Source organism: Numenius arquata, chromosome 4, assembly GCF_964106895.1.
Source record: "Numenius arquata chromosome 4, bNumArq3.hap1.1, whole genome shotgun sequence".
Taxonomy (NCBI): domain Eukaryota; kingdom Metazoa; phylum Chordata; class Aves; order Charadriiformes; family Scolopacidae; genus Numenius; species Numenius arquata.
In genome coordinates this window covers 10,624,000-10,867,914 of record NC_133579.1, presented here as the reverse complement: position 1 = coordinate 10,867,914, position 243,915 = coordinate 10,624,000, and the positions used below count along the sequence as shown (strand labels likewise).

Below are 243,915 nucleotides of genomic sequence, written 5' to 3'. Positions count from 1 at the left end.
AGTATGTTGGATCTTGATCTCCATTTTATTCCCTCCATCCTGAATCTGACACCTTTGAGTTACACTCTTACCCCACCCCAAGCAGTTTAAGTTTGGATTTTGGCTCTAGGAGCACAGTGGTTCCCATGCCAGCACTCGTGTACTTCACTATAACCTCCATTATAAATTTGTAGCATCTTTTAGACCTGTGTATGTCAAACTCAATTAAAGTAACTTAAAGTGCACACTGAACCATTTTATTAAAGATGTAACTATAAATAGAATAACACTGGAAACTTGTTCGTATATATAAACCACCAACCTGCAGCCAAATTAACTTCATTATTAAGCACCTTCTCTGCTGACAAGGTAATCTTAAGTGGATATATTGTATTATATATAGGTGCTGACTGAATTATTAAAAGATACCTCGAGAAAGAAGCAATTTGCATTAAAAGTCTAAGGCAATAAAGATCATATGGATTGTAATGAGAATGAAATTAATATGCGGTTACAAAAGGAATAGAAATTAAAGTACAGATATACCACTGTAACAGAGATTGAAGAGCAAATGTGTATTATTCAAGAACCATTATGTGATGATGTAATTAAAGACTCTTGTAATGTGTGATAACATGCAAAATAACAAGCCAAATCGGTTTTATGTGTGCTCTTCACCTTTCAAAGTTTGATTTTTGTGTGCTTAGCACTCTGAAAAATACAGTAATGCATGCTGTAGTCTTTTCTTGAAATCTGGGGTATATATCAGTAAAAGCTAATTTCCAAAAGGCAACTTTATACTTACCATGTACATTTAAGAGACAGAAGGCAGATTTTTCAGCTGTCCGTATGACTTCTCTTTAATTAATGAAGTTGAAGGGGCTATATTTAGTCACATATTTTAACGTAACAGTGCCCTATCACAGTCTCACTGGCATTCCTATTAAGATACTCCAGCAACGTGGTTGAACTATCTCACTGCTCTATTTTAAGGAGGGAGAGGGCATGCTTATGAAATATTCCAGAGGCTGGAAAAAAAAAAAAAAGAGTCTAAGAGATCAATCAATTGCTCATCCCGTACCTTTTGGAGATGCAGGAGGACAGAGAGGACAGACGGGCCAAGGGTGGGTGGCAAACGGCCCTCCCCGCCCGCACCCCGGGCCATGCGCCCGGCTGCTGGGCACCCCGGCCGGGATAACTCCCGAGGAGAGGAGGCTGGTGGCCTTCAGGGACCGGGCAGCCACCCTACAACCTGCGTCCCTCCGACGGGCTCCGAGGGCGGCGGCTGCCGCGGGGCCGCCCGGGGGTTCTGGGGCTCCTCGCCGGGGAGCGGCCGCCGGCTCCGGCCGGGACGGCTCCCCCCGGGACGGCTCCCCCCGCCCTCGGTCGCTCGCCACCGAAGTTGAAAACTGCAGGCGGGGCCACCTCCGCCACCGAAACACCCGGGTGGGCTTTGAGGAGCGGCGGAGCTCCGGGGGCAGCCGGAGCTGCGGGGAAAGGGGCGGGGGCGGTGAGAGGCATCGTGAGTTCGCCTAGTGAATTTTATGCAGAAAACGCGATTTCTCCGGGTGGCGGAGTAAAACGGTGTCTCCTCACCTTCCCCCAAACGCCTCTCGGGGAGCGTGAGTCACGCCGTAATTCGGGATTTCGCACCTCGCGCTCGCATTTCACAAAGTTCGGGGAACTACGGCGGCGTTTCCCGCGGGACGGGGCCCGGGGGGGGGGAACAGCGTCCGCCCGCCCCGCCCGGGACTTGCCGGGCCGGGGTGGGTCAGCGCAGCTCGGGGGTGCCGGCCGGTGCCTCCCGCCCTGCGCGCCGGGCGGTACGGCTGGGCATCACCGCCGGTCCTAGCATCCCCCTCACGGTGCTGGGGAGGCGGCGGCTCCCTCCGCTCCGAGGATCCCCCGGTCGCAGCGAGAAGCCCGGGAGGGGGACACCGCCCTCCTCACCGCCCCGTCCGCATCCACCTGCGTCCCGCCGCTCCACCACCATCACCCCCCACCGCTGGCGGGGCAAACTCACCCTGCACCGCGCCGAGGACACCGGGCGGGCGGCGGCGGAGCCGGCAGCAGCGCCGTGCCCCTCCCGCTCCCGCGGTCCCGGCCCCGGGGTGGGGGGGCGCCGGCCACACCCCACCTCTCCCCGCCGACCCGCTCCCTCGCCCCGCGGAGCAGACGCCTCCCCGCCGCCGCGCCCCCCACCCCAGGCCGGGGAGCCGAGCCGCCACCGCCTCCCCCTCCGCCGCCGCAGGACCGTGCTCCCCGCACCCTCGGGGCCGCGGCGGGCCCTTCCCTCCCGGCGGCCGAGCGCCCCCTTCCCCGCCCCTGCGCCAGTGCCGGTGCCGGTGCCGGGCGGGGGGCGGCGGCAGCGAGGGAAGAGGGATGAGGTCATCCTCTTTCCCGGCGTCAGTCAGCTGGGTGGTGGCGGCGGCGGGTGCGGGCGGAGGCGGGCGGGGAGGCGGGGGCGGGATGCGCTGCTCCGGGCAGCGCTGCCCTGCCTGCTCCCGGCTCGGGCAGAGCGCGGCGGCGGCGGCCCCGGCACCGCCGTCCCCCGCGGAGGCGGCGGCGGGGCGGGCGGGCTGAGCGCGGCTCCCCGCAGGCAGGCGGCGCTTGCGGGCGCGGCCGCCGCGGAGGAGCCGCCCGCGGGCGCGCAGCCCGGCGCGGAGCGGGGACAGGGGACGCGGGGAGCGGCGGGTCCGCGGCGGCTGCGGCGGCGGAGGGCGGGAGGCAGGAGGCGGAGGAGGAGGAGCAGGGGGAGGCGCGGGATAAAGGAGCGCTCGCTGCTCCCGCTCGCTCTCCGGCGGGGCTGAGGGAGGCATCATGGCCGCGAAGTCGGACGGGCGGCGGAAGATGAAGAAGGGCGGCGAGGTGGCGTTCACGCCGCTGCAGAACTCCGAGCACTCGGGCTCCGTGCAGGCGCTGGCCCCGGGGCTGCCCGCCGGCTCCGGGCCGGGCGGCGGCAGCGACGACGACGAGGCGCCCGGGGGCGGGTGCTGCAGCGGCGGCGGCGGGGACGGCTCGGGCGGCGGCTCCCGCTGCTGCTGCTGCTGCTGCTGCGGCGGCGGCAGAGGAGGAGACGGCGGCGGGGGCGGCGGCGGGGGCTCCCGGGGCTCGGGCGGGGGCTCGTCCTCCTTGTGCCTGCGGCTGGGCAGGGAGCAGCGGCGCTACTCGCTGTGGGACTGCCTCTGGATCCTGGCCGCCCTGGCCGTCTACTTCGCGGACGTGGGCACCGACATCTGGCTGGCGGTCGACTACTACCTGCGGGGCCAGCGCTGGTGGTTCGGGCTCACCCTCTTCTTCGTGCTGCTGGGCTCCCTCTCCGTCCAGGTCTTCAGCTTCCGCTGGTTCGCCCACGACTTCGGCACCGAGGACAGCGCCGCCGCCGCCGCCGCCGCGGGCGGGCACTGCCCCGCCGCCGAGAGCAAGCTGCTGGTGAGCAGTGGCTCGGCCGCCGCCGACATCGACGCCGCTCGCCCCGGCACGCCGCAGCGGCAGGCGTCCACCGCCAGCAAGAGCAACGCCACCAACAGCAGCAGCAACAGCAGCAGCAACGCCGCCGGTACCGGCGCCGCCGCCGCCGCCGCCGCCGGTCCCCGCTCCGCCGGCGGCCGGTCGGCGTCCTGCGCCTTCTGTATCTGGCTCCTGCAGTCGCTCGTCCACATCCTGCAGCTCGGGCAGGTTTGGAGGTGAGGAGCCGGGCGGGGGCGGTGCGGGGGGGTGGGGTGGTGTCCCCTCGCCGCGGGGGAGGGAGCTCGGTTGCGGGATGGGGGGACCGCGCCTCCCCCCTTCCCCACCCTCGGGGTTCCTTCTCGGGACGGCGCGTCCCGGCCCGTCGCGGCGTGAGGAGGGCTACGGGGCGGCCGGGTCCCCGCGGGGCCGCGAGTGGCGGCGGGCTCGGGGCGTCCCGCCCCGTCGAGGGGAGCCCCGGAGGTTCCCTGAGCTCCCTGTGCCGCCCGGGCGGCCGCCACCGCGGGAGGAACCCGGCTGAGGCGAGGTGCCCTAAACTTCCAGGGAAACCTGTGCCGGGGCTACGGAAAAAAAGGGAACAGACGGGGGAAAGGGGGAATATGCCGGTATTGTGCGTCTCCCGGTCTCCTCACATGTGGCCAGGACAGCGTTGCCATCGGCAGGGAACTTCGCTGACAGCGAAGAGTTTCTTTCCAAAAACTCAATGAACGCCCCATTGCTGTGTTTTGATATTTATATGTAACTATCCTGCGTGCAGTCTGCTCCTTGCTATACGTATGTGTTTTCTATATATGTGGTTAGTAAAGGAATGTCTTCCAAATCAAACTTTTGAGTAGCTGCTCTCAAAATCATCCACAAGGGACGTTACGTGCATTATGGAAAGGATGTGCTGAAGTGGGTTGTGGAAGGCGCTTACTGAAAAGGGAGATGACATCATAGTTTGCAAAAGTAATGCTTTCCTTTATTTTAAGCACATTTCTAGGAAAGATTTATATGGAGGCCAAATGCCCTGCAAATACATTTAGTGCTGCTTGAAAAGTGCTGAGTTCAGAATACGTAGTGTATAAGGAGTTAAAATTTCCACATAAAATCGTGGCAGATAGGTGCCGTGTTGAAGAAGGTCATCCAGTGGGGCAGTGCACTAAAGCAACAGCTGAAAATACTGTTGGGATTTTTTGTCTGATGGCTGGAAAATAATTCTCACATGTTTATGTTCTGGAAACACTAGTTTTTCACAGTTGTTTCATTAGAGAGTTAAATTTGTTGTTACTCTAAACTTCTAACTCTGGTGTTTTTAATCTGTCCCACCCTTTTGGTCGGGAACTGTCTTCTGCTCTGTATTAGTGCAGTGTCCAGAACAGCTCAGATCTGCTTGTGGCCTTTAAGCACCAAGGAATCCAAGTGCTGCTAGATGATAGACCGAAGATCTTGGGATGCTGTAACTAAGTACCTTTCATTTTCCAGATTCTTTGGTTTATTGTAACGAATAGAATTTTCTAAACTAACTAACTAAAACTAACTAAACTAACTCCAAGTTGCAGGTGCGCTCAATATTAACTCTGACACAGCTTGAGAGGGAAGCAGAATTTTGAACAAAAAGCAATGCTTTGTTCTGGATCTCGCATGCTTGTCTGTTCCTGTATGCTCTACCTCCACGGCTGAACACAAGTTAAATTTAGGATTTTCTGAATGAGATGGTTTGACGTAATACTTAGTCCTGATCCTGCAGAGACAGCAGAGTAGGTACAATGGCTCAACTTGTATGTAGAAATTCATGTTGGTCCTCATCCACATAGAAGATAAACAGCGTGTATCATACTGAGTGACACAGAAAAGAGTTTTACAAAGTCTGGTGTCATGACTCTGTATTGGAAGACACAAAGAGCAGGGCTTTGGGCGGAGCAGGGTGTGATCTGATATTGTACAGCACTTCTGTCAGATGAGGTGGCTGGGATTTAGAGCTCTCCAGCTGCTTGCTTTTTGATGAAGCACAATCTCTTTTAACATAAGATCTTCTCCTTGCGAGAGCACCTAGTCCTCTATATTTAAAGCTAGCTGAGCCTCTTTTGATCATATGTAGCTTTTCTTCATGTTTTATGTGCAGTAGCGTAAGACTATCAGAATATTTAAATTGACGAGGAGTGTTAGGACATTATTTATGTTTTAGCCTTTTACACTTTTTTTTTTTTTCAGTGAGATAACCATAAAATTGTCTGTCTGTAACTTAGTAGTGTTTATTTGCAGTTTTCAGCAAACGTACAAATTATGTGGTCAGTTGTATGCAGTCTGGCATATCAGCACTTCATAATTGATTAAAGTGACTTCATTTTAATTCCCTAGCTATATTCCTCATAAGGGAGAGCCTCTAAAACTTTGCAGTCTAATACTTCTGCTCCGCAATGTAACATCTGCACTGGCCTGAGCAAACAGCTCCTGAGCATTTAGGCTGAAGGATGATCTGAAGTGTTTTCCAGTTGCACGTGTTTGGAGATGAACTCCTTCTTTGACGCAGCCGAACAGACCGTGCTGGCTGTGTTACCACCACAAGGGCACACTTGCTGGGGACACTGTCCACACAGTTGACAAAACCCGTGTTACGCTTTATTCTCTGTCTCTGTTTTCTCTCAGCTTTCAAGTTTTCCGTCTATTTTTGCTTTGGTGCTGGTTAAAGATCTCCTATAACTATATTTACATTTTCTGTTATTGTATTGAATCCTGCACAAGCAAAAATTACACTAATATTTCTTTCGTTCCTCTGTCAACAAGGAGCCCTAGGTACGAGAACTGAGATTTTGGTGTTTTGGTAATTTTGCATATGGGCAAAGATACCAGAGTACGAGAAGAGAGGTTTGCTTGTGCCTTGTTCTCGGTATACTGAGATTGGTGCTCATTCTGCTTTCATTTGGGGTTTGCTGTCCTCTTCAAATGTTGAATTGATTCTTGAGTTCTTCAGTTTCTCTTTATTTGTTACACTGGCAAAGATTTTTGGGGGAATTGTGTCAATTACTTATTTAGGAGGCCATCCTGAGGAACTGGAGATACAACTGGCAATCCCAGTGTTCTTGGATTATAAAAAAAAAAAAGTTAAAAAATGTGTTTTTAGTGATTAGTTCTGTTAGGATGATTTTTAACAATTCCAAAGCTTTTCCTTGTCTTACTTTCGAGATTAATTTTTGTTTACAAATATATTGAAAGCCAGATCATTGAAAATGATTATGTGTTAATTTTAACTAAAATGTGCTAATGGGAAATGAATGAGGTTTTTAATGTGGCATGGAACAATGCTGAAAACAGGCAATCTAAAATTACTAACATGATTTTTTCCTAGAGTGTAAAGAAGAGGAGCTGGAGGAGCAGCTAAACTGCCAATGAGTTCTGAATAAAAATGTGTCTTTTTTTTTCTTTAAATTGGTATAATTTTTTTTTTCCCCCACAAATTTTAGAAGACTGAATTCTTACATTTTGGAGAATAAGCATATAAATATTTTTTTTTCAGGGGAGTTGGATGTTCACAGACTCCCTGATAACAATGTCCCTCAGTTAAAATTCCAGTGAAGTCTCTGAGGAGTTGCTTGCCACAGCTGAGTGCAGATGCTAGGCCTTTGTTGGCAGCTAATTTCGTATTAAAATATGATCACTGATGAGATTCTGCCTTCAGAGATAGATACAGATAAGTTTCCTGATCCATACTACGAGTGTATTCTGCTTTTTACCATTATAGGGTACACTATGGAGCCCTGTTCTCCCAAGTAGGTGCTGTGAGAGACGTGGCTTTTTATTAGCAGGCTCTGGGCAGTGCAAGGAGGATGTAATGCACAGGGTCTTTGTATTCCATTGAAAGGAAAAAAAGGGAAGTGGATGCTTTAATTTGTAGTCTGTAAGGACTATGTAGAGGTATACGGGCCAGGAGGATTCAGATAAACTATTGCCTTTTGAGCCTGGCATGAAAATATGTAACCAGTGCCCTTGAGCATCCCTTTGATTCACTAAGCTTCCCAGGCTTAGCCCTGGCTTTCAGATTTTGCAGTGGATAACAGGACTCGGTGACTGGATGTAAGAGATAACGGTGTTCCCTTGGCACCTGTGGAGCTGGTTCATTTCCTTGAAAACTTTTTCTCTGGATGAGATTCCTTTGTGCTGGCAGGACTGGAGAGCCATGCTTCTACCCATGAAGATGGGTAAAGGGGTCCTGAGAGCCAGCCCTGGGGAGAGCATGGGCTATGGGAAACCAGGTGGACGAGAGGAGGAGACTGGAGTGCCCATTTTGTGGCATCTGGAAAAGCAAGAAGTAACTCCCCAGGACAACTGTTGTGCCTCGTAGGGGAATGGTGTGAGCAGGCTGCCTTGGTGCTCGGAGTGCTTGGAGGTTCCCACAGTGGCTGTCATTTTGTCTGAAAGGCTGCAGTCAACGTGCCTGAAGGGGAACTGTCAAGTTTCTGTAGCCAGCAAGGCCAGAGGAAGGATGAATCATTGGAAAGAAGAGGACTGGAAATTACCCTTTAAAATTATTTCTGGGTAGCTGAAATGATAGTGAGATCATTAAGTATATCCCTCTCAACAGAGTGAGGGGTTTTGGCTATTTGCTAGCTGTGTGGGAACCCAGCTAGAGAAGGAGCAAGAGACGCCAGGTTAATTGCTGTCCTGTCCAGGTGGCATTTGTCCGGGGCAGGTATCTGTTCCAAAAGTGGGTCTGGTTCCCTGAGAAGTGATGCTATGATTTAGCTATATCTGTTTATGTATAATACTAAGAAATCATTGTCTTCTTTCTCCTTCCTGGTTCTTATTTGAAAAAAAACCAAACAGTTGGAGGAGGGTTGTAGAGGTGATGCTGGATTCTGGAAGGAGTGTGAGTTGCATTCTCTGTGGTGTCCCATGGAAGCATTTTTCACAGAACTGGATCATCCGCCAAAGAAATTTCACTGGTTGCGCTCATAGCTTCACCTCTGCAATCAGTTGATGCTCTTGCAATTTCCTTCCCCCAAAAAAGGGAAATGGCATCTGCACTGTGTATGAGAAGTCCTTACGACTTTCTCAGGTGCTCACTATTAAGTGTGACAAGGCCTCTGAGCTGGAGCTGTGGCCAAGGTAGTTGCAATGAAGAAAAACATCACCAGTCTTTTAATCAGCTCAACTCCATCCTTAAATAGGTTCATTTGGTTCTGCACTTTTGCTCTACATAGTAGTTTTGACACTTTGGTTCAGTAGTAGCGTAGGAGTTCAGTGTAGTTAGGTGGTCAATAATTCCAGCTGCCATTGGACTTCACACTGAGATGTGATAATATCTCAATCTGACACCAGTTTTTCTCACTGTTTTGAAATCTGTCAGATAGTTTGTCACATTGAGTCCAAATTTATGAGTCATAGCCGTTTCCTAGACAAGATTATTGCATATCCTCCCCATCTGTCTCTTAGTGTAGCGAAATGCTACCACTCAGCAATACCATATTTCTTTTATTGAGTTACTGCAGCGCTTGAGTTAAAGTCCTACTGGCTAACTATTTGGCTTGCTGTGTCTTTAGGACTCAGGAAAGGTGACAGACTGTCAGAAATAGGAACTAAAATTCTCATTTTTCCCCCCGCAGAAAGCAGGATTAGAAGGGGCTGCCCATCCTGTAGGTGGCTTAACTTCATTTAAACTTTTGCTAATACATTCGGCAGAATAAATATTCAAATATTTTTTCCTTCTTTTTTTTTTTTTTCTGAAGACAGTGATATGCAGATGAAGGCTGTGCCTTTCATAATTTTTTTTTGAAACACAAAAGTGAATCTTTACTATGTTCTTAAAAATCTCTTACAAGTCTGCATACAAATCAGATTTGGTATTCAGTTTATTCTAATAACCTAAGCTACATGTAAAAGATGCTGATGTACTTTAGAAGAAAGATACTGTACTTTAATAATTAACAAGGGTTCTCTCTGTAGAGAATATTTATCGGTTACGTAAGTTTTCAGATTTTCCAAGTACTGCTTAAGCACTAAAATTCCTGATTGCTCAATTGGCTTAGTAGGAGAGCTAATATTTTATACACAGAATGCTTTCTAGAAACTTATATATGGGATGAATTTATATTTTTCTTTTTCCAAAACAGTGGAAAATCTATAAGAGTTTAAAGGTTTGTGTTTCAGAGGGTTTCATGTCACCATGTATAGCTAGTATTCCAGAGTTCTCTGATGCCATGCCGGAATGACTATCTCTGGAAATGTTCCCATCCCTGGAAGTGTTCAAGGCCAGGCTGGATGGGGCTTTGAGCAACCTGGTCTAGTGGGAGGTGTCCCTGCCCATGGCAGGGGGGCGGGAACTCAGTGATCTTCCTTTCAACCTTCCAACCCAAACCATTCTATGATTCTATGACTATATGTATGTACCAAGAGTTCAAAGAGATGTTTCACGTTACAGCGTTTGTTTCTAGATGTTGTCATCTTGCAGGAGGTTCTTGCAACCAGATGAGTTTTTCTGGCTAAAATTTCTGTGTTACTTACAGCAGGGGAAGTATTTAGTGCTGAAAGGTCAGTTTGCATGTCCAAATCTCCTGTGGGAAAGCAAGAAAGTGCAACATCACAGCATGAGCTATAGCTTCGGTTATCCTGCTCCAGATCTTCAGATTATTCCCATCAGAGTTTACCTCGTCTGGAAGAGTACGCTCCCTGGTAGCTGGTTTAGTCCTTAATATTTGTCCGTAAGGACAAACTTGGCTACAAAGATACAAAAGTTCTAGTAAAATTAAAATGAAATCAATTCTTATGTCACTTATAACAGTATTAGCTCGTTCTGCCATCTCTCTGTTCCAATTAAGTAGCTTTTAATACACAGCAGATTAATCACAACAGCGACTTATGGTTTCAGTAAACAAGTTGTTTGGGAGGAATTTATCAGGCACAGACAAAATCAATAGCTCTTTTGCTTGCATTTCAAGGTACAGTAGAAATTTGTGGTTGCTAAAGTGTGTTTACAAAGTGGTGCCATTTTTGTTCGTTTTAGCACAGCTGTCAGTTGTATACATTGTGTCAAGCAGACATATAGGAGTGGAAGTGGCAAACAGGCTATAAAAAGAACTGTTTTGATTTGTTTGATTTTTAAAATGAAAGGAGGCTGGCATAAAAGAGGACATGAGGAAGAATGGAGGGAACATATAAAAGGAAGCAGGTTATGGAAAGGCATAGGAATACCAGTCAATCGTGTACACCATATACCTAAAACTCCAGTTTATTTCCCTTCAGCCACTGACCAAAGAGAGATTATTTGAATAATTTTCTAAGAGACTGCTTGAGAGACTGGAGAAGGAGACGGGGGGGGGAGGAGTTGTATGTCTGGGCAAACAGCGAAAATGTTAGATACAGAAAAGGTATTAGATAAACTGATTGCTCAGATGACTACTCGCTGCAATGATGAATACAAAAGTGAGGTATCAGTTTGACATCAGTTTACAGGGAAGAGAGTACTCAAGTATCTTTTCATAAATTTTAGAATTAAAAAATAATAGGTCTTGGATATATATTTTTCCAAAAGGTTTTACCTGAATTTTCTGACAACCATAACCTGAATTATCATCTACCCATCATCTCTGATTGCTGAAGTGGTTTCTTATCGCTCTCCCTCGCACTCTGTTTCCCTCCTCGAATGGCTGAAATGGGTAATAATGTATTTTTTCCCCCAAGGTAAAATAATTGCTATCCTCTGTTATTATTTCCATTACTTTTCCTTTGACAACATGCTTGTGCTTTTCAGTATATTCATGGTGTAAGATTTGTATGGCGAGCCATATAAATCTTTTTGATTGGCAGGGATAATCAGTGGGGGTGGCTAACACTATCAGTTACAAATGATTTGATATCACGAGCTACAGCAAATGGAGCGAGACTGTTTTGTGGGGTGTTTTCAAAGGAAGTTTGGCAGCCAATGATGTGACAACAAAAGTGACTTCTTCTTCTTCTTCTAAAATTGGAAGGTGTGACTTAGGCGAGACTAATGTACCAAGGACCGGTGCCAGCTGCTTTAGAGAAGGATGCAGATGTTTTATATTGAGTAAAAAGTGAATTAACCTACAGATGGAAGGACAGTTTTCCTTATCTCTGTCAGCTGCTATATATCAGATTGATTTCTGCCCTTAAGAATGAAGGTTAGCTGTGCCACAGTTTTCAACATTACATGAAAACATCCCATTAAAGTGAGTAAACATCTGATCTATTCTAGGATCCTGCCAACTTCTTTGAGTGGTGTTTTTCCATGTGTGATGCATAGGATCAGTATATTAGTTCCAGCAGGTCCAAGGAAAGTACCTTTTAATATCAAGCACTAGACTTCAGCTCTCTATAGAGGGATCTATAAATGCATATAAAACAACAAAAAGCCACTGTGCTGATACTTTCATGATTTAATAGCGAAACGATTAGCTTTGTCTCACTCTAAATGTATGGCCTTTAAGAGGAGTCTGGGTGGAGTTTGTCTTTTCTTATTTTTCTTCAACCCTAATCTTTATAAGCTCACTTTATATGGAAATCTTTCTGTGAGCCAGATCTAAAATAGGACTTAGCACTGCAAAGCAGAATTTAGATGTTCTTCAGGCATATAGCCCCAAAAATATATCTAAAAAATTAAGCTCAACAGCCTTGTTAGGAAGTTTTTTGGGGAACTTGAGCGTAACAGACCATAATGTTCAACTTGAAAATGTCTTAAAGGTTTGTATTTTTGCATTTTGGCTATGTCCAGAACCTCCCCAGCACACAGAGCCTGAGTTCCTATTTCTCATTTGAGCCCATTGTGAACCAGAAGCTAAGCTGGAATGGCAAAATCCCTTAGTGGACCTGGTTGGCAAGCATGGCTTAAACCCGCTTTATGAGCAATGATGAGCTTAGATCATAGAATGGTTAGAGTTGGAAGGGACCTTAAAGATCATCGAGTTCCAACCCCCCTGCCATGGGCAGGGACACCTCCACTAGAGCAGGTTGCTCAAAAGCCCCATCCAGCCTGGCCTTGAACACTTTCAGGGATGGGGCATCCACAGCTTCCCTGGGCAACCTGTTCCAGTGCTTCACCACCCTCACAGTAAAGAATTTCCTCCTAATATCTAATCTAAATCTCCCCTCTTCCAATTTAAAACCATTACCCCTTGTCCTGTCACTACATCTCCTGACAAAGAGTCCCTCTCTGGCTCTCCTGTAGGCTCCCTTCAGGTACTGGAAGGCTGCTATGAGCTCTCCCCGGAGCCTTCTCTTCTCCAGGCTGAACAAGCCCAGCTCTCTCAGCCTGTCTTCATAGGGGAGGGGCTCCATCCCTCTGATCATCTTCGTGGCCCTCCGCTGGACCCGTTCCAACAGGTCCATGTCCTTCCGTGTTGAGGACTCCAAAGCTGGACACAGTTCTCCAGGTGGGGTCTCACCAGAGCAGAGTAGAGGGGTAGAATCACCTCCCGCGACCTGCTGGCCACACTTCTCTTGATGCAGCCCAGGATGGGGTTGGCTTTCTGGGCTGCCAGTGCTCATTGCTGGCTCATGTTGAGCTTCTCATCCACGAGCACTCCCAAGTCCTTCTCCTCAGGGCTGCTCTCCAGCCATTCTCCGTCCAACCTGTATTTGTGCCTGGGATTGCCATGTCCCAGGTGCAGGACCCTGCACTTGGCCTGGTTGAACTTCATGCGATTTGCACGAGCCCACCTCTCAAGCCTGTCCAGGTCCCTCTGGATGGCATCCCTTCCCTCCAGTGTGTCAACCGCGCCACCAAGCTCAGTGTCGTCGGCAAATTTGCCAAGGGTGCACTCTATCCCACTGTCCATGTCTCCGACAAAGATGTTGAACAGCACTGGTCCCAGTACCGACCCCTGAGGAACTCCACTCATCACTGGCCACTAATTGGACATTGAACCATTGACCACAACCCTCTGAGTGTGGAATCTGCCTTGTTTTACAGTACTGGAGAAATGTCCCTTGTGATTAGAGTATTTGCTCAGGTTTTAGGAGATTCGAGTCTATCTGTGACCTTTCCAGCTGTGAGGGGTCAGATCCTGCCTCCCTGAGTGCTTTCTGCACTGAGGCTTAGGTGAAACTGGATGGGGACGTTCACTGTCCTTCCTGCTGGAGCTGTGTTATCTGGCTGACAGAAATGTCATGTTTGTGAGGCCAGAGAGGAAGACCTAATGCTTAAGGCCTTCAAATGGGACCAAATACAGATTTCCTTGTCTTTCTTTTTTGCTGCTTAATTGATTTTTGTTTCCTGCCTTTTAACCTTCTCTCACTCTCTTATCCTAAAAGTACACCACCAGTATTTCTGTTTACAAACTTTCATCCTTCCTGTACAGTAAACCACAAACAGCACCATAATACAGATCTACATGGAAATGCCTGCTTATCTTACAGGAGTAGCTCTAGATGACCTGAATTAGTTGAAGGATTGGTTTATTCATTTTTTCATCGACCTTTCCCTGTCGTATGTAGTCAACCTCAGAAAAAGAGGAAGAAGAAAGGTGTTTTTGATGTGTCACTCAGTAGTTGTTTCACGCTTTTCCTTTGCTGTCTCTTGCAAAAGTGAATTAAACAGAAATTTAGAAGGTGTTCCCAGTTCTTGGTCTGAGTTGATTTCCTGATAACATTTTTGTAGTTGTTTTTTTCTCAACATAGGCAGCAGAGTTTTGTGGCTGAAATAAAACCGCATCTTTGCATCCCAATTTCTTGCCTCTCAATTCACCACAAGCTCCACAGCAAGTGGAGCCCAAGTTTTTGGTTTACCTGTCTGAGTTTCAGAAATGAAGAACTACAACTCCCTTTTATTTTAATTGGAGTGGAGCTTATTGCCACTTTTTTTTTTTTTTTCCTTAAAAGGGGAAGGAGATTTAAAATAACTTCATTTGGGCGGTCAAAAGCAGTGCTTACTTCTGAAAATGTTATCCTTTAGTTATTTAGTGCGTATTTGCAGTCTAGTTGTTACATGGATATTATGAAGCTTAATTTTTGTAATATGCTTTGAGATACTCAGATGGAAAATGATCTAGGGGGAAACAATTCAAAACAATTTACCATTTCAATGTGCCTGTCAAAACATGCTTTAAATTAAACATGTTGAAAACATTAACATCTCTCCATACTGGACATCATTGAGATATTAAAGCAAGATTTCGATATTTTAAGGATTTCTTTCCTCAAGGGTTTATGCCTATTATGCCTATGATATGCTGTTGAGCTTAAAAAGTTCTGTCCTTCACCCTGTTTCCTTCGCCTACCCACTTTTGCTGCTTTAAGTTAGTTCATCACCTCCTCTCTTGTGCTGTTTTCCTTATTTCTTAATTTGTTATAAATAAATTGGATCCAAAATGGCCTGGGTAACAAGGGTTAGGAATTTTTTTAGACATAGCGGAGGTGCTAGAATCAACTTCAGCCCAAAGCTTCCAAGCATTGGACATTTCAGCTTCCAAAACAATGACATGTATGGGTGACAGCAGACAAATCAACTGAGCGTAGAACATCTCCAGTAGTAATGGTGGAAATGACATTCAATGCAGAATTATTGGAAAAAGCATAAATGTAAGCAGAGTTTGTAGTATATTAAACGAAGATGTTCTGTAAGTAAAGACTGGGCAATTAAAGAAGATTTACCCAAGTGAAGCCAAATACAGTGCAGAGGATAATGAATGTGGCTGAGACAACTCAATAATAATGGCTTTGAACTTTTACAATAGTGCATTAATGCATGTGTCAGAAGGAGGGATTGCATTTACAGTCAACAACCATTTGTTAAGGAATTTTTACCACACAGGTTAATTAAGAACTCATGATAACGGAGCATGAAAATTACCTTACTGAACTAAGGGCTGTGTCTGGTACTTAAGTATGTCATTCATTATTTTGTCTGTACCTAAAAAATAAAATTTTGGAGATGTATGGTTTTCTATAACCTGTCTTCATTCTGTTAGTGTCACTGCTGTGGCAGAGCTACTCCATTAATGATTGATTGACTTAGAGAATTAATTAATTGTTGGGTGTGTTGCCTGCATGGCTGGATTAAATCATGAGGGCTGCTGAGAAAACTAGCAAAGGGTTCGAAACAAGCCACCCCACCATCAGTCCCTAAGTTTGTCTCTGAAGAGGCTGTCTCAGCCTTTTGTAGAGCCTACTGGTGGTTTTGGATAAGCAGAGCATAAAAGGCCAGGAGCTGAGAAGGCTTTAGTTGAAATGGACTAGTTGCCTTGTCAGGTAGGACCTGTTACTCAGATGCTGTCAGGTAGATTGAGAACTTGAGAATTTGGGCTTCTTTTTTGAGTTTGTGGGAGGTGTACACACATCAGTGTAAAATTACAGCCTCTCTAAAGGAGAATACTGTCTCATGACCAACCTTTGATTTGGGCCATGGGAGGTCCTTCAGGTAGGACTTGCCTCAGCTCACTGCAGGTCTTCAATCTTTGTGTCTCCTTTCCCCCTTCAGTGAAATGTATTAACAATTTCCAGCCTCACCTGTGTTGGTAAGGTAGTAAGCTGTTTGTGAGAAGAATTTCTTTCCATTCCTTTGAAAACTTCCTAGCACAGCAGGAGGCTGATATTACGTGGAGATTTTTGTGTAGTTCTGTAATACAAGTAACGAGGAGTTGCTACTACTTCTGGTTTAAGAGTGAGTTCGAAATAGAGTGGTGTTTTTGAGCAGGTGCCTTTCACAGCTCATCTCAGTCAATTCCAGAGCTTGACCCAGTCCTTCTCCTTGAATCTAGCTATTCCTACAATGCCATTCTCTTTATTACATGCTGTATGGATTCGCACAAGGGAGACAACCCCTTCTGTGAGAAGAGCCAGAACTTTTCTACAGGGCTAACATCTTTTGATAGGACTGGTGCCAGACGTGATATATCCTACTGCTGCAGAATTTGTATTAATAAGTTGCTATCAATGCTATTTGTGGTGTTTTACAAATGAGAGGTTTCTCTAGCAAAAAATAAAATCATATATCCATACCATTCTTTTTATCAAATATCAGGTACACTGACTGGCTTTCTTTAAGTGCAGAAAGTATTGGATGGGAAGAACACTTTGAAAAACGTTGACTGTCAGCTGAATTAAGTATATTTCAGTAATGACATAAAAAATGTTCCTAATGGATACTCAAAGTAAGAAATAGAAGTGTATTACAACAAAAAATATAATATTTCAATTTTTTTTAAATATAATGCTATGTCTTAAAGGATCTTAAATTTCCACAAAGTGATTCATTGAGCTTTGAAACAATTGGAGTTTAAATTATCAACTTGTATTAAGACAGGATGTTTTCAATACCTCAGCAAAACCCATATCCCTAATTTTTAATTTTATACTAGCACCTAACAAGGAAAGATGGCCAGTAGGTTTATTTGACAGCTAGCACTAATATAGGAGTCCAGCTTAAAAGGACACTGTTCATAACCATCATCATAAAAAACCTTACAAGTATTCTTTTGAAGTTCACTTATGAATTCAGTTTGACTGTGTTAATGACTTGTACTGATTTTTTGAGCTTGAGCTTTATTAGTGCAAATACTTATGGAAGGTGTATTTTAAGCCTGAGTGCCAGAATATTAATCAAAACCTTAATTACATATTCAGTAGTAATATTCACAATTCATATGGGTCTTACTTAATTTCATTACTCATCCAATCAAGGATCAGAAGCAATGACATATGATTTAAATAGCAAATTGTTTTGGATATTTTTAATTAGTAAACACAAAGGATTGGTTATTAAAGAAATTAACTTCAGCACCTTGAAAACTGAAGAATAACCTTGAAATAAGAATAAACTCAACACTCAAATCTGTTCACAGAAAATTTACAGAAAGATTTGATGCAGGTCTAGTGTGTAAAAACTATTTGCAAATAAATAAACAATAAAAATATGATAGAAATTTGTCTTCTAATGGCATGCTGTAAATCATTCTTTGGAGAATTCTTCATGAATAGCAACCTTAATAGTTGTGGGGAAGGAGAAAGGAAGACAGAATGATTATTTATGTTCATTTCAAGTAATTGTTTTGGGTTCAAATATTGCAGCTGTCACTCAAGACTGGACTTTATTGTGAGAATACCTCTTTGACCAAACAAATTCTAATTTGGTCATAATGCAGAATGTATCACATTGGATTTATCTTACTATGTGGGAGTCTGCTGCTGCTTCATCTGTGCTTTTTCTTCCCCATCCTCAAAAACCCGTGAAGACTCCTGTTGAGGGGGCAAGGGTTTGAAAAATGTGTCTCAGGACCTGCAGGACCAGTGGGAGAACTGGGACCTTCTCCCTGTTCCCACTGTCACTCCATGCTCAGTTAAGTGTCTTTCATCTCCACTGCAACCCAAAGCTCTGTGATTCTGTGATATACCGCTCTTGATGCCAGAGGAAGGATGCTCAGTGGCTCCCTTGAAGCTGCGGTTCTATGAGCAGTATTGGATTCCAGATTCTAGGGGCAAGGAAGCACAAAGCCATGGGAATAGTCTAGGACTCCTATTGATTGCCATCACTGAATGTGTATGTAGCTGTGATTTGTTGCAAGCAATTTCCTGACACAGGCTGTCCTACGTTTTACTATTTTTTAGGCAAACATAATTTTAGCATATAGACTTCACTTAGAGAAGAAATACATGAAGGAGTCAGGTAAAATCTGGGAGCTGTCAGTCATGGAAGGATCTTTTTTTAATTTCCTTTTTCTCTTGGCAACTATTTTTATCATATTCAAGCTTTAGCTCTGAGAGAGAAATAATGTTCACTTCAAAAGCCACTTCCTCCTCAATAAATAATTCAGAGCCATAGATTGTTCATGAGGAAATATCAACACACTAGTAGTAATTTAATATACCGAGCAATCGCACTCACTTTAGCCTACATATGATTTAAATAGAATATGACAGTTTAGGGTCTCCATTTGCCCCATGGCATGTTGGGATCAAACTTGGCAAGTGATTGCAGTGTTCTCATATCTTCTGAAGAAGTAAATGAAAGTTGCATAATTCAGAGAGGATTTCTTAATTACATGCTAAATCAGAGTGTGCCCGCTTGTGTTCTGAATCCAAATTCTTGCCCAGGACCAGCTATAGAGAAGCATGTGAATATTTTCTCTGTCCTTTGTTAACCAGCATCTCGCAACTGTGTCTCTCTTTTTAACTTGTTGAACTATTATTTTGAAGCACAGTTTCAGTATATTAGTTACTTTGCTTTATCCTGTGGGTGGAAGGCTGTGCTTACCCCTCCTGGGCTGTCTGACCCATGGGATCCATCTGCTGAGGACAACCTGCTTTCTGGAACTTTTACTACTTTTGCTTTTTATAGCAGTCTCTTTTTATTTATTTATTTATTTTCTTCCTTTGCCAGTAGCAGGCCAACACCCTACGCCACAGTGTTAGCTACTGGTTGTGCTGGGAAGGTTTGTGTTTCATTCTGTCTTAAATAGTTATGATTAAAAATAGACAAATTCCTTCTCACTTTAATGCTCTTGTCCTAGTGGTGGGAAAACGCAGAGCTGGGAGTACACCTCTGGCATAGGGATTGCGTGCTACTAGAATAAGGCTATAGATCTGTCGTACCTGAACTCAGGTTAAGACTTCTCTTTCTCTTTAACGACTTCTCTTTCACTTTTTCTTGCTCTTTTTTTTTTTTTTGTGGAGTGGCTCAGCTGTTTTCAGGCTGGTCTGTGCTTGGTGCATCACAAATACAGCATAAACTTCTTTCTGTTTTGGCTCTACACAAACAGAATTAGTCTAAACACTGAATGAGAATAAGCACTCCCATGAAGGATTATGGCTATAATCAATTAAACCATATCAATTTATCTTTGGTTCGCATCCATGGAAGTGCGTTTACATTGAAAGCAAGGGATGCCTGCAATCAAGAGATGGTAAGTGCAATGCATAACTTTATCCATGTGTCCTTTAGGGTCTTCTAGCAAGCCTATCATTATGAAGCCTTCTAACCGTAACAGTGTTTATACCAAAGATATATAATGAAATCCTACATAGGGACATGTAATTGCTTTGGTGATAAGATGCTGCCAAGGGCTGTATTTCTCCAGGAAAAGAGCAGACCGAGACTGAGGAGTAACTTAACTTGTTTTTCTGTGTTCTTAGGAAGGAAATGATTCCCCTCCCTACTTCTATAGCATTCTTCAGTTCATCTGGGCTGATAAAAGAAAAAGATAGCTAGGGCTTCTCTTACAACCTGGTTGCCTTCAGAGAAGGCTGTAGCTGAGTAATTCTTTCTCCAAAGTTGCAGTATCATCTGAGTAGATCTAGGAAGGGTTTCAAGGGGAGCCATCCCCTCTTCATGTAAATCCATGCTTACCTGAGGAAATGTAATGCCACAAGATTTAGCCCGTTACTGTGAATGTAATGCTGGCCATGTTTGACTTCTTGATTAACCTGGTCTCTCCGCAGGACTATGCCAGGGATTTTCATTTTGGACACAGTCTGCTGGTTATATGGCATGCTTGTAGAAGCAAGGAACATTAGGTCAGTGGTTAGGTGTGTTTCTGCTTTGATTTAAAATGTCTTTAAGATTTTCAGATGTGTCCTTTATGTTCCAGTGGGATAAGAGACTGGACGCATGGTGGAGCAATGGTGATCAGCACATAAGTCAGAGCCCTGCAAGGGATGTGTTTTGAAGCACCAGCCATTACTGTGCAGCTGGATGAAAGAGACGTCTAAAGATATACTCTTCTTGTCTGAGAAACTGGCCTCAAGCTGGTGCTGACACATCTGGAAGGAGGACTTTAAACTGAGAAATGAGAGGAGAAGGTTGGGGGAAACTCTTATGTCCCTTATACCTTTTATATATGTGTAAAATTAGTGCAAGAGGAGCAAAATGGGGAAAATTAAGATAGAACAGTGGATATAGAAATGTTAATAGTAATTTTGTTAGCAAAGAAAACTCTAAGCTGCTGAGAAAGTAAAGTATCAATGACACATTGCTGCTAGGATTGTGCTTCATCTATTCAGTGGCTGTATTGTCCCTAAGGAAAAGCTGAAACATGGATAAAGACCTGCCAAAAACCTGTGCAAGAATAGGGAAGAAGTAGGAGCATCTGTGCAGAACCTGAATCAGGTGAATTAATGACTTGGGGCATAAATGTTGTACGCTACTGAGGAAAGAGAATTCAGACTAGAGAGCTGCTGGTATACTACTGGGTATTAATGATATAATAACTTGAAAGAATGGGTTATATGTGCTAAAAACAAAAAATGGATTGTTGGAGTCCTGTTGTGAGAAGGAAAGGGTAGACATTCCAGAAATCTGTGGAAATGTTTTCATCACGGAGGATTTTAACTGCTTAAATGCATATTGGAGAACACAGCCTGTTAGTAATCATAGAAAGGTTCGGGTTGGAAGGGACCTTAAAGATCATCCAGTTCCAACTCCCCTGCCATGGGCAGGGACACCTCCCACTAGAGCAGGTTGCTCAAAGCCCCATCCAGCCTGGCCTTGAAACCATCATAGATGTTTTCATGTGGTAGGTGACAGTCTTCATCGAGTAGCTAAGTATCAAGAAGATGTGTTACAGTGTTCTGTTTCTTTACGGGGATGTTTTGGAATTTTTAGAATTTCTCAGTTAGCAATACGGACACTATGGAAGGCTGATAATACCAAATAACCTTCAATAGAGTGATCACGGGTATTTTCCTTTTATGTTTCTTGAGGAAATAAAGAAGTTGCTAAGCGTTGGGGGTTTTTTTGGGGGGGTGGGGTGTTTTTGTTGTGTTTTTTTCCCCCAAAAGAGCAAAATTTCATAACTGAGGGAAAAAGCTAGTAGGATAAACTTGCAGATATAAATATATAAAGAAATTCTTTGAAATTAATGATGCTAACACTGCTAAGAATCTGAACATGAAAAAAGAGAAAAAATATAGGGTGTGGCTCTGAAATAAGGTGTATGTATGCAACACCATAGGAATATGCAAGAGACACCTTCCTCCCTTGCACCCTTTCCTTCCCAGCTGTCTGATCAGCACTAAGTGTCAGAGGTCAAAAGGTTTGGAGATAAAGCTAGAATTTCCGAAGCCAAGCTGAGCTGGGCTTTGCAGAAGAAATAACAAATAGTAAAACACCCTTTAGCTACGTAGCAGGGATAGAAAAAGGAAGAAAGAGAGTTGCTGTCTTGTGAGGGTGGGTATTAAAGATAATCTAGATATAAAGTTAGTGCTTGGTGCTTTCCCTCATTTTTCAGTAAATTTTCAGTGGCAAAAGGAAGACAGATAACGTACAGGATGGCATTAAAATAGAAATAACCACAGCTGCAGTGAAAGCAACAGTAAATGAGTTTATCTTTGTAAAATCAAAGGAATTAATAATTTCCATTCCAAAATACTGAAAGAACTGATGAATTACATTTATATTTTTAAAATAGAGATAGTATCATAGTACTGGAAAAGAGCTGTGTATTTAGGAAGATGAAAAATAAAATTATTCAGCGACTATAGATCTATGAGTAAGAGAAGCTTTAAGTGTCCTTTCCTTTAAAAACTTTCTAAAGACATACAGTTAAAGGGGGGAATGGAATAAAGTGTAACAGGATTTACTAAAGATCGGTACCGCCAGACTGACCTGGGGACTTTCTCAGGGCTGTATAGAATTCTATAGATGAGGGCAATGTGGAGTGCGTACTCTGTCTCACAGGGGAAGACTGTTGATGCACTCCCTGGACAAGATGGGGATTAGCAAGGGGCTGTAGAGTAAGAGAAGAACGAACTCACTAGCAGGTGTGTTTAGACCCACACAGCTGGGTGACGAGAGGGGCACTGTGTGGCCGCAGCCACAGCTGCACTGGGTGACCTAAAGCTCGTGGCGCTCCGATTGGGAGCTCGCGTTCCTCGGGGCCTCTTCCTTCTCCTCCTCCCATCCAGGAGACTTATGTTTGAATCACTGCATTGACATTTTGCCTGAATTTCCAATCTATAGCTCCTTTTGTTTTCAAAATTCTGAATTTTATGTCAGATAGAAGTTTGCATTTCACAGCCTGGTCTGAGCATATTGGGATTTTGTTTATTCTCCAGGCATGATATGAAAAGATAAAAAAAAAATTGCTGGTAGAAGTACAGTCAAAACAAATTGAGGCTTTCTGCATTTTGATTTTGCTCCACAGAGATGTATTGTCACATGCTATGAAATCAGAGGGTTTAAAAACTTCAGAGTCAATGATTTAAGCTTCCGCTAAATATCTTCTCAAATAGGATTCAAGCTTGTATATCTGTGGTATACCCCGAGACCACAGTTAAATTAGAGCTCTCCATATGCTGCAGCATGCCAGAAAATTTTGCTTAAACTTTGCTGTGATAATACATATGTGGGACCAAGATTTTTCAAAAGGTACAGTCCTCGGTTTAGATACGTGATGTTGGTGAGAGGTTCCTGGCTGCTCAGCAGTCGAAAGCATTTGGGTGTTAAGGGTCTGCGAAGTGACAGAGGAAACTAACTGTTGTATCTGAAGATCGTGACTAACTTTATATCATTTAGATTCAAAGTGCAGAGATAAACTACTCAAAAAAAAAAAAAAACAAACAAAAAAAAGCTAGCCTGGGTATTTTACTTGACCACATGCTCTGTGCTTGGTAAGACTGCCTGCTTGGAGTTTTTAGGGTAGCAGTGAAAGGGCTTTCATCAGTCCCTGCACATGGAGGTGGTGATGGGCTTTGTCTTTATAGTGGTTTGTAGTATCCTTAAGTCAAAACGTAAAAATAACATCACATTACTATGGAAATGGCTTCATTTTAATTTTTATTCTTTGAAACATTTTCTCTTGCTGCTGCAGAATGAGCACAACAGCTAGAAAATGAGACTATTTGAGAAACAAAACAGTATTGCTTCACTGAGCCAGGCTATATATTTCTTGTCCAAAATTGGAATGACACAGGTCTATGCCAAGTAGTGTTGAAGAGGGTTTCTTTAGGCTATGTTCAGCAGTGTTTGTTGCTTGGCTCATACTAGAGGTTTTCTAACCTCAGGCGTGGAGGTGTCCCTTTTCCCTCTCGTTACATAAATCTAGGTGCTTCAGAAATTGAGTTAGTCTGAAGAAAAAAAAAAAAATGATGTTTTGGACTGAGTCTGGAACGCGTTCCCTCTCCTGCAGAGTACCACAGCCTGAACTGGTTAAGTAGTACTTAGTGTTAAACCAGTACAAGAGGTAACAGGGCACGTTACTCTGCGCGCTGGTCCGCAGGCAGAGGCACTCCTGCTTTGGGAGCCATGTGAAGTCCCCACAGGCTGAATAATGTGTCTGACTCCTTTCATCAGCCTACTGACTCCAGTTCAGCAATTCACAAAGTAAAGACTATCTTACTCATCTGGGGGGGGGGAAAAAAAAAAAAAAAAAAAAAAAAGACAGAATCAGGCCATTAGGTTGTGTTGTAAATTTGCTAATAATAGTTGCAAAAGGGATTACTCAATCAGTGTAAGCAGCAGCACTTCCCCACACCCCTCCCCCCCGCAAAGAGTTGGGATTTTTGTTTGGCAAGTAGCGTTTCAGCAGCCCTCACAGGGAGGAAATGTATGGAAATGCAGCTCTGGTCCTGCAGACACACACCAACTGTGTTAAGTATGTATGCAAGCACCTGAAGAATCGGGGCCAGAGCTTGCTAAGCCAAAACAGATGCAGTCACGTGAGTAAACTGGAGAAAGAAATTATTAAATAAATCATATGTTAAGTGTGTGTAATACGGAAAAATAATTTTGGGTTTGCATGGCTTTTTTTTTCTTTTGCTTTTAAAAAGGTAGCTATGATTAATTCAGATACAACAAAATATTGTTGGGCCAAAAGATTGTTCATTTTCAGCTGCACATTTGGACTCCTGAGTAGACATGAGGCACCTTGGATGGCAGATTAGTTCACACCATTAAAGCATCCAGAGTTGTATATTCTGCTGATATTCTGTATTTGCATACTTCTTGATCTTAAAACTAACTTAAAATTTTTTAGAAGTCAGCAAAAATGATTCTGATTGTGCTTTATGCTAGTGAAATTTTTGCTGAAAAACGGGACACATTTCAATAGTGAGATTAGCTAGACTGTGAAATATTACCCCTCAGGGAAGTTGTAGGAGACCAGTTGCACGGATCATTTAAATGCAATTAGAAAAAGCAGCAGAGGATGGAGCCAGGCAATTTTCCCCTCCCCCCTTTGCTTCCTCCCCAAATAAGTTTGAAAAATGTCATTTGGGGAAATAATAACAGGTTCAGGTTGCATTTAGCAAGGAGTTTGGGCTGAAAAGGCGAAGATAGTTAATTCCAGAAATTTTGTGAAAATGTCTGCATGTTTGGGACAGAAGTTTCATGCTAAAGATGTGACTTAACATTTTGAAATGGGGAGCTGTCATTTGTGAATTGGCTCATACTTGTTCCAGGTTGGTGCAATAATATGTAGTTATATTTTCTTTTCCTGACTCTGTCTTTCCCCACGATCAGATTTTAATTGAGTTTAACTTTTTTTTTTTTTCTTATTGAACCGAAGAATCTCTTATTTGCACAGTTCTAGAAAACACACTGAGAAGTCAGTTTCAGGCTGAGAGAAGGAAAAACTTCATGTCTTTTCCTGTGAGGTCTCTTTCATTTTGTGATTTACAGGTTGAGTTGGCTGCCGCAGTTTAAGTGATGCCTTTAGAAGCTTTCAAGTTTGATTTTTCCAAAAATCTGGTGATATGTATCAATTACTTCAGTCTCAGTATGAGGCACACTTTCTCAGCCCCTCTCAAAATTAGGGTCTAAGTAGCTTAAATTTGGTGCTTAAAGCTGAAGCAGTTCTATTTAGAAGTAGAATAAAGACTAAGAGGATCTTTAGTGGCTCATAAATCTTGCATTACTTTTCTAACAAGGGTGAATTTTACCCACAGAGCCCTGGGAAGTTGCCTCCTATGTAACTTTCACTGTATGCATCTCAAATTCTCTGACAGATAGGGCAGAACTGAAGCCAGTGAGGCTTCATAGTTTTGGGGCTACTGGGATTAACACTGGTGATATTTAGCAACCTATAGTAAAGCAACAGATTTATAATTCAATATACATAACTTCATTAATCATGTTCCTTTCCTAAATGGTGATCAAAAAATAAATATGTGCTTAGAAGTGAAAGTTGTTTACAAAAGCTTGTTTTTGCCTAGTTACTTCAGAAAGGTGGTGTTTTTTCCCCCTCTGTTGCTGTCTGCCGTTAATTAGGGAAGTGGAGATGGATGTGTAGAATTAGGTTGCACATAATCTCATCTGAATATTTAATCATAAATGATTAAGATGAAGATTTATAACACAGATTTTGACATTCTGGCTGATAAAGCAAGGTTAATAGAGCTATATTCTCCCCAGTTACGGATTGTCTGGGAAAACACGAAAGACAGTAGTGTCTACAGACATTAGAGGGCAATAAGATCTCCAAGAATGTTCTTTCACTTCTTTATTTTTAGAAAAAATTGTAACATTAAAAGATCCATGAGGGAAAATTTAGACAGGAAAAAAAAATGAAAGGAAAATTATTTTCCAATAAAACATGCAGCAGGAAGTGGATTCTGATAGAAAGATAAAAGCAGATCTACTTTATCTGAAAAACTGAGATGGTATTTAATGGAATAAACAGCTAATGTGATATGGTATGACCAAGGTCAGAAATTGTCCTATACTGCCTAGTTGTACCTTTTTGGGGTAGACACTACAGAGTTGTGTGTTACACCCACTCTATAGAGTACAAGACCGGTGATACCACCAGGGCCACATGAGTTGGATATGGTTACATGCACTAGCTATAGAAATAAGTGGAAAATTATTAGGAAGTACAATAGTAGCACATTTATTAGTACTTTATTAGTACACTGTATTATGGTGAGACACTGTAACAGATTGTCCAGAGAACTTGTGGAAACCCCATCCCTGGAGGTGTCCAAGGCCAGGTTGGATGAGGCTTTGAGCAACCTGGTCTAGTGGGAGGTGTCCCTGCCCATGGCATGGGGGTTGGAACTGGATGATCTTTAAGGTCCCTTCCAACTCTAACCATTCTATGAGTCTGTGATTATCTCATAATCTCCTAAACAAGAAAGAATTATTGATGCCACTGAATGCCAGTCTGAAGGACCAGAACCATCATTAGACAATTTTTGATTTGCTGGAGGAAGAACTGAGCTACTGAAAGAGATGCTCCTCCCTTCCCACCCACGCCTCCCCCCCCCCCCAAAAAAAAAAAAAAAAAGACCATGTATGAGGGAAATTGAGCACCTACATCAGGTTAGCCACTATCTCAGCTTGGAAATGTTCAAAGTCTATGAGCATCATAGTTTAGACTATGCATTTATGTAGATGAAAAAAGGACTGTTTCTGATGTGTGGAAACATCTCAGCATTAATACAGCTGATCAATATGTGGTCTGTGTCAACCCTAGCTCTGCCTGGGATGTAAAAATTGAGAAGTGTTCCACACATCTGTTGTGAGGGTGCACTGAGACAGACAGTCTCCAAGGTTGCCAATGAATATTTCTGGGATCAAAATCTCCAAGCTTTTTAGTGCATTGTGCAGTTTTCAGGTCCTGTGGTAGCATACCCACACAGTGCTGCTTGGCTTTGTGCAGGTGTAGTACCTGCTACCCATCACTCTGTGGTTGTCTCTTTTCTCTCTGTTCACAGTAGGGCTTAGGATAGGGTACACAGTAGCGCTCAGCATTGGGCAAAGCATATTGCCACTCAGGTCAATGAAAATTTTTACCAGGGCCTTTAAAAAGAGAGTTAGGAGATTGAAATTTTAGAAAATCTACGGTAGGGGAATTCACAAAGGCTGAATTTATCCTAGAAAACCTAATCTTGCATTCAGCTTAAAGGAGGGAGTCTCCCCCAGGAGGGGACTTGACAGCAGAAGACTGGTTATAGCTGCTTGGTGCTTTGAATTATCGCCCCGGAAGAGCCTGTCTCCTCGGCTGCCCGTAGGAGGAACCGGAGCCTGGGAAGAAGTCAGCCGCTGTAAATATCTCCCCGAGTGGCTTTCCCTCCTGCTCTCCTTGTTTTTATCTTCTCAGCCCTGGGCTGTTGTTGCTGCCCCTTTCTTGGATCCTCTGATATTCCACCTGCCTGTCCCTATCGCTCTTGTTCGCTCTGACCAGGTTTCAGGTGGGAGCTCTACCTTTCCGGTTCCCAAATGCCTCCCCCCCTAACACTGACCCACCTCTGGTGGTCATATCTGTTTTTGCCTATGAAGTTTATCACATCATTTGTGTCGAGGATGGAGGGATAACTGTTCTGCACCACAGGTAGCTGTCATTTTTGGTTTTGTAGGGGGTGGACAGGAATTTTTTACCAGACTTCACGACTTCCAGCAGTAAATGAACTATTTAAGTCTTTTTGCAAAAGCCGTTGTTCGCTTTCTATAAAGTCAAAAGAACTGATATATCTCATTAGTCTGTTAAACAGTGCAAAGATAAATGCTTTGTATGTAAGAATGAATACAGATGATGATACCAGTTAATTGGTAGGCTTCATAAATATAAACTGCAGTGTCTATGAAGGGCTTTTCCTTCCAGAATTTCTCATGAGGGTTAATAATCATAGTGTTTTAAATAGATGAATACTAAGGTGGTCATAGATGAAAATTGTCAACCTACAGAAAGACATGGATATTGTCTGTGCTTTGTTAAGCAAAAACTTATTTAACTCCTGTTTGTTTTTTCTTTCTTAAACTGTTGGAGATTTTGATAGAATAAGGTTTTTAATGACTTTGTAAACAAGATATGAGATAGTTTAATTCTCATAGGCGAATGGTGATCACTGTTTCTTACTGGCTGCAAATTAATTATGAAGCTAATCCATGCTAAAATGTTTGAGATCTCTTTCTGTGGTGTTGTTTAGCTGGGTAGTTATTTACTAGAGCAAAATGAAGCTTGATACACTAACACCACCCTGCTATTTTTTACTTAAGTGTATATATAGGTGCATGTAAGGCAGAAAAACGTGTTGTCAGCTCCCGGTTTATTTCCAATTCAGCCCTTCTCAGCAAATTTTGTTCCCTTATGTATTTGTTTCATTTACTTTCCGAGTCTTGTCTTAGAATATGCTTCTGCGGGTAATTACACTAAGTACCCCCATTTGAAAGCCTGCTGAGCAGGGCTGGACCTTTAACCTGTAAACTTCCTCGGGCAGAGACCATAACTAAAGTGCTTATAACATTCGTATCTTGGCAGTGATGGCTAATATGCCTGGAATTGGAAAATAATAGCAGTAGCTAATGAGGGGAATTTCAGGAAATTAACACAATCAAGTAGGCCATCTCAGCCTCGATGGGAGGGAGGGAGAGATGCCTGCTTTTTTAGTCAGTGCATGGGAATTATGTGAGGTCTGGCGAAGGGACAGCATATCCTAATGATTGGCTGCTTTTCCCAGCTGTATCAGCAGGACTAAGAAAAGATATTTTCCCTTCCTACAAGCCTCCTTCCTTTTTTTTTCCTGAAGCCATCGTGCCTCCAACGGCACTGCCAAATTACAGTCTGAGGGAGATTTGTGGTGGATGCTTGGGAGTAAGTGAGCAGCGATGAACTGACAGTGACCTGTAACGTAACCCAGGGTTGAAGGTATGGAAGGTAGGCAGAGGTGACTGGTAAATGTGCTAAGATAAGAGCCATGTAGCGGTCCTCCCTATGCAATTCCTGAAGGGGAGGTATAGTACATCCAGATGACAGATATGTCTTTTTGTGTCTTTTTGTATGCACACTACTTCATTCATAAGGGAAAGGTAAACACTTTTTTTTTTTTTTTTTTTTCTTTTTTCTGGTGAGTTTGCAAAGCTGCCAGCAAGTGACAGCTTGGTAAAGTTGGTAAAAAATAAATAACTTGTTCAACTGTGTTGCCAATGTTAGAAGAGCAGATGTGATAGATTTTCCTAAAAGAACTTATCCTTCATATGCTGAAGTCGCAAAGAGCATAATTATAAGACAGCTGTCAATAAGAAAACTGGTTCTTATTTTTAGTTATCAGTAAATATCAGTACAGCAAAAAATACTTGACTATGACTTGTACTTCTAGAATTGCTAACTGCTAAATTTGCTGAGACCGGTCATGGCATTGTTGGGTTTTTTTGCTGCTAAGAAGTGACACTAATGATTACGTTTCCATTTTGAAGCAATTTTTATTGCAGTACTTAGAAAATATGAAAAAATCTTTACTGGTACTATTTGCAGGAAAATTAATTTTTTTCAAAGCCATTCTACTAAATGGAGTAGAATTTCCCAATAGCTTTTGATTAAAATAGCCTTTTTTTATTTCTGCATGCTTTAAATATCTTCTGCCAGTGCTTTATGTCATTACTTCAACTTTATTGCTGTCAGTGCAAAATTTCTCTTTAAGGGACACTTGAATTCTGCCAATAGGCAATACCCCTTCTGTTCTAGAGAGCAACGTAAATAATATTTCTTTTTTTAAAGGGACAATTCTATCCAGAAAAAAAATCCCCACAGCAAAGTTTTGCAGAAAGGCAGCCTACTAGCATCTTATTCATAAGCATGTTCGTGTGTATTCCTCCAAACACACACAGACTTTTTCTTCTGCATACTATTTGACTGGCGTAAGAGGTGGCATAAGCATAAGGATTTGTGCACAGACCTACAAATTATATTATTGGCCATGTCCAGACCCATCCTTTCCCACAATTTCTGCAGGCACCTTTTCTGGTGCTTTGCCACAACTCAATTTTGGGCACCATTACAAACGCCATCCCTTTATAGTTGAACAAATTCATTACTGGCATGAATTTTGAACGAGTGATAACTTGAGGCTTAGCAGCAGTCTCCCAGCAGTAATGGCTAAGAAGGAAATAATTGCTTAATAACTGTATATTGTTTCACTGGATGAAATGGAAATCGAGAAGTCTCAGTATGAACCTTATTAATCCTGTCCAATGTATATGAGGAGGCATGGCATGCATGTTTGTGGTCCCAGCATGGTGTTCACCATGGCTCTTGGGACCATCAAGCTGAGCAACCTCTTCCATAGATAATCTCAGACTTTCCTCCTGACGTTTGGTACGCTCGCTGGGACCTGCCTTAGATGAGAAGTAAACTCTTTGGAAGATCGCCTCTGATGATGGCTTGCTAGAGAGCTCTCTGGAACCTGCACATTCATGGGGCTCTCTGAATGCCTCCCTCATGAAAACTTTTCAGGCCGTTTACTTTCAGTCAATAGGATCACTTGTTTCAGACTGTAATGGCATCGCAGTGTTGTTAGTGTTGAGCTCTGCTTTGCAGGACCTTTGTGGAAGTAGGTGGGGAGCCTGAACCTCCAACAATATAGTGAAAAAATGACTAGGCAAAAAGCGTGTTAAATGAAGTAAAGAGTCAAGAGTGGGGGCAAGGAAAAATCAGTTAAATCTCATCTATCTCTGTTAATAGTATGAGTTATTATTGATGCCAATAATAAATAAAATAATTTCACTTGAATTTAATTCCAGTTTTTAAATATAGTATTTCAATGAAAATGTTTATCAAATGACTCCTTTTGTTTTAACTCACCAAGCTTAGCACTTGAGAAATGACAGAAAGAAATCAAATTAGGATAGCTTTCTATCATTAAGTTTTAATTGTATCACTGGCCCATGATTTATTTTTTTTTAAATGAAAAATTCTCGTCTTCTGAAAATTCTGGCCCAAATCCAGCATCAGAGCTATTGTGTACGGGAACCCTCCAAAAAGGTAATCCAAATTAAATAGAAGTGTGAATCCACAGTGGATTAATTAAATGACATTAAACTCTCATGTGGATACTCTGAATCAGAATTAAAAGTGTCTTGATTCAATTTACCTTAATTTCCAGAGCAAATTAGTTAATTAAGTGTGCTGTAATTTTGAGTGAAAGTGTCTACACAGAGGTTTAATATGTTTTGACTAATCCACTTTAAAAATTAATTCAGATTAACTTTTTGGAGTGACCCTTGTACTGGCAAACCCTCGGTAACTTGATAAAAAGTTCAAATGAGAAATGCTGCATGGTTCAAAAAAGACTAATTGTGACTAGTAGCTCAGACTTGATTTTTGTCTTGGAATTTTGTACAATCAAGAAGCAGATTTATTTCTTGGGCCAGAAATTGTTCTTCATGAAAAAAAATTTGTTCTGTCAAAGAAAGGGGAGATAGTCATGCAGCCTCAAAAATGAAGTGCACGTGATGGTGCATTTGGTATTGCCACAGGAGGTTGCTACGTATGATCTATATGAACATCAGAGCAGGGAGATCCCAAGTATTTCTGGTATTGCAAGAACAGAATAACAGCTTTTCTCAAATGGTGAGGAGGAGAAAGAAGTCCAGTTAAATTTTTTTTTTTTTTTAATTTGGAAAAAATGGACCACTGTAGACCTATTCCAGTATTGCAATGATTCTCTTCCAGCTTACAATCAATGAGGATGTGAAGGGGAGAGTACTGTGCTGGTGTAAGGAAAAAGTCATTTAACCAGTTTTGGACTTGTTGACTTTGTCACAGCTAAAGGCATAGAGAGGGAGATGTTTCCTCTTCCTTCAGCTGATTATAAAGATCAACATATAAGGGGGAGCCAGTTTGGTGCCATACCAGGCCAAAGTACTACCAAGCAAAGAGCAGAAGGTCATGTGCCCCACTGGGATAAGAAAAATATCAGGAAAGAGGGGTAAGGACTCAGCTGCTGTCTTGCAGAAGTAGTGCTTCTTCCATTGACCCAGAGACTAACATATTTATATTGGTCAACTATTTTCCGTGATTGAAATTTTATTATAATCTCTGTGCTAAGTAATCTATGGACTCTTTAAGACTTCAAGACTCTGTGCTTTGTAATGGTAATGGGATACAAAGAAGCTACAGAGCGGAGACAATACCAAATGCATGCTTTAATTGTACTTTGAATATTTCTCCTTGTATTAATCCACTTTTGTTATACTGTGTCCATTGCAAGAGCCTTTAAGACCAAATATCAGCCTTCAAGCACTTACAGAAATTACAGCAGCTACTGCTGGTAAAATGGAGAAACAGGTGCATAAGAAAATTAGATTTTAAATGCCTGCTTTAATTTAACTGCAAGAATAAGCTCTGGAAACAAAGGCCTGATTGGAAAAGTGCAGAGAATCAAAAACAAGTTGCATGAGTGTCTTCACTACATCTTTTAATTATGAGGAAATTTTGCCACATTTTCTTTCTGTATTATTATCAGAGCACAATTTTCATGCCTTTCATATTCTAAAAACTCCAGAATGACACACACATTTATTTCTAGTATTAAATTGTGCTGCTAAAGCACATTCTGTTTGGCATGACGTCCTTTCAGTTTAATTTTCTCCAAAAATCCGTTTCATCTTTTCAGAATATAAATGGCATACCATTGACCCTTCAACTTCCTGCTATTCCCTCCAGTCTTCAGTACTCAGATGACTAAGTTGGGAATGTGTTCAAGTGGTGGCATCTGGCTCTTTGGGGAGCTCTGTGAGCAATTATGTTGGCAGCTTTACAGATGGCTCTTCATGCATTGTGGGGTGAATCTGAGCTTTTATCTTTTAGATATCTGTGATTTGGAAGAACTTGCATGCTGGTAAATAACTGCACTCTTCCCTTCTTGAGCACCCATTCAAGGCTAAACTAAATGCTGCTGCATTAAAAGCTTATTGCTTTACGAACCAGACACAAATAAAAAACATACAAGTGGTCATCTACAAAGTTGTTTTTAGAGGCTTGGAGACATGAATGGCATCCTCCTCAAGGACTGCTCTTTGTCTTCCAGATAGCAGACACTGTCTTGTTAGCCAAGTATTTTCCAACGGGAAATTTAAGTGCTAATCCTTGAAAGAGAAACTGTTAGCTCATTAAAGAGAGTAGTTCCTTAGTTTATAGTCCCCTTTAAAGACTAATTGATTCAGGTGGGTCTGGAGGATCTTAAAACCTGGATGCTTTGTGGTATTTTCTTTTTCAGTATGTATATCTGTTAGATATATTTAGAATAATCAGAAGAAGGCCTCAGAAAACAGTCAGTTAATACTGAAGTAGAATGTGGGGACAGGCTGGAGATCAGAGACCACTGACGGGTGCAAGAGGGCAAGAGCTTCTAGACTCTACAGCCTTTGGTTTATCGACCCAAGAGAAATAAAAGTGTGGATGCTAATTTGTTTTTATTTTCAGAGCACATCTGATTTGATCTCAAACAATTTACTTAATTTCTTTTGGGGACATGGAGGCATGCGTAGGTAGGTATGAATAAGGCTTGAAAATTTATCAAGATGGGTAACAGAATTAGCGTGAGCATCTAAAAGACATCAAAGTCCAAAATGAGATGTCTTTTAAGTGAACATGTCTCATTTCATCCTCTGCCTTACCTGAGTCCAGCAGACAGCAGTCACGTGTGAAAATGGCATGAGTGCACCTAAGACAGCACACTCAGGGGTTTGTACGTGACATCTGTGCACAGAGCAGAGGGGGCAGCCCAGTCCAGAGCTTTTTCACTTGGAACCGGTGAAGGGAATTGCTGGTAGGGTTAGTCTGTTGTTCTGCCTACCTTCTGTCTGTCTAGAAGGGGTGCTTTTTAGCAAGCAAGAGGACGCAGGAGAAATCTGGACACTGACTCTTTACTGTTTCCTATAGATAATGGATTAATAAGTAATGTCTTGTTCTCAAAACAACCTGTCCTGGGTCACAGAAAAACAAACAACCTGTCCTGGGTCTGAGCCTTGTAAAATCAAGAGAGCGTTTTTTGCAGGGACCAATTTTTATAGTTGCACAACTCCCCCTGGAGCAACAAGAGGACCTGGCACCTGGCAATGAGGGAGAGAGACTCCCAGAAGTGCCGAGGAAACGTTTGAGGTGTATGACGTAACCTGTAAAACCCTGGCATCAGGATGCTGTGTCATTTGAGAAAGTTCTCTAGAATTTTCACTTTGATTAAAACTGCTTGATTATCATCTTTGATTATAAAGCGTTTTATAATGTGTTCTTTATGTTGCATTCCAGGAATGAGGAGTTTTACATAGCATTTCTAATAAGGTGGATTTCAAGCAAATACACCTTATCTGAGTTGTTATGAGTTCATAATCTTGTTTAATGCTTCGAACTAGAAACTTCTGACTAATCTTTTTCCGGTTGTAAGACTGTAATGCACTCATTTGAATGAGTAGCTGATATTTTGTAAGGATACCTAGAGTAAAATGTGAATCAGCTTAAAGGACTTAGCAGAAAGCCAGAATTTTTATATACCGTATAGAAGATTCAATTGCAGCCTTTGAGGATTCTGTGTTCACACTCCCAGTCACAGCCAAGAGACAGCAAAAATTGTTAATGAACTGTGAAGATCCTATGACTTTCATGAGTCTTATCTGATTTGATAATTGAACTGTACCTGGATTTAAAGAGTTAATTTCTGCCTGAGACATAGGGGAACATGGCAATGGCCTTAGACAACCCTTCTGCTGGCATTTAAGAGAAAAAGTAGGGAGCTAGCTAATTTTGAAGACAATCATGACTCTTCATTCCTGTTCCCTGGGGGAGGGAGATGAACAAAACTGGCCAGACTCAGAAGGGCCAGACAGGAGCCTCAGGGAGAACTTGAAGTTAGGGAAGATAAGATGTAACCTGGCTTTTGTGTCAGTGTTTTCTCCAGTTGCTTTTTCCTATGGTTTCTAAAGAAGCTGTTCTGAGTTACTGTATTTATCATCCAGCCATGACTCCAGAGAGATGTCCCTTGCAGATGTCAAACTCATTAGAACCTACTGAAAAATGAGGCTGGTGTACAGTGAAGACATCTAACTGATGAACCCAGGAGCTCTTTTTTTTTTTTTTTTTTTTTGTGTTCAGGTGTGCAGGCCTGGAACTCTTCCTAATAACTTGTGATGAAACCTGGGTGTACACCCCTGGTGTCTCTGGAAAAAAACCCTGGGTATATGAATAAAAAGAGAACTAGGGCACACAGCAGATCATTTGATCTTGATTAGAGAAGCTAAGGCTTCAGAGTATTGTGGTGTGCATTTATCCCGTGCATTAGAAGCAGTTTGCTGCTCAAGCTCAATGTGCTTCAAAGCAGGGTGTACACACCATCAGGGGGTGCATGTGCAAGGCAATCCATTGGAGTGTGGGAAGAAAATACTTTTCATACCATTAATGAATAAAATAATATTTTAAAATAGTGTTTATTTCATCTTTATCTCATCCTTTTCAATATCTAAGTAGTACATGAATATAATTCATAAATAAATAAAATTTATTTTGCTGAAAATATTTTTACTGATAGGTGTTTATGATCAAAAAGGTTTGGAAGCCCACTGCTTTAGCAGATTTCTCAGATGAAGGAATATTGGGCCCTTCTGTGGGGCAGGAGAAGGTAGAACTCTCTCTGAAAGAGCTGCCTTAGGAAGATACTCTCTGAAAAGTCAAATGTGCAGTCTGTCTGCTGTAGATCTGCCAAGAACGTGTAAGTCATGTCGAAGGGTAGCCTGTGACTGGGGAAAGATTTAGAAGAGGGACAATTTCCAACAGCATGGAATAATATTTATTTGCATGATGTTTAAGTACTTCTTAGTAAGAGGTAGTTAAGCTCTCATTATAGTAATTTAAAAATTGCTGCATTTAATCAAAAACAATGAATTACTGACTAAAGGGACCTAAATGCAATAATTCATCCTCTTAAACAGGTAAGTTTCCTGATGGAAACTCAACTCCAAATTTATAATAATGGAACCCAACAAACAGTGATTTTGAGATATTTTGTTGCTGATGCTAAATATTATTCAAAAGAATTAAAAGTGTACAGTTCTCCTTTTTTTTTTTTTCTTTTTTTTCTTAAAAGAATTTCCTAGGCAGGTTACGTCCTCTCTTATGTATCGAGTAGGGCAGAAGCACGACCAGCTTCATGCTTGTATCTGTAGAAAAAAGTAGTATGAAAGACAAATGGGAAATGAAGTAAATGTCTAGCGTTAATCAGTAGGATCAATTTTGCAAGGCATCTCTCTGAACTTACTTTAGGAATCAGTATGAATGCCATGAAAATTCTTAAAACTATGAATAATTTGTTATTGATTTAAGTACTTCAGGTTCTGAATGCCTGTTTTTGTGCTGCTCCTTGGCTAGCAGTGGAAAATGTTCAATAAGAACTCTACCTATGAAAAGAGAGAAAAGCAGTAGAATATTTGCTTCTGATCTTCTTGGATTTGTCTACATTGTTGACAAATTTAAATACTTACAGCTTATATATTAAACACAGACTGACAGTAACGCACCAAAGTCTACCACAATGTATGTATATAAAGACAACCAGGATCAAAGCCTGTAAACAATCATTTCTAAACTCTCGCCCCAGTCAGCTCAGTGAAGAGATACTGTAGCCTCAATGTGCCCTGATTTTGGCAGAGCTGGGGCTGTTGACCTGACAGCGTGAAAGCCAGGACCACACAGGACACAAGTCCTGAGGGCACGGCTTAGAGAAATGGGTGCTTTCAGCTTATGCCTTTCAGCTGCTTCCAGCTGACAGCGAATCATTTGGAGAAGTCAATTCTCTGGTTATTTAGGGCCAAAGCAGTTTAATTCAATTTCAGTATCTTACTGTTTATATATGACGTACTACAAAATTCACATTCTACATTGCACTGGCCTCTTTTTAGTTTCTAGACGTATATATGAGGGTATCTGTGTAATATGCATGATATAAGCAAGTCCATGCTTTACTAGCTTTTTTTCCCAAAAGACTTTGAGGCATAATGCATTAGCTGTTTAATCTGCAGAGTCATGGCATGAATAGTTAGAATAACTTACTTGCTGCTGCTTTGTTTTTAAATTAAGTGAGCAGTCAAGTTAAAAGGGTTCAAGGAAATTAACAGCATCTCTCACTCTGCTTGTTGTACGAACAATGTAATTGTATAGAGGATGAGTGCAGTGATATACACATATAGTTATGCATGCCATTGTGTAGCTTAAACAATTTTGGGAGAAGTGAAGAAGCCTGCGTGGTAAAGGCACAGCACAGTAGCAAAACTGCCACTAGCAGTATTTGATGGGCTCAAACTGCAGAACACTTTCAGTAGTCACTATCTGCCGTCAGCACTACTGCACCCTAGCTCGTGCCTTTGGAGAGTTTAGTTAGTGATGCTTCTCCCAGACCCCTCACGCAGTAAATCCCTTCCTGCCCATTCTCAGACAGTCAGTCCTGCGATGATACAGCCCTTTCACTGTCTTTCTCTGCTCTTCCACCCCAGAGGGAGGATACATGCAACCCTGTAGTCCTTTGTGGTTAGGCAACGGTAGACAGTGTCCAGTTAATAAGAAAATTAAATAACTCCAATTAAGTAATAAAATTTATTTTCCCTCAAAGACAAATTGAACTTGTATTCTGTACCTAAGATTAACAAAACTCTGATACAGAAGTAGTCCATGTAATATATGATGGAGAGGCAAGTAGAAAACAGAAGTTGTGGCTTGAAAAAGGGGTCATTAACTGTGCTGACATTGCTGCGGTATCGCCAACTGGATCTTTAGGTGATCTTCATTGGCTTTAAAATTTCACCATTTTTACTGTCATGAATTTCAGGATTTGTTTCTATTTGTTGGCTTTTTAAGATCAAAGAGAGCAATTACTTCAAAATTTTTCCAAAGCATATGGCTCAGAATTGTATTAGTTTTTAAAGATGTATTATTTTTTACGTAATCTCATTATACCAGCCTTAGGGAAAATACCAATTATTGTCTGATTTGCATGAGTTGGCAACACTGAAGCAGTAGCGTGGTGTGGTGTATCACATGCTAATATCGCAGCACTGAGGTGACTAATCTGCTGTGTTAATTCTCTGTTCTGTGGGGGATAGCTTGAGAAGCCCCTTCCTTGACAATGATAATCTCACTACCGACCCTTTAAGTATCTTAAATTTTCTTACAAGCTCGCAGAGAATAATGTGACACTATTTTCTGTTCTCTATTGTGGATCTAATGAGAAGTGATAAAAAGAGCAGATACACAGCAGACAAAAGAAAACCCACAGGTTAATGCTTCTTTTGGATTACTTCATATTTTACACATTACCACTCTTCACAGAAGTCTTTCTATCAGTCTTTTAAAGACGGCATTCATGCCTCTGAAAATAGGCACCACAACGTATCTTTCTTTACCAATTCTGTTAAAATTAATGAGTAATGAGTTAAAACTCATTTTACATGTTCATTTAGTGTTTCAGTTGGGAAGTTGAAGGTTTTTACGGTTTTAGAATATGCTGTGCTTTATTGTCTTTATGAATTTATTGTCCAAGATTTAGACTGAGTTAAACAGTGGCATGCAAGAGATCAAATTCTGATGTCATTTATCCTCATGTAAAGTCGAGGTAAATTCACTGATTTTAATTAATAATACTGCAGGTTTACACTGAGATCATATCCACATTCAGAAAGCTTTCCTGATTAAAGCTAAACTGAGAGGGCAGATTATGATTTGTTTAATTAATAGTATGTAGTTCAAAAGATTATCATTCGGGATGAGATCTCCAAAAAGACTAATTTTTAAGCTGGGTTCCCAGCTCAGTCAGTGAAAATATTAATGTCAGCTACTGTGAGATGAGAGTTCAGGGCGTTTGGAAACCCCCATTGGGTTTGTGTTAGAATTAAAGCTTTTGAACGAAAAGCTTCCAATGCCTGGGTGTTTTCAAGGCAGTGTAAGGGCACATGGAACATTCTGAAGGTGGGTATCATGCAAAATTGTACCTTGTAATCATGAAGCTATTGATCCTGAAACAATAAAATTTGCCTATGTTGTCATTTATTAGACATGCTACTATTGCCGTGTTTACTTATGTTTTATTTCAACATTTAGTTCACAGAAGTATTCAGGGGCCCTGTCAAGATGAAGGAAAGAGAAGACCAATAACTGTCTTCCGAATGGCTATTTTAAGACAAAAAGTAATCACGTGTTCTCCGTGGCTGAGAGGGCCAAGAAATCTTTAAATTGGGATGAATATTAGGAAAGACTTCCTGTGCAGAAGGAGAAGGGAGCGGCTGAGTGGATAAGGTTGCCTTGTCCAAGAAGGGGTGCATCTCATTCATGGTGGTGTTATTTTGTGGTAGGGAAGGGGAACAGGAGCTAGAACAAGTTAGGTGAACATTTGTTGAGGTGTTTGATCTTCTCGGAAGATCCTCACAGTTCTACTGTGACATAATCACAGTATTCTGTTAAGAAGGACTAGGAAAACATCTTAGTTCAGGAAGCTCTAGAACAAAATATTTATGAAAAAATAATGTATGTACTCCTGCGGTCTCTTTTCAGCAGAAGTAGCAGCGATGCTGAATGCATTTAATTTGGAATTAGAATACTAATTATTAGAAAAAGAAGTCTCCTGAATATTGGGATAATGACAGTTCTAGGGGTATATTAATGAATCTGTGTGAAGGAAAACAGGGCTGGAAAATGGCTAATCAAAGCGCAAGCTATTTTAAAGCGATTCCAATTTTATCTCATGACCTTCACGAAAAATATGCAATATCTGTATCAGTAAATACTCTGCTTTTTTTTTTTTTTTTTGCTTGCTTAGCGCTTCTAAAAATATTTTCTTCTTTATGCTCAGGAAATAGAGAATACATAACACTTTGGAATAAATAGGGGTGAAAATATATTTCTTATCGTTGCCTGTATTTGCAGAGCTCTGTCAGTGGTCGAAACAAGCCAGTTGTTTTCAAGAAGGGTAGATTTGGGGTAACTTTAAAAATGACAGAATGGTTTGGGTTGGAAGGAACTTTTAAAGATCATCTAGTTCCAGCCCTTCTGCCATGGTCAGAGACACCTTTCACTAGGTCAAGTTGCTCAAAGCCCTGTCCAACCTGTTCATGTGCTGTTGAGAGGTGATAAAAATGAGAGGGGAAAAAATCCCAACATAATGTCTGTTAGCATAATTTCTGAACATCCCAAGTAAACATTTAAATAAATTAGAAATGTAGTCTTATTTTATGAGTTTATGAAGCCCAGAATCATCATCTCCTAGTTGGTGGATACTGTATAAGGCCCCTTCTTGTTGTCAGTGTTGTCTGAGGATGGAATAGCAGTGTGTTTAAGAGGTAAACTGTCAGTTTTTTCCCCCAGTATAGGATGTAGTGGTAGTACAATGAAACTAATAATGGTTTGACAGCTTTTGCATTCTTGTCTTGTATTCTCATTTGTTTCTGTTAGTCACACAAATGCTCTGATTGATGATCCTAACTATGGCAGTTTGTGAATCTAAAGAGAAGTAGTGATCTTCTGAAGCCATGGAGAGTCTTTACCTCTACTGAAAACCATAGTTGGAGACTGTGGGGTTGGATTATGCTCATAGTTAAAGGTTTTGATGTCTTTATATGATGCAAGACAGGAAGTTAAACTAGTAAGAGTTCACCCTCAGAGACAGATGTTGGCAACATTAAGGCTTGCATTGCCGCCTCCTCATAGATGCACAAAAGCTGTAGCCCATGCAAAGTTTTATATTCTGCTTAGTGTAACATTTTTTTCTCAGATGAAATGATAGAGCTCTCTGTGCAGAACTTCCTTGTTCATGGGCATTTGTTCTGTGTATCGCTGAATTCCATCAGCTCCTGGTCAACACAGTAGAAAGTTAAAGCACTCAGCACCTTCAGCACCTTACAGAAATTCTCAGTTTCTAATGGAATATTTGGTCTTGTGGGGCTTTTTTGTCACTGTGTTTTTGTTTTGTTTTAATAGGGGAATCCCTGGGGTTTTTTTAGTTCTGCTTTGTTTTTTGAAAGTGGTCTTGCTCTTGCTTTGACTGTTTGGGTTTGACTCTATCAAACTGATACTGTTGGCATTCCATGGAGATCCCCAGAGTGAATCGTGTGGCACAAGTAACAGTCAGGAGGTCCTTGGCTGCTAAGAGAAGGAAAGGAGGAAATACAACAACAGGGAGATCAAATAATCCCAATTTGCTTTTTTCTGTCATGGAAAGTCAGCTAACAGCTACAAAAGTGAAAAAAGATCTGTTGCATTAGGTTGCCTTGTATATATTATCCTCCGTTCTGATATCTGGTTATTTTTTAATAAACCTTTTTAGGAAACACTTTTCAAAAACATTTTGATCTGAGATGCTGTTTTGGTAAAAGCTGGAATATTTCCTCAACCTATTTTTATTTAAAAGAAAATTCTTAGGGATTTTTTTTTTTAAGTCCACTATGAAATTCTTGTTCAAGAGCAAAAAAGTCTAGTAGCAGTGATAGCACAGTGATCCCAATTCACTTTGTAGATCTCTGTTCAGCAGACTGGCTTGAGTTAGACACAGAAAGGGTTTGTATACATTTCCTCAATCCAAGAGAGAACTGAGCAGAGTAGAGGCATGAATCTGGGTCTCCTTTATAGTCATACTGTAGAATAAGTCCCTCTCAATTTCCCCCCCACCCACCCCTCTTGGAGCTCTCTTGCTTCACGTAGGTAAATGCTCATAATGCTGGGAAAAGGAAGGCTGATTCTAGAAGTGGTGGGAAGATTCTACATGCTTTTTTTTGGCCCACTGAAATGTTCATGCAGTAGCATGAAATCAAATGGTTCCAACAGGAGTGACTAGGTATCAAGTCAAGCTCCAGGGAGATCCCTAGCCACTTAATTATCCTGTATGCCTTCTCCCTTTTCCTACCTCCCCTTGCCTAGCTTTTATTTAGCAAGTTTTGGTTGTGTATAGATGTGGAATAAATATATGCCTTGCATTTTTATGGACTTCTCTTTACCACCTAGTTTAATATTTTAAGATGACAATGAAAATATGCATGTCTTCAGGCATATTTTTATAGAATCACAATAAAAATAGTACTAAGCCTTATTTCAGAGTTCATCCCTTTAATGTCTAAGCTGGTTTTGCTAAGGCTCACTTCTAAGACACTTACATTTTATAATTAATTCTGTTATAGTACTTTATACTTTTATAACACCTGCTGTCTCTAAGGTCTTTATCTAATTCACAGAAAGTAACAATTTTAGCCTTATCCCTTTGAGGTAAGTAATAACAAATATTTTCTTGTACAGCTTCCTTTTTTTTTTTCCCACTGGAAGTCTGGGAAAAAAGTGTCTCTTCTTCTCAAAGTCTTCACTCTCTTTGATTTCACAGTGGTTCGTTTCCAATGATTTGTTTCTTCCAGGCACTACACAACAGGGTGTTGGACTTCAGGGCCCTAAGGAAGAATAGAATTCAAGATCTTTTTTACCAGAATCCACAGGCATTTATCACTTGAAATCAAACAGAATTTCCATTAGCGTGTAATAAGTTTTCTTTTAGACTGAATGCTAGAGGGCAGTATAGCTGAAGCAAACCCTGGAGTTTTATTAACATGGGAATCAAAATGTGCAGTAGCCTATTCCCATGGACAAGACAGAATAAACAGTAGCCCATAGTGGGTCTGCATACTGGGCCTTATTGAAGAGCCAATAAGACCAGAGCTTTAACCCTACCTGACTAGCTGGCACATCTGCTGGTTGCTCTTCACTCAGCATTACACTCTGTTGGTCTTGACTTTCCTACAGAGGGGTTGCTGCTGCCCTGGGAAGGCTCAGCAGAAAGTCATCTTGGTTCATATTGTGTTGCTGCTTGTGGTCACCCATCTCAAGTGTCCCCAGCCAAGGTCCCTGAGAATGCCCCAGCATCCGTCTCTTTGAAACAATCTGATTTCTAGGATCTCCCCAACTTTCAGGACCTCTCCTCCAGCCAGGATCTTCGCCTACTCTTCTCCAGGCCGCCTCTTCCTTTCTGAGACTACCTCCTCTGTTCAGCAACCCTTTTTTCTGGCAGCAGTGCTTTTCTTCAGAACCCAAAGCCCTGCTTTCCCAGTCTAAATAGTCTCTGTGCAGAAGCACAATGCGTGATCAGCCTCCTAATTGCTTCATGTCTCCTTATTAATAGGAGGATTCAGGACATGCCACTTTTGGTTAGCCCAGGTGTTACTGAAATTTTCTCCTAGCTCGTACCGGTTGACCAGTTGCAGCTAGTGAGTAGCAGGCCTCTGCTTAAGGACTCAAGTTTAGTTTTGGACTCCCCCCCCGCCACTCCCTGCCATACACCCAATTATCATCTGCCTGTTGATGTACACAGTTCAAGCTATTTTTTCACTTACAACATCCATTTGTATTGGGTAAACCAGGGAAAATCTAGTATTACGGGCTTCAGGATCCCCCTTACTATTTTCACCCTAACTGTTCTCCTAGCTATAATATTAAACCAAATTGAATTTATCTCTGTGGAGACTGTTTGCACCAGGATTTCTTATCTGTAAAAGATCTGTTGTCTCTTCTCTTTCTTTTTTTGTCCTCATCTCAGCCCTTTAGAGATTATGACAGAATTTGAGTTTTTCGTATTCTTCTGGGCGTGTTCCCAAACCAGCCTTCACATCCAGTGCTTCTGTCTGCTCTGCATGCCTTTTTTTAGTCTCAGCATTTAGTTGTGTTAAAATACCTTTTCTGGTCTGAGAAATGATTGATACTCTTGGGTGAATTTTAATTGCGCTGTACAAGGATGGGATCATGTGATTCCCATTAACATTTATGGGAGTCGTATAATTAAATCCCTGTGCACCACAATGAAAATTTACCCTTCTATCTCCTTCCCTTTGTTGGGCAGTTGTATGCCATGTAGTTGGAGTAGTTACAACATATTAAAAGAAATACAGAAATACCACTCCTTTCTTTCTTTCTTTCTTCCCCCTGCCGCCCCCGACATTGCCCCTTTTTAAGGAGGAGAATTCTTGGGAAATTCTTCCTTATCATCAGTAAATATGCAAGAGTCAGGATGCGCGTTAGAGTGTAGAAGGCTGTTTCTTGCAGTTATCTGATGCTGTCATACTTCCAAGGCTTGTAAAACTTGGATATTCTCCCAGCAGCTGCCACATAGCGCCACAGATGACAGATTAAGCTTAATTTAGTGGCCCTACATAATGGAAGGAGGTCAAGGTTTTCACTTTATTTTGGTTGTTGGTTTGAAGCCACCCAGGTTGACAGTAGCCAGAATCATTACTATATGATAGATTTGCAATTGCTTGTGAAATGAACCCAATATTCTTGATAGAGTTCCAAGTGGACAGGTGTGCACGTGGCAATTAGCAGTGAAGGAATTACTAGCGCTATTGCAAAGAAGCCAGAGATGAAAAAAAAACATTGGGCTAGACAGACCTCTGACCCAAGGTCGTGTTTGCTCGTGGTCAATGGTGAAAGCAAAATTCTGGTATTGTATAGAAAGTTTTGGTGTCATTGCATATGCTACTCTGGTATGGCTGAATTAGATTCTTTTGCTGGTGCAATTACGGGCTTTCAGAGACAATCACCTTTTCATTTATGTATTGCAAAGAGAGTGGGTAAATAATATTTATTTCCTTCTCATTATAAAAATCAAACTGATCTCAATGTGATTTCTCTACTTCTTGCTAGCTAATTGCACACCATACTGTGGCAAAAGGAACAGTTTTGTCCGCTGCAAGAGGAATATTCCTATTTCTCATCTACATAAACTATAACTCGTTTTCTGATTCAGATAAGCAGTCATCTGCTATTAAATGCTGAGTCATTTGATTGCTGTTTCTGCAGTCTTTTGCTGACTCCAGCGATGCTTCAGCTCTTTGCTTCCTGGTCAAAACAAAGACCTGAATCAGAAGTGGCAGCAGCAAGTTAAATACTGTGAATGCATTTTTAATTTAGAAAAGCCCTCACTAAGAACAAATTTTTACATGTTCCTAGGTCAGAACAAGCTTCAGGAAATTTGGATGCATCTTTTATTTCCACCTGATTGCTCAGGTCTTTTCATATCTTTTCATCTACCTATGTGTGTGTATATGTTTGTGCTTAGACATACACATTCATACATATTTATGTGTATATATTTAGCTTAATATTTTTTATCTCAGTGTTTGCTAAAGTGTTTCTTATATAAGTTAGGACCACAGTAAAAACTAAAAATGTCTAGGACTGAATTCCAGAAGTGCACCCACAATTTATTTGCTTACGCAGAACCAACATAAGGCAACCTGGATCTTGGTCTCTTGAAAATGCAGTTTATAATTCTAAGGTTGTAGAGATTTGCCTTTGCTTTGCCAATTAAGACTGGAAGTTTGGTTTATGTCAACTGCATACATATTGCATACCTTGATATGACAGTGGAAAAATCTATATGGACAAATTGTTCTAAACTTACTACTTTTTTATGAATCTGACTTAACATTTTGAAGCAATGTAGTGTAAAAACTAGGCTAATGCTGAAGAGAGCTTTCCTAGAGTGTGATAAAAACTAAATGTAAATTCCTGAGTGAATATTTAAAAGAAAGCAAGCAGATCTGCTTGCTGATTCGACATAGGTTAATGTAAAAGTTGACATAAATAATTTTTATGGTTTACATTATTTCATGCAATGACTTTCAAATTCCAACAAAAATATTCATTTTCCTTATAAAATATCCCATTTTCCTTGTGTTACTCTAGCCGACATTTGTTCTTATAATGATCAGGTGTCCATTAAAAGTTCTCCTTCAAGTACACAGGAACTTCATTATCTGTCTTTAATTTCTGTTAATTTTCTGTGTTAAATTGTAATTAATTTTTAGGACTAAGGTTTTTATGTTTTAAACAACATCAATGAACATTATTTGCTCAAGATTTTGACTAAGTAGTAGGAATCATACTTCAAATACAGTTATTAAAATATTCTGGTTCTTCAATAGAGGGCTAATACATATTACAGCGATTACTGTTATTTCATACAAAAAGCAAGTCTTGCCCTCTCATGCTCTGATGACAGTTTTATAATGATTTGGTCCCTTTTTGGTCTGTAATTCAGTAAGCTCTGCAAAAGTTTACCTATATGAATTCAACTCTAAATAAACAAGCCTTTACCAGCTCAACAGTGATCAGTGACTTTTAATCAGTGCTGGTTTAGTCAGTTGAGTCACACATACAAATCTTAAATTTTGGTCTTAAGTTATAGTAATTAAATAATACTTCCAATATTTTTCTTTGAATCAGCCTCCCATTATATCAAGTGTATATATTGTGTAAACCTCCTTAATGTACATTTTATCATCTAATATTTCAACTTGAGCTTTTACTGAAAGTAGGAACACCTGTTAAATCCCGTTTTCAAAAGCCTCAGACATAAATTTTCAAATCAGTTAATGATTTCAGTGCATTTAATAATCCAGTTGGTCACAAAAAATGAATATACTAATAATTAGTCATTTTATTTGAAACTTGCTCTTTAGCTAGTCTTCATCTTCTACTTTTAATAAACCATAGTTTATTGAACTAGGGTCTAGTGAGTTAATGGTCATTAATATAGCAAGCAATATTTGCTTTTATTTTGCAAGTATTGCTGTAAAATATTTTGATTAAATTTCTGGCTGAAGAAGGCTTTTTCTGGGAAAAACGTTGAATTTTCACCCTTCAGGATTTCATTTGCATCGTGCTGGAAACTAATACTCTTTTCTCATAATGGACCAAAATGTGTGCACTCTTAACATAGTGAGCTCAAAAAAATACTTGCAGTTATGTCTTCCATTAACACCTTCACTGTACACAGGTCAGTCGTGATTATATTCCTGCTAACAGAGGAAGATGCTTTTTTGATAATATCTTCACACTTACGTAGTTATCTTTTTTCCATGTAATAAGGTATTGCATAGTGTGACTTGAATTCCCAGAGTCTGACTGCTGACAGGAATCCGTTCCTGTTTGTGGTGTGAGGAGATGGATGAGATGAAAAATGCCCGGTGGCCCCTAGGGTACGTTCTGTAAACACATGGACTTGTTAGAGCACATAGACAAAGTAGATGATAGTTTTTGCTGGTTCACTTCTGTGTGAGGATGTCTTCTACGGTAACCCTGCCTTTGTTTTTCATTGAAAAAAAAAAAAAAAAAAAAGATATGTAAGAATGAGCATAAGCATAAAATGTGATAAAGATGAATTAATGGATTTGCTCCTTATGATGCTGCCAGGACTCATCTGCTTATATTACTGAAATAAATTTATGTTACTAGAGTTTGTGCTAGCATGGAAGGAATGATTAAACTACAAGGGAGCGTATTGAATTCTATTCTAGCTGAGGTAGCATGAACAGCTTTGTTAACTACAGATACATGTAGCTACTCTGCATTGCAGTGTTGAGGTGCTTGAGCTAAATTAACTGTCTTGTATAAAAAAAAAAAATCCAACAAAAAACCCCAAACCTCTAAAAATGCCCACACCTGCATGATGAAAGATAATTTACTCTTCTTCTTGGATAACCTGCTTCACAGCAGGGTGAATTTGGCCATGCTGAGCTCTGTGCCAATACCCCTAATTAGCTTGGTACCCAAGCCGCTTCATTCACAGCTAGTCTGTGCATCTTAAGACTATCCTGCTGACTGCAGTGTGATTTTCAGATAAAACAGGGGTTATGTGAGAACCAGAAAACTCCCAGTTCAACTTTCCAAGCCCAGGATAGCTTATGAGGGCCAGCACTTTTCCCATGTCAGCTTCCACAGAAGTAATTTGGAGACACTTATTGTATAACTCAATGCAGTTGTCTCTCCTGATTAAAAAACTAAAAAAGTTATGATGAAGTATATCTTTAACAAAACAAGTGACTATTACAAGGACTGAGATGTTAAATATATTGTCTGGCAATACATTGGTTATTTAGTTCAAAAAGGAAGGGAAAAATTAACATTGTGTGCACCAGAAGAGAAGGTGCTTTATTTAATACTCTGATAACACACGATGGAGTCATCTGCTGCCCCCAGACTACCAGTTAGCTCACTTTCAATTTGCCCATGGGAAGAAGAGGAACATCCAAACAAGCCTGGCCAGTGCTCTTCACGTTGATCCCGTGCTAGACATCTAGCAATGCTCTAGAAACACTCAAAATTAGTGTTTTTAAAAGAAAAAGATATTCATCATTTGCTTTGTCTGACAGAGACTTAGGACTGCACCAGATCTTACTTTCTCCACTGGGCATTGTGCCTGACTTCTTAAAAGAAAACGGCCCTCCAGTTCCCAAAAAGCAAAAATACTCCCACAGTGGCCTCTTCCTTTGCCCCAGACCCCGAGTTTCCTCTTTTCCTTCACATGGCAGATTGTAGTTGGATTCGCAGTATTAGAAATTCATTCAAAGTTGGCGCAAAACCAGTCGAGGTGGCTTCCTTGTGATCTGCGCTGAACTCTTTCAGAAGAAGAGATCTGTGTCACGTGCGAGGGAAAGCTGAAAACGAATGTTTTGTTGGAGCACGGCCGGGAGGAGAGATGGGCTGCTGCTTTGAGAGCTTGCAGAAATCTGTTAGAGCAAACAGTAGAAAACTTCAGGTTAATCTGTTTTCAGGTTTTCGTCCACCTTATATGCTAGAACAGAATGAAGTAAAACTTAATGTGGAAGAGGAGGAGATAAAAGCAACTTTAAATGGTTTTATTTGTCTTTTACAGCTAGATTACCACTTATGCTCTCTGACTTGATGAAGATAGTTGATAAGAAGCTGTTGGGGTCAACATAGCTTCAAGGAAACCTTACAACAGGCGCTCTCTTTACATTTACATACACTAAATTTAACAAAAAAAAAAAAATCTATCATATACAATGTTGTCGTATGTTAAACTGTTTAAGCAGATCAAGAAACGTGGTTTAGTTTCCTAACATGTGATGTGTCTCTCTTAAACATGACAGATACCCGAGTAAAAACTATTTCACTCCTGCACTGAAAAAAAAAAAAAAAAGAAAAAAAAAAAAAAAAGGAGGTGATCTGGGGCTTTGTGTAGCTGTTTCCTAACTCTGCTGCTGCTTTCTGCCAGAGGAGTAGGCAAGCCGTATCTTCTGTGACTTTTATTAGCACAAATGAAGTTAACTGAAAGGTTTGATTTCTGTAAAGCAGTGAGTGCATATTTAGTAACACAAATGATTTAGAGCTATTGTTAAATCCCCTGAAGCATGCAAATTTCTGTTAAGCTTGATTAGTATTTGTTAGTTCCATATGTTCAAAATCTTTCCATTTTAGGCCGTCTGTTGTTCAGCAAGGAATTAATTTCCAATTTAATCTTTCTGTCTACAGTGTGTCCTTTACAGGTACAGTCCTACAAGAAGATATTATCAGTGATTGTCAGAGACAGTAAATTGTACTATGCATATTAAAATAGAGACTCATTTTCAAGATTGTGTGCCATAAAGCTGATAGTCTTTACTTCGACAAAAAGCAGCTCTGTGCCATCTATACATTTTAAGTAATATGCCTGTGCTTTCAAAAATTACATTTGGAGGACTTAATTGTCATTTAAGAACTCCCAGTGTCTATGGGCAGCAATTTCTCTCTCTTAGCAAAAAAGCTTTTCTTGCAGCTCCAGTTATGTGAGATGTGAAGCTTAGAAGACTTTTGCTTTGGATTTTAGCCCTTACAGTTGCAGACTATATCACCAGAAACAAACTTTAAAGGAGTATAGAAGAAAGCAGAAAATTATAACCATTTATTTAAATTTCATCTGTGTGCATACAGACCTAGGTTCACTATTGCTGAGCATCTGCAGTTAGCCATGTCTGTTAGCGAAATTAGTGGTAATTTTAAGAACTCGGGTCCTGATGAACAAGGGGCTTTGTGTCTCTGCTTCTCCCTGTGTAGAATCCAGGTATGTACGTTGCTGGAGAATGCAGCTAATCTAGTATCCAGTCCTGTAGCCATTTACAATAAATCTGTAGTTCAGGAATTTGGGCATTACCATCTGCTAACTAGCTGACTGTGATTAGCGGCTTTGGAAAGAAGCTTCTTACCGTAAGGTATGAAGAGTTAAAGTTAAGCCCTTTTTAAAAATTATTAGCCTGTGCATTATAGCAAGGGTTTGTGTCAGTTCATTCTGTGCAATAGGATTATCATTCCACTGGCCAACATTGAGAGCAGACCTAGGTTTTTTTGGCTATAGGCTTAATAAAAACAGTGGAGAATTAATTGCGGGATACAGTTCTGTTGTTTGCATTTTTGTTGTAATTAATAACATTGGATAAACTTTTCTGTGTGTTGGACCAATACATTTTCTAATTTTTTTTTTAACAGAAATTTTCTTATTCAGTCCACAGCTGCAAAATGATTTAACTGAAAGGTCAGAACAGCAACTGCCAGATTTGCATGAACTTATAAATGTCAGAGGTAGGTCCAGTCTGGGTTGCTATTTGAAGTTATTTTGTATGGGATTTTTGGTGTTAAATATCTGCATTTTTCACACACAAGGGGTCTTGGGTTGATTGGTTTCCTTGGTAACAGCTCTTTGCTCTGATTGCATAAGCACACTGGAGTGGTGCAGAACAGATTACTACAGAAACACACTAGAATTAGTCTGATGTAAGGGGATGTTGTTGGAGCTATTACCGACTTCATAATTCTGTTATCCTTTATGCTATTCCCATTAATACTGCACTGTAGTGAAATAACAAGTAGCTTACTTAAAGCTAGTCAAATTTCGTTTAACAAATTAGCTGTTGGCTTCTGAAAGAAATTTTTTAAATGAAGGAAAGTAACCCAACAAAACTCTGAATAAAATGTACTGTCATGATTGGTACAGAAGAACACTTAATTCTTGGCGAGTTAGCTTGCAAGATAAAAATATTTATACAGCTTAAATTTATGTTAATGGACTGTCTCAGTCATCCTTTCTTCTTAGTCCATGGAAGAGTTCCCTTGGGTATTTTTACCAAATTCTCTATGTCAGTCTGATAATCTTCAGAATATGTGTATTTTAATAGGAATTGCATTATTCTGGAGATTATGATTAAATCTAAAATAGCAGAGTTATTTCAATGAGATATAAACAGAGCAGGGGAATTTTTGTTTTTGTTTTTTTTTTTTTTACATTTTTTTTGAAATGGGTAAATTTGAAACTAAAGGACACTAGCAGCAAAAATTAGAAGAAAATGTATGCACATGTTATCATAGAATCATAGAATGGTTAGAGTTGGAAGGGACCTTAAAGATCATGGAGTTCCAGCCCCCCTGCCATGGGCAGGGACACCTCCCACTAGAGCAGGTTGCTCAAAGCCCCATCCAGCCTGGCCTTGAACACTTCCAGGGATGGGGCATCCACAACTTCCCTGGGCAACCTGTGTTGTCAACTGCCCCACGCCAGGTTGCTCCCCTTCTGCACTGGAGGCTTCTAAGTTTCCTGGAGCCTTGGGAAACTCCACAGGCACAGGCTCCGGCATCGCCCCTGTGCTGAAATGAGAGAAATCTGTGATCGGTCCTAGGATCTCTAGCTGTGGAAATCCGTAAGGCTGTGTCTGCATGAGCTAGCACGGCAGTGCAAGAGGAGCCAGTCTCTGGAGTGAAACATTCCTGAAGTCCTCATGTCCACCGCTGCCAGCATTTCCCTTCGTTCTCTTTGGACTAGCTCATTAACGATTCAAGTGGATTAGGTGCATGCTGCAGCACGGCTTTGGGGTTTTCTATGCCCAAAAGAAATCTGGTTGCATGTCCTGAGACCTCTTTAGGATCAACAGATAAATGTGTCTTCTTAAAGTAAATGGGAACAGCTGTGACGTTTGCTTTAGAAACACGCTCCTGATCAAAGCCAAAACCCTTAAGGAAGGACACCCTAAACATCCCCCAGAGCCCCAGCGATGTGGTCATTTTTATGTTCGTAGATCAGCTGGTCAAAGGACATCTGAAAGCTGAACTGCCCCGAAAGAAAACCTTTGGACAGGGAGAAAGGGAATCCTATCCAACTGATAAAAGGAGTGTATACATTTGAACAAAGCAGCAGATCCTTACATGTTTTCCTTACATTATTTTCTTCACCTCTTTTTGAGTGTGATTAGTATTAGTGAGAGTCACGCCTGGGAGCCGTGGCTGGTCCCCTTCTTATCCTCATTTGAGTTATAGGACACTATCTTATTCCTTTGTGTAGTCAATTTATCTCATCTGTGGTCTGATAATTACAGTAGACACTTGTGTAAAGGCAGCAGAGCTGTCATCTTTTCATTTTCTTGTGACATTGAGAATCTCAGTTCCTTTCAAGTCTTTCATGCTTTGAGGCCCCTGAAACCTAGCAATATGTCTGGTCTTTGTTTTGCTTTTGAGGAAATTCCACTCCTCCTAGCCTGTTTCCTTCAGAGAATCTCCCCAAGGGGGATTTTCTGAGGTATCTCATTATTCTGAGGTGTTTCCACTTAAATAGATCTTTTCCTAGCAAGGGACTTTCCCTTATTCTTGGCTAGAGAGAGACATGACATAACCTTGGTCAGTTCTATCTACCTAGAAGTATTCAGTGAAACAGCAATTTCGTTAACAGAGACAGGATCAGTAAGCAATACACACGCAGCTGTACCTCACCTGTCATATAGGTGAGCCTGAAAATTAGTAAGATTAAATGCTGGAAATGTTATTTTGAGTCAACTTCAGAGATTCAGACAGAATGGTTTTGATATATAGGATAATGACAGCATATATCATAACACATGCTAGAAGGTCTCTCAGCACTTGAGTTTATTCAGAAAGTTTATTATTTGCAACATTTCTCCTGAACCATGCCCTTGTTGCAGATGTGGGAACAAGGTTTGTTTTACTCTGGCTGCATTTTGTGACCCAGTTTATGGAATAGCCCATAAACAGCCATGCTGGCACAACTCAGCAGATGACAAACTAGCATAAGGGCAAGAAATGAGCTGTGGGTAGAGAGAACCCCTTAAAATGCTTTCATGCTGAGAAAAAAAATGTGGAAAAGCCCACGTTGAAAAGAAATGATGATTTCCATATAACAACAAAAAGTAGAAGCAAGGCAAGGGACTAAGACTCTGGCTGTCTACATATATATATAAAAGACAAGGCTCCAAAACTTTTCAAGGATTACCGATAACTGTCTTACTTTATTAAGACTTTAAAAAACTTCTGTTGTGCAATGACACTAAAAACCTAAGAGTGTTACAGTATATTGTGAATATTTTGAAGACATATAATACACTGTTTAAAATAAACAAAAAGTAGCAAATGTTAAAAACTAATTAATGTTCAATTCCTTTTCCGTATATTTTATACAGTATTTTTCATGCTTTATAAGCTAATTAAAGAGTATCACAAAAGTAAACACTATTAAAAATCAGTTCTTTTACTAAATAATGACTAAAAATTACAGGGTTCCTGCTTTAACTGCTCAAGACAATTTGATTTACATAGAATTTTGTTAGGAAAAATTTTGCATTGTCACTTGGACATTGTGGAACAGTCCTCCCAAGGCTAGTGGAATTATGTTTTGTGATTCCAGCTCAGGCTGTGTGGTATTCAGGAGTTGGCTGTTTTTCCAGAGGTGCTTTCTCTTTGGGAGAGTGTAGACTTCAGACTGCTAAGACTTTACTCAAAGCCAAGTACTGGTTCTCCCCCTCTACCTCAGTGCAGAGTTTGTTTTGTTGATTCAGCCTGAACTTCCTTGAGCAGAGACTCTTCCACTGCATAGTCATACAGGGATAATCTGGAAAGAACCTTGGTTGTGGTTGGTATTTCTTGGTGATGATGTGACACAAATAAATAATGACATTGTACAGGACATGAGGAAAGGTAGGAAAAATTGACTTTGAAAAGTACTCACAAATGATAACCTGTATTCAGAATTCACAAATGTCCAGCTTAAAATATTATCATTGCTTATTATTATTGTTAAAGGAGAAGCCACTGCCTGCGCATTCACACCCCAAGCAGTTGCACACACTACCTGAGTCTTTCACTGCTCGGAACAGGGTCCCTTTGCAGCTGGTGACTTCATGAAAATAAATAATTTCATTGAAAGGTACGGCAGCAGGGTCAGCTTGGGCTGAGTTCTTCCAAAGGGGGACCTCAAACAAAAAAATCCCTGGACAGTTATGCCCTTGTGATCCATACACCTGCCCCTCATGCACTGTCCACATGTCTTTTAGTCCAATGGTGATTTTTTGTGTGGGGTCTTCTAACACCTTATTGGGTTCATTTTCTGTGTCCAGACTGGACATTGACTGCTCTTACCTTGTTGATTTGCAGTCTCTGCTGATGGTTGGAGCCTCCTTATCTTCCGGTTTAGGCTTTTTAAGCTTCTTGTGTGCTTGCGCTCGCTAGCAGAACAGAGGGAACTGAAAAGTCCCAGACTTAGGGTGATCACCACCAAAACATCAGTGTGTTATCAACGTTTCTCTTATACTGAAAGACTAGACACAGCACTGTACCAGCTGCTAGGAAAATTACTAAGAAAATTAACTCTATTGTAGCCTAAAGGCTTTAGCAAATCTAGCTACTTATGCTAAGTAAAACTAAGCAAACAGCATAAATCACACCATATTATAACCCTAAGTAATTTATTCTAATTAAAACTTATTTAAGCTAAACAACTAATATCTCTCAACATTGTTTAAGGTGATGCAGCGTCTGATGAAAAAATTAATTTGTGGGTAGGTCACAGCTCAGTCAGAAAATTAATCTTCTTAACTTTTGATGAATATCAATTTTGTTGGAGAAATCAAATGGCAGTTACATTTTACTGCCAGTCCTTTCCATGCCACCCATTCTTATGTTGGGCTGATCCTCCCACTTAGACCAATAAAAGTCCAAATCAGCAACAAGTCAGAGGACTTACATCCACTTGAAACTTGTGACCGAGTGAGAGGATTTAGCGTATCTATGCCAGCAGAGGATTGGGAGTCTTAAGGTGCTGGGAGCCTTCCATCATACAGTTGTGCTGTTGAGAGGCAGATGGCTTATACAGCGTGCCATAACTCTGCCTTTTCTTGTCCTGTCAAGTGCAGGGTAGACACAGGCATTGAAGCTGGAAGGCTACAGCTCAGTCGTTTTTCTACACTGTCCAGGCAGAACGGGCAGGTGAAATGTGTTCTTCTTCTGGATTTCTCCTTTCTCGGTCATCTAATTTTACATCTAAGTTCCCGGCATGTAGGGTAGGACTTCATCTCTTTCTGTCCCTCAGGGAGTTTAAGTAGGTTGGAAGACATTATATATAATTTTCCTGATTATTTTTCATTTTTCTTTGTAACAATTTTGTAAAAATAAAGATTAGCGATAGGAAGTGAGACTAAAGTTGATGTCATGTGGAAAATTGCAGATACTCAGAGTTAGGAAGGGATAACCCACAGAAGGAATGGGGTTAATTGCTGCAGCGGTGAACACTGCAAGCTCACTGCGCCTTTCCTTCTGCATGAGTAAACTGTATTGCATAAAATACAGCCTCTTCAGGGGCAACACCAAGGCTTCTCTGAAGGACCCTGAAGGGATTAAGTAGGCTTTTCAGACATCTTGATGTTAGGAAAAACATAAAGGCGTAAAGAATATAAAAGTAAATTGCACATTTTAGAGGTTAGACATACTTAAAGATGGGAAAAAGTTATGTCTGTAGCAGTGAAAGGGACCTGAAGAATTATATGTCAAGTCCCTTCTAAAACCAGCAAGGTCAGGTGTAAGGACTGTATTATTTGTCACAAACTGCTGTAAAACTGTTATTTATGGATCTGAAATCTGACTTTGTACAATGCTCCTAAATGAAAAATTTCATCAATAGTATCACATTAGTTAATACAGCATGTGAATTAGAACAAAGATATTTGGCTAAATACTATTGTAGCTTAATGAAAAAATGTAATACCATCGTTAGTTCATAAACACCATATGCTTTCATTGACAGTTCAACAGGAGTAGGTTTCAACTGTTCAAAATAATACCTTTGCCCTTAAAATGCCTGTCAATACTTAAAGCTAACTGTTGAAATTAAATAGAACGTCATTATAGCTGCTGTTACTCGGTGACTTCCAAATCAACTTTGGTCATTTTATAATTAAAAGTTTTATTTTATGGAATATGTGCAAAGTCCTAAATGCAGTTGTGTTGTTTAACCATCTTCAAAGAAATTTCTCATTGTAGGACTCTCTAGAATAAAGATCCTTCAGCAAATCTTTGCCATTCTTTTTTAAAATCTATACCAGCATAAAAAAGATCTGGTGATAAAGCAAGGAAAGTTTCATAATTCTGTTAATGTATACATTATACATTATCAGTATTTATGTATTATTATGGTGGGTTGATGTTGGTTGACTGCCAAGTGGCCACCAGCTGCTCTCTTGCTCTTCCTTCTCAGCAGGACAGGGGAAGAAAATAAAATTAAAAACTTGTGGGTTGAGAAAAAGGCAATTTAATGAAGAAAAGGAGAGGCTATGCATGGAAGCAAAGCAAAGCAAAAAGATTTATTCATAACTTCCCATCAGCAGGTGATGTCCAGCCACTTCCTAGGATGCAGGGTCTCGATACATGTAGTGGTTGCTTCAGAAGACAAGCGTAATAACGAATGCCCTTCCTCCTTCTCCCTTCTCTTCGTTCTTATTGCTGAGCACAACATCATGTGGTATGGACACCTTGGTCAGTCAGTGTCAGCTGTCTTGGCTATGTCCCCTCCCAAACTCTTGCCCGCCCCTAGCCTACTGATGTTTTAGTTGGGGGGTGGTTGGAGAGACAGCCTTGATGCTGCCCAGCAGTAGCCGAAGCACTGGTGTCTTACCAGTACCTCTCTAGCTTCAACTACAAAGCACGGCACTATGAGGGCTGCTGTGGGGAAGGTTAACTCCATCCCAGCCAGACCCAGTACAGTTATACTGAGCTGGCCTCCAGTTTGCCTGTTGTGGCCAGGCTGGTTCTGCAGTGCAAATAAGTGCTTTTTGTGGTTAAAGAACTGAGTGGTATATAAAAAAAAATAAAGATTGATATAAACTCCCCTATCTGCTCCTATAAAACCTCCAGACATCCCCTCTGCTCTTATTACTAAAGCAGGGGCGATATCCCCTTTTGTGTGCTTCGATTACCAGATTAGAAGATAAACTGGGTGGCACAGGAGCTGGCTTTTGGTATGTCTGTACTCAGGGTGAGGCACTATAGGGTGCTGCCCCTCGTTTAGGGCACCTCTGCCCTACTGTAGTGACATGAGTCTTGACTCATGCAATTAATTATATTTAAATCATCATTGACAACTCTGAATATAGTCGTTGAATAAAAAATTGATTAAGAATGGGGCATTTTTACAGGTTTAATCTATGTATTGACTTTCTCTTGCCTTTGTGCCTCATGCCATCTTCTGCCCCTCAGCTTCCTTGGTTGAACCATATTGGTTTCTGGATATTTAACTTAATAAATACAGTCCACTGGCAAATATGGCTTCACAGCTACAAGAAATTTTAAGCTATTTTTTCAGCAATTTTTACATTCAGACTTGCATGCAGCATCAAGCCGACTCTTGTAACTACAAAAGGATAGAATTTGGTTTCTAGAAAGTAGCACAGATATTGGTATTCAAAGTCTGCTACATTTGTTGATCTTTACAACTGTTTTTTAAAGTCCTTTTTTTAATCTTTTATATCAAAGGCCTAGATACCTCAAAGTTAAGGCACAATAAACTTTGTTATACCTGCCTAGTATCAGTAGGGTTTCTTTTTTAAAGACTTTCATCCATTAAAAATAAAGAAACAGCCCTTTTTTTACTAAATATGGAATAAAAGTGATAGCAGTCTCAGGTTAATATGATTTTGTGGAGCTTTTGGTCTAAGAAAATGAGGGGATTCTAAAATATAGGGAGGGGAATAAAAACACTTGTACGTTATTTTTCCCCTTCCCTTTAAAGATATCTCTAAAGTTTTTAAAGAAAATGATTTGAGGGGAGTAGGAGGAATTAAAAAAAAATCCAAATTTCAAAGCTAGTGTAGTTATAAAACCACATGAGACATTTCAGTGTTGACAGTAATCAGAAAAAAAACATCTTTAATGCTGTTTTCAAAGATATCAGAAAAAATGCTTTTCTGTGAGGGAAGAATATAATTTGATAAAACATGCTGGTAATATGAATTCTTTCCATGAATATTGTTACAAGCAGATTACAATTTGCAACCTAAAGTTAGCATCTATCTTCTCTCTGAATTGGCAGAGAGGGGTAAGGACAGCTGAGGCTGTTAACCAAACAGGAACACAATTGTGGCTCCCAAACTTTTGCAACTTTGTGTAGGGTGCACCAGAGAAGCAATCCTCCCCAAAGAGGCATTTGTCCCTCATTAGACCAATAATGCAGGTGTATTTCCATAAAGAGAAAATGACTTTGATAGGCCTATGAGGTTTTTTTTTTTGGGGGGGGGGTGAATAAAAACCATTTATAGTTTAGGGATTGTCCACAGAGTGAACTCGTATTACTTGTCTCTCCTACTCATGACCATGGCATCAAACCAATAACTTTGGCTTGGACAGGAAATACTGGAAAGAACACCTGGGCCCTGTATTCGGATTGTTTTACTACTTCTTGCTATACCTTTTCTTCTTTCTTCATTCAGCATGCACATGACTCCTTCTTTTCAGAAAGCATGCAGAGGTCAAAAGGGACCTATCTGGTATGTAACAAAAATGTCAAAATTACCAAAACCTCAAGATATGGTGACTATAGAAAGTCTCAGGCTCTCCTGTGACATGTAGAAGAAATTAAATTTTATTCTTTAGAAAAACAAAGATCTTTCCTGTATAATTATTGCACATCCCCAACACCTCTCAAACCTTTCTTGAGGTTACAATTCTGTGAGATTCAGCACTGATGGCACTCACTAGAAGTGCTGTGATTAGTTTAAACCCTAAACCTTATTATAATTTTTAAATACCCCACTGCAGTGCATTTTTATTTATGTGATTGACAACGCCTCTTGTATTTCACAGGTTTAGGGGTTTCTGCTAAATAGTAGTAACTTTGGGAATCCTAAGTGGATTTTAAAGAATTGTCCGGTCAGTTCAAGTAATTTTTTTGGTATTCACCTTAATAAAGAAACTACCGAGGAAGTAAATGGGGCTGTTGGTTCCATGCCATTACACAAACTTTTTATGGACTGGTTGAAAGATATAAGGCTAAATTTATCACCAGTATAATGTATAGTAGATGCAGCTCTACAGTCTATAGTGTATGCATTTAAACTGTGGGTAAGGATTGTTTGTAGTTCCTTCTCTGAGGTGTATTATATTTTTTTCTTTTCTTTTGTCTGGTATAGATGATTGGCGCATAAAGGATAAAAACCCTTTTTGTTAAAATCTAATATTTTTTAAAGCAAAGTGGACTTGGAAAAATATCAACAGATGCTGTTTGAAAAAGTTATGCTCAACTTGCAGTTTATTCTTAGTTATGAAATGTCTTTAATAATCTTTTTGGAAAATGAAATTCTTCATTTTTTTTACTTCAGGAGCTGGATTTGGGTAGGGAATGGATTCCAGGAAGAAAAGTGTAGAGAGAATATGAGTACAAATAAATAGGACACGTTTCTGTAGAGTCTGCAGCTCCATTTCTTTACTATATATGTTGTTTCCAGGAACTTTGCCCAGTTAAACTTTATTTTATTCTTAAATAGCTGTTGACTGTCCCTTAAATGAAGCAGACATGGAAATTTTGCCTATTAGGTCTAGCACAATTTCTTCTTAAATTTGCATGCTAAATAATGCCACAGAAAATATGTCAACATTTCCTAGTTAGCAGCAAAGGATGATCAATGGTTCTATGATAATTAGTATAGTTGACAGTCAATCAAAGTGATGAAAATAAAAAGCTCTGATCAAAAGACCTTTTATTCTATGCATTGTAAATTAGCATAAACATTTTCATCCCTTCATACCGCCAGTAAAACGGCAAATATTGCCTTGGCATAAAAAGAATTCTTATATGGTTAAAGGGGAATGGAATTTAATCCACTGCAATATTAATCTTTTTTTTTTTTTTTTCCTGATTCCTTTCATTTAGATAAAACAATTTAAAAACAACAGCAACAACTTTTTCTTTTTTTTGGGGGGTGGGGTGTTGCATTGCTTGTTTTTAATGGCTGGGATTGGCAGAAGAAGGTGTGTAAACTGGTTGGACCATAATGTGTAAACCAACCAAAATTAGTGAGGTCTTAGGATCTGAATAACTCTGCCAAGACAAAAAAACAGGTTAAGTTAAGAAATCTGCAATTGTATTGAGGGAAAAAACAACTCTTAACACCCCACAGTCCAATGTGGTAACCTTCAGTTCCTGAAACGCTTGCTCCTCCCTTCTGTCCCCTGGTCTCTGGGAAGCTGTGAGTGCAGAGCTTTGACAGATCCCACGGGCAACACATTTTTACCTTGTCACCATCTCTGTTTTTAGTGTAGAACCTGTGACTTCCATTTATTTAACTTCACTGCTATTAGTGGGATGACTCATGATATTTGTAAGTACTCACATGATTGAGCCCTACCATCTAACAATAGTTTTATTCTGTATAACAATAATCAAGAGAAATACTGAAGATGAACCTTGTTATAAGATCCATCTTAGCATGGATCTTACTTTTAAGAGTCAGGGCATGGATCTTCGATGAACAGTCCTCATTTATAATATTTGTATGTCAAAGGATTAGAGTTAGGCACTCAAGAGTTAAGAACATAGGGAAAGCATAGGGAAAAATTTGTTTTCCATGACCTCTATTAATATTCAGTGCATTCCAGCCTACAGCTAAAGTATTGCAATGCACAGATAGATACTCACACAAGTGTTTCACGAATAATCCCCTCTTTTGCTTAACAAAGTATTTGTTTCCCTTTCACCGCAAGTATTATTATTGATCACTTATCACATGAGCTACTAAACATTGGAATAGCTTCACCTTTCTCCCTTCCAACTCTTGTAGCCATTACATGTTGTGGTTGGTTTGTTTTTTAATAAAAGAACCTATGCTCCACAGTTGGAATTTGATACTTGAAAGTTGACCCTAACAATATAAGGCTTCAGTTATGAGTGAAGTTAGGTGAGAAAACAGGTCCATGCCCTGGAAAATTGCTGTTCACTGACCACATACGTTGCAGTATTTTCACCTGGGGGGGGGAGGTGGAGCTACGCAAGCAATAATAATTTTTGAAAAATGAATATTTTATCTTTTCAATTGGAAGTAATATGGTCGGGTATGGTCAGGTTTTGATTTAATTTGTTTACTTCTTTTTGCTTATGATCAATTTACCATGATTGTTTTTGAGCTTGGAAACTGGTGTGTAACTGATTAGATAGTGAACAAGGGCTATTCAGGTAAGCTGGAAAAATATACGAAGCAAGTTTGTTTCTTTCAGTGAGTATACCGCATGCTTTGAGCTCTTTTTTTTATGCCAATGAATGTATGGTCAGTGCAGATCTTATGAGTTCTCTAATTCTGTGTGTCATTGTAGTCAGTTGGCTTCATGCCTGAAAAATGTGAAAATGGTTTACAAAGCAGAGCAGAAACCATTTCATCCTCTGAACATGATTTCAGAAGTGTAATTTACCAGCAATTAAAGCCCCCCAAAATGTAAACTGAATTACTCTTCTCTTGGGATTCCTACCACCATTTAATTTGTGTTTGTTTTATCCTTTGGCATTTTATCTTCTAATAAGCCTTCAAGGGAGAATGGAGTGTTAGCTTTCTATTTAAAGGAAAGGACAAATAGATGCAGAGTAAGTACACTCTAATGGCCAAAATTATTCAAGATTTTTGGCTTCAGCGGCATGCAAATAAATGTCTGCCTTGACTCGGTTGGAAAGGTTTGTTTGTTTTACAAAAGCATTTGCAAGAGATTTATTTACAGGTAATAATATTTATTTACTATCTCTTCCCCATTTGAGTAGAAACAAATTTCCTTAGGTTATTTATTTGTGGAGCACCAGCTGTGTCACTGTATTTCTGATTCAACATTCACTATTTCTGTATACCCATACCTTGATTATTTCTCTGATGGAGAAGCTGACATTAAATTTAAATCCTTCTAGTTGTTCGTTTATCAGCTCTCCCATGAGTGACCCACACTGTATTGACTTGGCCAGCTGATGGTGAAAACTGAATAACCAGAATACTACCAAAAAGCACCACTAAAAAGCAGATAAAAACAGAATGTTCTTTCTAAGATTCTCTTGCCATTTTCTGAATGAACACATCTCTAAATTGGCTTTCCTTTCTTCTAGCTCAATTTCTGATTATAAAATTAGAGAAAAATGCTTTCAGAAAGGTTGTTATTATTATTTTACATGCATTTTTTTTCACCAAGACACTTCAATGTGTGTAGAAATACACTAGAGGAGCACAGCCTTAACTTGAAAGGGTTTGCAGTGTGGTTAGTTTAGAAGGCTTTGCACTTTCTTGTACGTTCTTTATGCTTTTGTTGTTTTCAGGTCTGCTCTTTATACCTCAAATTCCCAGAGAATATTCTGCTATCTTGTGTTATAAACTGTCTTCTCTTCAGAGACATTTTCTGAAGAGAAGACTTGGAAGATTGCAAATAACTCATTAAAGCCCCCAACGTACAAATATTTACTTGGTACTCACCTATGAGTTGCTCTGTTTGTCTCCCAATAGTAGGGTGAAGAATTTCCATAAATGTGTGCTCAGTTGGGGTTTCCAGCATGAACTCCCCTCAACACACTCCATGCTGATGGAGTCTGACTTACGAGTCCTGTTGGTTAAGTCTAGCTGGTGGTCTAGAGTATGGGGTGTTTCTTGACCCCAAATATGTGTTGAATGAAGGAGGTTGCTGGTGGGTTGGTGCTCTGCAAAAGTACGTACTTTTAAATGAGCGTATAAAGCTCACATGCTATAAATTCTTTCTGCTTTTGTGGTATATCATGTAAGAGCCCTTCCAGCATGGTTCTTGCACAGCCACATGATATCCAGAGCTGTATGGGCCAGGCTCAGCTTGTGCTTTCCGTCCAAATGGAGGGACCAAAGCTTCCACTCCACCGATGTCCAGGAGTTTGCCCTGGTCATGTGAATGGGAGTAGACTTGCACTGATCTGCTGGCTAAGTTTGAACTTGAGCTTTTGCTTGGGTTGTGGTCAAAATACAACCAGAATTAATTCTGTGCCTGTAAGGAAATTTACACAAAATAGTGCCTATTTATTCACTTATTCATCATGCTTACCTTGTAAGGGGCTAATATGGCCATTTAGGGGCTGGAATGACAAAAAAACCTGGCCATACAGAACAGCAGTTGGGCTTTGGATGCATTTGCCCCAAGTGACTACAGGATTTCCCTGACATTGGTTAATGTATTTTTCTCAAAAGAGGAACAAAACTAATTGCTGAGACCTTTGTGTCCTAGGGGATGTGTCATGGCTAGAGAAAAAGATTCTGCACAGCCATTACCTTCTTATAGTTATTTCTTGCCAGACCCTCAAGGATAAGCTGTCAGTGCCCGTATACAACAGATTATATAAGATCATCATTTTCCACTCCATATAAGATGTTACTCTGAAAGCTATACTCTGATATTAAATAAAAATACTTTGTACTAGATTAAGTCTTTCATCCAAAGACATAAAAGTCCTCTCCAGTGTTATTATTCGTGTTTAAAAGAAGATTAAAATGAGCCATGCAAGGGTGAGGTGATTTGCCCAAGGTTACAGGGAGTCAGCGGTGGTTATCCCAGTCTGAGACCCCCCTCCTGAAGTATAAGCAAAAATGTTGAGTGTTTCAGTCATGCAGTTTAATGCAGACAAAAGCCTCCCTACTCATGTGTAGCACTAACACGGCGGGAGGATTCAGAGAGAGCCTACATGTCATTAGCCCAGATCAGATTGCAGGATAGGGCTTTAATAAGCGACTGTGATGTAAGTCCAGTAGACACGTTCAAAATCTTCTCGTTGGACATAAGTATAGCTAGGCTTTACAGAGTACAAAGTGCTACTGGATGTGGAGCCAGGTAAAATTTTTTCAGTGGGTGATTAGCCAAAACCTGCAGATTGGGGCTAGGTGAAACGCTTTGCTAATCCAGGCCGAAATGTTTTGTGCAATTCACAGTAAATTCTTCTATTTTGAGTGATACTGTCCTCCCCTCAAACAGTCATCTGAGTTTTATACTGGGTTTTTTGTACTCACCCAATGTTATAGATCACCAAACTGCAATGAAAGACCTATTATTCTTAGTATAGCAGCTTAGAAAAAAAAGACAATAGCTTTTTTACTTGGAAGTGACAAAAACTAAATCATAGTATGTTTTTGACAGAAAACTGGTATTACTATGTGCATGGACTGTACATGATATAACTAGGTTTACAATGTTTAGATGTATACCTTGTGCCCCTCATCTGTGTAGTGTTGCTAACGTGGTGCAATAATATCTGTGTAAGCAAAGACAGAGAATTCTTGTGGGCACTGGGTATCAGTTTGGAAGATTATAATCGCCAAGAGCTTTCCGTGCTCTTTTTTCTTCTCAGTGTATCTCGCCCTCCCATTTCCACTTACTGCATGAAGCTGAGCAGAGCTGACCCTAAACCCCCTTCCCTGCTCTTCTTTAGCTGGCAAGGAGCCTGCCTGCTCCCTTGCCCGGCCCAGGAAATTGCCACAGCCCTTACCAGCAATGAGAGCTGGCAGAGCCAGAGTAATCCTGTGCCGTGACCTTCCATCTTCCCCTAGATTTCGGGCATCGAGGCTAGGAGGGAGACCTCAGTTTGGCAAGGGCATGCTTCTGACTGCTGCATCGCCTCTCCCCAGTGGGGCATCCTGCTCAGAAGGCAGCCATTCTCCTCTTACCACATATAGTTGAGTCCACGTGCATTAGTAGACATACCTGAAGAGCTGTCTTGACAATTTACAGTCACTTTCTGGGTCTGAGAAATGTATATCACACAGCATGCTAATCTACTGTGTTAATGTGAGTGATAAATTACAGTTTCAGTCTCAATCTACAGGCTGGAAAAAGACCTTTGTCGTGCACTAGGTGCATTCCTCTACACCTAGCCTTTTAGAGAAGGTCCATTTACAAGGTATTCATAACTCTAAATTTTTAGGGCAGTAAAATTCTAAGCAAGACCTCTGCAAAGCTTTTTCACCAGCTACCACAGATGTCCTAAATTTCAGGATAATCCATCAATTTTATTATAAGGGAGTAATCTTAGTACCAGAATAGCTACAAAACACATAGAGCTACTTCTGTAGAAGCAAACAAGCAAGCAACCCAAAACTTCTTTTTAATGTTAAAGAGTGGCTCCTGACATCCACGCAGATATTTTCTACAACATACTACCTTTACACATGGCGATTACCGAGGGTAGATCAACAGAGGGACTTGAATGCTTGTTATTGCTTTAGGAACTTTAATTGCAGCATTTAGATGCTGTTGAGATCGGTTAAAACTTGCTTGAGCTTCTGCCTAACTTACCTCAGGTAACCAATACATTTGCATTCCTGCTATTGAGTCTAACTGTCCTCCTCCCTAAGACTTGTCTGATCTTTTGGAAGATTGAGCTTTTAATTGTACAAAAGAAGTGTTAAAAAGTAATTATTTTTACTGAAGAACCTGACTGGTATGGAAATAAATATCTGCAGTTTGTTTGCAGCAATACTTATACCTAGGACAGAGAGAGACAACTTTTTAAAACCACGTGATGATATTGCTTAGTAGTAACTAGATTTAGTTACTTTTTAATATTCTCACTACCTTGGCCTAGCAAGCAATACAGAAAGTAACTGCAAATCTTGACAAAAGCACAACTGCATGAGCCTGGCAAAACCTGTGCCTGCTATTATGCTGGTCATTTCCTCCCTGTTATTAACCCTGATGGTCTAGCAGATGCTGAGGTGCTCACATCAGGTTTCATGGACTTGAGGAATACTAGTATTTTGCTGCTCTTCTCTTCCTATTTTCCATGTATGGCTTTGTTTTTTCAGACCACGAACTCTTCAGGTCAAAAATTACCACGCGGCATATGTAGAGGATAGCCCGGGTACTAGAAGAAGCACAAGCTGTGCAAGCTGCAAGTTTGTTAGGATATCACAGTGTCGTGCTAATGAAACTAGAGTGCATGGGCTCGGATCAGGTTTAGACCATTCAGCTTTAGTTTGATATCTCTGTGTGGTACTGCGTTGTTTTGCTCTGCCTTTCCAACGTCTGTCTGAATAGCACAGAACAGCACGTCTGGCTGATGTGGTCGTAATGCATAGCAAGAAGTTGACCTAGCATACATTGAGCAGGCATGATTTGTAGGGTTTTTTTTATTTTTAAACATGGTACAAGGCAAGATGGAAGCAAAGTTACTTTTTAAATTAATAGAACTTGAAGCAAGCAATAATATCTGTATTATTCTACGTAACACTGTACCTATGATACAGTCCTTTGACAAAGAACTTGCCATATAGAAGCCCAGTCCTGAAAACTGGGGAAGGTGCTTAATGGTGGTTATATATATTAGGGATGGGCTGTACATAGGTAGCACTGTGGATGATAGTATATCAGATATCACGCATTTCATTTCTGCATTTTCTTACTAGTAAGAAAGGACAGTGATTTATTGCATATTGGTATAATGAGGTTTTACAAGTCAATAGTTACTACTATACACTGTAGTGCATTAGCAGTATATGGGAATAAACCATAAGGCATTAGTCAGAACATTCCTTGCATTACAGATGTGAATGCCTTTAATGTTCATCTATTAGAAGTTACCTAAGTATTCTCCAAAAATCTAATCCCTGAAGGTGAGGTGAAAAGAGCTTTCTGTTAGACGTCATTCAGCTGGAGCTGCAGAATGAAGGGTGACAGCATCATGTGAGAGCTATTCACCCGAACTGTCATTTTACATTTCCAGGAGGAAAAAGATTTAAACAGTCAGTTATATATGCTATTGTTTCCTTATCTTTTTTCTCTTCTCTCTTGACCCTTCTGGAATATATTTTCTCCACTGTTTCTTTGGGGCAAAGCCTTAGCACCCTGTAGGTTTACTGTTGGACGCTCTGGCTTGCACTTGTGACCCAGCCGAGCGGACCATGGAATGTGTGACAAGATAAAAGTCTGAATCCTCCCTAAATAACAGCCGCTCTCCACGAGTGCAGTGCCAGTAACTGAAACAGAATTACTGCAGGTCTGTACTGAAATTTGTGTTGGGAAGAAAATTGATCTGAAAATTACCCATGCCAGCTTACCTATTAGAATAAAACAAATGATATTAAATCTGTTGGCTTGTGTCTTACATCCTGCTCCTCTCTCTCTCTCGCCTGCGGAGAGAGCTGCAATTCAGATTGCAGAGAGAATGGAAATTCAAAATCTGCTGGAGTTATATCTTCACGTATTTCTTCCCACAAAGCACATTCACCTGGCTGCTGGTGGTGCTGATGCCCCTCTTTCGGCATTTAATAATTCTTTATTTGGAGCAGGAGCACATGCTTCTTTTGAGAGCGTGAGCTGGGGAGTGGGTGCAGAAAAAGTGGCTGTTACCCCTTTCCTACCTGTGCTACCCTCTCCATTCTGTACAGCTCTCTACATCTGTTTTATTAGTGAAGTAGTCATTCTATACCAAGGTTAAACACCTGGGGCGCTCTATGTACCCACTCTGGTAGCATTAAGTTGTGACATACACCGTGATACAACTGCTGTGAACCCCTCCTCACCAGGCAGATGTATGGACCACACATGATATGACATGGGGCTGATTTAGTGGGTTTTTATCAAGAATGTTTAAAAAAACGTCTTTTAGCACCACACTTCTCAAGTTCTTCACAATTAAAAAAAAGAAATATACTTGCCAGCAGCCTATATTACAAAGAAAAATGGTAATAGCATTCAATCTGTGTAATAGCTTGTAAAATGAAAGCTGCAGATTACATTTTAGTCACTGGGGATTTCTAAATTAACTGCTTTGACCAAACTAGGAAATTCTGAGTTAAGTCTGAAAATCTATTCTGAGAGACAGATCTTATCCCTGACCATTTACAGAGAGCAAAACTGCAAAGTCAGATTGATCTACACAGCCTTTCAGTTTAATCTTGGAGCCTTTCTTTTCCTTTGGGTGTGTTGTTTGCTTTTCTTCAAAATAATGTCTGGGACTATTAATGTGCGAGTTATGTCCATAGATACGCGTGAATGCCATGTGTCATTTTCCTAATTTGAGTTAATGAACACATCAGGAAGTATAGGCTGAAACTTAAGGTAGGATGGGTTGTTACTTATTAGTGTAACTGCCCTGTGGAGCAGACACCAGCTAATTCCACTATATTACTGGTGGTTTTCTGTTGCCTTCCTGCAACTCTGTGGATGTTTAGGAAGGAGAGGCAAGTTGTTCTGCAGGTCAGTTGAAAATAATTTAGAGAGCTTACCAAAAATCTCCACGTCCCCCGGGAACAAACATAGTGCCAATATAAGCACAAGTGCTCGGTGTGGTATCGATATACTATGAGAAAAGTACAGTTACCCTGATTAACTTTGCACTGGTGAAACACTTTTGCTTATATTGTACTGCATATTCAGTTGTGTCACAGGGGCAAACAGAATCAATATTAGAAACAGAACCAGCAGTTGTAACCGTTTTGTTTTATATATATGATGTGTATTTGGGTGCTGGGGCATGTGACGTATGAAGAGAGAAAAGAGAAGAAGAAGAGAAGGGAGAATCTAATTTCTGACTTCAGCTACCTCATGGTAGAGGACAGACTTGGAGGTGTGCAGTGAAAGAATGATAGACAATGGACACAAGTCACAGCCAGGGATAAGGAACAAGTTTTTCACCTTAAGGGCGGTCAAACGTGAGGGCAGGTTACACAGAGAGCTTGTGGGGTCTCCATTCTTGCAGACATTCAAAATGTGACTGGACAAGGCCCTGACCAACCTGATATAACTTCAAAGTTGGCCTCGTGTAGAACCAGATGACCTCGACTAGGCCTTTGCTACTGACGTTATTCTGTGGTTCCACGATTTTGATTTTTCTTCTTAAATGGATTTCTGAATTTGAACGGGTATCTCCATTTCTCTCTCATTCAATGTGCAAGACCTGTATGTGGAAATGTGCACCAGGCTGCATGTGCATGGTTCATGCGTGCAAGGACACTTGATGGAGAGGGGCCATGGTAGGCTGTAGCAAAGGAAAATCTGGATTCTCCTGAGGACAACCTCAGCACATTGTCACACATCTCCCCTGAATCATGGCAGGACCTACCTGCCAGGCACATGCAGCTCTGGAAAACATTGGTTATGGAGCATGAAATGCACTGGAGAGTTGTGTCCAGTACAGAGGGTCCTTTGATGAGCTAGGGGAGAAATAGGTACTAGTACCAGGTAGTAGGCTCAAGTCCTGGAGTCAGACTGAGGCAGATGCTCCCCTTGATGGCTAGTACCGTACTTGGAAACAGGAGACTGGAGAAGGAGCAGAATTGAGCCTCATGCTGAATGCAGATTGTGTAAGACTTGGCAGGTTTGCTCTGGCTGTTTCACAGGGAAATATGCTACTCTCCGTTGATCCCAAGTATTTAGTTCAGTCACCGAGTTCACTCTGGAGAAACTCCACAGTCTCTTTCAATGAAGAGTGACAAGCTGCAGAGAAAGTGCTTGCCTTCACTTACCCTGGTTAAGACATTTAGACAAACTCTGCAGGCTTGGAAAAGGCAAAGTTTGCAGTGAAGTTCAGCTTCATTAGGCACAGAAGTGGCCATTTTTCCAGGAGAATTTATATTGCTGTTTGGCGTCTGTCATGGATTTCTTTTCTGCTAAACTCTCCCCTCATTGTAGCTTCACTTCATCCTCTCTGAAAAGTTAGCTCCCAATGTTCTTATGTTTCACCAGCAATTTTGGAGGTGGAGAGGTTCCACATAGGTGTACTGTATTTCTTTACTCACATAACTCCAACTGATACATTTTTTAATGCCTTTGGAGTTCATTCGGAGTAGCAATTGCACATCCAAGAACAGAGTGTCCCTTTGTTTTTTTGAAGTTGAAAACAGCGGCAATCTAATCTCAGAATGTATTGGTACTAAATTTAGGTATTAGCCATGTCACTGCATTGTATTTTCTGTGTTGTGTTTTGGAAATAAATTCAATGATCCAACATGATACCTGAACCTGAAAAAAGAGAATATAATAGCCTCCAGATTAGATAAGTACTTTCAAAAAGGATTTAACATCTGTTTGACAGAGAGAATGCTATAGTTTTACAAATCCGTGTGCAATTCTCTTTTGTGAAGGCAATCCACTGTTACCAACCTTTTAAAAATTGTGATCATGTTTTCTCATGATCATACTGTTATTATTTTTTTAACAGTCTTATCTATGTCTGAGTATAGATAACCTGAAAACATGCACAAGTTTTTGTTAGCTTCTTGCCTATAGGTTATATGCTTTTTTGGGTTTTTGGTCAGCTGTTCAGATGGCAGTCAGTCAGTATCAAAGAATAAATGTAAATGTTTTGCTATAATATACTGTAGTTCCCTTGCACTAAAAAAATATCTCCTCGCTTTGTCCTTCTTCAAATATTATGAGGAAAATTTTGTTTTAATTTGGCTGTCAGACTGTTATTTCATTATACATCTAAACCAGATATAAGAATAATACATTTTGTTGTTTTTAGTTAAAACAATAGCTTTTTTAATGGGATCCTTTGTTCTACATTAGATTGTAAACCCCTTGGGGTGGGAACTGTCTTTAATGTCACAAAAAAGCTCTAATGGGAATTTGGGGTATTATTTAAAATAGTAATGTGATTAAATAATGTTTGTGTTGTTTAAATGGGGCTCGCACTGGTGATGGTGGCTTTTTTGTGCTTTTTAAAATTATCTTTTCTTCATCAGTCTGCTCTGTGTGTGTATTCAGAATTAAATTGCAGATCCTTCCCTTTAATAAAAAGAGCCATTCTTCTGGAAACCTTTCACCCTTTCAGTGATGCTGATAGTGATGATGCCTTGCAGGATAACAAGAACATTGGTCTGTCTTGTGTCACCAGCAAAGTTATTTAATGAAGTTGCGAATGTCAAAACCTTGCTGATAAATGATCATGAGGAACACAGCTTGCTTTTCAAATTCCGGGCTTTATTTGCAGGACTAACAATAAAATCTGTCTCTCTGACTATGATATTCTTCATCTGTGATCACTGAAAAACAACAAACACGGGCAAGAGGTGTCTTTTGAAATATTATAGGATTCTGAGAGGCATGCTTGAGTTCATTCTGTCACTCCATCAGATGATGGAATACTGTGGATTTCCAATATGGGTCTGCATGGCTTACTAAAAACAAGCCATGGTAAAAAAATTCTTCTTAGATTATTATTGCTCAATTTTGAATTTAATATCTTTACTGCTAAAAGATTAGACATTGTTGTTCCCACTGTTGTCCAAATAAAACACACTGCGTGTTTTTAAATAGAAATTTGACAAGGCATTCATCGCTCCTTCAGGAGGTCTAAGAAGATTTCTGCTAGGGATGAGCAAAAAGTGCAATTTGGACATTGAAGTTAGAGACCTTGCTATTTGGATAGTATCTTTAATACTGAACTCCCTGTCATTTTAAAAGAGCATTCTTAATCACCTCTCTTTCTTTCTTTCTTTCTTTCCCCCTAGTGTATCTTTCCAAAGAAACCAAAGCAATAACTTTCTCCTGTGCTTCACTGTCTCCAAGAATAGAGTTAACAATACCAGTACTGAAAAATGCTTTGAGATTTACCAATAAAAGGCTCTAGAGCAAGGTTATGTTTATTAATAAATAACAACAGTCAACAATAGAGAAGTTAGTGTAATTGGTGAGGAAGCAAAATAATCTGTAATTTTATGTGTAATTGGTGTAGTAATTCTAAAAGGCAACCTATCCCAAAAAATCTGTGAGAGCCTGTTACTACTTGGGTTTTTGGTCTTACTCACAGATAGGCAAAGATGGCACTGGTGGGAAACTGAGAAGCCTTTTTCTATTATGGACAAATTACTTTTTTCTTCTCAATATTAGCTGATATGCTCTGCATATCTCCATCTTTGAAGAAGACTAAAATAGCCACTGGCTAATTTTGCTACCTTTATTTACAGTGAATTACTTCGCTACCTTTATTTACAGTGAATTACTTCGCTACCTTTATTTACAGTGAATTACTTTGCTACCTTTATTTACAGCGTCAAACTCATAAAATATACATTGCACCTGAAATAACTGCTCCTGCTTAAAAAATATGCTTCATCTGTTTACAAAAAAATGAAACATGGTCTATAAAATCATGCAAACATGGAGTCTGGGTCTTGAAAGTAGTTGTTTCTGTAGTAACCCTTTAGAAAAGGGGCTATATCAGGCACTGAGAGTAGCTCTCCTCTCCGGCATTTTAACCAATGTAGTATGCCAGGTTAATGTCGTTACGCTGCTTCTGGTATCCCACTAACTTCATTTAGGATGAGCTTATATATCCATCTACAGCACTCCATTTTCATTTTACCTTATGAAGTTTGGTCTTAGTTCGTGTTTTTTTAAACAGTGTATTACCTATATACCTCCTGATCGGCATAGCTTTTTGCTAATTTCTGTTTGGAACTGAGGAGCTGTGTTCATTGGGTTTTCAGATAGTGTTGATGTTCTTTAGATGGGAGTTTAGAGCACTGGGTTACTAGCAACGGCCTTTGATTTTAGAATGCTTTTGCTTCTTAGTTAATAGATCTTCAAGGTGCTGGAGATCTTCAAGGTACACAGCTTCTCTGCTTTATCATCTTGTTTCTGAGGAAGGCTCCGGGACAGTTTGTAGAAAATAGGAAAAGAGAAAATTATTATTGTGAGTAGGGTTTCTTTTTAGTCATCTCCTTTATCATGTTTATAGTGATGCGTTGTTGATAGTGCTAAAACTATGCTTCTCACATGTTAAAATATTAATGCTTTGCTGCTTGTAATCTAGGTGCTGTGCTTTGCGGTTCTGTTTTGTGCTTCTCTCACATACTGGATCATTAGATCCTTCCCAAGAATGACTGAAATCACGCCATTGGTGTCTCTCTCTCTCCCAACAATGAACAATAATAGCAGCTCATGATTGTCGTTCTGACAACAGGCTTTTTATCTCAGTGTTTTGTCCTTAAAAGATAAAACTTTAATTATGGACTGGACAGCAGTTTTGTCTTAGCAATGTGCCTGAAGGATTAGATGATAGAATTAAAGTTACTTTATAAACAAAAATCAGGCCAAAATACAAGATGCTTGATTCTCCAGTTAAGTTAGTGGATTACCCCTCATTCAGTTCTATTAACAGGGTTTTGTGCCAATGATATTTTATTCATGAAAATATGTTGGTTTATAATTTGCTCATAGTTTCTTGCTAGAGGATTTGACCAGTGAAGTTTTCAGAAACCAGTGTCTTTTTCACAGAGGGAAAATTAGGCCTTGAACATTTCACTAGCCAGCTAAAGAAGCTTCTATATACTGTTCCAAAAAGGCTGCTGTTTTAAAAAAAAAACAAACACTAGTTAATTAAACTTCGCAGGATGATGTGTGTTCATCTGAGAATTTATTTTGGGAGCTGTAGAATGCATTTCCATATTTAAAAGGAGCATTTATCTGTGATATTACTAAGCTTCCTAATTTGCCCTTGCCATCTTGGGTAGCACCTAACAGAATGGAACAAAAGGAATATTATTTGGCAATGCAACACTATGAGAATTTTCTGGCGTTCAGATTGTCTGACACTGTAAAACTTTTTTTGTACATATTCAGAGAAGGGCGATAACAGAATTTTGGAACCCCCTTCTCAGCATGTGGTACAGAATATAGATAAGCCTAAATACACACTTCTTAGTTTATTAGAATATTAATTTGAATTTTTCTGATTCATCTCTAGACTATGAATGTAAGAACTGAAGCTGAGCTGCTTTTGATAGTGAACTGCCCAACTCTTAAGTGTCTGCTCAGATATTCTTTATCCCTCCTGGGTTTCTGTGAGACTTTTTTTCCTGAAATCTCATGATTTGCCTTCAGTTTGATGCATATTTCCTTTGCATCACTCTTCAGAAATGAGTATTCTATTTCAACCGTTCATCCTCAAGAGACCAGTAGCTCTTTCTAGTTCTTCCTCTCTAAAATTTAGGAAATTTGACCTAAATAATCCAGGTATCTAAAATTATTCCACTGAGGAATTAATCTCATGAAAGCGTGATTCGTTTAAAGCAGACACCTATCCAATACTCTATGTTTATATTTTACAAGCTACCTATATAAGAACAGTGATAGAGGTAAATACTTTCAATGTCTATGATACTTTTATTGGAAAATTTCAGTGTGCAAGAAAGAAAGGAAAAACTGAAATTTTAGGGAACCAAACTTCTTTCCTCGGTGCTAGTGGGAGAATGCCACTTCGTTATGAGCCTTGCTACTTGCTCTACTTTTGATGATATCAGAAAGCACTGGCTGATTTTAGGGGAACAGTCAGTTTTGGTAGGAAAGCATCCTAAAGTCATAGACTGAGTTGTCTATTGGCTCTTTTCAAGTTAATCTCAGAGAGAAACTCTTTCCTGTGAAACATTCCTGTAAATGCTTTAGCTAACAGTATTAAAAAAACTGGTAAGCTTCTGAATATTTACTGTGTCCAGTTCTGGGCTCCCCAGTTCAAGAAGGACAGAGAACTGCTGGAGAGGGTACAGCAGAGGGCTACAAAGATGATTAGGGGCCTGGAGCATCTCTCTTAACGGGGAAAGGCTGAGGGACTTGGGTCTTTTTAGTCTGGAGAAGAGAAGACTGAGGGGGTATCTGATCAACACCTATAAATACTTACAGGGAGGGTGTCAAGAGGAAGGGCCAGTCTTTTTTCAGTGGTGCCCAGTGACAGGACAAGAAGAAACGGGCACAAACTTGAACATAAGAAGTTCCACCTAAACATGAGGAGGAACTTCTTTACTTTGAGGGTGACAGAGCCCTGAACAGGCTGCCCAGGGAGGTGGTGGAGTCTCCTTCTCTGGAGATATTCAAAACCCTCCTGGACACATTCCTGTGCAACCTGCTCCAGGTGGACCTGCTTTGGCAGGGGGGTTGGACTAGATGATCTCCAGAGGTCCCTTCCAACCCCAGATCATTCTGTGATTCTGTAATATTTTCTTCAAAGATTAATTCAAGTCCTAGCAGAATTTCTTATGACAAAAAAAAATGTGTGATTCTGAAATTCTTTAAAGGTGAATCAAATTTTGGCACTCATATTGACTGGCTGTGTTTACTCGAAGAGCCAACCCTGACTTCCTCTCCTTTCAGACAGTATTTCAGAGAGCATTTTTTCATTTTGTGTCAAGAGGCAGTGGTGTTTAACCAATACTGAGGCACAATAGAAAGATGTGCAACTTCCCTAAAATTGCTGTCTTTCAGGCGAGGTGACAAAACCATTGAGATTTCAGTTGGAAAAATTCCTGCGACATTGATCACATTGAATAAATGTGTCATCTGTTGCTTTTCAATCAATGTTGGTTATTTTCTGTTTGCCTAAAAATTTTTGTAGAGCACTAGGTGGAGGAAAGTATTCTTTTTCTAAATAGTTAAAGGGTGCTAGTGAATCATCTCATTATACTGAACAAAGTGATCTGTTTGTATAAGTTTGCAAAATACACTGCGACAGCATCATCTGACTAATTCTTGTGATCCAATAGATCATTTTATTAACTGTATTCTACAAGCAGTGTAATTTTCTTTGTAAATCACGTTTTGCCTGGTTAAAGAAGGATTCTCCTTGGATGCTGCTTGGATTTCACAAAAGGGAAAAGCGTGGCAATTGAGAACACGGACTCCGCCGGAGGGTGAAGCGAAGACGTTTATTATAAGATTCAGGTGCTTTTTATAGCCTGTTGCCACAAGTCAGTAATTGTTCACTGTTCATGCATCTTGCATAAGTTTGCTAACTGTTAAGCTACAAGTTTGCTACAAAGCACAAAGAGACAGTTCTCTATTCACAGTTCTCTCGGAGATGTTTCCATCTCAAGAGATTATACGCTATCTATCTGCTGACTTTACTCTTCCCACGGTTTCTTGCTGACCAGCATGAGAATGTCCTCTGAGCTGTTGTCAGGGTCCACAGTCTCGTCCAAGGGACCTGTTTCTTGCTCCACAGAAAAGTATTTAGATCTAGAGGGGCTGATTTTGAATTTGGAACTCTCTTCCACCATGTGTCCTTTTACTTGAGGTATTTTAATAGGTACTTTATCAATGAATCGTACTTTTAGAAAGAATTTTTAGAAGTAGTACATGTAAATTAGATTGTCCGTATTATACATAGGGTCAGAAAGGACCAGTTTTCCCTTATGTGGCTGATGCTGTTAAAGTCTCAGGAGTTACAGCAGTGCAAAACTGACCCACCTCTAATTCCACTGGCAAATGAAGATATGAGTCAGAACAGCCAGTAGATGTCAGTAAACACAAATCTGAATGAGAGAGGTCTGAAAATCATCTGCCTTTTTGGGGGGTTGGCTATTCAGTATTGAAGTGTGATTTGCATGGGTGGTAAAAGATGATCAAGAGACTGCTAAAGGACTTGATTATTACATTTTTTGTGTGTTGGAAGGATATTTGATAAGACTTTTCTTTTTCCCTTTTTTTTTTTTTTTTTTAGTGTTTTTTTTTTTTTAAGCATCTTTCCACAGGTAGAGGGGGGAGTATTCCATCTGTGCCTGTAAATTCAATTTAGCAGCTGGGCAAGATTACTTGATTCCAGTGCTTGACTTCAGTGGCAACCCACAGACAGTGTGGCTGGGAATGGGGGAGAGGAATTGCGGCAGTAATTCCCAGGAGTTTACCCCTGCCCAAGTCCGCACTGCTTTGCTCAGTCCTTGCCTTCCCCGTACAGACAGAAGGTGACTGAGGAAACCATTACAGCCTACATCACTTCAAGGCACTGACAGGAGTGTGTCTTTTCACACTGAGCATCGACAGAGTTTACGATCAGTTTTAGCACTGGCGCCGCTCAAAATTGTTGTGTTTAAGAGAGTCCAGCCTCTAATGCTTTTCCAGTTGCAGAGAATGAGCATCAGCAGCAGGTCTTCTGCTAAGAAGAGCATTTTAATGACTCTGATTATGACAAAAGTACTTTTCAAAAGGTTTTAAAGAACAGCTGAAGGTTGCAGCATGGTAATGCATTTGTAGTACTTCTACCACATACTATTAATACACTAGGATAACTGTTGATAATTAATAATGGATTCAGGCCCTTCACATGAGGAGGTGGAGTAGGCACTCTTTTAAATGGACCCATCAGAGAAAGTAATGGTGGTACCTGTCTTTTATATAACATTCCTGTGTTTCAAGCAGGATCCATGCTGGGAGGAAGCAGTCCTGGGGTCTTTATCCTCGGTTCTGTGAAATCTCTGTGGATTCATTCAGTAGTCTCAGCCTCAATAAAAGAAAAGGGTGATTTTCAACCCCTTTTTAAGTTGGTGGTTGCAGCACACTCTTAGCTTTGAAGTGCCTCATGCTGGAAGAAGAAAATTGGATGTGTCCCTTGTCTGAGAGTGATTTTAATCACAAAGATGTAACCTTACAGACTGGTCTCAGCTGAGTATAAAACACAGCTGTGTTTTGAAATACATTTTAAAATGCTCCCTTGCTTGAAAAAGGAAGGGTTTCTTGGATTGGTTTTTGGAGGTGGGGACAATTCTTCTTAGGCAGAGAATGAGGCTTTGTTTTTGGTGGCCCAAGATACTGCTCTGTAGCACTGAGTCAGCTTCTTCAGCTTAGGAGAGAAATGGGGTATCAGATACATCTTTGTGGTAAGCATATCTGGTGAGCAAGCTCTGGGCACTTCATTGTTTAAATGTGTTGGGTTTTTGAATCACCATGGGGAGATGTTTTGCCTTGTATTATGCACTGCATGTGAAACTTGTATGCTTAATACAGGTTCCTGAATGCTACATTTTTATATTGGCTATTGAGTGGAGGGGCTACTGAACAATAATGTGTGATTGAGGCCTTTGCAGAGTGGACTAGGTGCTATCAACTGTAGATGGATTTCTCCTGTGATGCTAATAGAAGCCATACATCCATATGTGTGTTAAACGGCAATGGAAAATGCAGGGAGAACTCTATTTTTTGTTATTACTGTTGCTGCTTTACAGCCTTTAAGAAGGCTATTTCAACTGCACTTTAGAAGTGCTTCAGTCACTTTGGGTAAAAGAAGAATGAAATAATTTTTTTATGTGACTTTTGAAGGGCTTCGCTTCTGGTGTATGCCTCTTTGGCCTCAGTGCTCCGCCTCAGCTATCTTGGTCCTGTTTTTCATACCTGTGAGTAGATTAAAGCAAGTCAGAAGAAGCTTATTCAAAACAGAACATTATTTAGCTGCTTGCTTAAGGGTCAGCAAAGCAAATGGTAAAAAGCAAGAAAACTTAAAAGCACATCCTTGCTCTCGCATAAATCTTAATCTTTTCTCCCAAGCTTTGGGAAATGCTGTTCAGCTCAGCTACTTTCACGAACAACCCACAAACCGCAGATGTTGTGATTTTTTTCCTTTTCAGAACTCTCTCAGGCTTCTGGTGATAACCCCATTCATCTTCATCGCCAGCCTTTCTTTTTTCTCTGCCTGCTTTCAAAAGGGAAGAATTGGAAAAAAAAAAAAAAGTATTTGCTAGGGTAGTTGTAGTCAAGTAGCAATCTTCTCCAATTAATAGCTCCAGGCACTGTTCAATGAAAAGACTCTCTGGTTTTGTTCAGTTCCCTGATACCTTCATCCACATCAGCCTCCTGTGCTTTAAAACTGTCGGACCATGTAAACTGAGGTGCATATGATGTATTTGTCATGTATAATGTGAATATTTAAGTGATGCAAGTATTTATTTTCCTTTCTTCACACTGCATTTGTCTTCTCCCTGTGTCTCATACTCATTGATTTGTTCTGACAGAACTCGTGCACTTTCTATATATTTGAGTTAATACATGGTTCCAAAGATTTAAGCTATATAAGAAAAAGTCTATTTCTGGTGTATGAAGACTTACCATGAGAGAAAGTCCTGGCCTTAGGTTTTCCTCTAAGTCTCAGTAGACATAGTAGAATTGAAAGACGTACATGTTGACTTACTGTTATGTGAATACAAAGGTAATTCTTTTTCTTCTGCTTCTAAGTTTTGGTTCATCTTAAAAGGAAACAAAACCAGTAAAAAAATTATTACCCCTGTGTACATGTATATGGATTTTATATTTACATTTTGTCTTTTACCTATAATTTTCCAACGATCTGGTAAAAAAAGAAAGCACCAGCAAGCTTCACAACAAATTTTGTAAGGAAAAATCAAATACAGACTGCAAATTGAACTCTCGTAAATGAACACCGTGTCAGGTAGAATTGTGTCGGATCAGCTGCACTGCTATGAGTGAGCTGAATGCAATGCAAATATATGTATTGCTTCCATATTACTTACTGCTAGTCAGACGGAAACGTATTATTGGGTGCAATACGTCGTGAAGTTGGAATGAATGAACTTGGGACAAGTCGTCCATTAGAGTTGCTGAAGAGAGTAGTAGAGAAGTAGATAGCAGTCTGAAATGATTGAATGGTGTGTGATTACATGGCAGTGAAAAAGCACTAAGAAGATTGCATTTCAGTCCAGGAAAGTCTGAAGTAATGTTGCTGCATGAAAACCAACTACAGTGTACTAAACACAGTGAATGTAATAGAGGCTGAATTCACAACAATGCATTATAATTATATACGTAATTAAATCAGCAAACTAGCTAGTTGTGTTTGAAAAAATATGTGTAGCGGAAGATTTGAAAGAGGCGAGTTAAAAGTATACCTATCAGTTTCTGAGTTTCTCTATAAATTACAGGCTTTTTATTTCTATTTTTTTTTATTTTTCCTAAAATTGATATTCTAATGACAGCACTGCAAATGGAAAAAAAAATCTCTGCCTTTAGTTCAGGCACGAGGAAGCTGAAATGACTTCAGTATTTCAGCAAAATGCAGCCTTTCTTCCAACATGTGAAGATATCATATACATTTTGCAACTGTTCCAAAGAAGTAAACTTTAAGACATATTTCTCACAAATCTATTGTTTTGACCATTATTCAGTGCAAAGAAGTACCTTCTCTTAGATCTAAATTGCTTGCATTTTTAGCACTTGTTGCACAAACTGTTTTCCCATTGAGACAACAAAAAAGCAAGAAATCTTTGCTGCTTACAGAGAGTCACAGTGAAAATGAATTTTGTTCTCATGGCATATTTGTCCTGAGGGAGACAGGACCACACTCCAGAAGTAATCAGGATTTTTTTAATGAAGCAAGTTAAAATGTGAATAAAAGCTCCAGCTTCTTATTCAAGCACGGGAGATCCTATTATCCTTTTATTCTCTGTGGGGTGCCCCGTTTATGTGAGTCTTTATTGCAAGAAGCCGGCAGTGGAACGTGACACAGCCAGCCTCCCTCATGAAAGGGACTGCAGCCATGGGTTGTTCTCTGAAGACACAGCTGGAGGATGTACCTCAAGATCTTCACCAGAAGCAGCGAAATGATCTTGCCCTCTGCTATGAGGCAGAGGTTAGCTTAGACAGCATAAGATACCTGACTGAAGCCTGTCCAGTCTTGAACAGAAAGGTTACAGAAACGTGTTTCAGCCAATTTTCCTCAAATCACACCACCTTTGCTGCAGGGTCTGAGCTGTGCAGATGGCAGGACTGTGCATAATGATGTGATGGAGACCTGCCCCAGAAAGAGGGCCATTCCTGACAGAGGTGATGATGCTCCACTACATCCTGAACCCTCTATGTGAGACATCAACAGAAATATGTTTTTTTCTCCTTCAACAGCCGAAGCTGTGTCTGAATCTAGTGCATGTTCACGGGCCTCTCTCTACTCCCTCAGCACCTACACCTTTCAGGCACGCACATCTTCCTCCTGTGAATGCTGAGGGTTAGTCCTAACCTCAGAAAGCCTTCCAATTTATTTAATTTTATGTTTATTTAATTTTATGTTTCTGTCCATGTGCTGCATAGTAGTATTTCAGAGTGCCAAATTTATGTGGTTGGATCTTTAACTAGTCTAGGGGAAAAAAAAATATGCTGGAAGTCCTAACCATCATAGTGGGTGAGTACCCAGAATCCAATTACTATTTGTATGCTTAATATATTAATATTGCAGCAGACTTAGAGAATTTATTAAAATGCTCTCCCTGTCTTCTTCATAACAACTGCCTTCATATGTGCATTGCTATTTACATGTCCTTTCCTGTTCTTAGTCCGTGTTGGACCAATGTAAGTCTTCCAGGTTTTCCTTATAATGCTGTGTTTCCAAACGCCTGATCTGACCATTTCTGCTACTGTCTTCTGGATTCTCCCTAATCTGCCTATCATTGCCTTATTATGATTTGGGCAACAACAGACATGATATTCCAGCTGTGTCAGCATGAAGTAAACATACCAAAAGGTTTATTTCTGGATGCATATGTGTGACATCATCATGCTGTTAGTCCCTGCTTGTTCCTAATCTAGTGTTGTTCCTGGTCCTGTTCCTGTCTGGCATACTGTTATTCATTTATTGGTATACTGGATATTTTTTTTTGCCCAAGCATGCTTGTATATATTAAATTTCATAGGATTGAATTTGGGCTATTCCTTGAAATTCCCAATATCACTGAGTTCTGATCCTTCCTCTGGAATATCCGCAATTCTTGTCCTTTCTGTTCCATCATTCATTGGAAAAGACTGAGATAGGTCTCAGGTGAAACTATACAGAGCTCGTTTTGGAGAACCATTTCATTTTGTCCAAACCCCATTTTTAAGAAGTCTTTGAGTGAGCTTTCTTCAAGCAGAAAGGTGCCCTCTTATGAGGATTTCATCTAGACCGTGTTTCATAGACCAAGTCTATGGGAATATCATACAGCTTTCCTTACTTTGTGGGTTGCTTTATATAAAGATAACCATAATGATGTACTTAAGGGTGGAATTTATGTTTAGAAGATAGCGAATTCAGTCATATTTTGGGGAGTTAGCAAAAAATGCCCAGAGTGCTGCAGTACTAAGCCACAAATTGAATGTTCTATTTAAATCTTTCTGCAACAAATCTGCTGTAACCCAGACTCACGTCATTCATATTCCAAATATTGTCAGAGTCTGATTCACTCAAAAATTTTAGAACTTTTTTTATTTTATTTTATTCTGGAAGTCGAGACAGGCTTCAGTCATTTTAAATTTATTTTCTTCTATAAGTAATTTAGGCAGTCAGTGAAGCAAGTGCCAGGTTATTATTGTAGTGCAGACTATACTGAAATAGAAAAAATACTGAATGCTGAAATCTCCACAGATCTACTTTCTTGAACATATAGAAGACAGTGAAACTTCTGGGAAGCCAATGTTTTGAATAAAAAATGAACTGAAAAAAAATTAAGGTATATCTGAAAACATGTGAATTTTCTTGCCTTGTTTTGTTTTTACGAGATGAGTTTCATTGATTCCGGCACAGCATTTTCAGTAAATCCCTCCGTCAGTGAGGTCTGTGTGGCACAACAGAAGAGTTTAGGCGTAATTTATAAGTAAATCCAGCATTCAGCTGACAAAACCACCAGGTAGACTAGCAAATTGGCTGGAATTTCTGGATTCAGCTCTCCCGATGAGGTAATGCTTTTTGGTTTGACAACCTGTGCTGCAGAAGCTACATTTTCCCCTTCAGTGTATGCAGAGCTTTAGCTTTAACGTTTGCAGAATATTCTTACCTTTGTCTTTTAAAGCTGTGCTTTAATATTTATTTCTTTTTGGTCAGGTCCTGCTTCAGCCAGTTTTACTGGGACTGGAAACTCAAATGTTTTGAGACTTCTGAGAAATATTTTCCATCAAAGGGCACAATGATACATTCAGAAAGTTCATTCATGGTTACATGCATCATTCATGGGTTTTATTAATGTATAATCTCCTATTTGTTTTGAAAGCTTGCTCCCAAAATATTCCATTGTGTAGAAAATTCCCCAGAGCACGTTCCTTTTACAAGTAATACAGTCTTTTATAGGTCGTTTCTAATTTGGACACTTCACTGAACACAGCTGCCACAATTAGAGACGAATTTGTGATTTTCTCCATTGTACGATACCAGTGTGAATGATACATAAACACAGCTGGCCTGAATGCAGATTTCTTCACGTGATGATGCCTATCAGCAGCAGCAGTTCTCTCAGGCACTGACCCACAGAGGCCAAATTAAAAATCAAATTAAGCATCATAAATGCAACTTCATTACTATTCACACTTTGAAAATTACAAACAGATACGATTTATATAAGAAAATTGACCGAATGTCCCTGGCTGAAGAAGTGCATAGGTCAATATAAAGTTTCATCAACCACAAGACATTTAGGCATAAAAACTGTCCCCAACTCCTGCAGATATAAGTATTCTTTCAGAGGAGCATTGTACCTAAAAGGACAATGCTGAAAGGCAGTCTCCTTCCCCATGTGCTATTAAGTAAGCATTAATTTTCACTAAAATGACATGAAAGTTTTGTTAAAATGGTATTAAAGTTATTTATTTGTGCATGTGCAAGAATCTGTGGAGACCAGCAGGAGATGCATATTCCTAGAACTTCCTGTCAAGAGATATCATGTCTCTCAGAAATTTTAAGAGGATTTTGAGTGTGTTTGGAATAAAATTATTCTCACACCAAAACTGGTGGTAGGGGAAGAGATGATGAGGAGAGGGCAATGAAAGTTGAAAAGGATTTGGGAAGAGCCTGACTGTGAAAAACGTTCAAACGGAGAGATGGATTTGGCAAGCAAGGGGAAGGACTAACGGGACAAAGGTGCAGAGGATGATCTACAATGTCGGTGCAGGGCTTGAGGTAAAAGAAGGAAAGGTGAGAACAGTTAGACAAAACAAGCTGAATTCAGGATAAGTTCTTTGAGGAGGAGAGACTTGGGCCTGTGGTGTGGATCGAAGGGATAGTGAAGAATCAAGAGTAAGACAGCCAGCAGTGGAGCAAAAGGAGTCAAACAGCGATGCTGGACGAGCACTTTGCCAATGCAATCCGAATTTCTGAGCGTGAACGAGGGAGAAGGAGTGAATCCAGACTATGCTGTAATGGAGCTCATTTTTCTGTAAAATGCCTTTTAATCTGCTGTGAAATTTGAACGTTTCTGAATGGCACAAGGCAGCTCAGAGAGTTTCAGGCTCAAGGCAGTTAAATTATCCTTTGTGAACCGGGATTCCATACCTGCCATAAGTTTTATATAAGAATACTTGCTAAATCTTTCAAACCAGACCTCTGCAAATGGGCACTGATTGCACGTGTTCTTCTTTTTCTGGGTGCTCAGCTGAATTCATTAACTCTTGGTTTAAGCCTGCTGAAAGTGAGTGGAAACTTTACGCCTGAATTTGCAAATGACGCAGCTCCTCGTGTGCCAAATAGAAGCAGTTATAGTGCTACCTCAGCCAGAGAGGTGTTCAGAAAATAAATCTGTTAATATATGTGAACCGTTTGAGTATCACAGTGATGAGTGATAACTCATCAGCAGTGATGACTGCTGAAAAGCCCAGGAGGATGCTAATTCTGTTACTGGAGCAAGGTTGGGCAGCAGGCAGTAAATAGAGCAGGGTAGGACCACGTATCGACCCTGGAAGAGGAAACAGAAAGAGAAGCTTGTCCAGCTGATTTTTAGTAGAGCCCTCTTCCTTCCTGAGAACTGAATACAGCAGTGGTCCTGAGGGGAAAAAGAGTGTGTGGATGTGTAATTACAAGACTGTATCATAATGTGTATACCCAAAGGGACTGGATTAATTTTGCACAGGCAACCTTTCTTCTGACATTGCCTAACTCTGAAATGCATGATTAGTGACTGTGAGCGGGAGCAGAGGGACTGCTCTTTTGGTAGTTCTCCTGTGTTTGAAAAAGCACCCAATAACACTCTGCAGCATTAATTGTATTTTATATGCAATAACATCCCAGATCATTTTCAGGCCTGGAGTTTTAGGTTAGTTTGTTTTACTTAGACTGCAATGTTGGTGTTTAATGTAGGTTTGTATTATTTCAGCAACCTGAACTTCAGGTTAAATAGGTATTTAGTACGTGAGTAGCAATGTATGTAGGACAACACTGAGTAACACAACAATTTTCTTGATAGTCTGCAGGGCCAGGGAGAATAAAATTCCTTGTTTAATATTCAAATCTGCTATGAGATACTCTTTGCAGTCCTTTCTCAAATGACTCCTGGAGCTTGCTCAGAGACCCAGCCTGCTTGGGGATGGGAGGAGGCGTTTTCATCTCTCTTTTTTCTGAGGCTGCGGTACTCTGTGTTGAGCGATGGGTATCCTCCTTAGGGGAGGCTGAGCGTGAGGCTGCCACAGCAGAGCCTGTTTCTCTTCTGTCCTCTTTGTGGCCATGGCTCTCTGCACTGAGATGTTCCATGGCCCTTTCCCAGCCAGTGGTGCCAATCCAGGAAGACCTGCAAGAAGGGCACTCGATGACTGTGAACAACCAGGTCGCTAAAACTGGGTTTTGATTTATATGACTATCATAGTGTGCTAGTCCTTGCTTAAAATTCCTGCTGACCCACCACAGAGGTTGGTGTAGGGCTTGTTTTTGGTTTTGTTTTCCCGCCCCAGTATGGATCTTACATAGCAGCTCTGTTAGCCTTGCCTAGTATTCTCATCCCATCATACTACGATGATCCACTGAGTTCAGTACAGTATGTCATTCTTTTATAGTTACACTTGAATTTTGGCCCAAAGATTTAGCAAGAAAATGAAGATTCAGAACATCAGAGCATTTCATGAATCCACCTTGGCTCCTTGGTTTGCAGAGTTGTTCCTCTAGGAGAGGAAGCTTTTGTTTTAAAGTGAAGCTCATGATTAAGTGGGAGTTTTTTAGCTTCCAATTTCAGTCATCGTAATGTTTTTTTTTCTTTTTCAAGAAAACACTGAGCAGCTCCAGCAAGCAGAGTTAGAGGGCGGCTGTATAGCAACTGTAATTCACAGTACTATTTGCTTTTTCTTACCAGAAAAAGAAGTGGTGTGCTAGGGCTATCTTCCCATTGTCATATATTTATAACTTAGATTCCTCCATTATGGGAAAAACTTGCCTCCGATTACTGGAATGTCTGATTGTTTCATAGTCTTATCATAATGTCCCTTGGTTTGGTCTGGTGCTATGAGATTGTGTTAAGAGCAGATTCAGCCAGAAAAGGAGAGAGCCAGCTGGCGTTTGTGACTTACATGCATAAACATTACTCCTGCTGTATCCCATGGAGGGACAACCAGTATGTTCATACCGTCTTGTGCCATTTTGAGGGGAGCTATAAGATCATAAGCTATAGTATGTATCTAACGGACTACCTTTGAAATGCCTTGTGAAGAAGATGCTAAAATTTATACAATTTCAAGATAGGAATGGAGAATAGCTCTGTAGTATGAAAAGTGCTCTGTGTTTTTCATCCTGTCCAGCCCTTGTCTACTCTTGCCAACAAGTCTAGAAAGAGAAACAGTCTGGTTTTTCTTGCTTGCACTTATATTTGGTTCAGTAGATTTTTATGGAAAAAAACATTTAATATTCTGTTTAAAAAAATATTGCTGTCTGAATCTCTTATTTTAGAAAAGTATTTTGTATGTTTATGATCAGTGGCATTTCAGCATTTAAATTTATTGATGGTAACTCTTTGTAAGATAGGAAAGCTTTATTGTCTCAGGGATAGCAATGGAAGGCAGAATGACAAGATGGTAGTCAGGCTTGAAAACTGAAGCAGAATAGGCTATCTGAGATACGTAGCAAGCCAAAGTTGTGACTTTAATGTGAATTCAGTTTAGTGGTATAACATTGCCAAACAAGATCATATGCTTCAATGATAAAAGAAAATTTGACTACAGGCTCATCTGTTTTGTGGTGTGCTGACTACAAATCTATTTCAGGTATTTGATGGCTGGAATAAAGAGAAGGGCTTCTTCTATCATGAATAAATGTTTCAATCTTCCCAGGATAATCTTTCCAGCATGCTTCTGAAAACACACTTTCCCATGAGATTCTCCTGAAAGCTATGCACTCTTCCTAATGGTCATACCTTTTTCTTTCATTCCTTCTTTTTTTTTTTTTTTTTTTTTTTTAAACTAATGGTCATGAAACAGAGAACTTGACTGCAAAATAAAGCAGGGTTGTGATTCTAGTTTGGCTGCTTGTCCAGAGAAGCCATTGACACAACATTTAGGCTTGAAAGAATATGGCCTTTAAAATGGGCTAGAAGTTATATTTATGATAACTTTGACAACAAAATTTTGTGTAACATTGACATATTCATTTTACATCAGACTCCATGTTAAGAAAGTCTGATTATTCTCAGGCACTATCTAGGGCAAATTTTATTCAGAAAAAGGATGTGAGAATCTAGTGTAGACCAAGCTGAAGACTATTTCTAGTTTCAGTCTGATTGATAGGAGTTGGACTTAAATCTGGAAATTTGTGAATCAATGCTACTGCCAAAAATTGCACCATAATAGTTCTGATTCTGTTGTTTATATAAATGTTTTTCTTTGACTTTTATATTCCTGACCTCAAGAATGCATGGGGGAAATGAATTTTATAGTTTCATTGCATAGCATGTCAATAAAGCATTTTCATATAACTGTTTTGAATACTCAGTGATATTCTTTCTGTTTCACTGAGTACCCTTTCACTTCGTGTTTATGATTGCTAACTGCTGTTTTTACACTCTACCTTTTCTTCTACTTGAATTATTTTGTATATTTGTATTCTGCTCCACTTTCATGAATGTGAACTGGAAAAAATGAAAAATGGGTCATTCCAAAACTATTTTGCTTAATTTACTAATTCTTGCAAAACAGTGGTTCTTTATCATACAGTAAGTGAGACCAATAGTTACCAAAACGTGGAAGGTCTAGGCTTAAATCCTTCTTGTGGGAGGATTTCAGCCCGCATCGTTTGCCTTTGGAAGAAAATGTCTTAACCACCAGCCCGCACAAACATGCTGGGAACTAGCTTTTCTGAGTTTTCTTGGAAATTGTTCCTTAACTCAACCTGATATGCACTGAGAGGAAGGAGCAATGTAAGATCTGAATTCTTCTGTTTGTATCAATAACAGAAACTGAGAAATGAACTGAGATTATAGGTCCTTACCTGTTTCTCAAGTCTTGTGAATGTAGCCCTTTGTTCTGCAGGCAAAGCAAAACATCAGTTACATACCCTGTACTAGTATAATTCCCATTTCTTTTACTGAGCTGACAGCACCAGTATTTTCCAATTATACTCATGGACAGAAGTTTTTTTTTCTTTTATGAAAAGTGTTCTCATTTCTTTTCCTTGAGCATCTCCATTAGTTCAGCAACATTCTCTTTGAAAGGAGTAACAAGCTCTGCGTACAATACTGCAGGTGAGAACGACAGAGTTATAGGGCAAACTGTGTTTCTGATCTCTCAAAAGTGCACACCGCTTATGTATGAAGCTTGTTGTCTTAATTTCCTTGAGGTGATTTCGTAGACTGAAAGAAATTCAAACTCAGATCTTCAGTGGCAAAGATGTTTAAATTAGCAGGTTTATCACTTGATCGCTTGATTTTTGTGTTTGGGAGTCTTCTGTTTTGGGAGGTGGGATCAACAGAAGATACAATATGCATTCATAAAGGAAAGCATCATTTGGTTTAAAGAGTGTGAGCAAGGCATAATATCACAGATTTTTGCAAGAACGATAGACATTCATGTATGGATCTGGTATATTCCCTTATCTTTCTACACTATAAAAGCTTAACTGTTCAAGAGCTCTGTCTCAGGCAGTTAAGATTACCAGTATCTGGCCTTTATAGACAGATTTTTTCATTCATTTTTACCCTTTTGATATACAAGCTTCTAACCATGGCAAACATGCTCTGTAGCATAACTGGGAGAGTGGGAGCAAGTTATTCATGTTTGATAGCTCTGGAGTCTCTTTAACCCTTAAAAACTTGAAAACTTATTTAATATAGAGTTTATATCAGATCTCAGCTGACTCCCATTAATGTAAGCAAACATATATACACATACGGAGTCAGAAACTTGGCTTCTGGTGAAGCTTGTCGCTGTGAACTGTTATAATACCTTTATGGACTGCAATTTGGAGTATTTGTTGCTACTTCTTGTTTTAAGGACATGAAAAAAGGGATGCTATGATCCAGTCTGCCTAAATCCTGCCCACAATTGAATTAGAATGTTTAAACCCTGATGAATCCTAGGCACTGATCCAGCCTGCTTACTTAGTAAGGCTATTAAATCCATCAGGCATTGAAATTCATTAGATGCCTCCCATGTAGTCTCAGTATTTCCCAGGCACTAACATTTTGTCAGTCTGTATGCACAGAAGAGCCTTTCTTTCTGGGGAACTGGGTGCCAAAAGGTATATCACAGTCTAAGATGAGGTAGAAAGGTACCTGAACTAAAAAGCCCCAAATACTAGACTGTGTGATGTCTGTGTCTGGCTTCACCTTGTATGAGGACAGTACTAGGGGGGAGAGGGATGGGATCTAAGTTTCTGACCCTGATGATAAACAATATGACAAGGACATGGTTTAATGGGAAATGTGTAAATAAGTCCTCTCACAACTGGATGTTTTAACTAGTAAACTGGACTTGATCTCTTGCAGCACTTGCTCCCCTTCAACGTGCTGGACACAGTGACATGGTGTCTAAACAACTCTCGGTAGGGTATTCACTAGGCCACTTTCCTGAGACGTGACCTCAGCTCTGATCAGGCTGAAGATAGCCTGGCATCCAGATCTTCCACGTCTTTCACACATTTTTATTGCCAACACAGTTCTGTGAAGTGCCACCACTCTGTGGACTAAGTGAATGGAGCCGTCCAAAATTTTCCTTTAGCTTCCTGTGATCTGAGTGAAAGAGATGAACCCCTCATTTAAGCAGACTGGATTGATGTTGTCTGGAAATGCCTGAATTCCATATATTGGCAGGAAAAAAGGAAAAATACATTAGCTAGCAAGATTGGATATACCTTTGCAAGTCTTCAAAGGTACCTGAATCTCTCTGACTTGTAGAGAAACTGGGCAAACTAAACAGCCTTCCCTCGCCAAACACGTAAAACTGAGGTGATGCAATATCTAAATTTGATCAGACTGGATAATACCCTGAAAAACAATGTTCTGTGGCCAGATGGTTGAATGAAAATGGCATGAGTCTCCCGCGGTATGAATATTGCGAATGGCAAAATTTCATGTTACCCTTGCCAAGGAGAAATTTTGTATAATGAACCTTATTGCTGGAGGGAGGAGTCACATGTACAACCTTTTCTCAGACTCTACATGAACTCCTTTGTCCAGAAGGTGCAGCAGCCTACTTATTCCTTCTGCCCTGTTGTTAATGTACTGTTCTGTCTGAGCAATACAGCTTGAGAGCAGATTGTTTTGATGGATCGAGATACATTTCTATATTTCACCGCCACTAGTTTTTTGTGATGTTCAGGGACAAAGAGCAACAGATCTGTATCTGACATGTTTTGATATATCACACCACCTCCGCAAGCCAATGGTTTTGTTTTGAATAATAGTCCTACATAACTGCTAACCTAAGGTATAGAGAAGTACTTGCTTAAAAGCATGAACAGCTCACCCATGGAGGGGGCTCTCAATTTTTAGGAGGGGTTGAGGAAGGAGTAGTATGGGAATGTGTGTTTGGGAGGTGGGGGGAGTGTTTTGGTTTTCCCCATTGAGTGTCAAATTTCTGCTTCCTGTTTTAAGGAACTGGACGAGTCAATGAGATTGAATTGTGAAAACCTTATCCCATTTGACCTATTTGAAAAACCCCACATGGACTTCACAAAATGCATTTTCACAGGGGAGGGTTTGGTGAAAGCGTACCATAAACCTACTGAGTGGAGTCTGTTCAGATTCCGTTGGAGCGCTTGGATATTTGCCACGGTCACCAAATGCACTGTCTTGACTTGAGCTCACAGATGCTGCTTTGCTTGTGTTCAAATCATATTCAAATTATTAAATATGGTGATCCTCCATATGCCAAGGACAAGCTTGGTCCTTCTTGTTCTCAGGTCCCTTGGATATGAGTGATAGACATTTCTTTTATCTGTGAATTGTTATGTGCTGTTAAAAATATTTACCTTTTTTGTTCAGAGTTATCCGAATAGTAGTTGCCCTTCTGCAAAAGCACATATATGAGTTCATACTGTTTCTTCAAAGTGAGATTCCAGCCTGTGAGCTCATTTATGTAATATCTTTTTATTCTTGCTCCATATAACAATATTTTTTATTTCTAAGAAGGGAGATGCAAATTAATTATAATTTAAAATTCATAATAACCTCTAACACTTAAAAAATCATTATACTGAGGAACTTCTTCAATCAGAAAAAAGATCAAACTACTACTAATCTGCGTATAGCTTTCATTTTGGGGGCCGATTACTCTAACCTTTAACAAGGGAGTTCCTGTATCTTCTTTGAGGTTTGGCCTTGACATGACATTATGGAGAAGCCGTACAAAAACTTTAACTTTTAGGACATATCACTCCTATTTTTACACAGTTTCCTTTTAGTGGTCGATAGTAATGAAAGGTTTTACCACTGTATTTTCAAAGCACTTAATGGCTCTGGTATAAAATATTTGACATCCTTGTTTGCTCCTGACCGTTCGTTAATGTAAGATTTGGCAGGTTATGTAGCCCGAGACTGAACTTTATGCCTCCTAAAGATTTTAATGTGTTTTTATGGTGGTGGAATTCACTTCTGATTACTGGTTAAAATAATCATTTGTCTAGACACTTAAAAGACTGTTTTGCTGCTTTTTTGACTTTTTGTGTAAAGTACCGATGATGCCATGAGCCTTGAAGTAATTCTCTGCATGATTTCATTTGATCCTTAACCTTTTGATTTATTATATAAAACAAATTGGCAGTCAGAGAGGGATTATGTAAAAAGTTCATTAAACAGCCAGCTCACCTATTCTCTGCAGACTTCTCAGATCTGGTCAAGAGCATTTCCAACAAAAAAATGTAATCTCTTTCTGCTATTGAGGGTGAGGAGGAGGGACAGGGAAGGCTATTTGCTGAAACGCAGTGTTTTGAAGAATTGAGTCAGTTGGCTTTGACGGTCATCTAACCTGCTGGGCCTGGTTTATTCCTCATGTTTTTCCTGGCTGAAACCTTTCTCATCGCTTCTCAGGTTTTCTGCTCAGAGGTGGCCTGGGAGCAAGGACTACTCTGAGCCTGAAAGCCACCTGGGGAGAAGCAGGGGGTTTTGTGAGCCACGCCAGTACCTTGAGGTGCCTGGGAACCAGGGGTGCGCTAAAGCCCATAGGACTGGGTCCTGCACACCCAGGCTGCATGGTGCTGGGTCAGGAGGCGGTATAACTGTGTTGAATAAGACAGAACTACGTAATAAGTAATTTAGGCCAGCTTCATATCTTTAGGTCAGCTTCATGCTGGCTGCAGAATGACAAGTGATGTTAGCCTGCTAAAATGTTAACTTCTGTATATTTTTTTAATGCGGTGTGCTCTTTTTTTGGTGTTTTTTATTGGCTTCTTTCTTTGGTTGTTTTTTTCGTTTTGATTTGTTGGGGTTTTTTTGTTTTTTTGTTTTTTTGTTTTTTTGGTTTTTTTTGTTTTTTTTTTGTTTTTTTGTTTTTTTTTTGTTTTTTTGTTTTTTGTTTTTTGTTTTTTGTTTTTTGTTTTTTGTTTTTTGTTTTTTTTTAAATCCAGTGTTATTCGGAGCTGTAATGTCAAATTTGCAGGATTTATTATTTATAGCATTTCACAATGAGGTCTCTATTTTTATCTTAATTTGGAAAAATCTGATTAACATGTCTAGTTCTTTTCTCCTCCCCTCATATGCATTCTGAGAAAGCATCCCTACCCAGAAACATCTATCTTTCCAACTTGAAATGAAACTCTTCTTAAATATTGACTTTACCAACAGTGTGGGAATTGTGAGTTCTGAACATCTCTATTGATGATGTTGATCAAATTAATTTATTTTAGGGATGCCATGTCACTGGTTTTAAATGACTAAGTGCCTTCTTGGAAGAAGAAGCAGTTACTGTTCTGTGATAGTCTGAGAGATTCAGGGTGGCTTTTTTTTCTTTTCATTATTTAATATAGTATAGCCATCCTGTGGTAGAATTACAGAGACATGACGTGGCTCCAGCTGTGCTACTCAGCTTCTGTAAGCAGAATTAAAATTGCATATAAATGGTTTAATTGCCCTTCAGTTTGTAATATTGCAAACTCAAGCTGTGCCTAAATTTTTTTTAAAATCTATAAATATGGGACCAGCATTTGTTAATGTTTTATGCATAGCCATTCTCATTTATGTTGTGGGTTGTGGGCAGTAAGATAAGGTATGTACCTCAAATGACCTACTTTTGGTAGATGTAGCTCTACAAATCTGGTACTTGACATTATTTTCATATCTAGGGTGAGTCACTAGATTTTGATTAATGTTTTAAAAGAAGCCAGCACTCATTAAATACAGAGTAGCTGTTATCAACAGCTACTATAAATGAACCCTAATGGGGGTTATTGAATTTCATTTTACATATCAGCAACAGCTGGTCTGTTCAGAGAGTTCCCATTCAGCTTCTTACAGTCCCAGGAACTTGACTTTTTTTTTTTTAGTATGACTGAGGGGTCCAATCTCAAATTGTTGATGGGAATAGAGGCATCCTGGTGCCACTGGGGAAACTACTAGAGGCATGCAAAAGCAGGGATAATAAAATACGACAACATCTTGTATCATATCATTGAATGGACCGCTTTTATTTCATGTTCACAAAAGCTTCTCCAGTCAGATGAAAAAAGTGCAATCAAGCTGATCCTTTAAAGAGGGAGGAGTTTGGCCCTTCTGTGAAGCAACCCACCCTAGATCAAACAGTATTTTTCTAGACTTAAGTGGAAGATATTTCAGTTATTGATACAAAGAAATAGTGTGTGCGTGGCCATACTTACATATTTATTTTGACAGGAAATTATTTTGACTACTTTTTAAATTTAATTTTCTCCTGATGGCAAACAAGGAGGAGACAAACATCTACGTTTTCCCTGGTTTAGTGTTCACTTAAAGATGAATGTGTATTCAGCCATGGAATTTCATATTGCTGCATCAGCAAAAACCTGTTCAAAGTATAAAAAGCTATGAATTTCTGTCATTTCATCGCCCACAAGATATTATTATTCATTTAGCATAATGGATAGATTGTGATTGCTTATGCTAAATAACCTAGACATCAGCCAGATACTATCACAGAATTAACAAAATGGTATAGCGAGCATAATATACTGCTTCTATAATGCAAAAGCTTATGTTTTTCAGTTTTATAGCTAGATGAGGAAAGCACATTTAGTTCCTCCTATCCTCTTTGGGGGCTGAGATAAAAGCATATGCATTTGTCATGGAAAGAGGCAAACACCTGAGCAAATTATGGCAGTGTAGCAATTGGGGTTTTCTATCTATAGTTTGACGGTGACTCCAAGGACTCAATAAACTCCTCTAAGGGAATCATACCTTTTGTACTCATATTTTTTACCCCCACTTCTGAAATAACGTACAGAGTAGTAGCATGCTCCTGTCAAGGCCCCATTGAAACGGGTCAGATAGCTGTTAAAATAAAGGACTCTTCAACTGCTGTTATTAATAATGTGATTTGCAATTGTAGACTATGTTTCATGTATGTCACGGCCATGTGTGTCTAAAGAATGATAGCAGAATGTGAATTCGGTTTACTCAGTCCTTCAGTGCTGTATTATTTCAATGAGCCTAGGTTGACTTTCTCTCTTTTTTTTTTTTCCTTTCTTCTTTTTCTGTCTCTTTTTCTTCCTCTCTTTGTTGTGCTTTCAGAAACAAAACAATACAGGTGAGGGTTTTTTAAAGATAAAGCAACTAACAACATCTCCCTGCTAGTCCTGTGTGTAATTTAGTATCTTAGAAAGGACTCTAAAGTACATGCAGCATTAACTTTACTTCTTATTCTAAATCACCACTGAGAATGGGCAGGCTTCTTATCCTTAAAACTGTACCTCTCTGCAGAATCCTAAGATCATAAAAGGAATAAAACCATGAGAAACTGATTATGCTTCAGGGGACCATCATTCTATGTTCTTGTAGATAGTTTTAAAACCTCCATCACACTGCGAGAGACAAGCTTGGGCTGTGCTTCTCTCAATCACTGTATTTATGCAAAAACTCTGCAAAGAAAATAATCTTGAGTGCTTTCAGTGAGGAGACTGTAACTCCCAGTAAGTGATTCCTGCAAAAAGTACTGCTAAAGTGGTCAAAAGTTTTTTATTCCAAATACAATAAGGGCTTTTGGATATAGTCCAGTTTGAATGCACACAATACTGTTTGTCATCCTAATTTTGCTCTCTAGATACTGTTCATCTCATTTGTGTTTATGATGGAAGATTAACAGATAAAACCAAAGATCTGTTGCATATTTATTTCACACACGCACACACTGAGAATGTTTTAGATTGTAAAGTGCCCAGGAACAGGTGTTATCTGATCTTGACACAAAGTCAAGTTTGATGGCACTAGATTAGCAAAGGACGTAAAAGAAATAAAATAAGTGATAAGTATCATTCTTGTTTTATTTTCATCTGAAGATGTTTCCCATGCTAATGTGCTGCTGGCTTAAACAGAAGTGCCAGATAGTGTTAGGACAATTCAGTTATCAGTCTCTTTGACAAGCCTGATTTTGCCTTCCAAAATAGGAACCATGCAAAGGACAGCATTTCTCTTTATATGTTTACTGTCCCTCTCTATGGATCTTCTTGTGTCTACTTGCATTCACAGGACTTTCCTAAAACTCCTCATTTAACAAACTTAATCTAAGCTACCAGCTCTCAACCGTCAGGGTATGAAATGCTTCTTGGCATGACATTAGCCTTTGATAAGGACACTGCTGAGATGCAGCCCCTTGCTGGGGTGGCCTAGGCAGTGCTATCACCCTGAAGAGCTAAGTTCTTCATATGGTACAAATGTGATTCTTCCTGATCATATACATCTCCACACTACTGCTTTAAGTCCGTAGGAGCACATAATATTTCAGAAATTGAGAACCCCTGATTATGCATAAGAATTTGGATTAGGTGACAATCAATGACAGCTTCCCGGGAGACTCTGTGTTATTTTTAAGGATCCCATGTAATGTAAGCATTTCTGCTAAGTGATGGCACCTTACTCTACAAGAGATTTCTACTTTAAATGACCATAAGCAAAAGGATATCCGTGAAAACATCCTTCTTAAAGGCACTGTTGTGCACACCTAACTTGTCAACGAGTGCATTGATAGCAAAGGAGATTTAGCTAGTAGTGAGGCTCACGGCACATGGCAGAGCAAGCTGATTGTAGGAAACGTGTGGTCTTTGCAAACTCCTGTTTTAAGCTGACTGCCATCTCCTTGAGCGTTATATGTGAAACAGCCTGCCTTTTTCCGGAAGAGGTAGTACGTCAGGATCAAATTAACTGGCAAATGTAGTACATAATTGTTCTCTAAAAGTAGTCTTGATTAAAAAGTGACCAGATGAGATTAAAAATCTGTAGTGGAAGAAACAGCCGGACACCACTGTTATAAAGGCAGAAAAGAATAGATGCCTCAGTTCAATTTGCCTTTGAGTGCAAATACCAAGTTTGGGTCCTGACTGCTGAATAGAGCTTCTTCCTACTCATATGATACAGCAGTTGTTGAGTGTCTCTGAATACTGTGTGCAGGAAATGTCTGATAAAACAGAGTTTCATCCTGTAGTGCTCGTTCCTAGGGGCAGAATTCTCTGATTCAGAATGTGCTGTGCTTGATGAAATCTTCCACAAAACCAAAGCAGAGTTCAGGAGAGGAGCACCTCTTTCCCTGACGGCATCAGCAGTGAGTCTGATGGAAAAGTCACTTTCACCAAGCAGCCGCAAGGCTCAGGGGGATTCTGGTTCTCTGGAAAGACTGAAACATTTGCATTTAGTCCCATTTTGACCAAAATGAGACTCAATAACAGAAAAAAAAAAAAAAATCCCTTTCCTGCCATCAAGGAGTCCTACTTGTCGAGCAGCCCTGTCTACATCTCACGTGGTGGAGATGAAACTCTTCTGATGTCCAGAGATTTGGCTGCAGGGAGTTCTCAGAGAGGAGCTGGACTCAGCATTAGGCGTGCTTTTGAGGTCCACCTGTGCCACCTCCTGTTATTTGTGGAAGACTTACTTATGCCTTTAAGGCTTTTTCTTGTGGAGGGAGCAGTGGCTACCGAATGGCAGGCTTTGACTGACGCAGTAACAGAAACCGGAGTTGGTAGGAAACGGATACTGCAAATCTGTGCAGAATTCCAACATTTGGAACGTAGGTTGGTGGCAGATTTGTGCTAATGTGAAATGGAAAGAAACCCCAAATTTCATTTTATCATGAAACAGACATTCCTTTCTCTTCTCATTGATTGTCTCCAACATAAGCACTGATGGTTTTGGTCTTTCATTGATGCAATGTCATATATAATATTTAAAAATAACATCAGCTATAACTACCAAATTAGGGTTAAAGCTTAATAGCTTAAAAAGCCTGAATCAACTACTATCAAAATTTGACATTTGATATTCTTCCATTGAAAAGCAACTTGTCATTCAACATGATTCCACAAAATAGAGAAATTTTTGATAGTTGCATTTTTAAAGGAAAACTGTATTGCCCTTAGCAGTTAAAAGCCAGCTTTCCAAGTGCTCTATTCCTGAAAGTGATATTGCTTGTTGTTTAGTTTTTTATTTGGCCAGGGCTTCTGTTTAATATGTGTAGTGTTTAATTTAATTAAGATTTAAAAAAAAAAAACCACTAAATAAATATATTTATGGGTAGCCATTGTGAAGAAATTACATGTTGGCAGGAGTATTAACAAGCCCTATCATTGCTACCAGGTAGTAAATGAGTAATATCTCCTTGATGTGAATAATGCTTGTGAAAATGCATCAGTTTGCATTGTCATCTTGAATCTTTCTGCTGCTGCTTTAATAAGCATTTGTGTACAAGAGACATGTATGTAAAGGTGCAGGTTATGGGTGCAGTAAACACACACAGGAGAAAAAAGTAATTGTAATATAAACACTAACAAGGAGAAAGTTAAAAAATCTGGACTACCACTAGTAGTGCCCAATCTCATGAGTAAAGGATTCCTGCTCCTTTTTTAAAACGTGACAGAACCGAGAGAAGGAAGGTCGTGGAGGACCACATGGAAGTGCAAATAAAAAGTAGTTGGAGGGAATAAACAAGAAATTCTTGATGACATGGCAGTAGCATAGGAACATTTCCTTCTTGAGAAGGACCAAGAGGACTGCAATTGGAGAGAACACATAAGAGACAGTGGAAGACAGTATGTACCCTGAAATGAGAAAGCAGTCTATTAGGGTGTTGAATGCTTATCCTATAGTATGGTGCTAAGTAACTCTTTAAAATCACTTCCTCTGACAAATCAAATGACCTATTTCTATCTGGCACAGGATGAAAAATAAAATCTATTAGGACAGAAGTGTGTCCTAGGAGCTCTTTGGTTCTTAAGAGTATACGGTGCCCTGCCCTTCAATGCTTAAGTTATGTGCCTGCTGCCAGCTTTTATCTTACTCGGCACCAGCTCTCTTTCTGCAGCTCCAGGGGTAGGAGTGCCCATATGGAACAATGCTGAATAGTACTCAACTTAGAATTCTAAGACAAATGCCAAATACGCATTTATACTAAGGACTCTATCACAGCCAGACATGGGGAAAGTTCATTATTGTGTAGGGGAATGTACTTACCCCAGTCTTGGCATCTTTTTTTTTTTTTCCTGTCTAAAGGAACTTAGCGTTACATTGTTCTCATCACTGCAGTAGTATTCTCTGATTTAATTAGATGATTGCCAACTATTCTAAAGTATTAATGACTTTCGAACAGCTAGTCTTGACAAAATTTCTTCCAATTCGCAAATGTCTGTGATTTGTCCAGGGTTGAACTTCAGTGAAGGTCCATGCACAGTGATAATTTAGCCCTCCACAGTAATGGTTCCCTGGCTGGGGTCTGTCCTCCAGTGCTGTGATTTTTGTGACCTTTCTGCCGTTCCCACACACCATGTAGAGGTTTTCAGTAGCTGGTACGTAATCACCTTCAGATCTGTTTCTGAGGACTCTGATCACTTAGTACCACACCAGGGAGATGCCCACCAAGTTTTGTAAGCAGAGTGGTCACACTATGCATGCACCACCTAATAAGCCCTTGCCATCAGCCAGATTCATTGGCCCTGGGGGCAGCACCAGAGTGACACAGCTGGCAGAGAAAGATCTCTTGGTGTGATTCCTCCCTTGTGCCTTTCTCCCCAGGGGAGCGGTGCAGAGAGAGGGAGATGTTAGAGATGCAACAGAGGGGGAAAATTCACCCTGCTGGGAGCCTGCCAACCTGAAAAAAACCCAACCAAACCACCAACAAAAAAATCACCAAAAAAAAAAAAAAAAAAAGCAAGAAAGTGCAGGGTAGATTTGCTCGAGGTAGTTTGAATACTGCAGATGAAATGCTGTAGATGACTGTACTGTGTCACGTAGCCAACAGACCTAGAGGCATTTGGGACTTGTGTGTGTGCTCAGGTGCAGATCTCTTGCCTCCAGGGGAGGTCTTTGACCTGAAAGTGCCCAGGGAGCCTTGGCGTTGCCATGTTAGAAGGCAGCTGTGCTGGAGTCTTCACAGACATTTGGACTAAGGTTTCTAAATGCCACCTTTTAAGTCTCCTCTTTCAAGTCCACTTTGTAAGTATTTCAGTGAATATTTTGTTCCAGCTTTTCAGGAAGCGTGTCAGCCATGCCTTCTTCCCTTAGCCCCTTCCTCAGCTTCCAAGGAGTGAAGTTTTACCCATGTAATTCTTTAAAAGTATTGTCGCAAAGTCATATGCCTGAATATATACAAGGCTTTTGTTTAACACTGGCACAGGTGAAGATCTTGCCCCACAATACGGTCTGAAATAAGATTGTGTGACTTGTTTGACCAGTGCAGTGAAACTGCACGGTTCAGATATCAAATACAGCAAATAATTTGATGATTAATCCACAGAAGAAAAAAAATGCGTCAAATACATTTGAATTCTAAATTGAAGGGAGTTACAATCTGCTTGCAGATATTTTGCAAGGTACACATAGGGCTAAATTGTTCCCTAAAATTATTCACTCACTCATAATCACAGCCAAGAGGAAAACCTTCCTCAAGAAGAATAAGTGCAAGAATAGCATTAATCTTAAGGAAGGGCTAAATCACTGAACCTGTAAACCAGATCAGTAAACTCGGGTGATGGAAGGCAGCCACTGTTCTTTGGCACTGAAGTGCTTCCAGATTGCATCAAATTATCAAAATTCTGCAGAGGGCTGGGAGGATGGCAGTGACCCTCAAGCCTTTCTACATGCGAAGTTCTAAAGCTTCTGGTATTTCTTACAATCTTCTACTGATTTTCTCTCACCCACCACACAGGAGAAAAAAATACAAGAAAAAAAGATTGTCAAAATAGGTTATTTGCTTTTCCTTTATGATAAATTTAATTTTGTATTCCTCCTTCCCTTTCAGGTTCTATTATCAATATTTACTGCTTGCTCATTTTTCATTAAATATCATTTATGCTAAAACTGGGTTAGCGGTAGGAATATCTATGCATGAATATTTTGTCAAATTGGAAATTGCTGACTGCAGCTCTCAGAGTAAATCAGAGTTCATTACTAAATTAAGCTGCCCTGATTACAGTTTTACTTTGTGCTGGTTTTTACATCTGTACTATATTATGGGGATAGTCTGAGTGCCACCCATTTCTATTTTCACAGTGCAGACAGGGCCGTAGCGTGTGTTACATTCAATTGTTTGAGCTTATCCATTAGGGCACATATGTGCACATTGATTGCATATCTCCTTGCAGGTTCTTAAAGTCCATATTTAATGGTATTTAACCATTATTCTACTTCCCATTGCAATAACTTATTCTTGACAGCTTGTATACAATGGGAGTTTCAATCCTCTGCATAACCTGTGCACAGGTCCCAGTACCACGCGCAGGAGGAATTTCAAGGAAAGGTTTGCAGAAAATGGCTAGCTGAGAGGGAAGCCCTGTAGATCGGTCAGAACTGAAATGAGAGAGATGTGTAGAAGAGAGGGAGGAATCTCAGTACCTGACGTTGTGAGGATGGCTGGCAGGCCAAGGTGGATGTCACGTCTCTGTGTTCACATCTTGTCCTCAAGCATCAATAACTGCTGGAACTGAACATCTAAGTCACATCAAGTGTTTAAGTAGCCCATACTGTGCTGTCAAAACCAGTTCAGTTTCATGCTTCCTCTTAGTTCTTTGCATTTATTTACCTGTACTCCCTGCCCTGATTTGGGTGGGAAGCTTCCTTCCCCTCCTCCCAGCTGTGACATAGCTAATGCAGGATGTTAAGTGGGTTTGGTACCCTCAGGTCATGTTCGCACAAGGGAGGGCTACAGGAGCTGAAGTTTAAATGGCTTTTCAGCTGATCAGTGGTAGAAACTTAGGTGTCCAGGGTCCCCAACCTAGGAGTATTGGAAGCTGGACAGCAGGTGGGTGACAGCTGAAGTCGTCAGTGGCATGTCCTTGCCAGACATGAGGACCCAGATACCAGGTTGCGCTGGCAGTGTACATACTCACAATGAAGCAAGGCCAAAGCACCGGCATGTGATTTCCCTTACCATTAGCCTCATCCCTGGCAAAGCTTTGGCATGGGTCAGCTATCACTCCCATAGCAGATCAGAGAAAGGCATGGCCACGACTGGTCACTAGCGCATTCCCAATGGACAGTTGACTTATAAGTAGGGTCTTAGACCACATTATTTGCTAGTACAGTAGTAGCCACAGGTTCTCTGATATGAAACAAGGAAATGTTTCTAGACCTCCCAGTCCTTCATCCTGATTGCTCAGCCATGGTCCCACACTGTGCAGCGATGATACAGAGCTGACTGTAATGAGATGACCGTGCAGTGTCTTTGATTTTCTCCTATGAATACCTCTTTCTGGATTATTGGCGTGACCGAAGCTTCTAACAGAGTGGAAACACAGTAGTCACTATTTTGTTTAGCTGGGTCAATAGATAATGGGTTCCCCTGTTTAGCAATTGCATTATTGAAGAGACTTTTGGTTATAGATTTTTCTTAGACCTATGATTTCCATGAAAATGTAGTCATGGAGAACAGCTTCTTCAAAAGAAAGTATTTTTCTCTGTTAGACTACAACAAGCAAGAAGGAACAGGTCAAAAAGACAAAGTTTAAATATCTATTGTTTTGCCTAAATCTACCATTTTTCTCATAGGTAGCTTTGATTTAGCTTTGATCCTCTGTGGCTTTCAAGATCTAAGCCTGGCTTTTTAACTGCTTTTTGGACTTGTATTTGAGCAGTACCTACCAAAAAATTGTCAGGATTTCAATTACCACAATACTCCTGCCACTAATCTAGCTGAAATACATGATACTGAAAATAAGTTCTAAGAAGACATAGTCTTGATTTGCAGAGAATTAGCTGCTCAGGCTAGCTGAAGACATTAGCTTTTGTACAGAAGAAAGCTGTGTTTAGCTCTCAATTGTTCTTTTAAAGTCGACGCAGTAACTCCCAATGATACAGCAATATGAATCTTTTGTATTACATACACAAAAATATTCACAAACTCAGAAGGTATACTCTGTCGTCACTTTTGTCTCTCAGCAAGGTTTGCTTTGGTTTATTTTCATTTGGTTGTTACTTGACTTTCCATGCAATTCTCACCCCCTTCTTCATGAACAGAATAGTTCCACTGCTGAAGTTAGGCTGTTCATTCTGCGTGTAATTTTCAGCAGAAGTTTTCCTGGCTCTTCGGAGGTTTGTGTGCTCTCTGAGCCAACTGCTGGGCCAGAAGGCAGATGCGGGGATGCTGAGAAGCAGCCTACACTGCTTCCCATAAGAGTGTCCCCGGAGTGTCACGCCAGTCTCCAAAGGGTGCCTGTAGGACACGATGAAGCTGCAGTCTTGTGACCCAACAATAAAATGTTACCCAGCAGCCCTCCTGCCAGGCATACCATTTATTAATCACAGGCTGTATCTCCCAAACTGGAGCTGCACTGGAGCTATTTACAAGCCACATATGGCTCAGCAATTTCAGCTTGGTGATTCTGAAGTAAGCGAGACACATTGCATAAGCCACGTGCACCAACGTGTGTGGGAGGAATTGTGAAATGGTGCATACGTTAAATTTTGTTGTATTAGGGTGGTGCCTGTGATGAACTCTTGCCTGAGGATTTCTGATACTACAGGGTCTCCTGAATCCAGATTTTGGATGCTAGATGCTGCTTCATGCTGGCAGTTCGAGGAAAAGTTTATCTGTTTATAAACTTACAGCACTATTTCTATTTTCTTGCCTGTAGGATGGTTTTCCAGTCAGACAAACTGATGGTTTTTTAAAATCCAAACTCTTACCAAGATTTCAGGGACTAAAAATATGACAAAGCTTCCCAGAAATTGATACATCCGTTTAAGATTCAGTTTTTGGCCTATAAATAGAACAAAGGACGACATTGAATATAATGAAGAGTACACATATCGTCACATATTTAATATGGTAATGGTGCTGCAAATGGATAATTGAGGATTTGCAGCATGAATCATTTAGAAATATGTTTTTGATTCTATGAATATTCTTATGGGCTCTTATAAAGTCAGTGCCAATTAACAGGGCCACCTGGGCTCTGAGATAAATGTGTTTGTAGGTATCTAGGACAAAAGCATTCTTCAAGTTAAATCTTCTTCCATTAATGACTCCCAAAATGAGTCCCAGATTAGGAGATAAACTGCTCCTTGTGGATAGCTACTGGGAAAGTATCTGCTATGATTTCTAGTAGTAAATTTGACTGACCAGCCGTGGGAGTCTGATCTCCTTGCTTATTTATTTACGAGTGCTGGACCCTTTGGCTCTAGATGAGGCTGAGGGAACTCAGGCGCTGTGAACATCACGCTCAAATTAATACAGGCGATCTGAGCCTCACATGAGAAAGCTGAGTTTGTGTGGTCAGTCTCAAACTGAAAATACCTGACTCTTCAGATCTCTTTCCTCTGTGCGTAGAGGTATGAGGAAAAGAAGTGTGTGTGCACTCTGCATAGACATTTTAGGTTTTCTTTCTTCTCAGAAAATATTTATATGACTGTCTGGGAGGCTAAGCCCAAAATTCCTCTATGATTAAATAGTAAGAGCTCCTGTCGGCAAAGTTGTCAGATGTGTGTTAATATATGGGGCTCTGGTGGAGTTATTCAGGCTTTGCTACTTACTAAACTGTAAAGGATTTGTTTCTTAGTGGTCAGATGTCATCTTTGATCCAGTAAGATTTAGCTTAAAGACCTTTTCCTCTGTTCTTTGGCAAGTGATCAAATCCAGCTTTCTTTCATAGTCTTCTGAGAAACATATCAAGATTATCAGGATTTCTAGGACCTCACATTTTTTCACTGTATTTATTGAACCCCATAGATTCCAAGTTGTTCTGCAAAAATATATGAGCTGGAAACTCACGTTGCAAGTAAGAAAAAGTCAAATCAGTTTAGACTAAAGTATACATATTTTGGCAGTTAGGCAGTGTTCCCTGCTAACATGTCTGTGGAAATTTTCCAAGGTTCTGCTTCTTGATCAAAAGAGCTGAATGTGTTAAATGGCATGGGATATTCTTTACAGTGCTACTTTGCTCAGATATTTGGAAGAGGACCTCAAAATGCCATGCCTTTTCCTCTCCTATCTTGTTTCTTGATGCACTCCTGCACTGCCCCATAGTGTGTTTTGGTTTTCTTAAGGCAAAGTGGAAAGTGGTGCGGTCTGTGGCCAATGTATGTGACCTTATTAGCTCTACAGTACTTGAGTCTCCTCCTACCCAGGAATACCCCAGTGAGATTGTCAAATTCCCCTTCTGCTCACTGCCCTTCTGAAAGGGTTCAAATTCAAGGTCTCCGTTTTAGCACATTTTAAGCAGCAGTTTTATTTCCCAAATGCTTTTTCCCTTGTGGGGGCTTGTCCTTTTACACTCTGATGTTTCACCTTCTGATATTAGAGGTGTAAACTATATATTGCCTGAAAGTTTTGACTGTCCTTCCATAGGCCAAAATGTGATTGGAATTTATTAAAAATACTTATTCTGTTCTTCCTGGAGGCCTTTGGAAAACCTGGCTAGCAGTTCGGAAAAGGGATTTGATCCTAAAGGCAGAATGTAAAGGAAACAGAAGTCTCTCTGGCTGTGTGGAAAGATGCTGATTATCTTTATCCCTCTGTCTATTCAGCAGATCCATTACATTATATGTATTAGGGTTGCCAACACATTAATTGCCTTTACAAAGTCCACAGAATCCTGTCTTCTGACCTGTAAGTAGAAGGTGATGGGTACAACTAGAGGAAAAAATGTAGAAACTAGTGTAGAAAGCCAGTGCATTTCCTTAGCTGGCACTACAGGTTTCTACATAATGAATGACTTAAAATTCTTAGGAGTTGTAGCAATGCTTATTTACAGCTCTATTGATTTTTGTTATCATGAGTGCCATTATTGCCCTCCCTAGCCTTAGATGAATGATCAGTAACTTAATAAATGAAAGCAGTCTACATTTGTGTTCAGAAAAGGGAGCAAGCTAGTGCATGATGTATGACCATTGACAATTAAAATAAAGATTTTAAATATTTCTTATTAAAAATATATATCCAGTTTGTGAGCCCCAGCTGTTGATGTGGATTCTGTAATGCAGTTAAGCTGCAGACAATAAAAACTGGTGTAAATAAATCAGGCAGGAGAGATCAGATCATACATGCCTGGACTGGGGTGTCAGAGGCCTGGGGTCTGTTTCCAGCTCTGCTGGCCATTTGATCTGATGCCAAGCTCTTTGAATCTTTTTCTCTTTGCACTTTTTATCTGCCATATACAAGCCCTTTTGGAGCATTGTTTTTTTACTATGGTTTTGAAAATGTGATGAAATGGATCCCAGTTTCTGTCAGCATCACTGGATAATAAAACAATGCAAAATTAAAAAACACACCTACTACTCAATCTTACACTAGATGAAGACTGAGAGATAGAGTTCTACTACAATTAATTGATACATATTACATATGGCAACCCCTCTAATTAAGGTGGCCCAATGTTCTTTAAATGTTTCTATTGAATCACTTGTAAAAGGACTTGTCAGGAAGCTGATTCTCCCATCTGCAAAATGTTTCAGGACTGAAGTAGTTCTTTCATTTAGTGCTAGCATTGCACTGTTTTTCTAGAGGCGTCCCCCAAAAATGTTATCCGAATGTGTGGATCTGCCTTCCACCTGAGATGAACGAATAGTGCTCTGGTTAGAGACAGGGCTCCTTCTGGACAAGCCAGCTTCTTAAAATGAGATTTTCCTCATCTTAGCTTCTGTTCAAATGAAAATTTTGGGTTAATAAACCCAAAACTGTTTCTGAGAAGGAGAAGAATGTAGGGGAAAAAAACCCCCAAAAACATAGAAATGGCATGATCAGAAATAGTTACTGTAGAGTAGAAATGAGTTGTTTAATTTTGACTATAAAATATATTTATGTGATTATTTATGTTTGATTAATTGCTAAGTTTACGGATTAGGAAAATGATATCCCATAACACATAGGAAATGAGGATAACTTACACTGTGCCAATGTACCTGTAAAATCACATACAGTCAGCTTAGAGCAGTTCTTGTCCTGAATTGGCATGTTTCCTCCATGAAGTGACAAGCAAATAATAGTCTTTAAGATGGACACATAGGAAAAACTTTTCTCTCTCTCTTTTCTCGTTCCTGCTGTGGAATACTTTATTTCAAAGTCTTACAAAGGACCTTGCGCATTTTGGGGCTAACGTTGGCTGTGGAGCATAGAACCTGTTAAACTTCTCCACTCAGTTACTTAAACCTGTGAGAAGCACAGTCAGATTCTTCTTTCCAGGCACCACAGCATATTTCAATCCAGGTGCCTCCAGCTGGTCAGGAAATCTTAAAAAGAGACAGAGACTTCTAATGCTGTGCTTTCCAAAATTATTTTTAAGTTTGTGCATCCACATACAACAAAGTGATAAAAGTAAGCACCCACAAGTGCTTAATGTATCTTTCAGAAACACGCAAGATTTCTTGGATTCACAGTTGGATTTGGCAACTTTTCAGTTTTTAATTGATTTCAATTTGTGAAGCCCTTTTTCTCCTCCAGCCCTCATAAAAGTGTAGTATTTATCCTTACATTTTTCTGTATGAGAAGCCAGAGCCACGAGAGCAGTCATGCCCATAATGACACAGCAAATGCAAATCTGAGACTCAAACCCAAGCCCACCTCCATTCCACAGCTGGTTGTAACTATTAAAATATGGGTTAAGTAACCTTGCTGAAACAGCAGTGTTATCCGTGACTAAGTAGCAGAGTAGGAGTGTAGAAAATGAAGATCCAGCATAACCATGCAGTGAAAGGCAGTGAAGTCCCCACACAGATGATGTGGGTTTTTTTAAATCCGAGTTGTAGGCAGAAGTTCTGTCAGTAAAGCACACGCTTAGGGTTATGTGGTACAATATATTCAGGTGCTTGAGAACAACCACACTCGGAAATGCCTCTTGGCTTCTCCCAAAAAGTGCAGTGTTCTGAATAATCCCAGCACACCAAGTGCCATCGAGATATAACACAAAATTGGGTCAGCTTAGGGCACAAGTACACAGCTTCAAAAATGCCCTGTAAATAGGCAGTACTTGGTCAGAAAATGGTGCTAGCAATTAAGACAGACTTTTGTCCTCTTTTCTTCCTTCCAAGCTGATTGAAAGGGAAAAGATGAAAACCAGTTTGAAAGGCATGGGAATCCAGCATTAAACTCTCAGGCTGCCTGTTGTTACCCCTTTGAGGCCAGCTTTACTCAGGTAAAACTTTGAATGCAAGTTGACAGAAGGGCTCTGAAAAAAAACCCCAAAAAGCTAAGTCAGGAAAAAGCATAGGAAGATCAATGCTTTAGTTCTCCAAAAGGCTTCATTTAGTATTTTGCTGAAGAGGAGAAGGCTTTGTTTTGGTCTCTCCCTTGCATGTTGTGATTTAAGTATTGCTTGTAAATGTTCTTTGCCACCAGTTCAGAGCTCTTGGAAATATGTCCAACACTAGGTTATTGCTGTCTAGGCTATATTACTAAAAGATCATGTACAAAAATTTGCACCGGGTGCTAGGATGTCATAAAACCAATTCCCAGTTATGGATAACAAATAGTACAGGAGGATGCTTATAGCACTTTTTTATAGAAACCATTAAATCAGATATTTACTCAGTTTCTGAGTGGAGGCTATTCAGAATTGTACTGACTCACAAATGGATTATGCAATAAAGTATGGGATAGTATAAAAATGACAAAATAGTAGATTGAACTGAGACAAAACCATACCTTTGTTCTTTTGGGAGCAATAGGTTTTTGGGGTTTTCAGGTCTTTTGTGTGCGTTCCTTCTTGGAATTTCAAAAGATTTAGAGTGGCTCTGAGAAAATTGTAAAGTTGTTACAGGCAACTTAGCAAAAAAAAAACAACAACCCACATAACGTCACATTGACGTACATACGTCAGTGAATGCCTTGAATGGTCTCTGTAATTAGCAATTGCTAGCTGAGGGCAATCGCTCTCCAGGTTGTTGACTTCTGGAGAGAGTCTGTGCCCAAAGCACTGTTGTTGCAGTAGGATACACTCTGGGAACTTGTGGACTGCCTGGGAACTTGCTCTGACCTGCTGCTTCTGTACATCACTGACTGCCTCATCCTTCCTCCTCTCGGCTCCTTATCTTGCCTTCTGCAAGATCTATCTGCCTTAAGATAGATCCTGTTGCTGCCTGCCCTTGCTTATCCTGGCTCTGCTCCTTTTTTTGGATCTTCTTTCCCATTTGAACTTCTGTGAAGAGCAGGTTTCGGCCCAATTCCTGACTGTATTCCTCAACTTGGTTTGTGTGTTGTGCTTATGGGCCCCAACAGCCTCTCTTTCTCATTGAGACAGTCACTGTTTTCCCCCTGATCCACCCTAAGTTTACTTATGGGCTTTTTCCCCACTTGTTCATCTGCAGCTGGGACAGTATCCCCAACTTAATGCTTCAGCAGGCATCAAGCCAGGCAGGCTGTGGGTTTCTTCATCTCCTGCTGCACAGAAAGCACGTCAGTATGACATGAGAGTGCAAAGTCTGATTACAGCCCATTTAATTCAAATCAGTAATACAGTTGGGGTTTTTTTTTTTCCCCATATATGATACTCAAACCTCCACTCAGTAGCAGAAATCAGATGGCAGTGGTAGCATGGTGGAAGATTGTTTCGTTTTGCTACAACTTCCATGTTGCGTTAGTACAAAATGTTGACTGGTACTTCTACCTCGTTTTCCAGAGATGCCTGTTAACACGGACCTGGCATGCAGTTTTATATTTGAAGATGTTCCCATGAACATTGCTTACAGGAAGATGCCTTCAGCACGTTCATGGTGGAGAGGAGGTTATGTATGTTCTGTGCCTGTACTAGCTTTCTGAATGACCCCTTTTGGCTCTTACATGTGGTTTGCACACTTCATGCTCCAAACCAGAAGCAGACAAAGTCCCAAGGAAAGACAAGCACTTTTGTTCCAGTAAATTAACCTGCTTACTTTTTAGGGCTTACAGAATGTGAACATGAAACCTAAAAGGCTGCCAAAGATGCTAGAGAAGGTCAAGTTTCTTAATACAGTAAATTAATACAGTCTCAATAAAGTAAATTACAGTAAAAAGTAAATTTACATTTTAAAATGAGTGATTAACAGAAGCAAAACTAGAAATCACTAAAGTGGCATGAAGAAAAGTATATTTTTCCCCTGTGCATTAGAGGGAGCCTTGTAGACACTCAGGAGAATCTGCTTAATGATACTTGCTTTTTTCTCTAAGTAGAAGAATTTACAGGGTGGTATTTTTAAAAACTCAACGTTATTCTAACCTCATTTACCAGCAGTATTGTCTGTTCTCCACTTTGTGCATTGGAATTAGGTCCCACTGAATGTTATGAAAACATACCTGAGGGAAGTGTCTGGACTTCGCTTGTGATGTACTTTTTCCATATTCACTTTAGAAGCACAAGAACCATGTTTAGTTTGAAGAGGTTGATGATGAAAAGAGTTAACTGGCTGAACGCTCATCATGGAGACTTGTCTCCAGGTGAGCACTTCACAGTCCCACAGTGCCCTAGCGTTACACAGACTGGTGACTGTCTCAGAGGAATTGCTCTTGGCTGTATTCTCCTTCCCTGGCTCATGATGAGAGGGCACCTCTTTCCCCAGCAACAAGTGTGCTGTAGCATCAGTCCCTGCCTCCTCCTCCTCCTCCTCCTCCTGCCTCTGCCCCCCGGTTCCTGCTGTGGCTCTTGGCTGTGAGGTGACCTGGACCATGGACTTTGTGTTTGTTACCTGTGCCCAGATCCCCTTTGCTGGGTGGCTGACCAGGGGCAGAGGCAGGAGGGGAAATGGAGTGCACATCCCACCCCAGAGAGGTGCTAAAGAGGAAAAACTGCTTTTACCAGCAAAAACAATGCTAATGCTGTTTATGAATACTGAAGCAGAAAGTCTTGCTCTGTGTGAGAAGGTAAGATTAGGCTCTAATTAAACTGCAGGGGAATCATTGCAGTAGTCAATGTGCAACACCTATGAGAGGAAAAATCAAGTTAAGATGGAAAGGTTTTATTGAGGCAACTGAGACCATATCTGACATGCTACTCAGACTGATCCTGCTATGCTGGAGCCAGAAAAAACAGATTTAACATGCCAAGATTGGGGGATAGGGTGCAGGATGGCCTGAAATTTGTGCCTTCTCTTTTCTGGTAGATTGCCCTATTTAAAATGCCACAGTAGTTGGAATTTGAATCAAATGAGTCCTTATCATGGACAAACTAACTATTCAGGGACATGCGGATTGTGATTCAGTAGCGTGGTGGGTAAGACATTCAGCTGGGAGGTGGACACGTGTTCGAGGTTTTGCTCCAGGAAACATTTCTATCCTTGACTTGATATATAACTAAATCTTTGGATCTTATATTTTGCAAGGAAAAAACTTTCAAGCTGGTCCAAGCTGATCAGTTCTTCTTTCTTTTTTTCAATGTGTAACATTCAATCCTGCTTCGGCAGGGGAGTTGGACTAGATGATCTTTATGGTCCCTTCCAACTCTAAAAATTCAGTGAAATTCAGTGAAACATAAGAACGATTAATATATACTGCCCTAACTGCATATCTAGTATTTGGTTTTAGATCACAGTGGATCTTGTTTACATTGTCAGTCCATTTCATGTCCTGAAGCAAGGTTCAGAAAATGAAAGAAAAAACTTCCAATAAAATAAATTTTGAAAAAATTGATATTGCAAAACTAATCTTGGGTTTTTGAAAGCTTTCAGAACTAATGTTATAAAATGTTTGCCTTTTTTTTCAAGATACATTTAAGAAAACCTGTATGCAAAAGCAGCATTTTTAACCTTAAAAATTCAATTTTAAGCGGGCAGTAGTTACTTATGTTCTATTTACTGCTCTAAATGCAGTAAAAAAAAAAAAAGAAAAATCAAGAATTTTAATTTTTAAATTAATATTACTAAAAAGGGAATTAGCATCAATGAGCTTGTTCTGCTTGTCTAACTGGTCTCGGCTGGGTATGTGTGAGACAATCCACTCAGAGCAGCCTCAGCGATGGTCAGACCTCACCCCCCGGTGCCCGTGGCAGTACCCCTGTAGCTGGCTTGTCCTGTTTTGTTGCTACACATGATCATGGTCCATGACATGCAGCCTTTCTAATAGAGGAGCTGCTTGCATTGCATCGAATCTCTCTAATAAATCAGCGAATGAAGAAAATGTTTACACCATTATCTATTTAACTGGTCTCATTTGGTTTTCTCCCAGACTTCTAAATGAAATGTTATTAAAATTAATGCAATTAATTTATCTTCCAGCCATTTAAAATTAGCTGCGTACCTAAAGAGTATAGGAATATAAGTGCTCTTTAATGAGAGCACAGCTCAGGGTTTCATTTGGACTTAAATCAAATTAAGAGTGTAATTAGAGCACTGATAACAAAGTATGCGTTCCTCAGAAACTAAGAGAAGGCTTTTGCTGTCCATCCGTTCATATCAACATCCTGGGCCCTCTCAAAGCTCCCTTTGTATGATCTGTGCCTTCTCGGGTCAGATCAGTACAGGTCGGGGTGTTCTACCTTTGAAGCCAGTGCTGTGCTAAACTGGCTCTTGAGGCTGTTATTCGGGATGTGCAGTTTCAGGATGTAGTTTCATGGATGGTTCAGGTGTATGGGGTTCTTGCTCCGTTTGCAACGCTGTCGTGTTGCCTCACGCTGGATGAGCCGTGTGCCTCATGTCAATGACATGTTAATGACGAGACACTGCGACAGCTGCTGTTTGTAAAAATCATATGAGACCTGAGTTCAATGTGAGCTCAGTGTCGGTACTCACATGCTCGGAGAAAGCAGTTCTTGGCGGAAAAAAATGGAGGCCTCTTGGCTAATTGCTGGGCGATATTCTTTTTAGCCTCTGTTATTCAGGAGATCAAACTAGATGAGGGGAGTAGTGTCTTCAGGTTGTAAAATATATGTCTGTGGCAAGGCTAATGAGTAATCGGTGGCTTTTATGGAATGGCAAATTCTAAGTAAGTTTTATTTTTAAATTATGATATCACTAGGTTTAAAGTGTGATGGAAGTAGGGTCCATTAGATATATGAACTCAAGTGCAGATACAAATGGTACAAGGCATATCGTAATAAACAGAAGTCCTCCTGCCAGCAGTTGGTGTGTACAAGCGACAGCAAACTGCTGCAAATTCTACCCCATTCACAGGCGTGCAGTGCGTCAGGGAAAAGAGAGGTTGGTTCTGGTGACTCTCAACAGAGGCAAAGAGGCCCCTATCGTGTCTGGAGGCAGAAGAGAGAACAAGGGCACAGTCTGAATGGTCCTGAGGGAAAACCTGAAGAGAAACAAGCCCGGAGGGATGGTGGTAATGGGTGAGCTTGCTGATGCTCCCCTGTTGCTGTAGCCATGCCTTGGTGCTCAGTATGTTCATGATGTGTGGAGGGAAGTCATCAGGCTAAGATATGCAAGTACCCCAAATCCCACTGCCTTCCTGGGAGCCATGCAAAAAAAAGAGAGGGCAGGTTTTGTTTTCTTTAGATGCTGTAATGACTTGCTCTTTGAAATGCGTGTGTAAATTATGTCTGACTTTAATTATTTTAAAGATGGGCATCACTATGCATGACTCAGTTTTGCAGTGCTTCAGAGAGGAAGTTTTCCTTTGTCTTCAAGAGACTACCAATGCCCGTTATGTTGTCAGTGAGGTGCTGCAACTTAAGTCAGAAGTAGAGTATCATAAAGCTATGGTGGGGCTAGGCAGAGGAGAGAGAAATCAGCCTTCATCTACAGCAATTCCCAAATTGCCATGAGGCTGTTGGTTACGTAACGATTGAATTGTCTGAGATTTCATCTATAAAGTGCAGCCTAGGCATTATGTACTAAGAAATCTCTTGCATCCACTTTATTTATTCTTTGATATTTATTCTTGAATCACTGAAACAGTCAGCAGGAGGGAATAGACAATTAAAGGGAGAATTGCACTACTAAACACCACGTAGTGATTACTCATTCCTGTAAAAAGACTTTTTTCCCCTGTATATTTGTATTAGGCAGTACAAATAGATTTAACTTTTCAGAGAATATCACAGCTGAACAGTACATTTCCAAGATGTTCTGTGAAATTAATCTTTCTCTCAAAACTATTTACAGTTTTATAGCTGAACTGTGAACCATCATCTCTGAATCTGTTCATAAACTGCTGTAGGCACTTATTCCAATACCTCTCAAATGCCTCATATTTTGAGGGTTGTTGCTCATTTTATCTCTTAAGTTGTCCGTGTTCCACCAAATCTAGTATCCCTCTAGTATCCTTCTAAGTGTCCCTCTAGTATCCCAAGTATCTGCTCTGTTATTGAAAACTTCACACCATAATTAAAAGATGTCAAAGTTCGTGCAGAGAAAGCTATTTATACAGAAGATACGAATTCTCCATCTTTCATTGCTTCCTGCACTCTGTTTTATGTCACACAGTGCCTAAACCGCAGGAGCGATGTGTTCAGTGCTGTGCCTGGCAGCCTTAACTCCCGGTCAGACAGACCTGCCGGGGCACAGGGTGACTGTCCCCATCCCACCCACGTCCTCAGCCTTGGGCTGACATGCAGCCAAGGTGCGTAGCCAAAGCTGGGAGATGGAAAGCGCTCCTGGGCTCAGAGTTCAGCTGGACCTATGATGTCCTTGATTAAATTTTTTGACGTGAGATTTTAATACTTGTCGCTACAGATTTCTGTCTGAAGTTAAGTGCTTTTCCCAGTGTCTACTGCTGTCATTTTATTTTTAGCATGGGCACAACTGGCCAAACCAAACCATGACAATCTTGGCAATGTTCAGTGTGTTTAGAGCCTCCCTGGCCAGCAGATCGTCCCCTGTGCAGTTAATCATAATGTGCACCTGGCCACCTAGCCAGCACAGATTGTCCTAAAAGCCCAGCTGTGGGTGCTGGCTACACATTGGCCATGGCCAGCAGCAATTTAGGAGGGACCAGAGGTAATGCAGTCTATCAAAATCTGTTACCTGAATGATAGGCTTTCAACAGGGAAGCAGATTGGGACCCATTCTGTCTGCTGGCAAGATGCTACTGTGCCACTATGATGTTATGGCATAGCTAAACTCACCATCAAGGATCCTGGGATTTGAAACGAAGTGGAAGGAGAGAGGAGGGGAAGAAAGGGAGTACAATAGGAAGTTGGGGGTGTGTTGGTCCTCAAGCTGAAAAACCTTCACGGTGCAGCAGAGTGATGTTGCTCGGTGGTGGCGGCACAGAGTTAGGATTTGGGTCGCACTGTGTCTGAGCAGCATGGTTTGCACACCACTGCACCTTGAGCAGAACATGAGTGGACCTTGACTGGTGGTGTGGTGGCAAACAGCAGACGAGGCAAATACCAGAAGGGTGCAAGTGTTAGATCCCTCAGCAGATTAGTCAACTTGACATTTGAAGTATTTCTCGTCTCGTTTTCGGCAGCCGGTTTTATCAGGTGGTCACGGGAAGTCAGCCTTATCAAGGCAAACGCTGAGCTGCGCTGTCTGTGGATTGTGAACCAGCTGTTCGCCTGACAGGGAAGCAGTCGTATACACCAGGTGTGAGTGGGAAGATGATTTGAAAGTGAAAAGCACAAACAACTGATTTAAAAGCATTCAGCAGAGCAAGCACCGTTTATGGTTGTATGGGATGTGGCTGCTAAGTCAGCATCAAAGAGGCAGTAAGTTCTCAAAGACTGAGAACAGGGACCTAAAAATGAGTGCCTGCGCTGAGATCATCATCTTAAAAAAAACTTATAGAGGAGTTTCCGGTGGATCAGAGAGGTAAAAGTTACAAACAGCAGGTGCTGAAGGAGATGACTGAGCTGAAATTTCTAAGAACGAGCTTTGTGGACTAGTGCGCTGGAAAACAGCAGGGTGTGAAACTTTCCACAGTGTAGCCAGCAATGTGGGAACATTCTAGAGTTTCCTGAGCAGATTGCTGGGCCCCACCGACTTACTTGACACAGGAATTTACTGTCCAAAGTTGCATTCGTAGCTCAGGTTCCTGCCCTCAAGAGAGAAATTGCAGGAATGTAGGTTCAGTGCTTACGCATCCGGCGTTGGCAGTGAAGGTGGAATGGAGAGCAACTAGCAAACTTGCTACCCAGCCTTTCTTAGCAATCATTAAAGTGTCAGTTCTCACTATTTTTTTCGTAGCTGCAGGCAGGAACGTTACTGCTAATTTTCAGCTCCCTGCTAACACTCAAATTAAGACTCTAGAGAGACTTGGTTGGGGTTTTTTAGCGCCTGAGTAGTCATTTGACAACTTGCGAAGCAGCAGATGAATACTGGTGAGGTTGAGAACTAGGTGTTGTCCAAGGGTAAATATGTGTGGCAGGGAGGCAGGGAAAATTCACAATAAAAATAGGCTGTACTGACCTGGGAATGAGGATACTTGAAATAGAATTGCTGCAGGCAAGCCTGTTCTCAGAGCATAAAGACCAAAACAAGCTCCCTTGCTTTGCTAATGCGCTTGGAAGACCTTAGTATGACCTTGGGAGAGTAGTATGCTTAAAAAACAAGGGTCAAGAGACAAGGTTCTAGGCTGGGCACTTAAATAGGCCAGGATAGGGTTCAAAACCTGGATTTTAACCTCGTATAACATGCAGCATGAATGCCACAATGGTTTGCAAGAGTCAGACGGAGGGAAGTGGGTCTTTAGCTGTTCCAAATAGCTGTTTTGAGCATGAATTATCAGTGTGAAGAGATCACACGTGTTTGTGCCCATACTGAAAGATGTCCTGTTGCACTGTTAAATCATTCTCTATTATGGGAAAGACAGATTTGCTGAACCCCATGTTCCAGAAGCTGTGGTAAGCAGCAAGCCGTTACACAGGCTGATGGTACCAGGTAGCTGGCTAATTTCTTTATGGGTTTTATATTAAGATCTTCCACTGATACTGTAGCTTTGCACACACAAATTTCAGTGAACTTTGGATAAAGTCATCAGTGAGGTGATGGATGATCAGAACTTTGCCAGTTGGGCCAAATAATGTGATAAATTTGCATATGCTTGATAAATTTGCATATGCTTGATAAATGTTTATTCACTGTTACATGGTAGTTTTATATGATTTTTTTTCACTTGCTCTAACAGACACATATTTCGATCTTATTGAAAACCACAATGAAAATCCTCAGTGTGAATTTGTGTAAACAGTTTAAAATATTGAGAAACTCATTAAATAAAGGCTGATCCAAATCAGTGATACTAATGGCTCTGTATACAACTGTATGGATGTTATTGAGAATTTCTAAATCAGAAACCAAAAGAGTGATCTGTGTGTAAATCTAGAGATTTCCACTGCTTTTCTAAAAGTTTAAGATTTAAAAAAATATTAAATCTATCAATGAAGGAATCCTCGCTTGGGTTTCTTCAGTCTGGAATATTAAAATTTATCCAATAGACACCTGGACAACTTGAGTCAGGTGTTGCATTGTCTTGGGCAGAGAGGAACATCATTCTAGTACTCTCTGAACAATATTTGCATAATGCAGAATGTTAAACATTGAGCTAAAATGCACGGTTCATTTTATTTAAATGAAGATTTAGATCATTTAATCATTACTGCCTGCCAAAATAATTTATAAATTACTAAGCAGTCTCTTAGGGGGAATGATACTCTTTTAAAAAACGCTTATTTTGAATTATTGTAAGTTGTTTCCATTTTATTCCTTTTCTAAATGAAGATGCACTTACTTACTCCAATGCTGAACATAGGATCCAAGCTCAGATATTTAAGATCACTGGGGAGAAACTTAGGGTAATACTGTGTCTTTCTGTAATCTGTAATGCATGAACTCAGTGTTTCTTGGCTCATCCCTGCGTGTTAAAAATAGAAGCAGTGTTCTGAAGCAAGTTGGTTTATAAATTTGACTCAAATACCCACTTGGCACCCTGTTTTCCTGGTGATGATTGTGTGGAATATAGTCCCCTTTGGCCTCTTTTGCAGCTCCGAATGCTCCCTTGCAGGGCTTGTGTGACAGCTGCAAAAACAGATGCCAAACTCTGTATGGTACCGTATTTTTCTATGTATAATCCTTAAGTAGTTTTTGTTAAACAAAGCGACTCTGCCGCTGCACGCCCAGGCCATTTCCTCTGTGATTCAGCAGTACAAAAAAGTTATTTACGTGTATGGGTGATGTGATGGGAAGGTTACCTCTTTGCTCTTAATACCTCTGCTTTTAATATTGCAGCAGGTGCTTTCTCTTCCCCAGTAAGCTCCTGTCTCTGCTTCTCATTTGTTTGGATTATAAAAATATGTCCCAGTACTTCACTGGTACTTAGCTGGTTTATAACTGGCTTATTGGAAGTACAAGTGATATACACAAAACATTATTTGTATTATGATCTTCATTTGGCTCCTCGAAGGTCTCCCTGTAAGCAGCATTTGCAAATGTATAGGCACTGCCGACCTGAAGTGGGGTCAGCTGGGTGTCCATGCCCTGTGAGAATCATTTCTGCTTCTTTTGTTTTATACCATAATTTTTTTTCTCACTGTACCCAGTAAAGTATTTAGGAGATACCCATTAGCATAAATAGGAGTTACATAGCAGTATATCACAATTAAGCTGTACTTACTGAGACTTTTATATCTACAGTACTTGAAGCATCACTATTTTTGTGCTACTTTTTTCCAAAGTATAAAAGTGATTATTAGTTCTGTGTATTGTTATTTAAGCCTATTAACTCACCATTTTGAGCAGCTGTTTGCAGATTAAATACTTCCGGGCTTTTTTCTTCTTAAAACATAAATTGGAACAGTGTTCCTAACCTTTTCAACTTGGCAAAGTCTTAATCAATTTTTTATGATTTCTTTCCACTTGCTGTAAATGTAAGAACAAAGGATATATCGATAGTAACAAGAAGGATATGTAAGCTTATGTTCATGTGTCTGTTTGGAGAGGTTAACAGATTATTTGACCTTGAATGGCTAGGGTGTGTGTGTAGAATTGGAAAACAGCATTCTCTCTGCTTTATAATATAATAAAATTTACAGTACTTCATGTCACCCTGATTTCTTTTCACTGTCCTTCTGCATCTGTGACCCTTTGGTACAGAAACAGTGCCCTAAATCCTTATTAAAGTATCCTTTGTATCAAATTGTACTTCAATGCCGAGGGACAAATCACATCGAACATAGAGGAGCTAAAGTGAAGAACAGTTTGGATTTAGACATTTTGCAGTGTTCTCGGAGAGATTTCTTACTGAGTAATGCTTTAAAGGCCCAGCTCTGCATGCTTTCAAAATTATATTCACTCCAAAATGAGAAGGATGAAACTCTGACGTCTGCTGAGAGGTTACTGTGGAAGAGGTAGATTGAAGATACGCTTACTCTTTGTGTTTTATGGCAGATGTCAATGCATAACTAGGGAGGAATACATCCACATTGGTCCCTTGCTTAGACCCACAGGATGAGATTTAAGGAAAGATGAGTTTGTTAGCTTAATTCCAAGCCCAAGGTTATATGGTCATGGCCTCTTTTTTCTACCTTGGAGTATGGGCAAAATAAGCTGATGTCTGCTTGCAGCAGGGGCAGAAACAAGCTTATATCTGTCCATGGAGTGTGCGAGCTGAACACGTTCACAAAAATCTACCAACCTGTTGAGGGACACCGAGTGAAGCACATGCCCTGGTTTCTGCGTCAGTGCTGAACTCTACAGTGCTGCTTGGCTGTAGCTCTTGAGTGAATTACAGCATCCTTTATCGTGAGCCGTGGAGCAAACTCTAATACCCCAAAGCAGCTGTACAGATCTCTAGGTCTAAAGTCAGGAATCTCCTTTAACTCAGGTTTATAGTGTGGCTGCTGAGACACAAAGAAATATTGTGATTTCTTTGACCATCACAGTTTACTCCAAGGATCTCCATAAATGCAGAGTAGCCACTAAGACTTTTCTGCATTACCTGTGTGTAAAAATTCTTGGTGTTACTCACGTATGTGTTTAGCGATGTTGTGGCCACTGAACATACCTTTTCAATCCTCAGCTTCTCCATTTGTAAAACAGTATTAATGATATGTATCCACTTCAGAGGCCAAAGTACAAGTTCCTAATGCCAGATTTATGCAAAGTATTATTAAGATGGCCATCTGGCAAAGGACGGATCCTGGCTTGCAGCCCTTTGTTCTTTCATCTAGCCATTCTGTTACTATTTTTTAATATCTCAGTTCCAGACAGGTCTGCAAGCCCAGCAAACCTTTTAACACCTCTGAAAGCTTGGGATAAGGTAAAGAATTCACAGCAACTCTTGCAGCACACAGGGGAAATGGGGAACAAGAATCCCAAATTCTCTAAAATAGCAGAGATTTTGTTCCTGCTATCCCCAATTATTCCCCACAGGAGTGGATGACAGTTCATGGATCATTGAGCCCGGTTCCTGCAAACACAGCCAACCGTGTAATAGATGTAATAGTCCAGAAGAGACCAGAGGAAAAGCCAGCCTGTGTCTGCTACACCAGCCGCCGCAAAATGCTTTCCTTCCCAACATTCCTGTATGTAAGGTAAAAAGCTCCCAGAATTGCACAGTTTCACATGAAGAGAGTGTAACACAGATGTTCTGCATCCCCACAACACCATGGGCTTTGCAAAAGTGCCATGGGAAGTAGGCTGTGACCATGGTACGGAGGGAGGCAGGTTCTTCCACCCTCACTGTCTCTCAAGGGATAATGGTTCACAGGCTGACCTTTACTTCTTCCTCCTCTCAAATCTCGTCACAATCTGGTCACCATGACATCAGTGTTTTACCACTAAACACACAGACAATTCAGAAAAACCAGGAAAGAGAGAGTTTTCTCAGCTCTACCCCAGCATCCTGCCTCGGCTGCGGCCACGTCTTCAGAGGATGACTGCCTGCATCCAGCGGAGAGGGGAAGAGTGCAGCTCTTTCTCCCTTAGTTCCTGCAGTCAAAGCCCTGAGTCAGAGGAAGGCAGTTCTGAAGTGTAATTTCAAAGCAGCTTGATTATGACTTTGCATTAGTGCCTGTCATAGAAGATGATGCATATACTCCTACTGTAACACTTGTTTTTGCAAGTGAGAACTAGGCATAATGGGAGATGAGATGTTAAAAAATGGAGCAGTAGCATAAACTGAAATTAGGTAGTGGGCCAAGGCACGGCTCATGCAGGAATTACAGGGATGTTTGAGAAGGTAGTGACTGAGCTGCTGAAAAAAACGTAGCTTTGTGCTAGAGTCAATTACAGCCTGGGAGTGTAACAAACACTACACTTCTCTTAAAAAAACATTATTAGGAGTGACCTGAGGAACATAAAGCACTGATCTTAAATTAGGATCAGGAACATTAGTTGAAAAAAAGCTAGCTAGAGCCTATAAAACATTAAACTAAGCATGATACAATAGATGCAAATCAGTCAGGCTTCCGTGAAGAAAAATATCTAATCTTACCAATCTCGTAGAATTTAAATCTGTCATTAAAATAGCAGAAAGCATTTTGTCAGCCATAGCATTTTGTCTAGCCTTTTGAAAAGACTTTGCCATAAGAGGATGGCATTTGTCATCGTAGGAGGCTGTCTAGGGCAGGGGGCCATTTGGAGCAACAGATGGACTTTGCCTATGATGAAAAGACAGCCTAAATCAACTGCTCCAGTAAGAGGTGCCTCCCTTTGCAGTTCTGCCCCTGCTCCTTTTCCCAGCCCCTGGCAGGATGTGAGGTACAAGGCGATGGCTGGGGGATGCTGCCCAGGAGAATGCCCTCGGAGGGCCACGAGGATGATCAGAGGGATGGAGCACCTCTCCTATGAAGACAGACTGAGAGAGCTGGGGTTGTTCAGCCTGGAGAAGAGAAGGCTCCGGGGAGACCTTATAACAGCCTATCAATACCTGAAGGGAGCCTACAGAAGAGCTGAAGAGGGACTCTTTGTCAGGAAGAGTGGTGACAGGACAAGGGGCAATGGTTTTAAATTGGAAGAGAAGAGATTTAGATTAGATATAAGGAAGAAATTCTTTACAGTGAGGGTGGTGAGGCACTGGAACAGGTTGCCCAGGGAAGTTGTGGATGCCCCATCCCTGGAAGTGTTCAAGGCCAGGCTGGATGGGGCTTTAAGCAACCTGCTCTAGTGAGAGGTGTCCCTGCCCGTGGCAGGGGGGTTGGAACTAGATGATCTTTAAGGTCCTTTCCAACTCTAGCCATTCTATGATTCTATGATTCTAATGGTGCATTCGGTGTCAGGCTGGAGTCAGAAGGGAGATTTCGGCAGTTTCTCTGAGTAGGGTGAGAGTGAGTGTTACCAGAGGGATAAGCAACTAGGAGCACTCGGAGAGGGTGTACTGTGGGGGAGACAAAAGAAGCCCTTCACATGCCTGCCTGAAAATTCATCGATCTTTTCTATTATCCCTGCGTCCCATAACCCACATTATCCTTTTGTTGATTTCCTTCCTCCCCACACACCTTCAAAACCCCACCAACTCTTTCTTGGCTTCTCGTGAACCAGCTCTGCCATCACAGGGCTACTGCACCAAGAAAGAGGACAAATCCAGCTATGCCCCTGTGATCTTGATATGATTTTGTCAGAGGTATTTAAGGAAATTAAGTATTAAAGGTGAGCAGGCCCAAAGTAAAGCAGTGTTATAGACTATAAACTGACTGAGGGAAACAAAGAGGAGCTATAGATGGCTTATGGTCAGTATGGAAGTAGGTTAATTACCAGCTTTCTCCAGGGCATTGTACAAGGACTGATGACCCATATATGCACTAATGACCTAAGAGTAAAATGACTTGTGGTAAGATCTTAGAACAGCTAAGTATTAGATTAATCCCAAACACAAAAAGGACAGTAAAACTCTGTCTTCTTTTTTAACTTAACTAAGGTCAATACCAGACGTAAGAAAAATTGAACTAATATGTAGTGTTAGGATTTTTTTCCTGCATGAATATATTAGTCTATCTTAAATCCATATCAGACATCATAATGGCTTCTCGAATGAGATCATCTTGGTGTACGTTGCAAAGACAGTGGAAGCAGCTGTCAGCTTAAAAGACCCCATTCCTCATCTTCAAGATGCTGAAAATCTTGTTTTACTAATTGAGAGTTAAAGTTGAAAGGAAATCTGAAAAGCTGTAAGAGGTCAGCATGAGTGAGCAGCTGTCTGTAGAGACAAGCTGGCATAGAAAGCCCATCAGAACTGGGTCTTTTTGTTCCACAAATGTGAAAAATTAAATACACACACAATATGGTTTTTATATTCTCCTCCTGAAAAACTAGTTTCTAAAGGTTTTTCTAAATAACGTCAACGAAGGGAAGATCTTCAGTGTTTGTCTCCCACTCTCATTGTCCCAGAGGGAGCAGGGAAAAAAAAATCGTGAGCCTATTGCAATCCAGTATGTGTCAAGATGCTCTACAGAAGGCTACTGCGTGCGTCTGAGTGTTTTCACTTTGGGTAAAGGCACAACGACATGAAGACTAAAACCCTGGCAAGGTGCACACTGAGACAGGAGACAGTAATGAGGTTCACTTGGCTGGGTAAATACAACACTTAATCGCAAGATTTGTGGCGGTTGAAATTCATCACAGACTTGTAGAAAATAATGTGTTTTGGAAGACAAAAGTGTACCAGCTCACTCAAGTGTGCAAGTTCTTCACTTTTTTAGGAAATGATGTCCTCATTAGCCACCACAGAAGCTTCTGAAGTTTATTTGCAAAGTACTTCAAGATTCAGAACAAGTCAAGAAAACTGACGGGCCTGCCTGCATGGATTTTACTCTGAAGTAGGAAAGGTTTATCATTGGATTCTGGTCAAGGCAGACGGATTAGGCAATCTAACCAGTGTGACGGTCCTTGGTGTATGCTCTGCATGCAACAGCTGGGCACTCTAGCAGTTCAAATATTTGTATCATACAAAGAAATGAAACAAGAAACCAAAATGTGCGTCAGTGAAATGAAATGCCCATGCTCATAATTCCAGAACAAACAATATTTTAATAAAATTCGGTTCAGTTATAATTATTCTCACACAAGTTTTCTGTCTATCTGGAACATGCAGGGCAAATGAAACTTCTGACAAAAAAATAAAACACCAGCAAACTAATAGAATTAGCCAGGCATCTTTAAAAATAATTTTTCTGAGGAAGAGCATCTAAAAGTATCATCTAGAAAGAACTGAAGAACTTGGTGAATAAATTGGTGAATCTGAATTGTAAAGCTAACTGCTGATGTCACTAAGCTCTGAACACACAAAAAAGCATACATGACATGGACAAATGCAAAAACTATCAGGATAGCAGAATTTCTCATGCTCTTTGTGTAAATCAGATATGGAAGATTGACCCTGATAAATTTTTTCCACCCCACAAGCTAGACTAGTTTAACTACTGCTTTAGAATTGATGTCAATAGTTGAAAATCTTAAATAGAGAAGGCAGCTGCCAAACACATCCCTTTACTGTATTTTCTTGCTTGCAGGGGAAGTGTGTAAGCTCCAGGGTTATAACAGAACAAAATAGAGGTACACTAGTTCAAACAATATTTTTACTACTTCTACCTGCATTTTCAGTCTGACTGTATATTGCTTGAGGGAGGTTGAGGAGTGCAAGGGAGCACTATTCCAGTAATGCCCTTAATTCACTGCCTTTATAGCTGAAATATTTCAGTTATAAACTGAAAAATATAAAATTGAAGTTGGTCCTTTGAATGATCCATTTAGATTCTTTATATCCATCTAACCTATTGGCTGCAATAGACATTTATGTGGACTGGAAGACAGATCAGATGCATTATGAGGAAGTTACATCATTGTAATCGTATTTGAATGAAAACTTAGGATATTAATGGTGGTTACAAACCAGGAATACATACGTTAAAAGGTCACAGATTGATTCCTCAATGAGATATAAAGTTCCTGGATGTATGCTAATGATTGCCAAAATAGAACTTTTGTTTAATTTGGGCTTAGTAATGTCATTTTAGGACCTGGTGATACAGAAAGTATGAAGAAGAGGAGAAGGCAAGCTTGCACTCATGAGAAATAATTCAGAAGTACAAAAAGAAGTGTAAAATAAGGAAGAAGTTTTGCATATGGGGTGTAATTCTACTTTTACCCTGCTTTTTGCAAGTGTAGGTCAAATACTGGTGCAATTACATTGATACTGATAGAACTGCTACTGATTCATCTTTGTGCAGTAAAGTAGGACAGTGAGAATTTTGGCCTATTGCTTTGCATATAGATACCTGTAGCTGAATTTTTCGAATAAAAGCACTTGAGCAAAAATGATTTAAGGGAGACACTGAGCTTCTGTTGCTCCTGATGATCTCAGTTTAAGATTACTTCTGAAAGGCAGAAGCCGTAAGTGCATTTATATATCTTAACTTCAGGGTACAGCCCCACTTTGGGTCTGGTTTATATGGCCTGGAGAAACCTGTACTAAGGAGGAAAAGGAAGGACTATGGGAATGCAGCTCCTTCAAAACCCTGACAAATCTACTCCGTACTACATGTATGTAGTTGAATTTTCTTGATTTTCATGAGTGCATTTTAGAAAAGCCTGGATCTCCTTGCTTCTGTACCTTCGTTATGTGTGATATTAAGAAAAGCTTTAATAAAATACAGTAATTAAAAAGCAAGAAAATTACTGCGTTCAGGGAAAATGTGGGGATTTGCCTATTCAAAATAATGAATCAGGTTTAAATAAGCCTTTTTAACATACAGAGGAAACTATATTTTCTGAGTCTGTTCAATACAAAATGCACAATACCAAGTGTTGAACCGTCCTATCCCCATCTGTGTCAGATGTTGTAATTTAACTATCAAGAGTCCTAGATTATCATGATAATTACTTTCCGTGGTTCTGTTAATGCACATTCATTCTTGAAAGCTATAGAGCTACAGGATTTTTTTGTGTCCTTTAAAATGGAGGGCTGGAGAATTTCTGTATATAGTTATGCTACTATAATTATACTGTATGTAGCTACATTCCTTATGGGAAAAAGCTGTAAAAGGAAAAGTCATTTTTCAAGACTTCATTACATTTAAGACATGCAGTGACAAATGATTTAGTTCATGAATGCTGCAGTGCTCAAGTCAGTCTACCCTTGTCTGCTTCTCAGTTTAAGCTTTGCAAGACTAATTTTTCAGGCTCTCTCCTATTTGTTGGGGTCTCAAAGAGGGTGTAATTGATTATAATTTTACAAGACTTTTAAAGGGCATGACATTAGTTTTGGTACCTGTTTTGGATGACCATGTCATAACATCAAGTATTAACACAAAATTGCAAAAACCACAGAGAATATTGGTGTGTATGTGTGTATACAGGTGTATATATTGAAAGAGTGTTATTTGCTATGTTGTATATATATAAAAATATATATATATATAAAACTGCAACAGCTCTGGTACCACTACTTCAATATTCATATTACTGTTGGAGGAAGGAATATTTGAACATTTGAAATTTGTCCAATATCTACATAGCTCTGATTTTAGAATTGTAGCCTGTAATCCTGTCTAAAACTATTATGTCAGTTCTGCGTCATATTCCAGATTTTGCAAAAAATATAAGTGGAATGAGTATTGCGATACATGTGTAACGAACAGGGTTTTTCAACCTATAAGCCATTGCCAAAGCCTAAAAAGATATTCAGCAGGATAAAATCTCTGGGTCCAAGCTGTAACTAATCCTTTTTGAATACATAGGACTTTTTTCAGTATGTGCGTTAACAATTGATTTTATTGGGAAGAGGCCAAATTTGTTTGCTGCAGCCAAGGACTGTGGTGGTTTTGGATGAATGAAATGAAAACATGCATAAAGGAAGTCTTATACCGTTCATAGCTAATGAATTTCTCTGGTGCAAATTCAATATTAAGTGCAGATTACAGCTGCGATGGTTCTTGGGGGAATTCAGGAGGATATTGCCTCTTATGGGGGATGCTAATTTAAAAGAATGGCTGGCCAGGATGCATTTAATAACTGTTGGAAACTGTAATGTACGAGAGGAGACAAGGGAGAAAATATTGCCTGATGTGATACAGATGGAGGGTAGCAGTCTTCATTAGGAAGTACCTGAGATTGCCATGACTTTTTTTGGAATAGACACGGTGCTATTATTTCCTGAAATGTGAGAGGAATCATGCAATTTTGATTTATAACCAGTATCTACTGTGAAGCAATTATTTTCCTGGTCAAAATTGAATTGATGGGGTCCTTACTTGCATCTAGCCACTTTGGAAGAACTGGAACCGGTGCTCTGCTAACTCATTAGTTTAATGAGTAGAAAATGAGTCTTGGAAAGAGTTTAAAATGGAGGAACAAGGTGGGCAAAAGTCCCCAGTCATTTCTTCTTTGCTACTGAAACAATATGTTGTTTTGTTTAACCTAGAACTGTATTTGTGTGCATAAATTAAGCTGTCAAGCCTGTACATATGCATTCTGCGAGCGTGTTTGTATGTGTGTTTGTGTATAAGGTAACTTTGTATGTGTGAGACAGAGAAGCATTTTTAGCCCGAGAAAGAAATAAACTTTTCCTGTTGCTTGCTTTGATTCTCTTTTAAGAATGCCAAGTTTTCCTTTGCCATTCTAGATGCTTCGAGATGGCTGGTGTTTTGGGGAAAGAGTGGGAGGGAAAAGAGAGAGTTTTGGGAGGAGGGGTTGGTGTTGACAACTTGTTAATGAAATTTCAACTTTAAAACAGGTTGAGGATTTCAGTGAGATAATCTTCTGAAGAAAAAAATTTCCCTTAACATGACATTTTAAATAGAATATCTTTCACTTATATAGCACCTGCCATCCCAGGGAGCTAGTATTTTGAGATCCTAATTTAATTAGCCTCCAAATATACCTACAATGTTACTGAACAGTACCATTCCCATATAGAAAAGATAAGAGACGTGCAAGGAGATAAAGCAACTATATTGCATTGGAATTAATGGCCTGTCTCATGTTACCTTCAACACTTAGGAGAAAATACTGAGGAAGTATCTGAAATCTCATCTGCTTTTCCTTACCTATCAAATGCTGAAAATTAGCTTCCGGTTCTTGGTAATTATCTTAAAACTATAGAAGTCATAACAGGGCCAGCCTACAGTGTGCAGGGAGTTCATGGGCTTCCTGCAGGTCCTCCCCAGCCTGTGGGGATTCAAGCCCCAGTCTCACCTCTCTTGGGAATTACTTGGCCAGAAGGCCACAGGAAAGTTTTGCAATAAGAGCACACTCTGCTTTTGATCACTAAATGTATTCGGGCCAGAAACATAGAGTAGGGGACCAAGGGGCATGTTGCGTGCAGGAGTGATTGAGGTTATAGCCAGGATTGGGTCCATATGGGAGCAGTGGGGATGTAAATTTTGGTACATCCCATATGGACAAGAGCAGGGAGGAGATACTGAGCCACTGAGCTGGGCTGGTGTAGTAGCAGCTCTGGGCATTGCCATAATTCTGGTGTTCCTCGTGGATGAAACTGGAGATATCACCAGTTGTTTGTTCCTCAGAGGGGTAGTCAAGATTTTCATCAGTCTCTTGGCTGTAGGTGCTTAATTGAGTTGCATTCAATTCTATGAGCACACTTGCTTTTTGTGGATCTCTGTCTTACCTGTTGTACCGAGTATGTTGTTAGCGTATCTCCACTTAAGTGATTCTGCAAGCATACGAGAGATACATGAAATGAGAATTAGGACTGAATTTTCCTCACTCCTGATGCTAATCATTTAGAGCATTTCCCCCCTCCTGCTTGAAGTGTTTCCCCTTGTCACCAGGATACAGTTCAAATCAAGCCAAGAAGATAGAGATGGATGAAACCCCACAGGTTTGCCTTGAAACAGCAGTTTCAAATGTGAAAAGCTTAACAGGAGCTTAGTCAAATTCCTCGGTTCATTAAAATTAATTTGGAGGTCTCAAGAGGGTCTGTCTTCTTTATGACTCCTGGCACTCCCTGTGCCTAGTTAAGGTCCACCCTTTGCAAACACAGGCCAGATTCCCAGAGTGCTGAAATTTGTTTCATCGATTTCCAGGCCTGCTGGATATACTGAAGTCCAAGAGTGTGGAAAAAACAACGTTAAAAGCTAGCTAAATGAAGGGATTTGGACTGGCTTATTATTTTTGTTCATTTCCTTATTTGTTTGGTTTTCATTTTGAATGGCAAATTCCAGCTTCACTTCTTTTTAATCCGTTCATGTTTTAGGCAAAGTGGTCCAAGCCTAGCTATGGCAATTTAATGCTAAAAGCTAGATTCACCCCTGCAGGGGGTGAGGTGTAGCGGACACGTTTACAGCCAGACAGAGGATTGTAGCACGAGGAGTGTTCCATGGACTCCATTCAGTCCAGGGAAGTCACACACAAGCCTGGGGACCGTAGGAAGAACTGATCCCGCAAGGTGGGCAGGCGTGAGAAGAAGCCTGGGGCTCCTTCTTTGCCTTTGGCTGGACTTCCTGAGTTTACCATTTTGGTGGATTTAGCTGGGAGAGCTTCGGTTGCTGTTGCCTCTGTTTTTTGCCATCATTTCCCTCAGACGGTTTTGCTGAATATCAGTCTGCTTCTGGGAAAAACAGTTAGGTCACAAGCACGCAGACTCCTGTAGAGTGTCCAGCAGATGTATAATAGTATGGTATAGCACATGAGTGTGTATATGTGGGAAGCGTGTTCACGCATGTATGTGTATGCCTGTATATATAACCCTCAGCCCGTCCCATTTTATTGATCTGACCCAATATTTAAAGGAAGCTAGAGGTCTCGGTCCTGCGGATTTCAGTAAGAGTTGGGCCTCTGCCAGTGCTTTCTGGGAAGTGGAATGTTTCAGTGTTCTGTGAAGATGTAGCTATAATGTGCTTCTAACTTAAGGTAATCTGGAGCCAAGTTTAATCAGATACACATTAGTGAATGGAATGCACTTTCCAAATAATGAAATTCTGGTTGAACCACTCAGTGCGAGATAAGAAAATCACAGCAGATGCTACTAAAGCAAAGGTGGGAGTTGAGGGCAGAGACTGCCAAGAAACAGTAAATGTATTTTGCAGAAAACCCACTGATTTTTTGTCAGTGTCTCTTTCTTTGTGTGCCATCTCTCTGCAACTAATTTTCCCCTAGGAAGTTGTAAGGTCACATTGACCTGTATGTTCAAACCATGCGGTCAGGAAAGGAAAAAAAAAAGAATAAAAACACATTTGTGAAAAATACTTAAATAGTCAGTACAAAAGGCAACCCTTGGCACAGGAGCAGGTTTTCTGAAGACTTTTTCAAACTTAATTTCAAAAGCAAATTAGAAGAGTGAATGGTGGTCTTTATCTTGACCTAGGGCTTTGGTGCTTCAGAAGTACATCATGCCAGTCTGCAGTTTGGTTTAGAACATTCACAACAATAAGGCAGAAAGAATCATAAGACCTTAGAGACAGCATTGATCATTAATGTATTTTACAAGGAAAATAAGTATTCTTCTATAGAGATTCTTTTTGGTCTTTTTGCTTTCACGTCCATCTTGACAAGGACAAGATGGAAAGACAGAATGTATGAAGAAAACTATTCAGAAATATACCTCAATACCAGAATGTTTTTCTCTTCATTTCAGGTAATTTATAACACAAAACAATGAGCTTTAACTCATCAGTTTGAAAAAAAAAAAAAAAGAAAATTGCTGTGCACTGAATTAAACAATGCACAGAGAGATCTTTATTACTGTTATGTGCCTGGTATAGGTTAGTTAATAAGCAGACAGGAGTCTCTGGAGTACAGTTAGCCATATTTGACCAGCATGCCAGTTGAAATGCATTTAGATACCTGCATTTCAAATGTCAGTAAAAGGTAGGGTCTTTCTAATTAGAAAAATAATTGAAGTATTCCCTGGGGAAATATGGTAAGGCAAAACCGCATCCCTGGAGCCACTGATAAATGGAGCTGCTCTGTCATGGCAGTGGGACTCCCTCCAAGGGCTGGGTGATGTGCTCCCACCTTCCTCTGTCCACAGCTTACTGTTCTCTTACCTCCCCCTGTGGTTCTGGTGCTCTGTCATCCTCATGGAGCCATTTCAGCATGCTAAGATGACAGAAAACTAACCAAAATTAAATGAGGAAAACGGGTAGTTCTTACCTTGCCAATAACATATTGAAACAGCTCAGCACAGATTCAGCCGTGTGCAGGAGATGGTGTGAAGGAGGGACTGGGTTTGCACTGCCAGGATTTGTGGAGGGTGGGTATCAACAGATAGATTGATGTAGGCTTCCATATAGCCGTGACTTTAATAGTTTTTTTGAAATGGCCTTCAAAGCACAGGGTCAGATTTGTCTTGTATTTCTGTAGGTGCAAATTGCAGACACAAGTAGATGTGAGCACAGAAATGGAGGACAGTAGCAGGAAACCTTTCAGATCACTATAATTGTCTTCTTGCATGAAGAGATGCTTTGAGAGAGCAAAGAAATGCTGCCAGAAGCAAAGATGTCAAAGCCCTTAGGAAAACAATAGAATCGAACACCCTTGGAACTGAGACAATCATCTTAAAAAGGTGCTTCACTTCCTTCGAGTGTTTTTTTCAAAGACCAGTTCTCAAACTTAATTAGCATTCCTAAGACATAAAAGACCTTCTCTGACATGGAAAGTGGTAAAAGATGTAGAAAGCAAATGCGTTACCTTAGCTACCTGTTTGGGGTGACATTTTAAATACGGAAAATAAAGCTGGCAGAATTATAGTGACCTTTCAGCCTGAACAAATAAAATAACATCTGCCAAATCTAAATGGCTGCCTCTAGCTGTAGGAAATGATATGCATCTTTGAACACTAATACACAGGTCTTTGGTAGGGCTAGCTTTAGTAATCCCTCCTAGACCTAAACAATTTATTTCCCAGCAGAGCATGGAAGGCTGAAAATTCAAGGAATATAGTGCGTGTGCTAAGGGACACCTAGGACCAACTGCAGCTGTGGGGAAGCCATCTGCATAGTCTTCCACCCTCTTAACCTATCACAAGTCCCTCGCTTTCTTTGGAGCACCCAGGAGGAGCTGGTCAGTGTACTCCTGTGTGTTTTCTTTACCCCTCCTACATGTGCACATTTCTGTGTATAGAAGCAGTCTTCTGAGTTATATTTCTTCTTTTTGACTTTCCTCTGGAAACCAAGGCTATATGTGTGGCCTGGAAAGCCAGCAGCAATCAGACAGATTCCTGCCAGAAAGGAAACTGGTAGGTCTAAAAAGGGAAAGCTTCTCTTTATAACATTCTCCATTTAAAAAAAAAAAGCCCTGAAAAATTACTTTTTCCTGCTTCCCCAAGCCCTTTTAGCTTCTGGTCTCAGCTATACCAGCAGATAGAGCAAGTTCCTAATTGTGCTGGTGAAAAGCTGAGAAGAGCAGTTTGTAGTTTTTATTACCTCCTTTATCAGGCACACTTACATCCCTATCCACCTTCACCTCAAATAGCCCTTAAATTCAGAGCTGCAGCACATGTGGAAAACCCAGTTCTGCACTGGGGTGATTGGGATCCACAGAGGAAGGAAATGTCATGGAGACACTGCTATTTTACCTAGCTGACACAGAAGGCATGCAGGCCCCGGGAATTGCAACCATAATTAGCCAAAAATACTGAATTTCTTTATGGTTTACAAAGGTTAAAGGAAGTTCATGCAATTTACTCTCTGGATTAATATAAATGGTTTTCAACTTAAGCAAATAATGCCAAATAGCCTTATAATTATTAACAGTGGTATTATTAGCATTATGTATAACTTCAGTTGCACTTTGGATTTTGAGACCATTTTTACTCACCATGCAAAGAGCTAGGAAGACATGTATCATATATTCCTTGAAGAAGTCATAATCTGTAAAGTCTAGGCCAAGAATCAGACTTGTAGCAGGTGGCATTTTGGAGATGGGATGTCAATCTGAACAAGGAATTCCAGCTCTGGCATCTGTCATATGTCTGAGGGATTTCTGGTGGCAGGGACGGGTAGTTAAAGAGCTATCTGCTTGCTATACAGATGCTAGAATTCCATTTTTTTTTCATATATAATTTACTTGTAAGCTTTCACTTTTTTTGCCAATGCTGTACCTATAAACCTGGCCATAAGTCCTGCCATCCTGATCATAGAATCATAGAACGGTTAGAGTTGGAAAGGACCTTAAAGAACATCTAGTTCCAAACCCCCTGCCATGGGCAGGGACATCTCCCACTAGAGGGGGGTAATCTCTTCTTAGTTTTAGTATTAACCTTCCATGATGAAATGACCAGCCTGGTAGGTAAGGGGCCAGCAGTGAGTATTGTCTGCCTAGACCAGCAGGGCTTTTGACACTGTCTCCCATAAGATCCTGATAGAGAAGCTGATGAAGTATGACCTGGAGAAGTAGTCAGTGAGGTGGATTGAAAACTGGCTGAACAGATGAGCTCAAAGAGTTGTGACAGTGGCATGAAATCTAGCTGGAGACCAGTTAACGAGCAGTGTACCCGAGGGGTCAATGCTGGCTCTGCTCCTGTTTAACATCTTGAGAGGTGTTACGTCCATGATCCGGATGATGGGGCAGAGTTTGCCCCATCATCCCTCAGCAAGTTTGCTGATGTCACAAACCTGGGAGGAATGGCTGGTATGCCAGAGGGTCATGCTGCTATCCAGAGGGACCTCAACAGTCTGGAGAAATGGAACCTGATAAAGTTCAATGAGGAGTGTGCAAAGTCCTGCACCTGAGGAGGAACAACCCCGTGCACCTGTATATGCTGTAAGGATGACTGAGTACTTGTACAGGTTGCTCAGGGAGGTTGTGGGATCTCCATTCTGGAGATATTCAAAAGCTGTCTGGACGTGCTCCTAGGAAACTGGCTGTAGGTGATGGCCCTGCTTGAGCACAGGGGTTGGCCAAGATGACCTCCAGAAGCTCCTTCCCAACTTTAGCCATTCTATGATTCTGTGATTAAGATTGTAATGGCAGGGTGAAGCAGATCACCCTACGTTTGCCAGTCTCAATGGACATACCACAGACAAAGTAGGGTTTGGAGATACCCTTCAGAGCTCTTTTAACCTGCAGGATGTTGGGGGGAACCAGCGCTGGGGAATGTTTCCTGCCCAGGTGCAAAAGACAGTGACAGATGCTTTGTGGGGAGTGAGTATTCCCTCTGCAAGTCCCAGCTGAGCCTTCCAGCTCTGGCATTTCCCCCCTCACCCTGGGGAGGAGCAGGTGGCCCTAAGGCTCCTGGCAACCCCCTGTCCCGTTTCACCCTCTTGAAAGCACTCCTGTGCTACATCAGGCTCTTAATTACATTCATTTTCAGGGTGCCAGTGAATTCAGATTTGATACTTAAAGCATTGCTCTTCGTTTATACATATACGTACAACGGTTTGGGACCTACCTGCACACAGATTTTGTGTTTGTTTAGTTGTATTCGTAGCATTTCAGCAGTAGAGTCTCCCAAGTTTTAGAAGCCTTCTATCAGATGTTATATCCTTCTCTACTGCAATAAGAGGCCCAAACTGCAGGGGAATGACAAGCTTATACATGTGCATCTTTATGCAAATATGATTGTGTTTTGTGTTGCAAAGCTTTACTGATCTTACGCCCAACAAAAATAGTATTAAAAAAAAAATGGTCATAGGCCAAATCTTTGCTCAAACGTTCGGGTGGAGACTAATTCAGTGCTACTGGCTTATTTCAGTTTACCTTGAACTGGCTCTTAATCAATCCTAAACCAAGGCAAGCCACCTGCAAGTCAAGAGTTTAAGTGCTTAAATCAACCATTTTAAATTCATATTTTCAATTAAATGGAGGTAACTGCCCATGTAGACTAACTCATATGGATCATACAGATTTTTCTAAAGTAATTCATTTCTTACATAGTCTTTTCATTAGAGTTGCTCCTGCTGCACATGAATGAACCTTTTCTGAGCTAATAGGAAACACGTAATATGTGTATAAGGCTCTGACACCCCTGACTATTTTGTGCTGCTTCTTTCAATGGCCGTTGTGTTCATCTGCCTCCCAGGCTGTCCTTCTCAAAATGTAATGTAAAAGAGATTGATGTGGTCAGGTCTCTTTTCTCCTGTCGTCCAGGGAATTTCTGCCATAGCAAAAAATCTTTCTTCATTCTTGTTGCATGCCTGTGTTCTCTCTGCTTCTTTTCTGAATAACTTTACAAACAAAATGGCTGTTGAATTCATAGTCAGCCTCAGCATTTGTTATAAATTCATGCCCTTTGATAAAAGCTATTCCTTGAAGCATTTGTTCTCATAGGCATTTTACTATCCTTCAGTGCTTCTTGGGTTTTGAGCTATATTTTGAGATGGAACTAATATTGGAATTGAGAATTCCAGTTAGACTAAAAACTGTAGATCTCTAATGACCACAGTTTGCTTTCAAGCCCTAAAAGTAATTGCTGTCTCATGTTATATTCTCATGTTATATTCTTCCTTTGGTTTGTATGTTGCTGTCAGCATGTGGCCTCTTATATTCCTTCATCTTTTTCTATAATACATTGACAAGGGGGCAAACTGGGAGGTCTGTAAGTTGGCAAAATTCCCACTAGATTCTTCAGGGTCTTTTTCTCACCGACACCCTTTGGATTTGGCCTGTGGGAATTGATGAAAGGCTGGAATGAAAATGCTGCCATTTGCCTTAGAGCTTTTCCCCTAGGCAAACCCAAGCCAGAAACTTTATTCCAAAGACTTCTGAATACTACATTTGCAAAGCGCGCAGATATACTGCGTGGTGCGGTGTTCAGCTTGTTATTCAGGACCATTTCTTTATGAGATGCTGCTCAGCACTACTAATACTACTAGCTGGCAAATTTGGTTTTGAATTGAATCTTATATAAAATTCTCCAAGCAGGCAACATTAAAGTGCATTCTCCATTAGTCAGGACCGCTTATAAGCACCAACAGGAAGTTAGCCTGAATTCCTGTTAAATAACACTGACAGCCATTTGAATAACACATAAAGATCACACGAGCGCTGTCTGTCCATATCTTAATGAGTGACTAATCCCGCATTGCTTCCTGAATGCTTATAGATTGCTCCATCCAAACAATGAGCATTCAAGTTATTAGGAGTTTTATATCAGAGGATTAGCTAATAGCTTTCCCTGAGTACTTCAATAGAAAAAGCTGAAGCATAGACTGCTATATAAATAAGGTGAATAAAAAGTTATTTACAGCATAGATATTTCCAAACAGAATTCTCAGTTGTGTGTTTTCTCTGAGCCAGAAAGAGCAGGCAGGTCCTATAAAAGCTCTTATAAGCAATTTGGAAGGTTTTTTGGAGGAAGGAAGGGGAAGGTTGGCAATAGTTCATTTTTACTGGTTAGTGGAGGCAGCTAGCTCCTGCTGTTTCACAGTGTGAGACTACGTGCTAGGCCCCCAGAGTGACACAACCCAGATTCATCCTGGCACACACCGGTGGTCATGAAAGGAAGATGTGTATATGGAAGGAAACACATTATATTTTTTCTGTGGGGATAAAATACAGCCTCTACCCTCCTGATTCTCTAGCATTTGTACCACTTACTTCTCTTGACTTTTGCAAAAGATACTGCAGGCATCTCCTCTGCTTTAAAAATGCAATTTTTTCCTTTCCTGGATCAAGGAAATCACAACTGCCTGCTCTTGTTCTGTGAAAGTTGACACTGGAAAGCTGCTTATTCTGCAGGCAGATTCATCTACTTAATTTATCAGAGACATCAGAGAAAGCCACAAACAACATGGGTTCTTATGAATAATGGCGTGAAGGCATTCCCTCTTCCAGATGGTGAGTTTGACCACAAGTTTGAGAGCTCGCCACTGAAGGATTCCCTAACAAAGGTAGCCATGACCTGGCACAGGAATGCTCAAGGGTATTTACCCCACTAGCTGCTCTAGTGCTGCACCTCCATGTTGAACCCTTCCTTGTGGACTGTTCAGATAGATAAATAGCCCGTGTCCCTCTGGAAATGGTCTGAGAGATGGATGCTGGGAGAGACTCGGGTCCTCTGGAGGGGCCTGAGCATCTCCCTGTGTGCAGTGTGAATAATAAACACTGGTTCCCAGGAGAAGAGCCTGTCTCCAGACAGCAAGGTCTCCAACCATGGGACACTGGTTTTCAGTGTGTGCTGTTGTACACTTCGCTCTTGTGGAAACTAATATGTGGTAAGATAGACAAAGGGTTCCTGATGACTTATCCTGGTCTTATCCTTATGTGGTGAAGGGATGCTGCCCAGATGCTTCTCTGGAGAGCTGGGAAATATACCTAGTACCCCAGGCTGAGAAGAAACCAGTCACTGTTCTCCGCCTATGCCCGCTTCTTTAGCTCTGCAAGTGGTCCTTTCCTCAAGTGCAGTCAAACAGGTGGTCAGGAGACAGGTGTATCTCCCTCGCCAGTCTCATGAGGGGGGTCTCGGGACCATTTCCAAGGGCTGTCATCATAATTCTGTCATAGCTGGGAAGGAACGGGGAAATCATTCAGCTCCTGCTGCAGCCCCAGGGCCCCAGGATGCCTATGATAATGATTATATTCCTATGACAGCTGCACGGTACAGATCCTTGGCCATGACTAATTGCCTTTCCAGGGAATGCCTGAAGCTCCCTGGGGGATTCTGTGCTTTCCTGCTCCCTGATTCTTCTTGATATCTCCAGACTGAGACACAGAGGCAAACCAGGATTCAGTTCCCAGGGTGCTTTGGGATGACCGACAGGCAGATGGGCTTAGAAGCAAATGAAAATATGACATGGGGAGGAAGGGAGAAGAGGAGAAAGAGATTCAGTGTAAACCACTATTGGTTGGAGATCTCAACTCTTGATCATAGGAGAGAGAGAGCCTTCCACTTGAGCACTACCAAAAGTGTGTAAGGCTGTGGGAAGAAAACCAAAATGAGACGGTCACACAGCAGACTGAATCAGGGTTTTAATTTAGCTCTTTGGAGCACCCTGGCATTTATCAATAAAGCCATGTTTTCCTAAGAGTTTCAGTTGAGTGTTGTAGCTTCAGGAAGCCTGTACGGACCCTTTCAACACAGCGGGGAAGCCCTCAGCTTCTCAGAGGACACAGATCAAGGCAGATCTCTGCTCTCTCAGGAAGCTGCTTGCCCTCAGGGCTCTGGTCTCACACAGGCATCGCTTCCAGGGCTGCAGCCTCGACGATATGTAAGAAACTCCAGTGTTTGCCACAGGTAGAAACCAAGGGGCCTCTGAGGCCCAAAGCGATTTCATCAGCTTTTGATGAAGCAGTGGCTGTGGTTAAAGAGCATGCAGGTGTGCGGTGCCGTGCAGGAAATGAGAGCGCCGTTAAACTTTTTAGTTGTGCTGCTGAATGTGTTTAAATGGCCTTGTCCCCTGATTGAAGCAGGAAAGGCAGCTGTTACCCAGCACCAGTGGCAATGCCTGGCGAAGAAGCTCTGAGATATAGACAGCTGCAGCACACTATGAATTTTTTAGTTTTTTTTTCATTTCACTTCTTCATTCTCCTTCTTAATTCTAGCCCATAGTTGATTAGTGCAAAAAATGCACTAATGTTTACTCCTGAGAAGTATCGGGGTAGCATCTTGAGGCACTGCAGCCAATGGCTGTATGACAAGGTTAAGCCACCCCTGTCACTGGTGGTGACACCACCAGCTGCCTGCCCGATGGGTCCCGCGGCCACTGAGCTCCGTCCAACCCTGGGCCCCGGTGCTACAGAGGGGAATCATAGAGTCATAGAATGGTCCAGGCCCGAAGGGACCTCCAAAGGTCATCTAGTCCGACCTCCCCGCAGTCAGCAGGGACACCCCTAACTAGACGAGGTTGCCCAGGGCCTTGTCGAATTCACCTTGAATATCTCAAGGGAAGGGGCCTCAACCACCTCCCTGGGCAACCTGTTCCAGTGTTCCACCACCCTCATAGTGAAGAACTTGTTCCTAATATCCAATCTAAATCTGCTCTTCTCCAGCTTAAAGCCATTGCCCCTCGTCCTGTCACTGCAGGCCTTTGTAAACAGACTGTCGTGATTTCGGCCTAATTTACCAAAACCAGACCGACAGATGGCCCTTCCCCCCCCTTCTCCCCCCCCAAAAGAGGAGAGAGGAGGAGAAAGAGATAAGGAGATTCAGAAGTTTAGAATGAACTAAACTACTTTAATGAAGAATTAATATTAAAATAAAAATAAAGAAGAAAATAATGAAATAGATACAATATATACAAAACCGTATCAAGCTCCCAGGATGACAGTCACATCACCGGCAGGCACTGGGGAAGTCCCAGACTGGACTCGGCGACAAATGGGAACTGGATTCCAGCTCTGGAGTCGGGAACACCTGGATCGGGATCAAAGGCAGATGAACAGAGTCCTCTCTGGACATCGGCCATCGCAGGAAGAGGGCTGACCCTTTGATCCCTCAGCCTTTATACTGAGCATGGGGCAGATGGGATGGAATACCCCAGCTGGTCAGGTTTGGGTCACCTATCCTGGCCACTCCTCCCCACCGATGTGACCCCTCTAAGGACCGTTTCGTGGACCCGTTTCTGACCCTCTAAGGGGGCAAATAACGAAAATGGGCTGACCTTGGTTGTTATAGCAATAAGGATAAGCAAGGGCCTCTCTGCATACTGTTCCTTGGCATGGAGCACAAACATTGGTCTTATCATTCTGAGAACGAGCAGTTTTCTCCACAATATGCCGTTAATTTCAGAGAGTTAGAGGAGGCCTAGCTAGAATGTAAAGTTACAGAACAGAAAATTGGTTCAGTTTTACTTCAAACCGGGACACAGACTCTCCCCAGCCTTCCTGTAGGCCCCCCTCAGGTACTGGAAGGCCGCTATTAGGTCTCCCCGGAGCCTCCTCTTCTCCAGGCTGAACAACCCCAGCTCCCTCAGTCTGTCCTCGTAGCAGAGGTGTTCCAACCCCCTGATCATTTTAGTGACCCGCTCCGTCAGGTCCATGTCCTTCCTATGTTGAGGTGCTCCAGACCTGTACACAGTACTCCAGGTGAGGTGTCACCAGAGCAGAGAAAGCTGATGGGAGAGCAAGCCCCACAGACACGGCAGGGGCAGCCCGGCAGCATGGGGAGTCCCAGCCTGGTCAGGATGCTGCAGAGCTGACGGGCTGACGGAGTGCTCTGGGAGGCAAGCGTGTGCTGGGAACTCCCCAGTTTGGAAAAGAGAAACACGGAGATGATTAAACTAAATGGCAAACTTCTGCCTGATGTGGCAGCACACGGCGGGCACGCTGGGTGGGGGAAGGGTATCACCTCGCTGCGTGGAAGGGCAGGGGGTTTGCTGCCCGTCTCACCCGAATCTGCAGGGTGCAGAGGAAAGGAAGGGAAACAAAATGCTGTAAAGCCAGAGGGGTGCTAGCAGGGGGCATCCGTGCCATTCAGTGCAAGTACACAAGCTGCACCTCTCTTCTAGTACAAGGAGATTTGTTTCCTGGAAGGGGTCTTTGCCTCACACAGGGTTGAATCTCACCACAGCCTGAGCAGCAGGGCTGATCAGCTGTACCCCACAGGTGAGGGGGGTTAGTAGGGGATCAGGGAGCACCAGGGATTTCTTTAGACTACCCTGCCTTCTCCTCGCTAAACCTGTACCTACCTGGTCCTCCCATCTCTCTACACCAGTGATTCACGTACTGGAGGTCCCAAGCTTGGCCATGTCAGGAAAGCAAGGTGCTGGGGCTGACTGGTTACATTCAGGGAATTCAGATAGTAGCTAAATTCAGGTGGCCGTAAAAATTTAGATGACCATAAAATGCTGCTGTAATACGACTCGTGGTCATTTGGGAAGGATCACCCGGTCATGGGAGGTGCTGGGGAATGCTTTATAAGTCATAATGAAACAGATGTAATCATTTTGTTTATGCTCATAAAGTGCTTTGCTTTGTGGTAAAGGAAGTAAAGGAGATATTTCTCTGTTATCTTAAATACTGCAAGGGAAAATTAAATACAAGAAGTTGGGGTTTGTTTTTTATCTCTGTAATGGAGGTATGTTCTGGAAATCAGTCTTTTAACGTCTCTTATGATGAAATATTCCCCAGTGGGATCTGTCCTCACATGGATCTCATCTCAGTGACACAGATGAGGATGCTGCACTCATAATTTAAAGTAAATTAAGCCCAGACTTTTGACTGCTGGTAAATTGCCAGCACCGTGCTTGGTTGGACAAGCTTTGGTCACTGCTGTGCTACAGAATGCATTTCAGTTTCCTTTTGCACATTAAACCTTAATGCTCCTATCAAAAAATAATTTGATTGGAAAATTAGAAGTTGGCTGCTTGTTCCTTCCTAGAAAAAGGAACTAAAACTGAAGGGATTTATCCATTTCTTCAGAACAAAAAGAAGGAGCATTAGCATGCACTGATAAGGAAGAAAGTGTTCCTGCTAAAGAAACTTCTCTTTTTTTTTAAGTATTCAGGCACACCTAATAAAAAGGCACATAAGAAGCAAAATAGAACAGTCTGTTGTTATTTAACACGGCAAATACTGTTGAGATACAAATACAGTTAAGTTTTCTCTGGTAACTAAGCAACAGAAGAAAATACCACTTATCTGAATTGCTGTTTATTCTACTGTTTTTTAGCTCTGCAGTAGTGATTTTTATTCTCCACACCTCAAACACAGAAAGAACAACTGTTTATGGTACAGCTAAATTGTTTAATGTACTGTTTGATACAGGGGCAAATTAGGCATCAGAATAAATGTCTAGGACTGCTACAACTAGCCATTAATGACTCTTGATCTTCTCCCAAATGTTTCAGTAGATTATGTAACATAAGCAAATGTCCTCTACTGACTTAGGCAATTGTAATAAATATGGACTACATGAGGCATGAAATCAGAACATTTTCATTTTTCCAAAGAGTGAAAATGGCCTCTCATTCATGTGTATCATCCTAAGGACTTTTTAGATTAAGCATATGGCAGCAGTGTAGTCTTTGACACTTCTAAACTGCAGACTTTTTTTCTAGAGCTGTATATATTACCATCAGATGGATGGTTTCAGTAAGGTGAAAGTCTGTAGCAAGAAGTGCTCAGAGCCATAGCCAGACTGGACTTGCATATGGCTCCGTGCTTGCACACTGTCTAAACGAAAAGCAACTGAACGTAACACTTCCTAATCTCCAAAATCTCAATTTGTAGCTAAAGATTTGCAATACATCGTGTGGCTGGAAGAAAGGCGGCAAGGGCAAATGGCAAACTTTGGGATGGGAAGCCCAGAGGAGGTCAGAAGAGTGAAAGTTGTTGACTGAGCCAAACTATGCGCAGCAAGAACAGCCCAGTCCCACATACACGGGAACAACACGTCCACCAGCAACCAGGATTCGGTTTCTCTTTACTACAACCCTCAGCTGTCTGTACTAAAAACAATAGTGTCTGTGAAACATAATGGAGCAGCTTCTGAAATAATTTGGTAGGGAGAAGTAATGGGCGCAAATGACAGGCAGCTACTATGAAGTGAACTGGGTAAAAACCCAAGCTCTGTGAAATCACTGCCAAAAGCCTCTTCAGTTTCATTGATGCCAGGATATCCACTGAAGGCCTTTTATAAAAGAATAGATGAACTGTAGTCAGGTTGGAAACCTTCAGCCCAGATGCCAGTGGCATCTCAGCTCTCTCTTCCAGAATATCTGACTCTGAGAATCATAGAATCATTCAGGTTGGAAAAGACTCTTGGGATCATCGAGTCCAACCATCAACCCTACTCTACAAAGTTCTCCCCTACACCGTATCCCCCAACACCACATCTAAATTACTCTTAAACACATTCAGGGATGGTGACTCAACCACCTCCCTGGGCAGCCTGTTCCAGTGTCTGACCACTCTTTCTGTGAAGAATTGTTTCCTAATGTCCAGTCTAAACCTACCCTGTTGCAGCTTGAAGTCATTCCCTCTCATTCTATCACTAATTATCTGTGAGAAGAGACCAGCACCAACCTCTCTACAATGTCCTTTCAAGTAGTTGTAGGGAGTGATGAGGTCTCCCCTCAGCCTCCTCTTCCTCAAACTAAACAGTCCCAGCTCCCTCAGTCGCTCTTCATAAGATTTATTCTCCAGGCCCTTCACCAGATTCGTTGTCCTCCTCTGCACCCGCTCCAGCACCTCGATATCTCAATCGCCTCCCATTTGGAAATTATTCTGGGAGCCTGGTTGCCTACCTTGTACTGGAGCAGGAACTAAGGAGAAGGTTTTTTTATCCACAAATTCAGGACAGAATATCACATTCCTAAGAATAAGGGAGAAAGGAGTGAGATTTTTCTGCGCAAGAGAAAAAGGCAACTCATCCCCATCGTGAGTTTATGAAATTTCACCTGGATTTGAGTCTGCTGAGTCAAAGCTATACCTTGCTCCTGCGGGAAGGTGTTAGGTTGGTCAGCTGCCAATTCCTGGGGAGTGAACCCTGTGAGATTATTTATATTCATCCCAGTAAATCAATTAATGTTTGTAAAGCACTTTAAACTTGAAAAGCACTCCTATAAATATTTGGTATTATCATATAATTACACTACCAGATCTCAATTAAATGCACAATTGGCCATGCTTTAATCATGTAATTGAAGTGTCATGAGAAGTATTTCAAATATAGGTGAATCAGTCTGTGCTGACCATCCTCAAGACTGGTCTGTAAGCCTGGAATGAAATGAGGACTCTTGATTTTGGAAACTCTGGAGACCTACTGTCTGATCAGAATTAATATCTCTTTCCCTCGTACAGAAATACATTTTTTCCACAACTACAAATATAGGTAATTTTTTGCCTCTATTTGTCTTGCACCTTCAACATTTCTTGTGGGCAGCGCAAGAGCTAACCTGCTTTTCTGTTTGTTTGACTTTCTTTTAAACTTTACTGCCTTCCCTTATTAATATAATGGAAAAAAGAATGTCACTTGTGATGTTGTCTCAGATTTATATCCTTCAGGGTTATGCTTTATTAGTGGTCCATATACTGTGCTGTGTGATGTACTGAAATAAATTAAAACAATTAAATGCTGAAGCATCTCCCTTTCCTCCAGAGGGTAAAAAAGACATTAAGCCTCAAATAATGATATATATGTTGCCATCTGACTACCAGCAATATAGGAAGTATCGCTTCCTACTCCATTGTCTTCATTCTGAATAGTAAGCTTGTTTATATCAGCGTTGACAACCCAAGCCATGGTCTGGCTTTAAAAAAAGAAACCCAAAAGAGTAATTTAAAAATAGTAAGATTTGATATCGCTTTTTCATAGTACATTTTACAGTCTTCTAACTTTAAAAACTTTAGGAAACTCAGTTACCTCTAAGCTTTTCTCCACAAATATGAGAGCTATGAAATTGTGAAAGGTATTTTTGGGGTGGAGTTTTTTGTTTGGTGTTTTGTTTTTTTTTTTTTACTTTTCTAATGAAATCAGAAACTTTAATGGACTATCCTAATTTATTAGATGAAGTAGTTACTTTACTAGATGGCAGTAATGTTACCATGCTTACCATTCATAGAATCATAGAATCATAGAATGGTTTGGGTCGGAAGGGACCTTGAAGATCATGGAGTTCCAACCCCCCTGCCATGGGCAGGGACACCTCCCACTAGAGCAGGTTGCTCAAAGCCCCATCCAGCCTGGCCTTGAACACTTCCAGGGATGGGGCATCCACAAGTTCTCTGGGAACTGGTTCCGGTGTCTCACCACCCTCAGAGTAAAGAATTTCTTCCTAATATCTAATCTAAATCTCCCCTCTTTCAGTTTAAAACCCTTCTTTTTTACCTTCTTCCCCTGGTGCTCTAACATTCACTTCTTCACTCCTTATAATTTCTTTTCATGTCAATTAAATGCTCTATGGGGAAATGGATAGGCAGTTTTTATATATTTGTACAGCACCTGCACAAGACTGTAGTTGCAATCACAGCCAAAATAATAACATTTACATCTTCTCTTTCATGTTCATTGGCATCAGTTTACCCTACAATGAACCTAAGGTATTTTCCAATGCAGAGCTGTTATTACTTCTTATTATCTTTCTGGAATAACTGTATGTAAGAGCCACAATGTAGGCTCACAGAAAAATGTGAGTTTCCACCAAAATGATACCAAAAGACCAAAATATAAAAACTTTTCAGGGCAGGAACTACCTCTGAGTGTTTCTGCATAGCATTTTCTGACAATAGGACTCCGGTGAGGCTGTCTAAGATGCAATTACATAATGCATATATATATATATATATATATAAAAAATGGAATGTGTCATTACTGCGGTGTTAAGCTATATTTGGAAACCACAACAAGAAAAGCATTTCCCCTCATTTTTAAATTTTTTTTTTTTATTTCACCATGGGGAAAAAATGTCTTTGATATATGAAGCATTTTATAAGACCATCTTTTTATTTTATTAACTGCTAATTTGCACACCTAACGCCAATTGGTGGTGCAATTAATTGTGGATGCAAATGAGAACGTTTAGCTGTCTAATCACCTGATTGTGCCTATAAATCAGTGACAGTAATTATGTGTGTAAATGCTCATTTCAGTCTGCAATTAATTTGGCAAAAATTGATAGGACAGAAAAAAATACCACCCTAGGCTGAAATTTGGTCCCCAGTGTGTAAGAAGAGAAAGTACCTTCCTTCTCTGCCTCTTGTGTCTAAATTGCAGAGAGCTAAGTAGACAAAGAACAATGATTCTCCAGTCCCCAATAACTCACTGCCAGTGTTTCACAATAAAGTGCAATGGGAGAGGAAATATTTCCATAAGGGTTCATTAATCACAACACATTTGCCATGCACAACCACTCTACAGAGCAGGTAAAGAACCCTAGGGGATGTTGCCTGGCACAGCATGTCATTTTCATAATAGGAAAAGTATTTTTTTTGCACAAATGCTGTAGAGCTGAAGTTGCAGATGGCTCCATTGGCAGAGCTAAAGCCTCCTGGCACAAGCCTCAGCAGCCAAAGCTACTTTATGTATTTATAGCAAGGGTTAGTCATATCTCACAAGAAGGACGCTGAAGATGCTCTCTGCCCACTGTGTGTGCAAGATTCCCAGGTGTGCCCCTTGGGAGGGCATGTGAGGCAGGCCAAACAAACCCCACCCAAAAACCAAACTGCAGAAGGAAATCCAAGTCTTACCTGTCCCCGTTGTGCAGCAGGACACTAATGAGAGGTCTAGGAGCAATTAAACTGACTGTGACTGAGAACCTGAGGGTCCAACAGACCCCATCAGCAGAACTATGCAGCAAAAGATGCCTTTCCAGCTCAGCGACTTCTTTCAGATCTGGGCAGCAGGCCATTTCCCCGAGGGCATCGGAGAGCCCCTGTTATCCCATCAGACTCTGACCCATCTAGACCTGCTCAGTGCTTTGTATGAGAGGCAGAGTTGGTGTCTTGTTTACTGTACCTCTGTGGTCTCAGCCTCTGAGTGGTTCATTGCTGCTTCACTCCCACGTGGGACTTCGACAAAATTCAAAGCCACCTGGTGTGATTTTAATTTAAATGTGAATTTAATGTGTTTTCCTTTTATATTGCTATGATGTGCACTGTCAAGAGAAATGCTGCAGGCTCAGATCTGGCCTCTCAGCTGTTTTTCTGTACTACTCCCTGGTTTGTTTTGATGCACGTTGCTGAGTAAAGCTGTTGCTCTGCAGTGGCTTGTGCGTTGGGTACAGGGGTTCGTTGTGTACCAGCACGGTGGTCGTTCTTTGAGAAGGCAACTGAGTCTTCGGCTCTTCTGCCAGTCAGAGCCCACAAATCTTCTCATCAGCAGAAGATATCACCAGAGTGACAAGGGAACAGAAGAGGCATGAAGGGTTGCATGCCGTCTATATATAAAGAAGTTCCACAATTCACCGTGCTCCACCAGTTACGAAAAGGGTTTTAAGACAAGGACTTGTGAAAAGGAGGAGGAATACTGAAGTGTTTTATCTTAACCAATTAAAATGTTTAAAATTTATTAAAATTTTTCCTTGTTAGAAAATATAATCTCACTGGACAAAAAAAAAAAGTGTTGTGAAAACATATTAAAATGATCATAAGGAAGTGCTTTCAGGACCAGGGTGTGAAAAATACATTAAGAAAAGGAGAAACAGAGATCCACATCAGTTAGTAGCCCAACAGGGCACTCCGGTAGGACACAAGACACCCTGATGCAAGACAGTGTCTTAATCTCCAGAATTTGTCATTAAGTGCGACTGTTTTTTTTCAGGCAGGCTTAGTTAGTTTTGAACTAAATTTGTAGGAGCGAGGTGGGAGCCTAGACTTTCTGACACAGAATAACAGAGAGCAGATTAGAAAAACAGAGCAGATCAGAGGCCACCCAGAGTGGCCGTTGTGTTGTGACACAGGTGTGTCATGGGAGACAGCTACAAGCTGTGCAAGGGTCACAAAAAGCGTCTCAGCAGCCAGATGGCTTGGCCACCAGAAGACATTCCTTGCTTTCTAAAGCCACTCATTACTCCTGCACCCACTGACAGCTATTTAATCGGCCCATCACCAGGTGGTGTTCTCCCAGCTTGCACAGGCCACCAGAACTGACATGTGCTTTCTGACCATCACTTCTTTCATCTGCTGGTTACTATTTGCCAGCAGCAGCCTGTTGGGCTCCTGGCTCCTGCTGCTTCTTACTCTGCTGCTGCTGCACGGGAGCTAGCGTAGTGAGTCACCTCGAATCACCAAGGGAACTCGCAGCCAGATCTCCGCTCCGCCTAAAATAGGAACTCACAGCTAGATCTTCTCTCCTCCTAAAATAATCAAACTATGAGAAAAAGCACTATGTATTTGGCAGTATCCGAGACGGGTGGAAAAGCAGGACAATGAGCTCAGCCATAGCAGGACCCCAGGCTAAGACCGTCCGAGGCTTGCAGTGAAGGTGGTCTTCCAAGTCCACATAGAGCCACACAGGAAGGAGATCAGTTCTTTGCAGGTTCCAAGTAGAGAACATTGCAGAACCAGCTTTTTCCCCTCATCATTTGAAAAAACCTCTGAGGGAGGCCATATAATCAGCACATCCCCCTTGTATTTCAATTCAGAAAACTGGGTCCTTGAAAGGAATAGTGTTTAACAAATATGACAATCCTAAGCTTTTAAAATGGTTTTAAGAAGGCAAGTCTTGTCTTCAGTTTAGTTCACTCTTATCATATCAACTATTATAAATTGCAGTATGGTATTCCTTTTAAAAAAATGTTCATTATTTTGAAGCACATTGAAAAAATGAATGGTTATTTTCAAGCAGAAGTGTTACCTGTAAAATCTCATTCTGCATTTCTATAACCTCTCCCTTTTATTTCTAGGTATTTCCACACAATATACTTGGGTATCCGGAGTCGACAGAGTGGAGAGAATGACAGATGGCGGTTTTATTGGAAAATGGTGTATGAGTATGCAGATGTGAGTATGCTGCATTTGCTAGCCACGTTTCTGGAAAGTGCACCACAGCTGGTCCTGCAGCTCTGTATTGTTGTACAGACTCGCACACTCCAGGCTCTCCAAGGTAGGGGTTCATTTAATCTATTTGTTTTTTATCATTTTAGGAAGATGTAATTTCTATACATACGTTTTTATCCTTCTTTCAAACTGCTGTGTGCCTTGTACTCCTGGCAGAAGAGCCGATCTTGCCTGCTAGCTGCTATTAAGCTGTTAACAATGACTATGTCAAGAAAGCCTGTGCTGTTGGAGCTTTTTTAGCCTTTCGTATTGGCCCTGGGTTGTGGGTAGGATTTATAATGTTTTTCTTTCTGCATGTCCTTGTAATAGAAGAGCTCTTCTGATTATCCACTGGGCCAATGTGAAAATTGCATCAATCAAACTATTGCTCTTCTCCCTATGCTTCTTTCTGTGAATGTTCAAAACCCTCCAAACTGCAGTAATAAGGTTCATATGGTATTATGCAAAACAGAAAACAGCACAGCAGAAAGCAGTTATTCTGTGAAGAAAATGCCAGTGTCTATGGAATACATGTCCATCAGTTCTCAGCCACGTTTATCTGAAATAAAACAAGTCAGCTTGTGAGCATTACAACAAAACTCATTCCTTCAAGCTCTGGGTTTCCTTCTAAGGTTGACGCTTTCAGCAAGCATGATTACTTCTTTAAAATGGTAAATGCATGCGTATGCCCTGCCACAGGGTTTTGTCAGTCAGCGATACAGATGAAAGAATATCTCCTTCTCTACTGCTCTTTTGATGCTACTTTTGGCTACCTGGCAGCTTTCCTTTTGTATTGCACCATTGTTTTGCCTTATGGCTGCACCTGGGCAGAAATCACTAGCCTGGGAATGAGGCGAATGAGAACTTGGGATCCAGAAGGTGACACAAATGACACGAGGCAGTGAGGAGTGAAGGGAGGAGGGGAGGAAGAGAGGAGGGGCAGAGGGAAGAAGGAAATGCATTTGTTTTTTGGAAACAACTCATGTGCTTGCCACTGTACAAGATAAAACTGACAGCGCAGCACCTTGCTCCAAGAAGCTCTGGGTCTAGTTAGCTTATTATGAGTAACATGCAGTGAGACTGATGGGGTGAAAAAGGGCTTGGAACAAAGCGGGTAACCTTCATCCTGGGCAGTTTCCTGTGGATAAATCAGAGGCTTTTCATTTACTTCCCGTTTGAACCGATGTCTAATAACAGCTGTCCTCCTTCCTGTGTTTTTTGGTTTTGTTTCTTTAGATCTAAAACTCTGTCACCTTAAGGGGAAAAGAAAGCCAAGTTTCTATTTTAATTAGTTGGTGCTCTGCACAAGGAAGGGTGCCTAAGCACTTCCTACAGCTGTTTCTCAAAATGATGCTGCCCCACACCAACCAGTCCAAACTATTATCATTCAGAAGAAGGTGTTATCACTTCAAGAAGCTTTGTCCCCCCAGAAAAAAAGAGTCCAGAGAGAGGCTTAGGAGAAGAACAGAGCCAGAATACTGTATGGTCAGCTGTAATTTATCTATCTTCATAAACTATTAATACAGAAGGCCTCTTGTCCTCATTTTAGTGCAATAAAAGATCTGTCTATGAGAAATGTGGCTGGAGAGTAGGCACTAAGCCTGTGATATACTCTGCAAGTGGTTGTTAATTAGAGAAAACGTGAAATACTTCAATTTAAAAGGCAAAAATGGTTCCTGAAGCCTGCAATCAGCTCTGTGAATTCTATGTATCAGAAACCAGAAAGGAATAAAACTATAATTATGGATTTCAGCTGAGAAGGCTGAAAATATTTATGGATCCTCTCTTCCCCCATTTTCTTCCATCTTCCAAAGAGAAAAGGCTCCATTGAAAAAAACTAAGAAAATTAAAGAAGGTTGTAGCATTTTCTTAAACAGGAGTACCATTATATTCTCCTGATAAAAGCTACTATGTTTTAGTACGTTGCCAGCTGTGAAAATCCTTTTTTTGCTCTCTCTCCTTTTTTAAAGAAATGTTAAGGATAATCCATTGCACTATAGTATGGTAGATTTGCTGTGAGGCTGCATAGGGAGAGCATAATTTCTCTCAGTGGTATCAGGCTGCAACTGGGTGTTTTAAAAGGCCTGGCCATAAAGTATATGCTTCAGCTAACTGTCCACTCACTGAGCCTGTTATAGAGATTTCTAACGTGGATCAATAAACAGAGTGTTTGATTGATTTTCTTTGTTTAGAGAATGATACTTGTTTTTTATTATTGTTCATTTAGTTCTCTGTCCCGCGGGACAGAGTTATCATGACAATTGATAAGTGCCATCGCTGGCCCACGTTCTTAAAAGGATACTTCCATCACAAACCACAAATTTGGCATGGGAAATGAATGATACTGGAAACGTTTTGGTGTACAAGCAGGGTATTTCTAATATCAAGCCATTAACAACCTCAAGAAAAACTGTTAAATATCTTATTTAGGAAATTGGATATTTTCCTTACCAAATGGACCAAAATAGGATCATTCCCAACAGGAGAATGCTGTCAGTATGAATGAAGATTCCCAATTTTGTAATGCGCTTTGGCTGGGTGTAGATTATTTCCTATTTCCGTGCTTAAGCCCTGCTAATCAAGGTAAGAAATACATACAGGCATGTACATACGTCTTTATGGAGATCAAGAAAAATATTGCGCAATGTCTGCAAAACCTTCCCTCTCAGTGTTCCATACACTGCAGAGAGGGCCACTGCAAAACCCCTGAGGATGCACCACAAGGAGCCTTTAGCACTTGCCTGGGCTCCCCAAGCATGAATTAAAAAAATGCAATGCAGATGGTGTACGGCTCTAGCCTGACTGCTGCAGCAGGACATTGCTTATGTGAGAGGCCACACACAGTCATTATGGAGTGGCATCTCCCTTCTCTGTTGGCACCCAGAGAAATGTGAGTATTGATAAAATAATATCTAAATTATTATCTAAAAATCTGATTTTTCTTTAAGATTTCATCAAAACTGGCACAATTAAAGGTGATGATCTTTCTTATTCTGCCTACAACCAGCAGCCAGGTCCCTCCCAGAGTGGAAGGAGTGAAACGGCTTATAGGGGAAGCTGATGGTTTCTCAGGGCTAATTCCTCAAGAAGACAAACAACTTCAATATGATGCTGGACTAAGCTGGAGCTGTGCTAACCCCTCTATTACCTCCACCTTTTCCACCCTGGTGGTTGAGTTTGAAGAAACATCTACTCTTTAGAAGAAATATGTGCCTTGAAAATAAGTAATTTCTCAGTCTTTTCCTCATGGGAGTCCATTTCCTTTCCTTTCTCTTCATGTGCTCTGAGCAAAGCACTCCTGCAGCAACTTCTCCACTGAGCCAGCAGCACCTCCAAACTGCATTGCTTTTTTTCTTTTTTTGCCTTTTAAAAAAAAAAAAAAATTCTCCTCTCCCTTAGTTTCTCTGTAGGAAAGTCACCTCCTAAGCAGCTTCATGGTGAGAGTCACTAGCTTCACCAGTCCTACCCTTGGTGGGAACTATAGGAGGAATGGGGCAGCTCTGCATGTGGGGGGAACAATGGCAGAAAGTCTGCTGAAACAACTGATGCTCATCCTACATCCATCTGTTTGCATAAGGGCATATTATATGTGGACAGAAGTGTCTGAACCACCTACAGGTGAGCTGGTTCAGCTACCAGAAACAGTCTAACAGCAATACCCTAGGGGCCAGGGTGGGGAGCTGATCTCAGTGTCAACCTACATGCACCAACTGCCTAAAACTCCTTGTGGACCTGCACCCCTCACCCTGTATTTTCAGTTCTGATCCCAAGGCTCTGCAACCAGCTCGTGCACTGGATCTACCCCTGAGACACAGGGAACTGAAATACTAGAGTTGAAAGTGTTTGGATTATTGGATTACCCCAATAAATTCAGAAGGCTGCAAGTTATTCCCTTAAAAATGCCTCCACCCTTCAAGCCATTTATCAGAGAAGCAGTAGTTTCACAGACTTTGCCATAAAAGCAAACTCTTCCATGATAAACTGCCATAGGCTAAATATTAGGCAGATTTGCTGACACGGTAAGATCAGTCTAAAGGCTAAGAGACTCTCTTCCTTGGTCGGGTCTCTGGACATCCAACATTATGTTGGCCGTCCAACATTATTGGCCGCATCTCACCACGTTTGCTCTGCTGTCTCGACAGGCCTTGGGACTGACAAAGTGATAGACAGACCTGCACTGGCAAGTTGGCTCAGCGGGGTTATTCCGCAGTCACTTGAAGCCAACTTACCTGCAGGCTGCCCCTGAAAATATTTGATTTAATCATGGAATTTCCTGCCAGCACCTCACCCAAAGCTGCGTGCTCCCATCACGTCACTGGCATTCCTGTGGCTGCACGCGGGGTCCCTTGCACACTTTTATTTTCTTCATTGCTCACTTGGTCGAGGTTCAGCAGGATCTAGCTGTACTCCCCAGGGCAAGGGGGTGTCACACAACGGGTGGTGCCAGCCCTGGGGAGGCTGGGGGAACACAGCATCGGTCAGGGCTGTCCTTTTCTGTGGCACCTCGGTTTGGAGTCACGCCCAGGGACTGGAAGTCATGCCTTGGCACTCTCCTTTTACTTCCTTCAATTTTCCCACTATGCCGTTTGATTTTAGAAAGACTCCTCATCTTAAAATTAGCAAAAACCAGCAAGCAAAAAATCCTGCTGATCATCTGATTGGAAAGAGGCTCCGATCCGTCAGCGTACAGTTACTGTTGTCTTACTCAAGGGCATGGTGTTCTAGCTGCTCCTAGATGAGCAGATAGACAAGATTACTCCCTGGATTTACCACAGATTTCATTATTTATGCTGTATTAATTAACACATTGTTTAAATTATAGATTAGCTTCTCATTCCTGTTTACTGCATATTATGCTGGCTAGTTAGCGCTTGACATTTTTTTCTTCATCAGCCCCTGGGGATTTGTTCTGGCTTCTCCATATAGTCCTGTTAATCAAAGTCTCTATCAAAGTTTAATCAAAGTCTAATCAAAGTTTATATCATATAAAGCTGCAGTTCTTAATATAGACTGATGGCAGAGCAGAAGCAAAATGAGAAGTTCAGAACAATTTATAAATTCATCAAGTTTCATTGAAGTCACCACACTCCCATAGAGCTGCTGGATTCTGCTGAAACTGCATTTCCACCAGATCTCCCTCACCGACCATTTTCCCATTTTCTACCAGCTCTGTTAGGAAGCTCCTGCAGTCTTCATATGCTGACACCACAGCCAGCGTACAAAAGTTCATAGTGCCACCAAGCATTGCTCTCCAGTCCTCCTAGTCCAAACAAATTGCTGTTCCTGCCTGAGCTGAACAAGAAGTTCAGAGTCTTTCTCGCAGTTTGTGACATGATCCTAACTTTATCTGTCAGAAGGAAATTAAGTGTTAGCTAGTTCATTAAAAAATCCTCTGGCAAAGCTCATCCTCATGCATCAGGAATTCAAACTCTTTTCATATCAGTGCAATAAACTGAAATTCATTTAAGTCTTTACAATTTTTTTTGCGAGGACAACGCTATGCTTTTACATGGCTTTTCTTTTTTTGTGACCTTCACAGCACTTCTCTATTGCTCTTTAAAGGACTGCCTAAATTTGCACTGCTCTTTAAATAAAAAAAAAAAATAAAAAAATAATAATAAAAAAGAATTCTGATGTAAAATCTTCTACAATTCAATGGATATTTGTATGGAAATAAGGTGCAGCACTTCAGTTCTGGGCAAGCTGCCACTGCTTTCCTCTGTGCTGTCAAGGTTCTGCACCACTGCAGTCCAGCACCCGGGCTTTCCAGAGAGAAAGAAAAGCAGAGCAAACAATAGTCACAGATTCTGCCTGCAACTTGGCGAAAAAGATTTTCAGTGACAAGGATGAACAAATATGATGTACTATGAAGTAAATGTGTCTTCTGCAAAATGACTTTGCACATTTTAAAATGCTATCTTGCACTCATTAGGACAGAGCCATCATATTAGCACACCCTTGCTTCTGATAGGACAGAAGAGGACTTCCTGAAGGCAATCATGTCATATAATCCATTTCATACCCTGATTACAATCTTAAAACCAGTTATACCCTTTGTATCTAATATGCCAGTTGGAAGTTTAATTCTCTGATTGATAGAGACCTGCTGCTGCTGTCCTGCCTTTTTAATTTCATCAGCAGTGTGTCCCTATTTATTCTTGTGCTATCCCTGTTTTTTCACTTGTTCCCTAAGGAAATGATTTTCCTGTGACTATGTAGTCCATTTCTGTCCTTCAGTCCTGACTTTTAAGGACTTCTGATCCATTGCACTATTTCAATCAAATATAAAAGAACAGCCAACAACTCAAAGATAATTATGTTTCTTTAAGTGTTGTGAAAAAAGCAGCCAAGTAAGAGGGAAAAAAAAGACAAATGAGAGCCCCCACTAAAAGGGAAAAGCAGGCAGACTTCAACCATTATTCTTTTTGTTGGGCACCAGCCACCAGCCAGTCCAAATATGCATCCTTCCAGACAAGGCATTGCACGGCTCTCCCTGCCCAGTGGGACTTTTGTGATAGACAGATGGGATTAGGGAATAAGAGACACTTTGATGGGAGAGTAAGAATCATTCCTCCTGCTGCACATTCTCTCATCTCATGAGAGGTTCTGCATTCTCTTGATTGTCTTCATAGGCTTTCCCTTCATCAGCTCCAGTCTGAGTTAATCTTTGGTGAATATAGATGACCAAGACTGTACAGAGTTACTCCACATTACTTTTCTCCAGAGCTCTCGTATTTCTCATGGCAATATCTCACTAGGTAAGATATAGTATTGTAATTCCCTGTTGACTCAGGCATTGCACTGGTTAATCCTAGTTATTTCATGATCCTTTAAAACACACAGGCTCTTCTGGTGTCATGTCACCCTGATGAGGCTTCAATTACATTAAAAAATTTTATTAGCAACTAAACGGATGTAATGAAATTTCATCTCATTTCTACTTTTTCAGCCTGCAAGGTACTTGTGATTTTTTCCACATATCACTCTCATTTTCGACATTGATAATATCTCCCAAAACCTTATTACTGTATTACTTTTTAAAACCAAGGTCATGAAGAGAAATATTCAGACAAGATTGGCTCCAAGTGTAATCAGTACTGAAAAAAGTAATAGTAATACTATTCCAGATCAAGAGTTTTTCAATACCTTGTCAACATAATCCTGCAGTATCTTTCTTTCACTAATTCTTTCACCTACCTTAGCTATCTTCTACTAATCCCCATCTTCTTAAGTTTCACCAGGACTTTCCAATTAGAATGATAATCACCATTCTGCCAGAGTTTTGATGGATGCCACGTTTTATTTGTTGAGAAAGGAGTTATAAAAGAAAGATATCAAGTTAGCCCAGACTCTGTGGTTCTCATGATCTGGCTCAATGTCCAGATGGAGATTAGTGACAAATAATGTCACTCAGGGGTCTGTGTTGGAACCAGCACTGTATTATATCTTCATCAATGACATAGGCAGTGGGATTAAGTGCACCCTCAGCAAATTTGCACAACTTTGGTGTGATTGACATGCTTGAGGGATGGGATGCCATCCAGAGGGACCTGGACAAGCTCAAGAAGTGGGCCTGTGTGAACCTCATGAGGTTCAACAAGGCCAAGTGCAGTGTCCTGCACTTGAGCCAGGGCAATTCCCAGTATCAATACAGGCTGGGAGATAAAGGGATTGAGAGCAGCCCTGCCAAGAAGGACTTGGGGGTACTGGTGGATGAAAATCTGGACATGAGCTGGCAATGCACTCTGGCAGCCCAGAAAGCCAACCACATGCTGGGCTGCATCAAAAGAAGCATGGCCAGCAGGTTGAAGGAGGTGATTCTTTCCCTCTACTCTGCTCTGGTGAGTCCCCACCTGGAGTACTGAGTCCAATTCTGGGACCAACAACATAAGAAGGACATGGACCTGTTGGAGAGAGCCCAGAGGAGGGCCACGAAAATGATCATGTCTGAGATTGAGAGGGCTGGAGCACCTCTCCCATGAAGACAGGCTGAAAGAGTTGGAGTTGTTCAGCCTGGAGAAGAGAAGGCTCCGGGTAGGCATTATACCGGCCTTCCAGTACCTGAAGGGGGCCTACAGGAGAGATGGGGAGGGAGTCTTTATGAAGGACTGTAGTGATAGGACAAGGGGTAACGTTAAACTCAAAGAGGGGAGATTAAATTAGATATTAGGAAAAAAATTCTTTACTGTGAGGACAGCGAGACACTGGAACAGGTTGCCCAGAGAAGCTGTGGATGCCCCATCCCTGGAGGTGTTCGAGGCCAGGCTGGATGGGGCTTTGAGCAGCCTGGTCGAGTGGGAAGTGTCCCTGCCATGGCAGGGGGGTTGGAACTAGATGAACTAGATGAACTGGATGAACTAGAAAGGTCCCTTCCAACCCAAACTATTCTATGATTCCAAGATGAAGGTCTGTCTGGCATAGTGGGCCCTCTGTTCCCTTCTGTAACCCGTCTTCTCTTCCTCATGGAAGTGGTCATGATATGGGGTGTAGGCCTTGTCTCAAAAATATCTGGGCTGCCTTCAGTAATATTTGTTCTCCAGCTTATATCTGAGAAGTCAGAGTCTGCCATAATGAGACAATTCTCTGCGAAATTTCTCCATGTCATAACAGTTTGAACATCTCTATCCGTATCCAGATTTAACTCTGGAATTCTACTGCAGACTCTAACAACTACCCACTAACTTCCCCAAAAAAATTTTGTGTGCAAACAAAATTTGTTTTATCGGGGATCCATTTCGGAAATTTCAGCCTGCCACGCCATTCATACTCACCACTTTTACCATTATTTCCATCTTCTCTGAATACCAGCTCCCCTTCAGTCCTATCCCCTTCACTATGTCTGGGCAGTGATTACAAGTCCATGATATTTCTGTAACCCTATAGTGCTTTATGTCCTGCGCCCATGGATTTATTTCTGGTGTTTCCAGATGCCCTGTCCCTGTCTATTCATCTATCTATAGGTATGATACCTCAATACAACTTTATGTAAAAGAACTAATGTACACAACGTGGCAGGTTAGGTTGGAGGGTCTTCAGGAGATCATCTACACTGATGAGTACTCCCCCCCTGAAGCGGGGCCAGCTTCAAAGATAGATCAGGTTTCTCAGGATCATGTCCCGTTTGAGTTTTGTGTATTGGTGTGGATGGAGATCCCACAACCTCTCTGGATGAACTGTACCAGTGCTCACAATGCTGGTGAAAATTTCCCCTCATCATTTGAAAAAACCTCTGAGGGAGGCCATATAATCAGCACATTTCTTGCACAAATTTCTTTCCTTACAGAAAATCAGTATTTCCTTTGCTGTGATTTGTGACTGCTGCCTCTTGTCTTTCCACTGTGCACCTCTAAGAAAAGTTTATCTGAGTTTTCTCTATAATTCCCCTTGAGGTAGGAGAAAATGGCAATTGGATCTCTCCCCTTGCCTCATACCCGTCTCAACCAGCCCTCTCTCCAGGCTACACAAACCCAGCTTGTACACCGTGTGCTCCAGCCCCTCATCATCTCAGTGGCCCTCCACTGACTTTGCTCCAGTTTGTCAAAGTCTTTCTTGTACTGGGGGCCAGAAATTATATGGTCATGCAGGAGTTTGCCTTTGCAGATGTTTGTGAGGCTGCTCTCAGGCTGCTGAGATGCCTCTGCAGGACAGCCCCGCTCTCCAGCGCATCAGCTGCTCCCCTGGGTCTAGGCTTTAAGATCATTATGAGCCTGGAGGTACTGTGAAGAGAAATGCCTTACTGTTGGGGGGGAATGGCAAAAAAAAAAAATAATAAAAAATTACTTTGGGGCTATCTACAAGTTTTTAAATTTAATAGTGGCTCCACAAAGCTGCTAAGATATACATAGTGGTAAAGACAGCCAGAGTCACAAGTGATGCATTTAGTTTCTGTAAGCGTGATATATTGCCTACACACTGGATTTTATCTGTTGGGGAATGTCAGAAAGTTAGCGGCATATCCTTCTGCTCCATTTTTGTTGTGCTAAAAGAACATTTGCTAAAAACCAAATTCCTAATGTCATTTTGGGTTACTATGTTTTCTATGACTGGTACATTCGTTCAGGGGTGGGAAAAAAGTGATGCATGCTTGGCACAGAAAAATCTTTCTCGTGTCTAATATAGCAATGAGAAATTTCAGTCGTGATTGTGTCTTACCCGAAAACTGCACAATAGTGCAAAGATAAGAATTAATGTGAATTCTTCATCATGCAGTGGCCTTTAAAGCTTCAGGCAGGGAGCCAACGTACCCATCCAGCTTTACTCCAAGTACATAGATCTGAAATTTTCTCAGCCATTTTCTTTGTTGATCCCTGATGTCCTTCCCCCTTATTCACCCTGTACCTTTTGACCTATGTGCAAATTTCCTCTTTTTGGCAAAATTTACCAGAAGAGTAATCCTTTCTGTTAGCTGAAAGTTGCAGGTCAAAGTAGGACCACATATTTTAAAACGTGTCTTGCCTGAAGTTCAAGTTTAGTTGTATACAGGATATAATACAGGTGATGAAATCACCTGTAGAAATTAGTATCTATAAATTATTTTATAGGCATTAGTATTTTTACTTTGTGACTATTCTAGGTGAATAGTGAACTGCAAGTATCAACAAAACCCCTTGCATTCATTCTGTGCTCAGAGTTTTGCAAGTATCGATGAGCAGCCGGTGCTATGGTGACAATCAAACAAAAGGTCCAACCTGGCATAGGGGGGTCACCGCTGCAGGCACCGGCTCACTGGAGTCAGTGGAACTGCTTTCACGAATAAAGACTATTCACTGGACTGAAGTTTATAGGACCATTGTTTTACAAAAAGGTATTAAATACCTGTCTTTCTTTTGTGTTAGCCTCAACATTCTCCCTAACCTAATGGGGATACAAACCTATTAAATATATTTCACCAGTTTCTGGTTTCCCTAACTAAATTATAATGACAGTAAATTTAAAATCCTTTCTTTTTTCCTATGGGTGTTATTTTTTTGTAGTTTGTCAGTTAATAAAATGGTAAACTACATTCTTTTCTCTTTATATAATGAATACAATTTAAAAACAAATCATTAATGGTTTTTGTGCTACAACGGAAGAGAGAATTCCTAGTTTTAGTTTTGATTGAGGCATTTAGTGTATCATTTCCGCATGGGTGGCCAGTGTGCTCTCCTGAGTTAAACAGCTGGGCAGGAAGACTCTCATGATATGAGGCTACTGAATCACTATTGATCCCAGTCCATTACACTTAATAGACACTGCGTCTGCATGCTCTTTCCCACCCTGCAGACATTGCAAGGTGCAGAGGAATTCTTCCATTCCTCACATAAATGAGTCAAAAGCGTGAACTGAATCTTTTCTCAGTGTGGCTTTCCTGGCACAGCCACAAGTAGCCCTCCTCCCTGTCACCTTCCAGCAGCCATCCGGGACTGTCGCAGGGTTTTGCAGGAGCTCTGGAAGGAGCACCCTCCTGGACCACCCAACCGGTGTTACCAGGAGGACCCAGAACCCTGCCGTGGGGTCAGAGAGTGGCCAAGGGGCTTATCAGGAGCATCCTGCAGGTGCTGGCCACTGAGGTGCAGGGCTTTTGGGACTCGTGTGGCAGAGATCAGCAGCAGCAAGTCCCCTCTGCCAGCTGCCGCGTCGCTCTGAGCAAGGCTGCTGCCATGTCCCCGGTGGTGGGAACAACCAAATGACTCATGAAAAACCTCCTGACTCGCTGCAGTTTTCGGTCTGCGAAATTAAATAAACTAACCCCCGTCTCAGCTTACTGTTTTATGCTGTGCTAAAATCTGCGGTAGCTCCGGGGCTGCTTCGTGAGCCGTGCTGTCGTCCCCATCACAGAGGCCAGCGAACGATGGGGTGTACCCCTCCTTCAGCCATCTGCTGCCACCCCTGCATCAAAGCCCTCGGAAAGCTTATGCAACTTCAGGCTGTTACCAGGTTTTTAACGAGTGCCTTCGGTACTCTCATATTCTCTTTCCTGCTCTGTGGAAAAATGTATTGAGTGCTTCATTATCACTAGAAAGGTGGATAGATAGGAAAGAGCTGTTCGTGCACCGTCTAGTTAAATTGCATCTTTCCCAGGTCTCTCGTGCCACTGAAAGGCATTCAGAGCTCGTTTTGAACTCCTGGGTTAGTTGCTCTTGGTAATGAAGCTTCATAAATAAGATGCCCCAGAGCCATAAAAAACTGAGCTCTAGTGATCTTCTTGATCCTGACCCTAAGTGGCATGGCAGCGTTTACTCTCTGGGTGCACATAGCGGCTTGTCATTCTTATTACCTATATATAGCACAAACCATAACTGCTTTTCTAGGTAACTGGGCTCTTTGCTGGTTTTGCTCAGCAGGAGGCAGAAAACATGGAAGGTGAGTCAAAGGCAACAGTAAACTGAAAATGGCTTCCCATGTCATTTCTTCAGACCCACTGTAGTCCCAGCAGATCTCATAGGCACGCCACGAGACCAAGACTCTCATCTAGAGGGTTTTTGGGTATTTTCACCTGCAAGCACAATAGATACTAAAATGGTTTGCAGTAAAAAGTGATTCTTCTGGGTAATGAATATTTTATATCTTTTTCTTGGCATTTCCGTTAAAAAGTAAGATTTTTCTTTCCACTCTTATGGAGTATGGAGTCAGTTTTGTTTTAAAGAGTTCTCTTGGAAATGCCTGAAAGTGTCTTGCATGGTGATTCAGCAGGAAAGAAATGGGGTTACAATCATCTCCTTGAGAAAAAATCCAAAGGTGTATTCTGGGATTTGATGGGGTTTTTATTTTCAGACTTTGAATTTCACTTCCTTGATACTGAGGGTAGCAACAAAACTGGGAAAAGAAGGTGGAAAGAGCGCATGATGTAGCCATACACCTGGCTGACTCATTCCCCACACCTGCTCTGGGGTGGTTCAACTTCAGCTCCTTCAATGCCATTCCTTGAGATGGAGAGCGGTGACAGCAAGGGCAGAATCAGGTCTCTGCCTTCGCAGCAGCAGCAGCAGCAGCAGCAGCAGCAGCACATCGTGCGGCAGCAGCCTTTGGAGCCAGATGGGTTTTCTGAGCAGAGCATAATGGATTGCGATTGAATTGATATTTTAAGCTAACAAATGTTTAGATCAGAGAGGCGCACAACACAGACGCTTACAATACAGGGCTGATTGCAGCATGACAGAAGCAGCTAAATGCTGTAACGGGGAAGGTGGTGTCAGCATTTCACTTCTAAATTTTGATTCTCAATGACTTCAAGCAGCTGGAAAAATTCACTTTTAGCTGAGGCTAGGACAAGGACATGGTCCAAGACCCAGAGCAATCTAAAAAGGGATCCCAGTTCATCTTTGTATGAAAGGCTTCCCAGTATGAAATAGCTTAAATAGGAGGGTAGCAAAATCTGCTTCCCCACAGATAAGGTCCTGTGTTTGTTTCTGAAGCTGAAACGTGAATGAGGCAGTGAGAATGAACAGAGCTTTGAAAAAAGCTCTGCTGAAAAGATCAGCTGGGTAAAATGTGCAGAGCTGCCAGTGATCTCTAGGATGGCACATCAGCCATGCTTCTCCTAACATGAAAGCTAAAGGACTAGTAAATTGAATGGTGGCAAAGTCAGAATTGTGTATTGAGAAAGGGCTCTCTTCAAACCATTAGCCTGTATAAGGTATCCCTTTGTCATAAAGTATCACTGAGGCCAAGCAACCAGTAAGGATGACCAAGGATTGAAGAATCTTAACAATAATAATGTAATAATCATTGTCATCATTATCAGAATTCTAACAGCAAATGCTTACAATCCAGCCATTCTGGAGGTATTTACACACTTGTATCTTTCAGAGTTCTGTTTCCTGAGATAGAAAAAGCCCTTTTCTTCATGGCAGGGTATTCCTGAACTGTTTGTTATAGAATTTCTTATACCTTTCAGTGAAGTGTCTTGCATTAGTTGTTCTCAGCAAGACAAAGGAAATAACTGGCCTGCAAGTCCAGTGCAGCCAACTTGTCTTACCTTCTTCTGTTACTACACTTGAGGAACTCTTCTGCATTATAGGCTTTTTTTATTCCTACTTGATGTTTCATCAATAGGGAACAGTCACCAAGACCAAGTCTTTCAGATTATACATTCAGAGGTATTTAAACTGGCTCTGCAGAACAAATTGGGAAGATCAGACACTTAAAAATATCTCCTGTTTTGACAGTCTTGATATCTGTACACACTGTGAATCAATTTCCAGATTTGATGCTAACAAGAGAGTTCTCTATGCAGCCTTGAAACAGAAGAGACAGCATATAAAGAAGTTAAAAGTGAAATTGAAAGGTATTGTAGAAGATGGTTAGACAAATATCTTAACATGTGTAATTTGTAGAACAAAGTCCTCAACTAAGAGAGAATTCCAGTTAGAGATTTTCACACATTTTTCTATATATGAGCCATACCTGCCATGAAATAAAATAGTCCTGCTGGCAAGACTGTGGAAGGATGGTTCTCAGATACCAAATTCCTGGTCCCAAGAGCTGTATAGAAAACTTTGCCAAATGTCTCCACTGCCAAGTCTGGAAAGAGAGAAGATAAAGTCTGAGGAAAGCTGGAGTAAAATGAAGAGAACACCAGACTTTTAGATCAAGTCCTTGGGATGCACACCAATAACCTGTTACTTTGATAAACACTTTAAAAATTGGGTGTCTAAAGTTAGGAAAAGGGATCCATAGTTAAGCACATAAATAGGTAATCTGCTTTTCAAAAGGATAAGCATCTGTGACTTAAAAAAAAAGTTTGCACTTATGTGTTTGTAAATATGTTATGGCTACAGAGAAATTGTCTAAATACCTGTTGACCCAAATGGCAGCTTGCCTCATTAAAAGCCTGAAATCATATAAAGTTGAAATCCATGAAAATATTTGTATCTTTTTATGATATCCTGTGAAATCTTGTAGTCTTGTGACTAATAATCCAGTCACAAGATGTTTTGCAAATTATAAAGCTTTCTTGACTCCATTAATAAGCACCGTAAAATCATTGCTGGACTTTAAATATACCTATTTCTTTAAAAAAAAAAGAGTTTTCTGGGACATAATTAGATTTTCTTTCATTTTTACTCTTTTATTGAGGTACCTCTTGCCCATCAGACTGTGAGCTTACTTATAAGTGGGTCTGCATTTTTGTTGCCTGATAAAACGGCCAACAGGAACAAAATCTTGCTTTAAGGATAGTATTAATTAACTAACCAATATTTAGTTTTTGATTGCTTCCCCCACATGGACACAAAAACAAACATACAAATTCATTAGCGCCTCACCAGTGAGTGCTAGAATGTTTATTAGTTTTTTGCAGTGACTGATACTGGTTCCAGTTAAGCACTGCTGCCCAAACATTCATTCTCTGGTTTATTAATCCACAGTGACAAATCCTGTTTCCTCCTCCTTCCTGTCCTCCTCTCCATTCCCCCTTGCAAACACACTTTTCCCTCCCTGTCATTTGCAGAAGATGCTGGCTTCAAAGACAATGTCATAAATTTTGAAGAAAAGGGAGGTGATGCTTTCAAGTAGTATTTCTGTTGTCAAAAACAGACGCTTTAGCTGCTGACTGCCTTTGTATACAATCATTAAAATATGTTCAGCTCTCTAAAGCCATTACAAAGGCTGTAATGGTACAACTTACAGTGTGTTTTTGTCATGGCCTCTCCCAATAGTTGAAGGAATGTCAGGTGTCGGATGAGAAGGGATGTATTTGGGTCACCAAACTCACTCTCCTGCAATGAAACACAAAGACACAAATGAAACAATGCTAAACTACAAACCGCAAAACAATAGTCAACAAAAATGAGCAATACGTCATCTAACTGTGCCCAAAGTGAGACAAGAATAGGCAAACTGCCCAGAGTGGTTCATGTATTTATGTGTGGAGGGACTCAGGACTGAGATTAGAGATTTCTAGGCAAACAGGCACTAAATCTGCATTGTTCTCCAGCTGGGGCAAGAGAAACGTGCCCATCTCTCCTTACTCAGGACTGAGAATTCTCCCTGAACATGGACGTCCGAAAAGCTGTATGGGTTTGGCAGAAGTCCGCATCTCTGCTAACATTTGCTTTAAACAATTGCAAGGAAAAAGAAGTCAAAAAAAAAAAAAAAAGCAGTAGTTATGTGCATGAGCATAAATTGCGATAGCCTGTGTGTTTCCATGTCCCAGTAAGCTTCAGGGTTTCACCAGGGAATGCAAATTAAAACTGACTGCAACAGTTGGCTCTAGATTTTGTTGTCAGGGAGCAGTATTCATTTTTCTTCAGTGCCTGGTTTCTGTTGCCTTTCTGCTTAAGAGAAAAAGAACAAAAGGAGGTGAGGAGGCAGATCGAGAGCATGGCATAAAAACTAAAATATGCTAAAATTATACCTTCCTGCTGCCATGAAATGCTATAACCCAAGCATATTGAAAAGCTAGATCTAAAATAGCAGAAATGTGCTGTTCTGAGAGGGGAAGAAAGAGGCAAACAGATAAAGGTACTGGCCGGCAGAGTGCAAGCACATAACTGACCCACCAAACTTTAAAATACATTTTCATTCTCATCCCTATGCAAACTTCACTCAAATCCATTGTGAGACATTGTCGGACTGAGTCCTTGCGCAACAGTGTCCCCTCTACGTCACTCTGGTGAGACCTCACCTGGAGTGCTGAGTCCAGCTTTGGTGTCCTCAACACAGGAAGGACGTGGACCTGTTGGAACGGGTCCAGTGGAGGGCCACGAAAATGATCAGAGGGATGGAGCACTTCCCCTATGAAGACAGGCTGAGAGAGCTGGGGTTGTTCAGCCTGGAGAAGAGAAGGCTCTTAAGGTCTTAAGGTCTCTGGGAGACCTTATAGCAGCCTTCCAATATCTGAAGGGGGCCTACAGGAGAGCCGGAGAGGGACTCTGTCAGGAAGTGTAGCGATAGGATAAGGGGTAACGATTTTAAACTGAAAGAGGGGAGATTTAGATTAGATATTAGGAATAAATTCTTTACTGTGAGGACAGCGAGACACTGGAACAGGTTGCCCAGGGAAGTGGTGGATGCCCCATCCCTGGAGGTGTTCAAGGCCAGGCTGGATGGGGCTTTGAGCAGCCTGGTCCAGTGGGAGGTGTCCCTGCCCATGGCAGGGGGTGTGGAACTCAATGATCTGTAAGGTCCCTTCCAACCTGAACCATTCTATGATTCTGTGACTCTATGATTATGCTGAAGAAAAGCACAGGGACTGTATCTTTTCTTCCAGACAAGATAGCTTTCTAGAACAACTGTAACACTGGCACCAGCCCTCACAGCATCTTGCAGAAGTGTTGCCTTCACCCCTGCTTAGCATTGCCCACGGTGGTCCCATCCATGCAGATCACCTCCAGCTGACCTCCCCAGTGTAATTTATGTTGTAAGACTTGTAGGTATTGCGGGCAGTCTCTCCTGCCTTGTGTGTCAGCTGCAATACCCCTGTGAAACTCAATGAACACGCCAAGCAGATCTATGTCCTGCAGGACAGCCAGCCTGGCTGCTCCCTGACCACACTGGGGGCATCAGAGCAAGCCCTGGCATACTGGTCCTGGTACTGTACTGGTCCCCCAGCACAGCCATCTGACACTGGGGAGGGCACAAGGGAATTCTACAAAGATTTCACACCAGGAGTTCGGGTTCAGCTTTGTTTCTTGATAAACAATGGCTTGCTCGGGTTTTGGCTCAGGTGCGGGTTCCGTTTGGCTCAGTGATTTTGTGTTATGCTTCTCAGGCATCATCCACTGTCACAGGGTTACTGTGAGCGATTATTTTAGATGGATTCTGGTGGAATATGCCAATGCTCTCAAACATCATTGATCATCTGGCTCAGGTTCTTATTCTGACTTGTATATTAAATGAGCTGACATTTGTTTTGGCTTGTTTTGTTTTCTGCCAGAATTCAAGCTATCTCCAGTGAGCCCATTTTAGCAATAACTAAACTTTCCACTGTCTGCTTAGATGGGGGCTTGGTTTTCCATTGGTTTCAGTGGACTTGTGATCCACACCTTCTTATAGGTACTGCTCTGAATATCCAATTCTTCTTGTCATCAGCGGGAGTTTTATGCAAGAACATGTAGAGTTAGGTCAACAAAAGAGAAAAACTGTCTTAAACTAGATATTCCTCAGCCAGTTGTAGAAGAAAAGTTTGCCTGAAATCAGCAATACACCAAACAGAGAGATGTCAACTGTCTGTATATGCTCCCTAGATTCTCATGTGAAGAAATCATTGGAAGCTGCTCAAAAAACTGACAAAGTTTTTTGTATTTTTTTTTTAATTGGGAACATCAAGTGTCAACAATATCCTGCTTACACAATACTGATAAAATTTATGGCCCAGTACTGTAATCTCTACCATCAACTGCCATGGGAGCTGCCTGAACAATGAGTCTTTATTATGTGTGGAGCATTTCATACCATCTGTGTCCCAGAACACTTAACAGAGTTAGATAAAACAGTCTCAGTAAATAACAGCAGAGAATAAATAAATTTAAAAGGTTTAGGCAAAGGAAAGCAGAAATAATTCAAACTCTTAGTCAGACATGCAGCACAGCATGGCAATAAATGATGCCATGTAATTCTTTCGAAAAATACCAAGAAATTAGAACAGTTTTTTTTCCATTTGCCCTCTGAAATACTGACACTGCTGCTCAAGAAAGCTAAAGAGAATTAGTGTCATAAACAAGCAGTCTGGAGTCTAACAGAGGCAGCCATGCAGAGTGCTAAGTGTTCAGTTCAAGAAACCATCGAGTCCCGGTATAACAAGATACTTAAGCCAGTCCTGTGATTAGAGTTATTCAGCTGCAGAAGGCTGGACGTGTATTTAAATACCTTGCTGAACTGTGGAGAACATACTAAGGAAACTGCGTGTTAAGGGTGGAATTAATATCACTGAACTACAGTTCTGTTTAAAAGTTAGATGTCCTGTTTCATCTATAGCCAATTAAGAGAGAAAGGCATCTGAAGGACATTCTTTCTTTCTTGAGGTGCATCCAATACAGGTGAGATGACTTACCCTATAGATATGCTCACTTCTCTCCATGAACTAGAAATGAAGTCGAGGTAATTAATTTAGTTTCGGTGTCTGACTTTAAGATGGCCAAAGTCAAGGGAGATGGACACACATTCACTTTTTCTACATCTTTCACTGCAAGACAGCTGCTTGAAAAATTTGCGGAGAGAGCTTTCACATGGCTCCATGCACATGCCAGGAGTTTGCATTGCTCTAGAATCTGAGAAATTTTTAATTCAGAATCAGAATCAGAATCAGAATCGTAGTGGTTGGAAGGGACCTCAGAGATCATCGAGTCCAACCAACAGTAAAAAAAAAAAAAACAAAAAAAAAAAACCACCACAAACAAAACCACCACCCACCACCTGAACACACAACAACAACAACCAAACCAAAAACCATCACCCACCCACACAGCACCCCACCACAAACCAGTAATTCCTCCACCGTGAAAAGTTTCCCTGCATTATCACCCAGGACTAAGCTAAAAGTTAGTTTAGAATGAAAAGAGAATGCTGCACTTAAAAAACTCATGGCTGAAATGTCCTGGTTTGAGGTACCACGACACTGAAGTCATGGCAGTTGTGTGTCAAACCCACAGCAATGAGAGACACTGCAAATGTTTGTGACTTAATACTGCTACAGGTCATGCAGTGAGTTATAATATCCAGGCTGCCCTCAGAAATGACAGAGTGCTGCTCTCCAAGGAAGGAACAGCTTGTTCCACCTGCCACAAGATCAGCCTTGCAGCCTTGTACAGAAAATGCTCCAATACGATACCTTGGGAGTATCCTTGTACAACTGGTTTGTCTAATTCGTGCTGGCAGACACAATCTGAATTCAGTGAATCAGAAGATACATGAGATTTCGTCAGCAAGATCGTTTGAGTAGACCGACACAGGCACCACCAGCGTCCCTCAGCTGCTTCAGAGAGCTGTTGGGGCAAAGGAGAAGAGCACGGGGGCCAGCTAAGGCAGCTTGGTTGCAAGTGCCTATATTGCAAACACTTTATGGAAGGGGTGTGCTTAAGGAAACTGGTTTTTGGGGGATGAAGTAGGAAATATCTGGCCCCTGGTTTGACTGGTTCCCACAGGCAGACATGGCGTGTGCATATCTCGCACCACACTTTGCAGTTCTTGTTCTAATAAATGCCTTTTGTACACTGAAGACATATCTTCACGGTCTCAAAGATGGTAATAGCAATTGAATAACAAAATGCAAACATTATGCTTTGTCAGCATAAACAAAACAACAATTATATCAAAGGTCCTACAGGCATTGCTCATTTGTACTAATAATTCCTGCTTTGCAATCAATCTGTACAAGATGCCAAATTAATTATTTTAAACACTTTTCACCACGTGGCACTTATTTTGGACTGCAAGTGGGGAAGTGAGGAGAGGAAAAAAGAGCAGGGAAATGGAAAATCCTTCACCATCAAATAATTGAGGCATATGACAGAAGAGGATTTAGGCCTAAGGAGATTTTCGGAGGTTTCACTCTTTTGTTTAATGGTGAACCATCCAAAAATGAAATGCCTGAAAAGCTGGAGGCCGAACAGCAGAAGATAGACTGTACACACAGAAACGTTGCAATGTTAACTGCTGGAAGAAGCATAAATTATGCATTTCTGATGTGTCTCTATAGGCCTTGTAACCTTTTTTTGCCTCTTAGGGTGCTCGTTATCTGCAGGAGCAATTAACAGATAGTATCTAGCAGCTAGCATGATTTCTTACCTTTAGAGTGATTTCAAATCAAACAAAAAGGAGGCTAATAGAGCCAAGGAGACCTGAGCTGTGAAGTTGTTTCTGAAATATATTGGATAGAAATAATCAGTAAATTGAAGGTACATGGTGCCAGGGAGCCTGGATTATGTCTAGCTGGTTTTGCTTGCCGAGTCTTTTATGTTTTGGATAGATATTGTTGTTACTGTGAGAGATTATGCAAGTGACACAAATAATGGAAAAATCCTTCATTAAGTAATTGCGAAAGGAGAGGCCTAACTTCCCTTACTTCAGCAACTTCAAGCTGATTAATCAAAAGATCTGATTTTTCAACAACCAAGAATAAATTAAAGACAAAGGAGGAAAAAAGCACACTTAGCACTGGTCTTGGAAGAAGAAGTTCTGATGACTAGCAATCTGCTTAATTCCCCAAACCAACTGGAAAATTTTCAGCATTTAAGACTTAGGAATGGCTTAGAAAAAAGAATTGATCCAGTGCAAACTACAAAATTCTAAGATAAAATTTGTACAAAAGAAATTATTTTAAGTCTTCAAAAGTTCTGAATTAAATGTTTCCTGTCTGAACGAGCAGATTGTTGAATATGAATCAGTCCTATGATACCTCTAGAGCTGTCCTCCTATTGCAAAATGGAAATCCATGAAAATGTTTAATATACAGAGCCTGTGATAGTCCTACGTGCTCCTCTAGTACTCAGTGTGATACACCATCTTTTTTTTTTAGTGGTAACTTGCTTTTTTTGCAGTTCTTTCCTAATGAATGAAAATAATTCCTAAGGCTACCACCTCATGTGCACTAAAATACGTTATAAAAGCCACATAAGTTTGTGGTTTTTTTTTTTAAAGCAATCACTAGATTTCTTTTTTTAACAAAAGAAACAATCAGAACTTTAAAATATATGCTAAAATGTTTATTACTGCTATATCCCTTTAGCCCATCCAAGCCGCCAGTGTCTAATACCACTCTTTTGCTGTTTCATCATAAGCGTAGACTGAGTCTGGAAATAGGATTTGTGTAGATTCCTACAACATACAGACCTGCAGCTTTCATTTAGGATCCAGTGGGAGTCAGGAATCTGGCTTCTGCTACAAAATTGAAGTTTTAAGTCTCAAGTTCTTTGGACTGGGGATATTTTTCTCCTGTAAACTACAAAGTCTTGAACATTTGAAAAATATATGCTTGCAGAAAACCTTGGTTTTATAACAGTTTCCTGATGATTTGTTAATGAACTACATAATTCAAACCTTTCTATTCTATTATGTTAAAAATAAAAAATAATGACTTTAACTATTAGTATCAGGCTTTTAAAATAATCTAATTGCATTTAAATACACTGGGAATAGTACAAAAAGACTTACAAGGAAAAATCTTGGAGCCACTCAGTCCACCTCACATTGTGGCCAAGATTTCACTCCCAGAAGAATCAAAACCAGATAAGAAATGAGACGATCAGTAGCAACATGGTTTTCTTTTTCTCAAAATTACAAAAATAGCTATTGAGCCTAAAAAATATATTTAAATTATGATAAAAAATGCAATTTCATCTTGCATGTGGGAACACCAGTAGATTTATTATTTTTTAATGAGCAAAATGATATCTAGATTTCAGAAGCAGAAAATGAAAGGCTGATATTGAGCTTGTAAGGAGGGGATATATTTTGGCTGACACAGCGGAGGCAGACTGGTTACCATTTAGGACAACAAAGCCAATCATCTGACTCTGGATGTTGCTATCCTTCTCTACAGGAGCTGGAGTAAGTAGATCAGGAAAGAGGGCAGTCAGAAGGTCACAACTTTGATCTCAGAGGATTTCAATTACTCAGGTATTGATTAGGATGACAATTATACAAAAGCTGTAGAGGGGAACACATTGGTAAAGGTTGCCCAGGATTGCTTTCTTTAGCCATTTGTTGAGGTGACTACATAATGAGAGCTTATTTAAAAACTCAACGGATGTGACAGCTCTGATAAATAAGCAGAGTTCAGGAAACAGCGAGACCTTTCTAGGATCTGCTAAAATCTGTCTTGTGGTGAGGAAACACAAGGCTGCTTCCCTATCACAACTGCAAGCACTCCTTCTAGAAACTCCCTGTCAACTCATTTGTGAGAAATGACCACACACCTTCCAAAGTCTTCTCTTCCTCCTATGCTAGCCCAGAATATGTCTCTATCCTGATTAAACTCTCTAAAAGGTCAGATTAAAATCAAGGACATACTACCAACACAGGCTTACAAAGGCACATGTATCTGCACATGTGTGTGTGTAAATACTAAGTCATCATCCTAATACTAGACATTTTCTTGGGAGCGGAGCTTTATATTCCTTCCAAAAAAGATGCATAATTAGGTGGAACATTCTTCAAAAATTACCATAATGACAGCTTAAATTTCCTGTACAGTATGGATTTTAAAACATTGCTTCATAGTCTTTGCCAAATAGGTCAATAGACGTGAAATCTTATTGAGTCAGAATATGATCCACCTCTACAACTGAACTGTTTATTCATCGTACACGGAGAGTGCTTCTTAGTTATCACAACAAAGGCATTTCCAGGAATTTCATTAAGCTGAGGACTGCTTCTAGGCCAAGGATCCCAGGTCACGTTTGCAATTAATCCCATATATTTTTCTAATGCTTGAACAGTGTATTAATTTATAATTCATCCGAGGGTTTAATGCTACCTTCAGATATCCAGGCTCAAAGCCTCACTAATACAGCATGTTTCTTCCTTCACTTTTGAGAAGTGGAACGCAAAAAGGCTGGTATTGCCTCTAGCACCATTGTTTACTTAGCATCCCCGTGCCCCATTTTAGCCAAAGGTGATGCCTCTGCAATTAAAATAGAATTTCATCTATTTCCAGCCTGTCTTTTATGCAGCTTCTCTGACACGATCTGTAATGAGTAGTTTGTGTCCATCTGGCTTAGTCGTGTGTGGAATCAAGAAATTCCAGCCTCTCCCCATTACATCAGGGATGCTGTTGTTTATCAGCTGCTGCATATCCATGTGCAGTCTGGGAGGGAAAATTCTACAGAGACTAGAAAAAGCTCTCCGTGAAAGGTCATCTCTATTTTGAGGAATTTTGAAAGGTGTGAAGTATTTGTGAGCACAAGGATCTCCTAAAATACTTTGCTGTAACTCTGCTGTACAATTCAAAATTAAGGCAGGTGTGCTGTGAAGCATGATTTGCCACCCCTACAGGCCACACAAATTTTTATGTGAGAGAATTCACCAGTCTCCACGCCCCAGCTAGAAGAAACAGCCCAGAAAAATCCTTCTCAGTGCTTTATTCACTGTAGAGAGAGGGAACAGGACTATTCAGCTGGCCGATCCCATTTTTCTTGTGCTGTCAAAATGTACGGAAAATCCTTCATAGCTTGCTTCAGGGTTCATTCAGACAAACTTTAGGAGAGAGCAGGCAGGGAAACGTCCCGGCGCTGGGCTGCTCAGCTGCCGGTCCCCCACAGCTGCGTCGCAGTGCCATCTAGTGAGAGCCCGGCTGGGAGCCACCGGGAGCAACGCCAGTATAGCTCGGGCAGTCAACGGCCGAGATTTATCATTCTTGGAGCGGAGCTGGCCCTGCTTCACTTGCACAGCCCCGGCTCCAGTTTATGCAGCTGTAAGCATCCTGCAAGTGCGCTTTTTGGGGAGTTCCCCTTAGCGGGAACAGTGATTGAACCTCCTGTGGGATGGTAGCCCTGGTCCTCGGTGCTATCTGTGGCTCTGAGAAGTCGTACGCTGGAGTTATACAGTTATAGAGCAGCTGTAGCCATTGCTCTGAAGAGCGTGAAGGAGGGAGGGAAGGAGAGGATGAGTCTAGCAGTTCAAAGCACAGACTTTGGGGTTTTAAGCACGAGAGATGCTGGGGAACATTACGTTTGTTCTTGCAGGAGAGACTTGGAAACGCTCTGGTGGCTTTCGTCGGAGTAGCTGGGGGTTGAATAGATGCTGCTGGGCATATAATCTAGAGTTTATGAAGCTGAAAAAAACAAATGGGAATTCAGGTCAGACTTTGTCCTTCACATCTGTGATAGTAAATATACTACCAGAAACCCATAGTACAGATGGGTGCAGGGGAAGCTGAAAGCAACTGGATATGGAGAAGAATGAGCAGGAGGCTATAGCAAAGGAGTAATCATGTAGGCTTGCAGTGGTTGGGCTGCTTTGCTCATCCCCACTGGCTGCTTTAGCTTTCTTGCTGGGGCTGCTAATACATGGTGTGCATATAATACAGTTCCAAACCACTAAAAGAAAACATAGTAAGGCAGATTTGTTATATTGCTTGGAAAAAAACAATTCCACACATAATAAATAGTCAGTGCATCAAAATTCATACCTGTTTTTTAGGAAAAGATATGCACACATTTATTATCAGTTTTAAACTCTCTATAATATCAAATGTAGCTACATCCAATCCCAGAGGGAGTCCCCTGCAGAAAAAGGGAAATATATTGCATCAGTATTTCATTACACAGTCCACTGATCACAAAACACATCCACCCGAGGTTTACCCCAGAGTCCCTACCCAACACGCTCACTCAGAACAAATGCAAGCTCCAGAGGCTCAGAAAAGGAAGTTTAAACCCGAGTCTTTCATTGTAGCATCTTGTCCCCTGTAGATAATTAACACACTTCACAAAGCTCTTATTAAAGTAGCCTTTTTTTTTTTTTTTTCTCTTGCCCTGTCATCTAATGGTCTGGATACTGCAAAAATGAAAATGCATTCATTGAGTTAATGATTTTGTGTTCTGAGATTCAGTATCTCCTGTATTTTCTGATTTCCCTAATAACTATTGCAGGAAACAGCTGGTGTCTGCCGTGTTTACACATTTTGGAATATAGGAACCTCCAGCTTCCATATAACAAGCTGAGAGTAAGTGGTCTAGGAGCACACTGGCAGGGTATCCCCTCAGCCCCAGAGGTGCCATCTGGCCTGTTTAGACTTCTTTATATTCCGTTTATGATGTTAATCATAGAATCATAGAATCATAGAATGGCTAGAGTTGGAAAGGACCTTAAAGATCATCTAGTTCCAACCCCCCTGCCATGGGCAGGGACACCTCTCACTAGAGCAGGTTGCTTAAAGCCCCATCCAGCCTGGCCTTGAACACTTCCAGGGATGGGGCATCCACAACTTCCCTGGGCAACCTGTTCCAGTGCCTCACCACCCTCACTGTAAAGAATTTCTTCCTTATATCTAATCTAAATCTCTTCTCTTCCAATTTAAAACCATTGCCCCTTGTCCTGTCACCACTCTTCCTGACAAAGAGTCCCTCTTCAGCTCTTCTGTAGGCTCCCTTCAGGTATTGATAGGCTGTTATAAGGTCTCCCCGGAGCCTTCTCTTCTCCAGGCTGAACAACCCCAGCTCTCTCAGTCTGTCTTCATAGGGGAGGTGCTCCATCCCTCTGATCATCCTCGTGGCCCTCCGCTGGACCCGTTCCAACAGGTCCATGTCCTTTCTGTGTTGAGGACTCCAAAGCTGGACACAGTACTCCAGGAGGGGTCTCACGAGCGCAGAGTAGAGGGGCAGAATCACCTCGCGAGACCTGCTGGCCACACTTCTCCTGATGCAGCCCAGGACACGGTTGGCTCTCTGGGCTGCCAGTGCACACTGCCTGCTCATGTTGAGCTTCTCATCCATAAGCACTCCCAAGTCCTTCTCCTCGGGGCTGCTCTCCAGCCATTCTCCACCCAACTTGTATTTGTGCCTGGGGTTGCCACGTCCCAGGTGCAGGACCCTGCACTTGGCTTGGTTGAACTTCATGCAATTTGCACGAGCCCACCTCTCCAGCCTGTCTAGGTCCCTCTGGATGGCATCCCTTCCCTCCAGCGTGTCAACTGCGCCACCGAGCTTGGTGTCATCAGCAAACTTGCTGAGGGTGCACTCTATCCCACTGTCCATGTCTCCGACAAAGATGTTAAATAGTACTGGTCCCAGTACCGACCCCTGCGGAACACCACTCGTTACTGGCCGCCACCTGGACATTGAGCCATTGATTGTAACCCTTTGGATGCGGCCATCCAGCCAGTTCCCTATCCACCGAGTGGTCCATCCATCGAATCCATGAGTTTCCAATTTTGAGACCAGGATGTCGTGCGGGACAGTGTCAAATGCTTTGCATAAGTCCAGGTAAATGACGTCAGTCGCTCTGCCCTTGTCTACCAAGTCTGTGGCAGTATTGTAAAAGGCCACCAAATTTGTCAGGCACGATTTGCCCTTGGTGAAGCCATGTTGGCTGTTTCCAATCACTTCTTTATTCTCCATGTGCCTTAGCAAGGATTTCAGGAGGATCTGCTCCATGATCTTGCCAGGCACAGAGGTGAGACTGACCGGCCTGTAGTTTCCCGGGTCTTCTTTGTTTCCTTTTTTGAATATTGGAGTTATGTTCCCTTTTTTCCAGTCAGTGGGAACTTCACCAGACTGCCACGATTTCTCAAATATGATGGAGAGGGGCTTAGCAACTTCGTCCGCCAGTTCTCTCAGGACCCGTGGATGGATTTCATCAGGTCCCATGGACTTATGCACCTTCAGGTTCTTTAAGAGGTCTCGAACCTCGTCTTCTTGTACTGTGGGTGCTTCTTCATTCCCAGAGCCCCTGTTCTTGCCCTCCGTGACTTGGGCAGTGTGGTTAGGGCCCTTGCCAGTGAAGACTGAGGCAAAGAAGTCATTCAGTAGCTCAGCCTTATCCATATCCTGGGTGACCAGGTCTCCCGTTTCCTTCCGGAGGGGGCCCACAGCTTCCCTCGTCTTATTTTTATCCCTGATATATCTATAGAAGTTCTTCTTGTTATTTTTCACATCCCTGGCTAGATTTAGTTCTGCCTGGGCTTTCGCTTGCCTGATCAAGTTTCTGGTGACTCGGACAGCTTCTCTGTATTCTTCCCAGTCTACCTTTCCCTGCTTCCACCCTCTATAGGCCTCCTTTTTGGTCCTGAGTTTGTCCAGCAGTTCCTTGTTCATCCACGCCGGCCTACTGGCTATTTTGCCCGATTTCTTCTTTTTTGGGATGCACCTCTCCTGAGCTTGGAGGAGGCAATCCTTAAATACCACCCAGCTAAAGAGGGGCCCCTCTCCCTTCCAGTTCTTTTTCCCACGCTACCTTACCAATCAGATCTCTCAGGAGATGAAAGTCTGCTCTTTTGAAGTCCAGGGTAGCCAGCTTGCTGCGCACCCTCCTTGCTGCCTTATGAATCTTGAATTCTATCATCTCATGGTCACTGCAGCCGAGGCTACCCTTGAATTTGACATAATGTGGGAAAAAAGGAGGTGGCAGTGCAAGAGTCAAGCAAGTTAGCTACTTTAAAAATGCTCTTTTGATGCATCAAGGCACTGGTTCTTGAAATGAGTATGGGGAAAAAAAGATGGTTTTATGTTTCCAAATATGACAGAGTTAATAAGTTAAGAGATCATGATGACTATGGTAACAGACAGCTGGAGTGACATATAAAGCCTGTTCTCTGCATCCTGTGCAAAGTAGGTATGAAATATGTCTAAACCAAAATGGTATTTTTTAAATATCCACTTTACTCAGCCATAAACGGCTTTAAGAGGTGCAAAGCAATGAGAAATCAAGCTTCCAGTGATGAAGAGAGCAGTGGTATGCAGGGACACTACACCATTCAGCAGCAAAGTGGTTACAGTACAATGCAAATTGTTCACTTTAAAATTCAAGTTGCCTGAAATGCTTTTGCTCCTGGTTGCCTAACAAACTCAAATACTGATTGCTTTCCAGACTCAAGCACTGTTCAGTCTAAAAGATCACTATTGTTCAGACTTTTCCAGGAAATTTGGAGTAGTTTATGCTGTTAAATCAAAATTCTAGTTTCTTGGTTTGATTCAAACTGTATGAACTCAGAACAGAACAGAGCATTTGTGTCAAATAAGTTAATACATGAAAGCATCCTGTTTTCTTCTCACAAATGGTCTAGTATAGCTACAATTTCAACAGTGTCTCTTTCATGATATCTTGTCTTTTGAGGCTGAAATTCAAAGTATGACTTTGAGAACATAAAGATGAGAAATTGGTATCAGAGGATGTACCGTAACAGTCTTTATAGGAAAGTACCAGAAAGCTGAAAGCATTTAAGCAAGCTGGGTTCTGTCAAGGTACGTATAGGAATATATAGAAATTATTGTAAGAAATTCCTTTCTTCTCTTTAATTAGTATTGTGCATCGAGGTAGTATTTATAAGTACTTGTCAAGCTTGGCAAACTGTGCTACGTGCCATCTCTACATACACTGGAAGCAATAACACATAGTGAGTTAAAACATATGGAGGACAAAGTAGAAACATAAAAAACATGTACAGGACAGATAAACAGTCTGGTTGTTACCACTGAATACAATAAACAGTTTCAAAGGTTGTCAACTGCCTTACCTATCGCATGGAGATAAGATTTGAGGAAGACTGAAAAAGAGGATAGTTTTGTTCTGAATCCAGGCATTTTAGTATTAAGTTCTTGCAGTGAGTGAAAGAGACCAGAGAGACTACAAAAGAGCATCAAGAAGATGTGGGCTGATGGACAATGGGGAGCTGTATTTTTGGGAAGGCAGAGGCAGAGAGAGGAATGGAAGACAGTAGATGAGATAATCATGATGAGAGTTATGAGGAGGAATGTGACAGGTCTTGTTCTCAACAAGATGGTAGGTTCATTGAGATAGGGAGCAGGGTATTGTGGGTTTGCAGTTAGTATAAGTAACAATTACATTGGCTTTCCTGAAAAAAGCTCCAAGCCATATTACCATCTGCTCTCTTGTCTGGTGGCTAGAGCTGGCTAGCTGTGCAGACCCCTTGACCACAGCTTAGTAGGATCCAGATAAAGGAACAAAAGTGAAGAGCCACTTAGAGACTCAACACTGCGAGAGCTGAAGAGCTCAGTGCAAGATCAAGTGCCCTGGAGTGCCTCCCCGGGTGGCACAAGTACCAGCACAAGGGCGGGTCTCCCAGATTTACATTTATTTATTCAATCTCAACAGCCTTAGACTTCCCTTCATCATAGCTTGGTAACACAAACGCTTTTGCTTTTGTAAGCAAAAGCTTTAGACATCATCCCCATCCAGACACTTGTGAATGAGAAGCTGTTGCTACATTACAGCTGGGTCACAAATGTGAAGGTCTTTCTGTGATACTCACCAAACTGGCAGCATGGCTTCATAGCAAACATCCATCCTTCTCTTTGTGTTCATTTTCCCTTCATGGTATTTGTGTGGGTATCACACTGTAAGGCAGCTGTAAGCTGAACAGGAGGCACTCCTCTGCACCTCCTTTGTGTAAAGCCCTGCTGCCTTGCATACAGGAGGGGAGAAGGACCAGGAAATGCCCCTTGACATGTCATCTACCTAAAAGAGTGGGCAATGATGCACCACCCTGGTCACTTCACAACCGATACACAGCCCTCTGTCCCTTTTCCCTGGGTTGCCTATTAAAATTGTACAGGATGGTGCTGGTGGTATGAAGAAGACACTGTGGGTAGAGAGCAGCAGGACTGGGCTAGCACTGGATGAGCAGGTGCCCAGGCAGCTTATCTCCCCTGGGCCTCTATCCTGTGCCACCACCAGGACGTTAGGGAAGGGAAGTTCTCCGTGGCAGGGCACATCGAAAACAAAGTGTTGCATTAAAAAAACTTATGTGCAGTTAACCATCATGAATTAATTTAATAGTTAACTCTGGCATTAAAAAAGGAAGCTTCAGAAAACTATTTACTGTTATAATGGCTATCATACAATGTATGGGAATCTGTGCAATTGGTATTTCTTTACATTTTTTCCATGCAATTTTTCCTGAATTGAAAGATGGATGATGGGTTCCTATGCCACTATAACTTGTTTAAGAAAAAATCAAAGGTCATAACTATCTTATATTGCAGTAATAGAGAAAATTAATTTCCTTTCCTAAAGGTTTTTTAGCTTTCCTAATCCACTGTCTGGAACATGGTTTGCAGATTATGCCTGTTTGTTCTACCACATCATGGATGACCACAGCATCCTGGACTGGGGAAGCACTCTAGTCCAGTTCCAGAAATCATTGCCAGAACAGGACTTTAGGAGCAGAAAATAATATTCATAGAATCGCTGTAGATAAAGACATAATTGAGCAAAAGGTATAGTATGTACAAACTTAATTTCACAAAGATTATTAAAAGATAATGACACTATGTCCAATCCAATAAATATGCTCATTCTGAGAAGTAAAATTTTCAGATAAGGAAGGACATTCATTTTCTCTGTTTTATGCCCCAGCCTTTCTAGCAAGCAGCAACTGGAGCAAAAATTTGTCTCTGCCTTTAGATATCCAAGTTTTTTAATCTCTGTTGAAAAAAATTACTTCAGATGGGTCACTGCAAGATTTTCCTATGCAGTCGTTGAAATAAGTTGGCTACGTTGATTAGCATTACTATCATATAGGTAAAAGGTTAGTTAGAAAATGTAGCTTTTCTGTGGTGTATGTTTATTTTAAATTTTGGGATATAATTGAAGACAACTTTGGTTAAATGTATATTACAATATTAAAATTTATAATCAAGCTGGCTATTAAATCATCTTCCTATTTACTTCTCCTTTCTATTAGTAAAACCATATTTTAATATTATAAATAATAATATTTATTATTTATAAAATAATAAATATAAATATAAATAATAAAATAATAATATTTTATGTGTTTCTATGCATGACGAAAATCTGCATAACAAATTCCTTCCACTTTGTTAAAATTTTGACAAGGCTGGGATAAAATCCTTGTATAATGGGTTGACCCTGGCCAGCATCCAAACACCCACACAACTGCTTGCTCACTTCTCCTCCCTCCTCCAGGAGGACAGAGGAGACAATAGGAACAGCAAAACCAAGAAAACTCCTGAAAGTTGAGATAAAGACAGCTTAATAAATGAGGGAAAGAGAAAAAAAAATATATATATTAGTGATGCAAAGGCTGTCATTGACCAGCTTCCACGAGCAGATCAATGCCCAGCCAGTGTCTGAGCAATGGCCACCTTGGAAGCCAAAATCCCCAGCTTCTTTCTTCCTCTACTGCAGGTTTTGTTGCTGAGCATCACGATATATGCTATGGACTATCCCTTTGCCCATAGCTGTCACAGCTGTGTCCCCTTCCAGCTTCTTGCTCACCCCCAGCCTCCTTGCTGTGGGAGGGGAGACAGGGAGCAGAATAGGAAAAAGAGAAAGCCTCGGTGCTGTGCAAGCGCTGCTCAGCAATAGCCAAAGCCTTGGTGCGTTACCAAGGCTTCTTTAGCCACAAACCCAAAACACAGCACCATATGGGATGATGTGAAGAAAGTTAACTCCACCCCAGGCAGACCCAGTATGAGCTCTTTTACTGATCTGAGAATGGAAAGGATTGTTACTGCCTCTTCCATAGTCACCTGTGCTTCTAATTAACACTGAGACTCTACCCTTACAATCTAGGATGGAAAAGTTAGTTACCCTTCACTTCTGATCTCATCCATCACCTCAGTGAAAAGCGGGAGACCAGCAGTTAGGCCGGAGCACTGGCACATGCACAGAAGGCACAAAGAAATTTTTCATTAACATTAAATGCTTTGTAGCATTGTAAATTCTATTTCAGTGATCTGATAACTATGCCACTCATCAATGAATGATGGTTTTGGACCATGCCACGGTCACAGACACTGCTCACTGACAGTAGCAGGCTACTGAGATGAGCAATCTGATCCTTCTTGCTGTTTTCACCAGTGCCAAAGTGAGGTGTTAAGGAGGAGTTTGTTACTTACTTACAAAAAAACAAATATCACGAGATTGGCTTACAAATCATGACGGGTTTTTAATGGCATTGATTTTGCTTATCTTGCTATAATTTCACTTTCAGAGTGAAGTTGACAACTTCAAATTTGTCTATGGTCATCTCAGGTTCAAACTTCAACAATAAGTCAACCCCTATACATGTAAGTGGCTTCCCTGCCCATTGCTTTAAGGCTGCCTTGCTTTCCTTTGCTTAGGAGGGGATCTGCCTTGGTACCCTGCTGCATCCCGGAGCAATTTGCCTGTACAGAAAGCTGTCCAAATAATGCTTTTTCCTGCTTCTCCACTGGTCCTGACTTCTGTGGTTATCCACATCTGTTTGTAACCTGCCTTTCCCTCTTCTTTTGTCAGTTGTCACATTCTCTGTGTTTGTATCTATATCTAGATGTACCCAAGTACATGAAACAGGACCAGGGTGTGCTGAATGTTGGTATACAGTGTCATCCTGTCCCGCCCCCCCAAGCCACCAGCACTCTCCCAGGCAACAGCTAGACTACTCAGGGAATTAGTGCAGACCCAAGGTCTGCTTCCAGAGGGAAGTTTGGATGAGACTGCTCTACTTGTCTGAGTTTGGGGTTTGGGGGAGATGGAGCAGAGAGAAGATTATAACTATAGGGACGCAAGTGCAGTCGTCCTCAGGGCCAGACAACAGCTCCTGGTCCACTTTATTCACCCATCTAGACATTTTCCTGCACTATGTCTAGGTTTTTTCATCTACTTCTTATTGCCTTATATCCACCGCCATTCTCTATGTCCATTTTCTTGCTCCTTTACGTCATCCAGTCCTATCTTCTCTACAGTTGTTTGTGTAACCCCCAAATAAATCTTCTCTAAGGGCCTTCTGTCTCCCTGGAAACAGTGGGAACTGATGCTCGTTTTACTAGGGCTGCAGCATGTGCAGTCAGCAGTGCCCGCATCTCACCTCCTCTGAGCGGGCACCATTCTGAAAATGGGAAATTTTGCAAGACTGAAATAGAAACATTGTTTGACACTAAGAGTGGGCTGATTAAAATACATATCATGGTAAAACCGGAGGAGCTGGCCACACTGCTAATCAGGGGCATTTGCCAGCAAGTGCCTATATAGGTAAGATGTCAGCTCATCTTATCACCCTGATACCCAGAAGAGGGAAGTCCAGGATGTGACATCTCTTCAGACCCCCATGCTGTGAGCTGTCACCTTGCTCTGGTGACACCTATGCTGGATAGCTGTGTGCTAGAGGGAAAATACGGGAAAATGGCAACAGACAAGTCCATATTGACACAAGCGGGTGCTGTGACGGAGCCCTGGGAAGTGGACCCCAAGTTTCTGTGCAGAACAGTGACACTGAAGCTTACTCAGTGTCTTACTCCCTGGGACAGGATTAAATAGGGGAAGGGGGACAAGGATGCATTGGTGCCAGAGACCAGGAGAGGGAGTCTGAGCCCAGGAGAAGGAAAGGTAGCCGGGAAAAATCCTCCTCACCTGCTTCCTTGGCGGTGGGATTGATGGGGCACATGGTGGGGGGACAGCAGAACCAGAGTCAAGTCATTCCCCCAGGGAAAGAGCTTGACTGCGTGTGACCCTGCACCCTTGTCTACCAGCCAGGCCGGTGGGCTTCTGCCTCCCACCTACAACCAGAAACGTCTGAGAAGGGGATTTGCAGTGGTATCATCAGCCAGGCAGCAGTAAGTGGGTTTCAGACTCAGGTTGTTAATTACTGTGACCATTCTGTTCTATGAACATCAGGTGTGTTGTGTTTGAGTGCACGCAGGCAAAATTGTGTGTAAGTACCTACTGAAAATTTTCAATCTATAAATAGCTTATATACTTTATATACACACACACATGATTAATTTTACTAGTGACTAAATAAATCTATTTTTGTCCAATCTTGTGATTCACAAGACACGCACCCTTCATTTTCTGCTGACACACACAGCTGTAATCAAAATGCCATCCACTCTTTCCCGCCTTTATAATGTGAAAATGGTGCAGGCTGTGGACTTATGTAATTTTTAAACTGTATTTCTTTAATTCTGTGTACCCTAGCTATGAAATAATGCTTAAACACTTCCTAACTTCAAAATAATATACATAGTGTGGGAACTTTTGAAAAATCAGACCAAGACTAGCCAAACCAGGCCCCAAGGAACAGGGATTTGTTCATTTGATTTGTATTTGTCTTAAGCTGAACTGGCCTCAATGGGAATTTTTTAAGTATTTAAAGTAAGTTGAGGCCAGCATCTGCTTTTGAAAATACAAATTTGATTTTCAAAATAGGTAGTGTATTTTTGTCAAATTAATTCAAGCCTTGAAATATTCGTGCACGGATCTCTGAAACAGTTTTCTCTTCTTTCCTCATCCTACCATTCTCCTTCTTGAACCCTCAGAGATAGTATCTAGAAAGTATCCTCTCTCTTTTTCCCGATATCAACAAGTGGTCTCTTTGAAACTATGAGCAGATCAAAAATCAATTTTACTGATGCTGGGTAAGGGCAGAAGAGGGTTAGCCAAAGAGAAAAGAGTTCTAGGACCAATCTGAGAAATAACTGCAAGTGGTTTTTAATCATCTTTGTCTTGTGCTGCGGTTGATCCCTCTCAAGACAGCCATTGCCTGAGTACAACAAGCATTTCCTAACAACTGTTGTAACACCACCATCACCAATAATGAGTTTGACCTTGCTTCAGTCGCTCTTGTGGCGGTGGTGTGCAGCTCTGACCTGGCTTCGAGCAGGTGCTGGGAGGAAGCTCCACACGGAGTATCAGCAGGAGCCCCCACCATCTCTTGGACAGGTCCCTGCTGCTAAGCAGGCTGGAAGGAGCTGGTCTAAACCTGGCTGGGATGTTTTAGTAATGTGGTTAAAACACAAATTATACTGCTTCATTTTGGAGGACTAGGAATCATGATGCTTAGTGGCACGTTTCACATTTAATCTTACTGAAGGCCCCAATCAAAATCAGATCTATTCCCTCCAGACTGAGAAATCAGGTGCCAAGGTGTGGAGTAAAGAAATAATTCACCTTTCAGACATCCACATCCCTTCTAAACACAAAGAATTAACTCTCAGTTGAAGACTGGGTGCACAGAAGCAGGTTGAGATGCTCCTGGCCTTTGTAGTAGCCAGGTGAGGTCAGCGCAGGGCACAGAAGCATTTGTGCCCGGGCACGTACGGTAGTATCTCTTATTTCTTCTATGTGCCTTAATATGAGGAGGAATGTACTACATCAAGCTGGGCGTCAGCCTCAGAGCAATGCCTCGCTACTGGACTTCCCAGGGTTTCTATGACTTTGGGTATTGGTTTTTGCCCTCCAGGAATGACAAATATTGCCCATCCCACACCTTCCCCTCACACGGCAGGCACAAGGATCAACTGGATTAAATTCCTGGTTTTTGGTAGCATCTGACCTGCATTGTGGGCTTATATTGGGTCATCTTTGAAAAGCAGTGACAGCAAAGTCTCTAGGAGGCTGATGTACTTAGGATTTTTCCTTAACTTCATTTTTGTTTAATCTCGGTTTCCTTGTCTACCGTATCCTATAGGGCAAACCTCAAAAAAAGCCACCTTGTCATTTCCCCAGAAGGGGCATTCTCAGTTGAAAACATGTATTAAACGTTCTGTGATTATGATGAATCGTGGAGCTGAGAGCAGACAAGTGTGCACATAATGTTTCCATTATATTGTCCTCTTTAAATTAAAGCTTGATGAGAATCAATGTCAGTGTCCTTGCCCTTGCAAGAAGAAAGGCAATTCCTCACCCAGAAGTATGAAAGTAGGTGATACTACTAAATGGGAAAAGTTAGAGATGGAGTATATATGTATGAAATACTAAACGTAAGGCAAAGGCACGTAGTGCCCACCCACTGTCTGAACATGGATAAAGACATGATATTTCACCTCTGTTACTTTACTGAGAGGATGTAAGAGACTTTCATGGGAAGGCAAGCTGAACTGTCTCCAAAAATGACAGAGAGAGAATAAGCCAAGTATGTCTGCACCAGAAAGGAAAACCAAGAAAGAGATAATTATATGAAGTTATCGTTCTCCATTAAATTAAACTTTCACATTTTTTTCTTGATTGACTCTTCAATTTGCCAGATTTTGAGCCGGTATTTTTTTCATATCACAATGTAATGGTATTTGTTCCTCTCAACATGTCTATATAAAAAAATTCTGCCAAGTAGATTTGAATCTTCTTTTAATGCAAATACTTCCATCTGGACACAGAAGTATCTATACATGATGCTCTGTTTCACTTGAAGATACATCCTCTAAATTCAATTGCTTAGTCTTAGAGAGAATGTAGAAAAGTAATTCTCAGATTTCTTTCTTTATTGTTATTAATGATCCAGTTGCTCTGTTGAGATGAAAAAATCATGTTACGAGTGTTTTAAACTCCCAGTGAGTTACGGCATCTTAAAAAGAAGTTATGACAGTTTAAATTAATTAAATAAAAATAGCAATAGCTGTTCCTATGGTGGTGCACAAGGTAAAAGTTGCTGTAACTATTCTGGAAGGAGGTTCAAAGGTGTTTTGCCAGAGTCTAGCAAAAAAGTATCATAAAGCTTCTCCATGATGCACTTTCCATATATTGTGCAAGACAGTATTTTGAGTGCATTTTTTTATGGATTTGCTCTGTGAAATGCAGGGAACCATGCGGTAAACTCTCTACATTTGGTTATATCAAACACAAGTTTGTCTCCAGAAAGTATACTATACAGATCAGGCTGGACTGTATAGGGCCTGTGTGACTGTTAATATCATAGAATCATAGAATCATAGAATGGCTAGAGTTGGAAAGGACCTTAAAGATCATCTAGTTCCAACCCCCCTGCCATGGGCAGGGACACCTCCCACTAGAGCAGGTTGCTCAAAGCCCCATCCAGCCTGGCCTTGAACACTTCCAGGGATGGGGCATCCACAACTTCCCTGGGCAACCTGTTCCAGTGCCTCACCACCCTCACTGTAAAGAATTTCTTCCTTATATCTTATCTAAATCTCTTCTCTTCCAATTTAAAACCATTGCCCCTTGTCCTGTCACCACTCTTCCTGACAAAGGGTCCCTCTTCAGCTCTTCTGTAGGCTCCCTTCAGGTATTGATAGGCTGTTATAAGGTCTCCCCGGAGCCTTCTCTTCTCCAGGCTGAACAACCCCAGCTCTCTCAGTCTGTCTTCATAGGAGAGGTGCCCCATCCCTCTGATCATCCTCGTGGCCCTCCGCTGGACCCGTTCCAGGGACCAGGACGGGATATTAATCTTTGCTTTTTATATTTTAATTTTTCTAATATGATTTGGAAATTACGGCCATAACTTTCAACCCAATTTGCATTTATATTCCATGATAATCCATGGAATTAGGCATTGAAACAAAGATAGTTTATTTAGTTCTGATAAATTTATTAAGTTAATACACATAATCAGGTTCTAGTAATCCTGTGTGATCTCTCCCTCTCTCCTCATCTCTCCTCTTGCTATGCATTCTTTTTATTTTTTCTTCTTTCCTTCTTTTCTTCCTTCTTTGCCATCTTCTACTTCTGCTTTCTATGTCTCTCCTCTCCCTTTCTATACTCCTTCTTCTTTCCACCTATGTATTTTTTCTCTTTCCATAATCCTTTCCATCTGCATTGCTCTTTTTTGTCCTTCTGCATTCTCCATGGTGTTCCTCTTCTTTCCCTGCTTTCTCTCTCCCTTTCCCAAGTTCCCTTTTTCTTTTTGAAAACAGCTTCTCTGACCCAGTAACCTTCTAATTTAGCAGTAACAGATGATAAAAGATAAGCTTAGGAAGGCACAGGACATCCTGCCCTTAATATGTGGGTTTTCTTTGTGATTCCATCACAGATTTAACATGTGATCCTGGGCAAGCCATTCAATCTCAGTGCATCTGTTTCTTCATCTGAAAACGTGAGGATCACACACACCTGCCTTACAAAACACTGTGAAGGGAACATCGGTAATCCATGTCTCAAGCATTATGGGAGGGTCCATGAGAATTGTGAAGTATTGATATTTATTTTTCTCTTAAATCCAGCATTTTTTCTGTCTCTTGAAGTACAATGCATAAAAGCACAAGAGGCCAATTATATCGTAGTATATCCAAGATAGTTTTATGCATGTGTTGTACTGCGGTCACTCAGCACCAGTGTGTCTATAGAGATCAGCTTCATTGACTATCAGTTTTCTGATAATCAGTGCTGCGTAATCTGAACCTCTCCACACCCTCATAACCAGTTCTGGCCCTCTAAGAGCTTCTTAAAGATGTAACTCTCTGCACTGTTGAGACAGCTAAGAAATGTATGCAATACTGTAACAAACACTCTCTGTACAGAGTAATTTTTCTTTGGGGTAAACCTCTCAAGCAGTGATACCTTTGCATACTCACAGAAATAAATATTCAAAAATATAGACTATATAGAGACAAAGGGATGGACACCAACTCTGGTAGTGAAGTTCTTTGTATTGCTTATTCAGTGATTGTTAATGTATAGAGTATGATCCACAGTATTCCTTTTTCATGTGTTTTTAAGGGCTGAAAGCATTGTGTTTCTTTTGCTGACATAATATGTCCCAATTGCTTGATCCTGGGGATAAATAGCACACTTTCATATATGTTTGGTCTGTTGCAGAGCCACTTCAAGCATTCCCTGACTCTGGTGTGAATCACAGAGTCACTGAGGTTGGAAGGGACCTCTGCTCAAGGCAGGAGCAGCGGTGTGGTCACACCAGGCTGCTCAGGGCTTTATCAGTCAGGTCTTGAAAATCCCTAAAGATGGGGACTATCCTCATGGGAGAAAAGGGTTTTTTTGTTATGTTCATTTTGAATCTCCCTTGTTTCAGCTTAAGCCCATTGCCTTCATCCTCCCAGCTTGCACCTTTGTGAAAAGCCTGGCTCCATCTTATTGATGACCTCCTCGTAGGTTCCCCAGGCTGAACAAGCGCTGGTCCTGCAGCATCTCCTCACAGGGCCAGTGCTCCAGCCCTGATCATCTCAGTGACCTTCTACTGAACTCACTCCAGTTGATCAATGCACTTCTTGTATTGGGAGCCCAAAACTGAATGCAGTATGCACATGTGGCCTAACAAGTGCTGCATAAAATGGGATCATCAGTTCCCTCAATCTACAGGCTGTACTGCTAAATATACCACTCAGAATGCCATTCCAGCAGGGCACGTGGGACTCATGTGCCACATGCTGTCTGCCATGGCCCCCAGGGCCTCTTCATTAGAGCTGCTCTCCCATCAGTCTGTCCCCAGCCTGCATTTCTGCCAGCCATTCTTCCATTCTGGGAGCAGGACTATGCTGTTCTTACTGTATTTAATGTTTCCTGTTGGCCACTCCTCCAGCCTGTCCAAGTCCTTCTGGATGGCAGCTCTGCCTTTGAGAATATTGACTGATCCCCAAAGGTTGGTATCATCTGCGCCTCTGATGAGTGGGCAAGCGTTGCATCCTCCAGGTTATTGATAAAGTTGTAGAGGTCCCAGGACAGACCCCTGTGGTGCTCTGCTTCTCACTAGCCTCCAGGTAGAGTACAATCTGTTAACTACCAACATCTGAGCCCAACCATCCGACCAATTTCTTTACCCACTCAGTTTTCCACCCCTCCAGACTATAACATCCCAACTTGAATACAAGAATCCTGTTGCAGACAGAGCCAAAGGCTTTGCTAGAGTCAATCACATCCATTGGTCTCCTTTGCCCAGCATCCTCACCATTTTAGCACAGGAGGCAATCAAGTTGGTCAGGTATGATCTACCCTTCGTCAATCTGTGCTGGCTGTTCCCAATCACTTTCTACCCTTGTGCCCAGGAATGTGCTCCAAGAGCAGTCGCTCCACAATTATGTGTAAAAAATTCTCACTCTGTGTTTGTGAAGAACTGATTCTGCTGAACAATAACTTGGACAGAAATGGTTTTGATTTTGGCAGGATGATCTATCTGTGATCCAGTTTGCTACAGAGCCATGCTTTCACATGTGCCATGACAACAGTGTGGAGGGGGGAACCACTTCAGGGCAGGGAGGGTGGTGACTGCTTAAACCAGTTTAGGTGGCACCACTGCTGAATACACTAGATGTTAAAACTTGGAATCCCTTAAATTACACACAAATGCATATGAAGCTTGCTTGTCTGTGACCTTGTAAAAGTTTTCTGCAGCTTCCTAGACAAATCAATTGTGTGTTCAGGGGGGAAATGATGTATTTGCAGCAAATAATTTGCCCCTTGCCTGCTTAGTGCATGCAGTTACAGTAAACAGAGTAGGATTTGCGTTATCTTACTCTCGTGGTCCATGTTGTACTCTGCCTTCATTTAGTAGGTTATAGTCTTTTCTCAAGTGAAAATGGTATGTAAACAGACAAAGTTTGGAGGAAAAGGGTACTAGAGCTTTTAAATATTTCTCCAGAGTAAAAAAGGAAGCTCACAGCACAACTGTGAAATCTGTGCGAATTTCCTGTATCTTAATTCCAGTGCCTTCATGAATATACATTTTTTTATAACTGCAAAAACATATGTTCTTCCATGAACTGCCTCAATAAAAGCCAAAACAAACAAAAAAACCCCACCACTATTTGTTTTATTAACCAAATTAAAATTGGAAAGTTAAGGAATGAATACAAAAAAGAGCAAAAGATCTGCCATGCTTACTTTTATGTTTCTAAAGTGTATTTACAACTTACTTTGTGTTTATAAGAAACGATGATTTAGGAGTGCATTTGGGCATTCTTTTAATTTGAGTAAATGTTCCAGCAACTTTTTTTTCATAACATTTACTTCAAATCTCTTTCTTTTGAAATTACAAACTGAAGACTGCTAGCATATGGGTTGACAATGCCAATGACGATCCCAGTTCCAAGAAATTAGTGGCATGCAGTCCACTTTTCTCTTTGCGAAGTAAATTGCAAATAATAATGTGACCATGATACTCTAAGGACATCAGTGAAGTTGGTATAACAAACTTATCCTGAAGTAATTTTTTTTCTTTAAAAAAGTAGCAGATTTTACAGCACAAGCTAAAAGTCCTAAGTATAAAGGAGGTGAAGGCAGATGTTACAAAAGAATAGTGGACAAAAGGCAGTGCAGCACTTTCTCTTTAAGCATTAGTAGAGAAATCCCAGTGCCCCATGTGCCTCTACGCACCACATAAACTCCAAAATGGATTTGGCATATTTAAATGATACACTTGAGTTCACTCTGCTAGTCTATCTGAACTCTGTGTGAAGAAATCAAAAGAGTGTGCTCAGATCATAAACTCGATACCAGCCCACTTTAATCCCTGATAACAATTCTGTTTGAGTAAGTCCCATTGAACCAGTCTTCTTGTTATGTGATAGTGCTCTATTGCATTACCCAAACCCTTTATGGTACACATGCTTCCAGCTCATCTGTTAACAAACCAGTCAAGTCACTGGTTTCAACAGCTTTGACATCACCTCCAAGCTTCACTCCTACAGGTCTGAACCTGTTGTTTCTTTCAGCAATGCCTGGGTGCCTCCCAGAGTGGGGGTGGTTGTAATCATGCATCCCCACCTCCATGGTACCGCTTGCAGTTTCTTCTTTTTGCACGTTTATGCAAGAGCAGAGGTGCGAGAGTGCTAGAGCAGTGGGAGACGGTACTTTCCAGTTCAGAGTCATAGTGACACATTTGCTAAAAAATTCATGTTTGGCACCTGCACTTCCATTGCATGCCCCTTCCAATGCTGTTTTCTATTCCTCATCCCTGCTCCGTAATTCACCAGGTTCTGTTGTTAAATGATGTTTCCCCTGTGCTGTTTTATCAAGAAAATTAAATTCAGCTTTCTAAATTACAACACGTAAGGCATTTAATGCCTTAAACAACTTTTGTAATCTCTCTTTGTAGTTCAGACCCTTTTTTGCTGCATGTTTCTATACATCAGCCATTGCTGAGCAGAAGAACTGTTAAAAAAATCCCAACTAGTAATTACTATTCAGTGGTGTATATAGAAAACTAGTGGAGGTTCTGTCATACAAACACGAGGCACTGTATTTGATGAAACTAAAGGTTATGCTCGACCAATGATTTATTACTGGCAGTGGCTAGAAGAAGAGAGATGCTTAGGGAAAATGTGTAGGAAATATTGCTCCCTACTCTTGGCAGATTCTTCTCCGTGTTGCACAACAGGAGTATGAGAACTAGGGATCATAAATTTCACTGAATTTCACTGAATTTTTTAGAGTTGGAAGGGACCATAAAGATCATCTAGTCCAACTCCCCTGCCGAAGCAGGATTGCCCAGAGCATGTCAGAGCATGTTACTCAGGACTGCATCCAGGCGGGTCTTGAAAATCTCCAAAGAAGGGGACTCCACAACCTCCCTGGGCAGCCTGTTCCAGGGCTCTGTCACCCTCACCCTAAAGAAGTTTCTTCTCATATTTGAATGGAACCTCCTATGTTCCAGCTTGTGCCCGTTGCCCCTCGTCCTCCCACTGGCAACCACTGAAAAGAGTCTGGCTCCCTCCTCCTTCAACCCACCCTTTAGATACTTATAAGCATTGATAAGGTCTCCCCTCAGCCTTCTCTTCTCCAGGAAATTGAAACAGGAGATGTTCTGACTGTATGTAAGAAGGAAAAAAAAATTCAGCAAGAAGAGAATTAATCATGGAACAGGTTGTCCAGAGAGGTTGTGAACCCTCCCTCCTTGGAGATTTTCAAAAGCCCTGAACAGCCTGGCTTGTATTCAGTGTTGATCCTGCTTTGAGCACAAGTTTGATTAGGTGACCCAGGTCCCTCCAACCTCAGTGATTCATTGATTCTAGTAAACCTATAGGAGTAATCGTCCCTTCTGCAGTCAGAGAGCTATCACGTCTCTGAGCAGTTCTCACCCTGATTGCATGTGTCTAAATCTGCTCTTCATGAAATGAACAGCTGCAGTTTAGTCTGCTCTAAAGGCAACAGTATTTAGACTAGAATTTTATAGAATTTTATTCTGTCTGAGGCCATGATTATTTTTATTCAAACATTGGCTCAAATGCCCCCCTTAGATGCATGGACTGGCAGCTGTAGCTATCAAAAGGAAATCAGTGACATTTGCAGTATACCTTCTTCTGTGGAAATAAGCGTTCTGGATAAAAAAGTTTTAATTATGGCCCCATGGGAAAATTCTTCTGAGCGTAGCCAAGATGTGTTTTATGAGATGCGTCTGCTATAAGTATCAGCCCCGCTTTCTGCAATAATAATGCAACATCCTGATATGAACAATCAGTAATTGCATCCTGTTTATCTCTTTATCCACGTGTTCATTGACTTTAGTAACTTAAGTAGTACTTAAGTATTATTGAAGTTCAACAAGGCCAAGTGCAGGGTCCTGCACCTGGGTCAGGGCAATTCCAAGCACAAATACAGGTTGGGCAGAGAATGGACTGAGAGCAGCCCTGTCAAGAACGACTTGGGGATGTTGGTCGATGAGAAGCTCAACATTACACAGCAAGGTGCACTCACAGCCCAGAAAACCAACCACATGCTGGGCTGCATCAAAAGAAGCGTGGCCAGCAGGTCGAGGGAGGTGATTCTCCCCCTCTGCTCCACTCTGGTGAGACCCCACCAGAGGAATATTGTGTCCAGCATAAGAAGGACATGGACCTGTTGGAGCGGGTCCAGAGGAAGGCCAAGAAGATGATCAGAGGGCTGGAGCACCTCTCCAATGAAGACAGGCTGAGAGAGTTGGGGTTGTTCAGCCTGGAGAAAAGAAGGCTCAAGGGAGACCTTATAGCCCCTTCCAGTACCTGAAGGGGGCTACAGGAGAGATGGGGAGGGACTCCTTATCAGGGAGTGGAGCGATAGGACGAGAGGTAACAGTTTTAAACTGAAAGAGGGTAGATTTAGATTACATATAGGGAACTTGTGATTCTGCATTCCAGTGGAGATCACTTGAAAACATTTTTGTATTGTGAAGGCGCTAATTTAACAAAAGGATTCTGTTAATATATTGATTTCAGACTCTGCGAGTGAAGATTTGCATTTTTGCCTATTGTTTCTGAAAATAATCCACGAAGCTAAGGGCACACAATGCATGTCAGATCTCAAGGGAGATGAGCCCATTGCCAATCCAGACATATGTACAGGTTTTTGTAGAACTTGACTTGAGATAACTAAACTAAAAGATTTCCTGTCATGTTTGATGAAGGGGATGCAAAAATCATTTGTCCTTTATGATGTCCTAGGAGGCAAAGAAGAAAATTCAGAGACTGTCCAACATGGCTCTGATGAGAAAGTAATTAAAGTCACTGACTGAGCTGTCCACATGTTTAAGTCAGATAACAATGTAATTGACTGTAATGGTCCCTGTGCTGAAGAACAGTAATCAGACAATAGGTGTGACTGAAACCAAATTTGCCAAGGGAAATTTTATTGACATTTCTAGCTAGTAGTAATAAGTAAAAAAATTAATTTTACTCTACACAAGAGTTAAGTAGGCTATGCTATGCTGATTTTTGAAGAGAAAAAGAGACCATAATTCAATGTCTACGTGATTTTCCTATTTTTTCATGATAATAACCTGATATTCATAGTTTACAGTTACTATTATCATCTCCTTTGTCTTGCAGTGGTTATCACATGTGCACCACATGCACCTCAGCAGCCCTACCAACAAGTGACTTTGCAAGTACTGCTGATGGGCCCAGCCTACATCACAGCCTCATTACAGCATACAGTAGCTTTAGGAGCTCGTCTCCTCCCTCCCCAAGATGGTTAGAAACTAATTTTAACTACAGATAATTTTGTAATTTGCAGGCAAAGAAGTCAGTTTGACATATTCCTCTTAGCCTGATTGAATTAATTTTAAATGCTTTGGCAGCTTTTCTCCATTCTGCTGTTAAAAGAATTGTAGATAATGACACGACTCACAGCTGATCTCAATCCTTCCTCTAAAGGAAGAAAATAGCAGCCCCTACCAAAACCACAGCCAACTTAATACTTTTTGGTCATCATGCAGCTTGAATTGCTTCTTTTCTCTGTGCCCCTCCCTCCCCCCCCCCCGGAGTTTTTTGTCAATTCAAGCTCACATGGTTATTTTGGATTGTAAAGTAACCAAACATACATATTCTGGTTTCTTAACTGTATTAGGTGTTCTGGGTATGCTTAGAAACAACTAACATTTTCCACTTTTTATGTCAATTTTTACAAAATTTGATACTCTAAGTTATGTTGTGAAGTTCCTTGGCTGTACTCCATAAATAGTCCGTTTGCTTCTGCAAAAAATTCTACCAGAGGAGCCAGGACGACGCAGTCTGAGTCTAACTATAAACCATTAGTGCCGTTTTCCTTTACTGCAGCTTCACGCAGCTGCCATTTGTGACCAACCACTTTAAACTGTGCAAAGTTGAACACAATACCTAAGCACCACACCAGCCCTCACCCAAATGGTCCTTGAGCCTCTAACAAACCTGCAAAGGGTGTTGCTGTTTCAGCTTGTGCATGGTCTAAGCAATTGATGACTCTCATCTCAGACTTCAAGCACCTCTAAACAACAGCTAGCACTGCTGGGGAAGGAAAGGTTACTTTTTCCTATTTTTCCCTCTAGTCAGCTAGGAGAAACATCTAGTTTTGCCCTGGAAACTCAATGCATGTTTGATTATGATGCTTATACTTCTCTGTCAGTCCTAGGGAAGGTTTTGCTCCTTACTTAGTCAAAAGAGCACCAAGAGACCTTTCTATGAACCAGGATTTAGCCCTAAATTTCAGGTGCACGATTCTGCTAGCTGCTTAAGTGTTGCTTTTAAAAGTGTCCTGAATTTGCACTACTGGCAGCAAAAGCAGCACACCTTGAAGTTGTATATTAAGTAGACTGGACTTGAAAGAAACAAACCCTGCCCCATACTTTTCTTGCAATATTGTTCTTCCAGTAACTTTTCAGCAAAGAACCATGCTTAATGCATCATTTTTAAAGGAATCCAAAGCCAGCCTTTAACTTGCATGTAAACTAATCATTTGCACACCTAAGCAGTAGAAAGGCACCCACAACTTTTTATTGCATCTATTAAATGATGCTGACAACTTCTGGGCTTATAAACCGGTCACTCAAATTCAACCTGTAACCACAAGATAATTTTCAAAGCAACCTATTTATTCCTATCCCCTCCTGAAGCTGACCACTGGCAGTTATGCTGGTGCAGCTGCTTATGGCATTACCTTCTAAACTGGATAACTCAATTGACCAAAGTTTTTAAAATCCTGTTTTTCTCAATTTCTCAAATTTTCCTTAATAATGGAGATGTTTCTGAAGATGAGGTGAAGTTTAAGGCACATGGGGGAGATGGGAGAGAAAGAAGACAAGAACTTTTAAAGCCAGTGTTGCTAGTGAGGAAAAAGTATGTGGAACCAGACCGTCAGCCATTAAAACACAGGTTTGGAAAATATAAAGCAATCAAAGAAAAAATAAAAAAAGGCATCCCTGGCACTCCATGTGTTATTGCTCAGTTCTTTGCAGATGAGCAAAAGGATCTATTGATCCTTCAAATCTATATTTCCCCTTTAGACTCAAGTTCAGAAAAATCCTTAAACAGGTACTTGGCTTTAAGCGTCTGAATGCTTTTATCAAAGCTCATTATAGATTAAATTCACCTCAACCTCAAGTACTTTCCCAAATTTGGGTGTATTTGACGGTTTGAAGTTAAGCATTCATCTAGACATTCAGCTTCATGTGGGCTGTCTTAATTGTTATAAAATCCCTGCTAAGGAATATGTAGCTGATAAATGTCTTTAAGCACATCTTATGGAAGGAAAAATCTTATTTTTTCTTGTATACGTGGCATTTTGTCAGATGCTGAGATAAAATCAAATCTTTGCTTGTATTACATTTTTTCCTCTCGTCTTTTCACACAAGAAAAAATGGTTTTCAATGCAAACTCATATACATAATTTACAGTGTGAGTTATTCATGAACAAAAAACAGGCTTTGACTGGTAAAGCCAATCAGCAACTGAGTTAAAAGTATATAGTTTTGTGCTATTTGAAGACTAACCCTAGGTCTGGTCTGAACAGGAGTCTGTCTTTATTTTAGTCTTAACAGGTAATGATTTACTTTCATTGAGCTTAGATGTTTAAAATCTGAATCCAAATATTTTGCTGTGTTCCCTTTTTACTTTACTCCCATTTTGAGTGACCTGAATCAGCTAGGGAATAGAATAATGCAGAGTTAAGCATAATAGCTCCAAAATGTCTAATTTTCAGTGTAGTCTCAGCCTCTGAGTCACTGTAAGACCTCGTGCTCATTTCCTAACCTCCTCCATACATTGTTTGCACCTCAGATAAAATTAAGACAGTAAATTTCCCTACCAAAGCCTGCACCTGAACAACTGAACATACTTCACAGAAGCTCAGCAAGGATTACTTATTTTGTACAGCACTTTGAAGATGATAATGATTTGTGAAGTCGTAAGGCGCAGTGAAAGCATCTTGCTCCAAAGGGTCAGTTGACCAAAACAAAAAGAAAAAACCTCCAAACCAGCCGTGTTTCCCTTGGCGCTCTGCAGACTCCCAGTGCTTGCTGTCCTGACTGTGTGGACCCATTTCAGCCTCATCTGGTTATGAATACCAGTTTCTTCAAAGTTCCTAAGCCCAGGGGGTTTTGTAACTCAGCACTTTCCTCAGCATCTCCACCTGATTGGACCAGCATGCAGGCTGTCAGGGATCAGTCCCTAAGCATCTACTTCACCTCACTTTGTACCTCACCTAAGCCTCCCCATCTCAGCCCTGAGGATTGCACTGCAACACACAGCAGCACAGGGGCTGAGTCTTTGGTGACTGTGGGTGAAGTTATCAATAGCATTGAGCTATGTTTTCTAACCAGTTTCCAATAGACCTGATTTTCTTCTGTGGAAGGATGGTGCCCTCCCCAGCCTAACCACTTTTCATCTTAGACCTACAGAGCAGCCCTCAATGTTTTAGGTAATAGCATGAGCTTTGCATGCTATTTTTGTCTGCCAGCAGAGGTGGTGGCCAATTGAACTGATTATCCAGCAGCTTATTCAGATCAAAATATTAATTAATATAATTAATTAATTATATTAATAAAAATATTAATAATATTAAATAGCTTTGCATGCTATTTTTGTCTGCCAGCAGAGGTGGTGGCCAATTGAACTGATTATCCGGCAGCTTATTCAGATCAAAATTATTAATTCAGATCAAAATATTAATCTGTTTTGGGTACAGAGCAAACAGAGGGAGAATAGACTCTACTTAAATCATGGTCCTTTTAAGCTTCTACACCCAAGCAAATCTCCTGCTTCACTGTGCTTGGTGAAGGAAATGCTGTCACATGCTGTCCTTTTTCAGAGAAGACAATGTTGCTGCTGTTACAGCACTAGCCTCCCTAACTTTTTAAGGAGTTTCTCTAGCTCGTACAGGTCCCCCAAACACTTGTACTCATAATCCATGACAGTATCTTCACCTGCTTCATTTTAGCAATGAACTCTTCCTATATTTGCTTTTCATCCACAGTAACTATGCACAGCTCCTTCTTATTACCTCCATTTTACATTCAGGGAAGATGATTTCAGCTAAATAAAGTGAATACTCCATTTTGATCCAGCAAAAGTCTAAAACCCAGGGTCCCTAATTCCTGGGTCAGCAACGTCTACGGTACCTAGAATATCTCTAAGGTCTTGAATTTTTTATTTTATTTCACTCAAATACCATTTTTTTGCAAGATGCAAGAAAAACTGAAAGTGGTCCAGAGCTGGACTACTCTGCTCCTTAAGTAGTCCTGATACTAAAGAAAGTTGAGATGAACCTTGGAAGAATTAGAGAGATGTGTATTGAGAGATGCCTAAACATTTCGGGCTATACAGCCCCAGACAGAGCACCTCAGACCCAGATTTACTGAGTCATTGAAGCACAATTTCCTATAGCCCTACAAAAATCCCTAGAGCTGCAAATTTGGAGCTGCTTTATTCACAAGGTGTCTTTAGAGAAAGGCTGTACTAATGGTGATAGTCTGTGGAAGCAAATTTTAGTTATAAGACTAAAATAATCACCAGTCTTTCCCTCTGTTTTTTCATGGCTGCTTAATATATTTCTGAATTGGGAGAATAATAGAACTGATGATTATATGGGCTATGCTGTGATTTTTTTCCTTAGATAGCTCTCTCACTCTGCTTTAGTTTTACCAACAATGTAAATACATGTTCACTGAGTTTAATATTCAGATCAGAAGTGTCTCTCGTTCTGTCCACTCTTCTTTTTCATCCTATGTTAAACGTGAGCATGCTACTGTCTTTTTGGAGATCCTTATCTTTTCTTTGAAAGGCTTTTGTACCCTTGAATACTTGGGAGTATTAATAAGTTCCTTGTTCATTCTTAAAGGTGCCATTTTTAAGAGTAGTGCAAGACTGGAAAGACAAGACTTTTCTGACATCAGGAGGCCACCAGTAACCTTTCTAATGCTGTAGCCTGATAAAAGTAATCATAAAATAAGAATTTCTCAGGCTGTAGAGAGTATCAAGAAATCACTATTTGAAATGTATTTAGATGTAGGAATGTATTTAGATAAGGATGTATTTAGATAAGGAATTGGCTGAATGGTCGCACCCAGAGGGTGGTACTCAATGGCTTTAAGTCCAGATGGAGAGCAGTGACTAGTGGTGTCCCTCAAGGGTCCGTCCTGGGACCAGTACTGTTTAACATTTTTATCAAAGACATAGACAGAGGGGTTGAGAGCACCATCAGCAAGTTTGCAGATGACACCAAGCTGTGTGGTGTTGTCGATACACCGGAGGGACGGGATGTCATTCAGAGGGACCTGGACAGGCTGGAGAGGTGGGCCCAGATGAACCTCATGAGGTTCAACAAAAGCAAGTGCAGGATTCTGCACCTGGGAAGAAACAATCCTCAGTATAAATACAGACTGGGGGATGAGGTATTAGAAAGCAGCCCTGAGGAAAGGGACTTGGGGGTGCTGATGGACGAGAAGCTGGACATGAGCAGGCAATGTGCTCTCGCAGCCCAAAAGGCCAATCACATCCTGGGCTGCATCAAAAGAAGTGTTGCCAGCAGATCCAGAGAGGTGATCCTGCCACTTTACTCTGCTCTGGTGAGACCTCACCTGGAGTACTGTGTGCAGGTCTGGAGCCCTCAATATAGAAAGGACATGGACCTGATGGAGCGGGTCCAGAGGAGGGCCACCAAAATGATCAGGGGGCTGGAGCACCTCTCCTATGAGGACAGGCTGAGGGAGCTGGGGTTGTTTAGCTTGGAGAAAAGGAGGCTCCGGGGAGACCTCATAGTGGCCTTCCAGTACCTGAGGGGGGCCTACAGGAAGGCTGGGGAGGGTCTGTTTACAAAGGCCTGCAGTGACAGGACGAGGGGCAATGGCTTTAAGCTGGAGAAGGGGAGATTTAGATTGGATGTTAGGAAAAAATTCTTTACCATGAGGGTGGTGGAACACTGGAACAGGTTGCCCAGGGAGGTGGTTGAGGCCCCTTCCCTTGAGATATTCAAGGTGAAGCTCGACGAGGCCCTGGGCAACCTGGTCTAGTAGGGGGTGTCCCTGCTGACTGCGGGGAGGTCGGACTAGACGACCTTTGGAGGTCGCTTCCGGCCTGGACCAATCTATGAATCTATGAATCTATGTGCAGATGACTGTTACCCTAAAACAAATGGAAATGACATAGCCTTAGATGACTAACTTGTTGGCATAAATTAGTTCCTCACTTAAGCTTTTATCAGAAACTCGTAATAACTGTGGTGACCCTTATGTGACTGCAAACTGTAAAGAGCTTGATTAATTACAGTATTATCAGCACTGTCAAAGAAGCTCTTGGAAATGAGTCTGGCATTCCTTTTAAAAATGCATTAGAAAGATTGAATGCTATCCTTGAATGATGTAGCTTTTGTTTAGCAATTCCAAACATTCCATCTGGTTGTATAAATCCTTTTACCAGCTGCAAAGGCGGACTTATCTGATCCGCTCTCAACAGATGCATTTGAACTGTTTCACGTCCATACAGCACATAGGTAGTGTGCTACCTAACTGTGTTTACATCAACAGGGTCTGAGAAAATCAAGGCAGCTTCTCTTGGTACCTTTCCAGCGCCCAGAAAAGGCTTTCCTGTGCAATAGCATCACTAATTCACAGCGGGCAAAGTATAGGGGAATGGAAGGACAAGTGTGGTAAAGTGGCTGATATTTATGACCCTATTGACCAAGCTCCAGTGCAATACCCATTTATACTAATTTAATACCTGACATGACCTTAATGTAAAGCCTTGGTATTAAAGGGGCTTTCTGGTGCCAGATGAAGGTCCAAAAACTTGCACCAGCCACTCAGCTTGTTGCCCCAATATTGCAGTGGCCTGCAGAAAACTGAACAAGGGTGCGGGCAAGACAAGGGAAGACAACGTTGTGCTGCTTTATGTTTCTGGCAAGCAGAAAATGGTTAATTTCCACAGTTGCTAATCAAGTATTCATTAAGTTTATGAGCCAAAATTATGCTGTGTGTCCACTGTACCCCTAGCTACTTCCAGGAATCAATTGTAGTTGTAGCTGGGCTTTCTGGAGGAGCCTGAAGTCATTTGTTTTAAGTGACACTGAATCATATTATAACCTCATAATGTTCGCAGAACCTTTTAATACATATGGGGAAATATCATGCTTACATTTCAAATATTTTTTTCTACTAAACTTTCATAAGTTAGGAAAAGCTCTTTTGAGGTCTCTTTATAGACTCATATTTCAGCCTAATTGAAATACTTGGATAAAAGTGAGACCAAAACTTTAGCACTGAGGCATTCAAGTAGAATATCTTACTTTTCATAGCACCTTTAAACTGATTCTAGACATGACCTAGTTTGGCCCTCCACAGTTTATAAAATCCTCAGAGGCAAGAGAGAAAGATCTAATCTTTAAGTAGGCTGTGAATGAATCATTTCCAGTAATTTTTTTTATAATTAGGATGTCAGCTTACACTGGCAAACAAAAGTAATATTATTACTACCTATATTTCTTATTTAATTGGCAAATGTAAGTATTCTTACATAAGGACCAAAGGTCCTGAAAGCCTTTGCAATAGAAATATATCAGTCTAAGGTATTAACTGGTTTCAGTTAAGACTGGGATCGATAGTAAGTTGTGCGTCCCATTAGGGAGTATGTAGCAGGTCTCATTGCAGCTGCACCTAGTTTCTTACAGTGTACCTAGAAAAACTGCATTTTTCAGCTCAGGCTGTAGTATCTTCATATTTTTTAGCTCTAGAGGTCCCCAGTTTAATCTTTCAAGCCTTGACCAGCATGGATATCCTTATGGCACTATCAAAAGCGATAGATAAAACTTTACCATTATAAAATACACAGCTTACACTTCCTTCGGAAACTATACTCAACATAAAAATGTAAACAAGATCCATGCATAAATCCAGCAGAAAACCCTTAGGTGAATTCTCTCTAATTCTGCTCACTAAAAAGCAAAAATGAGTTTTCAGACTCTAGGGTCTCTCACTGAATATACCTTACCACTGATATGCCTGCCAACTAATAAAAAGGAGCTGTTAGTTTAAGCATACTGTTTCCAGACCCTGATGGCTGTCTGATAGCCAGGATCTATATCAAACAGAGCTTTGTGCCTTGGGCTGTGCCTGTGTAAACCTTACTGTTTAATTAAGCAACTGTTCCAGAGATCATCCACATCATAGAAACGCCGTATTACTTCTTTTAAATGCTTACCTGCTAGCCAAAGAACACTTGGGGGTTTGTGAATAAAAGAAACCTTGGAATTAGAAATTCAACAACCGTTCATGAGCAGTCTTAAAGTTACTGCATGCTTAATTACTGTTTGCATTTAACTCTTCTTATCAGAGGAGCCATTTGGCTGTTAAAATTTTGCAGGACTAAAAAACTATATTAATCCAGAACAGAGAACAATAGTACAAGCTGGCACTATAGTACTTTTTTTCACTAATACATCTTTGACGCTTTTAGATGGGACAACCCTGGGATGAATATCAGCTCCAATTTCCATTTACTGTTCCCAATAAATAGTGTTCACAATCAAGATACACTTACTATGCTTCTGCTACCAAGCTGTATGTTTTATTTTGGGCAATGAGAGGCAGAGTTTTTCTGAGATGGTGCTTTTTTTTCTGTGATCTAGTTAATCCAGAAAGTTCCAAATTCACTGGCCATGAAGCAGTACTACAAGGTTTGTCTGTTTATCAAAGTCATATTCTTGGTGAATGTTTACAATGGTGAATGGGAACAGTTTTTCTATCGCTATTGCTTCAGTAGTAGGCAGTCAGATGTTATCTTGGACATTTCTACAACTCATTACTGCCTTTTATTCTTCCTCATAGACTTGCAGATGAAAATATAATGTGCAACAGCAGTTGACAACATCAAGAATAGTTTCTTTTGTTACCCACAGACAAATTGACTTGCAAGACTGCTCTGAGTGGTCATTAGCTGGGTTTTCCTCATTTAGTTATTTTGTAGATTAGATGTCTCAGATCCATACTGTCCTAAAAACAGTACTGGAAAGACACCAGTCACTGACTCAACTTTTGAGTATATCAATGCATGTTCTAGAATGTCTTTCACCTACCAGGCTGTGAAGACCATGTGCCCATGGTTGTTGGAGAACGTGAGTGCTCCTCCTGAAAGGGAATGGATTAAGCTGGATGTGTTTAAGAGACGTTTAGATGTGGTGTTGGGGGATGTGATATAGGGAAGAACTTTGTAGTGTAGGGTAGATGGTTGGACTCGATGATCCCAAGGGTCTCTTCCAACCTGGATGATTCTATGATTCTGTGATTCTAAGCTGTTCATCTTTGCACAAAAACTCTTGACGCTTCAGGGTGAAAGTCTTGATTATCCTCCAAATTGCTCTTCCTCCACTTTTTTATGGAGTCTTTTTGAGAGGAGTTGCCAGAGTAATTTTGGCTTTTGGTTTTCATCAGCTTCTCTGATTGGAATCTGTATGTGGAAGAGAAGCTGCATGACATGTTCACTCGTTCCTGGGAGCAGAAGGGACAAGTTATACGCTCTGATTCTTCTAGGTCTGTGAGAAGCTGTGAAGTATTATTATGAAAGAGACATTGCAGGTCCTAACAGGGCAAGTGATACAGTCCTTACGTTGTTCTGGTTTTGTCCTCTGGCAGGACCTAATGAGTAGCTGTGGGTAATTGCTCTCCTGTCATGAGGTCTGTTTAATATGGATTATGAGTAGACGTGATGTACTCCCAGCTGTGTGGTGTTCTGTAGGAGGGATGTATGAATCAATCCAGACTGAAAGGTGATAAATGGAGAAAAGATGGCAGAGATCACAAGGGATCGTACTGATACTAGCAAACAAGGATGACATGATTTGTATCATAGGTGAATATACTGGCTGCTCTGCCTACCTATAACCAAATGCAATTTCTTTTGCATTTAGGTGGCCACTTAAGTGCAAGACTTTAGCCTCTCACCCACCCTCTTGCACACCACACAGTAGGCACAGATACCAAAATAACTCAGGAAAGAAGACTTTTCCATGTTCTGTCTTTCAAGTAATGCCAGAACAACAGCTGTTATCATTTCTAAGCTGAGCAATTTGATGCAACCCATTTCTTACTGTTGCGGCTGGTATTGCTGAAGCACTGCAACTCTATTGACATGGCCAAATACTCTTCATGATGAACTTCTGAGCTCTAGACTGGGTGTCCTACACAGTGCATTAAGGCTTGTATTTGTTATCTCACAAACACTCTGGAAAGCTCATCTTTAGAATAAGGTATTTATAGAGAAAGCTAGGTGTTGTGTCTAGGATTTTATTTGATTTCTAATTTGTCAGAGCATTTATAGTTAGGCGTAGGGGACTAGATTAATTGTGAAATTAAATGACAGGAAAATACCCAGACTGTGGGGGTAAAATTTATAGAATCATAGAATCGTTCAGGTTGGAAAAGACCCTTGGGATCATCGAGTCCAACCATCTACCCTACTCTACAAAGTTCTTCCCTACACCATATCCCCCAATACTACATCTAAATGACTCTTAAACACATTCAGGGATGGTGACTCAACCACCTCCCTGGGCAGCCTATTCCAGTGTCTGACCACTCTTTCTGTGAAGAATTGTTTCCTAATGTCCAGTCTAAACCTACCCTGTTGCAGCTTGAAGCCATTCCCTCTCATTCTATCACTAATTACCTGTGAGAAGAGACCAGCACCAACCTCTCTACAATGTCCTTTCAAGTAGTTGTAGAGAGCGATGAGCTCTCCCCTCAGCCTCCTCTTCCTCAAACTAAACAGTCCCAGCTCCCTCAGTCATCCTTCATAAGATTTAATTTATTTATGCTATGAACCTAAATAATGCAGTAATTAATAATTCTTCATAATAAAGCAATGAATCATACATATGTTTTTGATATATGTCCTATAAAGTGACTGAAAGATATATTTATGACCCATTGAATCAGAGCTGGCCTGGCCATCAACCACTGGAAAACAAGGTAGCAAAACAAAAGTAACCTTTCTACGAGATACCTTCAGTGAAACAATATTGAAATGTGTCAGGACTTGTCTGATAAACAATCTAAGCCTGCCTCAGTACAAAGGCTCTGATTGCCACACTCAGTCACCATAAAGAAAGAGAAAACTTCCACTACGTCATCTAGTACGTTATTCAGGCAGTGCAAGTAGATCAGAAACATGCCATTTCCTCTGCTGAAGAACTGTATTTCTTTGTAAGAATAAAATTGATGTGTTGAAGAAGTGGCTACTATAACTAAGGTGAGCATTGTGTTTCCATACAATGGAAATTAATTACATAGATTCTTCCAGGTTGAGGGTTCTTTTTCTTTCCTGAGTTACAGACAAGAATTACTGAGATAAACTTTTTTTAGTGTTCATTACTACATGCTGTAGCAGTACAACGTACTGCATATATATATCCTCTGTACATATTTTCAGCTGGTAGTGTATACAACAGCGCACATTGCTCTTACTGCAATGTCACTTGTGCTGAAGTTCTGTGAAACAATGCAAGAAAGGCACAGGCTGGCAATCATTGTCAAGAAAACAGTGACAGTTTCAGTCCCTATGATATATACATACATAGCCCCTCTGTGAGCCAGTGGGGAAATTTCCAATACAACCCACAGAAATGTGTGCATGGAACTGCTACAGGAAAATAAAAATTGGTTGCATAGGCCCTAGTGCTAAAGTACGTGTCACCAATACTTTCCAAAGCCAATTGGACCTGCTGGTTCAGAATATAATACTGTAACAGCTCTAGGACCAACACTTTAAAAAAAGTGCCTAATTTCCAAAATTGATTCTAGGACAATTGTCCAAGTAAGCAGCATTTAAGGACTTTGAGGGCGGCAGGTCCTGTACACGTTCTGTTGACTTCACCATGTTCTTCAGCCAATTCAACATAATTGCTCCGCTTACAAGCAGACTTCAGTTCTCCATTCTTCTTATTTTCTGGAGGGAGCAGGAAAAGATAATTTAGTAATAAAAGAAGTTCTGGTAAGCAGGCTTAATAGCTTCTTTTTGCCTTTCATGCAAGCCTGTTGCAAAGGTACATGTTCAAATTATGTGTTTCTTTCTAACCGTTTTCTTAACTTCTTTGATTCTTCCTATAAACGACATCAGCAGGCCTGATGCCTCAAACTTCATTGGCTCGTAAACAGAGATAGTGAACAATACTGAGCAACTGATACGTTGCAGGCTTCCATTTTATCATTTTAACATTTCTTGTGTCTATAAGAAATACATGAGAGTCTACTGACTTACATAGACCTGATTCTCTTCCAGTATCTTCCCTCATCAACAGGATGTGTCTGATGTATCAGTGTATGCTGTGAGAATTGTACAGACTCAGAAACTGAGAATAGCATAAGAAAAATCTCACATTAAAGCTTCTGCTGCTCCTGCCAGAAGCTCAGTTCAAATGAGGCGGAAGGTAACTTGCTCTTGTTTGAGGATGACATTTTGTTCTCAGTTTAGTTATTTCTAAAGTTCCTAATCCCTATAGTTATGAAGTAAATTAAAACAACTCCAGATCAAGAAAGTGATCTGTGACTGTGTTTGTGGAAAGTCTGAATAAATGATGTTGAGCACTGTGAAATATCTCCTTTGTATCAATGTGTTATCAAGTGTTTAGTGGCAGTTATTGAACTGAGATGACTCTGTCAACTATTTCACCACTGATTACAATATATGAAAATGCAGATCAGTAAATATATAGAAAAAAGTATTATACATGCAGGCGTTTTGTTTTGGTCTCATCCTTAGGGAGTTCACTGAAAAGCTGTGTCATTTTCTCCCTCATCTTTCTGACTGGAGCAGCCCACTATGCAGCAGGAAAAACCTAGTGTTGGCCTTTGTCCACCCTCCACCAGTAATGAGTCAATCCTACGGTGCCTGATTCAGCTCTGCAGTCTCTTCTTTGTCCTAGTGGCAGCGGCTCCTCCTCCTCTCCTCTCGAGGACAAAAGTAGATGTGTTACTGCATTGAAGATATCGAACACATATGAGCCATGTTTTCAGCTTTTTCTGAAAAAAGAAAACTGAAATTATGTGCATCAAATAAGAACTTGTGAGGGCAATAAGGAGTGACCAGTGGTTTGAAAGTTCTTTTGGTACAAGGTCTGATGACTAAGAAGGGAAGTTATCAGATGGTAGATTCAGAATGAATAAGCAGATGTGGTTTTTCACAGAGAGTGTATTTAAGGTGTGGAGCTCCTTGCTAGAGGATATTCTGGGTGATAAATGTTACACAAGTCCAAAAAGGAGCTGGGAGCAGTCATGGAAGAGAAAGAGAACTGAAAGTAGCTAAAACATAAATCCACATTTGGGAAAAGAGGGGAGTATGGCTGTCCTGTTTGTGTCCTTTTCCCTAGGTGACTCATCAGGGCCATTGCCAGAGGTACAAGGCTCCACGCACCTTTGCCTGAGCCAGTGTGGCAACTCCTGTCTTCTTAATCTCTCTTCATTGGTATTTATGTATAAGTGGTTTTTCTTTTGCTTTGCTATTAATAAAAAATAATGAGTCATCACCACTCTTCTTTGCAGGTAATCAGGTACTTTAAAAAGACTCTTAACAAAGTGGGAAATTATCACAAGATGGTGTCTGTGTCTATTTAATCAGCCACCTAAATATTATATGGTTTCTAATACTTCCATCGACTAAATAAGCAAAAATCCACTCCTACAGGACTCATCAATGCTTATCAACTCTCAACAGCAAGGCTGTTCCGTCACCCTAATTTCCCTATCCAAAGGATGGTATGGACTCCTGCAGAAATTGCATCAGCCATCTGAAACTTATCCTAACCTTAACAATGGTCCTCTCAGGACCATTATCCTTGAGGATGCTCCCTCAACACTATCATGGAGTCAGGAACACTCACATAAAGCCGGGTGAGCCAGCGTAGCCTGCCAGAAGGACTGGGGAAGCATGGGAGCATGGATACACTGGGAAATGGTGCTGCAGAGCTGCATGGCCACAGTCATATCCCGCAACATAGGACCATGCTGGGTAGTCTGAAAAGAAGACACTAGAGATGACTTAGCTTCACTAGGAAGCCTGCATCTGCCTGTATAACCAACTACCTGGTTCTTCTGTTTTGCCCTGCACAAGGCAGAACATACTTCTTTTGAATTTACTTTCTCTTTTGGTAACCCTTAAGGGTAAAATTTTCTTTCAAAGCTTCTTTTTGATAAGACTTTTATTTTCAGATTGTTTACAAAAACACCCTACAAGGAAAAAAAGTGTGTAAATTTGAACATGAGTGAATGGCTTTTCCTTGGTTTTTTTTTGTTTTTTTTTTTTTTTTAAATTAATGTTTTTAATGATCAGATACTGTTGCTATTGCATTTCTATATAACAAGCAAGCTGAAAAATCTGGTTCTGCAGAGAGTTAACATGCCACGGAGAGGTTGTTTGACTCTCTCAATTGTACTTTTGTGAACATCACAGCACATTTCTGTGAAAAAGTATGTTTCATATTCTTAAGCATATTAAGTGTCATTAAGGACAGCTTCTTGCATCCTTAAAATTGTTCTGATTAGTGTTGCTACTGTGGGAACAGGACAATGCTATCTAGCATGACTAAGAATATCAAAAAAGCTGTAGGGCAGCGTTTATCTTTCATTCACTGGAGAGTAACGAAGCCATGTATTTCTACCTTGGACTACATGTGACTCATATGATCAGTTATACCATATCTGGTGGCTGGTGGATTTTCATTCATTTTATTCTTATTTTTTTGTCCCCATGGAACACATTTTCTGAAATATCAGGGCACTGCATGCATTTGAAGACTTATTGACGAGCTTAAGGGAAAAGTGGGAGGCTTTCTGTAAAATAGTCTTGACCCTGGAAATTACCTGTTCTTAGCAAGAGAAAATAGAGCCTTGTAGAAAAGGAAGGACCTGAGACATGGGAAAATGGATTCATCATGCAACTTTTCCCAGAGGTCACACTGTTGGTTTGGACAGTTGCAGTTTCACAGAAGTTAAGGTCCACCTGTCTGTATATCTCCGTCCATTAAATTTTAGCTAGATCTCTTATACAGAGCACAAAGACTTGAGACAGATTGCATTTCATTTCAAAATATAGCTAACCTGGCTACATGGAGAGAATGAGATGAACCGATGGTTCATCAGTGCCTGAAGTATCAAAGAAACTGCTTAAATAAGCTACCTTTCTTAAAGGAGTCTATGTATGTCTCCGTTTTTAATTTATAAAATGAGACTAGAGACATAATGATACTTTACAAGGGTGTTTGAGCTTCAACCATAAATATTGAGGAGACTTTAATTGAGAGGGTTTTTTGATAGTGTAGGTTCTATTAGCTGGAAAAGAGAAGTGCATCACAAACTGGATTTACTGACACTCAGTTCGTATATGCTTAGGAGACTGTCTCAGGACAGATGAGCGCGAGATATTTATTTTAAGTCTGCATTAAATTAGATCTTGAAAATCTTTTGGAAATTTTTGCATGCTTGTCTAGGATATGGTAGATGCTTTATATTTTTTAATAAATACTGTATTTAAAATATATTTATAGTAAATATGCTTAAATACTATCTAATATAAATAATTGATTACTTAGAATAAATATTCATGAGCTCAGGCATAAAACTCACTCAGGATTAAGTGAGTTGTGATCCTGTTCCTGGTTTTAACATCCATATTATTGACCTTCCTACAATACCCTGCAGATTTTCCATCCTACCATTTTAAGCTGTAAATTTTCATCCAAATAAGCAGTTGTCTCCTTTCCTGACATACCCACAGCTCTTCCTCCCTGGTGTTGTCTGCAGCCAGTTGGCATCCACAGGATGTCAGAGCACATCACAGCTGAGGAGGGTTAACCTTGCAAAACTGTTTACCTCCATATGCAACCACTTTTTGCAGCACTGAAGTATTGTGGCACAACCTCTAAGTATAGCCATTAGATGTGTTTCTAGGAACACTGACTTATAAATAAATACAGTTGACAGTCTGCTGATCAAAAGCCTATACTTACCACAGAGAAGCTGACATAGTGTCATGTAGGATTTGACAATTAACCTTGAAAATTCCTGAAGTACGTTCAACATCTTTTAAAATTTTTTCTGAGTAAAACCAAAATTAAAAAAAAAAACAAACAACAAACTTATGGCACCGTGTTCCTTTGCATTGCAGAAGAAAATCACGAACAGTAAGTGGGCAATAATAATTTCATCTCTGTCAGAATCATGGGTAGGATTTTTTAAAATTTTCTGGATTTGCCATTTGATGTTTCAGCTGGCGAGCTTTTTTCACATTGGTGAAGCAATTTGGTATATTGCTGCTTCTTCTGTTCCTCTGTATCCAGTTAATTCAGAAGAAAAGTTGGCCATGTCTACTTGTTTTTTCCTATACCTCGCGTCTTTCCCAGTAATGGCAATGGAGGATTGTGCTGCGTTTTGGGCAAAACGACCCTGGAAGGATATGCCAGAATGTTACCTATGCTGTACTTTGAATGGGTTCCTCTTTGCATTGGCCTGTATTTCATGGTAGGTAGTTCTACCCGCCTATGCCTATGGTTAGTTGGCGTGCAGCACTTGTGCACTTGATGGCAAATAGAGAAAATTCTTGTGTGACTGTGCTCAGGCCTTCAGTAGTTGGAAAGGGTCTTTACATCCATTCATGGTCATTTTACAGGGTTTAGCGAAAACCATGGACTGCTACAAGGAATTGGCAATTTGTCAAAGGATTCTTGCTCTAAAAATATATTGGCTTTTGAACAACGTGTTCTCCATCCTAGAAGGTTTTTCTAATGGTGCTTTTACCTTATCATGGATTTTCCATTTATTTCTATTGTTGTTTAAGTAGGAGATTCAGCAAAGAGGAGAAGCAAGTCAATGACTGACCAAGGGCAGAAAAGGGTATACCAGTATCTTAGCTAGACAGAGCCTTTTTGCCTGCCCCTGGAAACAGCAGAGCAAGGCTGAACATTTTAAAGTTAGCAGAAAAAAACTACTGTTGAAAATATAGTTCAAGTCCTGGGGAAAATGTAATTTTCCCAGACAGGCAGTGAATATGTCCTCAGCAAGGGACCAGGTCAATGTGCCCTCAGGTTACATTTTCAAAACTTTTTAGTCTTCACAGTTCAAAAACTGTAGTCAGTCTTATTTGGCAGGAAATGCTCGGGACATTGAGTCTGGTTTTGTCTCTGCACAAGCCACAGCAGCATCTGCTTCTAAAGAAATGCCGGTCACTAAGTGTGAGGTGGTATAAAGAAGGGATAGAAGTTAGTGTTGCATTTGGATATTGTTGCTACACGCTAGCCTTGGAACAATAGTTATATTTTAAGGCCCAGTTATGAGATATATGGTAAAAAACAATGAAAAAATTAGCAGCACATAAATCCCAGGCAAAAAGAGGATTTAGGGTACGCCAGTTAGACTTTTCTAGAAAATATCAACCCTGACATTAGCAGCAACCATCAACTCACCCTTAATCAGATCAAGCAACGTAAGATAGCCTTTTCCACTTCCTTCTTGTAGCGGGCTGCACAAGTGCTTCATATTTGCAGTGAGAGCTCTTCCGCAAAGAACGTACAAAGACTTGGATATCAAGAAGAAAGAGCTGTGAGGTTGGTGGTTCTGGACATCCTAAACCCAAGATAAGCATCATTGTGTAATCCCTACCCACACTGCAAGAGGAGGAAGACTGACTGGTGATGATCAATGTTATACTCTAAAGTTCAAAAGAGCTTTCCAACTTGAATTGGAACTGGCACTGAGGATTCAACGTAAGGGTTTAGTTTGAGCTATAGTAGGGGTCTTATAGCAAACTTATAGTCAATGTTATTGTTAAATGTAGAGATCTTGGACCACAGGATTACATCTGAAGTGCTTTATTGGCTGATTCCCACTGTCGTCAGGGAGGTTAAGTACCTAAATACTGCCAAAGATCCAAGTTTAAATTACTTTTGAAACTGGAACCAGGACTCTTCACAAATTTCAACTAAAATCTTTCTTATGACAGAATTGACATGACTCAAATCCTACTGTTATGTGTTGCCTTTGCATCTTGTGGTACCATGGTTCACCATTCAGTTAACAAAAGTAAAAAGTTTTACTCCTAAGGTGAAATGTCGGCAAGTACAATCAGCGCAAGAAAGAGAACTATATTAAGAAGCAGCTCTTTATGTTCATTTGCAGTACCTTTTCCTCCCATGTGACTATCTGCCTGTACTGAAAGCCATTCTGAAGAGCCCTATTTTTCCTCATAGAAGGAATCACAGGTATTTTCTAGTTGCTCACACCTTTGCTCCACTTTCTTTCCTCCTTCCCTCACCCTCTTCTCACTCACACATTTAGCTTAGGTGGTTTTCTGGGGTCTTGATGCTTTGTAACATTGCATTGCTTGGCAGGCTGACCTATTTCGCAAACACAGGCAATTACTCCCACCAAAGAGCAGCCCTTAATTCACAACCAGGGACTGCAGGAGAGCTTTCCAGTCTGCATCGATCCCCTGATGCTCTGGAGTACCTGTTCCCTCCCATGCAAAGAGCACAGCCCCGGGAAAGGCGACGTGGCTACACTCCTCCACAGCTCATCAGAGCTGAATCAATAGTCCTTTAAAACTGTCATCAGCAAAGGCAAATGACAAGCTGCTTTAATGTATATCAGGTTAACGTATTGACAAACTCCCTCATTGCACCTACCAGCTGCTTTGAGGGCTGAGGACCTACATTTCCTATGACAAATACGTGTGATTTAAACATTTCTCTTCAAAGGTGCAAAGGGTGCTTTGATTAATTTCATCCCAGGAAACCAAAAATGAGCAAACTAGTTCTATTAACACTTTATATAATTAAATGGCATTTTAGCCAAGGTATGTGGTGTTAGCCTTTCGGGATATAAAGGCATGCTGTGCTGTGGATGCCTGCTGGATGCAACCCACCTGGATTGGCATCCCATTTTTCCTCAGTTCTGTTATCATGCATGCCTTATAAAGTCATTTATTATACAAACTGGCTACTTCAATTCCTTTTTCTGGATGGAGTTTGCATTTTTAAAATGCAGCATGGGGTGTTCGCTTATTAGTCAGTTTTCTTTAGCTGTCACTCAAAGTGACTGCACGACTTGATTCCCTGCTTGGTTAAAAAAAATTAACAGAGAACCTGCCAGTCAAGTTTACCAAACAGTCCAACAATAGAGAAACTGCAAGCCCAGAATATTCTTCAGTTTCTGTAATTATACACTGTGCAGAGTAATAATTGTATGATAGCCTGGCATTCATTATGTGAGCTTAAGTGCTCACATTGTAGACTTCTATTTTGAGGATGTTATTACCATGCAGTAATAATTCTGTTCAGGTTGGTGATGCCTAGTATACATTAGGTTTTATAGAGTTAGGGAAACTTGTTAATATTCTACTTACAAATATGCCAATAAAATTGCTGCTTGATTTCTGTTCTAAAAATGCAAAAGAAATTTTTAAAGACAAGTAGCAAATCTTTGCCTCCATTCATCTTGAATATTTCAGAAAATATGGATTTAAGCCAATATCCTTATTTAGCCAGTGCTGCTGTTAAACTGCTATTTAAACAGCAGAGTATGTACCCTATGACAACAAGTACAGGAGTACCAGATGTGACTGTGCTGGAATGTGCCATTGGCCAGAAATAATAAATTCGAGTCACAGTGTTTGATTGAATAATAGTACTAAGTATATCAGAGAAGACATTTTCAAAAGACCCATAAGGATTTAGCAAACAAAATTCTGTCAATGATCCATAGAATTTATGCTCATAAATACATGGTCCTCAAGTCTCTTTCAGATGAAGAAAACTAGTTTTACATAAGTGTAAAATTTCAATAATCTAAGAAGAATTAGTTCATCTAACAGTTACTGCCAGTGAGTTAGCATGAAACCCATTAGAAGTTTGTTTGCACAAATGTGAAGTCTTGAACAAATCTATCACTGCTGTGATAACCTTTTAAGTGGCATCTAAGTTCGAAAAAGCTCCAAGAAAATTTCTCTCATACTCACCCAAAGGCATCACCAGTGTTTGTGGCAGGCGTTCTCAGCATGCTTGAAAGATAGTGGTTAAACACTGTCTTGGGTGACCACAGGCACAGACAGAACTTCACCTGCAGTTGTTAAGAAGATAAACTAAGCACTTCTCGATCTAGGATGTAGACAGCTGATAAGTTGATAAGTTAGTTAGCTTTATTTATATAGCTCTTGAGAAAAGCTAATTGTGATCATTCTGAATTGTAACTGTTCTAGCCATGCGCTTGTAAGAATGAAATCCCTGCAACTGCCCAGCTGAAGGCCAATTTGAAAATATTTTCCCCTTGTTCCTTTGACCTATTTTCAAAGCCCAGTTGCTTTTGGTAGATTGAGTGGGACTCATCTGGCTTCCCAAATATGCAGGTTTTTTTATCTTTTTGGTAACTGGATCACTCAGGAAACAAGTTTCCAAAGATCCAACTCTATGCTGATAAGCTAGCTTTTGCAGTGGGGGCACAGACTGTAGCGCTGGCTCGTGGACAACAGTGCTCCAGTCCACTGATAAGCACAGGACCAATGCAGACAGCTAATTTGTTGTTTTAAAATTTGGCCAAGTAGTCTGCTGCAAAGTGGTATTGAGGTGCCACTGAAGGCATGTTCTTTGTGGCTGGGGTAACAGACTCTGCTTTAAAACCCCTGGGTTCCTCTTCTTGAAAAGGCTTTGCACATTGATATTTCAGGCAAATCATTCAGTTTGTCTTTCTCTGGTTCATCCATCAGGAAAATGAATGTCATACTGACATTCTTCATGAGCTATTTTAAGAATGATGTAATGACTATAGAGAATACTAAAATATTTTGAGAAAAGGTGCTAGATCTGCAAAGTATTGTTAAAATATCCCATTCACAGGACTAGGCACATTCTGGGAGCTAATATATTGCTCAGCTTGAAGAACTTAGAGGAATACAATGGAGCTATAAGGGGAAATTTTGTCACCTTTTCAGCACAGATAAAGGAGAGGGAATCTTATACTGGGGACAGAAATAATGTGTTTTACTAGCTGAACATTGGCAGACATATCTTTTGCACGAACATCACTCACATTTCCTATAAGTCTTTGAGATCCACAGTTTATGAGCTCTTGCAATTGCACTGACAACAGGGTGTATTGAGATCACGCCTATAACTTTATCTATTTTAATATTAAATTATGAATTTATGGATCTAGATACTCTGTGAATAACATAAGTTACTTTAATGTGGACAGAAATAAAATGTGACAGCAAATAATTACAAATATATTCCTGTATTCTACAGAACTTTTCCTTGATTACCTGACTATTGTATTCAGGGTTTTCTCACCTCATTATGAGAAAGAGAAGTAATAAAAATTAATAGATGCACAGGGCAGAGGTTATTCTGATGACATAATTCAGCAAGTAGGAGCGCTAAGTCAGAACAGAAGAAAGTGAATTGAAATGCCCTAAATAATGAGGGCTGCTTTGGAAAAAGTAAGAAGCAGTGAATACCTTTGCTCACTTGATAGTCACTCACACAAGCAGACCTTTGTCCTCAGAATGACATCTCATGTTAAAATACAAAGCGTTTAATAAAACTAACACTTTCTTTAAAATTAACGAGAATAATAGTTTCCTATGAAATTCATTGCTGTAGAAGGCTCTTTAAAAAAAAAAAAAACACAACAACAAAACAACCAAACAAAGCACCGCAGTTGTTTAACAGGGTTTTGAAAGAATTGGCTGTTTAAGGAAAGCAGAAGAGCTGATGTGGGGGAAGGCCTGAAGAACAACAAATAGGGACAACCTGCCTGTGACTACATACAGGCTGGAAACCAGAGCAGTGAGCTGCTGGGTCAGCTTGCTGCCAAGAGAAGCGAGCACGAGGTGGTAGCTGTCTAGATTTTATGGTGGACCACAGCACATTCCTGAACCAGGCAGGTATGGTCTCAATGTCCCAGTCATCAGTGGGTTGTATCTAAAAGCAGAGTCCTGGACCCCTTGTCCCAGTGCTGGGACAATCATGGGGACTGTGGAGACATCAGGTAAGACGGACATGGGAAGGGAGGAGGCAGAGCTGGGGGATTGGAGCACCGATACAGAAAACAAATATAGGAGCTGGGAAACCTGTGGAAAAGAGAGAAATATGAGGAGCATTAGGAAAAGAGTAGTTTGAAACCCTTGCAGATGAGGTGGCAAAGAGGAAAGAGAGGTGTTTTAGGGAATGTGTGGGAGGCAGGTGTTGCTGAAGACTTTTAGGGGCAGAAACATTGGAAGGAAAAGATGCAGAACCAAAACGGATGAGGTGTTTAAGCTATTGCTTATGGTGGTTATTTTGCGAGAGGAGAAGGAAATGCTGGGTATCTGAGAAAGCATAAATTGACTCGATCTCTTGCACCTCAATAGACCTTACTTTTCAAAAGCAGAATAAGGAAAATCTCTAAATAAGTTTGCACCCATACATTGTTCCAATCCGAAACAAAACAAAGTGTCTCTGTCTCCTGCCTCTCAAACCAGGCTAAGATTGAAAGAAAATAATAATAATAATTTAAGTATACTAAGCTATTGCAAGAGTGTCACATTTATTCCTAATCTAGTATCAATGTCCATAATACGTTGTTCCAAAACAGTCAGTAATAGTAACGGAAAAATGGTAAATTCATTAGAGTATAACCAGGCCATAAAGTGCATAGAGTTCAAAATAAATACTAATATCTCAAAATGTAGCTTATTTCAGTATCCTCACATTGAAACTTGCAAAGACAATCTGCATGTATACTGAATGGATTTCTGATTAATGTGAAATATTTTTTTCCCCACCAGTGCCTGTCTGTTTGGGGAAAGTTATTTTGCATTTTCTCTAATAAGAACTGCAATTATAAATTTCATTGCTCTGTGGAAGATCATTGACTCAAATAGATCATGACATTTTTTATTGCAATAACTGGGCACGTGAAGTCTGTGAAGTGTATTTCCATATTAACTTTCAAATCTTGAAATGTGATGTTTGTCATGATTTTGATTCTTTTTTGGCAGTCTGTTTGTGGCATGGCTCAGAGGGCTTTCTGTGAACCCTGTTTTCTAAGGAATAGCTATGTCTTTAATTGACTGAGAGGGATGAGTTACCTAAATGTAATAGTAGCAGAGAAGCTTTTTTGCTGCAGGCTGAATGAAGAGTCATTCACTGTTGCAAATCCAAACAACTGCCAAAGTTGAAGGGAAGTAGCATATCCTCACTAATCATGGGCACATGCTCTATCCTCTTTCCTCTCCAAACCCAGATGATTAAGGTGGACCGGTGTGGAGGCATTTTATTAGTCTAGTGTATTCACCAATAAGTTTAGAGTTGCTGCTTCTGGGCTTTTATCAGTTGTTGCTGCTGCTGTTGAGAAAAAACTGGATTTTTGTACCACATTGTTTAGTTAGATTACTAGTGTAAACGAAATGCTTTGTTATTGTTATTCTGTTTGTAAAAACATGCCAGTGATGGGAATTGGTAACTTCTTGAACATCTTCAAGTGTCAGAAAAAATGCCTTGCTAATCTGCTGTCACACCATATCAACAAACCAATTTATCAAATAAATATTAGGTATCAAGCTGACTGCCACCTCTCCTTTGAATCTGCAAATAACCTGATTTAAAGTTGCACTGGTGTAAAACTAATATTCATTTAACTGCTCTTTGAGGTAGATGCTCAGCAATCTCTAAAACATAACCCGAGTCTTTGAGTTCCAGTTACGGGCCCCTATTTGTATTCTATTTCCAGCCTGAACTGTACTGTCTCCAGCTTGAAGGACCCTGTTGCAGATGTCTACAGACACCAAAACAATCATTTTTAACAAAATATTGGAGAAGCGGGTGAATTCCAGAAAAGCAGAGTGCCTATTAATATAATTTTGTAGGCTTTTCAAGCAGCAAAAATAATGAAGCCTCATTTCCTTCTGGCTTCTTTCTATCCCTACTGTACGAATAAACACATAATGTCCTCATAGCCTTCTCACACAGTGTCTCCTACTCCTCAAAATATCTCCAGTTTTTCCTCAGATCCCCTGGGTTGCCACACTGTACTGTTTACTCCCTGCCTTGCTCTCAGTTCTCCCTCATGGCTTTGGGTTTGAATGGGTAAGAGGCAATATCTGCTGCGGTTAGCTCAAAGTTATATCTACTGTGGTTAGCTCAAAGTTATATCTACGTGGATTTGGCAGCTGCCAGGAACATATTTATTCACTTACTAATTAGTCCCTGGCTCTTAGAATAAAAATGCCTTAAGGCATATAAATGCCTGAAATTCAGGCATAAAAATGCCTGAAGTCTGCTTTCCTTTCAGTGGGAACACTTCTTTGGATCCTTCTCTAGCTGCCGTTTTCCCTTAACTTTACAGAACTTGGTATGTTTGAGATATCTGTGTCAAATTCGTTGAAATCACCCGATCATTCTTAAAAATTACCATGAAGCAGATGGGTGTGCAGATGCACAAAGAAACAAGTCTTAAAATGATAAAAGAAAATATGCATAGAGTTAAAAAATAAGTATAGATTAGCCTGACATTAATTCAGTATAATAGAAACATTAACTGCGTACTCAGCTAACAGAATTAGAGGCTTGATAGTAGAATTCTGTAAGCAACCGTTTCATGAATGTTAGGTCTTGTTATCCAGACCCGTAAGCTTTCAACCTGCTCGTGGCTATTCTTCAGAGACAGCTCTTCATACTCTATCCATTTCTTGATGCGTGATGTTTAAATACAGAAAATTGTATTCAGGAATCAGAAACATAGACTATACCTGTAGGGTGACAAAATCTGTCTTAAAAAACAATAATTCAGAAGATGGCACAGCAGTCAGCAGAGAGAAGAGCATTTTTTGTGAGATCTCAGTGTCAAGTTGTGGCTTCAAGCCTTATTTTGATCCATGAGTGTAGAAGGAAGATACACAATAGACACATACCACTGTGAACACCACCAATAAGACCGCTGTTAAAAGTCTGTGCCCTGTTCTGTGACTCACACGTCCTGGAGGATGGAGCTGATGAAGGAAATTCGAAGGAGGGGAACAAAATGGTCCCAGAGGCCATCAATCAATCATTTGGATATTTTTTTTAAGAGACTGATCAGCCTGGAATATTGGGAAAAGGCTGAAGTAGTAATTTGATCACCTTTTATGGTTACTAGTACATGAAAAAAACATTTGAGAGCAGGAGCCAGGAAAGGTTCTTCAGTCTTCTAGACAAGTACCAGAAATTGAAATTAGATAAATTTAATCTTGCAATGAGGTGCAATTTTTTGGCACAAGCCACATAAATATTGAAAAAGCTTTTCAGAGGAAATGTTGAGTCATTATTTGTCTTGGAGTCTTCAATTTGTGCCAGTTTGTCTGTATGTAGTATATAAATCTAAATACACTGTATGTATGAAGTGTAGACAGATACATAATATTTACCTACGTATATCATGTGGACATATTCTAGATATATCAGAGATAGGTAGAGATAAAGTTGTAGAGCTTCCCTACTGATAATAAATGGTTTTATAACTAATATTGAAGACAGAAACATGAGATCTAAAGTAACCCAAAGCTGGGCATAAGGTAGAACTAGAATTAATCTCCAGACTTCCCAGAATACGCTGAGTATTCTTCAAATATGTTAGACTTTTCTTCAATTTAAATTATCTGCACAGTAGGTGAAAATATGGATTTTCTTTTGGGAGGGGGGAGAATAGGTTGTGATTGCTTTCCCACTAGCAGAAAAATAAGTCTATTTAATGAATGTGAAAATGTATTTGAAGTTTTTCAAAGTGAAACAAACAAAGAGTGAGAACTGTAATATTTCAGTTTGATCCAGAGGAAACGTAAATAGCATCATGTGTCAGACAAAGCTAACAGCTCCAGTTTTCCCTGTGCTAAGAGGGATTGCACAAATGCTAAATCGATTTCCATTTCAGAGTGATACTAATTGCCTTTTGTCCCAGAGCACCATATCAGGCATTATCCTCAGCATCTCTCAGAGCTAAAAAGCTTAGAGAAGCTTAACAGGCAAACACAGAAAAATGCTGTATATATAAAATATTCCTTGAATAAATTGTGTCAAATAAGGTACTAACTTCAGAATGACTTTAATGTACAAGTGGGAGAAATATCAGTTGCTTAATGAGGCTGAAGTTTATCCCCTTTCAGAAAGCCAATACAAGCCTATGAACCACTGAAAGCCAATCCTAAACTTATGGCTTAAGGAGATTTAAGGGGAGTAATGGTCCCGTGCTATCTTTCTGCATAGAGTCAGTGTTTCCTTGCCAGTGACCTGGTCCCATGCTATTGATTTGTAATAAGACTTAGTATAAGGTCTGTGAGATATTTTTCATGCCAAAATACGTCTTGACTTCTAGTCTCCTCTGGGTTGGATGCTGGCCACTACTAGTGTAATATCTGAAAAAAAAAAAAAAAAAAAAAAGTCTCTGGTGTATTTGAAATATTGATTTAGCCCTTCCTCTTCCAAATCCTCAGCAGACATTTCTAGAGCCAGTGTGATACTGCTATGTGTATTTTATGATATTCATTATCTCTTGAAAAAAATACCTAGAAGAGATAGTTTGGATCCACAAGGTACTATTTCTGATACGTTCCATCATATTGCAGCCAGTATGGTCATTTCAAGCTGTTTTGCTTGTGGGATGCTGGTGGAAAACACATCAGAAAGCGTGGGTAACAGTAAGAACATATATCTTTCACCAGCTCATTTCAGGCTTGGGAGAATTGTCTTCATATATTTAAAATTTGTTTTAAAATTGCTTCGTCTGTGCTCTTGATATTTCTATGGATATTCATTTAGCCACACAGATGATTAAGAGCCTTAGAGCTATCAGAATTAATGCTTTAAGACCTCATTCTGAGGGTTATATATGATGGGGCTTTCAAAGTCTAGGCCCCCTCCTCTTCCAGCGTTTAGTCTTTACATAACCTGACATACACGTGTTCTATTAATTTAAAAACAACTACTTGGAAATACCACTAACCATCAAGCTTTCTTTGTACATTATAACCTGATCTCTGTAGTATCATTGTGTATTGAGAAGGGAAGGAGATGTCCTCCCCCAAAGACAGACAGATATATCTCTAAGGACGCCCTGACAGCGTTCATGAGGCAAAGTTCTGTGGCTTGTATCGTACACTGACTGATTGTTACTGTGCTATCTCACTTTAAATATATACCTATATGTATGAAATAGTGAAGTATCAAATTTTGTGCATGTTTCACTATTAAAAAAAAAAGATTGTAAATTTGTTGTGTCTATGTTAAACTAAAACAAACAAATATTGATACCTACTTCATTTTTCTGGAATTTCTATGCCTGTTAGGCATAGAAAAACTGTTATTGCAGTAACTTTCCAATCCTCCTGGGTATTTGGTGCATTCTGCTCCCACATCCTCCAATTAAATTCCAGGAAGTTGTGTGGCAGCTTTGATGTTCTCAGACAGCCGTTCTCTGAGGTGGCCAGTGCCTTGTAGGGTGTTGGCAGGTGCCAGGACACCCTTCAGAGGAAGGAGCGTTTATGGAAGTCTGAGGTATGTTTCCATGTATCCTCATGCAAGGAAAAAGGCTTTTTCTTGAGTAGTCCTGGAAGGAACAGGTACAGCCTGACCCCTGAAGCCTTAATGCCACTTTTTAATGACTGTATGTATGGTTCATGTATGCAAAAATATATTGCCATGAGAGGATTACATGTGGTAGGTTGACCTTGTATGGCAGCCAGATGCCCACCCAGCAGCTCACTTACTGCCCTTCTCAACAGGGCAGGGGGATAAGAGAGGATGAAAAATCTTGTGGGTTGTGGTAGAGACATGGAGATCCCTTACCAGTTACCATCACAGGCAAAACAGACTCAACTTATTGCCAGTTAAAATAGATGTGGATACTGAGAAACAAAGACAAATCAAAACACCGCCTTCCCCCTGCATCCTCTCTTTATCAGCCTCAACTTCAGCCTTACATCCCTGACCCTTTTATCTCCTCTCCCCCCATGGCACAGGTTGATGGGGAATGGGGGGGTTGCAGTCAGTCCGTAACAGTTTGTCTGTCCTACTCCTTCCTCCTCACACTTAGAATCATAGAATTGTCTAGGTTGAAAGGGACCTTTAAGATCATCTAGTCCAACCATCAACCTAACTCTGATAAAAAAAAAAAACAAAAGAAAACCATACAAACACACATACCCACACCCCATTACTAAACTGTGTCTCTAAGCACTATGTCAGCCCATCTTTTGAAAACCTCCAGGGATGGTGCCTCAACCACTTCCCTGGGCAGCCCATTCCAATGCTTAATAACCCTTTCAGTGTAAAAATTTTTCCTAATATCCAATCTGAACCCCCCCGGTGCAACTTGAGGCCATTTCCTCTTGTCCTATCGCCTGTGACTTGGGAGAAGAAACCAATTCCCACTTCTCTACGCCCTCCTTTCGGGTAGTTGTAGACAGTGAGAAGGTCTCCCCTCAGCCTCCTTTTCTCCAGGCTGAACAACCCCAGCTCCCTCAGCCTCTCCTCATAAGAGTGGCTCTCCAGACCCCTCACCAGCTTCATTGCCCTTCTCTAGGCCCGCTCCAGCACCTCAATGTCTTTTTTGTGGTAAGGGGCCCAAAACTGGACACAGTACTCAAGGTGGCACCTCACCAGTTTCGAGTACAGGGGGACAATCACCTTCCAAGTCCTACTCACCACACTTTTCCTCTGCTCCAGCATGGGGTCCCTCCCATGGGATACTGTTCCTTCAGGAAAAACCTGCTCCAGTGTGGGCTCTCCACAGGCTGCATTTTCCTTCAGGAAATCTCCATGGGCTGCAGGGTGGATATCTGCTCCACCATAGCCCTTCACAGGCTGCAGGAAAATACCTGCTTCACCATGGTCTGAAGCACCTCTTTCCCCTCCTTCTTCTCTCACCCTGGTGCTTACACTGCTGTCCCTCCTTTCTTCTTTTCCCCCCTCTTCTGCCTATCAGGTGTTTTTGCCCTTTCTTAAATATGTTTTCCCAGAGGTGCCAGCATCTTGGCTGACGGGCTCAGCTGTGCCCTGCAGTGGCTCAATTGGAGCCAGCTGGAACCGATTGGAACTGGCTGGAACCAGCTGTGTGCAGCACGGGGCAGCCCCTGCCCTCTCCTCACGGAGGCCACGTCCCCCTGCCGGCACCGACACTCAGTACGTTGGAAAACAGTTTAATGCAGAATAGATGAGGAAACCAATACCGTTTCTAGCACCACCGTGTTTTCACTTCAATGGGTTTATTTCCAAGTCGTGTACCGCTTTTGTAGTGTTGCTTTGAGAGCTGTTACTCTGAAGTTTTACTTTCCTGCCATCTTTGGATGTATGGGCTCAGTGCAGGCCGGCAGCGGCCCCGAGCCAGCCACCGGGGTCTGGCAAACAGACCTTGGGACAGGTGACCACAGTGACTGTGGGAAAGAAACAAATGTGTTTTGTTTCATTTTTTGTTTTTTAAAAAGTATTAGCATATTCCTAAATAAAAAATATGTTTTGTTTTCATAAAAGGCGGGAACCAGATCAGGCAAGCGAAAGCCCAGGCAGAACTAAATCTAGCCAGGGACATTAGGCATGTGGCAATCCCAGGCACAAATACAGGTTGAGCGGAGAATGGCTGAAGAGCAGCCCTGAGGAGAAGGACTTGGGAGTGCTCGTGGATGAGAAGCTCAACATGAGCTGGCAATGTGCACTGGCAGCCCAGAAAGCCAACCCCATCCTGGGCTGCATCAAGAGAAGAGTGGCCAGCAGGTCAAGGGAGGTGATTCTACCCCTCCACTCTGCACTCGTGAGACCCCACCTGGAGAACTGTGTCCAGCTTTGGAGTCCTCAACACAGGAAGGACATGGACCTGTTGGAACGGGTCCAGCGGAGGGCCACGAAGATGATCAGAGGGATGGAGCACCTCCCCTATGAAGACAGGCTGAGAGAGCTGGGGGTGTTCAGCCTGGAGAAGAGAAGGCTCCGGGGGGAACTTATAGCAGCCTTCCAGTATCTGAAGGGAGCCTACAGGAGAGCCGGAGAGGGACTCTTTGTCAGGAGATGTAGTGATGAGACAAGGGGTAATGGTTTTAAATTGGAAGAGGGGAGATTTAGATTAGATACCAGAAAGAAATTCTTTCCTGTGAGGGTGGTGAGGCACTGAAACAGGTTGCCCAGGGAAGCTGTGGATGCCCCATCCCTGGAAGTGTTTAAGGCCAGGCTGGATGGGGCTTTGAGCAACCTGGTTTAGTGGAGGTGTCCCTGCCCATGGCAGGGGGATTGGAACTTGATGATCTTTAAGGTCCCTTCCAACTCTAACCATTCTATGATTCTGTGATCCTATGATTCTATGAAATCATCTAAATGGCATTTACTGTGTACATCTATGACAAAGTGACCTGCTCAGTTGATATGGGGGGAGCGGTGGACATCGTCTACCTGGATTTCGCCAAGGCTTTCAACATGGTCCCCCACAGCCTCCTCCTAGAGAAACTGGTGGGTTATGGTCTAAACAAGTGGTTTGTGTGGTGGGTGGGGAACTGGCTGACAGGCTGCACCCAGGGGATGTTGGCAAACAGCTCCTTTTCAAACTGGCAATCTGTCACAAGTGGGGTCCCCCTGGGCTCAAAGCTGTTCAATGTCTGCATAAGTGATCTGGATCAAGTGTACCATGATAAAGCTTGCTGATACCAAACTGAGTGGGGAAGTGGACACTTCAGAAGGGAGAACTACCCTGCAGGAAGACCTGGGTAGGCTGGAGGAATGGGCTAAGAAGAACCTTATGAAGTTCAACAAGGACAAGTGTAAAGTGTTGCACCTGGGAAAACATAATCCAGGAGTGCAGCAAAGGGTGGGATCTACGCGGCCAGGGAGCAGCTCTGTGGAAAGGGACCTGGGGGTCCTGGTGGACAGCAAGCTCAATATGAGTGAAGAGTGTGCTGCTGTGGCAAAGAAAGTCAATGGGATACTGGGTTGCATTAACAAGGGTATCACCAGCAGAAGTAAAGTCATTATCTCACTCTAGTCAGCTCTTGTCAAGCCACACCTGGAATACTGTGTTCAGTTTTGGTCCCCACCACAAAAAATAGATGTGGACAGGCTGGAGAGGGCCCAGAGAAGGGCCACCAAGATGATCAAAGGACCGGGAAGCCTGCCTTATGAGGAAAGGCTGAGAGAACTGGGTTTGTTCAGTCTTAAGAAAAGAAGGCCTAGGGAGACCTTATCACCACATTCCAGTATTTAAAGGGCAGCTACAAAGAAGATGGAGACTCCCTTTTTACAACGAGTCACATGGAAAAGATGGGAGATAATGGGTACAAGTTACTCCAGAAAAGATTCCAATTGGACAGAAGAGGAAAATTTTTCACAATGAGAACTACCAGCCATTGGAATAATCTCCCCAGGGAAGTGGTATATTCCCCAATATTGGACATTTTTAAGATTCAACTGGACAGAGTGCTGGGCCATCTTGTCGAGACTGTGCTTTTTCCAAGAAAGATTGGACCAGATGATCCTTGAGGTCCCTTCCAACCTGGTATTCTATGATGTCTTTTTTTTTTTTCTTTCACTTGATGAATATTTTCCCAAAGTGTTTCCAATAATAGAGTTAAATTTGATCTTGTTAGCAGCCACGGAATGAAAATCTGTGTGGCTGGTTCCTCCAAATCAGTGGAATGTATCAGGAGAAACTTTGCCCAGAGGCTGCATAAGCAAAAGCGTATAAAAGCTCAACAGAAAAATAAAGGTAAAATCACAGAAACGTGGATTGAAAAAAAGGTGTTTCCTCAAACCTTGTTTTACCAGGATTTTGTGTGTGTCTGGTAGACTATATATTTTTCTCTTTCTCCTGTTGCGTAGCGGGGAGAAGTGCTACTGCTTCTGCTGTTGACTTTATGGAAGGTGTCCATATGCGTAGTGCATCGCAGTGCAGGTGGAGCCCTCTCCCATAGATGGTGCCCTATCTTTAGCTTCACATTGCGTTGTCATGATGTTGTTTCTCCTCAAGAGCTAATGGCAGGGGTTTTGTTCTGCTTGGCGTTGCTGCAGTCTCCAGATAATCCCTTGATTCCTGTAAGCTACTTGCAGCAACCTCAAGACATCAAAAGCACTTTTTGCCTAAGAAGAAATGTACAAATCACGGAAATGAGCTTGGAGTCAGTGGGTATGTTTATGCTGCATGTATTTCACTGGAATATAAAGATACCAAATTGCCTAACAGACAAGGCGTCTAGCTGTGAAAGTACAGAAGTCTAAGTTTAGCTTCCTAACAGGAGAAATGATCTCATGCTGTCTTGTCAAGCCTGGCAGCATACAGACTGCAGGACATACATGAGTACCTGATGGCTGTCACTGCCTGTGAAGGACTGGGCTTGATTGGTGGCTAATAAGGACTCCTGAATTGTAAGTTATAAATATAGCACATCTTCAGTAGAAAAATAAACTAACAAATATTAGGAAAATGTGCTTGAGAGGGAGGAGAAGACATCATTCAGGATGCTCAGTCAGCTAGTAACTGGCATTATCTGGCATATTCTGGCAGTGTGACTTCAGTTCAAGCATCTTAAAGAGTCAATTAGTTCTACAGATTGATGAGAACGTAGTAGAGCTTTTAATTGTTGTGCCCCAAAACCCTTTCATCATTAGCTGTCTGTGAAGAAAGAGAGGCCTGAATTATAGATTGTGGTATCTTGAAAGAGAGAAGAGGTCCAACTTTCATGGTTCTTGTGGTCCCTGCATGCTAAGTTGACTTTCTTTATCTGTAATAGATTTTATTCAGTTTCCAAAAGAACTCCTGAGATACTAGCAACAAAATTTGCATAAAAGAGTTTGGGTTTGAGGGAGAGGCAAAGGAAATCTGTTCTTGATTATAGCTTGAAATAAAATTATGAACATCATTCAGTTGTATATCTGCTTAAAGCTATGAACAGGATTGCTGCTCAGCAGAAGCACCTCAACAGTACATCTAACTGTGAGATTTGCTAAGATGGATATGACCTCGAATGCAGCAAGAGGCAAATTATTAGGCAAGTGTGTGGTACAGACCCTAAGAATCTGCTAAAGGTATGTACAATAAGCCAACCTTTTGTCAGTGGACTTTGGACAAAGTCCAAACCACCACTGGAAAAAATTTAAGAGTAGGTAAAATGAGTAAGGTTGAAAGTAACGTTTAATATTGTCATGGTTTTTACCAGATTGACCAATCAGAACGACAGATGGCTCCTCCCTCCCCCCTCTAAGGAAAAGAGAGGAGAGGAAGAGATAAAAAAGACCTATGAGTTTAGAAAAAACTAAACTACTTTAATGAAAATATTAATAAATAATGAAATAAATAATAAGAAGAAAAGGAAAAAAAGGGGGAAAAAAAAGTATACAGTATATACAAAACCATATCAAGCTCCCAGGATGATGATCACATCACCAGCAGGCACAGGGGAAAGTCCCAGGCTGGACTCGGTGATGGACAGGAGCTGGATTCCGGATCCGGAGTCAGGAATGCTCGGGTCGGGATCAAAGGCAGACAAACAGACAGGGTCCTCCTCAGATGTCGGCCATTGAAGGAAAAGAGTTGACCCTTTGATCCTTCAGCTTTTATACTGAGCATGATGCAGATGGGATGGAATACCCCAGCTGGTCAGGTTTGGGTCACCTGTCCTGTCCGCTCCTCCCTACAGGTGTGACCCCTCTACGCTTTTCCGCTTCTGACCCTCCAATGGGGCAAATAACAAATTTACCTGACCTTGCTTGTTATAGCAATAAGTATAAGCAAGGGCCTCTCTGCATACCGTTCCTTGGTATAATGAGGTCTTATCAGTATGAGAGCGAGCAGTTTCTGAACAATATGCTGTTAATTTCAGAGTTTAATTAGTTAGAAGAGGCCCAGCTAAAAAAAGGTAAAATTACTGAACAGAAAATTAGTTTTGTTTTACCTCAAACCAGGACAAATATATATAATGTTTCTAGACTTCCAGGGCAAAGGCAAGTTGTTGTGGAGAGCCTGGAAGTTGTCTCACTAGAAGTATCTATAGAAAGCAGATTAAAGGAATCATGGGAGAAAATATTCCTATATATGCAAACATGTTCTCTAAGCATTACGTAACACTTAGGAGAGGTACCATTACGCATAAATCTGACTTACATTTCAACAAGGAAGAGTTTCTGTCATCCCTTATGCAGCATTACCCTGCCCCAGTACACAGTGGGAGAAAGTTAAGCCGAATGTTGGCAGACGAGGTGATGAAACCATCTACATTGCCTTGAATATCCCCAGTTGTGAATGCAGCCTGTGGCAAACACGGGAAACATGAACTGTTAGAGATTCATGCTTAGACACTGTCACTCCCATGCCTGTGAGTAGCAAACAGTCTAAGGAAAACTACAGAAGTGGAATATTTCACTGAGGTGCCTTTTCTCTCTGCGCACAATCAGATATGGTATCACCTAAGAGAGAAGAAAAAAGTCCCTTTCTGACCCCAAGCAGCTTCTTTCACTTGCACAGAAAGCCTTTGACTATGATTTAGGACAGCCAATGTAAGACAAACTTGCTGATGTGGGAACGTAATAAGATTATGTTGGCAACATCCTTATGGAGAATGACCCTGGACGACAAGACCACAAACCTTGGAGTATGGAAAAATATGTTAGGATCAGCATACAACATATTTTAGGGGTTTGGACATGGCTGTAGACATTAAGTTAGTGGTACTTCCCCCTTCTGAAAAAGCAAATGTGCCAGCAAAGACTGTGCCAGCAAGGATCCTTGTAAATGAAATGTCCCTAATTATGAAATCTAATGACAAACACTTAAGGCTATAGGGATGGATTCCAGTATGGATACTTCAGTACAGTGCTACAGCTTACCCCAGCAGGCTACATCTGCAGTCATCAAGGAAGGAAATAACCCAGGTGAGAGCAAGAGTTTATATTATTATCCCTTTAGATAGTAGGAAAGCATAAAAAAGTAAGCTTCATCTTTAGGTTTCATCTGACAGTATTTGTCAGGGAATGAGACCCAATGAGCATAAAACACATACTGAGAACCTGGACACGCCTCGTATGATCAGGGATCATATCAGTCCCTGATATGATCAAAAGCTGCCCCTGAAGCATGCAAAATGTCCTGTGTAGAAACCACGTGTGGAAGCACAGTATGTATACCATATCGTACATTGCCATACTAGTAGGGCATGTATGGGCATGTATTCCCATGTATGGGAATAAAAGAATTAGTGAAGAAACTCATGGACTATTGTCAAGCTGCCTGCAAGGTCTCCACATGAACATCAAGCTGGTGGCTATACTTGCAGAGCAGCATGGGAAAAGCTGAGTAAATATAGCAAGCCATTTTCCGAAGCTGGAGGGGTGCAGTCATGACATACTGTTTCCTACAGGATTAAGGTCTTAAGGGGGACTAGAAATGTTAGAGAGCCTTGGCTTTGGTTCAGAGAAGCATCTGGAAGCTTGGTTGCTTCCCTGTCACTTCTCCAGCTGGGTATGAAACTCATAAAAATAGGCTTCCTTAAAAAAATGTTTCATAGTCCCAGATCCCAGGCAATGTTGTCATGCCCAGATGTCCTGCTGTGTTTGGTATTCCGGCTTTTACATTAATTTACTCTGGGAAATGGTGAAATGAGTACAAGTCTAAAAAGGAGGATGAAGCAGAGACAGAAGCCTTGGCAGGAGCTTGATTTCTGAAATAAGGTTGAATGTCAAGGAGCACTTTCTCTGATCAGTTCGTTCATTTGTAGGGCTTTCAACTGACCTGAGATGTTTTGTACTTATTCTATATAGGATTTATGGACTGATGTAATCAGAAAAGAAGGAGATTATGGACCTGAATATTTACAGAATTCCTGCTTTCCTGGCCTTTTAACAGTCTGTAACAGATGAGCACATAGTTTCTTGAGTATATATTCACTGAGAATGGCTGGTTAATCCTTATGTCCAAGATCAAGACCCAAAATACAAGACTGATATACAAGACTCTCAAACACACCAGAAAGCTGCTGCAGCACCCAAAGAGAGTGCAGAGGCTGTGATGAGACACTGGAACAGGTTGCCCAAAGAAGTTGTGGATGCCCCATCCCTGTTCAAGCCCAGGTTGGATGGGGCTTTGAGTAGTGGTCTCAGTTTTGATCTAGTGGGAGGTGTCCCTGCCCATGGCAGGGGGTTGGAACTAGATGATCTTTAAGATCCCTTCCAACCCAAACCATTCTATGATTTTGTGATTCTATGAAATAGGGATAAAGAGGTTTATATGAACACATACTCAGCAAATGCATCAATGTGTTCTAATTAATGAATTATCCATTCAGTGCTACAATAATTCACTTTATCTCTAACCATTCCCACTGAATTATTTATATAGTGACATTTATTAGCAAACTGCCATTTACATCATTTTTACTTTATTGTTCTCATTATTTACTATACTTTTAATAATTCTTTAGTTCTTGGTTTCATCAATAAAGAAGAATGGATGGTGCCCATGAAGCATTTAGCCTTATCTTAATTCTATATCCCTAACACCATTGCAAATAGCAGAAGAGGAGATACGTAATACTTTAACTGGCAGTTCTTTCCTTTTGTACATTCCCTTGTCTCCTTTTCTCTCCTATATGCCAGTATTCCTGAGTTTGTTCTGTAAAAGCAAAGGATGTTTCCCTATTAATGACTGTTTAAATAACAGAATTACCTTGCTATTGTACTTGCTTCTTTCTGTCCCAGACAATGACTATGAATTAATTAGCATTAGAATACTGGAAATTCCTATTAATTTTAACATTTTATTTCGAACATTCTGTGTGCATTATTGAATTATTTTACACCTCCTAATGCAAAACTGATGATATCTCTACAAACCTCTGGGGAAATGTGTGAGGTCATTAAAGTTAGATTGCAAAGAAAATATATGGATTTCTCTCTCACATTATTCTTTCTCGTGCTGATAATGCTATTTTTGAGCTCTTGTTTGAGTGGCTCATTTGTATTGAAAGATTCTCTTATCCTTTATCCTATTCATCTACCTTTCCAAACTTTTCATTTCGTAAGGGAAATGAACTGTGGTTTTTCAGTACTTAAAACATTCCTACAGGAAAATGAGAACTTACATTTTCAGCTATTACTGTTGTCTCCAGAGATAATGGTCACGGAAAGGCAGCCCAGCATGAAAAGCAAATATATATGTCAGAAATGAAAATAACTTTTTATACCATGTCTCCTTCCTGTCTTCATTGCTGGTAGTTGATTCTCTCTGTGAAGGAGGATTCCAGAAGTAACGTTGGTGTTTTGGCATCCAGGCATCTGCGTGGGAAGAAAAATGATGAAGTTTTATTAAAAAACTCTCCCTGGAATCCTAAGTTTGTTCTATATTTCTGCTGATTGTTTGTTATTATTTTTATTTTTAAAACAGAGGTTTTTTAAATTCATGGGTTCCTGGGAGCTCACAACATAATTAGCACCCTGCCCGTGAGGCAGGGAGGAACACTGGCAAACACAGTCCCTCCTGAAAGCAATGAATCTCTCTGTACTACTTACTGAGAAAAATCTTACTGTGTTAAGCCAGGTGCATTGCTTAAAGAGAATTTTTTTCCATCAGAATCAGGTATTATTTCCATAACCTACATTTTTCTGTTTTAAAATAAACTACTCTTTTTTTTTTTTTTTTCAAAAGTGAATAGCAACATGTATTTAGGATTAAATTTACCACTCTGTATTTGCATAAAATTTATAGTATTTTAGTAATATATTCTTGATGCTTGTTGTGGTTTCAGCCAAATTTACCAAAACCAGACCGACAGATGGCCCTTCCCCCACCCCCCCAAAAGAGAGGAGGAGGAAGAGATAAGGAGATTTAGAAGTTTAGAATGAACTAAACTACTTTAATGAAGAATTAATATTAAAATAAATAAAAAAGAAGACAATAAAGAAATAGATACAATATACACAAAACCGTATCAAGCTCCCAGGATGACAGTCACGTCACCGGCAGGCACTGGGGAAGTCCCAGACCGGACTCAGCGACGTATGGGAGCTGGGTTCCAGCTCTGGAGTCAGGAACACACAGATTGGGATCAAAGGCAGATGAACAGACAGAGTCCTCTCTGGACATCAGCCATTGCAGAAAGAGACCTGACCCTTTGATCCCTCAGCTTTTATGCTGAGCATGGGGCAGATGGGATGGAATACCCCAGCTGGTCAGGTTTGGGTCACCTGTCCTGTCCACTCCTCCCTACAGGTGTGACCCCTCTACGTTTTTCCATTTCCGACCCCCTAAGGGGGCAAATAACAAAATGGGCTGACCTTGGTTGTTATAGCAATAAGTATAAGCAAGGGCCTCTCTGCATACCATTCCTTGGCATGGAGCACAAACATTGGTCTTATCATTCTGAGAACGAGCAGCTTTCTCCACAATATGCTGTTATTTTCAGAGAGTTAGAAGAGGCCTAGATAAAATGTAAAATTACAGAACAGAAAATTGGTTCAGTTTTACTTCAAACCGGGACAATGGTTAAGTTCTAAAGAACGCTGTTGAACTGGGAAGAAAAATACTGTCTATGCATCCAGAACCCAAAATTGTTGAAATGATTAAACAGGTTTTAACAGCAGACAAAAGAAGTGTTTTCTTCATTTCAGTTTTATTTACTTCCAAAAAATATTTCAAAGTTAGGGAACTGCTTAGAAATAGAGTAAGCTGAAGTATCATTATCTTTAAATGGTCTATGAATAAATTCTCAGTCTGGGATGCTGAGACTTATGAATTCATTCATTAACTGTATATAAAATTTGCTTTAGTAATAAACCAGTTTTAAGTATAAAATGTTTGATACATTTTTTTCTCTGTACGCAACATATTTATTGCAATTTTATTTAAATAATAAATACACTTGAAAGGCTGGGGGTTTGCATTTCAATTGAATTCCCATTTCCATCCAAAGCAGCTTGATATGAGTTGTAAGTAAATAAAAATTAATCTTCTAGTAAAGAAGAATTATCGTTCATTTCTAACAGAATGCTGTGTAGTGTTAAGTATATGAATTATGCTGAACTATATAACTTCTTAAATGGGAATGTAAGGTTTTTCTGGTAGTGTATGGAAGTAATAGATTAGTTTGAAAATTAGGTTAAATTGAAAAGCAACTTTGTTTTTAAGTTTATCTACCGACAACAATCAAACTCACTTGAGGAAAAAAGAATAATACACATTCAAAATAAGCACAGAAAGGTGCTTAAAACATAAAAAATGTTTTATGGGTTTTGTATTTCAAAGTGAATAGGAATTATTTCCACAAAAGTAATGATTGAAAATCTCATGAGAAATAATTTTGTGTTGATTTCTTTTTGTGAAAAAATATTTGTCAGGTTTTGCAGAAATATTATAGATCAGGACCTTATAAATAGGTCATACTGTGTTATATGGGAGATAGAATAGCTATATGAACATTAAGTCATAACTCACTACTTCAGGAGCATCTATACTCAGAATTTTAATTCAGTAGAAAATTCCTACATTTCTGAAATTGATTTAATTTCAGACTGGAAAGAAATATTTTTTTTTATTTTCTACTTATCAAAATTCTGTTTAAAATTGGTGGAAATATCAAAATGGGCAACATTTTTTCCCTCAGTAAGAGTAAGGCATTTAGTTTTAATTTTGGTGTAATGAGAGTTACATTAATTTATTTTTAAAATGAAGATTTATGCTCACATTATTATTGATTTAGTTTATGTGATGCTGGCATTCTAATTAGAAAGATTTGGTTGCTTTATATTAGGTTTCTTTATTGACTTATCAAAATCAGAAGATTCATATTCTTTCTTTAAATATAGATAACCACAGTAGATCCTGTTAAATCACACAGCTGACAGAGATATCTATTCCCGACTTGCTCAAAGTTGTGAATTAATTAGTGTCTCAAACGTGAAATTGCTAGAGTAGCATTTCAGAGTGTAGTTTGATAGCCACTCTTGTTTGTACGTATCCAACATCATAAATCCCAGCAGTAGAGGTGCATTTCTCAGTGCTGGCTGAGCTAAAGGAGAAGGAAGAGATTTTATGATGTCAGTGGTGGAGAACACATTTAAAGCAGCAAGGATCTCACCGGTCTCAACCTAGTGCTGGTATACTAATTATGCCTTATCTGCATCTCCTCTTTCCTCCTAGGTCTTACTGCTGCAGCATCTCTCGTATCCCTGGCTTGGGCTTTGGCTTCCTACCAAAAGGCTCTCCGTGACTCCCGTGATGACAAGAAACCCATCAGTTATATGGCTGTTATAATCCAGTTTTGCTGGCATTTCTTCACAATTGCAGCAAGGGTCATTACTTTTGCTCTGTTTGCCTCAGTTTTCCAGCTGTACTTTGGAATTTTCATCGTGCTGCACTGGTGCATCATGACCTTCTGGATCGTCCACTGCGAGACAGAGTTTTGCATCACTAAATGGGAGGAGATAGTTTTCGACATGGTCGTTGGGATAATCTATATCTTCAGCTGGTTCAACGTCAAGGAAGGAAGGACACGCTGTAGGCTTTTCATTTACTATTTTGTGATCCTTTTAGAAAACACCGCCTTGAGTGCTCTCTGGTATCTGTACAAGGCCCCACCAATCTCTGATGCATTTGCCATACCAGCACTGTGTGTAGTGTTCAGCAGCTTTTTAACAGGCATTGTTTTTATGCTAATGTACTATGCCTTCTTTCACCCCAATGGACCAAGGTTTGGGCAGTCGCCAAGCTGTGCTTGTGAGGACCCCGCCACCGCCTTCACCCTACCCCCAGAAGTGGCCACAAACACTCTACGGTCCATCTCCAACAACCGCAGCGTCACGAGCGAGCGGGATCAAAAATTCGCGGAGAGGGATGGGTGTGTGCCTGTGTTTCAGGTGAGACCCACCGCACCATCCACACCTTCATCCCGGCCACCAAGGATTGAGGAATCTGTCATTAAAATCGATCTGTTCAGGAATAGGTACCCAGCGTGGGAGAGACACGTGTTGGACAGGAGCCTGAGGAAGGCGATCTTAGCGTTTGAATGTTCCCCTGCTCCTCCACGGCTACAGTATAAAGATGATGCCCTGATCCAGGAGCGCTTGGAATATGAAACCACATTATAAACAAAACAAAAACACAGCTCAAAGAAGCTCCCAGGTTACAGTCCAAATTAAGGGTTGACAGTAGGGCTGTAGGAATCACTAAACTGCGTACTACAAGTAGAGCAGCAAGCTGTAGTGTTCTTAGTCTGGCTATCATCATGATTATCATTTGATCCACTGTGTGCGGTCTGTCTGCAGGACACTGGTACAGCAGCATCACCTGAAAGCCTCAAAAAAATTCCCAAACCCTGACCCACACATACAGATCTGTTACTTCAGCTGGGGAAAGTCACCCACAACTCCTTGCTGCTATGAACCTCTGACTGCACAGTACTTACAATCAAACCAATAGGAAGGCTCTGACCCAAGCTTTCGACTCTTAGCCAGTAGTGCATTTTATTTTAGAAATGAATGATTGATATTTGCATAATCGACGGCAAAACAAACACACACACACACACACACAAAAAAAAACCCCTTTCCGAAATAAACAAAACTGTAGCACACAGTGTTGCTGTTACGAAAACTGTTTTCTGGGGGGAAAAATTGGAGCATAGTAGTCTTCAACACTCCCCATAAATCAACCATTCAGGTTAGAATACGTTTGCAAAATATTTCTTAATTAAAAAGCTACATCGTCATGTTTGTAAGGCTGTCAATGGAAAATAAACTAAATTCCGATTAATTAGGTCATAAACATTAATACTACTGAAACTGTTTGTTTTCTGTAGAATTTCAAAGTCTTTTTAAATGCAATTTAAGTTCTTTATGTTGCTTTCAACAGAAATCCTATGCAGCTCACTTCTGGTTTTCAGGAGAAATAAGGAGCTCTAGCACGTAGTGATGTAAATTAAATGATAATCATGATTCAGTGTTCAATTTGCAAAAAAAAATATACATATGTAAAAGAACAGGGAAGTATAGTTTTCATATTCTAAACTTTTCGGAGGACCCCATTCAGATATTTCGGAAGAAACTACGAGGAGATGAACACACTGAAACTTCTCTGTTTCAGGACTGAGAATGCATGATTCAGTGTGTGAATGTATGCAGGGGTGACAAGAGACTGTGACATGCCATACCCTTCTAGTGCCAAACATTGTATAACTGCAAGGTTGATATTGCCTGAGGGACAGATAACGAGCGGCACGAGCCCTACCAGAACAAGAAGCAGGAAAGACCAATCAAGTTCTCAACACGTAGAGACAGCTCTGATTTTTCCCACCTGAGGTGAAAGTGATGTCTTGTAAAGGCTTTCAGCCACCTCTTAGTAAGTATATTCACCGAAGTATAATATAAGCAAGTTATGTGGAAGACCCCTCTTCTGCCTGTTCAAGACTTGTGTCCAGATACGTCTAAAAATTACGTTGAATCTCTTGTAATAGAGTGCTTTTGCTGCAAGCTTTTGGGTTTTAAATACCTCCCTAAATCTAGTCAATGGTATCCTCCTTTATGTTAAAAGTATCCCCTGATGGTGCTTTCAGATGCATTAAAGGTGCAAGTCAAAATTTGATAGTATTTTTTTTAAAGCTGGTGCAGAGTGAAAAACTCATGAATAATTTCAGTATTTTTGTAAAGTAAAAATATGGTATAAAAAGGTTACTTTTTATAAACCTCAAATCTTTTAATACATTTCATTCTCTTTATAGCTTAGATTTTAAGAATTGGTCCATGAATTTTATCAACTGGCTTCTGCAGGTTGATATAAACCTGGTTTTCACACATTATGGATTTGTTTTGCAGTGTAATGCCATATGAAAGCCTACATGGGTACTTTTAGAATACTCTATAAACCGTGGATCCTGCTTCAAATGTAAGTGGCTTATAAAGACACCAAGCGATTCCATAAGAAACAATTTGCTATAACTATTTCCATCCATTTTAGGAGAACTGAAGAGTTACTGTTGTAAATGGCATTGTCAGGATGGAGAAGACATGATGGTTGGTATTGTAACCTTCACCGTCAGGTATATCCAGGGTAGTCACTGCTGTATATGCTGCTGGGTAAATTTCCGTCTTTCCTAAAATTAATGTTTGTACTATGAAATGGCCGAGGTTACACAGCCTGTGTTTATTTGTATGCATTCAATTAGCCATTTTTAATGTTGACTTTTTTTATTAGTGAAATGTTCAATACCTGTTGTTCTTTGCTGGGGCGAGTTCCTCAAAACAAAACATCTGTGAAAGTGCAGGAATCTGCAAGGCAGAGGGAACTTTACACAGATCAGAAAAAACCCACGCTTCAAGGGTTTCTTAGGTATTTTCAAATTAAGCAGTGGCCAACTGCCTCTATAAAAATTTTTTAAATAAAATAATTCTTTGATAGTCTAAACCTGAAACTTTGTACAAAGTGATTGCCCTTCCCTCCATGGAGATACAGCTGATTTTTCAGAGAAAAGCACTCATGTTTTGTCAGAAAATATATCACTGCAAGAACTTCTAAAAAAAGATTTTGGGAGCAAGTCCTTTTTTCCCCATCAAATTCAGAAAAACCTTCACTCCAGAATCAAACGCTAGCTCATGCAATGCGATTGCTGGCTTTCTTTACAAACAAGGCAAATGGTAAGCTTTATAATCCAAGATGTGAGGGTTTCTTTTGGAAACAGTTTGACGTGTTTGCTGCTTCTTTAACAACTCAGAAATTTTAGCACAAGTGAGGCACGGCGGGCAGCGCTCGGGAGCTCTCGCCTCCCTCCAGCACCTCCGGGGGAGAGGGGCAGCATCGCAGCTGTCAGCGAGGTTTGTCCTCTTCTGACGTCCCTCTCATCCCATCTTGCTGTTCCTCAGAGCTGTGAGCCTTTTGGCCAGGGCTTACAGGATTGAAGAAAAGTTCCTTGGTATAGAATTTAAAGGATTTCGGTCTGGACCAGTTCTTGTATTGCAAGGTTTCTGAAGAAGGTTTGGGGTGAGTTTCTTTGATTTGCTCTTGTTTGGTTTTGGATGGAAGGACACAGAGGCATTATTTATCCATGTGGGTTTTAGTATCTAGCATTTACTTTCTTTACTGTCCCAGCATTTTTATTTTTTTTAATAATGTTTGTAAATTTATCTTAAGCAAACTACTGCAGGGTCGGAGTGCATAGCGCCATACGTGGCAGTTGTATACGCAGCTTATCTTCAGAATCCCATCCAACTGTTTGAGGAAAGGGGAGAAGTCATTTTATACCGAGTCAAAATTTGCTCTCCAAAATCTTGCCTTGTTATGTTCCTAATGTCAGTGATACTTGCACTGAGAACAGGATGGCCATTGAAATCTTAACGCTCAGACGACTACATGAACAGTTTCTTAATTTGCATTGCTGTGAACAGTCACATTAAAAGCTGTAAGAATTTTTTATAGAAGTTGTCAAGAGTAAATACAGTCCACGTTGAAATCTTGTGATGGCCTTATGGACAGTTAATAATCAATATGCACTATTCTTTTTACCACAGACAGTTTTAAAACCAATAAAGTTCAGATAAGACAGCAATAGCAAAAAAAAGAGTTGTAAAAAAAAATTAACTTCTGCTTTTGAAATAATGAAAAAATCAGGTCTTTTAAATTTCATTCCAGAATACAGGAAAATAAAAAAGTTCATAATTATATCCTGGTAAAGAAACCAATCACATGTCTTTATTAGAAGTAAAAATTATATAGGCATTATTCTAATGAACCAAACAAATTTGCCAGCTGATTTAACGGTAATTTATCTGGTTAAAGACTTGGTCCTAAAGTTTTGAGAGTTATGGATTTGTGTCTTACAGAAAAAACAATTTAAGTAATATTCACTACTCTAATTAAAAGAGAGGTAATGCATATCCGTGTTCATTCAGAAAACATATAAGAAAATGTAAGATAAACCTTTTGTCTTATTTTTAAAGAAAAGTTATTTGTTCTATAATAGGATAATCTTTTTTAGAAAAATGAATTCTTTGAAAATATGTGCAATACTTTTTTCTTGCAGATTTAATGATGAAAAAACTCATTCCCACTTTTGTTTACGTCAGTTTAAATATGCTTCATGTACTAGAACAATGTTTCTTTACTTGGGTTATATGGGCTTGATAGTATATAAACACTATTTTCATTGGCAAATCAACAAATTTTCTATTCATTAATTTCTATAACATTGGAGAAAATTTTCCTTCCAAAATTAAATGCTAGACCTCAGTTGCCTGATTTTGTAAACTTTTAAGCAGAGGAGGTAAACTAAAATTTTATTGGAGTTGCAATTTTTAATTTGTGGTGAATAGCCATTAAACCCAAATTTGTTTAAAACGTATGAAAGTCTAGCCAATATATCATTATCTCCCCAAATGAGGAATCAATGAGAGGCAGTAAAAGTACAAGTGCTGCTTTATTTGGAAAGAGACTCCCAATCACACAATATATTCATTTACTTTTTACTGGCCAGCAAATATTCACAACTAGCCTGTTGGACCTTTTTTAGACCTCAAAGTAAACAGTTTTGAAGTGTTGTGATTTGATCATACAACTCCTCAAGAGCCTTAAAAGTGGTGCTGTACTGAGTTTTAGTCTGCTCTGCCAGTGATTCAGCTCCCAAAGCCACTGCCCTTTCTCCGCTCCATCCCTGAAGTCGTGCAATCTGGAGTGACTGAGATGCAGTGATTTACCCTGCCCCCCACCCCTGCACTGCCTGCACAATGCCAAGGAAAAGACTTCGGCAGATTGCTGGGGTCCTACTGCTGCCTCTCTTGCTCCTGTGCATGGTGGGAAGCAGAGTAAATTGCATTTGTGCATCCATCCGCACAAGCTCATTTAGGTTGAGTCCCTGCAAGGGGTGCGTGATGAAAAAAGTCACAACACAGAACACGTGTCCATGAATTTACAAGCCCAACACTGTAATTACTAATTCTGTAGTATAACAATGCAGAATGTGGGAAGAATTGTCTAAATACACAATAAGCCATTTAATTTTGCTAATTGTAGCAATTAGACTAGCTCACATGAAGCCCATGCTCTCAGCAGAAAGCCAAATGGAGTAAGTGGCAAACAGCCATGTATATACCAGAGACATTATGTTATGAAACCCTCCCTTGATTGTTTATAGAGCTATGTCTTTTCATTACGGCATTGAATTCATTCCTCTTTATTCTGATAAAAAAAAAGATATAGTGCAAAATGAGAGCAGATTCTTTAAAATCTGGGAATTAAAAAAGCCTGCAACAGATTACTGCAATTCACATATAGTGGTTTTTTGAAACAAAGTCCGTCATCATTTTCACTTGGCTGCAAATTGCTGAGTGATCTCTTTCCGAGATGATTTCTCACATCTGGTATGAGCAGATTTCATTACAGGAGAGATGGGGTTGACCCCGTAAAGCCTTGCTCACACAAGGTTAGGGGAATAGAGTCACTGATCTACAGATCACTTGCAAAGACTTCTTTAACATGTGAAGGGCCCCTGGTACCATTTGTGTTACCATAGTGACATCACTGCAGGTGTTTGGTGGGATTTCTTCATAGTTACACTGGTATGAATAAGAGAAGATCAGGCTCCTGGCCTTGAGTGAGTAACTGCGTGAATTCAGACCACAGTAGTGAAAGTCTTTACTTCCCAGCTCCTAACTGAAGTCAGCTGGAGATCTGCTTCATACCAAAACCCCCTGGATGTCACTCGGCTCAACCAGAAATACATATTCTAAACTCAGTGCTAACCCAGCATGAACCACAGCATTTCTTCTTTCCTTTTTATTTCAAACATTTAAGAAAATATCCATTTTGACTGAGTTGCCGTGTTGTCATCCTTTTAGGGAGACTTTGAAAAATGTCTATGAAACAAGTCATTTCCAGTGATCCTTAAAAAAGCCAATTGCTGGTCAGTGTATCCATTAAAAGGAACTTTTTCTAAACACGTAGGCTTGGCTCCCATACTGAATGCTTAGCATCTAATTCTTATGCAGAGGATCTTATATGCCCATTAGTAAGCCATGTGCCTACTCTGAATTCTGGAGCAAAGAGTATAGGTATGTGAGATGCAGGGGAAAAAGTCCTCTTCAGCACATTTTTGGGGTGATTTGCATGATCTAGAGAGGTGAGAGAAGCTTGTGTATAATTACAACAGAGTTAAGGATGCTGAATTCATTGACAGAGATTTACAAGAAACTGTGAGATAAGTGGCCAACTAGTAGAAAGATCAAATTTAAACCTCCACGTGCGAGGCACTGTAAAATAAAAACAGCCAAGAAATTTGGAAACATTACCAAAACTCTTCATCTCCAGGAATGGTTGGGATAAACTTAAAAATGTAATGGATTTGTCAATGTAACTAGATGCTACATTCAGAGAAACAAAGACATGACTGCTATGGATACAAACATTTCCTGTGTCTGTAGATTTCAGCCTCTTATTTCAGAGATCTTTGGAAGCAATTGCTTCTGGATCGTACTCCTGGGCGTGCTGTAGCCCTAGGCGTGCTAGCAGCTTTTCTACACAAGGGGTTTCTATCCGTTCTGCTGTAGGAAAGTCCACATCCTTTTAACAAAACATTGGATTTGTGTGTTGGGGTTTCTTTTTTTTTGCACTGAGCTAAACCTCACAAAAGCATTTCTAGTGTGAAAGAGGTGTGTCCCCTCAGCCACCTTGTGTGTAAAACATACTGCAAAACACAAGTTCACCAACCAGTGATTTCCTCATGGTAAAAACGCTGCTAGTTGAACGTCTAGAAGAGCCTTCACAGATGAACACAGTGCTAAGGCAAGATGTAGGCTGCGTTCGGGGGCAAGGCCTGGGCATAGTCCAGCACTCTCTCCCCCACCTCATCCACCAAAGAGCCCACAGAGAGGAAAACCATGTCATGGACTGGGCAAAAGCCACAACACAGGGTGACCAGACACCTGTCAGGCTGCAGCACACATGCAGAGCTCAGCGCAGGCACGTCAGGGGCCTCAGGGCTAATACTGTGATCCTCCAATCTGCACTAACCAGGAGCTCCCCAACTTTTTATTCTAAAGGTTGAAGCACCTAAAATTTGGCTCCTGGACTTGGTCAGAAACACCTCGGTGTTTGCAGCACAGGGTAGCTCAGCTCCTATTTCCCACCTAAGCCTGCCAGGATCTCCCGAGCAGGTATTCTTTTGCCCGTCTTAACCTGAAGGACTAGGGTCCTCTGGGGTGCTATCAGACGGAGCTTTGCACAGAAATACCCCTGACTGCTTTTCCAGCAGTGGATGTGTGGTAAGCAGAGACCAAGGGGAGACCAGGCTCAGCTCTCTCTTCAGCTAGCAATGATTCATATCTCTAGCTACTATCTCTCAGGGGAAGGCTATAGGGCTGCAGGCTACTGAGGAGAAGGGCATCCTCCCTCCCTTGTATTTTGAGGCTGTGCTTCCTCTTTGTGGAAAACTGAAAGGTTATCCTGTGCGATGTAGACATACTTCTAGTATTTTGATGTATTGGGTCCCTTTAGTGCTGAAGGGACGCCGAAGTTGTTGTGCACGTCCAGTGCCATCTCCCGCGTCCAGCCAGAGTAATGTCTACAGGAAAAAATCAGGGCAGATGCAAAATCACTCTGCTCACCTTCCAGCCTGACCACAAGCTGTACGATCATGGTTAGCACTGTGATAAAGCCTGAATCTCTACACGCTGCCTTGAATCGGGTCTGTTACTGCACTGTGTGCAGCTCTGGCCACGTTTCACCTGGTTTCTCCTTGGAGCTCAGGCAGACTTTGTGTGTGCACCAGAGCTGCACCACGGAGCTTTTCCTCAGCCTGTGGTGCACTCCCTTTGCCATCCCAGTTCTTTTGCCAAACAAAGACCAGTTAGGGCTGAGCAAAGGGCAAACAGGCTGCACGCTGTTGGGTGAAACGTGGAGTAGACATGGTTTCTCTGGATGGTATGTTTAAATCAGAGTTGTGTGCAAATTGGCCAGGTCATGGCAAATGCAAGAAGTTCAGTGCCCACAGTTCAGAGCATGCTATAAAGAGTACTCTTTGTGAAAGTGTTCGTTTTGCTCATAATAAAAATAATAGGATCATGTCTCATACTTGGGAGCAAATTTACAGTATCAAATGCATTACTATATATATATACACGTGTATATATACGTGTGTGTGTGTGCATCAGGAGCATCATCATCAAGGTTAATTAAGGGATAGCTGCAAAAAGAAAAGAACATTATTGGAAAACACATTACAGTCATTATTTGAGACAGCTTTGCAATGTATTATGCCAGTATTTTAATGAAAAGTTGTGGAGGAAATATGTTTAATGCTATATTTAATCATCTCAAATATTTTGGTAAAAGAATAGAGTGGGGGGAAAAAAAAAAGATTTGTACAAAATAAATAAGGATTTATCACATTTAGTTAATCAAGGAAAAAAAACATATGGGCAAACGGCAAAGGGATCAATTAAACCTTTGTTTCATTTAATGTTGGTTGCATTTGTTTCACTGAATATCAGTTATCAACGTCAGTAGTTTATGAAGGAAATAACCTGCAACAATTAGGATGGTTTACTTGAATTTTGACTAAGAACACTAAAGATTGTTTGTTATCTAACACCTATGCAGTTACCTGACGTGCTGTCAGAAGGAAAGATTTAGGAGTTCCTGGATTCTGTACTGAAGATAAATTTCAAAGGCATGCATTTGAAAACAATCCCCCTGTCAATTTAAATGTACCATGAATACACAGTAGCTATTTCTGAAATTTTAATTACTAACGTTTTTTTCAGTATGTGTTCTGCATTATTATCTGTGTATCCTGGATTGTTTCTTAGACAATATTTGATAAGAATGAATATTAAACATTATGAAGCTGAGGAAAAGTTTACCAGCCAGTGAAGGCACTTGCTGCATTGAAGCTCAAGTATATGGCTTGAGTTCCTGACCCGAGTCATCATTCAGCATTAAGGATAGCGTTTAAAAAACATAGTAACTTTCCAACAGGATCTGATTTATGGACCGATAGGTCTAAAATTGTCACAGTGATTGGGTCAGACAATGGCAATAGCTATAGAGGGAAAGTTCAAATGTAGTTATGACTGACTGCCAACATCATTCCCTGCATTCCCCTTTTGGGATACAGGTAGCCTTCTTGTTGCCCAGCGTTCACACGTGCCGTGGTTGGTCCCGGCTCTGGCACCGCAGACGATGGCTCTCACTGAAAGGGAAGACAAAGTAGGCAGCTCGTTTCCAGCTCCCCCTGGGTTACTGGGCTGGCCCGCTGGAGATATTTCACTGAGACCACTTCAGCCATCAGTGAGACTGCCACACCGAGCTAGGCAGGATTTAGCCTTTAGACAGGACTGTATGGACAATGAAAAATCTTCCTGTGTCAGCAGAGAGGGCAGCTGCCACTATTTATAGTCGCCAAGTGCCAGCATGTTGTCATGTATTTGTGGCTGCTATCGATTCCTCCTTTTTTATATTATTGGAACAGCTTGGAACTTGTCAGGCTTTGCTTAGGTTGATTTGCAGCTAATTAATTCAACAGACATTTTTAATCTTGCAAATTTGTGACTTGTAATACAGTAATCAAGCTCCCGTGAGCAAACATTAATCAGTTAGGGGGGGGAAAAAAAGCACGCCGTTGTTAGCTGCGTTCAGCCTGGTGCCCACACTGGAAAGAGAGATCCAGAAGAAATGCAACATTAGTAAATTCATGCTAGCTAAGCTTTCAACATTCATCTTATGAATCATTCATCCGTTTGATTTGTTTGGTACAAGCAAGTAGCTGTATTCGAAAGAGGATTGCTGGGATTGAGGCAGCTCTAGTTACTGTCATTGGGGCACTGGCCAAATTTCTTTCTGGTCACCTATTTCCTTATCAACCAAGAAGTCATTCTACCCAGCAGCAGTACAATTTCATTTCTGAGATGACTGTGCTGGTTGTGAAGCAGTTTATCCTGGGGAAATGACTGTAACAAAACACACACCGCATTTAGCCACAACACTAAGAACTGGGTGAAGGAGTGGAGGAAATATTTTATTCATTGCTGTTAACTTACAGGTGGATTTTAGCTTCTGTCAAGTGAAGCAGAAGGGAAAAAAAAAATCTGATGTTGCCTATACTGAACCTGATCTCTGAATAAAGAAAGGCTTGTGGTCAGCAAAGCATTTAAGTCCTTTCATAAGCAGGAAGGATGTAGGTTAGTACACTTGCAATTTATAAAAATCAGTCGGAACG

The 243,915-nt window shown here is 40.8% G+C and overlaps 1 protein-coding gene across 1 annotated transcript; it reads left to right on the top strand.

The window, feature by feature from the left end:
- The first annotated feature begins 2,799 nt into the window (after window positions 1-2,799).
- Window positions 2,800-233,806, top strand: XKR4 (XK related 4). The gene is made up of 3 exons (XM_074146525.1): window positions 2,800-3,665; window positions 147,643-147,842; window positions 232,860-233,806. The coding sequence occupies exons 1-3, from the start codon at window positions 2,800-2,802 to the stop codon at window positions 233,804-233,806; spliced, it is 2,013 nt and encodes a 670-aa protein (XP_074002626.1).
- Window positions 233,807-243,915: the final 10,109 nt, after the last annotated feature.

Excerpts from the sequence above, each read along its gene's own strand:
- XKR4 (XM_074146525.1), top strand. The coding sequence starts at position 2,800 with ATGGCCGCGAAGTCGGACGGGCGGCGGAAGATGAAGAAGGGCGGCGAG. Across the intron at positions 3,666-147,642 it reads CAGCTCGGGCAGGTTTGGAG|GTATTTCCACACAATATACT; the intron begins GTGAGGAGCCGG and ends TTTTATTTCTAG. Across the intron at positions 147,843-232,859 it reads CACACTCCAGGCTCTCCAAG|GTCTTACTGCTGCAGCATCT; the intron begins GTAGGGGTTCAT and ends CTTTCCTCCTAG.